This window comes from Dunckerocampus dactyliophorus, chromosome 13 (genome assembly GCF_027744805.1).
Source record: "Dunckerocampus dactyliophorus isolate RoL2022-P2 chromosome 13, RoL_Ddac_1.1, whole genome shotgun sequence".
Lineage (NCBI taxonomy): Eukaryota > Metazoa > Chordata > Actinopteri > Syngnathiformes > Syngnathidae > Dunckerocampus > Dunckerocampus dactyliophorus.
The window spans coordinates 270740-558888 of record NC_072831.1 but is presented as its reverse complement, the minus strand read 5'-3'; the positions used below and the strand labels follow the sequence as shown (position 1 = coordinate 558888).

General features: G+C 44.5%; 6 protein-coding genes and 1 long non-coding RNA gene across 29 annotated transcripts; 6 read left to right on the top strand and 1 right to left on the bottom strand.

The window, feature by feature from the left end:
• Nucleotides 1–3522: 3522 nt before the first annotated feature.
• On the top strand, nucleotides 3523–48696 carry actn1 (actinin, alpha 1). 7 transcript variants are annotated; one of them, XM_054796064.1, is made up of 22 exons: nucleotides 3523–3918; nucleotides 19688–19802; nucleotides 19868–19987; nucleotides 22426–22512; nucleotides 22576–22663; nucleotides 23834–23912; nucleotides 23985–24066; nucleotides 25731–25816; nucleotides 26671–26763; nucleotides 27218–27448; nucleotides 27523–27670; nucleotides 34060–34210; nucleotides 34290–34398; nucleotides 34578–34718; nucleotides 34784–34966; nucleotides 35098–35232; nucleotides 35316–35495; nucleotides 36246–36392; nucleotides 39507–39587; nucleotides 39755–39820; nucleotides 40631–40789; nucleotides 48213–48696. In XM_054796064.1, exons 1-22 carry the CDS (start codon nucleotides 3820–3822, stop codon nucleotides 48369–48371), a joined length of 2739 nt encoding a protein of 912 aa, XP_054652039.1. In that variant the 5' UTR covers nucleotides 3523–3819; the 3' UTR covers nucleotides 48372–48696. The 7 variants fall into 7 exon arrangements, with proteins under 7 accessions (XP_054652039.1, XP_054652043.1, XP_054652042.1 ...); XM_054796063.1 differs by lacking the exon at nucleotides 25731–25816 and adding an exon at nucleotides 24768–24853 and having other exon boundaries at nucleotides 3524–3918; XM_054796068.1 differs by lacking the exons at nucleotides 19868–19987; nucleotides 25731–25816 and adding an exon at nucleotides 24768–24853.
• A 2203-nt stretch (nucleotides 48697–50899) lies between these two features.
• On the top strand, nucleotides 50900–54089 carry LOC129192258 (cytochrome c oxidase assembly protein COX16 homolog, mitochondrial). Its single transcript, XM_054796082.1, has 4 exons — nucleotides 50900–51205; nucleotides 51525–51602; nucleotides 52428–52496; nucleotides 52756–54089. The coding sequence occupies exons 1-4, from the start codon at nucleotides 51146–51148 to the stop codon at nucleotides 52891–52893; spliced, it is 345 nt and encodes a 114-aa protein (XP_054652057.1). The 5' UTR covers nucleotides 50900–51145; the 3' UTR covers nucleotides 52894–54089.
• An 11053-nt stretch (nucleotides 54090–65142) lies between these two features.
• Nucleotides 65143–140899, top strand: slc8a3 (solute carrier family 8 member 3). Of its 8 annotated transcripts, XM_054796056.1 has the most exons (9): nucleotides 65143–65453; nucleotides 65567–65821; nucleotides 73292–75139; nucleotides 95784–95890; nucleotides 115471–115488; nucleotides 122381–122505; nucleotides 122589–122688; nucleotides 133533–133802; nucleotides 134670–140898. In XM_054796056.1, exons 3-9 carry the CDS (start codon nucleotides 73362–73364, stop codon nucleotides 135044–135046), a joined length of 2775 nt encoding a protein of 924 aa, XP_054652031.1. In that variant the 5' UTR covers nucleotides 65143–65453; nucleotides 65567–65821; nucleotides 73292–73361; the 3' UTR covers nucleotides 135047–140898. The 8 variants fall into 8 exon arrangements, with proteins under 8 accessions (XP_054652031.1, XP_054652029.1, XP_054652033.1 ...); XM_054796054.1 differs by having other exon boundaries at nucleotides 65143–65821; XM_054796058.1 differs by lacking the exon at nucleotides 133533–133802 and having other exon boundaries at nucleotides 65143–65821; nucleotides 134670–140899.
• A 1266-nt stretch (nucleotides 140900–142165) lies between these two features.
• On the top strand, nucleotides 142166–145055 carry slc10a3 (solute carrier family 10 member 3). Its single transcript, XM_054796079.1, has one exon. The coding sequence runs from the start codon at nucleotides 142464–142466 to the stop codon at nucleotides 143838–143840; it is 1377 nt and encodes a 458-aa protein (XP_054652054.1). The 5' UTR covers nucleotides 142166–142463; the 3' UTR covers nucleotides 143841–145055.
• A 3550-nt stretch (nucleotides 145056–148605) lies between these two features.
• LOC129192249 (Fanconi anemia group A protein-like) lies at nucleotides 148606–243944 on the top strand. Of its 8 annotated transcripts, none has more exons than XR_008573394.1 (42): nucleotides 148606–148854; nucleotides 149777–149889; nucleotides 150563–150644; nucleotides 152714–152853; nucleotides 154687–154782; nucleotides 154861–154934; nucleotides 157322–157431; nucleotides 160375–160470; nucleotides 161476–161539; nucleotides 161639–161751; nucleotides 161824–161900; nucleotides 164994–165135; nucleotides 189379–189512; nucleotides 190560–190670; nucleotides 192691–192786; nucleotides 192854–192916; nucleotides 192995–193071; nucleotides 194433–194493; nucleotides 196538–196587; nucleotides 200939–201009; nucleotides 201804–201902; nucleotides 211193–211326; nucleotides 211406–211476; nucleotides 213486–213585; nucleotides 214809–214996; nucleotides 215110–215203; nucleotides 216827–217015; nucleotides 222040–222113; nucleotides 222190–222318; nucleotides 222667–222736; nucleotides 225603–225766; nucleotides 225842–225947; nucleotides 229713–229772; nucleotides 229850–229954; nucleotides 234058–234173; nucleotides 234241–234388; nucleotides 238333–238395; nucleotides 242175–242265; nucleotides 242358–242439; nucleotides 242905–243046; nucleotides 243125–243781; nucleotides 243891–243943. XR_008573394.1 is itself a non-coding variant. In XM_054796053.1 (42 exons), the coding sequence occupies exons 1-42, from the start codon at nucleotides 148794–148796 to the stop codon at nucleotides 243385–243387; spliced, it is 4248 nt and encodes a 1415-aa protein (XP_054652028.1). In that variant the 5' UTR covers nucleotides 148608–148793; the 3' UTR covers nucleotides 243388–243781. The 8 variants fall into 8 exon arrangements, 1 of the variants encoding a protein (XP_054652028.1); XR_008573393.1 differs by having other exon boundaries at nucleotides 148607–148854; nucleotides 242172–242265; nucleotides 243891–243906; XM_054796053.1 differs by lacking the exon at nucleotides 243891–243943 and having other exon boundaries at nucleotides 148608–148854; nucleotides 242172–242265; nucleotides 243125–243214; nucleotides 243289–243781.
• On the bottom strand, nucleotides 187799–188655 carry LOC129192259 (uncharacterized). Its single transcript, XR_008573400.1, has 3 exons — nucleotides 188579–188655; nucleotides 188077–188277; nucleotides 187799–187929 (listed from the first exon to the last, which is right to left on the bottom strand). It is a non-coding gene; the product is annotated as an uncharacterized LOC129192259 (long non-coding RNA).
• A 7755-nt stretch (nucleotides 243945–251699) lies between the features above and the next one.
• Nucleotides 251700–286857, top strand: znf276 (zinc finger protein 276). Of its 3 annotated transcripts, XM_054796076.1 has the most exons (12): nucleotides 251700–251808; nucleotides 252946–253199; nucleotides 253306–253618; nucleotides 254082–254128; nucleotides 254202–254543; nucleotides 257935–258007; nucleotides 264847–264927; nucleotides 264986–265087; nucleotides 265153–265228; nucleotides 269699–269816; nucleotides 275754–275853; nucleotides 285849–286857. In XM_054796076.1, the coding sequence occupies exons 1-12, from the start codon at nucleotides 251786–251788 to the stop codon at nucleotides 286048–286050; spliced, it is 1731 nt and encodes a 576-aa protein (XP_054652051.1). In that variant the 5' UTR covers nucleotides 251700–251785; the 3' UTR covers nucleotides 286051–286857. The 3 variants fall into 3 exon arrangements, with proteins under 3 accessions (XP_054652051.1, XP_054652052.1, XP_054652053.1); XM_054796077.1 differs by lacking the exon at nucleotides 275754–275853 and having other exon boundaries at nucleotides 285849–286055; XM_054796078.1 differs by lacking the exons at nucleotides 269699–269816; nucleotides 275754–275853; nucleotides 285849–286857 and adding an exon at nucleotides 266283–267162.
• Nucleotides 286858–288149: the final 1292 nt, after the last annotated feature.

Sequence of the window (288149 nt, the reverse complement as noted above, 5' to 3'; positions counted from 1 at the left end):
GCAGCAAAACACAGCTGTTGAGCATTTAGCATTTAGAGTACCACTTTTTTTCTCATCAATTTACAACTTTATTCTCTGAATATTACAAGTTCTTTCTTGTTAATGTACGACAATAAAGTCCAATCACAGATTATTCTAATACTCTGTTGTAACAGGCATCGCCTGAGACAGCTATGAAAAGGAGCGACTTATGTGACCTTTGGCCTCGGGCAAAGGTAATTTTTTTCTCGTTAATTGACATCTTTTTTCTCGTAAAATGACAATTTTTAAAAAAATCCTAGAATTGTCATAAATTTCCGGGAATAGAGTCATACATTTACAACTCTATTCTCTAAATCTCAGATTGATGATTTTTCCAATTTGGCTGTCATACTCTGTAGTATTATGGATACTGTTCTGTAAGACTGCATTACTGATTTACATAACATGGGTTCTGTATGTGTCTGTGTAGGCTCTCAGTTGTACAGGAGTTGTCCATCGAGGGAAAGGCTTCTTGAGACGTCATCTGTACTTCTGTGAAGAAGGTGTCGGACGTTTCGCTCCTCATCCGAAGAGCTTCGTCAGTGAACTAATAAGTGCTGGTAGCTTAGGCCTTAAATACAGTAAGAGTGGGCGGAATTGGTGTGCCAACACCCTCCTCCTATTGGTTCCTTACACTAAGCCTGGGCGGAGTAGTGGTATAATCCTCTCCTGCTATTAACACCTCAGATGAAAGGGAAGTGTCGCTCCCTGAGTTGGGTATGAACAACTCTGATACTGGCTCGTTAGCATCTATTGTTCTGGCTCGGCCCTGGCTTCACCTCATTTGCAAGACTAAGAGCTGTGGGTTTTGGTCTCAGTAACCTGCTGAACACAGGGTCCAAATTAAACCTCAAACCACCATTCCGATTCAATGATGGGTTCTGTTGTTTGACAAAAATAGCTTCCTTTACTCCTCTTTCAAACCATCTGTTTTCTTTGGCCAAAATCTTTACCTCGCTGTCCTCAAAAGAGTGATTGGTTGCTTTAAGGTGTAGATGTACTGCTGATTGAGGACCACTAGAATTGTCCCTGCGATGTTGATCAAGCCTTTTTTGGAGCATTTGCTTAGTTTCTCCAATGTAGTGCTCTTTGCATTCCTCATCTTTACAGTGGATGGAATAGACCACATTGCTCTGTTTTTGGTTTGGAGCCTTGTCTTTAGGATGCACTAATTTTTGTCTCAAGGTATTTACTGGTTTGAAATAGGTAGGAATTTTGTGTTGCCATAAGATCCTTTGGAGTTTTTCGGAGACCCCCACTACATAAGGGACTACCACTCCTCTCCTTTTTGCTTCTGTGGGCTTTTGGGTTTCTTTCCCTACGCTCTTCTTTTGACATTTGTTAAAAGTCCACCGCGGGTACCCACAGGTTGAGAGCGCTCTCTGGACATGTTGTGTCTCCTTTTTCCTTCCCTCAGCACTAGTTGGTATTTGTTCTGCTCTATGTTGGAGGGTCCTAATAACCCCTAGTTTATGTTGTAGTAGATGGTTTGATTCAAAAAGCAGGTATTGGTCAGTGTGTGTGGCCTTTCTAAAGACCTCTGTAAGTAGCTGTCTGTCCTCTCCTATAATTACCTTGCAGTCTAAGAAGGCTAGTTGGTTCTCTTTAGTGTCCTCGCGACTAAATTTGATATTGGTGTCCACCGCATTGATGTGATCTGTGAAAGACTGAATTTCTTGTTTTTTGATTATGACAAAGGTGTCATCCACGTATCTAAACCAGTGCCTTGGTTTTGTCCCTGAGAAGAATGTGAGAGCCTGTTTCTCCATCTCTTCCATGTACAGATTCGCCACTATGGGTGAGACTGGTGAGCCCATAGCACAACCATGAATTTGTCTGCAAAATTTCCCTCTAAACTGAAAATATGTAGTGTTAAGGCAAATTTCCAATAATTGGCAGATGTGGTCAGCACTAAGTTTTGTTCTCCAATGCAGAGTTGAGTCCTCGAGTAGTCTCTTCCTCACCACTGAGACTGCTGCTGAGGTGGGGACAGATGTGAAAAGTGAAGTCACATCATAAGACACCAAAGTTTCCTCTGGCTCCAATCTGAGGTCTTTGATGCTCTCCACAAACCCTTTTGTGTTCTCTATATGATGATCAATGGGGATAAGACTGTTTTTACATATTTAGCTACATTGTACGTGGCAGAGTCAATGCTATAGACAATGGGTCTGAGGGGAAACCCTTCCTTGTGAATTTTTGGAAGGCCATAGATACATGGTGTATCCAAAAAAGGCTTTATCAACATCGCAGGGACAATTATAGTGGTCCTCAATCAGCAGTACATCTACACCTTAAAGCAACCAATCACTCTTTTGAGGACAGCAAGGTAAAGATTTTGGCCAAAGAAAACAGATGGTTTGAAAGAGGAGTAAAGGAAGCTATTTTTGTCAAACAACAGAACCCTTCATTGAATCGGAATGGTGGTTTGAGGTTTAATTTGGACCCTGTGTTCAGCAGGTTACTGAGACCAAAACCCACAGCTTTTAGTCATGCAATGAGGTGGAGCCAGGGCCGAGCCAGAACAATAGATGCTAACGAGCCAGTATCAGAGTCGTTAATACCCAACTCAGGGAGCAACACTTCCCTTTCATCGGAGGTGTTAATAGCAGGAGAGGATTATACCACTAGTCCGCCCAGGCTTAGTGTAAGGAACCAATAGGAGGAGGGTGTTGGCACACCAATTCCGCCCACTCTTACTGTATTTAAGGCCTAGGCTACCAGCACTTATTAGTTCGCTGACAAAGCTCTTCAGATGAGGAGCGAAACGTCCGACACCTTCTTCAAAGAAGTACAGATGACGTCTCAAGAAGCCTTTCCCTCGATGGGTTCTGTACTACTGTTTACAGTTTGCAAAAAAAACACAAAAATCTCCTCCTCTCACCCTCTCCCAAGCACATTCTCTGTTTATCCACCAATAACTTTACAACAGCAAGGTGCACAGAACATCAACAAAACAACACAACAAACAGTTCGTTACAGTATTTTCCTCTGACTTTTAAAAAGCCAAACACGATCCAATTAAGGCGTTTCCATGTGTGCTTAAAAGCTAGTTGTACCCCAATTCAATCGTTTGTTTATTTTTAGTGCATGTAAACGTACTGAATTGAAAGCCTTTTGCCTTTGCTGCCTGGTTAGGACAACGTTAGCAGACTTGTATTGGAAGGTAGGCGTACCGAGCGGCGTGTACAGTAGCCGTGTCTACTTGTACAAACACATAGCATCATTTGCTGGAGTGTAGCGCCACAAGAAGGCTGCTAAGTGAAGCCGGTGTTTCGTTACAAAGCCGTTTATTTCACCTTCTGCTACAGTGACGTCACTCTTCAGTCAGGCTAATTCGCTTTGAGCAGCCTGTCAATCACACTTTGCTCCTGTTTAAAAGCCTCCCACATCACGGTTGGGTTAACCAATCAGCGATGACAAAGGCGGGCTCTTTTCCCTGAGGCGTCCAATCACATTCGCCACTCGGACATCGATTTTATTAAAGTTTTTTTCTTCTCTTTCAGCGTCTGTCGCGAGTCGACATCCGACTTGATCCAGCTGAGTCTTCCCTGAGGACCCGCGCGCGCGCGCGCGCACACACACACACACACACACACACACACACACACACTGGGAGGGAGAGAGAGTAGGCGAAGCCGGGGGCGGACCGTCGAACCGAATCTCCCCTAAGGCACCGAGGTGGAGGAGAAAGAAAAGAGGAAGAAGAAGAAGCGGGCTGAGAGAACCGGCGGCCAAACAAGAAAGAAGCCAAGACCTACTGAGCTGTCGGCGCTCATACACACACACACTCCTAATATGGACCACTACGACGGGGACAATGACTACATGCAGCAGGAGGACGATTGGGACCGGGACCTGCTCCTGGACCCCGCCTGGGAGAAGCAGCAGCGAAAGGTGAGCCTCACTTCCGGGATTGGTGTTGTTGTTTATACGTAGCCTACGAACAGCGTGTACTGTACATGTACAAGTTTTTACCAAGTCATGCAACACATGTCATCCATGCTTGGATGCGTTTACTCAATCACCCCCCGCCCGCTGGGATAGGATTAGCCCCTCCCCCCCAAATTGGAAGCAATCATCTGTTCCGGAAGCTGGAGCCTATCCCAGCTAGTTTGAAAGACAAAAGTACTTGCTGGACTCGATGTGAACAGTATTTCATGGAGTCATCACTTCAGCACCTTACTTTCAGCAACAATACTCATTGTAAATTACACACAGCACGTGAATAACAAGTCATCATTGTAAATTACACACAGCATGTGAATAACAAGTCATCATTGTAAATTACACACAGCACGTGAATACCAAGTCATCATTGTCATTTACACACACACACCACGTGAATAACAAGTCATCATTGTAAATTACACACAGCACGTGAATAACAAGTCATCATTGTAAATTACACACACACACACCACGTGAATAACAAGTCATCATTGTCATTTACACACACACCACGTGAATAACAAGTCATCATTGTCATTTACACACACAGCACGTGAATAACAAGTCATCATTTTCATTTACACACACACAGCATGTGAATGTATGATATGATGTATGCAGTGATTGTGGAGAAATGAAGGAAAAAGAGGTCACACAAACACACCCTCAAACGCACACACAGCACAGGTTTGAAGAGAGGACAAAAATGGGGAAGAAAAGCTGCGTGGAATCTGAGCAAGCGCTGTGGTTTGGGCTGGGCTTGTCGGGAGCGAGCGTGCCCAAAAATGGTAATAATCTCACCCTCTCTTGTTGCCGCTCGGAAAAAGGGGCCCCTGGTTTCTTCTGGGTTTCTTCTCCTTCTGATTTCCATGATGTCATCACTGCTACCGGCTGGGAGAAGCCCGGCTGGGAGGCTGGTGATCAGGTGTGAAGACACGTCTGGACTTCGTCAGACTACTGGTTTGCTGCAAAAGCAAAATGACTGAGTTGCTTGTTTGAAGAAGGAGACAGCGCACGCTAGTCTATCGACATAACTTCCAGTCTGTGCGCCTCATGCTTGAGGGGCCTGGGTGGGTGGGGGCATCCTCAGCCACGCTTGCAGCTGCAAACTTCACTTAGCATTCATGACATAACCAAAACTGTTTTTTCCTGCATTTTCTTGCAGGTTTTGTTGTTTGTACAAAATAAGACAAATACTGCAATATGCAATTCTAGTTGTTGGAAAAGTACCACATTTATTTCAAACGTTTTGTCTCCAAAAACAACAAGACCAATTAAAGCAGGGGTGTCCAAAGTGTGGCCTGGGGGGCCATTTGTGGCCAGCAGCTGTTTTTTTAAATTCATATACAGGTATAAATAAAGTTTAACAAGAAAATGAAATTCGACAGCAATGAAGTCTAAATATTAAGAGAAAAAACCTGCAATCTCATGCGAAAGTTGTAATTTCATGAGAATAACGTCGTAATGTTATGAGGGAAAATAACATCATCTTATTTGCATAAAGTTGAACACCCCCCCGTGCAGAAATGGAAAAAAACAGCTGTAATTTTATGAGCGTAAAAGTCAAAATACAAGAGAAAAGAAATCATATTCTAACGAGAAAAAAGTTGCAATTTTACAAGAATAAACTGTCCTGATTTGATCAACCTTCTAGTGCACCCCCAGAAAGATGCTCAACAACATTGGTGCCACAAGCTGCTGGACAAGCGCTTCCCTCGGTGTGGCTGCTTCGTGTCCCATAGTTGGAGTCAAAAAGTCAGGAGAAATGTTTCCGTCATGCAGGTTGGGTCAGTAATTTACACGCTTTGAAGACAGTGTGTTGGAAAGTCTTTTGGATTCCCGTGCAAGTCCTAACCTGAGACGGCCGCCACCACGAGTACTTTATTGTCTTTGCACACCAAGGTATCTCTGGGACGCGCTGCCAGAGGCAACTCTCACATATTTCCATGCGGTTGTCTTCCACAAACAAACACACACACACACACCCTGTCCTGACAAACGCCAAACGTGTCGCCAGGCGCATGACAGGTGCTCCACCTTCCTCCACATTTGCCCTTATAAGGCCGTAAGCCTTAGAAGTCCACGCCCAAACCTTTTCCCTCCCAGGCCACACCCTCACTGCAAGGCAGCCTATATTCCCTCACTCTCACTTTGAACTGCGTTGCATCACATCGCCGTCGTTCTGCATTCGCCCTGCAGGACTTGTCGTGCAACGCTTGTGAGTTGTTGGAGCAGTTGTACCGGTTAGCTCTCCGGTAGCTGGCGGAAATGCCATCAAAAACATCTTTGCACTAGGAAAGGTAAAAAAACAAACAAAGAATGCAACGAAGAAAACAACACACCGTGCTTACTTCATTTGTCAGGAAAAAAAGAGATGCCGGTACATGCTGACTGGACACGGTTTGGTTTGTGCTTTCAAGGCACACCAGGCGATGAAAAAGTCACACTTTGTAAACCACCACCATCTTGCATCATAGCCTTTCTGTCACATGACAGAAAGTGGAGGTCCTACTTGATCACTAGACAAGGAGGCATGATGTCGCTGTCCGATATATTGTCCGATAGCCGATACGTGGGTTAATATATGAAATAAAAGTATTGATATACTTAGACAGGAAAATACATTTCAGTATACTGTACATGAAGATAAAGTCATATAAGAGCCCCAAAGAAGCAGAAGACTACCAAATGAAAATAAGGAAGTAGAATTAGTAAGACTGTCACTATAAGGGCATGCCTCTTTGTCATTTACTTTTACGTGTTTACAGGAAAGATGGGGTAGTGTGGTGATGGGTTAATGTAGTGATGGGGTAGTGTGGTGATGGGGTAATGTAGTGATGGGGTAGTGTGGTGATAGGGTAGTGTGATGATGGGGTAGTGTGATCGCATGTGAGATGCATGTTCGTTTGAATTTGGGGTGGGAGTGGTGTCAGTGAACACTTGAGGAGCAGCTGGAGAGTGTGGCGTGTAATGGAAGCAACTCTGTAAAAAGATACGGTGGAAGGTAAAAAGCCCAGCACACATTTCCATTCACTACCTATGTGTGTGTCTCGGGAGGGCGGGGCTTAGAGCAGGAAGAGGAGTCAGCCAGCGTGAAGAAGAAGAAGAAGAGGCTCACATAGAGCTGCTTTTCAGGCCATCCTTTGTGTCTTTGTCAGCACAGAGCCAATAAAGGATGTAGTGATGCTATCAGTTGATGCATCATTGTCATGATCGTGATCATGTTCATTGTCCTCAGGTGTTTCTTGCTTGTTGTCGCTGTGGATGCAGAATACCCCTCTGCCTCCTCTCCTCTGTCCTCGCCCTTAAAGAGGGAAGGCGTGGGCGTGCGCCAGGGAAAGTTATTTGCTGACATTTGGCCTCATGCAGCTTTAACAGGAAGCAATGTCAGCTCTCTTTGCTCTCTGAGTGACAACACACCATTGCATTGCATTGCAAACAGGGACCACCACTGTGTCTTTTATTCACGCTCTAAGTCACACTTTTTCTTTGTATTTATCCATGCAAACACGGAGAAACCTTTTATACGCCATCTTACACGTGTGCTTTTGCATCCATCACATTTCTAAACACAGCACAGCACTCTTGTCATTTACACCATCTTTGACTTATGTCTTTGCAGTAGATTGCTTAAAAATCAGCAGACAGCAGAGCACTCCTGCCTTATAGATGATCTTTGTCTCGTGTTATTGCCGCAGATTTAGAAAAACAGCGGCAAGATCCTGTCATATACAGGATCTTTGTGTCGTGTTTTTGGAGTAGATTCATCACAACAGCAGTGCACTCCTGTCATACACAGGATCTTTGTCTCGGGTTTTTGCAGCAGATTTCTCACATCAGCAGTTCCCTCCTGTCATATCTTTGTCTCGTGTTTTTTGCCGTAGATTCCTAAAAACAGCCTGACAGTCCTGCTGTCATATAGAGGATCTTTGACTTATTATTCCTTATTATTTTTTCAGTAGATTCCTCACAACAGCAAAGCATTCGTGTCATGGAGAGGATCTTTGCTGTGTCGTGGTTAGTGCTGAGGTGAGATGGTAATGTGGATGGGGTGTTTCTGCTACTTTTCATAGACTGAGACAGACTTTATTAATTTCTTGGTTACAGCAGCTCAATTGCAGAAGAAAAAGAAAAACACTCTCAAATAAAATGCAACGCAATATGAATAAAATGTCATAAAATTAAAAGAATATAAGATAAACAGGATTTGCATGTTTATAAATAGTGTGTAAGAATCTAAGTAAATACAAGTCAATGTACACTTTACACAAGGGAGGGCAGACAGTACAGCGCAATAATGTGGTGAATGATCTTATCCAGGCAAGTGGGGTAGTGTAGAGCTGGGTGGCGTGTGGAATCAATGAAGTCCTGTAACGCTCACTGTGGGAACGGAACTGGAGGAGTCTGTTGGAGATCGAGTAGGTGGGTGGGATTGTCCATGATGGGGAGTGGTTTGTCCAGTGTCCCCCGGTCTGTCACTGTTACACAACGCCTCAAACGGTGTGTCAATAACTTATTCGGCTTTCCGGATCAGTTTGTCCATCCGGTTTATGATGGTCACTCATCAAAAAGGATTGGATGGTGTTAAAGGAACTGGAGAAATGAAAGAACATGATCCTCACAGTGCCCTTCCCACCATTCAGGTGAGAGTGAGCATGATGCAGTATCATCCACACCAGCATCAGCTGATATGCAAACTGTAGAGAGGCCAGGGAAGGGGCCACCAGGGAGCCAGCACACGTCTCTCTAGGACCTTCATGACGTGTGACGTAAAGGCAACCGGTCTGAAGTCGTTGAGAGGAGCTGGGATGGGCTTCTTGGGCAGCGGCACAACATAGGATGTTTCCATAGCACCCATATCCTTTCCAGCTTCAGACCAAGGTTGAGAATGAAGTGATGGATCCCAGTCATGTGTGACGACTGTGTATGAGTAAGTAGTATGTATGAGGTAGGAGTGTGTATGAGGGAGTTGTGGGTATGATGTAGTAGTAGGAGTGTGTATGAGGGAGTAGTGTGTATGAGATAGCAGTGGAATGTGTATGAGGTAGTAGTGCGTATGCATAGATTGTGGGGTGTAGAGTACATTGTGATGTTTTTAAAAATGTGGTACATCGTGTAAGCGTGCTGAAAGCCGCCTTTTGTGGCAGAGCAGCCAAAGCTCAGCGTTTTCCTGAGTCAGATGACGATGAGCAGTGAAAAATGCTGCTGGCGGCACAAAGCAGCACAGAGCTGACTCATGACTACTGAACTTGCATGCAGGAAGTAGTGTGCTAGCGTACTTTTTGTTGTCACGTTGTTAGTGCTGCTTCTTCACCAACATGGCGGCTGTGAGGTAACCAATAATTCTAAGAGGCGTAGTTACAATTTTTACCCCATAACGAGCTTGTGTTGTACGTATAAAAAATGTGATCATGTAGCAAATGAAAGGTCACCTATGCTGCAAAAGGTACTTTGCAAGCAAGTACTACCAGCAGTATGTGTTGATGAGCACCAAGCGTGATATCACCTCCTTCACTCGCAGGCCTGTCACCATAACGAATTTTGCTGGACAACAACGGTCCCACAAATGATTGCCCCGTCACCTCGACACACAGCAAGGGCTCTGGAACCAGTCCTCTTGAGAGTGGCTGGACTTTATTCCACTCTGGTGTTGCCAGCAGTGAGAGGCGACGGGCAGGGGTGACAATTGTTGCTGCCCCCCGGCTCAGGGCCTATACATTTGAGTTTAACCCAGTGAACGAGAGGGCGGTTTCTTTCCGCCTTCGGGTGGGGGAAGGGGTCCTGACTGTTGTTTGCACTTATGTGCCAAACAGCAGTTCAGAATCCCCACTCTTTTTGGAGCCCTTAGAGGGAGTACTGGAGAGTGCTCCCTCAGGGGATTCCCTTGTGCTGCTGGGGGACTTAGGCGCTCATGTTGGCAGCGACAGTGGGAGGTGTGATTGGGAGGAACGCCCCTACTGATCTGAACCTGAGGTGTGCTCGTCACAGTTTGTCCATAATGAACATCATGTTCAAGCATAAGGATGTCCACATGTGCACTTGGCAGCAGGACACCCTGGGCTGCAGTTTGATGATTGGCTTTGTGGTCGTGTCGTCAGACTTGCGGACAGGTTTTGGACACTCGGGTGAGGCGAGGGGCGGGGCTGTCAACTGATAACCACAATATGGTGAGTTGGCGCTGATGGTGCGAGAGGATGCAGAACTGGCAGGCCCAAACACATTGTGAGGGTCTTCTGGGAGTCCTTTGTCATAAGGAGCTTCAACTCCCACCTCCAGGAGAGCTTCAACCCTGTTCCGAAGTAGGCGGCGGACACTGGGTCCGGCTGGGCGATGTTTCATGCCTCCATTGTTGGAACAGCTGATCGGAGCTGTGGTGTGGTGTGTGGTGTGGCACTACGGTGGTCGGTGCTTGACGTGGCGTAACCCTAGAACCCGCTGGTGGACACCAGTGGTGTGGGATGCTGTCAAGCTGAGAGAAAGCCATGTGGTCTGTGGCTCTGGCGGTTGCTGAGGCAAAAACTCGAACATGGAAGGAGTTCGGAGAAGCCATGGAGAACGACTTCCCAACGGCTTCCAAGAGATTTTGGACCACCATCCGCTGTCTCAGGCGGGGGTTGCATGGTCAACACCGTGTATGGTCGGGATGATATGCTGCTGACCCCAACTTGAGATATTGTGGACCTGTGTAAGGAATCCTTCGAAGACCTCCTCAAACCCTCAGTCCTGGTGGGCTTTCCTATCTCTGGGGCTGAGGTTGGGGAGGTAGCCAAAAAGTTCCTTGGTGGCAGGGCCCTGGGGGTGGATGTGATCCGCCTGGAGTACCTTAAGGCCTTCGATGCTGTGGGTGTGTCTTGGCTGACACGACTCTGCAGTGCTGCATGGACATCAGGGTTGGTGCCTTTGGATTGGCCGACTGGCGTCTGCCGGAGGGTGTGTTCCAGCTATCGTGGGATCCCACTTCTCAGCCTTCCTGGTAAAGTCTATTCAGGGGTTCTGGAGAGGAGGATCCGCTGGATAGTGGAGGAGCAGTGTGATTTTGTGATTTTCATCCTGGTCGTGGGACTGTGGACCAACTCTCCACTCTCAGCAGGGTCTTGAAGGTACATGGGAGATTGCCCAACCAGTTCACATGTGTTTTGTGGACTTGGAGAATTTATTTGACCGTGTTCCTCGAGGAATTCTGTGGGAGGTAGTCTGGGAATATGGGCTACTGGACCACCTAATTCAGGCAGTTTGTTCTCTGTATGAACGGTGGCATAGTTTGGCTCGCATTGCCGGTAATAAGTCAGACTCATTTCCAGTCCGGGTTGTACTCCGCCAGGCCTGCCCGTTGTCACCGATTCTGTTCATTACTTTTATGGACAGAATTTCTAGGTGTTCTCCTTCCGCATTGAGAGGAGGCAGATGAGGTGGCTCGGGCATCTGGTTAGGATGCCTCCCACGTCCGACCAGTAGGAGGCCTTGGGGAAGACCCAGGACACGTTGGAGACACTATGTCTCTCAACTGGCCTCATATCTGCTGGGAGGAACTGGACGAAGTAGCCGGGGAGAGGGAGGACTGGGCTTCCCTGCTTAGGCTGCAGCCCCCGCGCTCACCCCTTGGCTGGATGAATGCATGGATGGATAGTGTGTCGTATGTTGGAATATTTGTAGCTAAATGCAAAGAATGCAAAGATGGTGAGCTAAAATGTATTCCATGAGAGTATATCCAGCCATTTGTTCACATGCTCGGCCAGGCTTCTTTAGCCTTGGTGGTCACCATGGCAACCATCCCGGCGTAACGGCGCAAACAAAGCTTGGCCTGAGGACTTACTACACTTTCAAATGTCATTGTGGTACACACACACACACACACACGCACACACGCAAGAATATGCATCAGCGACACGTCATGTCTCACACACACACGTACGTGTGCATGCTAGCACTGCAGCCAGGGTGATTATAAATGTAACCGCAAGATTGTGCTGCACCTGAGACACAGCCAGTGACACTCTCCAACTTTCCATCAGTCTATCAGTCCATCAGTCCATCATGGTTACCTGCTGGATAGAAACACACTTCCTCCCTTTACCTAGGACACACACACACACACACACACACAAGCGCGCGTGCGTGCTTGCACACACACATTGTGAGACATTCCAGCATAAGAAGATCGCATGCCTGTGTGTGTGTGTGCCAGACATTTTCCTCTAGTGAGCTTTTAAGGGAAGGAGACCAGGCGGGATAAATGGTGACCTTAAACACCCCCCACCGCCACCCCACACACACAAGCTTAAAGGGGAATACTGTACGCTGGCTGGACAAACACAGATCACTCCTGTCTTATAGAAGATCTTTGACAAGCACATTTGTTTTTTAATTAGGTGCTTAAAAAAAGCAGCTCAGTTTTTTTTGGTCTTTTTCCTTAAAAAAAGCACATCACTCCTGTCATATAGATCAGTGGTCCCCAACCTTTTTTGACCCACGGACCGGCTTGTGTTCTCACAAATCTCCCGCGGACCGGAGGTGAGGGGGTGGGGTTTGTACATTATAGCGATCTAATTTATCTTATTTATTATGAATTGTGTAAAACTAAGACATGGATAACATCAAATTAAAAGCACACAATGAATGCCGACCCACCATCCACCAGTTCAAGTGTTTCCAGAGAGATGGTTACATGGCTGTTTGACGAGTGTGGTAAAAGGCAGTGTGCTAGCATGAATTAACTTGAGACAAACGTGTACATTAGCACTCAATAAGTCATCCAAACGTACCTTCATGCATTCCCACATAGTATCACCATTTGACACCAAATATGAGGTGAAAGAAAAATGCTACAAATACAGTGGTAATCTATCTGTGCGGCATGAGATAAAGTTAGCACACCCACAATGGACATGTGTCAAGTGACACGGATGTAGCAGAGAATCCGGCCACTTTTCAAAATAAAACATCAAAGAAAAATGAAATAATGGAAATTATTTTTTCTTTCTGTGCGGCCCAGTACCAAAAGACCCACGGCCGGGTACCGGGCCGTATAGATGATCTTTGACAAGTGTGTTTTTTTTCTTCCACACTTGGGAACCTCCTTGGGAACTGTTTTTGCAGCACATTACAAAAAACAGGAGAGGATCTTTGGTGAGTTTTTTTTCATTTTTTTTTGTCGGGCTCTGTGATTCCGTGTTAACGGAATCGTGGAATTGGTTCGCTGAACAGAGAATCTGTTAAATGAGGACTCTTGTGGAAATTGACAGCATGGATGAAATGCTGTAGCAGTGAGGAGAAAGGACGTTAGTGTGGGGAAATTTTCCCCAGCGGACCGCCCATTCATAGTGGCATGTCCTGACAAACACGAACCAAACACGTCCAGGCGGCAAGCGGAAACATTGGCAAGTCCACGAAAGAACTTTGAAACTTTGAAACTCTTACTTGTCACGTACAGCATTACAGTAAGCTAGCTGGGTTAGCGTAGTTTAGCGGAGCACGCTAATGTGTCTGTGTGTGTACCGCGCAGGCCGTATGAGCTGTGCTTTGGGTCATGTGAATAAAGATGGCCGCTGAATTGGTGCCAATTGTGTGTGAAATGAGGACAATGGCCATGCCTGCAAGCTAGCTCACTTAGCAACACACATCACGCTTCTGGCCTTCAAAATAAGAGTGGCGCACATTCTGTCTCATAGTGGTAATAAAATAAGGGTGTCATAAAGAATAGCTTGCATGAATAAAGTCATTACAATTGCATCTGCATACACGTCTGCTTTAAACGCAAGCACGGATGTGATCGCTTGTTGAGGATTTTGTAGCAATGAAATGTTAGTGAAGCTACATTTCTTTTGAAATCAGGGTTTCCGCTACATCTGATTGATTGTGGCACAACGCCACTACAAAATAAAAGCCGCCACACCTTGTTAAGTAATATAGTGTATGAATATACATGCTACATAGCTACATACAGTGTATAGTTTATTATTTACCCACCCATAATGACCACAATTAGTTGGAAAACAATGAAAAATATAAAAAATGTTTCATTGAGCTTTATTTTGACAAGCATGTACCGAAATCGCCTGTCTTCCCTGTTGGCGCTCGCATAAAGTATGTGTGACCAGATCAAAGTACGTGACCGGTCTTGTGTTGACGGCGACTTTCTTTCTTACTATGGAGAGAATGCCAAATGGTGTGTAGTCAATTAACGGCAGCTTGTCACATGCTAAGCTCATCTTTGCCAGCGTGTGTGACCGTCCACGTTTCATTCTTTTTTTTTTTTTTTTTTTTTTTTTTTTTCCACCTGTCCTGTCCAGCCTTTAAAGCAGATAGAATTGTAGATCTAAATGCTGTCAAGTGCTCAACAGATTTACTCTGCCAGGGAGAAGTGTGATATACACTTCCCCTGTCATACAAAATTTATTCGACCTTGATGCTTGTTATAAAGCACATTTGGAGCGACCGGACCGGAGCAGGAGGGGACAGAGAAGAAGAGAAAAGGAAACCGGGGGGGGGGGGCACGAGAGGGGGACAAAAACAAAAAAAGAGAGACAAGAGACAAGGACAACAGCAGCAACAACAACAATAGTGACACCGTCCACGTTTCAATTCCACCCCTGCTTTGTTTACACATTTTGCCTGGCTCTCACCGCCTAGCTCGTTTTAGTCCCACGGGCGAGCTACACGTGGCTATCATGTTTGAAAGTGTCACGGAGCAATCTTGCTCTCTAGATGCGTGTCTAAGCTGTTGAACATAAACACATAGTTTGTACGGATTTAAGATAGTGACGCTATCACAGGGGTCTCCAGGTAGTGGTAGCTCACCAGCTGACGTTGAGTAGTTCACCAAAGAATATTTGCATTTCAAACATGATGTCTGCATTGAATGACAAGTGAGCACACTGAGTGGAGATGTGCTTTGCAAATAAACTAAATGAAATGTTGGCACCCACACAAAATAGCTCACCTCTCTGTTCTTTTTGTCAGAGTAGATTTACTAGTGCCGCAAGTTGGATACGCCTGTGTTATCATAAGCCTGGACTCTCAATTTGTACTCTTTATACACCACACATTTCTAGAACAGCAACATTTACATGATTTTATTTTGTTAATTGTGTTATTTTGAACTAAAAAATCGATTATTGAACAATCCATTTCCTGTGTATTCATATTAGCCTAAGACAGGCATCAAACGTCAAATAGGACAAAGTGTAGTACTTTTGTACCAATAGCCACATAGTGTACTATTGGACTAAAAAGTTCGGTGACAAAAGGAGGCTCACTTGAAGTGCTCCCAGCAACTGTGCCATCGAAACAGTTTTGCAATGTTGTCCGTTCGACATGTTAGATGAATAAGTTAATAAATAAATGGCAGACGAAGCAGCAACCATCCCCTGCAGCCCACCACCACAGCTTGAGAAAACTCTTGGAAACCCTGACAAACGGACACAAACAACACACAATCTCTGGTCATGAAATAAATGGAAAGAGTAGAAGACGGAATAAAAATCACTCAAAGGGATTTATTTGTTAGTCTAAGACATGAAGACATGAAGCGGCCGTGTTTTTCTGTGGTTGAGGCCTTGGAGACACGGCAGCCTTGTTCTTCACGTTTCATGGCCTTTTATTTGCGTCCTCCTGCGCACGTGAGCAACATCTGACTTCCTTTTTGAGCGTTGGAAAAGTCATCTCTGCTTGCTTGGCAGACACACAGCGGGAAATATTTCCTAACTGAAGATTACTCATGTTGGGGGGGAGGAGTAACAAGTTTAATGTTAGTCCAGCTTTAAAAATAAAATAAAAAAATCCATCCTGAAAAAGTCTGCTAAGATGACGCCCTGACACAAACATGTTGAGTCGCTCAGCGTCTGTGTCTGCCGACTCATAGCAGACATCCAGCAGATCTGGCCTGCTCTTGATCCCCCCCCCCCCCCCCCACCAATTCCTCCCGCGTCTCCCCTTCCCCCCAGCCCTGACTTCCTGACGGGCCTGGCTCTGTGGAGGATGATTGAGAACATGTTGATGTAACACACGGCATGTTGAAGCACAGTTCCCAGTGCTTTTCTCATGTCTATGCTGCTGACAACCATTAGGGGGCAGTACGTGGCTTATCACAAAACACCACACGAGCGCCAACTCGTGCCTCTTTTAGCTCGTCATCTTTGCCGTCACTTTTCATAAACGCATCGTGGCCAGTCATGCAAATTGGACTATTGCGTCATGAAGTCATCTCCCCGCTGCAAGCACATTGCAAATCTATGATGAGGTCATCACACGAGTGAACGTGTGTCGTCACACGGGTGAACGTGTGTCGTCACGCGGGTGAACGTGTGTCGTCACGCGGGTGAACGTGTGTCGTCACGCGGGTGAACGTGTGTCGTCACGCGGGTGAACGTGTGTCGTCACGCGGGTGAACGTGTGTCGTCACGCGGGTGAACGTGTGTCATCACGCGGGTGAACGTGTGTCGTCACGTGGGTGAACGTGTGTCATCACGCAGGTGAATGTGTGTCATCACACGGGTGAACGTGACGACACACGGGTGAATGTGTGTCGTCACACGCGTGAACGTGTGTCGTCACGCGGGTGAACGTGTGTCGTCACGCGGGTGAACGTGTGTCGTCACGCGGGTGATCGTGAAGACACGCAGGTGATCGTGTGTCGTCACGCAGGTGAATATAATGTGTATATATATCTAACATGTATAAAGTGCATGTGATAGAAGTGATGGTGAAGATGTGACAGTGGTGTGCAAACAGTGTGGAAGGAGTGTTAGCTTGTTCAAAGGTGTGCAGGGAGGGAAGGTGTCAGGCTGATCCGGGCTTGGCGAGCAGCTCCCCACTGACAAGCATTAGCCGTGAGCCGCTTACTGTGGTAGGGCAACATGAGAGCACCGTATGTGGACGGCTGAGGGTTGTTTCCGAGGTCCTGGGGGGTAGGAGCCCGACCTGACTGCTCCAGTGGTGGACACGTGGAGTTAAAAGCTGCATTTCATGTTCGCAAGGAAAGGAAATAGACTCATATCGTGTTGGCTCAACCCCAAACATCCACCAAAGTCACCTTCATTAGATCCTGGGGTCAGTGAAAGCTACCGTATTTTCACGACCATAAAGCGCACCGTCGCAGTCTCAGCTACAGGTGCTATTTTTGTGCTATTTTTTGAACAGGAAGTGCTCCCCAGCGACGCACCAAAACACTACCGCAAAGCACGCCGGGGAACGACGAGACAATACGCTAGCATGCTTGCTATTGTATGTTTTTAAAAAGCCAGCAAGAGCAAAACTGAGTTGGGTTGTACTTTATTGAAGTATTTAACAATGTACTCACGTTATTTTTGATAAATCCTAATCCGCAAATCCATCAAAGTCCTCATCGTCTATATCCCAAATGAACAGCGGGGCAAGTTCTCCATCAAACACGCCAGGTTCCCTGTCGTCATTGTCGGTCAGTCTCGTTGTGCGGCGCCTTAGAAATGATGCTGGCTTTTGTGAAAGCTCGAACAGTGCATCAGACACGTTAGCCCAAGCATCCACAATCCATTAGTGAAGCTGTGTTCGCTAGCTGTCATCCATCGCTCCCACGCCGCTCGCAACTTAACTTTAAACGCCGTGTTTACATCCATTCACAAATTGTGGCGAAACTAGCACGGCGCTGCATTCCAGTGTTCGCTAGCTGTCATCTATCGCTCCCACGGCACTCGCAACGTAACTTTAAACGCCGTGTTTACACCGATGTCCAGCGGTTGGAGTTCCCTCGTCAAGCCTCCCGGAATGATGTTAAGCTCCAGGTTCGTTTGTGGTGATGCGTGTGAAAAACATCCGGTTTCTTTCCGTACACGTCACTCAGCCATTTTCTCCTTCCAGACGCTTTGGTCCGGCTGGAAACTTTTCTTTAGGCAGCGTCAGCGTCTACCACAGGTAGCAGTTTCTGTCCATTACCATGGCAACCAAGCACAACAGTAAAAGCCGACTTCTCGTGTCGCGTTGTGTGTATCGCTACCGTGCTGTCTTCTCTACAGTGTGGTTCACCAGGATGTGGAAAGTGAGCGGCACGTCGTCCATGTTGGTGATGTAGTTGGATGGATAGATGGCGCCATTTCATAATAAAAATATATAACTACTGGGGCGTGCCTTTAGCGTCCTCAGTCACGTCCACCTTTCCTTTCCTCTATACAAGCAGCGTGTCGGCAGGCTCCCAGTCAGTCGAGCGGAGCGCTCATAAAAGTCACGCAGCAACACTTACAGATTTTGGAACTCGGTACACACATACGGCGCTTCGCATTATAAGGCGCCCCGCCCATTTTGGACAAAATTTAAGACTTTTAAGTGCGCCTTGTGGTCGTGAAAATACGGTATGCTTATGTCATGCTAGACCAACAGCCTGCTCCTGCTAAAATGTCTGGGATTTCTACCAAACATGTTCCTTTTTGGGCTGCATGCCCAACCACATAAACCTACATAGAACCCTACAGTACATACCACAACGCCAAGCTAACAACTTACAGGATATACGATGTTTCAAGACAGTAGTACATGTCAGCTCTGACATATACTGGAGCTGAAAGAGCACATTTATTCATATCAACTTCAGTGCCGAGTGACTAGCGTGAGCTTTGGCGGGGTTTCAGCCTTTTTTTGTTGCAATGTTGCTGATGTGCTTTTGGTGAGGTTCTCCGCACAGCATGCATGGTGGCACGCGAGTGCGGTGACGGCCAGAAACATCCCAGCAGGCTGCAGGGCGAGGGCACATCAATGCTTTTTGGGTGGCTTCTACCCTCAGAGACGAAACTAATCCCGACTCTTGCAGCAGAGTAACGCACCGTTTCCTTCTTGCTGTGTTGCCAGCACAAAGTCAAGCGGTGGCGTGAGCCCTCGTAGCGCTGCCTTTTATGGGATGATGTCAGCGCCAAGAAGGAAACGGAGCTGGCTTTCATGGAGTACTTGGCTCAGCTCCTGTAGGTCCTCCTCGGGATCTCTGCAGGATGCCGCAGTACTGCACTGGACGTGTGCTGGAACGTAGACACACTGTCCAAGTACTTCTGGCAAGAAGTCCTACTGTCTGTGTGTGTGTGTGTGTGTGTGTGTGTGTGTGTGTGTGTGTGTGTGTGTGTGTGTGTGTGTGTGTGTGTGTGTGTGTGTTTCTACTGTGTACTTTATACAAGTGTTACGTGAACAGTACATCTCCATTTTAAAATGTTTATCTTGAACACACAGCTCATGCCTCACCCGCCAAGGCCTCCCGCTAGCTTGACATTCTACAGTTTTGGATGTTGGAATTATTAGATTACATCAGCGATGTCCAACGCTTGGCCCTGGGGGGCATTTGCAAGTTATTGGCCCACAGAACATTCTAAAAATATCAATGAACAACAGCAAAAAATGGAAAAATCAGCAGTCATTTTGGGAGAATAAAGTCCAAATATAAAGAGAAAAAAGTGTCATTTTTGTGGCATCAAGTTGAAATTTTAAAGAAACAATAAATTTTTTTCAAACATCTTGTGAGCAACAAACAAAATTACATCATAATATTGCCACTTTTTCTCTTCACATTTGGACTTCATTCTTGTCAAATTGCTGCTGTTTTCCCTTTTTTGCTGTTTTTTTGTTAGATGATAGTTTCAGAATGTGCCCGAGGCCAATGAAAAAAGAGCGGCAGGCCTTCAATGGCCCCCAGGCCGCCCATTGGACAGCCCCCTTGTCATACGCGGTGGCTGGAGTGGATTGAATCTTTTGCTTTGATGTGCAGACGTTCACAGCTTGGTGTAACTCTCACCTGAGGAAAGCCGGCACACAGATCGAGAACATCGAGGAGGACTTTCGGGACGGACTCAAGCTCATGCTCCTTCTGGAGGTCATCTCAGGTGAGGAAGGAGAAAAGACCATCTTTCCACGGAACGTGAGCGTGAATGCGAAGGCCATCTTTCAGGAGAGCGTCTGGCCAAGCCGGAGCGAGGCAAGATGAGGGTCCACAAGATCTCCAACGTCAACAAAGCGCTGGACTTCATCGCCAGCAAAGGGGTCAAGCTGGTGTCCATTGGCGCTGAGGGTGCGTGACTTGTCGGTCTCTGTGCGTCCATACAGTCTGTGCATGGCGTGACCGCACCGTGGTTTCCTTGGTTGCAGCTCATGACCACAGTCTCCTTCCTTTCACTAGACCGCATGACATGTCCTCAAAGATCTTTTCATGACATCTAAGATGGTAAATATGGTACAATGTGACAAATCACCAATGTATTCAACCCAGAAAACAAACTTTTGGCTCGGAATATTTGACTACGTCACGTAATATGCAACAAAAGCTCTTTAAGAGCTGCTTTTCATGACCTCTAAGATGGGAAATACAGTAGAATATAAACAAAAGCAACGTGTTCAGCCTTGGAATATTTGAGTGACGTCAGGTAACACGTATGTCCAAGCCATTCCTGACGTGTTGTTTCCTTTCCCGTGTGAGAAATAACAGCACCTGTGGAGGAGAAAAGTGGTGCTGATGCGGGCAGGAGGTGTTGATCTTCCCTCCGTTCCACGCCTCCATGGTAGTCCAAAGGAAAAGTGGCATGGAATAGTTTGGGAAAGGCAGCTGCACGTCATCAAACGTGACTTTAGTGTGTGTTGGACAAAAGACACGGCTGTAGAAGGCTGAGGACAAAGACGCTGTCGAGTCAAGCACTTTGAGAAGAAGAAGGAGATTTGTTGCAGAGCAGCATTCCAGACGGATTATGCGCCTCGAATCCCTCTCGTACGTCCCATCAGGGATTTGTGGGGGGCGGGGTGGAGGCGGTCGGGGTCGGCGTTTCCAGTGGTATTAGCAGGATTTGTGCGCCTCCCCCAAAAACATGTGCAATTTTACATGTAAACATGTAATATTATGAGGAAAATGAATGTTGTTTTACTAGCTTACCTTGAAAAAGTCAAGAAAAATTTTAAAGTTTAAAGTTTTTTAAAAAATTTATAGTCATAATATTACGGGAATAAAGTCATCATATTACAGCAATAAAGTCATGATATTACAGGAATAAAGTCATCATATTACAGGAATAAAGTCATAATATTACGGGAATAAAGTCATCATATTACAGGAATAAAGTAATCATATTACGGGAATAAAGTCATCATATTACAGGAATAAAGTCATCATATTACAGGAATAAAATAATAATATTACGGGAATAAAGTAATCATATTACGGGAATAAAGTCATCATATTACAGGAATAAAGTCATCATATTACAGGAATAAAATAATAATATTACGGGAATAAAGTCATAATATTACAGGAATAAAGTTATGATATTACAGGAATAAGTCATAATATTACGGGAATAAAGTCATCATATTACAGGAATAAAGTAACCATATTACGGGAATAAAGTCATCATATTACAGGAATAAAGTCATCATATTACGGGAATAAAGTCATCATATTACAGGAATAAAGTAATCATATTACGGGAATAAAGTCATTATATTACAGGAATAAAGTCATCATATTACAGGAATAAAATAATAATATTACGGGAATAAAGTCATAATATTACAGCAATAAAGTCATGATATTACAGGAATAAAGTCATCATATTACAGGAATAAAGTCATAATATTACTGGAATAAAGTCATATTACGGGAATAAAGTCATCATATTACAGGAATAAAGTCATCATATTACGGGAATAAAGTCATAATATTACAGGAATAAAGTCATCATATTACAGGAATAAAGTCATCATATTACAGTAATAAAGTAATCATATTACGGGAATAACGTAATCATATTACGGGAATAAAGTCATCATATTACGGGAATAACGTAATCATATTACGGGAATAAAGTCATCATATTACAGGAATAAAGTCATCAGATTACAGGAATAAAGTCATCATATTACGGGAATAAAGTCATCATATTCCGGGAATAAAGTCATGATATTACGGGAATAAAGTCATCATATTACGGGAATAATGTAATCATATTACGGGAATAACGTAATCATATTACGGGAATAAAATCATCATATTACAGGAATAAAGTCATCAGATTACAGGAATAAAGTCATAATATTACAGGAATAAAGTCATAATATTACGGGAATAAAGCCATAATATTACAGGAATAAAGCCATAATATTACAGGAATAAAGTCATCAGATTACAGGAATAAAGTCATAATATTACGGGAATAAAGTCATCATATTACAGGAATACGGTCATAATATTACAGGAATAAAGTCATCATATTATGGGAATAAAGTCATAATATTACGGGAATAAAGTCATATATTACGGGAATAAAGTCATCATATTACGGGAATAAAGTCATCATATTATGGGAATAAAGTCACAATATTATGGGAATAAAGTCATGATATTATGGGAATAAAGTCATCATATTATGGGAATAAAGTCATAATAGTGTCAAATATGAAAGTTGTGTGTGTGTGTTTTTGTGACGATGTGACAAATGAGTTGTGTTCGTTTGTGCCATGCAGAAATAGTGGACGGTAATGCCAAGATGACCTTGGGGATGATCTGGACCATCATCCTTCGCTTTGCCATCCAGGACATTTCAGTGGAAGGTAAGCAGCGTGGTGCTGGAAGCAGGGATTAGCAGCTGATCCCGTCCTTGTCGTCCACCTCAGAGACGTCGGCGAAGGAGGGCCTCCTGCTGTGGTGCCAGAGGAAGACGGCACCCTACAAGAACGTCAACATCCAGAACTTCCACATCAGGTGACCACCGCTCCATCTGCGTCACATGACGAGACGCTTCCCAACGCCACCATCCTATCAGCACAGCCAAAAGGGAGGGCCGGCCAGGCCACGTGGTGAACGTCTGTCATGTAGCTGAAAAACGTAGCGTTCGTAGCAATGCAGCTCGCTTTTCCGCAGCTCGCTTTTCCGCAGCTCTTTCAAGTGTCAAGTGTTCACTTTATTCCCATCGTATTTCCACCTCATTCCTTCAAAGGTGACATGGTAAAAATGCCTTCACAGACCCTTTTTTTGAGCACGCCATTCACGTGCACACGCTCGAGTTGACTTCCTGCCAGAGAGAAGTGAGAAGGTATTTTTTATTGTCATGTGTACACTGGAACCTCGGCTTTCCGCTCATGTTTCGCTTCCAGCCATGAGCTGCACTTTGGAGTAGGAGGCGCTATTCAGCGGCAGGCATAGCCAAGGACAGCTATTTGGGGGCTTGTGTCAATGTGACCATGGCTGAAGACCAGAATGGATGTAAATAGTAAAACATGGGTGCCTGGGTGCCATCTTATTTGTCATCAACACCCAGATGAAAAGCACTCAATGTATACACGACCCCCACCCACCAGTACCAGCCTGGACTGACACCTTCATGCATCCCCACGTAGTACCAGCGCTTGGCAGCAAATACACTCTAGTAGTCTACCTGTGCAGCCATGGTGCCTTCAGGGAGCGGCCAACAAATCAGCACTCACATTCTTTATTTATTCCCTTAATAATAACTTTTTATTCCTGTAATATTATGACTTTATTCCCGTAATATGATGACTTTATTCCTGTAATATGATGACTTTATTCCCGTAATATTAGGACTTTATTCCCGTAGGACTTTTCCCCAACCTCATTTTCCAAACATGAGAAGTTGGTTTTGTTGCGTTTGTTTGACGTTTAAGAAAATCAAATATTCTTCTTGAATATTTCAAGTCGATGCTATTAAAGTTATTCCTTATTATTCCTTCTCATTTTCAGAAATGTTTTTGGTTCAATATGACTTTCTTCTCCTCATATCTGGGTTTTATTCTGGTCAATTATTTGATTCTCTTTTTTTCCCATTTCTGCGGTTGTTGTGTTTTGTTTAGAACTATTTTGAAATGTCTTCCTTGCTAACACGGTGTGTCCTTTCTTCTGCTCGTTGGTGTTCAGCTGGAAAGATGGTTTGGGTTTCTGTGCGCTCATTCATCGCCACCGCCCGGAGCTCATCGACTACGCAAAACTACGCAAGGTACTGTACGTCTCCTCGGCTCGTGCTCGATGGAAACACACCACAGCTGTCTCACGTGACCCTGTGTGCCAGGACGACCCCATGACCAACCTCAACACGGCCTTCGACGTGGCCGAGAAGTACCTGGACATCCCCAAGATGTTGGATGCAGAAGGTGAGCATCTGTCTGCAAAGCATGCTAACGCACCAACACAGACTCTTTTTACTGGCAGGATGAGACGCTCATTCATCTAATTCCTCACATACGGCACACTTTGTACTCTAGATGCTTGCATGCTTCTATATTCCATATAGTGGAACATCCAGGTTAGCATAGCATGGCATAGCAGTGTATATACTGTAGATATCATCCAGGTTAGCATAGCATAGCATGGTACTTTTGTCTGACGTGTGTCAATTTAGTGTCGTTGTATTTTACTGTCATTTCGTGCATAAATAACGTGTGTGTGCGTGCGTGTGCGTGCTAACGCCACTTTCTGACACTGTGGGGTGCCTTTTCGTCAAGTGACTTTCTTCAGGCGTGGGATTGGCTGGAATGGTCCGCCGGTGTGTGCGTAGCTTGATTTGGCTGGGCTGCTATCGCCTACATGTCCAAATCATGATGTGGAGTGCATGACAAAGTGTAGAGGTGTGCCATGTGATGCCTCATTTACAAGTACATCGCAGCAACACAACCGATGTTGGAGTAGCGGTGCTGCTAGATTCATGGATGAGAGGTTTCTCACGCTATTATTATGAAAGGGTGATCCAGTCCTCCCTGTCAAGGACATCCAGAAGCCACTTCCTGTTTGATGAGTGTTTTGCTGTCACGGTCCAATCCCTCCCCCCTTCCCCACCTCCTCTCTCTCCCCCCAGACATTGTGGGCACCGCCCGTCCGGACGAGAAGGCCATCATGACCTACGTGTCTAGCTTCTACCACGCCTTCTCTGGCGCCCAGAAGGTATCCTGGATGCAGCGTCTCCTCCCTCCTTCCTTCCTCCCTCCTTGTCTCTTCTCCCTCAGGTGTTCTCCTAACCACGCCCCTTTCTCTCTGCAGGGGTGGGGCTCTGACTGTCAGCATGTGGTCGCCACCAAAATGCATGATGGGAACACGTTGTTGTGTCCCGCCTCCAAGTCTGTCTGCCCGTTTGCTCTCCTGGGGGGCTCCTCAAATTCACACCCCGTTAGCCTCCAGGATGAATACTCATCATTATTGATGAGTATTCATGAGTATTGATGAGTATTCACGAATATTGATTATTGATCCAGACTGATGACAACCTCTTCATGTCTAGAGGGCTCTAATCATGTTAAAAAGTGTATTTAGAAGGTGGTAAACAGGTTTTCTATGTCTTATTTTATCTTATTATGTCTACTATATTGGGTAATAGGAGTGTAAAGGGACTATAGGGGTGTTATTTCATGTTTGAGGGCTCTAATCATGTTAAAAAGCGTATTTAGAAGGTGTTGAGCAGGTTTCCTGGCAGTCCTGCCATTTTGTCTCGGTGTGATTGTTGTAAACGTAAAAGGATGACGTCATCTCCAAGCATCCTTTTAGCGTCACATCAGTTCCCTTTGAGTGTGATTGACAGACAATCAGTTTGTGATGTGGGTGTGCTGGGATAGGCTCCAGCTCCTCTGACCAGTCTGGAGGTGTTTAGGAAGGAAACATTGGTGCTGAGCATCCCCTGCTGACAAACCCACAGACAGACTGGAGACCCTTCTGCCCCCTGCTGGCCTCTTTTGTCTCTGCACACTTTTACTCTTGTCTTGTTTTTGTGCCTTTCTCTCTCCTCTGGTGGGCTTTTTCTCCTCTCGTTGCTGCGGCCTGTGAGCAGATATCATTAGCACCTTGAGGCCAGACGAGAAGGCCGTCATGACTTATGTGTCGTGTTACTACCACGCCTTCTCAGGCAAGCAGAAGGTGAGCGACTGAACGTACCACCCAACAAACACACCAGCAGGGACGGCCGCTCTTTATCTGTGCTGATGTTTAACCCACGTGCTAACATTACATGTCAACATCGCACTAGCGTAGCATATTTGCTGAAGAAAAAACACCTGATCAAACCCTTAGCTGCCACATCTGTAGCTGACTGACAGGTAGCATGGAGCAGAAATGCTAACATGCTAACAGTTAGCATGCTAGCACCTAGCAAGATAGCAGTCAGTCCTGAAAGTGACAAGGTAGTTCTATAGTGTCCCTACATCATGCCATGTGTGTATTAGCATTCAGACATGAGTAAAATAGCAGAAATGCTAACTGTTAGAACGCTTACATTATGCCATGTGTGTATGAAGTCAAAATAGGAAGAGAAAAAAAGTCACTCATGTCTGAATGCTAATACACACATGGCATAATGTAAGCCTCTACGCCCTTTCAGGACTGACTGCTGTCTTGCTAGGTGCTAGCATGCCCACTGTTAGCGTGTTAGCATTTGCTGTAATTTCCTCCTGCCTACATGGTCATTTTAAATAGTTTGCCAACAGGTGGCGTGCCCATGTGCATTTCCCTGGTTTTTATTGTTATGCTCCTGTGATGGAGACACGTTGCAAATCGGACCGCAAGGTTTTATTGGAGAGTTGCGCTTGCTTCGTTTCCTCGTCCGCTCTGAGAGACCATGAGAAGACGACGTAGAGCAAAAAGGACATTTGATAAAAGACAACACGTCTGCACTGAGCTTCTTTCTTGCTATTTCCTGCGTGGGTTTCCTGCACGGATGCCTACGATTGGATGAAATCCATGATGATGGCTGACTCCGCCCCTCACTCACGCAGGCGGAAACGGCGGCCAACAGGATCTGCAAGGTTCTGGCCGTCAATCAGGAGAACGAGCAGCTGATGGAGGACTACGAGAAGCTGGCCAGCGATGTGAGCTCACTTCCTCTGTCCTTTTCTGGTCCTGGGGGGCTGCCTCTTTTGACATCATTTCGTATTCTTGTTATCATTGGTTGGAATGAAGTCACTGGATGCGTTTTTTAAAGTATATGAACAACAAAAACAGTCATTTGGCCCTCATGGAAGAAGTTTGGTGGAAGAGGAGTAGAAAGGAGAGACACACCATAGATACACAATAGATAGATGACAATAGATGGATAACAATAGATAGATACTAGATATATAACAATAGATAGATAACAATAGATACATGACAATAGATAGATAACAATAGATAGATAATAGATATATAACAATAGATAAATAATAGATATATAACAATAGATAATAGATAGATAATAGATAGATGATAATCACATGGTAGTCAGTGTTTATTTCTCCCCCTCCTGTCTCTCCACCATCGTCCTTCCTTTGAACGCCCCCACAGCTGCTGGAGTGGATCCACCGCACCATCCCGTGGCTGGAGAACCGCAGGCCAGAGAACACCATGCAGGCCATGCAACAGAAGCTGGAGGACTTCCGTGACTACCGCCGCCTCCACAAGCCGCCCAAAGTGCAGGAGAAGTGCCAGCTGGAGATCAACTTCAACACGCTGCAGACCAAGCTGAGGCTCAGCAACAGGCCCGCCTTCATGCCCTCCGAGGGCCAGATGGTGTTGGTGGGGGGCTTTTCTTCATCTGCCAGAAGAAGCGAGAAGAAGCCGAACCTCCTGACTGACTCGGTCTCCCGCAGGACATCAACAACGCTTGGGCCAACCTGGAGGGGGCGGAGAAAGGCTACGAGGAGTGGCTCCTCAACGAGATCCGCAGGCTGGAGAGACTGGACCACCTCGCTGAGAAGTTCTGCCAGAAAGCGACCATCCACGAGTGCTGGACAGAAGGTAGGGAACATGAAAACATTTAGGATGCTTGAAAAAGCTCAAGCAAAAAATACAGAAAGAAAGCCACAATTTGAGAATGAATTGGAAACATTACGTCTTTTTAGTCACATGGACTAAATAGTTGAGAAACTACGCTAAATGAAGATGTCGTTTTTAACTCAATTATGGTGGGGAAATGTGAGGAATACTACAGGAATAAAGTCATAATACTATGGGAATAATGTCATAATATTACAGGAATAAAGTCACCATATTACGGGAATAAAGTCATAATACTATGGGAATAAAGTCATAATATTACGGGAATAAAGTCATAGTATTACGGGAATAAAGTCATAATACTATGGGAATAAACTCATAATATTACGGGAATAAAGTCATAATATTGTGACAAGTGGGAGAAGCCACTTGTAAAAGGGGCGGATCCCAACGCAGGGAAGCAGACCAAAAAATAGATACAAAAGGTATTTAATAACACAAAGTGTCCCAAGCGGGGTAAAGTACAACACAAGCAAAAGTCACAACCCAAAAGTAGAAACACAGAACGCTGCCAGCAGAAGCCTGACAGGAAATAACTAGAATACAACTGAGAAATACTACAGGCAAACCTGAGCTGGAACAACAGCTAGTGTAGCAGGAAATAGTTCTGAGCAGAGGGTACAAGGGTGAGCCAGAAAGCGGGGAACAGGTAGGAGCCGGACGAAGCGGTACAGGTAGCAACGAGTAAAATCTGGCACTGGTCTCAAGTTGCTGCTGAGTATAAGAAGGGTGCCTGATGAGATTGCCTGCAGGTGTGTGCTGGGGACTCCACCTACACCGGCTGAAGCTGCACAGAGAGCAAATACAGAGCAGGCGGTAGCAGAGCGACAAACACCATCGTAACAGTATTCCCCCCTCCTATAAGGCGTCACCTGACGGCCTACTTGGTTTGCTAGGGTGGAGACGGTGGAAGTCGCTAGTGAGTGAGGGGTCGAGGATACAGGAGCGAGAGACCCAGGAACGTTCCTCCGGACCGTATCCCTCCCAGTCGACCTAGTATTGGAACCCTCTACCCCTCTTACGGGAGTCCAAAAGAGCCTTCACAGTGTAAGCTGGCTGGCCATCGATCATACGTGGCAGGGGCGGCGCCTCGGCCGGCGGGCACAGCTGGCTGGAGGAAACTGGTTTAATGCAGGAGATGTGAAACACTGGATGTACCTTGAGAGATGATGAGAGCTTGAGCTTGACGGAGGAGGGGCTGATGATGGCGTCAATAGGAAAAGGTCCCACAAACCTTGGAGCTAGTTTCCTGCTGGTTCCTGCTAGTGGCAAATCCTTGGCCAATAGCCAAACCTCCTGGCCCACCTGGTCGTCCGGTGCCGGAACCCTATGGCGATCTGCCAGGTGTTGGTTGCGTGCGGCTGTCCGTTTGAGTGCCGCTATAGTCTCCCGCCAGACTCTTCGGGCGCGACGCAAGTGCGCTTGAATGGATGGAACTGCAACATCCGACTCCTGTGCAGGGAATAGCGGAGGCTGGTAACTGTAAGCAACTTTAAACGGTGACATACCTGTGGCTGAGCTTATGGGGGTGTTGTGGGCATATTCAACCCAGGGGAGGTGGGAGGACCATGATGCTGGGTGCTGGTGGCAAACACATCGTAACGCCGCTCCAAGGTCCTGGTTGGCCCGCTCTGTCTGGCTGTTTGTCTGAGGGTGATGTCCCGAGGATAGGCTGACAGATGCTCCCAAGGTCCTGCAAAAGGCCTTCCACACTCGGGACGTGAATTGGAGACCCCTGTCGGAGACAATGTCAAGTGGTATGCCATGAAGACAAAATACATGTCTCACCAATAGGTGTGCTGTTTCGAGAGCCGAAGGCAGACCCGGCAGGGCGATGAAGCGAACCATCTTAGAGAAACGGTCTACTATGCTCAAAACGACGGTCTTGCCTCGGGAGGCAGTTAGTCCAGTAACAAAGTCAGGCCGATGTGGGACCAAGGGCGGGATTGGATGGGTAATGGCTGAAGTAGTCCAGCAGGAGCACGGTGAAGAGTCTTGCTTCTGGCGCAGACAGAGCAGGCTGCGACGAATCCCTTTATGTCCGTCGTCATGGATGGCCACCAGGACCTCTGCGCCACCGCGGCTTGTGTGCGACTGACCCCAGGATGGCATGCCATCTTAGACGAGTGCCCCCACTGTATGACATCCGACCTCAGATCCTGGGGAACGAATAGTCTTCCCAGTGGACAGTCGTGAGGCCGTTCCGTGCCGCTGGCAGCCTCCGAAACCCTTTTCTCCACCTCCCACTGGACTGCCCCCAACACCCGAGCCACAGGTATTATAGTCTCTGGTGCAGCCTCCTCCTCCGTGGTACCAACGATCCTGGACAGCGCGTCGGGCTTAATATTGCGCGAACCGGGTCTGTAGGTAATGGAGAAGTCGAATCTGGTGAGAAAAGGGGACCACCCACCTTGACGGGCATTGAGTCTTTGAGCAGTTCTGATGTATGCAAGGTTCTTGTGATCGGTGATGACCATGAATGGAAGAGCTGCGCCCTCCAACCAATGATGCCACTCCCGCAGCGCGAGAACAATGGCCAGCAGATCTCTATTTCCCACATCATAATTACCCTCTGCTTTCGTGAGGCGACGCGAGAAGAATGCACACGGGTGGAGCTTTTGGTCGACTGGGGACCGCTGCGACAGGACGGCTCCCACTCCCGTATCCGATGCGTCGACCTCAACAAGGAACTGTAAGGCAGGATTAGGGTGAATTAACACAGGTGCGGTAGTAAAAAATCTCTTAAGTTGTGTAAACGCCTCCTCAGCCTTGGGGTTCCATACAAATGGTATTTTGGAAGATGTAAGCATGGTCAGAGGTTCGATTTTGCTGCTAAAGTTACGAATAAATCGTCTGTAAAAATTTGCAAAACCTCTGCAAATGCTTCCTTGTTGTAGGAGTCGGCCATTCGACCGCCGCCTGGATCTTAGCGGGATCGGCACTTATCTGACCCTTCTCCACAATATACCCCAGGAAGGACACGGAGGTGGTGTGAAATTCGCATTTCTCTGCCTTGACATATAACCGGTTCTCTAGAAGTCGCTGGAGGACAAGCCGGACGTGACGGGTATGTTCCTGTGGGTTCCTAGAAAAAATGAGAATGTCATCCAGATAGACAAAGCAAATACGATTGATCATGTCTCTTAGCACATCGTTAATTAGGTTTTGAAAAACCGCCGGGGCGTTAGTAAGTCCGAATGGCATCACCAAAGATTCAAAGTGCCCCATAGGTGTATTGAAGGCTGTCTTCCACTCGTCTCCTCTCTTTATGCGTACCATGTGATATGCGTTCCGTAGATCTAATTTGGAGAATATTTGAGCCGAATGCAAAGCGGAGAAGGCGGAGTCCATAAGTGGGAGAGAATACCGGTTGCAGAGAGTGATACTGTTGAGCCCCCTATAGTCGATGCAAGGCCTAAGTGATTTATCCTTCTTGGCGACAAAGAAGAATCCTGCCCCTAACGGGGAAGAGGACGGGCGGATAAATCCAGAAGCAAGAGAGGAGGAAATATAGTCTTTGAGGGCTTGTAGTTCAGGGGCCGAAACGTTATATAATTTGGCATTGGGCAAGCTAGCGTCTGGTAACAGCTCAATAGCACAGTCGTAAGGACGATGCGGGTGCAGAGTTTGAGCGCTGTCCTTACTAAAAACCTGCTTCAGGTCATGATAGGTCTCGGGTACCCCAGATAACTCAATCCTCTCCTCGACAACGTGGGTAATGGGCGTTTCAGTGACAGCAGAGCCCAAACAATTAGCGTGACAAAAGGGACTCCAGTTATTTATACGCATCCTGTTCCAATCAATTGAAGGGTTGTGTAATTTTAGCCACGTGAGACCAAGAACAACCGGGGCGGAACGAGACGGAATTAAATAGAACCGGATACTCTCAAAATTATTACCCGACAACCGGAGTGACAAAGGTTCGGTCTGGAGAGACACAGCCGCCAAGAGATGCCCATCCAAGGATAGTACCTCCTTAGGGGAGGGTAGTTCAACTAACTTAAGATTGCAAGTCTTAGCAAAATTAGGGTCCAAAAAACAATCATCAGAACCAGAGTCAATGAGTACAGTAACTTGAATATTATTCCCCCCTCCCATGATAGTTCGATGGACCTGTAGTCTGTATGGGGGTGCGCAAGACTGAAAAGGAGTGGCATTGGTCTTATACTCACAGTCCATGAACGCAGGGCGATCCCCGACCTTGGATGGATCGATCCCTGATACTGATGTGGGACCTTCGGCCGATCCCGAGGTCGATCCCCGTCTCTGTCCAGGTCTAGCAGGGCATCGTTGGAGCCGGTGATCCGGATCACCGCAGTACAGGCATAATTCCATCTTGCGGCGGCGGGTCCTCTCTGCTTGCGTGAGACGGCGATCTCCCATCTGCATTGGGGTTTCCGTGGGTGTTGAGTTGGTCTCCATCGGCAGGCACAAGGCGGGTCTCCTCTCCATCGGCGGGGTTGATACGAGTCGCGGAGTGGACGAACGGGTATCGATCCTTCTCTCTTCTGCGTGCTCCTTTGCTTGGTCCCTGATGCGATTGTCCAATCTTATAGCTAAAACTATGAGTTCATCCAATGACACAGAATAGTCTTTAGCCACTAATTCATCCTTTATGCGAGGATTAAGAGCCTTACGAAAAATGTCCCGAAGAATGGCAGTATCGGTGTAGCCGCTCTCGACAGCCATGACACGGAAGTCAATAGCGAAATCCGCCACCGTGCGTCTCCTCTGTTTCAGTTCTAGTAGCCGACCCCCGGCCTCTCTACCATGAACCGGGTGATGAAAGACTCTTCTCATTTCTGCCAGAAATGTCTGCATAGAAGTGCGCGTGGCAGGAACTGACTTGCCAATGGCCATAGCCCATGTATCTGCTCTGCCGGTAAGTAAGCTCATAATAAAGGCTATACGCGCTGGGTCCGAGCCGTAAGTAGTTGGCTGCTGATCGAACACCAGCGAGCATTGGTGCAAAAATTGTTCACAGGCCTGTGACTCACCCGAAAAACGAGGAGGGTGCAGAATAGTAGGTTCCTGTCCTGAATTAGTAATCAGTGTCGATAATGAGACAGGAGTGGAGGTAATGCTGCAGCTGTGGCTGCCTCGTCCTCCTGCAGCAGATGTGCACATACCCTCGCTGAACGTTGGTCCATACTTTCGACCGCCAGCGTGGGTGCGGAAACAGTGTCCGTAAGATCATGCAGCTTCTTATCATGGTCGCTGACCAGCTGGCCTTGATGAGACAGGGCGCTGCGGAAGTGGTCCAATCTTGCGGGCTCCATTGTGGCCAGATTGTTCTGTCACAAGTGGGAGAAGCCACTTGTAAAAGGGGCGGATCCCAACGCAGGGAAGCAGACCAAAAAATAGATACAAAAGGTATTTAATAACACAAAGTGTCCCAAGCGGGGTAAAGTACAACACAAGCAAAAGTCACAAACCAAAAGTAGAAAGACAAAACGCTGTCAGCAGAAGGCTGACAGGAAATAACTAGAATACAACTGAGAAATACTACAGGCAAACCTGAGCTGGAGCAACAACTAGTGTAGCAGGAAATAGTTCTGCGCAGAGGGTACAAGGGTGAGCCAGAAAGCGGTGAACAGGGAAGGAGCCGGACGAAGTGGTACAGGTAGCAAGGAGTACAATCTGGCAAATACACAGCAGGCGGCAGCAGAGTGACAAACACCATCGTAACAAATACTATGGGAATAAAGTCATACTATATTATGGAATAAAGTCATAATACTGTGGGAATAAAGTCATAATATTACGGGAATAAAGTCATAATATTACGGGAATAAAGTCATAATACTATGGGAATAAAGTCATAATATTACGGGAATAAAGTCATAATATTATGGGAATAAAGTCATAATATTACGGGAATAAAGTCATCATATTACGGGAATAAAGTCATAATATTACGGGAATAAAGTCATCATATTATGGGAATAAAGTCATGGAAGAAAATGTAAGAATATTGTTTAAGAAGAAAGTTGAAATATTTGAAAAATAAAAAACTAAAGCAACAGAAAAGAGTGAAGTTGATATGAACAATTATCTATATGACAAAGCTAAGATGCACTGAAAGACAGTATATACCACTTCTTAGCATACCTTCATAAAAAAATCAAAGTGGCCAAGTTGCATCCTTTCATGCGTCACTACGTGGCCCTCGCTGGAGGACAATGTGAGGACACTGCTGGTGTCAGCTATTATGTACATTCCACCTGATTATGAATTCTGAGTGACTTACGGTGAATGAAATGTGTTTTCAGTGAAAGTTTTGTGGGTGGTGAATGCTGAATGGGGATTGAAAAAGATTGAATGAGTCTGCTGTGGTCTCCCCCCTGCAGGCCAGGAGGACATGCTACAACGTAAGGACTTTGAAACAGCGTCGCTGTCCCAGATCAAGGCCCTGCTGAAGAAGCACGAGGCCTTTGAGAGCGACCTGGCTGCCCACCAGGACCGCGTAGAGCAGATCATGGCCATCTCGCAGGAGCTGAAGTAAGCTGGTGTGAGAAAAAACAACCAGGAAAACATATTGACGCTCACACTGCTATCACGCGTGTCTTCTGTGCTGCAGTGAGCTGGATTACTACGACTCGCCGAGTGTCAACGCTCGCTGCCAGCGGATTTGCGAGCAGTGGGACTCTCTGGGGGCGCTGACCAAGAAACGCAGCGACTCTCTGGAGGTACAAGCTTATCAGTACTTTCATAGGAGCACGTCCAGCAAGCTGTATGTATTCATCCGCCATGCTTGCTCTAACTACATTTGGACAAAATGGCGTTTTTGCAACCATGAAACACCAGAACCCGAGGAGCACGTGCACCAGAGCAAAGATTCCTGAAAAAGATCTTTACTGTCTTCCAGCGAACAGAGAAGTTGCTGGAAACCATCGACCAGTTGTACCTGGAGTTTGCCAAAAGGGCGGCACCATTCAACAACTGGATGGAGGGCGCCATGGAGGACCTGCAGGACTCCTTCATAGTCCACACCATTGAAGAGATCCAGGTCAGTCCAGCTGTCAAAATACCTTTGCGATCTGTCTGTCAAACGCTGGTCTCTGCGGGTCTCAGGGACTAAGTACGGCTCACGAGCAGTTCAAGGCCACCCTGCCCGAGGCGGACAAGGAGCGCCAGGCCATCCTGGGCATCCACAACGAGATTGCCAAGATTGTGCAGACCTACCACGTCAACATGGCCGGCACCAACCCCTACACCACCATCAACCCCCAGGAGATCAACGGCAAATGGGACAAGGTCCACAAAACATTTTCATATTTGAAAAGATGACCACAAATGCTGACATTACCGTCACACATGTATTTAGCTAACTGGAGGAGACTCGGAGTCCTCCGTATTCTTGTCTGACGTCTTCTGTGCACCCGCAGGTCCGACAGCTGGTTCCGCAGCGGGACCAGGCCCTCATAGAAGAACACGCCCGGCAGCAGAACAACGAACGTCTCCGCCGGCAGTTCGCCAACCAGGCCAACATCATCGGGCCCTGGATCCAGAACAAGATGTCGGTAAGTACCAAGAGAAACCACCTCCTTGCTAAATTGGCTGTGTGTTTTTCCCCCTCCCGTGCAACGTCCTTCCTCTCGAGCAGGAAATTGGTTACATCTCCATGGAGATGCATGGCACCTTGGAGGACCAGCTGACACACCTGCGCCAGTACGAGAAGAGCATCATCAACTACAAGCCAAAGATCGACCAGCTGGAGGGAGACCACCAGCTCATCCAGGCCGCGCTCATCTTTGACAACCAGCACACCAACTACACCATGGAGGTACACACCAGCTTCTAATACACCATGGAGGTACACACCAGCTTCTTTCTAATACACCATGGAGGTACACACCACTTTCTAATACACCATGGAGGTACACACCAGCTTCTAATACACCATGGAGGTACACACCAGCTTCTTTCTAATACACCATGGAGGTACACACCACCTTCTTTCAAATATACCATGGAGGTACACACCAGCCTCTAATACACCATGGAGGTACACACCAGCTTCTTTCTAATACACCATGGAGGTACACACCAGCTTCTTTCTAATACACCATGGAGGTACACACCACCTTCTTTCTAATACACCATGGAGGTACACACCAGCTTCTTTCTAATACACCATGGAGGTACACACCACCTTCTTTCTAATACACCATAGAGGTACACACCAGCTTCTTTCTAATACACCATGGAGGTACACACCAGCTTCTAATACACCATGGAGGTACACACCAGCTTCTTTCTAATACACCATGGAGGTACACACCACCTTCTTTCTAATACACCATGGAGGTACACACCACCTTCTTTCTAATACACCATGGAGGTACACACCAGCTTCTTTCTAATACACCATGGAGGTACACACCACCTTCTTTCTAATATACCATGGAGGTACACACCAGCTTGTAATAACGGTATACAGTACATTTTCCACACCATGAACTTTGTAGTAGTGGTATACACGCCACTTTATCCAAAAAGAAGTGTGATTAAGAGGTGCGGGTGTGCCCTGCAGCACATCCGAGTGGGCTGGGAGCAGCTGCTCACCACCATCGCCCGCACCATCAACGAAATCGAGAACCAGATCCTGACACGGGATGCCAAGGGCATCAGCCAGGAGCAGCTCAACGAGTTCCGGGCCTCCTTCAACCACTTTGACAGGGTCAGTAAGCCACTACTCACCCAACTAGCAGCAATGTTGTCAATCACAACGTTTACTTTTGTTTGTCAGGTGACAGTACCACAGTACCATTGCAAGTACACTTCAGAGTAGCCGGTGTACAACTGACACCATTTTGTAACCGGAGGACTAGAAAAGTGCGACGTTTAGCTCCCCTGGTGCAGACAGCACTCGTGCATCCCCAGACCGTAACACTTGAGACGCAATGGTCTCTATTTTCCATATTTACACAGTATCGGTCCATATTTACACAGTACCGGACACCACTTCTACATTGCTGTACCAGTTGTACACCGGCTACTCTGAAGCACGGGTGTCCAAAGTTGCTTCCCGGGGGCCACAGGCGGCATACAGCTGGTTCTTTATTGGCCCATCGAAAATCATTTTACAAGAAAACAAAGAAAAAAAACAAAAAAGAAAAGTGATTTTACGTGAATAAAGTCAAACTATGAAGAGACAAAGGTTGGATTCTAACTACACCAAAAGTCTCCATTTTGTAAGAATAAAGTGTTAATAAGAATAACATCATGTTGGTAGCATAGAGCAGACGTACTGCACCTGACAACATGTTTTTATGACAAGCAAACACAAAAAGAAGAAAATAAAAATGACAGTTTTGGAAGATCAGGTTGGGGATAAACTTGTATTATCACGTGCATGAAGTCATGAATATCACAAACGATCATTTCACAGGAAATATTCACATCATAGTCATGATCATAAGAATATTGGGCCTCATTCACGAAACGTTCTTACGCACAAATCTGTTCTTAAAGCCTTCTTACGAAGATTTTTGGCATTAATGAAACGTGTTCTTAACTCCCAGTTCTTAGATCTAAGAACAAATTCCAAGAACGCTCAGGAGGAATTTTACGCACAAGCAAAGCTTGCACTTTCAATGCGCAATCGCCCTCATGATGGATTTTGCAACCTGATCCCAAAAAATGTAGTGCAAATAAAATATCCCAACAATTATTTATCATCAAAATAACTAAGATATACTCCATCGATAAATATATATTCAAATCCCAATTCATCAACAAAAAAGTAGCTGGCTGGACGTGCGCTGCGCAGAGAGAGAATGTAAAGGGACCATTAGATTTATTTGCTGAAAGCCACCAATATTTGATGTCCTGCTTCAGGCTTCAGGCTTCCCTCTCTGTTCTTGCAGGTGTGCAGGATCATCAGAATAACATCGCAATGAAACGTGGTGTGTCTATTGCGCACGGAGCACCCCCAGATAACGACATGCGCCCCCAGCCACGTCTTGAGCCAGAGCACGGGGCTGCTGTATTAATTAGGCAGCGTCTAATCAAATGTAACCACAGAAAAAATACATTGTCACACACAAACTATGTATTTTGACTTTATTTTTCCATCATGATTGTGTAAATATTTTCGAGAGTTTCCGAAATGGTTTGGTTTCTGATTGATGGCCCACCTCCTGTTTCCTCCAGATCCCTCCGGTGCAGTCCAATCTTTTTTTTTTAGTCTATTTTAAGTCAAAACACTTCTTTTTAACCTCTGCGGTGGCGCGTTTCTCTGTGGAAACGGCATTTATGTTTCCTGCAATGGTGCTCCATGCCGACTCTTTTTGGATGGCCTGATGACCGGTGGATACACGTGAAAATAAGGTGGTCTTGTGTTCGCTCACTCCTTGTAAAAGCACCTCTATTTCAGTAGAATTGAACGTTTTCTTCTGTTTGTTGTCCAGCTGCTCCTCAGTCTTGCCCTTGCGCGTTGCCATCTCCGCCTCCAGCTGCCTGTTGCGCACGGCACATTTTTTACCTTATATAGGAAATAATAGTCGGTGACCTATGCAAATTAGGGCTCACATGCACGGGCATCGCAGTTGGCATTCATCAACCTAAGAACACCGGTGCGAACGATTATCCCTACTTAAGAACGTGTCATGAATGCGGCGCAGTTTCCAACCCGCGCCTTCTTAAGTACACTTCTTAAGAAGACTTTTAAGAAGATTTTCGTGAATGAGGCACATTATGAGGAAAAATAACATCCTTTCACAGCACAATGTTGAAATAGTCAAGAAAAAAAGGCTTTCTTCAGTTGTGACCTTACGAGAAACAAAGTAGGAAAGTTTCAGGAAAGTTTCCTTTCCTGAGGTTGTTTATGAAAAATGTGCAACATTTAAAACGGTGACGTTGCTATGAATAATAGTACACACAATAATAGTAGCTGACATGAAATACACACTACATCACCTCTTAGCCTTCCACCGTTCACTACGTGGCCCCCACTGGAGGACAACCTTTGGACACCTCCACACCCTCCTCTGAAGTATACCCTCCTTCACCTTCACACTACACCACATGTCTTTACTCAGCTGCTACGTACTGCATGTAGTAGTACTACTAGTACTACATGTAGTAGTATGTGTACTGCATGCCCATCTAGTATGTGTAGTACTATGTGTAGTAGCATGTGTAGTAGCATGTGTAGTATCACGTGTAGTATTATGTGTAGTACCATGTATAGTAGCATGTCTAGTATTATGTGTTGTAGTAATATGTGTATTAGCATGTGTAGTAGTAATATGCGCAATATGGTGTGTAGTTGCATGTGTAGTAGTATCATGTGTAGTATTATGTAGTAGTAGCATGTGTACTATTATGTAGTAGTAGCATGTATAGTATTATGTGTAGTAGTAGCATGCGTAATATGGTGTGTAGTTGCATGTGTAGTAGTACCATGTGTAGTAGTACCATGCGTTGTAGTAGCATGTGTAGCTTCAGCATGTGTAGTAGTATGTTGCGTAGTTTTATGTGTAGTAGTATCACACGTAGCATGGTAGCATGGTAGCGTGGTAGCATGGTGCGTATACGTAGCGACTGTCAGAGCGCCCATTAACGGCTGAGGACGGCGCGGCCAATCAACCTTTGTGGATCCTAATGCTTCCTTCTCTGTTTGTCTCCTGCATGACCCCCTCACCACCACCCTCCCCGATGCATGGTGCAAACCCCCCCCCATTTTACCCACTCACCTGTCGTCATTGGACCCCGCCCCCCATCACTGACATGGCTGGATGTGTTGCTGCATGCCTACACCCTGCCCCACGACACCACCCCCACACCCCAGGACCACTCGGGCACGCTGGGGGCAGAGGAGTTCAAGGCCTGCCTGATCAGCCTGGGCTTTGATATCGCCAACGACGCACAGGTATAGTCGTGGCCCCGCCCCCCGGCTCAGACGTTTAACTGTTCTCTTTTGTTCTTTTCTTCCTTCTCTTCATCTACTTTACCACTTTCTACACTTTGGATCCTCCTCCTCCTCCAACCCCCCTCCCGGGGGCTTCCTGTGTCGTCTGTCCATCTCTGACCTCCTAGAAGAGAACAGGAGCGATGGACGCCGACGACTTCAAGTCCTGCCTTATCTCCATTGGTTACAACCTGGTAAAGCTGGCAGCACTCGTGCACTGACCGTGGGACCGCATGTCTTTCATACTCCTAAACACAAACAACCTGTGGCCAACACTTGGTAGACTACAGCTGTCCTATCACGTCTTTGAACATCAACCAATTAAGCCTGCTCAGATGAGAGGTGAAACTCTCCTATCTACTGTAGTCCTATCTAGCTGTCCTATCCAGTCTTAGAGCATGAACTGACCATGCCTGCTCAAATGACAGGCGAAATGTCTTCTAAACAGCTGTCCTATCCAGTCTTAGGGCTTGAACCTATTAAGCCTACTCAGATGACAGGCAAAATGTCTTCTAAACAGCTGTCCTATTCAGTCTTAGAGCATGAACTGACGATGCCATGCCTGCTCGAATGACAGGCGAAACGTCTTCCAATGAGCTGTCCTATCCAGTCTTAGAGCATGAACTGACCATGCCTGCTCAAATGACAGGCAAAACATCTTTGAAGACTAGCGCTGTCCTATCTAGTCTTAGAGCTTGAACCAATTAAGCCTGCTCGGATGACAGGTGAAATGTCTAAATAGCTGTACTATCTGGTCTTTGAGCATGGACTGATTGTGTGCCCTAGCGTGAGTAACTAACTACCTTTGGGTCGTGTCCTATCAGGTTCTTGAATGATCCGTGTCATGCTAGCAACCTTTGATGCTGACTGCGATGTGCTGTGATCTTGCAAGATGTACTGAAATGCTGTCATGTGACTTGTATTTGCGTGCTAGAAGGACCTCCAGAGCCGTGTAGGTGGCGTGTCCATGGAGACTCCTAATGTGTCCTCTGTGTCGCACGCAGGGTGAGAGCGAGTTTGCCCGCATCATGAGCGTGGTGGACCCCAACCGCATGGGCATCGTCACCTTCCAGGCCTTCATCGACTTCATGTCCCGCGAGACGGCCGACACAGACACGGCCGAACAGGTCGTGTCCTCCTTCAAAGTCCTGGCGGGGGACAAGGTACCGACGCCAGTGCCGCCCTCTGTGCCACCATCTATAGTGTATATGTATACTTTATAATTGTAATATCCATAGCACACTAGCAACCCAAGGATGGATCGATACATCACATAAATGATACCATTTTAGTTGCACAAAGCTGAAATATGAAAGATAAAACACCCTAAATATTACTGTGACAAACAACAAAACAACAAATAATGTTGTCATTTTTGGAAAATGAGGTTGCCGAGTGAAAATATGATGGGAATAAAGAAGGAAATTGACAAGTTGAAAAAGTTGCTCAATGAAAAAGAATAGAAAACTCAGCAGTCCTTTCAGAAGAAGAATGAAAAACTGTGAATACGTTGGTGGTGAAGTCCATCAAATGCTGGAACTCATGTCAGGTGACTGGAATACGACAGCAGGGGTGCCCTAACCTTTGCCTCCAGTGAGGACCACATAGTGAACAATGAAAGGATTCCACTGTTCATATCTTGGAAGAACTTACTGTACATACACTCCTGATCCAAATCTTAAGACCAGTTGAAAGATGGCTAGAATGATCATTTTGCACATTTGGATCTTAATGAGGTTTTAAGTAGAGCTACAATATGCAAAATGTTTTCTACCCGGCACAGTGGAGGGGGGTCCATCATAGTCCGGGGTGCTTTTTCATTCAGTGGAACACCGGAGCTTCAGGTGCTGCGGGGTCGTCAAACGGATGCAGATGTTGGGGCGGGCATCCCTCATGACTGAGGGCCCTCGTGTGTGTGGTACCAGCTGGGTTCTTCAACAGGACAACGCTGCAGTTCACAATGCTGGCTTGACCAAGGACTTCTTCAGGGAGAATAACATCACTCTTTTGGACCATCCTGATTTCAATCCCATAGAGAACATTTGGGATGGATGGCAAGGGAAGTTTCTAACAATGGCCATCAGTTCCAGACAGTTGATGCCCTTGGTGAAGCCATCTTCACCACTTGGAGCAATGTTCCCACTAGCCTCCTGGAAACACTGGCATCAAGCATGCCCAAAGCCATTTTGGAAGTGATGAACAAGAACGGTGGAGCTCCTCATTACTGAGTCCTACTGACAACATTTTTGGTTCTGCTTTGGAGAGTTTTTGTTATTTTTTGAGCGACGGTCTTAATCTTTTGATCAGGTGATCTTTTTTTTTGTTTAAATTACAAGCTCCAAGTGCTTGTTGTCTCACCCCCGCCCCTTCTTGTTTTGCATATTGTAATTCTACTTAAAACCTCATTAAGATCCAAATGTGCAAAATGATCATTCTAGACATTTTTCAACTGGTCTTAAGATTTGGATCATGAGTGTGTGTGTGTGTATATATATATATATATATATATATATATATACTGTATATATATATATATGTGTGTGTGTGTGTGTGTGTGTGTGTGTGTGGATGTATATACTGTATATGTGTATGTATATACATATATGTGTATGTATGTAGATGTATATGTATGTATATATGTATATGTATGTGTATATATGTACTGTATATATATACATATATGTATATACATATACAGTATAAACACATGTATATGTATATATGTATGTATATATGTATATGTATATATGTATGTATATGTATATATGTATATATATATATGCGTGTATATATATATATGTATGTATATGTGTATGTATATATATATATGGATGGGCCACACGGTGGTCTAGTGGTTAGCACGCTGGCCAATACAGGAACAACCTGGAGATTGGGAAAACCTGGGTTCGATTCTCCCTTGGGCATTTTTTGCATGTTCTCCCCGTGTGCGCGTGGGTTTTCTCCGGGCACTCCGGCTTCCTCCCACATTCCAAAAACATGCAGGTGAGGTTAATTGGCGACTCTAAATTGTCCATAGGTATGAATGTGAGTGTGAATGGTTGTTTGTCTATATGTGCCCTGCGATTGGCTGGCGACCCGTCCAGGGTGTACCCCGCCTGTCGCCCGAAGTCAGCTGGGATAGGCTCCAGCATGCCCCCGCGACCCTAATGAGGATGAAGCGGTATAGAAAATGGATGGATGGATATATATGGATATATATATGTGTATATGTGTATATACTGTATATATATGTGTATATATACTGTATATATGTGCATATATATACAGTATATGTGTATATGTATATATATATATATGTATGTATATACATATATATATATATATATACACTGCTTAAAAAAAATTAAAGGAACACTTGGAAAACACATCAGATCTAAACTGGAGGAAAAATGATGTTGAATATGTTTCCTGATAATAAGTGGGTGATGTATTAGTAACAAAATGATGCCATGATAGAAATGAAAATGATCACCCCCTCCTTGAATCACCACCTTATCGTGGTGGAGGGGTTTGTGTGCCCGAGTGATCCTAGGAGCTATGTTGTCTGGGGCTATATGCCCTGGTAGGGTCTCCCAAGGCAAACAGGTCCTGGGTGACGGGCCAGACCAAGAGTGATTCAGAAGACCCGCATGAATAAACACACGAGGAACCACTTCCGGGCGAGGTGCGACCGGAAGTGGGATACCGCAGGCGAGCGTCTGGTGGTCGGGCTTTCACCCATGGGACCCGGCCGGGCTCAGCCCGAAGAAGCCACACGGGATCTCCCCCCCGTAGACCCACCACCTGCGGGGGCAAGCATAAGGGTCCGGTGCATTGCGTTTTGGGTGGCGGTCGAGGGCGGACACCTAGGCGACCTGGTCTTCGGCGGCCAAATCTGGTTCTTGGGACATGGAACGTCACTTCTCTGGCGGGGAAGGAGCCCGAACTTGTGAGAGAGGTTGAGACATTCCGACTAGATATAGTCGGACTCACCTCGACCCACAGTTTGGGTTCTGGATCCAAACTCCTCGAGAGGGGCTGGACCTTGTTCTACTCTGGAGTTGCTGCAGGGGAGTGGCGGCGAGTTGGTGTGGGCTTATTAATAGCCCCCCGGCTCGGTGCCTCTGTGTTGGAGTCATCCCCGGTGAACGAGAGGGTCATTTCCCTACGCCTTCGGGTTGGGGAAAGGGTCCTGACTGTCGTTTGTGCGTACGCGCCAAACGGCAGTTCAGAGTACCCAGCCTTCCTAGAGTCCATCAGAGGGGTGCTGGAGAGCACCCCAACTGGTGACTCTGTCGTTTTACTGGGAGACTTCAACGCCCATGTGGGCAATGACAGTGTGACCTGGAGGAGCGTGATTGGGAGGAACGGCCTCCCCGATCTGAACCCGTGCGGTGTGATGCTGTTGGACTTCTGTGCGAACCACAGTTTGTCCATCACAAACACCATGTTCCAGCATAAGGATGTCCATAAGTGCACATGGCACCAGGACACCCTAGGCCGCAGGTCTATGATCGACTTTGTAGTCGTATCATCAGACCTGCGTCCGCATGTTTTGGACACACGGGTAAAGAGAGGGGCTGAGCTGTCAACTGGTCACCACCTGGTGATGAGTTGGATTAGATGGCGGGGGAGGATGCCGGACAGACCCGGGAGACCCAAACGTGTAGTGAGGGTGTGCTGGGAACGTTTGGCAGAGTCTCCTGTTCGTCGAGTCTTCAGCTCTCACCTCCGGCAGAGCTTCTCCTGCATCCCGGGGGAGGACGAGGATATTGAGTCCGAATGGGCTCTATTCCGTGCCTCCATTGCTGAGGCAGCCGATCGGAGCTGCGGCCGCAAGGTGGTCGGTGCCAGTCGTGGCGGCAAGCCCCGAACCCGATGGTGGACACCAGAGGTCGGGGCTGCCGTCAGGCTGAAGAAGGAGTCCTATCGAGCATGGATGGCTTGCGGGACTCCTGAAGCAGCTGACGGTTACCGGCAGGCCAAGAGGCACGCGGCTTCGGCGGTGGTCGAGACAAAAACTCGGGTGTGGGAGGAGTTCGGTGAGGCCATGGAACACGACTTTCGGTCGGCCTCGAAGAGGTTCTGGCAAACCGTCCGGCGCCTCAGAAAGGGGAAGCAGTGCCCGGTCCACACTGTTTACAGTGGGGACGGGAGCCTGCTGACCTCGACTGAGGATATAGTTAGGCGGTGGAAGGAATACTTTGAGGCCCTTCTCAATCCCACTGACATACCTTCCATAGAGGAAGCAGAGACTGAGGATACGAACGCGGACAGTTCCATCACCGTGGCTGAGGTATCTGGGGTAGTCAAAATGCTCCCCAGTGGCAAAGCTCCGGGGGTGGACGAGTTTCGCCCTGAATTCCTCAAGGCTCTGGATGTTGCGGGACTGTCTTGGCTGACACATCTCTTCAACATTGCGTGGAGGTCGGGAACAGTATCTCTGGATTGGCAGACTGGGGTGGGGGTCCCCCTTTTCAAGAAGGGTGACCGGAGGGTGTGTTCCAACTATAGGGGGATCACACTCCTCAGCCTCCCTGGGAAAGTCTATTCCAGGGTGCTGGAGAGAAGGGTACGACCGTTAATCGAACCTCGGCTACAAGAGGTGCAATGTGGTTTTCGTCCTGGTCCGGAACACTGGACCAGCTCTACACCCTTGCAAGGGTCCTGGAGGGTACTTGGGAGTTTGTCCAACCGGTCTACATGTGCTTTGTGGACCTGGAAAAGGCATTCGACCGTGTCCCTCGCGGTGTCCTGTGGGGGGTGCTCCGGGAGTATGGGATTGGTGGCACGCTACTACGTGCCATTCAGTCCTTGTACAACCGGAGCAGGAGCCTGGTTCGCATTGCCAGTAGTAAGTCAAGCCTGTTTCCGGTGGACGTTGGCCTCCGCCAAGGCTGCCCTTTGTCACCGATTCTGTTCATAATTTTCATGGACAGAATTTCTAGGCGCAGCCAAGGTGCCGAGGGAGTCCAGTTCGGGGGCACTAGGATCTCATCTCTGCTATTTGCAGACGATGTGGTCCTGATGGCCTCATTGGGCTGTGACCTGCAGCGTTTACTGGGACGGTTTGCATCTGAGTGTGAAGCTTCTGGGATGAGACTCAGCACCTCCAAATCCGAGGCCATGGTTCTCAGTCGGAAAAGGGTGGATTGCTCCCTCCGGGTTGGGAATGAGGTCCTGCCCCAGGTGGAGGAGTTCAAGTATCTCGGGGTCTTGTTCACGAGTGAAGGAAGGTTGGAGCGTGAGGTCGATAGGCGGATCGGCGCAGCGTCTGCAGTAATGCGGTCACTGTACCGGACCGTCGTGGTGAAGAGAGAGCTGAGCCGGAAGGCAAAGCTCTCAATTTACCGTTCGATCTATGTTCCCACCCTCACCTATGGTCATGAGCTTTGGGTCATGACCGAAAGAACGAGATCGCGGATCCAAGCGGCTAAAATTTGTTTTCTTCGTAGGGTAGCGGGACTCACCCTAAGAGACAGGGTGAGGAGCTCGGTTATCCGGGAGGAGCTCAGAGTAGAGCCGCTGCTCCTTCACATCGAGAGGAGCCAGCTGAGGTGGCTCGGGCATCTAGTCCGGATGCCTCCCGGACGCCTCCCTGGTGAGGTGTTTCGGGCATGCCCAGCCGGGAGAAGGCCCCGGGGAAGACCTAGGACACGCTGGAGGGATTATGTCTCACAGCTGGCCTGGGAACGCCTTGGTGTCCTCCCGGTGGAGCTGGAGGAGGTGGTCGGGGACCGGGAAGTCTGGGCTTCCCTACTGAGACTGCTGCCACCGCGACCCGGACCCGGATAAGCGGAGGAAAATGGAATGGAATGGAATGGAAAATGATCACCCTATAGAGAGGGGAAATCAAAGACACCCCAAAAATGAAAGTGAAAAAATTATGCAGCACACTGGTCCATTTTGCTAAAATGTCATTGTAGCAAATGATTCTCAGTAGTTTGTGTGGCCCCCACGTGCTTGTACGCATGCCTGACAACGTCGGGGCATGCTCCTAATGAGACTACGGATGGTGTCCTGGGGGGATCTCCTCCCAGATCTGGACCAGGGCATCACTGCGGTACCTGGACGCATGGAGGAGATTCCAGGAGACAGGTAGTTACTCCAGGAGAGCTGAACAGGGCCGTAGAAGGTCCTTCAACCCTCAGCAGGATCGGTATCTGCTCCTTTGTGCAAGGAGGAACAGGATGAGCACTGCCAGAGCCCTACAAAATGACCTCCAGCGGGCCACTGGTGTGAATGTTTCTGACCAAACAATCAGAAACAGGTTCCATGAGGGTGGCCTGAGGGCCCGACGTCCTGTAGTGGGCCCTGTGCTCACTGCCCAGCATTGTAGAGCTCGATTGGCATTTGCCATAGACCACCAGAATTGGCAACTACACCACTGGTGCCCTGTGCTCTTCACTGATGAGAGCAAGTTCAACCTGAGCACATGTGACAGACATGGAAGGGTCTGGAGATGCCGTGGAGAACGTTATGCTGCCTGCAACATCATTCAGCATGACCGGTTTGGTGGTGGGTCAGTGATGGTCTGGGGAGGCATATCCCTGGAAGGACGCACAGACCTCTACAGGTTAGATAACGGCACCCTGACTGCTATTAGGTATCGGGATGAAATCCTTGGACCCATTGTCAGAACCTACGCTGGTGCAGTGGGACCTGGGTTCCTCCTGGTCCACGACAATGCCCGACCTCATGTGGCTAGTGTATGCAGGTAGTTCCTGGAGGATGAAGGAATTGATACCATTGACTGGCCCCCACGTTCACCTGACCTAAACCCAATAGAACACCTCTGGGACATTATGTTTAGGTCCATCCGGCGCCGCCAGGTTGCTCCTCAGACTGTCCAGGAGCTCATGGATGCCCTGGTCCAGATCTGGGAGGAGATCCCCCAGGACACCATCCGTAGTCTCATTAGGAGCATGCCCCCACGTTGTCAGGCATGCGTACAAGCACGTGGGGGCCACACAAACTACTGAGAATCATTTTGAGTTGCTACAATGACATTTTAGCTAAATGGACCAGTGTGCTGCATCATTTTTTCACTTTCATTTTTGGGGTGTCTTTGATTTCCCCCCTCTATAGGGTGATCATTTTCATTTCTATCAAATGATGTGGCATCATTTTGTTACTAATACATCACCCACTTATTATCAGGAAACATATTCAACATCATTTTCCCCTCAGTTTAGTTTTTCCATGTGTTCCTTTAATTTTTTTGAGCAGTGTATATATATACAGTAGTATATTTGAAGAAAAAGTGCATGTCAGCTTTGTTGTATACTGTATGTTGGTATTATTTCAACTTCACTCTCTTTTTTTGTACATTTTCTTCTTGGAATATTTGGACTTTATTCCCATCATATTATGAATTTTTTCCCAACCTAATATAACAAAAAAAATTATAGATCAAATATACACTGCTAATATTTCAAGTTTATTCTTGTAAAATTGTGACTTTTTGTTGACTTTATTTTTGTTTAGTTTCATTTATGCCCCCCACCCCCGGGGTGGGCGGGACTTTGCTATGGAGTTGATTTGATGTCATGGTGAAATAAAAATAACGCCTCTCTCCGTCAACAGAACTACATTTTAGCTGACGAGCTGCGGCGGGAGCTGCCCCCCGACCAGGCGGATTACTGCATCGCCCGCATGGCCCCCTACACGGGCCCCGACGCCGTGCCTGGGGCCCTGGACTACTTATCCTTCTCCACCGCCCTGTACGGCGAGAGCGACCTTTGAACTCTCTGCTCCCACCACCGCTGTGTGCTCTTGACTGTCACCGCCCCCGCCCCCACCGTGCTGATTTTTTTCTAATTCTCCAGCCTTATCTTTTGTTTTTTTTCCCCTTTGGCTCCTCCCACAAGCTGTGCCCCTTTTATTTGCTTCCCCACGCCAAGCTGCAGCTCTCTGGCTCTTTTTCACGCAGGGAGACGACCATGTTTGTTTTTATGTCTTCATAAATGAACAAAGTTAACATATTTTATTATACGGAACATAACAGGTATTTTTCTTCACCTGATTAAAAGTAAAAGACAAACATTGTAATAAAACACAAATTGCTGAACACGCTCTTCTTATTCTCTCATTGTGCCGCTCATCAACCATTTTGATACATAAAAGGATCATTCCAGCCACTTCCTCCTCGAAGAGATGAAAAAAAGACCAAAGATCCGCTTGGTTAAAAAAAAAAAAAAAAAAAAAGATGCTATCATGGTGTGCAATTGTAACTGAGTGTAAATGTGCTATGATAAATGATGGCAGAAGTGTTGCAACAGCGCCTGTTGCTGGTGAATAGTGACATTGTATGTATTGTACTTTATTAATCCATTCACTTGTTACAGCAGCAAGCAAGATACGCAAGTAAAGAATACATAGTGACTACAACATGGTTCAGGTGGTGCAGGTGTTGTAGAGCCTGACAGTGGTCGGTATGAAGGACCTGCGGAACCTCTCCTTCTTACACCGTGGGTGTAACAGTCTGCTGCTGAAGGAGCTGCTAAGGGAGCCCACGGTGTCATGTAGCGGGTGAGAGGTGTTGTCCATGATGGATATGATGTGCACATTGATGGATGGCATGTGCACATTGCTGCAGGAAGTTGTTAACTGTTAGGAATGATCACTGGGAATGAGACATGGTGAGTCACCTTTTTGCACCGTGATTTGGTGATGTAATGTTTACTGTGTGTTTATATTTTGTCATATACAATGTCATGTGCATTTGATAGTGTTCACTCATTGGAAAGAGCCAGTCTGCACTTTTGAGTGAAGTTTTAGAGACTTTAATGCAGTTTCTTTGTTGAACTAACTTGGAATTATAATATTATAAAACGTGAAGATAATAATGTGAAGGGGAATTAGAAAGGGTTGGCTAACCAATATACGATACCATCACAACCAATTGGAACACTTTTTGTTTTGTAAAATGGAATCCAAATTGCTGTCGAAAGTGCTCAGAACTGTTAGGAATGAGACATGATTATCCCGTGACCAAAGTGGACGCTCACCTGTCCTGCATTGGTCACCTGCATTCCCCCACATCAAGTTGTGGACCGTCACACGATCCCGTTCACTTCCCCAACATCAGGGTCCTCCTTCAGTTGGCCTGTACCATCCCAGTAACATGGTGTGAATGTGAGCCAAGTGCCAGTACCTTGAAGCGTCTGAACACCTACATGAGGGCCAGTATGACGCAACGCTGGCACTTCTCCACATTCACTACAAAAAGGTTATCAACCTGGAGGAAGTGGTGGACATATTTTCCAAGAAAGATGATGCTGAATGAGCGATAGGTAAGGCTGAAACACATTGTAGTGATTCATATAGTGTAGGCCTGTGGAAATAGCATCCACCACTGAAGCCATGGCATGCTCAGTCGCCCAGTAAACTGATGAACTTATCTAAATAGGGCAAGCTTGATGTTGGCATTTTGCCCTTAAGCTTGTCATTTGGAGGAAATAACATTGTTGTTATGTCTGTCCAAAATATGTATCAGAAAACTGTTTTTTCGGGCTCCAATGCAAAATGTTCCCTGCTCTGGGACGGGGGACACCCCTCCCCCGGCTCGGACGCCTCGCACCCTCGCAAAAGGTCCGTTCACTCAGATTTTTGAACCATCCCGAAAAATATCTGGTTACGGGCCAGTACAATGGCCACAGTATGAACTCATTCTGCAGGAATAATTAACAGTTGACAAAGGTTTTTGAGATTATACAGTATTTGCCGTCACAAAACACGGGAACTTTTAATTGCTGGATTTCACGTGACCCCACATCCGGTTGGTGTCAGGTGAAAACGAGCATGTTTCCAATTAGAAGTAATGTTAAATAAGAGCAAAAATACCGTGTAGAAATCGTCAAAATGTGTATTTGGGAAAACACTATTACTAAGACAAAAAATCAGGAAACGCCGAGAAGCCACCTTTTTCGGCGTTTGCTGACGGAGGGCTTGGAAGTGAGGCTTCCAGCTTCTAGCAGCGCGGAAATAGTGCGTAAAGTGCAGCGAAATGCTGAAGGACATCTCAAGAATGTATCGTGGGTGTAAGAAGGCAAATTGGCATGTTGCAAGCATTTTCATTTTGCCTGACGCTGAGATAAGCTTCCACTGCGTTTCGACAGTTCAGCGTTCATCTCCAATGTAATGCCCAAACACACTGAGTGCATGTTGCCGTACATCCTGCTTTCCCCCGCCCGTCTCCTCACCGGAACAGCCTTAAGGTCACGTGGTTAAAACCCAGCAATTTAACAGGATCACACTTTCTGTTGAGAAATTTGTACGGTACCGTCATACTCTGAACTGTTATAAAATTGCCACATTGTGAATTAATCTCGTTTCATTCATTAGAACTTTACGAAGGTTTACATAGATTACTACAAAAGATGGGAACCTTTCGTTAACATCGGAGAAGTAAACCGGACTCTTTACGGCCACGGACCAAACACGGAAGCGACATGAAACTTCTGACCTGTTTGTTGGTGGCTTGTGCGACATGGAAGTTTAGTTCGTGATAACAAGCCATGTTTAGCTTGAAAGCACTACAGAAGAACAGAACGTTGAAATATGGAGTGCCGATGCTCGTGAGTAACGCTCTTGTGTGTTTATTACGTTTGTCTGCAACACGTCTGTCTGAAGAACTTGGCTGGCTCGCATTCAAGGTTACAGAGAACAGAACACCCGATGGACCCTGTCAGCTGCCGTGCTGCCCGTTACGACACACAACAGCTTTCCCCAATTATTGGATGCAATTCTGTTGATTATTGGAAGTAATGCTAAGCATGATGGCTCATGTCGGGATCCAACACGCGAAGCTGACTAATGTCAAGCACGCAAACAAATGTTATTGTACATGTTTGTCGTCCTTGTCGTTTCCATGGACTGTGCGTGTTTTTATTTCAGCTGCTGGTGGTCGGGGGGTCCTTTGGCTTGCGGGAGTTCACGCAGATCCGATACGACGCCCAGAAAATCAAGAGAAAGGTGTGCCAGTGCTTTTACTATTAACTGGACAATCAAAGCATCGAACAATAGCGACTGTCGCAAAGTTAGAAATGTGTTCCCATATTCCACCTTCCGGGATCAATAACTCGCAAGCGAATGGTTGCTGCCCAGCAAACGATATCTCTGGCCCACCGTGGTAACACAGACCAGGAGCTACATTTATGATGGATTTATTATTTATTATCGATTGAATCAGAACGAGTCGTCGTCTGTGCAGTATGACTTACATTGACCTCCACGAGGTCCGTGTCAAAATGTCTATACCCGAAAAAAACCAAAACAAACGATCAGTCAGTTATTTCACCTCTCTGACGTGTAGTGCCACCCAACTCACCTCACACATTGACTGCATTCTCCTGGCTGTACTACAACATTTAGTTTGGGAAAAGGTGCTTTTACACCATATTGGCGATATTGTTGAATAATTTCACTCCTGTGACACCAAAATCACCTCCCACCCCCATAAACACACAGTCGTTGGTCCGATGCAGGGCACAAGATCGGCAAACGAAGTTTCTACATATGGCGACTAATCGCTCTATATTATTTTATTTATATACCCATGTATACAACACTATATTCTATTTGTAGCTATATTTTCTCTATTTACATGTAACTTTTCATTTCTAGATGCATACCTAAATCTACCTCAAGCTAAGATTAGCACACAGAATATATGAAGACTAATACTGTATGTAGAGCCACCTTCATAGTACAGGCAAGCCCAACAAACCTTGCTGAGTCACTGAAGTGAGCCCAATGGCACTCAAGACCACGTCTTTCTTCTACTTGATGCCGTCTCAGTTGGATCCTGCACTGGAGGCCAGAGTGGATGTGCAGAAGCAGCCGCTCATCCTGGAGCAAGAGTACCAGGTAGGCCAAGTAACCCTGCTATTTCTCCTGCAAGAGCATTCCACGCACAGCAAGAAACACCCCCGAGCTGCTGGATGTACGACTTCCTGCTCAAACGTTTGGAGACACTGTGTTGTACTGTTGAATCAGAAAATGTCTCCAAACTTGCATGAAGTCACATCTTCCAACATGACCAAGATGGTAGAAGCAGCCAGTGGGGTAGGCTCCTACAGCCTCCCTCCAGTGTGTCTGACAGAGCACACTTCCTTTTGGCCCACAGAAGATGAAGGAGGCCAATCTGGACGGGTGGAAGAACATCCGTGGTCCTCGGCCCTGGGAGGACCCCCGGGACTACCAAGAGCGGCAGCACACCCAGCAGAACCCCAAACCAGATGTTGGAGAACAAGAAAAGTACTGACTGATGCGTGTTGTTGTTGTGTTTTTATGACCGTGGTTCTGAATGCGCCTTCAGCCTTCATTTATCATGAAAGCCATGTTGGCCTTTTTCTGTTTTGATGTTTGCATGACAGCTGAGGCCTGGAAAGTAGCACAGCATCCTTCCAGCCTCTCTCACACTCACACCATCGCTGGGAAGAATAAGCTTTATGCTGATGAGGACATGATGGAAATGTTTGCTAGCTTCCATGAGCACTAATCCTTGCAGGCTTTCAAAAAACAATCACATCTTTCAAATCATGGAAGGTCCAATCACAGATGACTATGCTTCCATGCCAAACTAACTTTTATTGTGATTGCTTTTCCTCTTTTTTTGCCATTTTGCTCTTTTTTCCCCTCAACAAGCTAAAGAGTTGTTTTGTTTTTTTTTTTAAGGATGGGCTTGGAAAATGTAAAATATGATGCCTGGAAAATGTCAAAAAAAAATAATTGTTTTTGTTTTGATAATATAGACATACATTTATGTAATATTAACCTTTTGTGAATTATCTTTTTATATTGACAATAAATATGTTTATTCAAATAATGATTGAAACAAAGCTAAATGACAGGGCTGTGTTATGAGCAATGGGGAGTTGCGCTCAAAGACACCACGTCATTTAAGCTGAATTGACATGTTATGAGTGAATTTTGTCAGATTTCCGAGCATACCTAAATGCACCAAATGGTACTTCCGCGTGAAGAGTTCCAAAGTGAGTGATGATAATATCCACATGTTGTTTTTCATTGCATTTCTCTTCATTTACGCCACACATACACGCATTACAAAGACGTTGTTGTGATGTTCCGAGTGTCAGTGAACGCATCTCGCGCTGAGATGAGTTCAAGTGTTGCAATGAATGGTCGAGATACGTGTTTGTTTTACAGATGCATGTATGGCCTTGGAATTGCACTGCTGTTGTGCTGTTGTGTATACCTCTGGGGGGGGGTGTCCGTCGTCATAACAGAAAGGCGTGGCCTGCCGTCACGCCATGCCTTACGTCATCATACGTCATTATTGAAATAAATTAGTTAACGCACAATTTTTGACAGACCTAATATTTACAAATTGTTGATTTATGAATGGCTATTTATATTCACATATGTATTATTATTGTGTTGTCAGAAATATATATATATATATATATATATATATATATATATATATATATATATATATACCGTACATAAATTTGTATTGTCACGTGGTAGGTAATTTGGCCCCACGATGCAGAGAGGAAACACGCACACGGTTGGGAAGTGACAAAAAGTCATTGAACAGAAAGTGTCTTACGAAGGTATGTAGGAGTCCAACACACAACGGTAAAGTCCAAAAACCAAAGACATGCTAAGCCACAAAAGTACAAACCAAAAATCTCTGCGGGCAAAAATGTGCTGCAGGGGAGAAAAACCACACACTGACGACCAAGAAGTGAAAGCGCTGCCGAAATACACAGACAGGAAAAATGCTAGCGGACAAGCTGAATCGGAGAGCAAACGTTTTCACGACCAACGAGAAGAGAAAACACAGGAAGGCAGGTTGCAGAGCAGACAGCAACCTGGCAACCGAGCGCTGGACAGCGGGTGATGGGGAACACGTGCTTGTGTCGCCAGCTCCGCCTCAGCAAGGCAGCATGCACTACAACAAACAGACAACAGGCGGCAGCAGAGCGACAGCACAGATCCTGACATTTGTACGGTATACACATGATTATAAAATACACATTATCTTTTATATTCATAAATTACATATAAAATACTGCTTGCACGTAAATAATTATTACATAATTATTGTCAGGGAAATCCTTGCAGATAACCAAAACAAGTACTGGACTGTATAACTACTCAAAGAAACAGACTCAACCCAGCCAAGATTGTCTTTTCTCTCGCGAGGAGAACAGAAGGGACGCACCAGCGTTGGGACCACCTTCCCAAATCGCTCTGAATACGTTCTCTGAGCTCTCGCTTTTTATTTGGGTGTTCCCTATCTACAAGGTTGTGCAACTCTAAGGGATGGGGTGAGCAACGCAGCTGCACAACTACTTGTCTTTTCCTATGTGTGCGCGTCTCTGTGGCAGTTATCAGTAATCCATGTGTGGTATGAAGCACATTTCAGCACAGCCTCGAAGGACATCGGTTAGGATGCGACTGCATCCTTGGAGTCAGCAGACACCGTGGCGCCATGAGTCGCCATCTTCTCTGTTGCTAGGTCACATTCCTAAAACAGACCTTCCTACAGGGCAACACTCTTGAACACCATTATGATATAGGAGTGATAATAATATTGCTGGTTCATTTATGTCCAGTTCCAACAGTGTTTAGTACATTTTCATAACAAACCCTTCACACTGATAGAAACAATTTCTTATTCAAAAATAAAATATGTATATACAGTATGTACATATTTATAATATGTACACAAGTGGTGCCCTGCTGGCAATAATGGAGCGTGTCTCAAATAAGATCTTAAATGAATTGATTGTCCTTGGTGATTTGAATCTGAACTGGTTATTGCCAGTTTCTGATGATTTGAAATCTTTCTGTGATGCTTTAAATATTTTCCAAATTGTTGACAAGCCAACACGTCCAAATCTAAAAAATCATCTCTTATTGATGTCATATTAACCAATGCTCCTCACAAATATTCTGATCTTCCATATTTGTGGATGTCATCAGTGATCATTGTGTTTTTGCAACTGTTAGATCTGCAAAAGTTCCAAAGACGAATCCAAAAATCATACTAAAGCGTGATGTAAAACATTTCTCGGAACAAGGACTTCTTCATGATTTGTTACACTTCGATTGGGAGAAAATATACACGATTCCTGATGTTGAAGTTGCTTGGAGCTACTTTCATACACTATTTTGTGATATGATCAATAAACATGCTCCATTCAGAAAATATCGAATCAAAGGACGAAATAATGCTTGATGTTCACCAGATCTTTCAGCTCTTCTTCATAAGCGGGACCTTGCATGGACTAAAGCTAGAAAAAGTAACTCAGATTCTGACTGGTTGGCTTTTAGACATTTAAGAAATTCTTGCACTGTAAATATTCGAAAAGCTAAAGCTGATTATTATATGTCTCAAACTTCAGAGAATCTGAGTAACCCACAAAAGTTCTGGAAGTCTATAAATTCATTGTCTGGAAGTCATCGTGGTGTTGAGCTACGTCAATGCATTTTAAAAGATGCACATTTAATTATGGACAAATTTGAAATGGTTGATTGTTTGAACCAGCATTTTGTCTCCTCTGTTTTTTGTTTGAAACATCCAACCTAAATACCAATTGCTCTTTAGACAGTCATGTATATTGTCAAGGGCGGTCTTTCAATTTTATCCCCATCACGGAAGATGAGGTGCTTAAGGCACTGAAGCTTTTTGATATAACAAAATCAGCAGGTCCCGACAAAATTGAGCCTTATTATTTGAAACTTGCTGCAAACATTATTGCTAAGCCATTGACATATTTTTAATCTTTGCTTGTTCACTTCCCGAGTATTTGGAAAACTGCTTACGTACACGCGCTACTTAAGGGAGGTGATGCAAGTATATTAAATAATTATAGGCCTATTTCCAAATTGTGTGCACTGGCTAAGCTGTTGGAATCGTATGTTGGAATTGTAATTGAGCAATTGAATGATTACTTGGCCAATCATAGTATTCTTTGTGATGTTCAGTCTGGTTTTCGGAGGCGCCACAGTACAACCTCTGCTGCTCTTAAAGTTATTAATGACTTTATTGAATATAAAGACCAAAAAAACACTGTGCAGCTCTCTTTGTTGACCTTTCAAAAGCATTTCATACTGTGGATCATCTTATTTTAAAACAACGATTGATTAGTGCTGGCCTGTCAGAAAAAAGTGTCAAATGGTTTGGCAATTATCTTTCTGATCGATACCAGTGTGTACAGGCTGAGGGGTGTACATCAGGTCTATTGAAAGTGTCTAAAGGTGTACCGCAAGGTTCTGTTTTGGGACCACTTTTGTTTATTTGATATATTAATGATGTTGATGAAACAGTGTTAGATGCAACGTTTCATTTCTATGCTGATGACACGGTCTTATGCTGTGCAGGAACTACACCTACTCAGGCTATTTTTAACTTGCAGCAAGCTTTTAATTTGCTTCAGAAATGCCTTGTTGACTTAAAACTTGTCTTAAATGCAGAGAAGACGAAAGTAATGTTGTTTACAAATGCTTGGAAATCTAATTTAAAAAATCTGCCTAATATTATAACACTACAAGGTTCTCCTATTGAACGTGTGTCAACCTATAAGTACCTTGGATTTTTGCTTGATGAAGCACTTTCTTTTGACCTGCATATTCAGCAGCTGGTAAAAAAGTAAAAGTAAAATTGGGTTTCCTTTTCAGGATAAAATCATGCCTTTCTTTTGCTGCCAAAAAGAGGTTGGTGTCTGCAGCATGCTTATCAATGTTGGATTATGGTGACATTTTATACATGCATGCGCCAGCTAAGGCCTTACATGCCTTTGATACTGTTTACCACGGTGCTTTAAGGTTCATTACAAACCTGAAATCCTTCACACATCATTGTGTTCTTTATGATGATGTCGGCTGGTCTTCCTTGTCTTTACGCAGGCTGAAACTTTGGTACCTCTTTGTATATAAAGCTATGCTGCCTAGGTATATATGTGATCATATTTTGTATATAAAGCTATGCTGCCTAGGTATATATGTGATCATATTTTGTATATAAAGCTATGCTGCCTAGGTATATATGTGATCATATTTAGTATATAAAGATATGCTGCCTAGGTATATATGTGATCATATTTAGTATATAAAGATATGCTGCCTAGGTATATATGTGATCATATTTAGTATATAAAGCTATGCTGCCTAGGTATATATGTGATCATATTTAGTATATAAAGATATGCTGCCTAGGTATATATGTGATCATATTTTGTATATAAAGCTATGCTGCCTAGGTATATATGTGATCATATGTTGTATATAAAGATATGCTGCCTAGGTATATATGTGATCATATTTTGTATATAAAGATATGCTGCCTAGGTATATATGTGATCATATTTTGTATATAAAGATATGCTGCCTAGGTATATATGTGATCATATTTTCTATATAAAGCTATGCTGCCTAGGTATATATGTGATCATATGTTGTATATAAAGCTATGCTGCCTAGGTATATATGTGATCATATTTAGTATATAAAGATATGCTGCCTAGGTATATATGTGATCATATTTTGTATATAAAGCTATGCTGCCTAGGTATATATGTGATCATATTTAGTATATAAAGATATGCTGCCTAGGTATATATGTGATCATATTTAGTATATAAAGCTATGCTGCCTAGGTATATATGTGATCATATTTAGTATATAAAGATATGCTGCCTAGGTATATATGTGATCATATTTTGTATATAAAGCTATGCTGCCTAGGTATATATGTGATCATATTTAGTATATAAAGATATGCTGCCTAGGTATATATGTGATCATATTTTGTATATAAAGCTATGCTGCCTAGGTATATATGTGATCATATTTTGTATATAAAGCTATGCTGCCTAGGTATATATGTGATCATATGTTGTATATAAAGCTATGCTGCCTAGGTATATATGTGATCATATTTAGTATATAAAGATATGCTGCCTAGGTATATATGTGATCATATTTAGTATATAAAGATATGCTGCCTAGGTATATATGTGATCATATTTAGTATATAAAGCTATGCTGCCTAGGTATATATGTGATCATATTTAGTATATAAAGATATGCTGCCTAGGTATATATGTGATCATATTTAGTATATAAAGATATGCTGCCTAGGTATATATGTGATCATATTTAGTATATAAAGATATGCTGCCTAGGTATATATGTGATCATATTTAGTATATAAAGCTATGCTGCCTAGGTATATATGTGATCATATGTTGTATATAAAGCTATGCTGCCTAGGTATATATGTGATCATATTTAGTATATAAAGCTATGCTGCCTAGGTATATATGTGATCATATTTTCTATATAAAGCTATGCTGCTTAGGTATATATGTGATCATATGTTTCCCAGAGAAACTGATCGCTATAACTTGAGATCTGAAGACTTCATCACGTTGACTGTTCCAAGAGTCAACTCAGAACAAGGAAAAAAGGCATTCAGTTATTCTGCACCATTTTCCTGGAATAAGATCCAATCTGACTTGAAGCTGGATCAGTTGGTCTCAATTTACTCTTTTGAGAGACTTTTAAATGTTTGGGTTGAGAAATGATCATGCTGTAAATGCTTTGCCTGATTGCTTTTATTACCTTGTATTTTATTGTTTTATTTTTTATGATTATGTGTACGAATGTCTGATGTAACCTGTAAATTGTGCTGCCTCTTGGCCAGGACACTCTTGAAAAAGACATTTTTAATCTCAATGAGGTTCTCCTGGTTAAATAAAGGATAAATAAAAATAAAAATAAAATATATATATTTATTATATATTGAATGTGAAGTTTTATATTTACAAATTGTATATTTACCTCTAAACTCCTATTACCCAATATATTAGACATAATAAGAGAAAATAAGACATGTAAAACCTGTTTACCACCTTCTAAATACACTTTTTAACATGATTAGAGCCCTCTAGACATGAAATAACACCCCTATAGTCACCTTTACACTCCTATTACCCAATATAGTAGACATAATAAGAGAAAATAAGACATAGAAAACCTGTTTACCACCTTGTAAATACACTTTTTAACATGATTAGAGCCCTCTAGACATGAAATAACACCCCTATAGTCACCTTTACACTCCTATTACCAATATAGTAGACATAATAAGAGAAAATAAGACATAGAAAACCTGTTTACCACCTTCTAAATACACTTTTTAACATGATTAGAGCCCTCTTGACATGAAATAACACCCCTATAGTCACTTTTACACTCCTATTACCCAATATAGTAGACATAATAAGAGAAAATAAGACATAGAAAACCTGTTTACCACCTTCTAAATACACTTTTTAACATGATTAGAGCCCTCGAGACATGAAATAACACCCCTATAGTCACCTTTACACTCCTATTACCCAATATAGTAGACATAATAAGAGAAAATAAGACATAGAAAACCTGTTTACCACCTTCTAAATACACTTTTTAACATGATTAGAGCCCTCTAGACATGAAATAACACCCCTATAGTCACCTTTACACTCCTATTACCAATATAGTAGACATAAGACAAAATACAACACATAAGACATAGAAAACCTGTTTACCACCTTCTAAATACACTTTTTAACATGATTAGAGCCCTCTAGACGTGAAATAACACCCCTATAGTCACCTTTACACTCCTATTACCCAATATAGTAGACATAAGAGAAAATAAGACATAGGAAACCTGTTTACCACCTTCTAAATACACTTTTTAACATGATTAGAGCCCTCTAGACATGAAAAAACACCCCTATAGTCACCTTTACACTCCTATTACCCAATATAGTAGACATAATAAGAGAAAATAAGACATAGAAAACCTGTTTACCACCTTCTAAATACACTTTTTAACATGATTAGAGCCCTCTAGACATGAAAAAACACCCCTATAGTCACCTTTACACTCCTATTACCCAATATAGTAGACATAATAAGAGAAAATAAGACATAGAAAACCTGTTTACCACCTTCTAAATACACTTTTTAACATGATTAGAGCCCTCTAGACGTGACATAACACCCCTATAGTCACCTTTACACTCCTATTACCCAATATAGTAGACATCATAAGAGAAAATAAGACATAGAAAACCTGTTTACCACCTTCTAAATACACTTTTTAACATGATTAGAGCCCCCTAGACATGACATAACACCCCTATAGTCACCTTTACACTCCTATTACCAATATAGTAGACATAATAAGAGAAAATAAGACATAGAAAACCTGTTTACCACCTTCTAAATACACTTTTTAACATGATTAGAGCCCTCTAGACATGAAATAACACCCCTATAGTCACCTTTACACTCCTATTACCCAATATAGTGGACATAAGACAAAATACAACACATAAGACATAGAAAACCTGTTTACCACCTTCTAAATACACTTTTTAACATGATTAGAGCCCTCTAGACGTGAAATAACACCCCTATAGTCACCTTTACACTCCTATTACCCAATATAGTAGACATAATAAGAGAAAATAAGACATAGAAAACCTGTTTACCACCTTCTAAATACACTTTTTAACATGATTAGAGCCCTCTAGACATGAAATAACACCCCTATAGTCACCTTTACACTCCTATTACCAATATAGTAGACATAATAAGAGAAAATAAGACATAGAAAACCTGTTTACCACCTTCTAAATACACTTTTTAACATGATTAGAGCCCTCTAGACATGACATAACACCCCTATAGTCACCTTTACACTCATAATTGCACTTAATTGCACAAATCGTGATACTCGTGAAAATGGCGACAAGGGACTTACATTTCACAGGTAGGTAAATGCTTATAAATGATAAAAATAGATACTTTAAATCTGCAAGCATCTTTTCATCTAAGTAGTTGTAAATGAGCCCTTATTCTCCTCTAGATTTCCACACTGCAATGTTCAACTTCTAAAGCAATGGGTAGTAAATATGCGGAGAGACAGGTGGATTCCTGCAGCCAGATCGCAACTCTGTTCAAGTCATTTCACCGAGGAGAACTTGGACAGGACCGGCCAGACTGCTAGATTAGGACAAAATGCAGTTCCAACATTTGACTTTCCTGATCATCTTCTAAAGGTATGCTAGCATTTAACTTTGATACTACGTAGATCCTTATAACAATACCTTGTGAACACTGAAATTTACTTGTTATGCATTGTAATTTCACACCATAGAGGTAGGAAAAAACTTCAACTGGAGGGAAATTTTGAGATTTGGGTCTAGTAAATTTCCTCTGTTTCAATGGAATTTTTGTTAATTCGTGTTCATTTTTATACCGAACCATAATAAATGTAGTGAATGAAGATACATGTATGTGTATGCGTGTGTGCTTTTTGGGTGAAGCAAGATGGCCGACCAATGGCTTCATGCGGTCAGCAGGGACGCCCCTCCCAGTAGTATAGAGTTCAGTGGGTTAGGCCCGCTACCTGCCCCTCCCAGCGTCGCGCTTGTCTGTGTTTAGCTCCCTTCTGGTGTGTAATTCCTGCGTTTTGTAAGTACCTGCTGTCTCTCCCTGCCAGGCTCGCTGCTGGGGGGTGTGTGCTATTGTTAGCTTGGTTCTCAGCAGCATCCCTTGTTAGTTTTTTTTCTCTCTGCTGCCGTTTTCAGCAGCCCCTTTGGTTCATCACTTTCATTTTCCCGTGCATAGCAGCGCTTTTCATTCTCTTTTTCCTCCCCTGCGACTAAGTCCGGGTTGTTTTCTGTTGTACTTTGTGTTTCTTGTCTTTTTCTATCTCATGAATACTTTTTGTTATTTAGTTTTGTTCCACGGACTGTCTCGCCTCTGCGACTGGGATCCATTATAACGTAACAAAAACGACACATTACAAATGTATGATTCTAACGTTTCCCAAATTCCCATACAACTTTTTCCAACATCATCATCTTCTGCGAAAAGGACAACATTTTTTGTTTTTTGTCATATTCGCGAACCATCGCGGCTTTTTTCTCCTTCCGATCTGATTTTTTCCTCTTTATTTGGACTTTGTGCTTGGAAAATGACAGCTGTGTTTTGCATTTCTGCTGTTACTTGTATTTGATTGCAGGCCCGTAACCAGGGCGGGTTCGACTTCCCGCGGGCGACCAAAGGTCCGCTTGGTAAAAAAAGAAAAAAAAAAAAAAGCTGCTATCAAGGTGTGCAATTGTAACTGAGTGTAAATGTGCTGTGATAAATGATGGCAGAAGTGTTGCAACAGCGCCTGTTGCTGGTGAATAGTGGCATGTGCACATTGCTGCAGGAAGGCTCAGAACTGTTAGGAATGAGACATGCTGAGTCACGTTTTTGCACTGTCCGGAATATTTGGTGATGTGATGTTTACTGTGTGTTTATATTTTGTCATATACAATGTAATGTGCATTTGATAGTGTTCACTCATTGGAATGAGCCAGTCTGCACTTTTGAGTGAAGTTTTCTAGACTTTAATGCAGTTTCTTTGTTGAACTAACTTGGAATCATTTATGTCAATGTAGATGATCACCTGTCATTCCTCTGTAAAACTGTTGTTTCAGGTCATATTCTGTCATTGTGACTATGTTGTTTTCAATATGCTGTTTCTACTTGTTGCTGCTTTGCTAATGCTAATTGCTGGGCCTCAGTTAGTATTGCAGGCTGTGCAGCAGCCATGTTGGCCACGTGAGATGTGTTCAGGGACATCATGCAAAAGAAGTTTGAATGTGTTAACTTGTCCTGTATTGTAAATTCCATCCATCCCTTTTGTATACCGCTTCATCCTGATTAGGGTCGCGGGGGCATGCTGGAGCCTGTGTATTGTAAATTGGATTACAAAAATTTAATTATATTAATATCAGCGCACCTGTGAGACAAATGATAAAATGTGAAGATAGTAATTTTAAGGGGAATTAGAAAGGGTTGGCTAACCAATATACTATACCTGTCATGTTCTGTGTGCTGCCCTCTGCCGTTCATGTGTTGCAGCACATCCCTGAACCTGTCCAGGACTTAATTGGTCACACCTGCAGCTCATTACAACCTGCCTACTTATGCTGCAGCCAAACTCCAGACCAGTGCCAGATTGTACTTCCTGATCACCCGCTCCTTGCTTCCTTACCCTGCTTTCTGGCTCGACCACTTGCTTGCTAAATACCTGCTCTTTGCATTTTTTGTGATTCCTGATAGGTTTGCCTTTGGTTTGTACTTTAGTGGGTTTTTTGCTGTCAGTGTTTTTCTTTAGTATTACCCGTTGTGGATTTTCCTTTGTTTGTACTTTGCGCCTGTGGACTCTTTGTTATATTATTATTATTATTCTGTTGTTGTTGCTTAATTTATTGGTATATATGTTTATGTGTTTATGTTTCTATGTTCTTATTCTTTCTTGTGTTTCCTTTCTTTTCTTGGGAGTATGAACAGAATAAGATTTTCATTGCATGGTATAACTGCTGTTTTACCATGCACATGACAATAAAACTCTTGAATCTTGAATCTTGAATTGAATCTTGAATATTAAACCTTTTTACTTTACACTTTTTGTGCTCAGTGTCTTGCATTGGGATCCTAACCTCTTGCCGTGTCACACGGAAAACCTGACAATACCATCACAACCAATTGAAATGCTTTTTGTTTTGTAAAATGGAATCCAAATTGCTGTAGAAAGTGCTGAGAACTGTTAGGAATGAGACATGATTATCCCGTGACCAAAGTGGGCGCTCACCTGTCATTCCTCTGTAAAAGTGTTGTTACAAGACACACTGCCATTAAAAGAAGTCCATAATCCACCTGACTGGATGTGATGCATTCAAGCGACAGCATTGTGGAGCTGCATTCCCCCACATCAAGTTGTGGACCGTCACACGATCCCGTTCACTTCCCCAACATCAGGGTCCTCCTTCAGTTGGCCTGTACCATCCCAGTAACATGGTGTGAATGTGAGCCAAGTGCCAGTACCTTGAAGCGTCTGAACACCTACATGAGGGCCAGTATGACGCAACGCTGGCACTTCTCCACATTCACTACAAAAAGGTTATCAACCTGGAGGAAGTGGTGGTGAAAGATCCATTCACTCAAATTTTTGCACCCCCCCGAAAAATATCTGGTTCCGGGCCTGGATTGCATATTTTTTGTTGTCCAACCATTCAAACTGTCTTCTTTGAAGTTTTCTTCTCCTAATGATGACTTTATTCCCATAATATGATTAGTTTTCCCCAAATGTGCCAGCTGTTTGTTGTTTATATCTTAATCCTTTCAACTCTGTGCTACTAAAATGTTGTTTTTCGTCACAATATTGCGACTTTATTCTCTTTTTCTCGTTCGATTAAAATTTTTCTCTTAATATCTATTTATTTTGAGATTTTTCCGTTTTTGCAGGTTTTTTTGTAAAGTAAAATTAGATTTTGAGAATGGCACCTGTGATGTGATGCGTGATAGCCTCAACATAGAAAGTGATCATGTGACGTTTTTGTTGCTGCAGGTTGGTCCTCATCTCAGCTGCTGATGACGTAGCTGCTGGGACTTTATTTATTGATATATTTATTTATTTATATTCATCAAAGGAGGAGTGATGCAACCATTTGCGTTCTCCGTGTTCCAAAAAAAATAAAAAAAAACAGCAGAGGATGAAGACGAGGACGCGAAGCTGGCGTGATGCGTTCACGGAACTCCGCAAGAGGCGGCTCGCATTACTGAAGAGGTAGAAGAGGAGGATGAGGAGGAAGGAGAGGACGTCGTTCTCTTTCTGCAGCCGTCGCTAACGTGTCCCTTTGCGCCTTTCCCGCCTCGCATTTGGCGCCGGGAGCAGCGAAACGGACGCGCGTCGCGGCGCCGCCCAGAGACCGCTCGTCCCCGGCTTGGCAGGTACAGGAAGCGCCGCTGAACATCTCCGTGATCCATCAACACTTCCACCCGGAGGGGGCCAGACCTTAAAATAGTACACCCTCCCTCCTCCCTCCCTTCTCCGTCACTGACAGATCTGAGATCAGTCCGTCAGACTGGGAGGTTCTGGTCTGGCTAAGAAGGAGGAGGGGGAGGAGGACGTCGCGGCAAAGCGCCTCCGTCCGGCGGTTCCGATCCAGTCCGAGCCTCTTGCCTCTTTGAACCCAGTGGGCTTGAGGGGGGAGGGGGGTGGGACGCGGGAGTTTTGGGTGTCAGTCAGCCAAAAAAGAGGACGAGGTCGACCAGAGCTCCTTGCAGCCTCGACAGGCACCACCAGAACCAGAATCCAGGTAGGTGACATCCCATAATAACCCCCATGCACGATTGCAACGTTGCTAAGGAAGCTTCCAGCATCTTCTCCATTGACAGGAACACACACATTTGTCTACATGCATGCTTAGATCTAGAGTGTATAGGGATTCCCCCCTCGGGTGTCCAGCAGTGTGTCGGTTCTGATGATTAATCAGCAACAGCTGAGGAGCTGTGCTGACTCTGCTCGTGCATGAAGCTCGAATGACCCGCGCCCCGCCCCCCATCCAGCCATCCGTTCGGTCCAAAAAAATAAACGTACCTGCATCACATGGTGCATGATGATTGATAATAAAACATGAAATTTAAAATCAAAGTTTGGGGAAATGAATCATTCATCCCGAAATACCACTCATGAATCACAGAGTCGTGAATCAGTCAGACCCCTTCCTGGTTCCGTACGGCCTGCTAGTCCACCAACATGCACGCTCAAGCAAAGATGATGTGTTATTTTTAGCCTAAATGAAGCATTTTCAAGCAAAACAAGGCTTCATGACGTCACGTGCAAGTATAAGACATTCAAAGACCCTGTGAGCACATGTAGTGTCCTACACTGGTCACTAGGTGGCACTAATGTTACACTCATGACACTAAGGCCACCACAGCAAATAAACAGGAATGTGGGCAGCTATAGTGTGTCTTATTTATGTCTGTGTCTTATTTTCTCTTATGATGTCTACTATATTGGCTAATAGGAGTGTAAAGGTGACTATAGGGTGTTATTTCATATCTAGAGGGATCTAATCATGTTAAAAAGTGTATTTAGAAGGTGGTAGACAGGTTTTCTATGTCTTGATGTCTACTATATTGGGTAATAGGAGTGTAAAGGTGACTATAGGGGTGTTATTTCATGTCAAGAGGGCTCTAATCATGTTAAAAAGTGTATTTAGAAGGTGGTAAACAGGTTTTCTATGTCTTATTTTCTCTTATTATGTCTACTATATTGGGTAATAGGAGTGTAAAGGTGACTATAGGGGTGTTATTTCATGTCAAGAGGGCTCTAATCATGTTAAAAAGTGTATTTAGAAGGTGGTAAACAGGTTTTCTATGTCTTATTTTCTCTTATTATGTCTACTATATTGGGTAATAGGAGTGTAAAGGTGACTATAGGGGTGTTATGTCATGTCTAGAGGGCTCTAATCATGTTAAAAAGTGGATCTAGAAGGTGGTAAACAGGTTTTCTATGTCTTATTTTCTCTTATTATGTCTACTATATTGGGTAATAGGAGTGTAAAGGTGACTATAGGGGTGTTATTTCATGTCAAGAGGGCTCTAATCATGTTAAAAAGTGTATTTAGAAGGTGGTAAACAGGTTTTCTATGTCTTATTTTCTCTTATTATGTCTACTATATTGGGTAATAGGAGTGTAAAGGTGACTATAGGGGTGTTATTTCATGTCAAGAGGGCTCTAATCATGTTAAAAAGTGTATTTAGAAGGTGGTAAACAGGTTTTCTATGTCTTATTTTCTCTTATTATGTCTACTATATTGGGTAATAGGAGTGTAAAGGTGACTATAGGGGTGTTATGTCATGTCTAGAGGGCTCTAATCATGTTAAAAAGTGGATCTAGAAGGTGCTAAACAGGTTTTCTATGTCTTATGAAATAAGACATGAAATAACACCCCTATAGTCACCTTTAGATTCAAGAGAGTTTTATTGTCATGTGCATAGTAAAACAGCAGTTATACCATGCAATGAAAATCTTATTCTGTTCATTCTCCCAAGAAAAGAAAGAAAACAAATGAAAGAATAAGAACATAAGAAACATAAACACATAAACATATATACCAATAAATTAAGCAACAACAACAGACGAGACATTAATACAAGTAAATAATACAGATAAATAAATAAAGTGCTATGAGTGTGTGCGTGTGTTGCGTGCGGCGTGTGCGAGTGCTTCGTTGAGGAGCCTGATGGCCTGTGGGTAAAAGCTGTTTGCCAGCCTTGTGGTCCTGGACTTCAAACTCCTGTAGCGTCTGCCTGACGGTAGGAGTGTGAATAATGAGTGTTGTGGATGTGTGCTGTCCTTGATGAGGTTGTGTGTTCTTCGTAGGACTCTAGTTTTATAAATGTCTTGCAGTGAGGGGAGGGCTGCCCCAACAATGTTCTGTGAGGTCTTGATCACCCGCTGGAGTGCCTTCCTGTCACGTGTTGTACAGTTACCGTACCAAACAGTGATGGAGGCGGTAAGGACACTTTCCATAGTGCATCTGTAGAAGCAACTCAGGATTGTGGTGGACATGCCAAATTTCCTCAGTCTTCTCAGGAAGTACAGTCTCCTTTGGGACTTCTTCAGAATTTGTTGGGTGTTGTGAGACCAGGTGAGGTCCTCGCTGATGTGTGTGCCAAGGAACTTGAAGGTTTTCACCCTCTCCACCTCAGTCTCACCAATAAACAGGGGTCTATGCGGCTCCTTTTCCCTTGTTCTTGGGTCGATGATCATCTCTTTAGTCTTATCTGTATTGAGAAGGAGATTGTTATCACGACACCAAGCTATGAGGTCCGCCACCTCTCTTCTGTATGATGTTTCAACACCACCAGTGATCAGTCCGATGACTGTAGTGTCATCTGCAAATTTAATGATGCTGGTGTTGTTCTGGGAGGCCACGCAATCGTAGGTGAAGAGCGTGTAGAGGAGCGGACTCAGCACACACCCCTGTGGGGTCCCAGTGCTCACAATTCTTGAGCTGGATGTGCGGTTGTGGACTCTGACTGACTGGGGCCTGCCTGTGAGAAAGTTAAACACCCAGTTACAGAGGGAGGGAGACAGGCCAAGTGTGAGGAGCTTATTTGTGAGTTTGTGGGGGCAGACTGTATTAAAAGCAGAGCTATAGTCTATAAATAGCATTCTGTGTCCTGGCCCTGTAGGTGAGAAAGGGCTGTGTGGATGGCAGTGTTGACTGCATCATCCGTGGACCGGTTCTGGCGATATGCAAACTGTAGAGGGTCCACGGTTGCCGCCGGGATGCTCTTTTTGATGTGGGTCATGACTAATCTTTCAAAGCACTTCATAACAATAGGAGTGAGTGCTATAGGGCGATAGTCATTCAAGCAGGTCACGTTGCTCTTCTTGGGTACGGGCACTATGGTGGTGGACTTAAAGCAGGTCGGTACAGATGCTTGTGCAAGCGACAGGTTAAATATGTCAGCAAGCACATCAGCTAGCTCTGATGAGCAAACCCGAAGTGCACGTCCTGAGATGTTGTCTGGCCCTGCTGCTTTTCGTGGGTTTGTTTTGTTTAGAACCCTGCGCACATCAGCTGATGTCACCATGAGAGGTGAGTCCTGTGTGCTCCCCAGGTTCAGCCACCCTCTCTGCTCATCAGGAGTTTGGGTGTCAAAGCGGGCATAGAACTCATTCAACTCATCAGGAAGTGTGGTTTGGCTGGACGTGGCTACGCTACTCTGCTGTCGATAGTCTGTGATGTGCTGGAGCCCCGCCCACATGCGCCGAGGGTCTGAGGTGGAATAGTAGCCCTCCAGCTTCTGTCTGTACTGTCTCTTGGCCTCTCGTATGGACCTCCTCAGGTCATATCTGGCCTTTTTGTAGTCATCAGCGGTGCCCATGACAAATGCAGTCGAACGAGCACGTAGCTTAGCCCTTACATCACAGTTCATCCACTGTTTTTGGTTAGGGTATTTTCTGTAATACTTGGTGGTGGTAACAGTCTCTATGCATGTGCTAATGTAGCCAGTAACAGCAGAAGCATATTCATCCAAATCAACAGTACAATCTTCCCTCCCCGCTGCAGTTTTAAACACATCCCAGTTTGTGCAGCCAAAGCAGTCCTGAAGTACTTGATCAGTTTCTTCATTCCACACTTTAACTGCTGTACTTACAGGGGGAGCTTGTTTAAGAAGTTGTCTGTATGTTGATAAAGGAATATAGAGATGTGGTCAGCCTTTCCAAAGTGGGGTCTTGGAACAGCCTTCAAAGCACCTTTCATGTTGCAGTAGACTTGGTCCAGGATGTTATTTTCCCTTGTGGGAAAGCTCACATGCTGGTAATATTTGGGGAGGACAGTCCTGAGGTTACAGTGGTTGAAATCGCCAGATATAATGACTTTACACTCCTATTACCCAATATAGTAGACATAAGAGAATATAAGACATAGAACACCTGTTTACCACCTTCTAATTACACTTTTTAACATGATTAGAGCCTTCTAGACATGACATAACACCCCTATAGTCACCTTTACACTTCAATATAGTAGACATAATAGGAGAACATAAGACCTAACGTTCCAATTTGTGTTTGTGTATAGCAGGGGTCACCAACGTGGTGCCCACGGGCACCAGGTAGCCCCCCATGACCACATGAGGTGCCCGCAAGCCTGCTTTTCATTCAGGTTCAGTTAATAATGTGAGAACACTAGAAAGAAAATTATTCTGAAGTATTGTGAGTTGTGGACACCAGCATTTTGTGAATGTTTTGGTAAAACAAGCATATTTGATCTGTTTGGGTTGAAATAAGCTATGAAAATCATTTCTACAAAAATGAGTAGCACGTGGCCATTTTCATTTTCTAAATGTAGCTCTCACAAGAAAAAAAGTTGGTGACCCCTGGTGTAGAGTATTTCCTGTGGTGGCTCAGGCTATTGTGTCATGAGTGTAACCTTAGTGCCACTTAGTGAACAGTGTATAATACTACAAATCATAACAACCTGTTTCGATGCATCTTCTGAGTGCCTTAGATGTATTTGACTTCATTAAGCCTTTTTTTTGTAGAAAATGTTTCATTTAGGCCAAAAACCGTCTTCATGGCTGTATGTGTAGTATGAAATTTATAGTAGTGGTTATCGGTTATCAGTCTTGAGAAGCAGGAAGTTATCGGTATCGGTTTTCTCCTTCTCTTTCATCTCCTTCTTCGTGCTCCTTCTTTGTTTTTTTGTTGCCAATGCCACATTTTGGACAGTGCTTAGCTGGGCAGCATTGTAATCCTGCTGAGCCAGCTGTATACTTTCCTGTCTCCCTCCCATGAGATTAGAAGACAATCATGCCCCCATCCTGGTAATTGCACTGCACCTTCCAAAAAAAAAGGGACAATAAACTCCCATGATTACGAAGGTGTTGAAAGGAAGTCATGTTCTTGTTATTCATGCGGGTGTGCGTTACAGACCTGAAAACCTCATGTGTGTGTTTGGGGGGGGGGAGGCGGCTGCGTCCTACAGATGGAATAAACTTGTCATGATTACACAGCGTGCAAAGTAGGTCACAGTTAGTGCGCTCCTCAGAAAAGGGGGCAACAAGGGCCAAAATCTCCCCCCAGTGTTGCCTGTGCTATTATTAAATTCATTTCATTTCATTCATTTTCTAAATTTTGAAACCTTCTTCTTAAATCATCTTCCTAATCTTCTTCCTGTAGTATTATGGCTTTATTTCCATCATCTTGTGACCAACGCTACCTTCATGCTCGCCGTGATGGGCACCCCTGACACGGCTTATATGTCCATCCATGCGCTGTAGTACTTAACATTGTTGTACGTCAAAAGAACAAAACAACTCATCTCAAGGGTGGGGTGGCTTTTATTGAGCCGGGGTGGGGCCACCGCGATCTACATGTAGCGGAAACCCTGAATATTATGACTTTGTTCCCGCAATAACACTTTTTCACACCACTGTAGGCATGGATGTGTTTGCCACACTAATAGTCAATGACAACACAACTCAACACTTGATGCACTTTTTAAATGAAACTTTTTATTATTAAGGGACAAAAAAATCCAAAGCTACATGTCCCTGTGTGAAAACGTGATTGCCCCCTAAAGCTAAGAAGTGGTTGGCCCCCCTTAGCAGCAACAACTGCAATCAACCTGCAATGAGTCTCTTCCAGCACTGGGGAGGAATTTAGCAGAATTGTTGTCATTCAGCCACATTGGAGGCTTTTCCTTTTGAAGGTCATGCCACAGCATCTCAATAGGATTCAGGTCAGGACTTGGACTAGGCCACTCCAAAGTCTTCATCCATTCAGAGGTGGACTTGCTGGTGTGTTTTGGATCATTGTCCTGCTGCAGAACCCAAGTTGCTTTCAGCTTGAGGTCACCAACAGATGGCCGGACATTCTCATGCTTCCATTGATCACAGCAAGTCTTCCAGGTCCTGAAGACCATCACACTACCACCACCATATTTTACTGTTGCTATGATGTTCTTTTTCTGAAATGCCAGATGTAATGGGACACACACCTTCCAAAAAGTTCAACTTTTGAGTATTTTCCCAAAGGTCTTGGGGGTCATCAAGATGTTTTCTGGCAAAATTGAGACGAGCCTTAATGTTGTTTTTGTTCAGCAGTGGTTTTGGTCTTGGAACTCTGCCATGCAGGCCGTTTTTGCCCAGTGTCTTTCTCATGGTGGAGTCATGAACACTGACCTTAACTGAAGCAAGTGAGGCCTGCAGTTCCTTGGATGTTGTTGTGGGGTCTTTTGTGACCTCTTGGAAGAATCGTCACTGTACTCTCGGGGTCATTTTGGTTGGCCGGCCACTCCTGGGAAGGTTCACCACTGTTCCATGTTTTGTTTGTGGATAATGGCTCTCACTGAGGTTGGCTGGAGTCCCAAAGCTTTAGAAATGGCTTTATAACCTTTTCCACACTGATAGATCTCAATTCATCTCATTAAATTATATTTAAAAAGGGAGGGGGTCATCACTTTTTCACACAGGGCCATGTAGTTTGGGATTTTTTCTCCCTTTAATAATACAAAGTTTCATTTAAAAAGTGCATTTTGTGTTGAGTTGTGTTGTCATGGACTCATATTTACATTAGTTTGATGATCTCAAACATTTAAGTGTGACAAACATGCAAAAAAACAAGAAATCAGGAAGGAGGCAAACACTTTTTCACACCCCTGTATATGTATTGTATGTATTCCATGTGTGGATGTATGTATTCCATGTATGTACTGTATGTATTCTATGTACAGTATGTACTGTATGTATTCCATGTATGGATGTATGTATTCCATGTATGTACTGTATGTATTCCATGTATGTACTGTATGTATTCCATGTCTGGATGTATGTATTCCATGTATGTACTGTATGTATTCCATGTATGGATGTATGTATTCCATGTATGGATGTATGTATGTATGTATTCCATGTATGTACTGTATGTATTCCATGTATGTACTGTATGTACAGTATTCCATGTATGGATGTATGTATTCCATGTATGTACTGTATGTATTCCATGTATGTACTGTATGTATTCCATGTATGGATGTATGTATGTATGTATTCCATGTATGTACTGTATGTATTCAATGTCTGGATGTATGTATTCCATGTATGTACTGTATGTATTCCACGTATGGATGTATGTATTCCATGTATGTACTGTATGTATTCCATGTATGTAGGTATGTATTCCATGTACTGTATGTATCTCAATGGGTGCGCCGCACACATGATTTTGAGCGATGGTTTGTGTCCTGTGTTGTGTTCAGGTGTCGGTTGGCATCAAAGTCCAGTTCTGGATCCAAGTGTGGTCAGGACCCTTGAGACCAAGGAGGGTGCATGGAGGGGTCCAGGCCTGTAAGTCCCAGGTGCTGGGCCTGCCTGTGGTTGGGGCTGGTCTTAGTAGCCGTGAATTTCCTTTGCACGGAAACCCGGACCACTCCAAGTCCACTGCTCACCCCGGACAATGGCACCTGCCCGGGGAACTCCAAGTGCAGTCCCGGTATCATCCTGCCCATCTGGTACCCAGAGGATCCCTCCATGGGGGACAAGATTGCACGGGTCATCGTGTATTTTGTGGCCATGATCTACATGTTCCTGGGGGTTTCCATCATCGCCGACCGCTTCATGGCCTCCATCGAGGTCATCACATCGCAGGAGAAGGAAATCGTCATCAAGAGGCCCAACGGGGAGACCACCACAGCCACAATCCGGGTGTGGAACGAGACGGTGTCCAACCTCACCCTCATGGCCTTGGGATCGTCCGCCCCCGAGATCATGCTCTCCGTCATCGAGGTTTGCGGACACGAGTTCAAAGCGGGTGAGCTGGGGCCATCCACCATCGTAGGCAGCGCCGCCTTCAACATGTTCGTCATCATCGGCCTCTGCGTGTCCGTCATTCCCCAAGGGGAGGTCCGCAAGGTCAAGCACCTGCGGGTGTTCTTCATCACGGCCGGCTGGAGCATCTTCGCCTACATCTGGCTCTACATGATCCTGGCCGTATTCTCTCCCAACGAGGTCCAAGTTTGGGAGGGCCTGCTCACTCTCGCCTTCTTCCCCGTTTGCGTGGTCCTCGCCTGGGTGGCCGACCGGCGCCTGCTGTTCTACAAGTTCATGCACAAGAAGTACCGCACAGACAAGCACCGCGGTGTCATCATTGAGACGGAGACGGAGCGCTCCAAGGCGATGGAGATGGATGGCAAGATGGTTAATTCTCACTTCATGGACGGCACCACCGGCAACCTGGTGGGTCTGATTGAAAGCAAAGAGGTGGACGAATCTCGCCGCGACATGATCCGCATCCTCAAGGAGCTCAAGCAGAGGCACCCAGAGAAAGAGGTGGACCAGCTGGTGGAGATGGCAAACTACTACGCTCTCTCGCACCAACAGAAGAGCCGTGCCTTCTACCGCATCCAGGCCACGCGCATGATGACGGGTGCTGGGAATATCCTGAAGAAGCACGTGGCGGAACAGGCCAAGAAGAGCGCCAGCGTGCAGGAGGTGCACGTGGATGAGGCCGAGGAGTACGTCTCCCGTGTGGCCTTCGAGCCCGCCGCATACCAGTGTCTGGAGAACTGCGGCGCCGCCATCCTCAGCATCTCCAGGAAGGGCGGTAACATCAACAAGACCATCTACGTGGATTACAAGACGGAGGATGGCTCGGCCAACGCTGGTGCTGACTACGAGTTCACCGAAGGCACGGTGGTCTTTAAACCCGGGGAGACAGTACGAGAAATTAGCGTCGGCATCATCGATGATGACATCTTTGAGGAGGACGAGCACTTCTTCGTGCGCCTTAGCAACCTGCGCGTGCTGGAGTCCGAGGAGGAGTTGCTGTCCGCCAACAGCCTCCCCTACCCGAAGGCCATGCTGGGCTTCCCCGCCGTCGCCACTGTGACTATCCTGGATGACGACCACGCCGGCATCTTCACCTTCGAGAGCAGCACGGCGCACGTTAGCGAAAGCATCTGTGTCATGGAAGTGAAGGTGCTGAGGACTTCCGGCGCCAGGGGGACGGTCATTGTGCCGTATCGCACACTGGAAGGACTCGCCAAGGGGGGAGGTGAGGACTTCGAGGACACGTACGGCGAGCTGGAGTTCAAGAACGATGAGACCTGGTAAGACGGCACTTGTGCTCTTAACGTCCATTGATTACAAAGAGGAAACATCTTGATTTTGTTGGCTTTGCCGTTTTTCTTTGGTGTTCCGTCCCCTCGTGAGCGGTGTCCTTCCTTTAGTGAAAATCTTCCACGTCTAGCCGCGGTGTTTATTCAACAGAGACCACGTGGCGTTGGTTGGAAGCGGGAGATCATTGGAGAGATGTTGTTTCTTTCCTGAATGTATACAGAACACATTCATGCCTAACTTTAACAATGTTTTGGAGTGCATGAGAAAGTGGAGAGGCTGTCTTCCACTACATGCTCATTTATCAGCACGTCCAGCAGGGTGTCCAAACATTTTCCCCCAATGAGGGCCACATAGTGAAATGAAAGGATGCAACTTTAATATGTTGTAAGATATGATAACAAGATATACTGTATGTACAGCATATCAAGAAAAAAGGGCATCTCAGCTTTGTCAGAGAGGTGAAAAACATAATTGCAACTTCACTCTTTGCTCTTTTGTTTCAAATTTTTGCTGTAGGTGGTGTAGGTGGTGTGGGTGGTGTGGTGTATGTGGTGTAGTTGGTGTAGGTGGTGTGGGTGGTGTATGTGGTGTAGTTGGTGTAGGTGGTGTGGGTGGTGTGGGTGGTGTGGGTGGTGTGGTTGGTGTAGGTGGTGTAGGTGGTGTGGGTGGTGTAGTTGGTGTAGGTGGTGTAGGTGATGTGGGTGGTGTAGGTGGTGTAGGTGGTGTAGGTGGTGTACTGTAGTTGATGTAGGTGGTGTATGTGGTGTAGGTGGTGTAGGTGGTGTAGTTGGTGTGGGTGGTGTAGGAGGTGTATGTGGTGTACTGTAGTTGGTGTAGGTGGTGTAGTTGGTGTAGGTGAGGTAGGTGGTGTAGTTGATGTAGGTGGTGTATGTGGTGTGGGTGGTGTAGGTGGTGTAGTTGGTGTAGGTGGTGTAGGTGGTGTATGTGGTGTGGGTGGTGTACTGTAGTTGATGTAGGTGGTGTAGACGATGTAGGTGGTGTAGGTGGTGTGGGTGGTGTAGTAGGTGTAGGTGGTGTGGGTGGTGTACTGTAGTTGGTATAGGTGGTGTAGGTGGTGTAGTTGGTGTGGGTGGTGTATGTGGTGTATGTGAGGTGGGTGGTGTACTGTAGTTGGTGTAGGTGGTGTATGTGGTGTACTGTATGTGGTTTTTTGTGGTGTGGGTGGTGTAGGTGGTGTATGTGGTGTAGGTGGCATAGGTGCTGTGGGTGGTGTAGGTGGTTTAGTTGGTGTAGTTGGTGTGGGTGGTGTACTGTAGTTGGTGTAGGTGGTGTATGTGCTGTACTGTATGTGGTGTATGTGGTGTGGGTGGTGTAGGTGGTGTATGTGGTGTAGGTAGCGTAGGTGCTGTGGGTGGTGTAGGTGGTGTAGGTGGTGTAGGTGGCGTAGGTGCTGTGGGTGGTGGAGTTGGTGTAGGTGGTGTGGGTGGTGTACTGTATAAGGTGTAGGTAGTGTAGGTGTGTAGTTGGTGTAGGTGGTGTAAGTGGTTTAGTTGGTGTAGTTGATGTGGGTGGTGTATGTGGTGTGGGTGGTGTACTGTAGTTGGTGTAGGTGGTGTATGTGGTGTACTGTATGTGGTGTATGTGTTGTGGGTGGTGTAGGTGGTGTATGTGGTGTAGGTGGTGTAGGTGCTGTGGGTGGTGTAGGTGGCGTAGGTGCTGTGGGTGGTGTAGGTGGTGTATGTGGTGTAGGTGGTGTATGTAATGAAGGTGTAGTTGGTGAAGGTGGTGTAGGTGGTGTAATTGGTGTGGGTGGTGTATGTGGTGTATGTGGTGTGGGTGGTGTACTGTAGTTGGTGTAGGTGGTGTATGTGGTGTACTGTATGTGGTGTATGTGGTGTGGGTGGTGTAGGTGGTGTATGTGGTGTAGGTGGTGTAGGTGGCGTAGGTGCTGTGGGTGGTGTAGGTGGTGTATGTGGTGTAGGTGGTGTATGTAATGAAGGTGTAGTTGGTGAAGGTGGTGTAGGTGGTGTAGTTGGTGTATGTGGTGTGGGTGGTGTAGGTGGTGTAGTTGGTGTAGGTGGTGTAGGTGGTGTAGGTGGTGTACTGTAGTTGATTTAGGTGGTGTAGGTGGTGTGGGTGGTGTAGTGGTGTAGGTGGTGTAGGTGGTGTGGGTGGTGTAGTGGTGTAGGTGGTGTAGTTGGTGTGGGTGGTTAAGTTGGTATGGGTGGTGTATGTGGTGTATGTGGTGTGGGTGGTGTACTGTAGTTGGTGTCGGTGGTGTACTGTATGTGGTGTATGTGGTGTGGGTGGTATACTGTATGTGGTGTGGGTGGTGTAGGTGGTGTATGTGGTGTAGGTGCTGTGGGTGGTGTAGGTGGTACTTGTTTTGCAAGGAACATGGTGGATTTTATCAAACAGCCGGGCTGTGTCCTCGTCCTGTGTCATCCTTTTTTTGTCTGGTTTCAAGAAGCGATGCTATCGGATGCTCGCGTGTGGACGAAATTGCTTCTTGGGAAATATTGATCCCCCCCAAGGGCGAGCAGAATATGAATCAAATTAACACGTGTACGTGTACACGTGGGATCCTGGAGGAGGCCCAGGGGAGAGACCGTTGGGGGAGATGGGAGGTTGATTGCAGGTGGGAGCATCAGGGTGATCAGCAAGCTGCTGGGGCCGGCCGCCTTCCTGTTGGGGACGTATCTTGATTTATGCGACAGAAACTTGTTGGAGCCTGAAGATGACATGTATTCTTGTCACTGCGAGGGGTTCCTCCTCTGTGGATCACTCCCCTTTGCTGCAAGTTTCAGCAGACTGGATGACATCTTCTACCGTCCCATGATAAATACTCCCCCTCCCGCTACACCAAACGTCCATTTGCTACACTTTTATGGCCTTTCCATACTGCTTTTTCATACACCTTACTTATGAACACACCAGGGCTCCAATCATGTTAAAATCTGTTTTCACAAGGTGGTTTTCTATGTCGTATACGTCTTATTTTCTCTTATTATGTCTACTATATTGGGTAATAGGAGTGTAAAGGTGACTATAGGGGTGTTATGTCATGTCTAGAGGGCTCTAATCATGTTAAAAAGTGTATTTAGAAGGTGGTAAACAGGTTTTCTATGTCTTATTTTCTCTTATGATGTCTACAATGTTGGCTAATAGGAGTGTAAAGGTGCTAACATACGTGTCCTCCTGTCCCGCTCTGTCATGGTACTCCATTGTCACATGTGATGTCGCCATCTACTATGTTGGACAGGTGCAGCATATGTAGATCATGCTGCTTGGACGCGCATGTCCAGTAGAGCTTACTCCAAGCCAGGGTGTCCAATCATTAGTGAAAAATGAAAGAATGCAACTAAAATAACTCCTAAAATGACATTATTTTTCATCATAATATTAGCAGTTTATTCTTCTGAAAGTGGTGTAATATTTAGGGTTAGGGTTATATATATATTTTGGCTCCATTGTGGTACAATTGCAGCTGTTTTTTCATTTTCCAACTATTTTATTATTATTTTTTTCCCTAACCCTATTTTATTTTATATTATTTCCTTCTCGTAATTAGGACTTTATTCACATAATATTTTGGCTTTATTGTCATAACAGTACAACTTTATTTGAAACCAAATTTTCAAAAAATGAAAAAACTTGATTTCATCAAAACTGAATTAATAATACAAAAAAACCTGTTCCCCATAACATTAAAACTTATAACGGCAAACTAATGATGTCTTTTTGATTGAATCTGTCAACATTGTGCCACTGGGTGTTTAACTTCCTAACAGGCAGGCCCCAGTCAGTCAGAGTCCACAATCGCACATCCAGCTCAAGAATTGTGAGCACTGGGACCCCACAGGGGTGTGTGCTGAGTCCACTCCTCTACACGCTCTTCACCTACGATTGCGTGGCCTCCCAGAACAACACCAGCATCATTAAATTTGCGGATGACACTACAGTCATCGGACTGATCACTGGTGGTGTTGAAACATCATACAGAAGAGAGGTGGCGGACCTCATAGCTTGGTGTCGTGATAACAATCTCCTTCTCAACACAGATAAGACTAAAGAGATGATCATCGACCCAAGAACAAGGGAAAAGGAGCCGCATAGACCCCTGTTTATTGATGAGACTGAGGTGGAGAGGGTGAAAACCTTCAAGTTCCTTGGCACACACATCAGCGAGGACCTCACCTGGTCTCACAACACCCAACAAATTCTGAAGAAGTCCCAAAGGAGACTGTACTTCCTGAGAAGACTGAGGAAATTTGGCATGTCCACCACAATCCTGAGTTGCTTCTACAGATGCACTATGGAAAGTGTCCTTACCGCCTCCATCACTGTTTGGTACGGTAACTGTACAACACGTGATAGGAAGGCACTCCAGCGGGTGATCAAGACCTCACAGAACATTGTTGGGGCAGCCCTCCCTTCTGAACCACCAGTTTTAACACCAGACAATAAAACTCTCTTGAATCTTGAATCTCTTGAATCTAAACGGACGTTATTTTTCCTCATAGTATTCTTGTAAAATGGTGACTTTTTCCTCATCAACTGCTGTGAATAAATGTGCAATACTGTTGGCTGGTAAACGGGAAACGTTTTCCAATAGGAGCGAGTGTGTAGAATCAGCATTTCACTGACAAAGCACGTATGTGTTGCTCGCATAATGTGCCGCTGCAAATTCGAGCGTTATCGCCTCATCTTCATGCATGATGAGCATCACCATGTTGGCGCCTGTTGCATTTTTCATGCGTCCTGCATTCATGCATGTGCTTAATAAGTGCATGAGTTCCGTGTGCAGCGCGAGACATGGTTGAAATGTTCATGGAAGAGCGTGCCTGCAGTCGTCAGGCTGACACGTGCGCTCTGTGTTTCTGTAAATGCTGCTTATTATTCCAAACTGCTGCTCAGCTAAGCGGTGCAATAAACGCACTCCGGTGTTGACGCAAATCCTTTCTTTTCCTCTCCGTTCATCCGCTCTGATGTCAGGTTTTGTAGAAAACGGCAAACACTGTTCGGGGACTTGCTGACAAATCCCCGGGAAACGTCCATCACGACGTGCTCCCGGATGTTCCCCGGACTCACGGGAGCATTTTCATACGCCAGGGGTGCCCAAAGTGCAGCTTGGGGGCCGTTTGTGTCCTGTGGCTATTTTATATTGGCCCGCGGCACATTCCAAAAATATCATTTACCAAGAAAACGACAAAAAAACAAAAAAACAAAAGCAGAAATGGAAATTCGGTCGTCATTTTACAAGAATGAGATGTGGATAGGGCTGCACGGTGGTCTGGTGGTTAGCAGATGGAGATGGGAAGACCTGGGTTGGATTCTCCCTTGGGCATTTCTGTGTGGAGTTTGCATGTTCTCCCCGTGTGTGGGGGGGTTTTCTGGGTACTCCGGTTTCCTCCCACATTCCAAAAACATGCATGTTAGCTTCATTGGAGACTCTACATTGTCCATAGGTATGAATGTGAGTGTTTGTCTATATGTGCCCTGTGATTGGCTGGCCACCAGTCCAGGGTGTACCCCACCTGTCGCCCAAAGTCAGCTGGGATAGGCTCCCGCGACCCTAATGAGGATGAAGCAGCATAGAAAATGGATGGATGGATGGATATGTAGACAGAAGAACAGATGTTGTGTGGAGTCCATCCATCCATTTTCTATACCGCTTCTCCTCATTAGGGTCGCAGGGGCATGCTGGAGCCTATCCCAGCTGACTTCGGGCGACAGGCGGGGTACACCCAATGGCAGGGCACATACGGACGTTTTACAAAACTAAAGTCCAAATATTAAGAGAAAAAAGTCATATTTTGTGAGAATAATTTCCAAATATGAGGAAAAGGAATCTGATTTTAGTCACATGAAGTTGAAATATGTTTTCTTCAAGTCGGAATATTACGGGAAGCAAGAAAACAATGAACATGAGGTTGCGGTAAAAGTTGTGTTCTTGTCAAATTGCTGCTGATGTGTTTATTTTTCTTGTTAAAGGATATCTTTACAATGCTGCGTGGGCCACCCGTGCCCTCCGGGGTAGTTTAAGAGCGCCCCCCTGTGGTGGGTTTGTCACAGGCAATACGGCACGTGTGCACGTTTTGACACATTTGATGTGCGGCGCTTCAGGAGTAGAAAGAAAGCAAAGAAGATGAAGAGGAGGTACACTTGACTTGACTCTCTTGTTGAAAGGAACTTTGGAGCACGATCTGCATCCATGATCGTATCAGGATGCTTTGACCTTGGCAGAGGCATAGTTTTCCTTGGCGGAGGTCAAAGCAGGCGCGGCTTTGAGAGGACGAAGCAATCGCGCTTTGAGCCGCAGAAGACAAGGCAGCTGTTTGCTCCCAGGAGGCGCGCGTGTTTAACAAGCGCTGATGGATCCATAAACGAATGAGTGCTGTGCAGCCCAATTAGCTTACATTTGCGGAAACGTGTTCCCATTTTACGCCGCTTTTACTTTGCACCTTTTTTCCTGTGCTTCTGCCTCGTCTGACCTCCTTTCTCCGGACGCGGTGACTGACACGACACATGTTCATGCTCGTCAGCAAAACTGCTGAGCGCTCAGCTTTTGCCCTGCTAGAACTTTCCCAGACGTCCCGGAATAGACCCGCCAGCTTCACCTGACCCCCACCCTGGTGTGTTCACGCCGGATTCTCTTCTGCCAAAACAGCAAAAACAAAACAACAGAAAAATGTGAAAATCAGAAGGCATTTTACAAGAATAAGTCAAAATATGACAAGGAAAAGCTTGCCATTGTACTGCCATGTCCTACGAGAAAATAAAGGACATTTCCCAAAAAAATGTTCCAGCCGTGGACATTTCCCTCATTTTCCAGGAAATTTTCCTTATTTTCTGGAAAGGTTTCCTTGTTTTCCAGAAATGTCTTTGCATTTTTTCCCTTTGTTTTCGGAACATTTCACGTACTTTCCACATAAATTCCCTTCTTTTCCAGAATTTGTTCTTGTTTTCTAGAAAAAAATCATTTTTTCCCCCTGGAAACGTATCTTTTTTCCAAACAATTTCCCTTATTTCTGAAAAGGTTCTTATTTCATTGGATGGGAAACAAATTCCTTATTTTCAGGAAATGTCTTTTCTTTTCAGGAAACTTTCCTTTATTTTCCAGAAAATGACCTTCATTTTCCTTTAATTCCTGGAAATGTTCCTGTATTCAAGATGAAGTTAGGGTTCTATTAGGGTTATGTTTATATTAGGGTTAGGGTTAGGGTTTGCACGGTGGTCTAGTGGTTAGCACGTTGGCCAACACAGTCACAGCCTGGAGATGGGAAGACCTGGGTTGGATTCTCCCTTGGGCATTTCTGTGTGGAGTTTGCATGTTCTCCCCGTGTGTGGGGGGGTTTTCTGGGTACTCCGGTTTCCTCCCACATTCCAAAAACATGCATGTTAGCTTCATTGGAGACTCTAGATAGTCCATAGGTATGAATGTGAGTGGTTGTCTATATGTGCCCTGCCATTGGCTGGACACCAGTCCAGGGTGTACCCCGCCTGTCGCCCGAGTCGGCTGGGATAGGCTCCAGCATACCCGCCACCCTAGTGAGGATAAGCGGCATAGAAGATGATGGATGGATGGATGGATGGATGGATGGGTATATAATAATACACCAGATATTCCCACATATCAGCTTTGACTTTGAAAAGCGTGATGGGCGTGTTTGCTTGTTTTCTGACAGGTCGCGTAGCCAATCAGGAAGTGTTTGCTTCCTGGTCATGTGGTCCGTGTACGACCCGACCCGTGACCCCATTCACTGAAACGACGCGCTTCACATCAACCCACTCGGGAGATGATCATGTTTGTATGTTTGTGGACATTGAGGAACGTTCAACGTTATTTGAACGGAACGTTCAAGTGGCAACCTGGAGATTTGCTCTGTCACGTCAAACCTTCTATCTCGGAATAAAAAGGCGGAATTTAAATACGTGTGATTAAAAATCCCATTCATGATTCATGGAAAAATAATCGAGCGATGAATCTGTTGAAATGATTCCATGATCGGGATCAGTCTTTTTTGTGGATTTTTGTACAACCTGTTGGAAGCTTGTCCTGTATTTTTTTGTGGCGTTTTGTGCACAAATGCCGAAAATGCTCCTATCTCGCAATGTGAAAGAATCCTTGAAAATATTCCGGATGATCCGGATCATCCCCAAAATGTGCACACATCCCACCACATCGTGAGCGAGATCGATGAGTTGGCTGCGATGTACGCACGTTTCACTCGAGTGTTGCGAATCTTTCCCCGTGACTACAGTAGCTCTGCTAGTGCTAATGCTAGCGCTGCTAATGCTATTTACATCCATTCTGGTACCCAGTCAGGCTGCGCTACGGCAACCCTCTGGCCGGCAGCCAGGCTCCCGCATTGTTTAAGAGACGCTCGCTCGTCTTGCAATACCCGGCGCAGGTCATACGATCCATTCTTCTCAGGACTGATGGACGAGAAGAGTCTTTGAAGGAAGACTTGGACTGATCATTTCCCTTATCTTCCATTTGAATGTACATCACAAACATCGTTTCACCAGGAAACTTAAACAACAGCAAACATGTCAAAATAAAAATCAGCAGTCACTGCACAGGAATCAAGCCAAAATATGAAGAGGAGAAAAAGTGCTCATTTTAGGAGAAGAACGCTGGCGTATTACGAGGGGAAATGAGTCATATTAGTAGCGTGAAGCTGAGATAGAAAAAAGACTTTCTCATTTTCCAAAAGTGGGAATAAGATGGGGACTCCTCAGGGGCCTCCGTGGCGACCACCGGTTTGGACGTCAACTTTGACTGGCTGATTTGCTTTCTGTTCCTCCAATCAATTTCTTTAGCTGACATTTCCTGAATTGGCCACTTGGGGCAGCATTGCATCATCTTATTGCTGCAAAAACAAGATCAGTCATTTCAATACTGAAAGTAAATCCCTTCTTTTCGGCAAATTTATCCTCTTTTTCTGGAAAATTTCCTTTATTTTCCAGAAAACACCAGGAGGATTTTCCGGATAATTTTGCAGAATTTAAAAAATTTTTTATTTTTGTCTTATCTTGTAAAATGTTGTCTTATTTCTTTCAAATGTAGCCTTTTTTCCCGAGGAAATGTCTTTGGTTTTCCAGAAGATGTGTCTTATTTTCCCCCTTTAGAAAATCCCTTCCTTCTGGAAAATGTCTCATTGTTTCCATCAACATTTTTTCATCAATTTTCATTTTCCTGAAAAACCCCCTTATTTCTTCAAAATGTTACTTATTGTCAAGAAAATGGGTTTTAACCCCCCCACCCCCCAAAAAACCCTCTATTTCAAGAACATGTCCCTTCTTTTCCAGAAAATGTATCTTATTTTTAAAAAACAACCCTCATATTTCTGGAAAGGTTGCCATATTTTCTAAAAAATATTCATTTTTCGGAAAAATAGTCTTATTTTTGGAAAATGTCCCTCATTTTCAAGGAATATTTTTTTTAATCCTTTATTTTGGAAAAATGTGTCTTATCTTCCAGCAAATGTGTTTTATTTAAGAAAGCCTGATTGGTGGGAAATGTGTCTTATTTTGAAGGAAATGTTCCAACCTAATATTGAACTTCCTGCCCATGGCGGCCATGTTTGTTGTGTTGGAGAAACAAAGTCAAGTCAAGCTGTGAGGTTACGAAAGCTACGTCAACGTCAGCCGCCCGGGGATTGAACTCGCAGGCGAGCAGATCCAGCGGACCACTGCGCCCCCTGCTGGCTAGCATCGTGCTAGCTTGTCTTCGACTCGCCACGCCCCCTTCGGGAAGCCGTGACGCTGCTCCGCTGCGTGGTCACCTATAGCAACTGCACCCAATCTGCATACGCATGAATGTGCCCCCCCACACCCCCACCACTGCCTTTTAGTGTGTGTGTGTGTGTTAATGTGCACACTGGGTTATTTTTAGCGTGTTACATAAAGAGGGTGAGACTGGGGGGGAAATAAAAAAAGCATCCTTTTTCTCTCCTTGCTAGCTAACGCGCCTTCGACTCCATCTTGGCTCCTTCCGTGCAAAGCCACGGGGGGGGGGGGGGTCAGGGTGAGAGCCGTAAAAGAGAAGACGTTGTTGTGGCCACGTGCATTCTTACATGATGTGACGTATTCTGACGTATTCGAGGTGTTTGTGGATGTTAGAGTGTTTATTGACGGTGTTGAGATCGACACCTCACGTGATCGACGCCCACGTGAGGCGCAGTATGGCGGGAAACATGCACGCGTCCTCCCGCTCGTGCGCTTTGTCAAACCCTGGCGTGATGCTATTTATAGCCGCGCTCTCATTAGCCCCCTCTCACGTAAACACTCGTTAGCCGCCGTGCCGCCTTCATCACGCCTCGTGAGGGCTCACCTGCTCAGCAGGCATTTATTCAGGGGAGGAATAATCATTATCATTAAAAAAAAGTCCCTTATTTTCCAGAAAACGTCTGTTCTTTCATGCCCCCCCGACCCCACCCCCCATTCAACACCAACATTTCAACTTGTTTTTCAGAAAATGTCTCATTTCTTTCATTTTTCGGTAACATTTGAGAAAAAGTTAGTAGGTAGTGTGTCCCTTCCTGTCCAAGGTGTCCATACCTGCTGCCTTTGTGTCCATCCTAGCCCAAGATGAAGATCAGCTATCGACAAAGCAAAAACGTACGTAGAACCTTCCTTGGTGGAGGTCATCGTTGTTGCCACACAAGTGTGAGACGTGCACCTTGATGGACAGTCTTTTGCGGTCACCTGACTGCCGTATCTTCTTTGCACATGCGTAGTCGTAGCATTAGTAGTACTTAGTAGTACTTGGTGTATTTGTCCTTTCCAGACGTTGTCTCTGGCAGGGCAGGACTTGCACTCACAACCTTGCTGCCAACAGCAGCTTCAGCAGATCTCATTGCTAACACCTTCCGCTGCTGCCAATGTCGTATACTTGTCGTATACGTATACGCTATATGTCGTATACGCTAAAGCGTGTTGACGGGGACTTTAGCCAACGCCTTGCGGCTACGAGACGAGACGGACACGTGTCAACACCTGCTCGGAGCACCACTTCCTACCCTTGTGGTCCCGTAGCGATAGCAAACTTCGAGGATGTTTTCTTAGTCAGCAACAATCCGCTTTGTAAACATTAGCATGCAAAGTTCATTAGCAAGCTCCTAGCTACAGTATGTTGACGTGATATAGCTACTGTCACCTGGTTAGTATCAGTGTGCTACACAAAATTGAGCAAGGTTGGTCATAGCTTTAGCATTAATTTTGTTAGCGCTGCTGAGCTACCCGCAGTGTCCAGTTGGTTCATGGTAGCGAGCTCCCTGCAAGTTTTACAGGTAGTTAGCACAGGCAAGCTTGGTAATATTAGCACGCTACCATCAAGGTTGTTAGCATTACCAAGCCACCTGCAGGATTTGTAAGTGGTCAACACTAGCAAGTTACCATCACTTTGTTGACATTTGCAAGTTTTCGAGGTCATTATAGGTGGAAAATATGTGCTGACTCGCCGCCATGAGTGTGGACGGCACCATAACGGTGGGAAATGTTAGCAACATGGTGGGGAATATTAGCATCATAGTGGGGGATGTTAGCATCATGTCGAAGGACGTCAGCATCATGGTGGGGGATGTTAGCATCTTCGTGGTGGATGTTAGCATCATGTTGGAGGACGTCAGCATCATGGCAGGGGATGTTAGCATCTTGGTGGTGGATGTTAGCGTGGTGGATGTTAGCATGGTGGTGTAAGCATCATGGTGGTGAATGTTAACATCATGGTGGTGCATGTTAGCATCATGGTGGTGGATGTTAGCGTTTTGGTGGTGGTGGATGTTAACATGGTGGTGTTAGCATCATGGTGGTTAATGTTAGCATGGTGGTGTTAGCATCATGGTGGTGGATGTTAGAGGATGTTAGCATCATGGTGGTGGATATTAGCATGGTGGTGTTAGCATCATGACGGTGGATGTATAGCATCATGTTGGTGAATGTTGACATCATGATGTTAGCATAGTGGTGTTAGCATCTTGGTGAGGGACGTTAGCGTTCTGATCTCAAACGGAATGTATGCTAACTTGAATAATAGTCAGTGTCCAAGGAATGGAGCAAGGTTCCCCAGGCTGGTGGGGTTAGCATGTTTGGTTGCTCCCTGGCAACGGTCTAACTGGCTTCCGGTGCGGTTCGGGTGTTTGGTTCTTACGTGGTCCTGTTGTTTGCTCAGCTGTGAGCGAGAGGCGGCGTTTGCTTGCTAACAGTCGGTGCTGTGTTTATTCCTGTGCTACCTCAGGCCAGGGAAGGCCGGCAGGAATATTAAGCACATGAAAAAAAAACTCAGCTTTGTGCACTGGAATTAGAATTCACAGCCTCTGTGACAGAACCACTGGACTGGATCTGCGGTGAGGCTCCGTGTGGATGAAGCACGGTTGCTATGGGAGACTCCGGTGAGTCGGCAGGCTGACTTGAGCGTGCGGGACAAGGAGGAGGAGGAGGTGTGCCTTCCAAGCAGACAGCATTCCCTGCCAGGAGGCGTCCACGCTTGAAGAAGACGCTGGCACGGCCAGCGTGGCGGCGGAAAATACACAAAATAATCACGTGAGCGGCAGCGGGTGGACGGGAAAGTCACTGACAGCAGAAGGTGCTGACATGATGAATGCCAGGGTTGCCTGCAGACACGTGGAGCCGGGATGGGAGAACGTGCTCAGAAATAGCCACAGGACACGGGCTGGCCGGCCGCACCTCGTGAATAAATGATATCTGTAGTCATGAAATATGTGCATCAAAGCATTCTCAAACTTCAAAACAGCAAAATGCAACCATAAGGCGTTCATTCATAGACCTTGTGGTCATCCGGGATGCCGTCTTTACACTGCCCACCAGGGGGCACTCACAGTAATCTCATTGTAACTGATGGTAGCAACAGTCAAATGCGGTGGTGGTAGTGTGGTGGTCTTCAGGACCTGGAAGACTTGCTGGGATCAATGGAAGCATGAATTCTGATGAAGGAGAATGTTGGTGACCTCAAGCTGGGACCAGTGCATTCAATGGGGGGGGCAACGATTTCCATGTATTCATCTACTGTATATCACAGTGCCACATACTACATGCAGTACATGTACTACGTGTACTACATGGTACATTAGATGTGTTGTAGACAACATGACTGTTCAGAGACGAGGCAGAGGGAGATGCACATCTAAATATAGTCAGGACGCGTCTCTCCAGGGGGCGTGTGTGTGTGTGCGTGTGTGTGTGCACAACTCCAGGCTGTGAATCAAGAATTGTATTCATGTCTTTTTTTTTCTGTTGCCATTGAATGTCACGGGTAAACACACGCACGCACGCACACGCACACACACGCATGCCAGTGCTGTCCCAGGTGAGTTTGGAGCATCAGGGCTAACGATGTGGTGGCTGACATTGATGATAACACAGAATAAAAACGCGTGTAAATATGAGTCATGGCTCACAAGCTGGCACTAAAAAGTGGTGGGCTGCTGTGCGTTGGGGTTTTCATTTCAGGCTTCTTCCGGGTTGGTGGGCCGCTGATAGGCGGGTTGTTGATTTCAGCTGGCGGGGGCGTGAACAGGAACAGGAAACAATGACATTCTCTGACTTTCTAATCGCTCCCAAGTGGCGCAAAATACACTCATTAGCCACTTCGTTATGAACACCGGCACCTTCTGTGGACGGCAGGATCATTTTCCCTCAATGAACCACAGCTCCCACCGCCAGCGTCACTCGTGCACACAACCGCCGCCACGCTTGACTATAAACAAGACTCAATTATTGCACCAAAAGAACAGAAAAGTCTCCTGTTTTGTCGCTAGTGACAGTTGAAGCGGGTAAAATGTCAGAAGAAGAAACACTGTACTGTACTGACAGTGCATGATATGCTGCACGCTGACATGTTTCATTCAGGTCCAGAAGAAGACTGTGGGATGCTGTGCTTCACAATGTCTCAATGCATCTTTCTTTCAATGAACCGCAGCTACCCCAGTGCCGGCAGCACTCATGCAGCCCCAGACCGTAACCCTACCCCAAAGTGCGGCCCGGGGGCCGTTTCCAGCCCAAGGCACATCCTGAAAAGAAAAAGTCAGAATTTTACAGAGTAACGTCATAGCATCCATCCATCCATCCATCCATCCATCCATCCATCATCTTCTATGCCGGTTATCCTCACTCTGCTGGAGCCTATCCCAGCGGACTTGGGACGAGAGGCGGGGTACACCCTGGACTGGTCGCCAGCCAGTTTTAATATTAGGAGGAAAAATAATGTAACATCTAGTTGAAATTTGAAAGAAGAAAAATGTTATTTTATTTTAAAGTGGTAATATTATCAAAAAATACGTGGGGGGGGTTATGATATTGCAAGAATGAGTCACAAACAAACAATAAGGAAGGTGAAATAGTTGCAATATTAAAAAAACAGAAGGAAATATGAGTGGGTGTGAGCCCACCCACAGCAGAGGGTGTGAGCCCACCCACAGCAGACACCCACAGCAGAGGGTGTGAGCCCACCCACAGCAGAGGGCGCACTCTTGGCTGGATCATCACTACGGGTGTTGCTATTTCAAATGTCAATGCTGTGGATGTTTTCTTGAACGTGTCAGTGACAGCCAAAGCAGCAGTTGCTTCTACGCTTGTTCATGACGGCACAAGGACGCAGTTTCGAGCCAGGATGAGCCTCGATGACACCCCCTGCTCTCACGTTGATCACCTGTTTGGCTCTTAGACATCACCTGATGGACTTGTTTTGGATACCATTGCTCCTGTCAAGGTTAGAATGGTTCAAGGTAAGCAAAAGGCCCCATGGAGAAAAGGAGAGTCTGTCACGGAACAGAAAAGGGAGAACGGAAATGAGGAAAATGATGAGTGTCCAAAGATAAGCTGTGTGTTTTCATGAAACCTGCATAAGACGAGGGCGACTGGAGACTGGAGTCCTGTTTGCTACAGTGAACAGATGAACAAACCCTCCAGTTTCACTGCCCTTACGACTCATTTCTACATCGAGTTTGCAACATTCTTTCATGACAAAGTATAAAAAAATACAGTCATCTCCACCACAGACTTTGCTATTCTGCAGCCAGCGGGACACATTTCACACCTGTCAGTGACAAAACAGTGGAAGAGATCATCTGCAGTCGGGGTCCATCAACGTGCTGCCACTAGATTTCTAGTTAACATCTCACTTGAGACTGGAACATTTCCCAAGGCCCTAAAAACTGCTGTCATGAAGCCTCTTCTGAAGAACAGCAGTGTTGATGCCGCAGTACTGAACAAGCATCGTCCCGTATCAAAGTTTTAGAAAAGGTGGTATACCAACAGCTTACTGACTTTCTCCTCTCTAACAATGTGTTTGCTACTTTCCAATCAGGCTTTAGGCCCCACCTCTGATCAAGGTGACAAATAATATCCGTCTGAACACAGATGCAGGCAAAGTCTCACTTTTAATTCTGCTGGACCTGAGCGCTTTTGACACAGCTGATGTTGTGATCTTATTCCAGATGTTAGAAAACTGGGTGGGAATCTCTGGTACTGCTCTATACTGGTTCAAGTCCTATCTGGAGGACAGGAAGCACTGGAATTGGTAACTGAGTCTCAGACCAAATGGCTATGACCTGTGGGGTTCCCCATGGATCAGTCCCGGTGACGTGTTCAATCCACGCTCCTCTTCTGTAGATTCCAGCTGCAACACGCACACTGAAGATGGTGATGACATTCTATGGGGATACCTGAAGGAGAGCGTGTACTGTAGCAACCCACAGACCACTGAGGCCCTGAAGACCAACATCCGTCAGGAAATTGGGGGAATCCCTCTTGAGATGTGTGGCAATGTCATCACCATCTTCAATGTGCGTGTTGCACCTGGAATCCACAGAAGATGGGCGTGGCTTGAACACGTCACCAATGAGTGAACTGTGTAGAAAACAAGAGACAAAGTGGGAAACCTTTGGTATCAAATGTTTGATGTTTGTCTTACAAACCTGTAAAACCATTTTTCAATAAGTTCCCATTTCAAAAACCTGCGTGTGATTAATTTGATTGGCCCAGCCTGTGTGGTTTTTCACCTTTATGCCAAAGCATTGTGTTTCACTATGTGGCCCTCCCAGGGGAGGAAAAGGTTAGGACACTCCAGCGTTCCACAGTAATGACTCTGTGTTGACATTTATACTGCTGTGCAAGCTGCACACTGACTACTCTAAAGTGCACTTGGTAAACTAGCTGCTTTTCTTTGATAGCGTTGTCGTATTGAAGCTCATGAGAAGGTGTACCTAATGAAGTGACTGTTAGGTGTGTGTACTACGTGTGTTGTTGGACCATCCCCTTTTCCCTCCTCCTGTTCCTGGCCTTCATCATCATCATCAAGATGAAGCATGCTCTCTGACAATGCTCTCGTGTGTGGGGGGGGCGGGGAGCGGCAGAGCTCATTCCATCCCAGCGAGCGTGTTGCCCCCTTCCGTCATCCGTAATCCTCTTCAACATTAGCGAGCGGCGCGGTGGGGAGACATGACATTTACCGGCCGTCCAGAAGAAACGCCTGTTCATAAATCCGAACTCATCTCCTGATGAAAAGACGCAAGACGCCTTTGTCAGCTGCTAGCTTCCTTGTCTTTTTGCCTTCTCTCAACACCGACACGTGTTATTCATCTCTCTAAGCCAAAGAAAAACTAAAACGCTCACAGTCCTGTGGTGCCCGTTCACGCATGGCACCGCTGTCCAACTGTCAAAGTCGCATCAAGTCATCCCTAAATGTCCCTAAATGTCGGAGTGCTTGCCATGTGACGGTCATGTGACGAGCGCGCTTGCCTGTCAGTGTTTGCCACTGAAAATAAGATCAGTTATTTGGAAAAAACGGGACATTTTCTGGAAAATTCAACAAATCTTGTGGAAGTTCAGGAAAAATGAGGGCAATTTTCTTGATGAAGGAACATTTCCTGGAATTAAGGAGTTTTTTTTCCAGAAAAGAAGGGGAATTTTCTGGAAGTTATCCATAAAATAAAGGACTTTTTGCACAAGTACTGTATTTTCTTGAAAATAAGATCAGTACAAAGACACATGGCACATTCAAGTGTGACAAACATGCAAAACAATAAGAAATCAGGAAGGACGCTTATTGTGTTTTTGTTGTTGTTGTTGCATCTTGCATGACTTTCTGTCCTTGGCTTCCTTTGTCAACCAATCAGACGCTTTGTTGCGTCCTTGGAGAAGAAGCTTTTCCTGTGTTCTCGCTCCAGATCCCAAACAGCAAAGTCAAGCCTTGATGGAGACGTAGAGGGAGCAGAGCACTTCTTTCTTCTTTTGTCTTCCTCAGCTACACGAGTCAGCAATTTTCCTCCGCCGCCGCCGCCGCCATCCTCGTTGTACTAATCTTCTCCCGGGAATGTGGTATTCCCAGACCGCGTCTCTCTCGGCGCTTCCCGCTGTCCGCCGCGTCCGCAGCTCGCGTTTGCTGATGGATGTGTGCTCTGTGAACAAAGTTTGTGCTGACTCAGCACAAGAACAAAAGAGACTATTCGCTGATACTTGGTGGGAAACAGTCAAGAAAAAACTGCTGTACTTTCCAGACTGTAAGCGGCTCTGGAGCATAAGGGGCATCAGTCAAAAAAATGCGGGATGAAGAGGAAAAAAAACATCTGCTGCACTGGATTATACGTGGCATTTCACGGTAGTCATGAAAGTGGTAGGGACAGGGCCACAGGGGTGGAAGAGATCCACCGGGAGTTCCTTAAGGCCCTGGATGCTGTGCGGGTGTCATGGCTGACACGACTCTGCAGCATTGCGTGGACATCGAGTTCATTGCCTCTGGATTGACAGACCGGGTGGTGGTCCCCCTTTTTAAGAAGGGGGACTGGAGAGTGTGTTCCAACTATGTGGGATCACACTCCTCAGCCTCCCTGGGAAGGTCTATTCAGGGGTTCTGGAGAAGAGGATCCACTGGATAGTTGAATCTTGAATTTGAGAGGAGCGATGTGGTTTTGGTCCTGGTCGTGGAACTGTGGACCAGCTCTACACTCTCAGCAGGGTCTTTGAGGGTGCATGGGAGTTTGCCCAACCAGTCTACATGTGTTTAGTGGACTTGCAGAAGGCATTCCACCATGTTCCTGCAGGAATTCTGTGGGGATACTTCGGGAGTATGGGGGACCGGACCACCTAATTCAGACATTTCGTTCCATGTAAGTCCGGTGTCAGAGTTTGGTCTGCATTGCCGGCAATAAGTTGGACCCGTTTCCAGTGACTTGGCCAGGGCTGTCCTTTGTCACCAATTCTCTTTATTACTTTTATGAACAGAATTTGTAGACACAGCCGGGGTGTTGGGTAGTTACCCAAAGGACAAGATGGCCTAAGCGGCCCAAATGAGTTTTCTCCGTAGGGTGGCTGGACCCTCCCTTAGAAATAAGGTGAGAAGCACCGTCATCCGGGAGAAACGCCACATGAGGTGGCTCGGGCATCTGGTCAGGATGCCTCCCGGACGCCTCCCTGGGGAGGTGTACGGGGCACGTCCGACCGGTAGGAGGCCTCGGGGAAGACCCAGGCCAGTGGAGAGACTATCTCTCCACTGGCCTGGGAACGCCTCGGGATCCGTCGGGAGGAGCTGGACGAAGTATCTGGGGGGAGGGAGGTCTGGGCTTCCCTGCTTAGGCTGCTGCCCCTACTAGCCCACCTGGGATAAGTGGAAGACGGATGGATGGATGAAATGGTCATGTATAGAATAAAGTGATGACATCATGGGAATATGTCTTCATTGGGATGGCTGGCAGTGTTCTGCAATGGGCAGCATGAGCGTAAAGGAAGCTCTCGTTGACAATGATGAGCTGCGTGATGAAGACACTGATTTCCCGTGAGGCCCAGCGGCCTTTTCTCTCCTTATTGCTTTTTGCCAGCGTTCCTTTCGAGAGTAACCTTGTCATCACGGGAGGGGAAAGTGTATTTATGCTAGTGTATGCTTCACTCTTTTCTCTTTTTTCCCCATTTTTGTTCTGTTTGTTCCAAATATTTGAACTCAGTTGTTCTTCTGGTACTTATATTTGGACTTAATTCCCATCAATTATAACCCAACCTTATTTTTAAACAATGACAATTGTATTCTTCGTTTTGTTTGTTCGTTATCATAACGAGTAATTAAGTTCAACTTCAGCTACAAAAATTCCCATTTTTTCTTCAACATTTCAATTCTATGCTACTAAATTGACATTATTTTTCCTGGTGATATTTCCAGTTTATTCTGGTAAAATTGCAACTTTTTTCTCTCGGAATATTTGGACTTTATTTTGTAAAATAATTTTTTCATTTGATCTTTTTTTGTGTGTGTTCTTAGTGAATGATATTTTTAAAATGTGCCGTGGGCCAATAAAAAAAACAACTGTGGGCCAAAAATGGCCCCCAGGCCGCACTCTTTCCACACGCTGCACACTGACTACTCTGAAGTATATCCCAGGTAGTATTACCATGGGCTGTACTTAGCTTTGGGGCGTACTGTACTTTATAGGTGGGCTAGTTGTTGCAGGAAGACTTAATGAGGGCCAAAACACTCATTTCTTCCCTGGAGGGGGTCAACTTCACACTGCTGTCATCCATAGAGTGAGCGTGTGTGTGTGTGTGTGTGTGTGTGCATTTGCTTTTGGCCACTTTTTCCTCCTTCCTCGCACACAAGTCAGACAAAGATCACAGCTCTGAAAGACAGCCGGCGAATTCCGTTGGCCAATTAGACTTCCTCATGAAAGGCGAGACGCTGTTAGCAGGCGGCCATCTTGCCTGGCTAGGAAGAAAAAGGGATGAGAGGAGACGGATGGACAGTGTGGACGCTCCATCGCCATCCGTACATGCACTGCAGGAACACACAAGGTGTTTCAGGGCTACATACATACAGTCTATATGTATCATGTATGATGAATGTATTATTTGGCGTAATATTTGTATTATGAATGTATTATTAGTATAATATATTACTACAACACATTGGCGCCTTGTCTCAAATCAAACCCTCTCCTTTCCTGCCCAACCTGCCAACCATTCACTCACTCATCCCACCAGTGTCACTCACTCACAGGTGGACAAAGACTCCAGCTTCACTGACTCGCGTGCTTATGAAGACTCGAGTTGCACTGACTCAACAGCAGACGAAGACTCATGTTGACTCACGGGTTGACAAAGATTCCAGTTTCCCCGACTCATGGTGTGTTGCGTGCTCAACAATGACTGGACTTTCACTGACTCGCGGGTACTGGGGTGCTGTTGAGCTGCTCCCTCGTGATGATGTCACACTCTGGTGTTTTTTCTTTCCGGAAAGAGACAGAGGGACTTCATTAAAGCAGAGCCAAGCAACAAACTCTGCAATAAACTGCTTCCTTCCAAAATGCCTGAGAGGGCTGGAGCATGGGGGAGGGTTTTGGGGGTGGCGAGGCAGGGGGTGGGGGGTGCAGTGTCCCGACCGGCACTTCCATATCCCCCCAGAAAATCGATTTGGAAAGCGACACTTTCTTTCACTTAGTGTTTGCTCAACTTATTTTTGCTCTTGATGGATTTCACGCCGCGCGTCCGGCTGTGCTGCATGCGCCATCACCACGGCAACCGCACGGACCTCTCACCTCCTAACCTTTTTCGCCATGCAGATTATTAATGCAAGCGGCTTCTGTGTCCTTCCATGGCAAATTAACCTCTCCTTCTCCTTCTCCCCACCCCGTCCCCCTCTGTCCATCTCCTCATCGCCCTTGGCAGCAAAGTCATTCACGTGAAAATCATTGACGACGAAGAGTACGAGAAAAACAAGAACTTCTTCCTGGAGCTGGCCGAGCCTCGCATGGTGGACATGAGCCTCCAGAAAGGTGCAGTAGTCCGCTTTGTCTTTCTGTGTGTCTTCTGTTTGCCGTCTCCGTCAGTCCGTCTTCTGCAGGAAACACGGCGACATGCATCCATGTGCCATCCGTCACACCTTTCAAGCTACGCTTCGTTTCACCCAGGGGTGTCCTAACTTTGTCCTCCAGTGAATGAAAGGATGCTTTCTAAGAAGTTCTATTTCAAGGGAAAAGCTCGATGATGATGTCAACTTATTCATATTTGACTTTTTTCTTGAATATTTCAGCTCTATGCTAGGAAAACTACATGATCTTTCTCATATTACAAATTTATTCTTGTAAAATTGCGACATTTTTTTCTGATTGGAATACGACTTCATATTTTCACTTTCTATTTTGATTCATAACACGACAGCAGTTTTTTCCTTTTTTTTAAATTTTCCAAATATTCCCACTTTTTTCTTGTGCATTTTCATTTCCTAATTAGGACTTTATTCCAATAATATGATGACTTTATTCTTGTAATCTTATAACTTCTTCCATAACCAAATTTTCCAAAAATTGCAATCTAACTTTATTTTGTTTCTCATATATATACTGTATTTAAACACTCCTCAGTTGTCAAAAAGACGTGAAGAAGAAGCAAGTAATAAATAATAAGCATCACTTTAGCTCCTTTCTAATTTCGGTAGCACAAAGTGAGCATGTGGCCTGGGAGAAGCAACCATCATGAGCTGGCCGTGGCTAACGTGCGCCGAAAAGCAACAAAAAAGACAACAGTCCATCAGGCGTTTTGCTTGCATTATCTAACAAGGCTGGGGGTGGGGGGAGGACGTAGCAAGCTGGTGTGGAGGGTGCAGAAAGTAACACTTAGCAGCGACGCTCACCAGAGTGGCTTGATGGGTTGTGGCAGTGCTGTCTGAGCAGCGCACGGGGAGAGTCGTGACGAAGGGCGGTCAGTTAGCGTGCAGCAACTTAGCGCTGACGACCGCAGGGCCGCAAAGGCGACGCTGCTGCTTCTCATGGCTCCTTTTTGGGATGCGCAAACCCTCCCAAGAAGCCAAAGTAGACAAATATGGATGTGCTGCAGTTCTACTATTAGGGGCGAGATTGCGCAGCAGTCATTTGTGGGATGCAAACATGTCGATGTGCTCACTTTGCCAGCCTGGAGAACCTCACTCCATCTACTTTTCAACAGTCTCTTATGCAGTATACAATACAGTATTACATGAAAAATGACATGATTGGTTGACACACATTGATGGGATGCAAACTTATTGATGTGCTATCTTTGCCAGCCCGGGGAACCTCACTCCATCTACTTTTACAACAGTCTCATATACAGGTAGAGCATTACAACAAAGTGGGCACACTGCAATCGGTTCATAGCTTAACAGAGATTGGTGGAATGCAAATGTGTTGCAGAGCTAATTTCACCAGCCCAGGGGACCGCACTCCATTCACTTTTCCAACAGTCTGTGTTGATACCTCATTATGGTATTTAAAAATATCTGGACACACTGCAGTCTGTTCATAGCTTGACAGCCAATCGTGGAATGCAAACGTATTGATGCACTAACTTGGCCAGCCCAGGGAACCTCGCTCCATTTTCTTGTCCAGCGTGTAGTTGGACATTAGCTTAAGGTTGTGAAAAGATAAGATATAGCAGTCCATCTTGATGCAGTGCAGTCGGACACTTGATTTCAGCGCACGATGAGTCAGTTAGCTTGCAGATGAGGAAGAGGCAAGCTCAGATGGATGGGGGGGGCGGCGGGTGACGAAGATAGGAGGTGACAGCTGCAGCTAAGGAAGGAAGCCGCATGCCAATAGCAGCTTAACTCCGAGCACACTTCCAGACGAAGAGCACATCTCCAAACGTAAAGTCACGTCTGCAGATGAGCTTCCATCAGAGCAAGGATGCCATGTTGAGCTTAGAACAAGCTAGTAACGTTCAGAACGCGTGTTCATCGGGAAGCAGACATGAAGTGCCTGTCGGCAACGAGGGACGTACACTGGAGATGATGAAAACAGATTGGTATTCTTGACCTTATCTTTTAGAAACGTGCGGATGATGAAAGCTGTGCTTTGATTCTAAAATAAGAGAAAAGGCTGCCGTGACGCACAAGCACTGATTGGTCGATAGAGTCACAGAGTGCACATGTACGGCCATGCTAACTTCACCATGCTGGGGAACCTCACTCCATTCACATTTAAACAGTGGTATATTTACTGTGTGTAGTATTCCAGTATTTACAGCCTACCAGACACGCTGATTGGTGGATAGTCGCCGAGTGTAGACGTACCGTGGAGTGCCAACATCTTATCGCTGAGGGTGATGCCCTGCAATCTTCAATGTTGAATATGTGTGTTGAGGATCTCCGTCCGCAAGGCGTATAATCATGTCACCATCCGGCGACAGCTGGAGTTACGATCCCAAAGCAGAGAGTGGAAAAACAAAGTCTAATACAAAAGATGTGCTACGTCGAGGGAAAATGCTCACACAAAAATAAAAAATAGGCTCCAAAGATAAGCCACGGGCTAGCTTAAGAGAAAACACTGCTGGAAAAGGTACACATACACAACATGACATCATATCGAATCCTTCTCTTCCGACAGCCAGACTGACCCTATTTCTCATTTTGACTCTGTTTCCATTTGTCTTTGTGTTTGGCATTATTGCTAGGCAACTTCTTGGAGCTTCAGCAGTTAGCCAGTTAGCTTGACGTGCTAGCAGCTATCAGCACTTGTAGCTTAATTCAAGGAACGCCTATCTGCGTTAAAGTGGAGGGAGTCGGCCAGCAGTCCTGATCTTGTGCTTGTGAAGTCTAGTCAGGGAAGCTCCGAAAGAGCGACACGTTTGTGGCAGCATCCCCACAAGCTTTGCTTCTTCACTGCGACATTTCCACTGGAGAGCCAACCGGCCGTCTCCTCCTGTTTCGCTCCTCGGAAACCTTGAGCGCTCCCGCGTCTCAACCCGGAGCTTATTACGTGGCGTCAGAGAGAGAGGGAGGGGTCACGGGCGTGTGGAGGAAGCCCTTTGTGTTGCTTTCAAAGTTGCGCTAATGGTGCCGTTGTTAGCGGTCAGTCTGACGTGAGCCCTAATGGAGCGATGAAGACACTGGATGGGTTTCTTGACCTCCTTTCCTTCAGCAGGCGCAGGTGGAATGTTTGTCATCTTTTACATTCTTTTCTTTGGCCTGCAATTGGGCTAATCCAGCGACTTATAGATCATAATATGTCAAAAACATAGCAGCTTTTTCAGTGGGAAGTCCTGCTGACGGACACAAACCACAAAGTCAACACTGCCGTCAACGGCCATGATGGAACTCAAACATCATCATAAAATGAATCAATCAAAAGAAATGAGACTTATAATCCAGTGTGCATCGTTGAATGACTTAATCATACAAAATAATAACAAATAAAATCATAAAAGCATTTAAAAGCTAATACAAATAAAGTAGTAATTACATACATAAAAAACAATACTATTAATAAAAGTAAATGAGACTCATATTCCAGCGTGTGCTATTGCATCCACTAATCCCTCCTTCATGGCGGTTGATTGGTTCCCGACACAAGCGTCACCAAGTAAGATTCCTTCTTTATAAATGAAATATTCTGGTACTTAGAGCATTTTTCAACATGATTAGAGCCCTCTAGACATGAAATAACACCCCTAAAGTCACCTTTACACTCCTATTACCCAATATAGTTGACATAATAAGAGAAAATAAGACATAGAAAACCTGTTTACCACCTTCTAAATACACTTTTTAACATGATTAGAGCCCTCTAGACATGAAATAACACCCCTATAGTCACCTTTACACTCCTATTACCTAATATAGTAGACATAATAAGAGAAAACGAGACATAGAAAACCTGTTTACCACCTTCTAAATACACTTTTTAACATGATTAGAGCCCTCTAGACATGAAATAACACCCCTATAATCACCTTTACACTCGTATTACCCAATATAGTAGACATAATAAGAGAAAATAAGACATAGAAAACCTGTTTACCACCTTCTAAATACACTTTTTAACATTATTAGAGCCCTCTAGACACGAAATAACAACCCTATAGTCACCTTTACACTCCTATTACCAATATAGTAGACATAATAAGCGAAAATAAGACATAGAAAACCTGTTCACCACCTTCTAAATACACTTTTTAACATGACCTCTAGACGTGAAATAACACCTTTACGCTTCCAAACACCTTCAGTCATCCCATCATTAAGAACTCCACCACCCTGTCCTCCCTGCACACCATGAGGCCACTTGATCAGAGATCACTAATGACCCCCACCCACTTGAGCATTTTAAAATAAGAAGTGGCTGCATTGGGATGAAAGTGATAATACGTACTGTAGGCTGATGTCAGGTGGTTTTCACCTGATGTCCACCAAAACATCTTCATTGGTCATATTTACTCGCTATTGATAAGTTCCACCTGCAGCCACTGAGTAGAAACCGGATAAGGACCCAACACTACCTTCCAGTTATCGTCCAATTTCACTGATTAATGCAGATCTTAAAATAATATGCAAAGCGTGAGCTATAAGGCTGGAAAAAGTTACCCCTCATATAATACACCCTGATCAATCAGGATTTATCAAGGGGAGAAACTCAACTAGCAACGTACGCCGTCTAATCAATCTGATTGATTACTCTATCATCCATAATTTAGAAACCACAATTGTCTCATTGGATGCTGAAAAAGCATTTGACAGAGTAAACTGGAAATTTCTCTTTGCAACACTACAAAAATATAAATATTAAAGGGATCCACACCACAAATGTTCATCATAAGATAAGCCTTTATGCTGATGATGTATTACTCTTCCTAGATAATTCACATTCTTCATCTCACTCATTAACAATTATAGCACCTTCTCAGATTACTCCATTAACTGGTCTAAAACCACAGTACTGCCCATTAACTTTGGTTTCCAGAGCACCCCCTCTATACCACTGTGTTCAGGGAACATTAAGTATTTGGGTATTAACATTTCCTCCAACCTGTCAGACCTGATCCGCTTGAATTATACTCCACTATTGAAGTCAATAGAGGATGATCTTGCACGTTGGAGAACCTTGCCCATCTCACTTACAGGCAGAGTATCCACCGTGAAAATGATGATTTTACCAAAGGTTAATTATCTATTTTACATGATCCCCACCAAACCATCTATAATTTGGTTCAAGTCATTAGACTCATATATAAATAAATTTCTTTGGAAAAATAAGCCAGCACGAATAAGTCTCAAAACATTACAAAAATCTAAAGAATATGGGGGCTTAGAACTCCCAAACTTCCCCAACTACTTCCTTGCAAACAGGTTACAGTATATCTTAAAATGGATCAACCCTAACCCATTGGATTATTTATGGCTAGACATAGAACAATCACTTAGCCATGAAATCCCAATTTGTAACCTGCCCTTCATTAGCCAAATCCTTCGGAAAAATAATTGTTTTAAAAGTATGAATATAAGCACCACTCTGACAGCTTGGTGGGAATTTCTAAAAATAACAAAATTCTCGCTCACTCCTTGCCAATACACTCCCGTCTGGAATAATCCTGACATCTTGCTTAAAAAGAAACCATTAAATTTCCCAACATGGCACGAAAAAGGAAAGGAAAAAGGAATAAGTTGTATGAAAAATATAATTATAGGAAACAACTTTATCTCATTTAACAACCTTGTTACACAGTCATGCCAAATTTCCTCAGTCTTCTCAAGAAGTACAGTCTCCTTTGGGACTTCTTCAGAATTTGTTGGGTGTTGTGAGACCAGGTGAGGTCCTCGCTGATGTGTGTGCCAAGGAACTTGAAGGTTTTCACCCTCTCCACCTCAGTCTCACCAATAAACAGGGGTCTATGCGGCTCCTTTTCCCTTGTTCTTGGGTCGATGATCATCTCTTTAGTCTTATCTGTATTGAGAAGGAGATTGTTATCACAACACCAAGCTATGAGGTCCTCCACCTCTCTTCTGTATGATGTTTCAACACCACCAGTGATCAGTCCGATGACTGTAGTGTCATCCGCAAATTTAATGATGCTGGTGTTGTTCTGGGAGGCCACGCAATCGTAGGTGAAGAGCGTGTAGAGGAGCGGACTCAGCACACACCCCTGTGGGGTCCCAGTGCTCACAATTCTTGAGCTGGATGTGGGATTGTGGACTCTGACTGACTGGGGCCTGCCTGTTAGAAAGTTAAACACCCAGTTACAGAGGGAGGGAGACAGGCCAAGTGTGAGGAGCTTATTTGTGAGTTTGTGGGGGCTGACTGTATTAAAAGCAGAGCTATAGTCTATAAATAGCATTCTGACATATGTGTCCTGGCCCTGTAGGTGAGAAAGGGCTGTGTGGATGGCAGTGTTGACTGCATCATCCATGGACCGGTTCTGGCAATATGCAAACTGTAGAGGGTCCACAGTTGCCGCCGGGATGCTCTTTTTGATGTGGGTCATGACTATTCTTTCAAAGCACTTCATAACAATAGGAGTGAGTGCTATAGGGCGATAGTCATTCAAGCAGGTCACGTTGCTCTTAAAAGACCATAAAAGCAGGTCGGTACAGATGCTTGTGCAAGCGACAGGTTAAATATGTCAGCAAGCACATCAGCTAGCTCTGATGAGCAAACCCGAAGTGCACGTCCTGAGATGTTGTCTGGGCCTGCTGCTTTTCGTGGGTTTGTTTTGTTCAGAACCCTGCCACATCAGCTGATGTCACCATGAGAGGTGAGTCCTGTGTGCTCCCCAGGTCCAGCCACCCTCTCTGCTCATCAGGAGTTTGGGTGTCAAAGCGGGCATAGAACTCATTCAGCTCATCTGGAAGTGTGGTTTGGCTGGACGAGGCTACGCTACTCCGCTGTCGATAGTCTATGATGTGCTGGAGCCCCGCCCACATGCGCCGAGGGTCTGAGGTGGAATAGTAGCCCTCCAGCTTCTGTCTGTACTGTCTTTTGGCCTCTCGTATGGACCTCCTCAGGTCATATCTGGCCTTTTTGTAGTCCTCAGCGCCCATGACAAATGCAGTCGAACGAGCACGTAGCTTAGCCATTACATCACAGTTCATCCACTGTTTTTGGTTAGGGTATTTCCTGTAATACTTGGTGGTGGTAACAGTCTCTATACATGTGCTAATGTAGCCAGCAATAGCAGAAGCATATTAATCCAAATCAACAGTACAATCTTCCCTCCCCGCTGCAATTTTAAACACATCCCAGTTTGTGCAGCCAAAGCAGTCCTGAAGTACTTGATCAGTTTCTTCATTCCACACTTTAACTGCTGTACTTACAGGGGGATCTTTTTTGAGAAGTTGTCTGTATGTTGGATAAAGGAATATGAGATATGGTCAGCCTTTCCAAAGTGGGGTCTTGGAACAGCCTTCAAAGCACCTTTCATGTTGCTGTAGACTTGGTCCAGGATGTTATTTTCCCTTGTGGGAAAGCTCACATGCTGGTAATATTTGGGGAGGACAGTCCTGAGGTTACAGTGGTTGAAATCGCCAGATATAATGAATACAGCGTCTGGGTGTTTGGTCTCGTGTTTATCAATGATGTCATGCAGGAGGCCTAGTGCGTTAGCAGTGTTCGCTCGTGGTGGAATGTAAACAACAGTTAAATACACAGCGCTAAACTCACGAGGCAAATAAAAAGGTCCGCATTTCACCATCAGCAGCTCAATGTCCTGCGAGCAGTGCTTTTCCATCGACTATATCATGGGAAAGCAATACCACTATTGACCAGTTTTTAAAAATATCTGCCCCTAAAACATTATCTAAATTATATGTTCTACTTTGAAAAAATGACAACACAATCAGAGTACCAATCTCCAAATGGAACTCAGATTTATCTACAAGCTGTGACCCTGAATTCTGGAAGCAAATATGTCTCAATGCATCCCGGTTAATCAATAATCCCAATTTACAGCTGATTCAGTTTAAAATCCTTCATAGAGTACACTACACAGGACATAGAATGTTTAGAATGGGCTTAACTGACTCTAACATCTGTACACACTGCTCAGACCATAGAATAGATGACTACTTACACTCCATGTGGACCTGTGCTCCCATTAAACATTTTTGGCACAGAGTGTGTGAGTACCTATCTTTGGCACTTGGATTCTCCATTCCTACCTCCCCTTTACTATGCCTGCTGGGCGATCTCTCCACAATTGATGTAGAAACAAACCAAACACAGCTTCTCATCACTGCATTAAGCATCGCCAAGAAAACCATTCTCATCAATTGGAAATCAAGGAAGAAAGTGAACATAGCTCTTTACAAAAATCTTTTGTTAGATCATATAGCTATGGAGAGAATGTCTGCTGAATCTAAGGAACAAATGTCAGAATTTCAGTCTATATGGGCACCAATAATTAATTCCCTGACCTGACTTTCGGGGGGGTGAGGGCGTCTGTCTCTGCCCCTGGGGGTCTCGTTCATCTGGCATGGGGTGTGGTCCTGGTCGCTGGGTGGCCCTGGTACCTCGGGGGCGGGCGGGGGCGGGCTTGGTGTCCTGGGTCTTCTTTGCTGGGCTGCCTGCCTGGGGAGGCTGGTGGGTGAGGGTGGGGAGGGGTCCGGGTCGGGTGATGGGCGGGGTCGGGGGGACCGTCCAGTGGGCGGTGTTGGTTGACCTCCGTGTGGGTGCGCGTGGGGGTGGGCGGCGTGGTGTTCTTCTGCGTGGCGCTGGCCGGGATCGGCGGGGGGATGCTTGCTCCCGGGTGGGGCGGTCGGGGGTGGCTTTGGCCGGGGGCTTGGGGGTGGGGCTGGCGGGGGGCTGGCGGGTGGTCCCTGCTACCTGCTGGTGTCTGGCTGGTCTCTGCTTCCTGGCCGGCGGTTGTCTCCCTCCCTTCGGGGTTTCTCCCTTGGCGTGTTGGTGGATGGGCGGGGGGTGGAGTGGTGGCGGGGGGCGGGGCGGGCAGCGGGTGGGGCGGGCGGGGGCATCTGCTTGGGCGTCGGGCAGGGGGCCGCTCCTCTCGTGGGCCCTGTCGTGCGGTGCTTGCTTCTCTGTCCCTCCCTGGCGCCTCTGGCTTGCGTGCTTTGTGGTTGTGGCTGGGGGTATTGCCTCTGGGGTTTGGGTGGGCCGGACTGGGCATCCAGGCGGGCCGGGTAGGTCCTGTGGTGTATCCTGCGACCTGTGGCTCGCCCGAGCCTGGGATGTGGTGGGTGGCCAGTCGGTCATGTGTCCTTGGTCCCCCCCTGCTCGGTTTGGGCGGCATTGGGGTATGGGGCCCCTGTCCTTCCTCTTCCACTGCACCACCTCATATAGGACTTTGGGGGTGGCCTACGGTCGGGTGTGGTTGGGGAGGGGAGCTGCCTTGCGGGGTTCCTTTGCCCCTGCCGTGCCACTGACCTGTTGTCCCCCAATTTTAATCGCAGAGTAGACACTTAGGGTTTGGGGGGGCTAGTCAGGTGAGGGGCCCTCCGAGCGGCAGCTGTCCCCCAATTTTAATTGCATCATTAGCTATCATCCACATACACCCCTATCATATACATGCACACAGATACACCTCTCAGGGACACATAGACCAGCTTTTCAGGGCTGTCCTCGTTTATTTTATTTTATTTATTTATTATTTTTTTTATTGCATAATAGACACAATCACACCTTATCACATACACGGGTGGGGCGGGCTGGATTGGGGTACCTTGTGCCTGTTCCGCTGCGCCTGCCCGCTGGGGTCGGGGGTTTGGCCGGGGGCCTGGCCGTTGCGGTGGCTCGCCCGGGGTGGCCTGGCTTGTGGGATGCCTTTGTCTGGTTCGCCTGCCTTTCCCTGGGGTGGCCCTCTGGGGCCTGTTGATGCCGGGGCTTGCGCCAGGGGGGCGGCTTGCGGTGCTTCCCCTGGACTGACACGTGCCGCGGGCGCCTCTGCGCTCTTGGGGCGAGTTTGGCGGTCTCCGGGGGCGGTGCCGGTGCTGCGGGTGGCCCATGTGCCGCCGCGGGGGCTTGTGGTTGCTCCGCTGCAGCGGCTGCTGGGGCGCCGGGCCGACTGGTGGGTTGGGCCTTGGTCATCCTTGCGGGTATTGTGGGCCTGGGAGGCCGGGTGGGGGGGGGCGGCGTGTGCCCTGGGGCCGCGCCCGCTGGGGGGGTTGTGCTCTGCCGGGCGCTTGGGCGTTTGTCGCCATTGCGCTTTGTGCTCTGCTGGGCCGCTGTCTGTGTCCTCGCCTCCCCCGGTCTGTCTGCGGGCTTGTCGGGGTTGGGGCTCCGGTGCTCTGGTGGCATGTGGCTGGTCTGGCTTCTGGTGGTTGGTGGGGTCCGTCGGCTGGTCTGCTGCTGGTCTGGTCGGCTGCTCGGCTCTGGTGCTTGGCCTCCCTGCGGCTTGGGGTGCGGTTCTCTCGCTCCCTGGTGTCGGTTGCCGCTGTGTGGTGGTTCGCATGGCTGCTCACCCGTTTTCCCGCCCGCTTGCTCAGTTTCCCGCTTTCCTCCTCGCTGACTCCTCTGTCTGCCTTGCTGGCGGCGTCCTACCGTTGGGAGGGTGTGGCCTGGTGTCTTTCTGCTCCCCGGCGGTCCGCGCTCTCCACGTCTGGGTTCTGGATTGTATGTCTGGGACCCCCGGGTGACCAGCTCCACTTCTCCGTGGGTTACCAACGAGGGATAGGGCGAGGCTTCCGGGTGTCGGGCAGTCGACCACTGTGTGTGCGTGCGTGTATGTGTGTGTGTGTGTGTGTGTGTGTGTGTGCGCATGCGTGCGTGCGTATGTGTGTGTGTGTGTGTGTATGTGCGTGCGCGTGTGTGTGTGTGTGTACTTTTATTTATTTATTTATTTTAGTTATTTATTTTGGAGGGGGGGGCATACAGGGGTTTGCTCCGTGGGGTCAGGTGCTGGGTGATACATCTCTGCCGCCCGTGCCTCCGCCGGGTGGGTGGAGGGTGTGCCTCCTGCATCCCTGGGCGGGGTGGCCCTGTGTCGGGGGGTGGGCGGGGATTGGCCCAGGGTGGGCCGGGCTCCGCTCCCTGGGGGTGGGGTTGGCGGTGGGGGGTGGGGGCTTGGCGCTTCCGGCGTGGGCAGGCTTCTTTCCGGTTGTGGGGGCGTCTCTGGGCCTGCCGGTTTGTGGCCCCCGGTACTCGTCTGCCTTTGTGGGGTGTGATCTCTTGCTGGTCTTGGGGGTTGGCTGTCCTCCGGCCCGCCGGCGCCCTGTCTTTGGCTGGGATTACTTTTCTTCGGCCCCTTGCTGGTCTTCCCGGGGGGGAGGGCTCTCTGGGCTGGCTCTCGGGGCACTGATCTTTGTGCTGCCTGCCCCTTTGGGCCTGGTGGCATTCTGGCGGCGCGGGCTCAGCCTGGCTATTTGGGGAGGGGCTCTCTGGGAGGTGGAGGGCGGCCCCTTTCCTTTCATGCATTCTCAGTGACAATTACACACCCACACATTCTTACACCTTTATATATATGAAGACTTCCCCACATACAGAGATACCTGTACATATGCACACTCACAGTACATACGTACTTCCCCACATTACTCACTGAGTTAACCAGGGTGTTATTATGTTGTTGGTTTTATTACAGCGACGGTGATATCAGCAGTATGACTATAGTTTTTTTTACAATGATGTGCATTACAGTAATTATCATTCTGTTCACTATCATGGATAATCATTTCATGACTACTATTATGTGTGACTGTTTCAATGCAGTATTATCATTGTGATCACTATCATAGTTCATCATTTCATGACTACTATTATGTGTGACTGTTTCAATGCGGTATTGTCATTGTGATCACTATCATAGTCCAGCCAAACCACACTTCCAGATGAGCTGAATGAGTTCTATGCCCGCTTTGAAACCCAAACTCCTGATGAGCAGAGAGGGTGGCTGAACTTGGGGAGCACACAGGACTCACCTCTCATGGTGACATCAGCTGATGTGCGCAGGGTTCTGAACAAAACAAACCCACAAAAAGCAGCAGGCCCAGACAACATCTCAGGACGTGCACTTCGGGTTTGCTCATCAGAGCTAGCTGATGTGCTTGCCGACATATTTAACCTGTCGCTTGCACAAGCATCTCGCCAGAACCGGTCCACAGATGATGCAGTCAACACTGCCATCCACACAGCCCTTTCTCACCTACAGGGCCAGGACACATATGTCAGAATGCTATTTATAGACTATAGCTCTGCTTTTAATACAGTCTTCCCCCACAAACTCACAAATAAGCTCCTCACACTTGGCCTGTCTCCCTCCCTCTGTAACTGGGTGTTTAACTTTCTCACATGCAGACCCCAGTCAGTCAGAGTCCACAATCGCACATCCAGCTCAAGAATTGTGAGCACTGGGACCCCACAGGGGTGTGTGCTGAGTCCGCTCCTCTACACGCTCTTCACCTACGATTGCGTGGCCTCCCAGAACAACACCAGCATCATTAAATTTGCGGATGACACTACAGTCATCGGACTGATCACTGGTGGTGTTGAAACATCATACAGAAGAGAGGTGGAGGACCTCATAGCTTGGTGTCGTGGTAACAATCTCCTTCTCAATACAGATAAGGCTAAAGAGATGATCATCGACCCAAGAACAAGGGAAAAGGAGCCGCATAGACCCCTGTTTATTGGTGAGACTGAGGTGGAGAGGGTGAAAACCTTCAAGTTCCTTGGCACACACATCAGCGAGGACCTCACCTGGTCTCACAACACCCAACAAATTCTGAAGAAGTCCCAAAGGAGACTGTACTTCCTGAGAAGACTGAGGAAATTTGGCATGTCCACCACAATCCTGAGTTGCTTCTACAGATGCACTATGGAAAGTGTCCTTACCGCCTCCATCACTGTTTGGTACGGTAACTGTACAACACGTGATAGGAAGGCACTCCAGCGGGTGATCAAGACCTCACAGAACATTGTTGGGGCAGCCCTCCCCTCACTGCAAGACATTTATAAATCTAGAGTCCTACGCAGAACACACAACCTCATCAAGGACAGCACACATCCACAACACTCATTATTCACACTCCTACCGTCAGGCAGACGCTACAGGAGTTTGAAGTCCAGGACCACAAGGCTGGCAAACAGCTTTTACCCACAGGCCATCAGGCTTCTCAACGAAGCACTCACACACGCCGCACGCAACACACGCACACACTCATAGCACTTTATTTATTTATTACTTATTTATTTGTATATTTATTTGTATGAATGTCTTTTCTTTTTGTTGCTGCTTAATTTATTGGTATATATGTTTATGTGTTTATGTTTCTTATGTTCTTATTCTTTCATTTGTTTTCTTTCTTTTCTTGGGAGAATGAACAGAATAAGATTTTCATTGCATGGTATAACTGCTGTTTTACCATGCACATGACAATAAAACTCTCTTGAATCTTGAAATGCTGAAGCAAACGTTCTAAAGTGAAGAAAAACTTGCGTTACAATTACAGAGAATGACACCTGGTGGCAAAAATATATTTAATACAAAAAGAGTCTTCTGAGAGTGAAAATACAGATACAAAAATAGATGACAAAAACAGAGTCCGAACATAAAACTGGGCAAAGCCAAAAGGTAACAACAAAAAACACTGCTGGCAAAATGGACTAGCAGGAAAAAATACCAAAAACCTAAACCGAATTCGCTGCCGAAAAACCCAGGCAGGAACTACACCAGCCAAACAGGGTAGAAATAGTCACCATAAATAGACGCAAAAAGACCAGAGGCATACAACACAAGCGAGAGCTACACGAGGAAGGAAGCGTGGTCAACTAGCGTGTATGAAGGGACGATCTGGCACAGAATGAGTCCAGGCACCAGGCCAAAGTACTCGAGCTACTGAGATTGCTTGCAGGGGGGTACGGGTTGCTCCGCTGCAGCGGGAACACATGACACACAATAGCTTTGAAGTCAGCATGAGTTTTGTGGTTCACGACCTACAGTACGGTCATGAGCTGTGGCTCATGAACGAAAGGACAAGATGACGGGTACAAGCGGCCCAAATGAGTTTTGTGGTTGCACTGTCCCTTCGAGAGAAGGCAAGGAGCACTGTCATCTCTTTTACTCATCTTGCTTTTCATTTACGGTGTGGATTTATTTTATTGACTCTTTTCATACTTGTTGTAAATGTTTAGGTTTAGGTTTGGTTTAATTTATTTCGAACATGCATATGTCCGAAAAGGAGTAGGAAGAAGCAGAGCTTATTTAATCCTATCCCCTTTTTGTAGCACATCAATTGCTAATACATACATGTGTGTACATACACATACAAACACGCACATACATATAGATACACTTACATCTGCACCTACACAAGTATGCACATATACACATATACAGTATACAGGTACACAAATGCTAAAAAAAAAAAAAAAAAATTCTCCCCCCCTTTTTTCCTCCTCCTCCTTTCCTTTTCCCTTTCTATTTATCCTGTCCTTCCTCTCCTGTTGATATCCACATCGTCTTTAGTGTTGCACTGCTAGTGACGCTGGGTTTGTATACAAGAGTTCCTTTTATTAACTATGTCAAGGTTATTGCAATTATGCTTATTATCATAGTAATATAATGTTTAATATGTTCCCAGATAGCTAATATCTTGGACAACAAGCACACTTGCGACTCCTGGAGCTCCTTTTAGTTTGATGTCGATTTTCCCGTTAGTGCTCCAAGTGCTTTGAATCTTTCCTTGCTTCCTCAGGTCTCGTGCTTTCCTGGCGATGTCGGAATTGCGTTTTGTGAGATGCTCATTCATGTAGACGTTGGTGCCTCTTAGCTTCTTTCCCTGTTTCAGCAGTGCAGCTTTGAATTCCCTGTTGGTGAACTTAATGATGACAGGTGTGGTGTTGTCCCTGCCATGGAGTGGGACGTGTAGGAAGTTAGCAATCTGTTGCTTTATTGAAGGAACATCTCTTGACTTGGGTGTGATTTGGAGCCCTGTGAGGACCACATCATTAATTCGTGCAATCTGATCTACCTCGTCAATGAAGTTTTTAATTTGCTCCTTGATATTCTCCTTTGCTTCTTTCTCTTCCTCGAGGGTGGTGCGAAAGTCAGCATTATCCTTCAATCGTGCCTTGATGTCATCCTGTAGAATGTTGATATCATTGCATAATGCTCTATTTTCTTCCCTGGGGTCTTTAGCGTCCTTAAGATCAGTACATGAGGCGGCTTCCATATGGTTTAAAGCCTCCTTGAGAGCACTGCGCAAGGCAGCGTTATCTTCCAATAAAGCCCTGATATCATCCTGCAGAACCCTAACATCCTTGCAAAATGCTGTATTTTCTTTACGGTTTATCGCTTCCTGAAGAGCAGAGCGCAAGGCAGCATTGTCATTCAACAGTTCCTTAATGTCGTCCTGCAGAGCCTTGATATCTTCCATAGGGTATTTAACCTCCTTAAGAGCGGCACCCAGGTCTGCATTTTCATCTTGCAACTTCTTGACTTCGTTTCTTAGTTTTTTGATATACTTGTTCTGTGCTCTATTTTCTATTTTGCTAGCAGGTATCGATAGTTGTATCTGTACCTCTCGACTATCCAAGTTAAAGTTGGGGGATTCAGCAAGCAGCACTGATCTTGTGTTCATGAAGTGTCGTCAGGAAAGCACCAAAATAGTTAAAATTTCCAGTATCATCAACAGAGCTCCTGCCATACACGTCCTTCCCTGTCAAGGAAAAAAAAAAAAAAAAGAATTTGATGTATGTATTTGATGTACCAGCTTTAATTGTACTCATTTGTACTTTGAATTAATTATTGTTCATACTAGTTTTAGTTTGTGCACCACTTTGGGAACTGTGTCTATAAAACGTGCTATAGAATGAAAGTGGATTGCATAAATGACATCTTCTTCAACTTAGCCCATTTTTATTTGGAGTGTTATTTTTGTTTTATGAATAGCCTGTTTTATGTTGCACCACGATAACTATTTTGTGTAACCTACGCTGACAATAAAAACGACTGTGATTCTATTACCCAATAATAATATGTTTTTATGAGTATCGTCTAATTTTAATGTGAAACCCAACGTACGTTATGACTATAACATAGTCTTGTGTCACAAATACTGTAATGCTGTTTGCATTAGTAGCTGTTATTCAAAGATGAAAATACACATTGAATTTTGGAAAAACGTTTAATTCCAACCACAATTCGCAAGGTATTGTTAATGAATCCATATTTTTCTTTGATTGACGTTGTAGTGCGTTGCAAAAGCACAATAAGGGACTTCTGAGCGTGACTATGCGTGATTCCAACACTACTTCAATCCACGGTGGGTTTGGTCATTGCTACATTTCATCAGCTAGCGTCACAGCTCTTGTCAGCTGCGCTGCTTTGCTTTCAGTGGCGGGAAAACAACCGAAAAAGGATGCATCCAGCTCTTTCAATACAGATGACACAATGCTTGCTCTCAGCTTTATTCGCGTAAAATGGTGACTTTGTCTGGCGTGAGGACGCACCTTCTTTCTCTTCAAACTTGGACTTTATTCTCTTGAAACTGCAGCTGCTTTTTCCATTTCCACTTCTTTTTTTCTGCAAGCCAAGTGTGAAACAATGACAACTTTATTCATTTTTGTGGTTTTCTTCTCATAATATTACAGCTTCAAAAAATGGACGCTGTTGTTGTGTAATATTTCAACTTTAAGCTGCTAAAATGATGTTATTTTGCCTCATAGTATTAGCAGTTCTTTCTTCTCACATTTTTTCTGGTTAGAATGCAGCTTTTTGTCTCTGAATCATTGGACTTTATTCTGATCAAATTACAAGCGCAGCTGAAAGGGAAATGGGTAGCGCTGTATGAGAAATTCCAAGTCAATGTGTCTGGGGTGAAACTTTGGGCGCCACCATGTGCTGCATTTGTCACGTGCGCGTTTTCAGCCTTGTGTGCAACGCTGCACACGTTCAAGAGTCACATGACTGCAGGTCCTTCCTGGCTAAAGAGCATTGAAGTGTCTGACATTTCACCGGTGCGCCGTCTCCCTTGCTGGAGGTTGTTGTCTAGTAACCGTTGTCATGGTGACAGTCCGGCGGCTTAATGGATTCCAATGGAAGTGAGCGAGAGACCAGGCTGTGAGGCCTGTGGTCGTTCCTTCGTCACGTCATGTGATGCCGTGTAGCCTCATGTGGTAATACTAGCACTAGTATACTACATACTGTACAATATACTAGTACACTGTACTAGTACTACCTTGTACCATTGTAAAGCGCCATTACGGGACACATGGGAAGGTCGCACCCAGCAGTTAACCCTTCCAGCGGCGGTGGTGGGACCAATCACCAACCATGTGCCTCATTGCCAGGACACTTGACCCTCCCGTACACGCTACATCACTAACAACAGCGCTACAAGGACACTAGAATTCATCCAGCACAGCACGTGATGTGCGATGGCTTCAATATGCTCTTCCTCACCATTGCATTGGAGGGAAGGTTAGTAGGAAGGTTGAGTAAGCTGTGGTTCGTTTGTGGGAAAGATAAGTTCCAACATGCAGCGTGAAACACTATGAAGAAGAGCTTGGTCCCCTCCCTTCCTTTCATGAGACGTAACAGCATGCAGCATATCATGCCTTGTCAATCACATTTTGTTCTTCCATCTTATGTCACCCACCCTCATGGTTATGGTTGTGTGCACGAGTGCTGCCAGCATAAGGGAGCTGTGGTTGACATTGCGTGTAGTGTGACTGTCAAGCAGTCTTCCAACATGATGAGGAGTCCAAGATGACAGCTTGCTGAGTGAACAAGTCCACGCCCAAGAGGATTAAAGCTGTGCGAGATAGTCATACACAATTACAAGAAGGACCTTGAGGGCGTTTATTTTCATTTAAAAAAACAAACAACTGCAGAAATGAAAAAACTGCAATAATTTTTTTCTTTTGACAAGTATAAATTGTAAATGTGAAGAAAAAGGAAGGCGAAAAAGAATAACGTTATGATAGTGGGAGGAAAATGATTGTCATTTTACCAGCAGAAAGTTGAAATGTTCAAGAAAAAAGACCTCATTTTGAAAAAAAAGCTGTAATATTATGACAAACAATCAAAACAACAAATAAAGTTGTGCTTTTTGGGAAATGACTTTGTAGAAAAAGTTCTAATGTTAGCAGATTAAAGTCATAAGAATACAAGAAGAAGATTTACGAGTTTACAAGTATTTTGACTGAAGATTTGTAACTTATTTTAAAAACAACAGCAAAAATGGAAGAAAAACTGCTGTATTGTTACAATAATAAAGTCATATAACATGTAATAGGTAACATATAACATGTAATAGGTATCATATAACATGTAATAGGTAACATATAACATATAACATGTAATAGGGAACATGTAATAGGGAACATGTAATAGGTAACATGTAACATGTAATAGGGAACATGTAATAGGGAACATGTAATAGGTAACATGTAACATGTAATAGGGAACATGTAATAGGTAACATATAACATGTAATAGGTATCATATAGCATGTGACATGTAATAGGTAACATTTAACATGTAATAGTTAACATGTAACATATAACATGTAATAGGTATCATATAACATGTAATAGGTAACATGTAACATATAACATGTAATAGGGAACATGTAATAGGTAACATATAACATGTAATAGGTATCATATAACATGTAACATGTAATAGGTAACATTTAACATGTAATAGTTAACATGTAACATATAACATGTAATAGGTATCATATAACATGCAATAGATAACATATAACATGTAATAGGTATATAACATGTAATAGGTGTCATGTAACATATAACATGTAATAGGTAACATGTAACATATAACATGTAATAGTTATCATATAACATGTACTGTAATAGGTATGTAACATGTAATAGTTAACATGTAACATACAACAACTTACAACAGGTAACATGTAAGGTAACATATAACATGCAACAGGTAGCATATACAGTATAACAGGTAACATGTAAGGTAACATAACATGCAACAGGTAGCATATACAGTATAACAGGTAACATGTAAGGTAACATAACATGCAACAGGTAGCATATATAACAGGTAACATGTAAGGTAACATATAACATGCAACAGGTCGCATATATAACAGGTAACATATAAGGTAACATATAACATGCAACGGCTAGAATATATAACAGGTAACATGTAAGGTAATATAACATGCAACAGGTAGCATATATAACAGGTAACATGTAAGGTAACATATAACATGCAACGGCTAGAATATATAACAGGTAACATGTAAGGTAACATAACATGCAACAGGTAGCATATATAACAGGTAACATGGAAGGTAACATAACATGCAACAGGTCGCATATATAACAGGTAACATGTAAGGTAACATATAACATGCAACGGCTAGAATATATAACAGGTAACATGTAAGGTAACATATAACATGCAACAGGTAGCATATACAGTATAACAGGTAACATGTAAGGTAACATATCACAGCTAACGGGTAACATGTAAGTAGACAGACATAGTGCAACTATTACTACTACTCTAAACACTAACTTCTTACCAAACAAGACCCGCAAAGCATGCTGGGCCAAGTTAGTACTAAAGATTGCATTAGCTGGACCTGTTTTTGCGGAATACTTGATGACCCCCAGGTCAATTGAATTTGAGACCCCTGCCCCTCACTGTCTTCATGTCCTCATGTCTCCTCCCCCAGCTATGCTGCTGGCCCACGGTAAGACCCCGCCCCCTTTAGCATCCTGCATGTGTGTGTGCACGTTGTCATGAAACGAGGCAGTTCATCGTCTTTAACGGCAGAAAAAGATGTCAGTGACCAAAAGGAAGTAAGAAAATGATTTGTTTGCAAAACAACATTCATGCATGAAAATGCAGTCCTTGTCTCTCCTGATGCAGGGACTCTTTGATTGTGTTGTTCAATTCCACACGTTTGTCAGTAAAAAGAGGATATTTTGCAATCCAGTTGTGCACTTGCCTAGAATGACTTAGTCAGTGAAATGAGATGAAATTACGTCTGACTGTCATGAAATGAAGCATGTTTCTTGCAATACTACTGTATGCAGTACTTTCCTCCTCATGTTACCAGGTTATTGTGGCGGATGTTTTACTGTATGCAGTACTTTCCTCATCATGTTACTAGGTTATTGTGGCGGATGTTTTGTCAGGTGTGGCTGGAGCCACGTCAGAGGGCTTGGATCCCAATGCGAGACAAAGAGAGAACTTGTAATAAAAAAGGTTTAATAAAACAGAAAGTGTCCACCAGGGAAAAGTACAAACAAAGGAAAATCCACTACGGGTAAGAAAACACTGACAGCAGAAGGCTGTCAGGAAAACAACAACAAAAAAAAACACTGAAGGCTAACCAACAGGAAAAACACTAAGGCAATACAGAGCAGGTAAATGCAAGCAAAGGTAATGAGCCAGAAAGCAGGGCAAGAGTCGTGGAGCCGGACTGAGCGGGAGCAAGGAACAGGAGGTCAGGGAGTACAATCTGGCGCCGAGCAAGGGTTTGCACACAGTTTAAGAGTCCTCTGTGATTGAGATTGTCCACAGGTGCGCTCTGTTGACTCCGTCCTCGCCTGCTGAGGTTGCACTGAAAACAAATGACAGTCAGGCGGCAGCAGAGCGACAAGCCAAAACGTGACAGTACGCCCCCCTCTTATAAGGTGACCCCTGGCGGCTTACCAGGATGGAAACGGTGGAATTTGCGCGTAAGTGACGCGTCAAGGATAAGGGAGCGGGAGATCCATGACCGTTCCTCTGGGCCATAACCCTCCCAGTCGACCAGGTACTGGAATCCCCTGCCCCTCCTTCGGGAGTCCAAGATGGCCTTCACTGTGTAAGCTGGGTGACCATCGATCACGCGCGGTGGAAGTGGGGCCTCGACTGGCGGGCACAGGGGACTTGAGGACACAGGCTTGAGGCAGGAAACATGGAATACTGCATGCACTTTGAATGTGGGTGGTAGCTTTAGTCTGACGGAGGAGGGGCTGATGGATTCGATGGGGTAGAGGCCCACGAATCTGGGTGCCAGTTTCCTATTAGTTCCGGGCAAGGGCAAGTCCTTGGAGGATAGCCATTCTTGTCCAACTTGGTAGGTGGGTGCAGGTATCCTGTGGCAGTCAGCCAGTCATTGATTGCGTGCCACCGTGCGGTTCAGGGCGGCTACAGGCTCTCGCCATATCCTTCGGGCCCAGCGGAGGTGAACCTGCACTGAGACCTCAGTTTCCCTCGAAGGAAAAAGTGGAGGTTGATAACCGTTGGCGACCTTGAAGGGTGACATGCCTGTGGCCGAGCTGACAAGGGTGTTATGTGCGTACTCCACCCAGGGGAGGTGGATGGCCCAGGAAGATGGGTGTCGGTGACAAACGCAGCGTAAGGCAGATTCCAGGTCCTGATTAGCCCGCTCTGTCTGGCCGTTGGTTTGTGGGTTGTGCTCGATTGACAGTCTGACCGACGCCCCCAGCATCTTGCAAAAGGCTTTCCAAACTCTGGAGGTGAACTGAGGTCCTCTGTCTGAAACAATATTGTATGGGATGCCGTGAATGCGAAAAACGTGTCTCACCAATAGTCGTGCCGTGTCCAATGAGGTGGGTAGTCCGGGTAGGGCGATGAAGTGTGCCATTTTCAAGAAGCGGTCCACGATGTTCAGTATAGCAGTGTTACCCCGGGAAGGAGGTAGTCCGGTAATGAAGTCCATGGAGATGTGAGACCAGGGACGGGCAGGAATGGGGAGAGGTTGTAACAGGCCAGCCGGGGGTCGATTCGAAGACTTGTTCCGGGCACAGACAGAGCAGGCTGCAACGAATCCTTTGACGTCCGCTGCCATGGAGGGCCACCAAAACCTTTGTGCTAAGGCTAACTGCGTCCTTCTGGTCCCTGGGTGACAGGTCACCCTAGAGGCGTGGCCCCATTGTAACACTTCAGACCTCAGTCCTTCAGGTACGAACAGTCTCCCCGGAGGGCAGCCCTCCGGTGATTCCATCCTGACTGTTGCTTCAGACACCCTTTTCTCCACCTCCCACTGGACAGCACCCAACACCCGCCACAGGTACGATGGTTTCCGGCGCCGCCCCCTCCTCCGTGGTGCTGAAGACTCTGGAGAGTGCATCGGGTTTGACATTGCGTGAACCGGGTCTGTATGTAATGGAGAAGTTGAAGCGTGTCAGAAACAATGACCAGCGGGCTTGACAAGCATTAAGTCTTTCAGCAGTTCGGATATGACAGATTCTTATGGTCGGTGACAACTATGAAGGGGAGAACTGCACCCTCCAGCCAATGACGCCACTCCCGCAGCGCGAGAACGATGGCCAGCAGCTCCCCGTTGCCCACATCGTAGTTCCTTTCCGCTTGCGTGAGGCAACGCGAGAAGGCGACGCAGGGGTGCAGTTTCTGGTCGACCGAGGACCGCTGGGACAGCACGGCTCCCACTCCCGTATCTGAGGCGTCGACTTCTACAAAAAACTGCAAGTTAGGATCAGGGTGAACGAGTACAGGAGCGTATGTAAACAGTGTCTTAAGTGTATTAAATGCTGTCTCAGCCTCTGGGGTCCAAACAAAAGTCATTTTGGGGGATGTTAGCCTAGTCAGAGGCAGCCGCTGGAGGAGTAGGCGGACCTGCGTGGTGTGATCTTGTATGTTCCTGGAAAAAATAAGAATGTCGTCAAGGTAAGCGAAACAGAACTGATTAATCATGTCACTGAGAACGTCACTGATTAAATTTTGGAACACTGCTGGGGCATTAGTGAGGCCGAACGGCATAACCAGGTATTCGAAGTGCCCCAGCGGGGTATTGAACGCAGTTTTCCACTCGTCTCCATCCTTTATACGTACCAAGTGATACGGGTTGCGGAGATCTAACTTGGTAAATATGCGTGCGGAGTGAAGGGCGGAAAAAGCGGAGTCCATAAGTGGGAGGGAGTAACTATTGCGTATAGTAATGCTGTTAAGACCCCGGTAGTCTATACAAGGCCGAAGGGACTTATCTTTTTTTAGCCACAAAGAAAAATATTGCCCCCAGTGGTGAAGAAGAGGGGCGAATAAGACCCGAGGCTAGGGAAGCAGAGATGTAATCCCTGAGAGCTTCTTGTTCAGGGCCGGAGATATTGTAAAGTTTAGCATTTGGTAATGTGGCATCTGGGAGTAACTAAAGGGAACAGTCGTCAGGACGATGGGGTGGAAGGGTCTGAGCGCGGTCCTTACTAAACGCCTGTTTGAGATTGTGATAATCTACGGGAACACCTGTGAGATCAATCTTCTCCTCCGGAATACTCTTAGAAGCAATGTCGGGTATAGCTGAACAAAGACAGTTGGCGTGACAGAAAGGGCTCCAGTTAGCTATGTGCATTGTAGACCAATCAATGGACGGGTTATGAAGTCGTAACCAAGGTAATCCTAGCACAAGAGGGGCTGACTGAGATGGCATAATATAGCAACGGATTATTTCCGAGTGGTTACCGGACAAGTGAAGACAAAGAGGTTCAGTCTGATGGGTGATAGACGCCAGGAAGCGCTTATCCAGGGAAAACACCTCTTTAGGAGAAGCGAGCTTAACCATGCCAATTCCATGCTTAATTACAAATGAGGTGTCCAATAAGCAATTATCTGCTCCTGAATCAATGAGTGTAGGGACAATATTTCTGCCCCCACCCCGTAATGGTTCCCTTAATCTGGAGTCGTCTCACGGACACTCTCTCCTGTGTGGGCGTCATCAGCAGTCGAACGATCCCCAGTAGGCGGGGGATCGATCCTGGATATCGGTGTAGATACCTCGGTCGATCCAGGCATCGATCCTCTGTGGCGTATCGGCCGAACGGGGCACCGAAGGAGGTGATGTCCCGGGTTACCGCAGTAGAGGCATAAGTCCATTTTACGGCGTCGGGCTCTCTCCTCTGCGGTGAGACGGCGTCCTCCTAGTTGCATGGGAACCTCCTGGCGTGCTGCGTCATCGTCTTTGGCTCTAGACTCAAAGGAATGTCCCTCTGGAGGCAGGTATGGTATCACCGCGGGTGTCGACTTCTGAGCGGCGTATCCCTCAGCATATTCCCTTGCTGTCTCCCTTACACGATTGTCGAGGCTGATGGCTAGGTTGATGAGTTCTTCAAGGGAGGAGGTATTGTCTTTAGCCACCAGTTCATCCTTGATGTGTGCATTGAGAGCCTTGCGAAAAATACTACGGAGTACGGTATTGGGATACCCGCTCTCCGCCGCGAGCACCCGGAAGTCTATAGAAAAGTCTGCCACTGAGCGCCTCTCTTGCTTAATGTCCAACAACTGGCTAGCGGCTTCCATCCCGCGAATGGGGTGGTGAAAAACTCTTGATTTCTTCTAGAAACAAGGGTAGAGAAGTGCGAATGGCAGGTGTAGATGTGTTCGCCGCCATGGCCCATGTAGCGGCTCTGCCTAAGAGTAAACTCATAATGAACCAGGCCCGTAACCAGATATTTTTCGGGGGGGGGGGGGTGCAAAAATTTGAGTGAATGGATCTTTCACCACCACTTCCTCCAGGTTGATAACCTTTTTGTAGTGAATGTGGAGAAGTGCCAGCGTTGCGTCATACTGGCCCTCATGTAGGTGTTCAGACGCTTCAAGGTACTGGCACTTGGCTCACATTCACACCATGTTACTGGGATGGTACAGGCCAACTGAAGGAGGACCCTGATGTTGGGGAAGTGAACGGGATCGTGTGACGCAGCTCCACAATGCTGTCGCTTGAATGCATCACATCCAGTCAGGTGGATTATGGACTTCTTTTAATGGCAGTGTGTCCTGTAACAACACTTTTACAGAGGAATGACAGGTGATCATCTACATTGACATAAATGATTCCAAGTTAGTTCAACAAAGAAACTGCATTAAAGTCTAGAAAACTTCACTCAAAAGTGCAGACTGGCTCTTTCCAATGAGTGAACACTATCAAATGCACATGACGTTGTATATGACAAAATATAAACACACAGTAAACATCACATCACCAAATATTCCGGACAGTGCAAAAACGTGACTCAGCATGTCTCATTCCTAACAGTTCTGAGCCTTCCTGCAGCAATGTGCACATGCCACTATTCACCAGCAACAGGCGCTGTTGCAACACTTCTGCCATCATTTATCACAGCACATCTACACTCCGTTACAATTGCACACCTTGATAGCAGCTTTTTTTTTATTTATTTTTTTTTTAACCAAGCGGACCTTTGGTCGCCCGCGGGGGGGTTCGTCCTAACCCCCCCTGGTTACGGGCCTGTGAACTACTTTAGATTGGTCTGAGAAGTAAGTAGTGGGCTGCTGGTCGACTATTAAGGAGCATTGCTGAAGAAACTGTTTGCAAGAGTCCGACTCTCCGGAAAAACGCGGGGGATGTGGAATGTAGGGCTCTCGATGATAAGGAACAGGTGTGTGTGCGCAGCTGCGGAAGTAGAGGCATCCAGACTAACCGAGGAAGCACTGACCTCTGGTGGTGGATTGGAGGAAGGATTTCCCAGGCGTTGATTGAGGGCCTCCATGTTGGCTGAGAGGGCTTTGAAAGCCTCCATAATGCCACTGGACTTCTCATGGCTTCCGACTAATTGTCCTTGTTGTGACAGAGCTGTGCGGAAGTGCTCTATGTCCGCGGGATCCATACTGGCCAGATTGTTCTGTCAGGAGTGGCTGGAGCCACGTCAGAGGGCTTGGATCCCAATGCGAGACAAAGAGAGAACTTGTAATAAAAAAGGTTTAATAAAACAGAAAGTGTCCACCAGGGAAAAGTACAAACAAAGGAAAATCCACTACGGGTAAGAAAACACAAAACACTGACAGCAGAAGGCTGTCAGGAAAAAACAACAAAAAACACTGAAGGCTAACCAAGAGGAAAAACACTAAGGCAATACAGAGCAGGTAAATGCAAGCAAAGGTAATGAGCCAGAGAGCAGGGCAAGGGTCGTGGAGCCAGACTGAGCGGGAGCAAGGAACAGGAGGTCAGGGAGTACAATCTGGTGGCAAGCAAGGGTTTGCACACAGTTTAAGAGTCCTCTGTGAATGAGATTGTCCACAGGTGCGCTCTGTTGACTCCGCCCTCGCCTCCTGAGGTTGCACTGGAAACAAATGACAGGCAGGCGGCAGCAGAGCGACAAGCCAAAACGTGACATGTTTTACTGTATGCAGTACTTTCCTCATCATGTTACCAGGTTATTGTGGCGGATGTTGGCTGTTTTTTGTTTTCCATATTCCAACAAATGTCTTTTTTTTAGACCTCAACTTCAAGCTCCTAAAATGATGGTATTTTTTCTCATCATGTTCGTTCCCATAGTTTTATGACATTTTCTTGTACTTTGAATATTTCCAGTCTATTTTGTAAAATGATTTGGACTTTTTCTTATTATCATCAAATTCCATCTGTGTTTTTTGGATGCGGCTGTAGGCAACCTTCAGTATCTGCGCTTGGTGGTAGGACGCGTGGTCGGCATCCCAGCTCTGCATGCACTTGAAAGCGCTGTTGTTGGCGTGAACGCTGACTCAGCACTTTGCTGTGTGACTCAGCGTGGCTGCCACTTGGGGGACAGATACCATCGGGACTTTTGGGCCTCAGAGTTTTTGCTCTGTTTCTTTTCTCTCTTTCTTTGCGCGCTCAGATGCTCCAGACAGGAAGTTGACGTCCGACGAGGAGGAGGCCAAGCGCATCGCCGAGATGGGTAAGCCCGTGCTGGGGGAGCACTCCAAGATGGAGGTCGTCATTGAGGAGTCATACGAGTTTAAGGTGGGCGGGGTGAGGCGGCTGCTGGAGCCTCGTGGCGCATCTGGAGTCCACCGCTGACGTGTTGTGGTTGTGCTGTGTGACAGAGCACGGTGGACAAGCTCATCAAGAAGACCAACCTGGCCCTGGTGGTGGGCACCAACTCGTGGAGAGAGCAGTTCATGGAGGCCATCACCGTCAGTGCAGGTACTTTAGCATTCCTCACCGCCTTGCAGGTGGAAAAAGAAGTTCACCTGCGGTAATAATGCAAATAGTCTGTTGCAGGGTCAAACTTAAGCTAAGAGCCAAGTATGCCTGCACAGGGGTTAGCTTCTTTTTACACTTAGACTATTTTTAGATGGACCTAAGAAGGATTCTTGGAGAAGCTCCAATGGAGCATCACATCACCTTGAGGCTGAAGAATAGAATGTAAGCTTTAGAATTTTGCAAGTGTTGTTTTGTGACGGCATGATCTTGGACAGCAGAGCACTCGCAGGGAAGACTGGGGGGTGGGGGTGAGTCATCCATCACATCACGCCATCACAGCCGGCGTGTAGGCCAAGGATTGTCACTTCAGCCATGAAATATTGAACCGAGTGGCACTCATGATTTTTTCATGAGGCACCCTGGGCTTGAAAAATGCATGCAGCTCTCGTGGCCCGACACGTCAAATAAGCGCCGCCTCGCTCCAGCGTGCACCGACTCCTTCTTCCTGCGCCTCCTCCACCTGGGGAGATCCATCCCTGATGTGACGCCGACGATGTCTTCATCACCTTCTGCTCTTACAGCACAAAGATCTTCTATGTGATCGGAGCACAAGGATGTACTACAACAAAGTGTTGCGCCACATTCTAAAAATAGCATTTAACAACAGCAATGATTGAAAACATCAGCAGTTTTACCAAAATGAAAAAAGGTGTCAGCTAACCACAATATAGAATAAAAATAACATCATTTTAGTAGCATAAAGGCGACATATTCAAGAAAAAATACTTGTTTTAAAGTCATAATATCATGGGAATAAAGTCATAATATTATGGGAATAAAGTCATAATACTATGTGAATAAAGTCATAATATTATGGAATAAAGTCCTAATATTATGGAATAAAGTCATAATATTATGGGAATAAAGTCATAATATTTGGGGAATAAAGTCATAATATTATGGGAATAAAGTCATAATATTATGGTAATAAAGTCATCATACTACGGGAATAAAGTCATCATATTACAGGAATAAAGTCATAATATTATGGAATAAAGTCATAATATTACGGGAATAAAGTCATAATATTATGGTAATAAAGTCATAATACTACGTGAATAAAGTCATAATACTACGTGAATAAAGTCATCATACTATGTGAATAAAGTCATAATATTATGGGAATAAAGTGATAATATTATGGAAATAAAGTCATAATATTATGGGAATAAAGTGATAATATTATGGGAATAAAGTCATAATATTACGGGAATAAAGTCATAATATTATGGGAATAAAGTCATAATATTATGGTCATAAAGTCATAATATTATGGGAATAAAGACATCATACTACGGGAATAAAGTCATCATATTACAGGAATAAAGTCATAATATTATGGAATAAAGTCATAATATTACGGGAATAAAGTCATAATATTATGGGAATAAAGTCATAATATTACGGGAATAAAGTCATAATATTATGGGAATAAAGTCATAATATTTTGGGAATAAAGTCATAATATTATGGGAATAAAGTCATAATATTATGGTAATAAAGTCATAATACTACGTGAATAAAGTCATAATACTACGTGAATAAAGCCATAATACTACGTGAATAAAGTGATAATATTATGGGAATAAAGTCATAATATTATGGAAATAAAGTCATAATATTATGGGAATAAAGTCATAATATTATGGGAATAAAGTCATAATATTTTGGGAATAAAGTCATAATATTATGGGAATAAAGTCATAATATTATGGTAATAAAGTCATAATATTATGGGAATAAAGTCATCATACTACGGGAATAAAGTCCTAATATTATGGGAATAAAGTCATCATATTTTGGGAATAAAGTCATAATATTTTGGGAATAAAGTCATAATACTACGTGAATAAAGTCATAATATTATGGAATAAAGTCATAATATTATGGAATAAAGTCATAATATTATGGGAATAAAGTCATAATATTTGGGGAATAAAGTCATAATATTATGGGAATAAAGTCATCATACTACGGGAATAAAGTCATCATATTACAGGAATAAAGTCATAATATTATGGAATAAAGTTGTGACGAGTGGAGATGGGGTTGGGGCCCCAGAAGCAGAGGCAGGGAGCTTTAGACGTAGTTTAACACTTTAATGCAAGTGTGCAGGCAAAATCGAACAGAGTAACAGAAGGCGATGGTGCAGAAAAGGCAAACTAAGAGTCACCATGAAATAGTCCAAGAACACAATAGAAGGAGCTGGCTGGGTAGCTGGGTACAGCTGGGCTAGCCTGGCTAAAAAACCAGAAACAGGGAAAAGGCTGGCAGCGTGGTAGGTGTCCACGTGTGAGCAGGCGGCGATTTGTCAAAACCAAAGAACCAGCAGCGTCCAGCTGTAAGCAGTCAGCTTAAATGGATGGCGAGTAATCAGTAACAGGTGTGCCCAGTGTCCCCGCCTCCAGCCCGCTCAAGGTGTGACTGCAAGGGAAAAAACACAGGCCAGGAGAAGGCAGGAACTAGAGCAACATAGAGCACGAAGACAGGTCACTGACGAACGTGACAGTACCCCCCCCTTAATGGACGCCACCTGGCGGCTTACCTGGCTTCTCAGGGAACTGACTATAAAAGTCCGAGAGAAGAGTGGGGTCCAGGATGAGAGACCGGGAGATCCACGAGCGATCCTCAGGGCCGTACCCCTCCCAGTCCACTAAATACTGGAAACCCCTGCCCCTTCTTCTCACATCCAAAATGGCCTTGACCGTAAATGCTGGGTGGCCGTCAACCAACCTGGGAGGAGGAGGAGGCACCTCCGGAGGGCTAAGGGCGCTGGAGGAGACGGGCTTCAGGAGGGAGACGTGGAATGCCGGGTGTATCTTGAGGGATTCAGGGAGGCGGAGCAGGACCGAGGAGGGGTTCAGGACACGTTCAATGGGGTAAGGGCCGATGTATCTGGGTTGAAGCTTCTTAGATTCGGTGTGGAGAGGTAAGTCGCGGGATGATAGCCACACCCTTTGTCCCGGCTTGTACTCAGGAGCAATCGAGCGGTGGCGGTTGGCTAAACGCTGATTGCGTGTAGAGGTCCGTGCGAGGGCAGCTCGCGTGTTGCGCCAGGCCCGGCGAGCGCGGCGCAGGTGTGCATCAACGGAGGGGACTGCCACTTCCGACTCTAGCGAGGGGAACGCCGGGGGTTGGTATCCATAAGCCACGTGAAATGGAGAGAGGCCCGTGGCAGCGCTGATAAGGGTGTTGCGTGCATATTCGATCCATGGTAAGTTGAAGGACCAGGAGGCGGGTTGTAGATGGCAGACGCAGCGGATGGCGGCCTCCAAATCCTGGTTGGCTCGTTCAGTTTGACCATTGGTCTGGGGGTGATAGCCTGAGGACAAGCTGGGCGAGGCTCCAAGGGATTTACAGAAAGCCTTCCAGACTGCCGATGTAAATTGCGGCCCCCTGTCCGAGACCACGTCCAGGGGGATACCATGGAGTCGGAAGGCATGGGAAACAAGTAGGTCCGAAGTTTCGAGTGCTGAAGGGAGCTTGGGGAGTGCGACGAAGTGAGCCATCTTGGAGAAGCGGTCCACTATAGTGAGGATGACTGTCTTGCCGTTGGATGGGGGTAGTCCTGTAACAAAATCCAGTGCAATGTGGGACCAAGGGCGGGAGGGGATGGGAAGCGGCCGGAGAAGGCCCGCCGGGGCCTGGTGAGACGACTTGTTCCGGGCGCAAATGGGACAGGCGGCCACGAATTCCCGGACATCAGCTCGAAGGGAGGGCCACCAGAATCGCTGCGACAGGAGGAACGTGGTGCGGGAGACTCCAGGGTGGCACGCCATCTTTGACTCGTGTGCCCACTGAAGGACATCGGGGCGAAGTTCCGGGATGACAAACAGCCGGTTAGCAGGGCATCCTTCAGGAGCAGTGACTTCCTTGATAGCGTTGGCCACCTGCTTCTCAATATCCCACTGAAGGACACCAAGAATACGGGACTGTGGGATGATAAATTCCTGGCGGGGTTCCTCTGGGAGAGGAGAATGTAGTCGGGAGAGAGCGTCTGGTTTGCTGTTCAGAGAGCCCGGGCGGTAAGTCAGGGTGAAGTTAAACCGGGTGAGGAAAAGGGCCCACCGTGCCTGTCGGGGGTTGAGGCGCCGGGCCGCGCGCAGGTATGCCAGGTTCTTGTGGTCCGTGTGCACAATAAAGGGGAGCTCCGAGCCCTCCAGCCAGTGCCTCCACTCCTGCAGCGCTAAGATAACGGCCAATAACTCCCTGTTGCCAATGTCATAGTTGCGTTCCGCAGGGGTCAGGCGACGAGAGAAGAAGGCGCAGGGGTGCAGCTTCTGGTCGGTGGTCGAGCGTTGGGAGAGGACGGCCCCTACGCCTGTGTCAGAGGCGTCAACCTCGACGACAAATTGAGAAGAGGGGTTGGGGTGAATAAGCACAGGAGCAGTAGTAAATAAAGATTTTAGCTTAGTAAATGCTGAATCAGCCTCTGGGGACCATGTAAAAGGGGTTTTAACAGATGTGAGCTTCGTCAAAGGTTCTGTGACACGGCTGAAGTTTCTAATGAACCGACGATAGAAGTTGGCAAAGCCTAGGAACCTTTGAAGGAGCTTCCTTGATGTAGGAACGGGCCAATCGACCACAGCCTGAATCTTGGCCGGGTCGGGACTAAGTTGACCACGTTCCACAATGAAGCCCAGGAAGGAAACTGTAGGGGTGTGGAAAGAGCACTTCTCTGCCTTGACAAATAATTTGTTTTCTAGTAGCCTTTGGAGGACCAACCGAACGTGTTGAATGTGTTCCTCAAGTGAGGAGGAGAAAATGAGTATGTCGTCTAAATAGACAAAAATAAATCGGCCAAGCATATCCCGAAGGACATCATTTATAAAACTCTGAAAAACGGCAGGGGCGTTGGTGAGCCCAAAGGGCATGACCAAATATTCGAAATGTCCGAGGGGAGTATTAAACGCAGTTTTCCATTCATCACCCTCTCGGATGCGAACCAGATGGTAGGCGCAACGGAGATCGAGCTTGGAAAATATTTTAGCAGTATGAAGGGGGTTAAAGGCAGAGTCCAGTAATGGCAGAGGGTATTTGTTCTTAACAGTAATATCATTGAGTGGGCGGTAGTCGACACAAGGTCGTAGAGATTTGTCCTTTTTATCAACAAAAAAAAATCCAGCAGCTAATGGTGACGAGGAGGGGCGAATGAGGCCGGCCGCAAGAGAGGTGGAGATGTATTGCTCCAAGGCTTCCCTCTCAGGTTTGGAGATGTTATATAGCCGAGCGGATGGCAACGCAGCACCTGGGAGGAGTTCAATGGCGCAGTCATATGGCCGGTGAGGAGGAAGTGACTGGGCTCTCTCACTGCTAAATACCTCCCGAAGGTCGTGATAAACAGGGGGAATGGAGGAAAGGTCAATCTTTTCAGGTGGCCTTACATGCGCGGGCGAAGAGCGTGGGCATGCGGATTTAAGACAGTGAGAATGACAGAAAACACTCCAGTTAATAATGGTAGACTTAGCCCAGTCAATGTGTGGGTTGTGTTTAAGTAGCCATGTAAGCCCGAGCACAACGGGTGCCGCGCGGGAAGGAATGACGTAAAAGTGCATAGATTCAAGATGATTACCTGAGATACGGAGAAAAAGTGGAACGGTTTGGTGTGTAACGGTCGCTAGGTGACGCCCATCAAGGGTGTGCACTACTTTGGACACAGGTAATTTAGTTACAGGAATGCTAAATTGTGTAACAAAGGACTCGTCAACAAAGCTATCATCTGCTCCGGAATCAATGAAAGTGTAAACATCTATTTGTCCGTCAGACCAGGAGAGTGTACCTGGGAGTTGTAGTCTGCCCGCCGTGTCCGATGAGGAAGTAGCGCCAGGGGGCGTGTCCATGGGAGAGCGTGGAGGGCTGGGATGGGAAGCTTGAGTACGTGGGCTGTCGGGGCGGACGGGACAGCGGGAGATGGTGTGACCATCCTGGCCGCAGTAGATGCATAGACGTAGAAGTCTACGCCGGCTCCTCTCGGCGGGTGTGAGGCGACTTCCTCCCAGCTGCATGGGCTCGTCAAACCTTGGTGCCGGAGGAGAGTCGAGAGTGGACTGGCGAGGCGGGTTCTGGTGAGCAGGGTATCCGCCATGGCCGTGTCCAGGAGTTGAGCGTCCCTTGTCCGCCTTGCGATCGTTGAGTCGCCTCTCAATGCGGATCGCCAACGCGATGAGGTCATCGAGGTTCGCCGGAGCCTCCAGAGGGATCATCTGGTCCTTGATGGTGTCGGCGAGCCCGTCGAAGAAGACGTCTAGCAGAGCAGGGGCGTTCCAGTCGCTCTCCGCCGCGAGCGCGCGGAACTCGATGGCGTAATCCATTACGATGCGGCGTCCCTGCCGTAGGCGTAGCAGAGAGTGCGCCGCTTCGCGGCCGGGGGGGGTCCGCTGGAATACCTGTTCCATGGCTTTGGCGAAGGCGGCGTAGGATGAGCAGATGGAAGATCGGCGACTCCACTCCGCCGTGGCCCACGCTCCTGCCCTTCCGGTTAGGTGGGACGTGACGAAGGCGACCCGTGCTCGCTCGGAGCGGAAAGCTGCCGCTTGAAGCTCGAAGTGCAATTCACATTGAGTGAGGAAAGATCTTACGTCGCCAGAATCTCTGGAGAACCTTTCAGGCTTGGACAGCAGCGGGCCGCATGCAGGTGAGTTGGCGTCGGACGTGGGTGGGAGGTCGGTGGGTGTTTCTGAGTTAGCTGGTGGCGCCGTGGCTGAGGCGTCGTGTTGCAGGACAGTCAAGAGAGCGGAAAGTTGGGCCTCCAGAGCATGCATACGGGTGTCTTGTCTGTCTGACATGTCTTTTACACACGCACCCAAAGCGTTTAACTGTTCTTCCTGCTTGCCCAGGCGTTGCGCCTGGTGGCGTAGTGCCAGTTTTACGGGCTCAGACTCTGCGGGGTCCATAATCCTTTTGGCTGGTTCTTTCTGTGACGAGTGGAGATGGGGTTGGGGCCCCAGAAGCAGAGGCAGGGAGCTTTAGACGTAGTTTAACACTTTAATGCAAGTGTGCAGGCAAAATCCAACAGAGTAACAGAAGGCGATGGTGCAGAAAAGGCAAACTAAGAGTCACCATGAAATAGTCCAAGAACACAATAGAAGGAGCTGGCTGGGTAGCTGGGTACAGCTGGGCTAGCCTGGCTAAAAAACCAGAAACAGGGAAAAGGCTGGCAGCGTGGTAGGTGTCCACGTGTGAGCAGGCGGCGATTTGTCAAAACCAAAGAACCAGCAGCGTCCAGCTGTAAGCAGTCAGCTTAAATGGATGGCGAGTAATCAGTAACAGGTGTGCCCAGTGTCCCCGCCTCCAGCCCGCTCAAGGTGTGACTGCAAGGGAAAAAACACAGGCCAGGAGAAGGCAGGAACTAGAGCAACATAGAGCACGAAGACAGGTCACTGACGAACGTGACAAAAGTCATAATATTACGGGAATAAAGTGATAATATTATGGGAATAAAGTGATAATATTATGGGAATAAAGTAATAATATTTTGGGAATAAAGTCATAATATTATGGGAATAAAGTCATAATATTATGGAATAAAGTCCTAATATTATGGGAATAAAGTCATAATATTATGGGAATAAAGTCATAATATTATGGGAATAAAGTGATAATATTATGGGAATAAAGTGATAATATTATGGTAATAAAGTGATAATATTATGGTAATAAAGTCATAATACTATGTGAATAAAGTGATAATATTATGGGAATAAAGTCATAATATTGTGGAAATAAAGTCATAATATTATGGGAATAAAGTGATAATATTATGGGAATAAAGTCATAATATTACAGGAATAAAGTCATAATATTACGGGAATAAAGTCATAATATTATGGGAATAAAGTCATCATAGTACGGGAATAAAGTCATCATATTACAGGAATAAAGTCATAATATTATGGAATAAAGTCATAATATTACGGGAATAAAGTCATAATATTTTGGGAATAAAGTCATAATATTATGGGAATAAAGTCATAATATTACGGGAATAAAGTGATAATATTATGGGAATAAAGTGATAATATTACGGGAATAAAGTGATAATATTATGGGAATAAAGTGATAATATTATGGGAATAAAGTAATAATATTATGGGAATAAAGTCATAATATTTTGGGAATAAAGTCATAATATTATGGAATAAAGTCCTAATATTATGGGAATAAAGTCATAATATTATGGGAATAAAGTGATAATATTATGGGAATAAAATCATAATATTGTGGAAATAAAGTCATAATATTATGGGAATAAAGTGATAATATTATGGGAATAAAGTCATAATATTACAGGAATAAAGTCATAATATTACGGGAATAAAGTCATAATATTATGGGAATAAAGTGATAATATTATGGGAATAAAGTAATAATATTTTGGGAATAAAGTCCTAATATTCTGGTCATCATAAGTCATCATACTACGGGAATAAAGTCATAATATTATGGTAATAAAGTCATAATATTATGGGAATAAAGTCATCATACTACGGGAATAAAGTCATCATATTACAGGAATAAAGTCATAATATTATGGAATAAAGTGATAATATTACGGGAATAAAATCATAATATTTTGGGAATAAAGTCATAATATTATGGGAATAAAGTCATAATATTATGGTAATAAAGTCATAATACTACGTGAATAAAGTCATAATACTACGTGAATAAAGTGATAATATTATGGGAATAAAGTGATAATATTATGGAAATAAAGTCATAATATTATGGGAATAAAGTGATAATATTATGGGAATAAAGTCATAATATTACGGGAATAAAGTCATAATATTATGTGAATAAAGTCATAATATTATGGTCATAAAGTCATAATACTACGTGAATAAAGTGATAATATTATGGGAATAAAGTCATAATATTATGGAAATAAAGTCATAATATTATGGAAATAAAGTGATAATATTATGGGAATAAAGTGATAATATTATGGGAATAAAGTCATAATATTACGGGAATAAAGTCATAATATTATGGGAATAAAGTGATAGTATTATGGGAATAAAGTAATAATATTTTGGGAATAAAGTCATAATATTTTGGGAATAAAGTCATAATATTATGGGAATAAAGTCATAATATTATGGTAATAAAGTCATAATACTACGTGAATAAAGTGATAATATTATGGGAATAAAGTCATAATATTATGGAAATAAAGTCATTATATTATGGGAATAAAGTGATAATATTATGGTCATAAAGTTATAATATTATGGGAATAAAGTGATAATATTATGGGAATAAAGTCATAATATTACGGGAATAAAGTCATAATATTACGGGAATAAAGTCATAATATTATGGGAATAAAGTGATAATATTATGGGAATAAAGTAATAATATTTTGGGAATAAAGTCATAATATGGGAATAAAGTAATAATATTTTGGGAATAAAGTCATAATATTATGGAATAAAGTCCTAATATTATGGGAATAAAGTCCTAATATTATGGTAATAAAGTCATCATACTACGTGAATAAAGTCATAATATTATGGGAATAAAGTGATAATATTATGGGAATAAAGTGATAATATTATGGGAATAAAGTGATAATATTACGGGAATAAAATCATAATATTACGGGAATAAAGTCATAATATTATGGGAATAAAGTCATAATATTATGGGAATAAAGTAACAATATTTTGGGAATAAAGTCATAATATTATGGGAATAAAGTCATAATATTATGGTAATAAAGTCATAATACTACGTGAATAAAGTCATAATACTATGTGAATAAAGTGATAATATTATGGGAATAAAGTCATAATATTATGGAAATAAAGTCATAATATTATGGGAATAAAGTCATAATATTATGGGAATAAAGTGATAATATTACGGGAATAAAGTCATAATATTACGGGAATAAAGTCATAATATTATGGGAATAAAGTGATAATATTATGGGAATAAAGTAATAATATTTTGGGAATAAAGTCATAATATTATGGGAATAAAGTAATAATATTTTGGGAATAAAGTCATAATATTATGGAATAAAGTCCTAATATTATGGTAATAAAGTCATAATATTATGGTAATAAAGTCATCATACTACGTGAATAAAGTCATAATATTATGGGAATAAAGTGATAATATTATGGGAATAAAGTCATAATTGTGAGACAATAAGAAAGTTGAAATACTGTAGTTATATACTGTATAAAAAAGAAGTATAAAAACAGCTGTAAAATAAAAATAAAGTTAAAATATTGAAAAAGTTGCAAGAAATTGTTACTTTTGCTGCCGTCCTCTTAGTAACCATTAAAAATAACAACTTAATCTCAATGATAAAATCAAGAATTGAAGAAAAAAGTTTTTGCAAGAATAAACATGTAATATCATGAGGGAAAAAAATTTGATTTGAAATATTAAAGAACAGAAAGACGAATTTTGAAAAGTCGTAATATTACAAGAAACAAACCTGACAAAATAAATGAACTTAACAGTTTTATGAATTATTTAACTTCCTACAATCTAGTCAAAGATCCTCTATCGGAGCACTCTGCTGTTTTAAAGAACCTACAACAAAAAGCACCAGTCAAAGATCCTGTGTTTTTACAGGAGCGCTCTGCTGTTTTGACGAAGCTACGACAAAAGTGCTCGTCAGAGATCCTCTTTATGACAGGAGCACTCTGCTGTTTTCAAGAATCCACACCAAAGCACCAGCAGGAGTTATCACTGTGCTGTTTTTAGGAAGCTAGCTACTCAAAGATTGTCTACGTACGGCATCTCATTCAGTGTTGTTGTTCCAGACGAGGACGAGGACGAGGCGGGCGAGGAGCGTCTTCCGTCCTGCTTCGATTACGTCATGCACTTCCTGACGGTGTTCTGGAAGGTGGCGTTCGCCTGCGTGCCGCCCACCGACTACCTGAACGGCTGGGCGTGCTTCGTGGTGTCCATCATCATCATCGGCCTGCTGACCGCCGTCATCGGCGACCTGGCGTCGCACTTCGGCTGCACCGTCGGCCTGAAGGACTCAGTGACCGCCGTGGTCTTTGTGGCGCTCGGCACGTCCGTCCCAGGTGAGAAGACGTGCAATAGAAACAGTCCGTCCCGGGGTCAAACTGTGTCCGGGCCAGGTGTTTTTCAAGCGTAAAAAGAAGTCGCATGTCACATTCAACCGTCGCGTCGCCTTTTTTGCCGCACATTTGCCTGCTGACCTTTGAAGTACCTTCAAAACAACGTGTCCACCCCCGTGGGCCCCGATGCCAGCAGACCGTAACGTGACAACGCACTCCTTCACATGAACGTCTGGCGACTTTCTTGTTGAGCAAATCAAAGTACGAGAAGCTCAAAGTAGTACAAGAAAAATCACACGTACGTGACATTTGAGTTGATGTAATACTTTACTACTTGAATACTTCAAGTTACAACTTGGCTGTGCTGCTCCACTTTACGAGTTTGCCTTCATTTCCTTATGTTGATTAGTTTTTCTCAGGTTTCATTTCATGTTGTCATTGATGTTTAGTCGTTTTCTTCCATTTCGTGGTTTAGTTTCGTGCCTTGTCTTTCTCAAAGTCACCTCAATACCCTCCCCCTTGCTAAGCACGTCCAGTCACGGAAACCAGGATGAGAGCACCCTTCCTGTTCATGTGAATGCCTGCTACAACTGAACGTACCTTGGCTTGGACAAATACAACAATGATGGCGCATAAGAGTGCCATTGTTTGGCAATGCGACGCTGTAGCTATTCTTGGAAGAAGTTACCACCAAGTTGCCAGATATCAGCTCTTATTCTGATATTTGATAGGTTTGTTAACATGGAAATGGATCCATAACGAGAGGAAGCATCCTGGTTTCCGTGTCGTGGCAGCTGTGTTGTATCGTGTCAACCCCCCAGACACGCTTGCCCCGCAAACGCACCCAGTATTCTGTCCATCTGTCCACAGACACGTTTGCCAGCAAGGTGGCGGCGGTGCAGGACACGTATGCCGACGCCTCCATCGGGAACGTGACGGGCAGCAACGCCGTCAACGTGTTCCTGGGCATCGGTGTGGCATGGTCGGTGGCGGCCATCTACTGGCACAGCAAAGGCAAGCCCTTCGTGGTGGAGGCCGGCTCGCTGGCCTTCTCCGTAACGCTCTTCACCATCTTCGCCTTCCTGGCTGTGTCGGTGCTGCTGTACCGGCGCCGCGCTCACATCGGGGGGGAGCTGGGGGGCCCGCGCGGGCACAGACTGGCCACTTCGGGCTTCTTTTTCAGCCTGTGGTTCCTCTATATCCTCTTCTCCAGCCTGGAGGCCTACTGTCATATAGAGGGCTTCTAAAGGGCCGCCCTCCCCCTCCAACACACACACACACACACACACACACTGCTGGAGGGATGCAAGGAGACGTGCCCGTGATGGCGCTTCCAGACCATGCCAAGGGGACCGGCAGTCCACTGGATGAGACCACGTGGAGAGAGTTTATATTTTTCTCAACATCTTCACCACTGACACTTTTGTAAGAAAAGTATTTTGGGGATAAAAATGCGAAAAAGGAACAAAACCGACAAAAAAAACCTTTCTAATCAATCTGAGTGAACAAGATGACACACAACGTTGTGGGATGGACTTTTGATTCGACGTCATGTTTTGTTCAATGTCCCGAGTGGAAAAGGTGACACACAACGTTGTGGGACGGAGCTGTCGGATTTGTTTTGCTTTGACTTCATGCTTTATTCAGCATCCTGGGTTGAAAATGTGACACACAACGTTGCGGGATGGACTTGTAGGATTTCTTTTGCTTTGGCCTCATGTTGTGTGGGAGCACTGAAGAACCAACACCGTAGAAGAAGACTGCTGATACTGAACACGACACACTGCACTCTGTATACAGAATGATCGTTCATTCACATACTTAGTGTGCTTCTCAAGTGTGCTCACCTCCTGCTTCTTCTCACGAGCGTAGACAAGGGAGCGGATCGGACTACATCCTGGAACCATGGGTCCTTTAGCTTGCACAATCATCCTGCTTTCACCTCACTTCAATCATATTTTTCAAAAACGAATTCAGAGGTATTTTTCTACTTCCGTGCACTTTTGGATCTATTTATGGAGAGGAGTTACACCCCCCCCACCCCCCCGCACGCGCGCGCACTTGTGTTTCCAGTTATTTGAATATTTACACAATATAATGCTTTTTTTAAACCCCCACATCTTAAAGGCTGCATTGTTTTTTCCTACCACTGGGGGGCAGCAAAGAGTCAGGGGAAAAACAAGATGACGCTGCTAATTTGGGGTGTCTTCTAGAGCCACGCATCATCGAACCCACCAAATCACCATTTAAAAATTTAATTCAAATGAATATCAACTTTAAATGCAACAACGGTTAAGATGTGTTCACTTTTTAATGGATTGGCCACTTGACTGAAGGTTTTGGTATTTTAAAGCACACTAGTGGTGTTTAAAAGCGGACAAAAACAAGCCAAATGTAAAATGGCGATAAAGTCGCTGGTGGTATGCAGATGCCACCCTGTGGTACTCAGGAACATGAGATGTTTTGTATGTTTAAAAAAAACTCATGATATTGGAGACATACAGGATATAGGTATGAAAGAATTGTACAAATACACACGAGATATGAACTCCCTTTACATACACCACGAGTCAAGCCGCATATTCAAAGCTAGCAAAACCAGAGGTACAGTCATCCCTCACTGCCTTAGCGCTTCCAACTTCACAGCTTCACCCGATCACAGCTTTTCAAAAACACATCAATGAATGAGTCATGTTGTTTTGGGATTGAATACAGCCTATTAGTTGTCAAAAAGCGCACCTATTTAAGCAAATGTTATTGGTTTTTTTGCCTAAATGAAGCATTTTCAAGCATGAAAATGGCAAAATGAACAAAAATACAAATACAAGGCATTACCAAGACGCATTCAATTTGCGACTGTAGAACAGCGGAGCCTCGGCTAATGTGTTTTTCGGTTAACGTCAAAAATGTACGCACCATTTTGCCTCAGTTTGCGTACATTTTGTGAACATGTCATGTCTTGTCATCTTATTCACACAGTGCATGAATCCATGTGTATTCCAAACGAGGTTTTTTTATTATCAGAAAACGTCATTCCTTGTTAGCATCCTATTAGCTAGCTAACAAAATGGCAGCCTGAGCCGGTAGTGGCGCTCAAAAATGTGAACACGAAGCTGCTTCGTGTCTTAGCTGCTCCTAAGACACAGCAAGATTAACCACTTGCAATGTTCTTTGGCTCCAATTTGGGTTGTTGAGGTGAGAAATGCCACCGAATTCCAGCAATAACTCAAAAACGGGCATGTGGCAGTTGCTGAACCCGCAGCCACATCGTGTCTTTGGAAACTGTCCTCAAGGATGGCGTCTTCGTATATGTTACGTATATGTTCACCTATCCCTTTCATTTATATGTCTTTAGAAGCATTTTATCGGGTTTTCCGAATGTCAAACTATAGTTGTAAAACTATAAAAACGTGTTTTGTGTTAACATTTTTGGCTTTCTGCAACGGATGACAGGTTAGTATTCCGTTTCGGTGAGAGTCAGAACTTCTGGAAACGAGTAATGACGCGAACCAAGGTTCCACACTCGCTCGGACGTTTTTTTATTGGTGAGACCATTCCTCACAAAAGGGGGGCAATAAGCTGATCCCTGAATGGTCTAGATGGCCAGTGGAGTGGCCGTAGAGTGGCCACCCCGTAGCTCCGCCACTGCTTTTGGAGCGTCGAGGACACGTTTTCAATGCATAGTTTCTGGACTCGGCTCCCCATCATGGCGGTCAAACCCACGAGGGCATAATACGGAAGCGGATGCCAATCGCCACTCCTTTAACTCTAGAGTCCTCGCTTACACCCCACTCATGCTGCCACAGAGAGCTTCCATTATGAACACATTTATGTGCTCAATTACGCTTCACCATTTGATTCAAAGTCAACATCGTGAGAAAACCGACCACAGTCACCTTGGAAAACGTACCTACCGCTTGCAGTTCATGCAAAACGCCCTTTTACTCACAGCTCCTCCACACGGAAAGTTGTGTGTTGCAGTCAAATGCGTCCAGGCGGAAACGGCGGCTTGTCTGAACTAATGTTCTGCACCACAGAGCCACGAGGGTCTGCATCGTATTTCAGCGGCTGTCCACACAGAAACGTTTTCAGGCCAAAGCGGCACGGTATGTTATTGTTTCAGCCTTCCTTCACGCGGGGACGGCGTTCCGGGTGACCTGAAACGGTCTTGCTGTTTTTTTAAAAACGGCTTCCTAAGTGGGAAAATCTTAAACCGCTGGCTTGTTGTCACCATGTAAACAGGCAATACGGGAACGATGACGTCACCGACCTACCGCCACCCCATCGCTGTACCAGCAGCTTGCTGGAGACCCCTGAGCTGCTATGTATGCTTGGCCCTTCTACTTCCTGTCCCAGTTTAGACGCCATGCAATGGAAATAATAATACATGACATACATAAAGTCCATGCAGCTACATTTAACCTTCTCTTGTCAGCGCAAGTCCCATTTTTTTGTGTCGGCATTTCTTTTTGGTCCACCTTTCCAGGATGTGTTGTAAAGCAGGGGTGTCCAAAGTGCGGCCTCGGGGCCATTTGTGCCCCCAGATTGTTTTAATGTAATTGTCTAAAAATACAATTGAACTAAATAAAAAGGGGAAAGAATAATTCTAAAATACACCTATAACACGAGCGTATCCTTGTTTGGACAACCCTGCCATGATTAAAGTGTTCACCAGACTTGAGGATGATGAAGAGCATCTTGGTTCCTTGGCTTCCGGCCTGCAATGAGATGTCAAAGATGACTTTTAAAAGGACAAAACAGCTTTTCCAAAGTGCTTTGGGAGATGATCATTGATTATCGATTGATTTATTTTGGTTCACCAGTGTGGAATAAAATGGATGTGTAAAAATCAGCTCTCTGGTTCACAAGAAACTTGACCTGTAAATGTGTGACATAAGGAGAAAAACTGTCCTTTTTTAGCATTGTCCGTTTTCCACTCGTTTTTAGGACATTGAATTGACACTTTTTGCTGTTTCGCCCGTTGAAATCTTTGCGATTATTCTTATTATTGTCTGTCAGGGTGTGAGGGAGTAGATACAGGACAGATTACAAGGAAAAGGATGTGTTCCAACTGTTGGGGAAAGTCTATTCCAGGGTGCTGGGGTGTGGGTTGGAGGTATGGGGTGAATGAGGCTTTGCCGAGCTTCACAACCGTACCACCCACGACTTTCTCCACTTCCAGAAGTGGGCGGGACTTAGAAAAAAGGATGTATCTCGGGAACCGGAAGTCATAGGAGTCGTGGGTGGCACCGTTGGCAGGCAGAAATTGGTTCCAAGCCGATAGGACTGAGCGTTCAGGACTTAATCTCAAAAATCGCTCGTCCGATCAGATTGCAGTACGAGAAGGTCACTGGGTCAGATTTACAAAAGTCCTCCAAAGAGTGGTTAGGAGCACATTTCAGGTCGTTCTGAGGTGACTGGACCCCACTTTCAATGTCACTTTTTTTGACTTACCTTGAAACTTTGGTGAAATCGGCCTCAGCGTACACGAACCAAACACAAGCTAGCAGTGACCCCCTTCAGGTGACAAACTTCTTTGTTCTCACATGTATTAAAACATACAGAATCACTGGAAACAAATACAGTTGGCTACTTGGCTGATTTCACTTATTGCAGGCTATTTAGAGAACTGATCCCCAGCGATAAACCCTGTACTGCAATCTGTTGTACTTTAGTTACATAAGTACACATCTACGGCGATGATTCCCCCCTCATTATTTCATCTTCTGTCACTCTGACGTTTTCTTTCCTTTTTGAGAAAGAAGTGGAAAGCGTCGTGCAAACATTTCCAAATGTGCCTGCATTGTTTTGTGTTTTGTGCGTTTTGGCGTTGTTGTTTTCTTAAAAGTGGATTGATTTTTGTCTGCTAATTGAAGCTTTGGCATGTTTTCCACGGAACGGAGAGCCAAACCAGACAGGCTTATGGTGGTGGCACGGCGTTGTGTACTTGTACTTGTACTCAACTCACGCACACACACACACACACACACACACACTGGATTACCTGACATGTGCGCCTATATCCCTCAGGTGTATCTTCATTTCTCTTTCTTCCCTGTGAATTTTCCTGGGTGTCTCATTTCACCCCAGCTTTCTTCCTTGCTTTGGCCCAAACCCAAAGATGGGGGCGGTGTTTGCTTACCCTTAACCCCCCTCCCTCCCATGGCTGCCCTCCACAAAAGCAAACTTGTTTTTTCAACTCTATTCTGACACCAACCTGTCATATTACTTTCATGGGCCTGCGGCACTTTCTACAAGTCCAATGAAAGACGCACGATGGCCTGGTGGTCAGGGGGGTGTGGAAGATCTGGGTTGGAATCCCCATCGGGCATGTCTCTGTGGAGTTTGGTTTGCATGTTCTCCCCGTGCGTGCGTGCATGAAGTTCCCCGGGTACTCGGGCTTCCTACCACATTCTAAGAACATTGGAGATGATAAATGATCCATCGAGTGTGAATGCTTGTTTGTGTATTTGTGCCCTGCCATTGGCCCGCCTCTCGCACAGAAGTCGGCTGGGGCATACCCCACCCCACCCCCCCACCCTGGTGAGGACAAGCGGCAGAGAAAATGAATGAAGAAGAAAAGTCGAAAAACAGGCCAAAATGTAAAGAGAAACATGTTGTGTTGAATCTACAGAGAAGCTGATTTGTGTAGAAATGACATGTGGATGCTGAAATGCTGTACACACGATGTGGGAATACTTACAGGGAATATGGCGACCTCTTGAGAAAGGTGGCGCTCATCCGTTCATTTTTCATGGAAATATTGTGGAGTTCGGAACAATTTGGGGATTTTTTGGAAAGGTGGTTGGCTGGAGTCCCAATGCTTTAGAAATGGCTGTCGAACCTTTTTCACACTGTTAGAGCTCAATGCATCTCAGTTACGTTTTAAAAGGGGGGCAATCACTTTTTCACACAGGGCCATGTAGCTTTGGATGTTTTTTTCCCTTAATAATAAAAAGTTTCATTTAAAAACTGCATGAAGTGTTGAGTTGTGTTGTCACTGGCTAATATTTACATCTGGTTGATGATCTGAAACGTTTACGTGGGACAAACATGCACAAAAGTAAGACGTCAGGAAGGGGCACACACTTTTCCACACCACTGTACAATTAGTGGTAGCTATAAAAGAACTAGGAGCTAAAAGACGCTGAAGTACAACAAAGTGTTTTCTGTGCATCGTAAACTGTTAGCACCAGGCAGCTAATAATGGGATTCCCCTATTTGGCCTATCAGACCTTCTAAAAAAGCATCAACAGCGCCTCGTTGACGTGCTGCGACCAATATGTTGCACTATTGAATTTGATCTAACTTAAACAAATGTATGAAAAAAATAATTGCAATATTTCTTAATGTTGGTGTAACCCTCCCTGTTTCGCACTGCCCGCACCGGGGCTTGACTACAGAACCTTCGTAATGGGCGGCGAGAGCGCTGACAACACCGCTAAAAGCCCAGGTTGTCGACTGCGTGTTCAGTTTACCAACGTATACTTGCACAGCCTCACAGGCTGGCATCCGTTACACTGGGACATTGTTGTAATTACACTCAACAAAAATACAAACGCAACGCTTTTGTTTTTGCTCCCATTTTTTATGAGATGAACTAAAGGTGTCAAACTTGTTCCACATCCACAATATCACCATTGGGGGCAAAAACAAAAGTGTTGTGTTTATGTTTTTGCTGAGTGTTGATACAGTATATTGTGCAACGAATGTCCTGCCCTTTGTCGTCATAACCATGACAAAATCATTAAATCATCTCACAGTGGTGAAATTTCAAGTCAAAAGTATCAGTAAAGCTACGACAATGCCAACATGTAGCTGGCATACAGTTCACTGCATTCCAAAATAAAACAGAGTTTCATTTGTTTACCAAAGCAGTCTATTGGTAAGATTGATCTTTTTAATACAAACTCATCCGTCGCGATGAGCAGTAGTGAACAACAAATGAATGATTACAGGAAAACCTTTATCTTGTAGCTCAATCCAGCCACTTCCTGTGTCGCCTTGGCTTTCCGCTTTGACTGCCTCCGGAGCAGTCCAGCGTTATCCAGTGGAAGCGTCAGCTCGCCGTCTTCCTCAACCAATAGCAGAAGAGAGCGACACTGTCGACGGTGGATAGATATCCACCCATACCGATTACGTAGGGGAGGTGGGACCTGCACATGAGTGTATCAATTTGATACAGGCGCCGTATTGCCGATATTGATCTTTTTTTTCTCGAACAATTACGCCTTAAATTTTTGGATTATCATAATCAGAATAACACCCACGCATATATTTGTGAAAATAAACATAAAAGAGAGCAAAACCATGAATATGGTTACTCCTGTGTTGACACTGAGCCTACCGCTGTTATCGACATTATCGACGTTGGGAGCATTCCTCCCCAAATTTCCCGCTGTCATTTTATCAGCAAGCTAACCGAGCTAGCTGTGCTAGCGGTGCTTTTGCTGCTTCCACTTTGCGTTGGTCGAAGTGTGAACAAAGACTAGTGTTGGTCGACCAACGTGTGTGAGTGTTTCCTGTCCGGGACAGGGCGGGGTGGTGTTTCGGTTCCGTTTTAAAAACAAAATGGATTCCAGGCGAGATGTGGAGCCAGCAGGCTCTTGTTTGGTACCGGAGACGACAACGAGAAGGTTTGCCGCTGTGGAGTAACGTTGAACAATGAGGACGTTATTTCAAGTATGCTGCCTCTTGCTGCTTACCGGACAAGCGGACCGGGCGTCGGCCGCCGGAAACCAAACCGTCGACGGGAGCAGGCTGGCGGGCAGCCGGTACCGGTACATCATCATCGGGGACGGTTCCTCGCAGGAGTTCGAGTTTCCTGAAAACACCAACGGCGTGATTGTGGTGTCCAGCCTGTACCGGAGCCCGGAGGCCGGCGGGAGGGACCGTCAGACTGTGAAGGTGCGCTCCTTAGACCCGGAGGTCCTCGCCATCCTCAACGTGACGGACGGCGGCCACGCAGGGCCCGCCAAGAGCTACGTCATCGGCATCCGCTCGGGTTTCCCCGGCCAGGCTCAGCTTCAGATTCAGCTCCTGGACGTGGACCGGGATTCCGCGGCCGTGGTGATCGAGGAGAGGACGGATTACTCCATCGTCGTGGCACCCGGGAGCGACGACGGCGCACGATCCATCCAGTCGGGCGGCCTCGCCCATTTCTCAGAGAACCCGGTTCTGTTTGCCTTGTTGCCCCTCATCTTCATTAACAAGTGTGCCTTTGGTTGCAAGGTGGAGGTGGAGGTGCTGAAGGTTTTGCTGAAGAGCCCGGTTCCTCTGCTCCTGGGGGTGCTGGCTCAGTTCCTGGTCATGCCCTTGTATGCCTACTGCGTGTCCCGGCTGGCCGTCCTGCCCAAAGCGCTCTCCTTGGGCCTGGTCATCACCTGCTCCGCCCCCGGGGGCGGCGGGGGGTACCTGTACAGCCTTCTGCTCGGGGGAGACGTGACGCTGGCCATCTCCATGACGCTGGTCTCCACGGTGGTGGCGGCTGCTGCCATGCCGCTGTCGTCGGCGCTGTACGGCCGCTTGCTGGGGGTGCACGCCGCCCTGCACGTGCCCTTTGTGAAGATCCTGGTCACCCTGCTCTTCATCGCCATCCCCATATCTCTGGGCATGATGGTGAAGCTGCGCCTGCCCGCCCTCACGCGGGTCCTGCTTGGACTCATCAGGCCCTTCAGCTTCGTGCTCATCGTGGGCGGCATCTTCATGGCTTACCGGATGGGCGCGTCCATCCTGGCCCACGTCAGGCCCCAGATCGTGGCGGCGGGGCTGACTGTGCCTTTTCTGGGCCTGGCGGTCGGGGCGGTCCTGGCTAAGTGGGCGGGCCTGACCCCCGCGCAGAGGAAGACTGTGAGCATCGAGGTGGGCGTCCAGAACAGCCTGCTGGCGCTCGCCGTCATGCAGCTGTCCTTTCGCCGCGTGGAGGCGGACTTTGCGTCCCAGGCGCCTTTCATCGTGGCCCTCAGCAGCACCTCTGAGATGCTCCTTGTGGTGCTGGCATACCACGCCCGCCGCTGGCTGGCCCGCGGAAGCGACACCTGATGGTCGCTTTTATTTTGAAAAACAAACCTGTGGAAAAAGCTGCTTTTCACCGATATCAGCTTGTGGCGGCAGACTTTTTATGGATCCTCCTTTTTGTACGTTTTCACAAAAACCAAAGGCCTTTTACCTTCTCAGACCCTCTGCTCATTCCGGCCGACAGTGGCACCCCTTTATGTCCACAGCCAGTTGATGTTGATAACCTGTTTGTGTCGCCAATTTATGTTGGGAAAAACCCGCTCGGGTCGACAACCCATTTATGTCAACAACCACTAAAGTCAAACACTCCTATGTAATCACCTGCTTAAGTCAAAGACCTGTTTATGTTGACAGCCCATTGATGTTGAAAAATGCTTGAGTTGACAACTGCTTAAGTCGCCAATCTGTGTATGTCGACAACCCGTTTATGTTGACAGCCACAACTCGTTTAAGTTGTCATCTGCTTAAGTTGGCAACCTGTTTATGTCGACAGGCTGTTGATGTTGAAAACTGGCTTGAGTTGACAGCCTGTTTGTGTCGACAACCCATTTAGGTTGAAAACGCACTTGAGTCGACAGCCCGCTTAAGTGGACCAAGTTCACTGTGTTGTTGTTGTTGTTGTTGTTGATAAAAAGTTCCCGCTTAAGTTGGCGTGGAGGGCTTTTGTCGACAAACGGGGTTGTGCGCGTTTGGATTAAAAGGTTTATGTTGCCGTGTGTTGTTCAGCGTCACTAAGCGGCAACATCACTGCTGACTTCCTGTTCAGTGCAAAGTAAAAAGACAAATGAGCGCATGTATGAAAGCTTGATGGTGATTGGATGAAGACGGGAAAGGAGCGCAGCAGCAAGCTAGCTAGCTGCATGTAGCTAGCTAGCTAGCTAGCTGAACTGTGAAATGGAGGAAAAACATTTCTTCCCACTTCTGACATGTGTGGACAAACGTATACGTAAATGTGGAAGCCATGGCTACTTTTGCTTATGTCAAGGTGAGTAGGCCTGTGGGGGGGGGGACACGTGAATATAGTGAATATAAACATGTTCCACTGTGTCGACTTTGAAGAAAGAGATGATCGCTTGAGCGCCGTATCTATTTTTCTAGCCAAAGGTGGCTTTGTGTGTTTACCATGTGTGGTGTTTTCTAACTCTTTGCTACTGATTGTCTTTCTCAACGCTAACGTCTGTCCGCATACTTGAATGTTGCACAGGAAAAATCATTAAAAGAAACCTTGGCAAAGCAGGATGCTGAGCGTGTGCTAGCTATTCCTTTTTTACTGTTGGCTGTGACGTTTACGTTGAGGTAAATGAGTCCTGCCAGGATGTTGTTGTTATTTAACGTTGATTTGACCAACTTGTCATCCATGGTTGAATATGACAAATAAAACCTGGTCACATTTTCTAGTTAGCATAGCAATATGGTACGCATCTTGTGTAAATAATGTGCTTACATGACGTATTTTTATCCTTGTTATCCTCCTATTAGCCTGCTAATATGTGGAAACAGGAAGCAGAAGTCAGCTCTATTGCCAGTCTATGACATCATGAATGGTTAACTAAGTAGGGTTTTGCTTGCTAACACAGTCACGCCTCAAAAATGTCAACATAAACTCATTTTAATGTTTTACATTCATAGTTTGACGTGCATAAAGCATTTGCAAATGCATAGAAATGATGACTGAAAGGGATACGTGAACATCTAAGCTTACTTTGACCTTCCTGGAAGACAGGATTGTTGCCAAAGACACCATTAACACAGACACCACCTTCCTGTTTTGCTATGACTTATTTCTTCAATTGTCTATTCTTCTTCAACTAAATGCTGCCACCTGCAACAAAAAAACTGCAGGTGAGAAATGCAAACGCTAACTATAATCAATAGTTGAGAAATCATAACAGCAAAACAGAAAGATGGCGTCTGTGGTGATGGTGTCTTTGGCAACAATTCCGTCTTCAATAAAGGTCAGTTTAAGCTCAAATGTTCATGTATGCCTTTCAGTCATCATCTCTACATACTTACTCTACATTACGTACATTACAGTACTTCACACTACCCGTCTCGTGTACTTAACATTACTGTTTTAATTCGTCACATGATTTCCTTTGAATTAGTCTAGAAATAATGATGGCATGCATGATTGATGATGTTTTTGGTATGATTGTCATCAAGTACATGGAGTACAGTGTTGCATACTAAAGTCTTACTTGATATTTCTACTTTAATATTTCTGCTTTTAATTTTACTCTTTAATTTGAGTTTTTTTTTTTTTTTTTACTTGATACTACCATATTTTCCAAACAAAAGCATACTTTTTCTTCAATACGTTGCATCGTCGCTACTCGGTACTTTTCGCTTTCTTTCGGCAGCCAATGGCTGCAAGAAGTCCTGTGGTGCCACGCGCCAATCAATCCCAAGAAGAAGTTTGATTGGTTCGTTGTGTGAGACGCCAGTGTAAACAGGAAGTTACGGTCCTGCTTGGACGCTACACGGACAAATGGCAGCAAAACACCGTTTAAAATGCAAGTTCTTTGTTTGATTGGGCATCCCATTAGTTGCAGAACGTGTCTACATCCCGTCTGACTTTTTGGCAGCGTCAGGCATGCTGATTTCTACTACGCATGTGTACTATAGGTCACGCCCCCAGTCCCAAAAAACGTTCTTGAGATTGGAGAAATGACAACATAGTCTATCGTTTCTTCTTCTATCATATCCATGGTGGACGAAGATCAATTATAAGCCTTCTTTTCTTGGTTCCATAAATGATTTTAAGTGTGTTCACCACAGATAAAAGCATTTGCTAGCAAGATATGTTGGATGGATGCAATTTCTCCATTTACAAACAAACTAGCTGAATCCTCTAGATCAGGGGTCACCCGTGGGCACCACATTGGTGACCCCTGCTCTAGATGAATCCGTCCTTGCACCCTGCTTACGGTTATTTATATTTGAATATTAGTGCATTTTGGGGGTATTCTGCGAAGCGAGTTTAGTGGTTTAGCGAGCTGTGTTGAGCGGAAAGCCGGACATGCCTGTTCAGCGAAGGTAGCTCTCTTTAAAAGCGACTGTATCACCATGGTAACTTAGGCTAAACTCATAGTCTGGTCCCTACCAGGTTATGTCCGGGCTTTCATCTTAAAATCAGCCACGAAAGTGCCACTGTTTAACTAATTTGGAGATGGCGTCACCATTTATTTAGAACCTTATTGTAAAAAGGAAAAACATTTTAAAAGTTGCCATAAAACACGTCACACGCAAAACACTGTCATCTAGTGGCCACAACGAGATACAGCAGATTAAAAATATTTCATGAACTTTTAACATCAATGTTAAAGTTTCTCCAATTTATTTATTTTTGAAATGGACAAGTGTTAAAACGTCAAAGTGGTGCAATGTTGAGCGCTGATAAATGAGAAGACTAGCAGGGTATCGTTAGTATAACAAATCAGTGTTAACTTGCATGATTCTGTCAGCTGTATTGGCGGCGACAGTGTTGCTTTTAGCGGCCATCATCTTTTGGGAACTCCACCTCACGCTCCATAATAATTACGTACTCATTTTTTGTAAAATACACCGACTGGCATCTGCTTCACCTTTCAGCGAAAGTATAACATGACGTCAAACGCCCCCTTTCATGTGAACGCGCACTCGGCACAAAGCCGAAAACCGGACTTGACAAGGTAAGTCGATAACCACCTTTGCGGGACCAATTAAGTCTGATTGCGGTTGTTAGGTTTTGCGGAGTTCCATTTTGAGCACAAAGCCTGGGTTGGTTGAGGTGCGATGTATGAGCTATCCAGACTTATTAGTACAGATCAGTGGTCGCGATTCGCACTGGAAAGGAGATCGGTTCCGCACATCGCCACTTCCTCCATTCGCGAATGTTTCCGACAGCGCTTCTGTGACGTCGCGTGCTGTGTTTGTTATTCTTATTTGTTAAATAATAATAGTGTGAGTGGGTAACAAACTGACAACAGACTTAACAACTCACAAGTTCTCACATAAGTCATTTTCCGAGAAGTGTTTCTTGTGAGTAGCCAACAAGCCTGTTTCCCACAGAACTGCAATCTATCTGTGGCATTAGACGGATGGATGGGTGTTAATTTGTGTCATGACATGATCCCGTGGGGAGGAGGCCCTGCTCACAAAGGTGGCCAATAAGGGTTAGAATAATGGCTAAATAGTTACAATTGGTTGTAGACCCGGCTGAGAGAAGTGAATTTTTGGTAGGATTCAATATTGGTATGTTTATTAATAGAAGACATTTACAACACAAATAGAACTCCCCTGGGGACAGGGTTATATACTGTATATATATATATATATATATATATATATATATATATATATATATATATATATATATACTGTGTGTGTATATATATATATATATATATATATATATATATATATATATATATATATATATATATATACTGTGTGTATATATATATATATATATATATATACTGTGTATATATATATATATACTGTGTATATATATATATATATATACTGTGTATATATATATATATATATACTGTGTATATATATATATATATATACTGTGTATATATATATATATATATATATATATATATATATATATATATATATATATACTGTGTATATATATATATATATATACTGTGTATATATATATATATATATATATATACTGTGTATATATATATATATATATATACTGTGTATATATATATATATATATATATATATATATATATATACAGATCAGTAATCGCGACGCGCATAACTCCGGGTTACTTTTGTTTGGTCCCCAAATAGTCTTCTCTGATTGGCTCTGTCATCAAACCAATGAAAAAGAAGAGCGCCAGAAGGAAAACATGGCGGACCAGTAGAGTCGAAGCAGACGTATCGCAGTAACTTGTGTAAACTAAAGACAAAGTGTATTCGTTCAGGGGTTCAACAGGTTATCCTTTGTCGTAGCTTAAACGTTTACGTGAAATGTCACTGAGTGCCTCGTGTGAATCGGTCCGCCAGAAAAGAAGTCTGTCAAGCCTCCTCGGTGAGTTGACGTTAGGGTGTTATTACATGTTCGACGCCTTCCCTTCTCAGAGGGTCACTTTCTCACTGTTTGAACGGTATTGCCGACGACACCAGACATTCATAGGACTGCCGACTCGGCATCCACTTCCGTAGTATGCCCTGGGCGGGTTTGGCCGCCATAATGGTGAGCAGGATCCAAAACCATTGCATTGTAAACATCGGCGCACTTCTCAGTCATTCATTGCTCCAATTGACCACCCAAAATATCACATTGGTCATTTTTCAAGTTCCGCACAAACAAAGACGGGTATGTGTGATAAAATGGTAGGTTTATAACACTGGCTGTTGCCGACGACACCAGACAGTGGACAGGACAGTGGACAAGACTCATACATCGTATATTGCGTGATAGCTTTAAGCTAATTACTGTAGTTTGATAACTGAGTGCTGATGATTTAGGTTCTAGTCTATCAAATGTACGAGCAATGCCATTACTGAAATACACGTTGCACTGTGGAAGTACTTCCAGGTACTTATCCACATAGTGTAAGTATTATTATTTTGTGTGTTGATTGTTCAGTGTTTGCTACACTGAAAGGAAGGAAAAAAGTCAAAGAAGGAGAAAGTTTCTTTCAAAAGGCTGCTCAGGTTTTTATTGAAGGTCATACATTTATATTCATTGTGTTCACTAAATAACATTCATCCATTTTATCAACACGTACGCACGGCGTATAAGTTAATTTTCTACTCCGTGCATATCTAGGGAATACATTGTACACTGTTGTCCCCTTGTACACTGTTAGCCCCGCTCACCTCTCTTGCTCACCATCATGGCAGACTTTCTTCTGTTCCCTCTGTTCCATTCGTTTGCGGCCGAGTCGAGAGTGGTGTATAAGTCCAGTGTCCTTGGTTGTTACTCACTCATCTCCTTCCTTTCTCAGATGGTAACCTTCTGAAGAGGCCAAAGCAAGGAGATGGTCCGCGGCTGCAGGAGGCAGCCATCCAGTTGTTGGAGCAGCAGCAGGATCTGTGCAGCCTGTTCAAGGAGCTTGGGGTGAGTCAGCACGTACTATGTTGACATGCATGAAAAGAGTCAGATTCCCAAAGGAGGTGTTTGGTAAGTAAATGTAAACAAAACAATGCAATCACAGACAGTCTTACTACATTGCAAAAACATACATACAGGCAACTTCTATGTCAGGCTAATGTCTCACACAGGTACACCGTACACTATACTTGACGACCATTTACTGGTTCAAATGTGAATTACACCGCTAATGACGATAATTAATGAAAAAATTGTCTCAAAAAGTGTTGTCAAAAATGACGATAGGATCGATTATCGATGATAATTTGTAGCACAGTTATCAGCCAGCAAAATTTGTTATCGTGACAGGCCTAGTGCCAGCACAAAAGAAGCTTCATGATCATGTCAGGAACAATAGTCTACAAACTCCAAATGGTTTAAACAAAAAGTATGTTAAGGTTTTCAGTGCACAACATAAACAGCAAAGACAACAACAAAAGGTGCATTCATAGACGTTGACTTGTTATGTTATTTTGATAGGATTTTATTTTGATAGAATCCTGACTGAAACGATATACTGTAAGCCTCGATACGCGATTCATGAGAGACTTCCTGGAAATGTCAGTTCTGAGAGCCAGAAATTCCTGATCTACATTTTAAAACCAGTGGTGACTGACTTCTGCTCCGATGTTTTTTCCAGACGACAAACCCAAGCAATGCTTTCAGTGCCGACACCGGCGTCTCTGGAGACGTCCCATCAGCCGTCGAAGGATCACTTTTGGGTAACACTTCACATCAACAGCTCCTGCTTCTTGACGTCTTTGGCTGGAGTTACACACTGGACGGACGGACAATAAATTGCACTACTGAAGCGTCTGTCTGGACGTCTGTCCATCCGTCCAGTGTGTAGATCACGACGACCAGCCGGATGGACGACCGGACAGACACTTGAGTAGTGCAATTCATCAATCCCATGCTTTTCCAACTACTTCTTGTTAGGGCACACTCCAATAAATGACTAACACCGTAGGAAGAAACACAACTAATTACTTTTCTTCTTTTTCTTGAACTTTTTCCCGTCATCACGCCTCCCAAGCAGGACAAATCTAGCTACTTTTTTGGCGTCCTTGTGGTGTTTTCCGGTATGTGGGGACTCAAGAGTGAAAGCACGTATTGTTCTGAATTTTCTGTTCTCATTCAGCAATGGCGGGTGCTGCTGACATGTCCGCCCCGCCCTAAGGCAGTCACAAGCCGGCAGCGTACGGTCAGCTTCTGAGCCGCGATGCTGTGGGGGTGGATCTCACCTGTTTTCCACAGCGAGATCTAAAACGCAAATGTTTCTTTATCTTTTGTAAGCCTGAGGAGAGTCTGGTTGTATTTTATTGTTAGTCTATTGCTACTCTTCATTTGTAAAATGAAGTGGGTTACTTTAGAATTCCTGGGCTACAGTAAATAGAAGTCATTGGTAAACCAGTTGCTATTCCATACCTTCACCAGAAAGAGGGTGCTACTCGTGTTAACTTGAGCCACAGAATAAACCCAGCATCATCTGTTATTAGCTGTGTGCTCATTGAAAAAGTTCTCAAAGCCAACGTGCGATGGGAGAACTTTGAGAGGCGCTGCTCGAGATAAAATATTCAACTTATTTTATTTTGATGACATGATGGCCAATTTTAAATGAACAAACCGTGATTCAAGTTTGTCGTTCCTGAATGCAGTCACGGTGTTTCTGCTCACTGTTTTGTCTCTCCTTTTGAGGTTGTGATTTTTTTTCCGACAGCATTTTACAACATCACATGCAAATTAGACCAAGCCGCCATCTAGCCACTTCTAGGACAGCCAGCAGGACAGCGGACACGTGCTGTAAACAAATATCCCCGCTGACGATCTAAGTAGCTTGACAAACACAGCGAAAACATCTATCCTCAACACACCAAACCCCACCAGCATCGCCACGGCGGTGCCCTGAAAGCCCATGAAGACGCTTGCACCGCCTAAGAATTTGCCCTAAAACCAGCCCCAAAGAAAGGCTCCCGGCCCGCTCCCACTGCGTCCTACACCATTGCAGGACACGCCAACTTGCGTCGGCCAGTATAAGCGAATTTCTTAATATTTAATATATATTTAATATATATTTAATTAATATATATTTTTTAATAATGTATAATATTTGTCATGTTTTCTTAATAGTAGTAATGTCATGGCATTTGCTTGGGACAATCCTACATGTACAGTTTGTTGGAGGCCTTCTTACCTCCAGGTGTGCACAAACTACAGGTAAATCCGTTTTTTGTTGAATAGATATCGAGACATAAATAGGTCAGTCTTGAAAAGCAGCAGAGGGCGCTCTAGGCTAATTCAGTGGATTGAGTGGTGTGGCATGAGATCGGGACTTTGGTGAACTTGCTTACCAGAAACCTGCTTGTTATGCCCTTGAGCCTGTTCTGCTTCCCAGGTATGATGTTGATTCTGAATAAATAAATGTGTTAGGTTGACGTAGTGGGCAGCTATTGGGTGTGCTGTTGAATAACTTTGCTTTCCACGTGAAATCTTGAATGTAGTGAAATACATTTGTGAATAAATAGTGCAGTGTAACGTATGTATGTTTTTTTTGTTCGTTTGTTTCATGCAGCATAGCCTCTGGTCCTTGATGTTGGGTGTTTTTGCTTCATGCAGTGATAGCTGGTGAACTAGGGGGGCTGATGTGGTAATGTTTGATTGAAACATGCACTGTGGTCCCATAGAAGGATCCTGATGAGTGTACAGCGTGTCATCCTGCGGTGAGGCCATGTAGAAAAAGCACACCTGCAGTCCGTTCACAGCAAAACGAGTGTGTGTGTTTTCTGTTCAGTGTTCGGGCTGAGACGCCAAGCTCGGCAGCTCGCTGTCCCGGTGGCGACGCTCTCGGTGAAAGTGGTGCTGGAGAGGCTAAGAGAGATCACTGCAGGTGAGGAGGACCGTGAGAGGGATATCCTCACCCGCTCTCAGAGAGTGAGTATCTGACTGTGTCCTTCACGTCATCTTTCATTGCAATAGTCGTATTTTCTTCACTTCATTGACATGACAGCATGCTCACCTTTACGATTCATCATCTCCTCTGTGTTGCGTGTGGAGGAGTGATCCCATTGTTTCAGTGGCACGTCTTTATTCAGATTTTTTTGCATTATTTTGGAGCCTTTCTACAGTCGGTATGCAGTCAAGTTATGGGGTATCATTGGGCCCCAAGTCACCTCTCGCCACTTGGCGACCGAGTCGTTCAAAAGAGGTGTTGATCTCTGTTAACTGGTTGACTTCCCCTGCTGCTGCTAGCGAAAAGAAAAAGGAACGTGGGTAACATGGTATTCATTTTGCAACTGGGGGGGGGGGCTGAGAGGTAGAGAGTACTTTCAATGTGACTGCAGACCTGCCAACGTACAAATTGATTGTACTTGGCATGCAGTTTGACTCTTGAATACGCTTGTATGCTGTTGCATTTTCCTGCTTTCAGCTTCAAGTTCTGTCTGTGCAGTACAGATGAATAAATAGATATGATCACTTTCCCAATAGCACTTCAAACCGCTCAAGCTGAGCACTCGCCAACCTCGACTCGCCTACTTTTGAATTATTTGTCGCCGCCATATTGGATGTGGCAAGAGAGGACCAATTCTAGCAACCGCTTTACAGTCCAAACAAGATCTAACTGGCAAATACTAACATGGTTTTTGTTGCTGTGGATTCCCATGTGAAACCAGCCACCAAAAAAGACACACCATTCTTTTGCCCCATGGGGGGGTGTGCCACACCCAAACATACCACTGCAATGAGGTGTTAGCTTGGTGGGTGCCACCCAACTTCAGTGAATGGACTACTTGATTGAGTGACTCCTAAAAAGTGGAGTCGGTGAAAGGAATGCAGGTTACCATCACTATTTAGGCGGCTTCACTCTATCACGGGCTTTTTACAGTGGCGTACCCCTTCAGACAGTATGACTTACAGCCATGTACCCCCCACTGCTGCACACCTAAAAACACTTTTCCATTTGATTCAATGGAAATATGAAGCACGATTCATTGGGTAATTCATTTTACATTCAGTAATTCTGGTTGAAGAATGTGTATTGTAATTGTGAAATGTTGATACAAGTCTCCATGAGCACAGGTGTGAATTTCTCTTGGACAGGAATAAAGTATGGAAGTGGTCGTCCTACATCGGATGTTGAACTCTAGCTTCACTTGTGTCAATCTGCATATTCATTTCATACCAAACTGAACGGGATAGTTGAGCAAACATGATAAAGTGGCATCCAAGGTACAAAAAGACATACAAGCAGCGATAAAGCCTCATTTCCAATGACATTGGCTTGGAACACCAAGAAGTTCAACATTCATGGGGAATTCACGTCATCACACGAACGTACTACTTATTCATGTAACTCACAACTTTATGCCGTGTCTCCTTCCCGCTTTCTGCTGTGATGGTGCGCTCTGGGCTGTGAAGCGTTCAGGTGCGCTCGTAATTGTGAGTGTTGGCCGTTAATTGTTTTCCATTTTTATCCACAAAGACGATTTCTATATATGATTTCTTTCTGTGTGACTAAAACAATGAAAGGCCAAAGTGCTTCCAGATGCTCGCTTTAAACCCAAGGGTGCCGGGCAGCGTTTACGCTCAGCCAGTCTGGCAGCCTCTTACGCTTACAGCTGTCCGGGTGGCGCTTTGAAGATTCGTGGTGCTATGAAGATTACGCACGCCAGAAATGTAGAACCTGTCCGCATGCTTCAAACCAGTTTACCACCAGTGTACTCGTTGGCACGTGAAAAGCGTCTCTTGTCTCACTGATGTGTACAGGTCCAGCTGTGTGCCCTCCTGGAGTCTAGCAGAGAGCTGCTGGCACATGGATGCCTCTGCCCCAAGCTGCTTTGGCAGGAGTACAGGAAGTATCACGTGTGTCCAAGCTTTCTTCACGACTGCACATGCTGTACTTAGCAGTGCCAGCAGATGACATGTGTGGTCTATTTATAGAAACTACCGAAGCTGGATGTGGTGTCCCAACTTCACGCTCACCGTATCCTCAAGTTCAAGGACGTTTTAATGAGGTGAGAAATGTTGTTGTTTACGTTGGACCTCCGTGGGTTGATGTTGTACGCTGCTGATGGGGGTCATTCAAGTTCACATCAAAAAACCTCAACTCTCCCTGAAAAGAATCAATCATTTATTGCATAGCTCCTTTTAACCCTTTGGCGTTCAAGGTAGTTTTCAGCGTCATTTGGAGTTTACCTTCATATCTCGCCTCACCTGCTTGCCTTTTATGCGTGACTGTGCAGTTGCACCCAAAATCCCAGGAGGAACGTGTTGGTTTGTTGTCCTATTTGAGTGTCAGGTATTGTATTGTATTGTATGTACTTTATTTATCCCACAGCGGGGAAATTTACTTGGTGGCCTGTGAACTTGTCATGCTAATACGCCTAAGACCCGACACGGGCAATACAGGAAGTTGATGATCTCCTTCTGTCTCCACCGTGTCATGAACCCGTCTTGTGACGTAGGATACAAGTAGAAAGTGCATCATTCATGTCCAACACGGGTCGCGTAGACAAATAATTGTTGGAATGAGGAAGCCAGGTGACGTGCGCATGCAGTTCCAAGTAGCCCAGCGACGATTTCTTTGATTTTGCGGTACCGGCGCTTGGCCCATCCTTACGTATGAACCCGACTGATCTTATCTACCTGCGTACAGGTGCATGTGGCGCAGTCACTGCCAGTACGAGCATGCGGCCCGTCTGCACAGCAAACGGTCATTTGCCATTTGAGACGCAGCAGCAATGTAGCTAAAGCTAGCGGGACAAAGCTGCTTCACTCTCGCATTGCATACTGCTCACTTGAACTTGACTCTCAACTTTGCAGCACATGTGCAACTAGCCCAGCCCCCTTCTGGTACGGTGTCACACTCATAACGTCCCCCCTGCAACATGCATCCGACCAATGACATTCCAATCCTGCTGAAACAGCGCTTAGGTGCAGTATGTGCAGGTCTACCAGCAGTGCTGCTTGAAGGAAGATGATGGAGTTGTTATTTGATCAACTGCCTCGAATGAGTGATTCCCTTGCTTTGTCAAATCTAAATAAAAGAATAAAGCCTAGCTTCCCAAATGAAAAACTGTTTGACTACGTTAGCGGCCAACGCTGAGATATCCATGATGTGCTGGAACACCTCATGTGAAGCGCCGCAGCAGGTAGTGCAGAAGAAAGGTGATCATTCGATGAACAAACGGGCTTCAATACAAAGGCCCGAAAATTTGTATAATTGGTCCCCTTTAACTCGAAAAGCACTCTGAGAGCGCAGACCTCTGCCAAGCGCCATTCTTCCCCCCATATTGTAATTTACACATAAATATTTATTTTATCTACATATCTATATATATACAGTATAGCAGTGCTAGAATGCTAATGTGAGCATGCTAACACCTAGCATAATAGTGGTGACTGGTTATGACAATGGATAAAAATGCTACTCTGCCATTGTTAACATGCTAGCAATGCTAACATTAGCATTCTGACACAGCATAATAGTGGTAAGTGTCTGGCTATGAAAATGGCTAAAAATGCTACTCTGCTAATGTTAGAATGCTAACATTAGCAGAGTAGCATTTTCTAGTCTCTATATACTTGTAAGTGCCTACACATTAAAAATGGCTAAAATGCTAGTATGCTAAAGTTAGCATGCTAGAAATCCTAACATGCTAACACCTAGCATCATAGCGCAATGTGCGGAAAGGCTAAATTTCCTGAATGGGTTGAGAAACGTAGAAGTAGCTAGGACTAGATCCAGATCCTTAGATCCAAGGCATTTTGTGTTCCGGGAGAAAAATGTGATCATTTCCGACAATTCCTCAAAATGTCATCCAAATCCATTCAGAACTTTTCAAGTTGTTTTCAACACAAACAAACGCCGTCAAAAGCAGAACCTCTGGGCTTGGCAGAGGTAATAACACATGCAAGAGGTGAGATTGTGTGCAGGAGCAGGGGTGTGGACTAAAGGAGGTGATAAGAGTAGGTTTAGTAGTGTGGACAGTCTACTTCATGCACAGTTAAAAGAACATGTTTGTATTGTGTCATGGGCATTTCTCAACAGAATAAGACTGGAACATTGCTATCATCTATGCTATCATTTATGATGACAAAATCGGTATCGGCAGGCCAGGCGCTTTTAAAGATCTGTGATGGTCCAGAAACGTATAATGGGTGCACATCTACTTTGAAGGGAGCGGCAGCGAGGCCAAAGACTCCTCGCTGAGAACACGGTTGGATCACCAGAGGAACGTCGTGTCATTTCATCAGTCAAAGCACATCCGTCTGATGGTTCCTATGTTTTCAGTTTTGACCACTTTGAAAGTTGGAATGTGGGTCTAGATGTATTTTATTTAACCAGTGGACATGTCCCATCTAGTCGACCGTCTTTTGGTGTCATCTCTTGTTCATCCAGTGACGAAGGCGTGATGCTGTGGTTGGTGCCACAGTTGAAGGCTCTGTGCAGTTGGACACCTCCACAGGAAGAGGAAGAAACCGCGCACGCTCAGCAGAAAGTCTTGTCAGGTGAGAACATGCGTCCCAATCACTGAACTCTATACTACTGGGAGGGGCGTCCCTGCTGACCGCATGAAGCCATTGGTCGGCCATCTTGCTTCACCCAAAAAGCACACACGCATACACATACATGTATCTTCATTCACTACATTTATTATGGTTCGGTATAAAAATGAACACGAATTAACAAAAATTCCATTGAAACAGAGGAAATTTACTAGACCCAAATCTCAAAATTTCCCTCCAGTTGAAGTTTTTTCCTACCTCTATGGTGTGAAATTACAATGCATAACAAGTCAATTTCAGTGTTCACAAGGTATTTGTTACGATAAGGATCTACGTAGTATCAAAGTTAAATGCTAGCATACCTTTAGAAGATGATCAGGAAAGTCAAATGTTGGAACTGCATTTTGTCCTAATCTAACAGTCTGGCCGGTCCTGTCCAAGTTCTCCTCGGTGAAATGACTTGAACAGAGTTGCGATCTGGCTGCAGGAATCCACCTGTCTCTCCGCATATTTACTACCCATTGCTTTAGAAGTTGAACATTGCAGTGTGGAAATCTAAAGGAGAATAAGGGCTCATTTACAACCACTTAGATGAAAAGATGCTTGCAGATTTAAAGTATCTATTTTTATTATTTATAAGCATTTACCTACCTGTGAAATGTAAGTCCCTTGTCGCCATTTTCACGAGTATCACGATTTGTGCAATTAATAGCAGCACAAGACGGCATCTCCAACTCCTCTTAGTTCTGAGACTTTCTTGTTTTGGGTGAAACAACATGGCGACTTCTATACTTCCGGTGGCTTCAAGCCTCCAATGCGCAGCAAGCGATCGGGGCCATTCCAGTATAGACTTCAGTGGTCCCAATACAAGCTCGAAGAATGTTGGCAGGCACAGTGAATGTGGTCATTCATTATTTTTGTGATTCATTTGTTCCAAAAACAAGACATACGAAAAACAAGGCAGTTTGATTCATGAATTATAATCCAGTAAATGTAATCTGGTTCACACACCCGAACATATCAACAAAAAATACATTTTAGAGAGACTTTTTTTAAACTATGTGAACTAATAGTAAATGAGGATTGGATGGAAGCTATTGCTGATGTGGACGTCCCGTACATCTTGGTGAGATTGAATTCAACTGTGTGTAAGCCTGTCACGATAACAGATTTTGCTAATTATAATTGTGCTACAAATTATCGGCGATAATCGATATCATTGTCGATTGTGCCTGAATTATACTGTATGTGACCGGGTTTATCGTTTGTTGTGAGGGGCGTCGACTCTCTGCTGGTGTATGATCGTCAGGAATTACTTCAATTCCAGGACATTTCGTACAGGCTGCCTGTACGAAACAAGACTACAGGGGGGGCAAACAAACCGCGTCTCTCTTACCTGGCTGACGTGCCAGAGGGGGAGGAGCTGTTGCTTCCCAGGACGATGTAGACGCAGGGGGACACGGGGTTGCAGACTTGTGACGTTTAAAGCCTGGCTGGCACTTTCTCCCAAGGTGGTGTGGTTCCCACATAATGTTCCACAGGACTATGAGGATCGTTTTTGCCGCTTTGTCTCTCGGTGGCACTCGTGTTCCCCATTTTCCTCGTCACTACTTTCCAACAAATGTATCATGTTGTACATATTGTTCGTCGGTGTGCTAATTTGGTGCTAAGAGCTAGGGCTAGGCGGGGCTACGCTACAGCTAACTGCTAAACCCTCTGTATCCACTCACTCGTAGCCCCGCCTCCACAAAGAGGCTGAATGAGATGAGAGCCCAGTCTGTGTGTTCATTCCACTATAGGACCAATGCACACAGACACATTTCCAAGACAAATAGTTGGGGGGGGGGGGCAACAGCAGCAGAAATGTAAAAAGCTGCATTCATTTGACAAGAATTATGTCAAAATATTAAGAGAAATCAGTTGCAATCTAATGAGGAAAAAGTCCTAATATTATTCTTAATTTGTCATTTGAGTAGCTTATGGTTGAAATATTCAAGAAAAGACTTTTTTGTTATTGTCGTAATATGGGAAACAAAACAAAACTGCAAACACATTTGTCATTTTTGGAAAAATTGGGTTGCATAAAAAGTTCCAATGTCATGAGAATAAAGTCAAAGTGTGATGGGAATAAAGTCATAATTACCAGAAGCAGAACATGAAATCATCTTTCAAGAATAAAGTCTAAGTGTGATGAAAAGCGACTCACGCGGAAAGTGGGCCGTACCAAAATGGTGCAATGCTTGCATTGACTAAGTTGTTATGTGTCCACTTGTAGCACACACCTGCCAAAATGTACATATTTTTCCTACTCTGCACGCTTTTTGTGCAAGGTTGGCACGTACGTTATGTGTTCCATGACTTAATAAGAAATCTATCCGCTGTTACACTTCCTTTTGTAGGAAAATGAAGGGAACAAACACGTTACAAAGTGGTGAGTTCCACAAAATGAATTGCCCAGACAAAGCACCCTTACTTTGAGTGTATTTTTTGATGAGCGTGACTTCTAAATAACCCACCATGGGGCCAAAGAAAGCTGAGCGCGGCAGCACCTTGTTCAGGAAAGTTCAAAGCCAGGAAGTCTGCACCACCAGTCACTCTTCTACATGTTTGCTGTACCGTGTTGTGCTTCTCTATATTCACAGATATACGCTGTGGTTGTGCTTCCAGTGCTTTACATACAAAGTTGGATTGCACTGGGGAATTGTTTTCTGAATGTAAAAACTATTATTCTCTGTAAAAATGTATTTTTTCATATTTGTCTGTGTCTGGAACAGATGAATTGAATTTCTGTATGTATTATAGGAAAAATGACCTTGTTTTTGTATGTTTTGGTTTTCGTTGAACGTTTTGTATTGAATGAATACCAAAAAGAGAGACTCCACTCTATTTGTATTTTCAGCATGAACCATGACAAGAGTGCATTTGGTGACATGCTTTCCTGTGTAGGTATCGTTGGCTTGCTGGTCAGCATTGGCTTCCAGTCCGGTCATGAGCAAGCGGGAATGGAGAAGTGCAGCTCAGCACTGGATGCCATGCTGTTCTGTGAGTGAAGACACTCTTGCATACTGGATGTCCTGTATGACTTCAGCAGCAACTTTATAGTCTTCTTTTAGTGGCTTCTTCTTTATTTCCATTTGCGTCAGTGCAGTGGAGAAAACATATCTACTTTATCTGAGGCGGTTTGACAGTTAGCCGAACCTCTGCTACAGAACATCGCAGTCCCAGAACACTAGACCAGCTCTACACCCAAACCGGTCTACATGTGCTTTGTGGACATGGAAATGGCATGGGACCGTGTCCTCTGGGGATTGCTCCTAGAGTACGGGATTGGTGGTGCTACTAAGTGCCATTGGGTCCTTGTAGAAGCACAGCAGGAGCCTGCTTGGCATTGCCAGCAGTAAGTCCAAACTGTTTCCGCTGAATGTTGGCCTCCGCCAAGGCTGCCCTTTGTCACCCGTTCTGTTCATCATTTTGATGGGCACAATTTCTAGATGCCGCCAAGGCATCGAGGGAGTCTTAGGATCTGGTCTCTGCTGTTTGCAGACGATGTGGTCCTGATGGCCTCATGGGGCTGTGACCTTCAGCTTTTACTGGGGAGGTTTGCATCTGAGCGTGAAGCTTCTGGGATGAGACTCAACACCTCCAAATCCCAGGCCATGGTTTTCAGTGGGAAAAGGGTGGGTTGGGAATGAGGTTCTTCCTCAGGTGGAGGAGTTCAAGTATCTCGGGTCTTGTTCACGAGTGAGGGGAGGTTGGAGCGTGAGGTCGACAGGCGGACCGGACCGTCGTGGTGAAGAGAGAGCTGAGCCGGAAGGCAAAGCACTCAGTTTGTAAAAAAAAAAAAAAAAAAAAAAAAGGGGGGGGGGGGGGGGGGGGAATGTGTTTTGGTGTCATGAGCACTTTAAAATGCAAATACCCCTTTTCCACTGGGCCTGGTTTGGAGCTGGTTCTCCCACACCTTTTGGTTTGTTTATAGAGTGCCCCCCACTCCTTTCTTTTTTTTAATCATTTAATTCTACAATCACTGTTGGTCTTTTTGTCATTCAGGGCTTCTGGACACAACTGATGTCAATTCAACACAGACGTTACCTCAAATCGCCACAAATCGATGGTACTTAGTTTTTGTCACTTCCATGTATGCTTGTATGTATTTGACAGCCATGACATGTCTGCTACATCTTTGAAGTGGTGTCATGTTGGTTTGCTGCAGGTGTCAGCTGTTGGACACCTTACCGTGTCAACTTTCAGCATCCCCAGAGGCCATTCAGCGCTTCTTCACGCATTCCCTGACTCTGACGCTCACTTATAAGCCTCAGCTGACAGGTAAACGCATGCAACAGGATGTTTACTTTGCCATTCAGAATATTTGTGATGACGGCTGTTCTTTATCCCCAGTGTCAGATGCAATTAGTTTACAGAACAAGTGGACCTTTGCAAAAGCCAGTCGGTTGCTCACCTCTTTTTTTCACAAGGTAATTGAGTGTTATTGTGGTTGCAGGAATAGCAGGGATCTAGTTGTGGAGAACCTTGGGATGGACGTGGAGAGAGAGAAGAGGGCAGCACAGACATAGCAATAGCATCTTTGCCTTACAAATGACAACTTTAAGCACAACTAGAAATAATGCTGGAAGCAGTAGTCATACTAGGAATGATGGTGATGATAGTCATCATAATAATCATGAAAAATTAAAGTCGCGGGATCAATAAAGACCATCCATGCATGCTATTTTGTGTGCGATGGATAGTAACTTTTTATTGGGGTATGTACATCTTCTCTAAGGTTCATAGTAGGCCTGTCACAATAACACGTTTTGCTTTATGATAATTTTGCTACGTATTATCGCCGATAACTGATATTGTCTGCATTTTTTGAGACCTTTTTTGATTCATTATCGTCATGAGAGGTGTAATTCACATTTTAACCACAAGATGGTAGTGAAGTATAGTGTATGGCGGGGGGGCCATTACGTCGATGGCGAACTACCGGTAGATCGCCAAGGTAGTTTGGACCAATGGTGTAAACGTCACTTTGTAGTTGTCATGTGACATCAGTCAGCTGACATTAAGCTCCCCTCCTGATTGGCGCTCGCTCCCCCGCAGCGTTTCAAGCTGTGGAATGATCTTTATTTCCATATTGAAGTTAATTATAATAGCAACCACTTTGATGACCTGGACACTTTGAACATATGAATGTGAAATATTAATCATGAATATTTACAATAGAATTTCAGAGTTTACTGCTTATATTTTGGATATGTTATATGTTTTATAGAAAGAGGTAGATCATTTTGACTTGTACTTGCATGCTGAGAAAGTGCGTGCACGCCTGATATACATGTATAACCTACAGAAATACATACTAATTCAAAAGAAAAATCAATATAGTAAATATATATACTTTCTACATGTATAGTAGTAGGTAGATCTCTGGCACTTGGCAATTTTAAAAGTAGCTTGCAAAAAGTGTGAGCACCCCTGGTGTACGGTGTACCTGTGTGAGACGTTCACACAGGTACACACAGAAGTTGCCTGCCTGTACGTATGTTTTTGCAATGTAGCCAGTGACACTGTCTGTGAGCGTGCACCATTTTGCACTGTTTTGTTTATATTTGCCGACCAAACGACTCAGTAAGTGTTGACTGTCGGGACGAAGGCTCTGTGTGTTAATTCCACTATAGACAGATGCAGAGGGAAGCCTCATGTCATCCAGCCTGTGTGGCACAGAGACCAGCAGATCAAACACTCACATACACGCACACGTCAATTTATCCAGAGAAGCATCATTAGCCACCTGTTTTTTTCTCATTTGATTTATCGATTATCGTGACAGGCCTACGGTAGATCCTAGGATAGAAATGACACTTCCAGTTTGATATTTCATCATTGGCTTGAGTGTCTTCATTTTCTGCCCGTAATGGGTGATTTAAACGCAACCCTTTTCAATACAACGTACATCTTGAAGGATTTTTTTTTTGAACAACAAGAATTGGGTATAGAGTTTCAATTTTAAATGCACAATCAATCAATATTTATTTGTATAGCGCCTTACACTTTACACAATGCAATAAATCACACAGTCATAAAAAGAGAAAGAAAATACGAATACACAACAGCATAATTGTAAAACACAGACTATGTGTCGAAAGCCAGTTTGAATAGGTGTGTTTCAAAACTGATAGTTCAGGTACACTTCTGGTGTAGACCAGGTGGAAGAGCGTTCCAGAGCCGAGGAGCACACTCCCCCTTTCCTGTATCTGGACCTGGGGACCACTACAGTCACCTGCTCGGAGGAGCGCTGTGCCCTGACTGGCTGGTCAGATAGGTAGGATGGAGCAAGGCCAGTCATGGCCAAATCTGCCCTGAATGGAACTGGCAGCCAGTGTAGAGAGAAGAGAAGGGGGGTAATATGGGTGTGTTTTGGGGAGTCCTCGTCACATCATGGTTCCACTTTTGGCGCTTCACTCTATCATGGTTTTTCAAACGTATATTAATGGGTAAATCATGATGTTTAGGGCTGGGTGATATATCGATATTAAAATGTGGATATTTCTTTTAAGCGCAATATCAAAAACAAACGTGGTTCATATGGATATAGACTGGATTTGCGCTGTTCTCTTGTGACTCTCTCACTCTGCTGTGTGGGTCAGCGCCCACATTCCAAACCCTCTCAAATGCCACTAGCAACAAATCTGGCTACTCTTTCTAACGTCGTTTGAGCGTTTTCTGGTATTTGGGAACTTAAAAGTGAAAGTACAGCTCCCGCACCACACCACATAGTGGAGATCCACGCATCCTTGATGTGCGATGCCACCATGGTGGATCTCACCCTGTTTAACAGAGCTGGATCTCAAATGTAAATGTTTCTTAATCTTCATGAAATGACTTCTCATTGCACTCAAGCCTCATTGGGACTCGCTGACTTCAGTGTGTCAAAACATGTGATGGAAATAAGTATTTCTATGTCTTATATTCTCTTATTATGTCTACTATATTAGGAGTGTAAAGGTACTATGGGGTGTTATTTCACGTCTAGAGGGCTCTAATCATGTTACAAACTGCATTGAGAAGGTGGTGAACAGGTTTTCTCTGCCGTAATTAGGAAAATATTCCGTTTATAAAGAAGGAATCCTACTTTGCGGAAGAACAGTGTTGTTCCTATGAAAATGTGCTGTCGTATTGTTAACCTCAGCGTTATCGCTAAGCAGCGTGATACTCTCTAGTTACATGGCATTAAAACCCAAACACACTTCCTGTTGACTGCAGCATAAAAGCATGGAGTAGCGTTGTACCACACCAATGAAAACAATATGATATCATTGAACAGCTTGTTTTTAGAGTGTTAGTCAGTGGAAGATAGCTGTATTGTTACTGTAGCCAAGAAATACAAGGAAATGACAACGACACAAGTGAATGTGCATACAATGACTAGTTTGGGTGATGTAACAGTATGGTCCATATCCTTGTCCAATCACCACTGGATTTCTACTGCTTCCTGCAAACACAATTGACAAAAACGTTACCACTTGAATTGGTTCTTGATTGTTGTTTGTGTATTTTTGGAAAAGTTGGTGGTGATCTTCAGCATCCAGCAGCTGCTGCATCACCTGCAGCAGGTTTTAGAGACCCACGAGGTCAACTGGAAACACGTCCTGTGCTTCGTCTCCACTCTACTGGTGTACAGCCCTTCCGCACAGCCCGGCCTGAGAGGTAATGCATTTACCACAGCCATTCACCACCCCCAACTCATTTTCTACACGTACAAACAGAATGAACTTCATGAAGCAAATTTCAGTGGAAATGGCATGTGACTGCTGAAGCCGAACTGGAATGTAGAACGAATGTATTCACTAAGACTTAGGATTGAACCATCAAACACCAGGTTGGGAGACGACCTGAGCCCTGCCACAGTGCACGGAATAAGCAGAATGATACATGTAAAATGCATTTCCACCGTTACGTGTAGGCCTGTCGCGATAACAAATTTTGCCGGTCGATAATTGTGCTACAAATTATCATTGATAATCGATATCATTAGCATTTTTCATGAATTTTAGGACATAACATAAGACTGTGTGTCTGGTTCGCCGCTTCCCTCAGCTCACAGTGATGGGTTTTATCCTTGTTTTATCGTTTGTTGTGACGACCATCAACTCGCTGCTGGTGTATAATGATCAGGATCGGATAGGATAGGATAGAATAGAATAGCCTTTTATTCGTCGTTGCACAAGGATACAACGAAAGGAGTGGGGTGGGGGGGCACTCTGCACCACATAAATTGTAATAAGTTAAATAACAAAAAATAACAAGATTTATAAAAAACGACAATTTAAGATACAATCAGAGAAGTTAAAAAACAGTTACAATATACAAAGCAATATACAGAGGAGTGCAGTGTGCATTAATGTGCGGTTGTGTAAAGTTAGGTGCAAGGATTATGTCCAACTGTATGTGTATCTACGAGCCCGTTTGTGTTGGCAGTACGGATAATCCAAGGAAAGCAGCTGTTTGTCAGCCTGCTGGTGCGGGATTTCATGGAACTGAAGCGTCTCCCGGAGGGCAACAGTTTGAGCAGTGACTGTGAGCCTTCCTCACCATGGCCTTGATGTTGGTGGTCCAAGAATGGTCGGCAGAGATGTGCAGGCCCAGGAACATGAAGGAAGAAACAACCTCCACCTGTACACCATTTATGAGTAGAGGGGTGTGGGCCTGTCAGAGAAATTTAGAGAAACTAAATGACAAAATGTGATGACGTCATATAAATTTAATCATTAAAAATAATCGTCAGAAACTAACTGTCAAAATATGATTGATGGCTTGACACATCAGATGACATCATTTGGGAGGGGCGTGGTGAGGGGGTGTGGGGAAAAGGAAGAGGCGTGACTTTGTTATTTACATTAGAATGTGGCTATTATTCTAGAGGAGGGTTGATGGGCGTGGTTAAGGTGGTGAGGGGGTGTGGAAATATATGAGATGTCTTATATAACGAGGAGTGTTTCAGTCAGACTATGAGTGACTGCTGGAGAAAAAAAAAAAATGGCGGTGTTCAGGAAAAAGAGTCTGCATCTTGACGGGGGACGTCTGGTGGTTAGTGAGTTTAGAAGTATGGGAGTAGTTCCCTTTGTGGATCTATACAGTTATGAATATATGGAACCAGAGGTTACGCAGCTGAGAATTTATTCTACTGAATTTGAAAAACTGAAGAGCTCCATTCAAGATTTCATCGATTACATGCAGCATGTGCACGATGAAGGGGAAGTAGGACTTACGAGAATGCCGCCAAGTGTAGCGGTGAGAACGGATTCGCTACTGCGTGAAGGGGAGGGATCTTTTTTCGTCGATTGTTCGAGATCACACATCTGGCTGCTGGTGAGATATGGCTCCTCTGATGCTAATAGTGTCAGACCAAGAACTGTTATGGAGAAAGAGCGGCATTTCCCAATTCACCTGGCGTTCAAGGTGGAAAACTTCCCAAAGCTGGGTGATCTCTTGAAAGAAATGAGTTTGTTTTTCACTCAAGATAGTGTGAAGCGGCGGCATGACCTGCTGGAGAAGAGGTTAACCACTCGAGCTGAAGGCGGTGTTGGAAGACAGAGGCTGGCTAGTGTTAAAAGGCGGATAAATCTGAACCCCGTTTTTGACAGAGAACTGGAGGCTGATGGATTGGCCGGGAGAGGCTATGTTTCTGAATTGGAGACTGATTCCGCGTAATCACGCATGCGGGTCTCTGCCTTCTACACAGACCTCCCAGTCCTGCTTCTCTGACCCCTCCCACCAGAACCCTCCTACCAGACCCGCCTCCCACTAGGCCCTCCATCTACAAGACACGCCTCTCAGACCGGCCTACCAGACACACCCACTCGTTTTAAAATATAAATACAGAAGAAGTGGGAATAGAGAAAGTACTTTACTTCATCATGGCTGATTTTTCCTCGGACAACGCTCTGACCTCTCTTGCTGGAAACAACGTCGGCAGCAGCAGCACCAGCTGCAGCAGCTATGAAATCCGGGATGAAGAGCTTCTCAACTGGCTGTCAAACATTTCTCAGACATCTTCAGGACACGCTGAGATGTATAGGCCACTTTTCCACCGCTATCATGAGAATGATTCGACCCTTGTCACGACGTGTGAAGCGCAAGAGTACCAGACCGATCCCTACGCGTGCATGGTGAAGGGGGACATAGCGCTCACCCCTGGTCGGATCACTGGAGGATCCATAGCCAGCTCCGGTTCTCCACGCAAGGTGACTGAGCGAGAGGTGCCAGAAGGCTCACCGATGTATACAGTCGGTTGTTTTTCCCAATCCCTCGACAATGGACAGAGCCATGGCGAGCTACCATGCGGACCTCCATCCTACTGTCCATACTGGGGGGATAATGACAGCGGGGAAGAGGCAGCGCCTGCTCCAGTCTACACCATAGGAGCACACAAAGCGGTCCTGACGCCTCCAGACTCGCCCGCGCCTCAGTCTCCGATAGCGGCGAGTGGCGGATTTCTAGACACTGTAAAGGCGTGCGTGGCTAGCGCCGTGCAAGTGGTGGTGCAGGAGCAGATAAAAAAAGACTGTTACGGCTGTGAAGTCGATCACCCTTCTCAACGTCAGCATCCCTGTCTCTATCCTCCAGAACCTGGATATTTCAACACTAACTTTAAACTGTTAACAGAGAATCTGATGACATGGGAATTTCTTCCAGCTCTCAAGTATACACTGGAATTACTTGGGTTAGACATACTGGATGCTAGAGTGGAAGGAGCAGCGGAGGCTTTTCTTTACGATCTGAAGCCTGAAGAAAACATTCTGGAGAAAGTTGCAGAGATCAGGCGCGCCTACATAGAAGACGACACGGATAGGGAAGATCTGCTGCAGCGTTTCCTCGGTTTCTGGAATCCTTGATTCATCAAAATGGGAAATTATTATTTTAAACCACCCCCTAAACCAGTTGACAGTTTTCTTTTAAAACATGCAATTGCTAATCGGATCAATGATGCATCGTTATATCTGGCAAGCGGGGATGTCGATACAAAAGACTTGGAGCGTTTTGAAAGAGTGATGGCCATTGTAAGGGATAAGGGTCCTTTAGACCACTGGGAGAATCTGGTGTATCTCGGGTCAGACTTAAACAGCGATGGTTTTGAAGCAACATTACTGGGCATTATCGGGAATATTTCTGTGTGTAGTCTCAACTCTCGTCTCATGCACGTCTTGTATACCTATGTAGTCGATGTAGCGGTGTGTAAACTGAAGAATGGAGATAAAGTTGATGTTGATCAGTTGCTAAATGTATTACATGCTTTACACGCTTCAATTTTGAAAAAAAAAAAAAAACAAAAAAAAAGATTTTTTGTTTTTTTGATTTAATATAAAACATGTATTGTAATCACTAACTGTGTAATCACTAATCATGTGTGGTCATCAATAAAGTCGAAGTCAAAACATTGTCGTATGATCTTTTCTGTTCACTAGTAGACATGACTTCAAAGAAGACAGAACGCATGCTGAAGAGTATATATTATCATCCTGCAAGAGCTGGATCTTATGGTGGGGTTGAAAGACTTCAAAAGGCTGTCGAAGAGCAGACGGGAAAAAAAGTTAGCGGGGATGAAGTGCGAGACTGGTTGTCAGCTCAGGATGCATATACCTTACACAAAACTGCATGAAAAACTTATGCTAGAAATCGTGTTTTTGTTCCTCGTCCTTTGTATCAATTTCAAGCCGATCTTTGTGATATGAGTGCTCTGTCTAAAGACAATGATCGGTTTAAATTCCTGCTTACAGTAATAGATGTATTTTCCAAGAAAGCTTATGCACGACCACTGAAAAACAAGACAGCCTTTGAAGTTGCAAAGGCTTTTGCTTCAATTTTAGACCAGAGTGGTATTCCGGCTAAAATTCAAACGGATTCAGGGAAAGAATTTTTTAATCGACTCTTTGAAAAACTAATGAAGAAGTACAACATTCAACACTTTGCAACAGGAAGTGAACTGAAAGCATCAGTGGTGGAAAGATTTCACCGTACGTTGAAGGGAAAAATGTGGCGGTACTTCACTGCAAAAAACACTCGTAGGTATATAGACGTAATTCAAGATTTACTCGATAGCTATAACAACAGTTATCATAGTGGAATAAAAATGAAACCTGCGGAGGTAACCCCTAGCAAGACCTCGCAAGTGTTTGAAAATTTATATGGGACACTATCTCTGAGCGCAAAACCATCCTTATTTAAATTCAAAGAAGGAGACATTGTACGGATTTCAAAATACCGTGGAGTATTTGATAAAATGTATGAACAGTCATTCAGCGATGAATATTTTATAGTGAACGAACGTATCCCCAGAGTCCCCCCTGTTTATAAATTAAGGGATATAAGAGGTAAAATTCTGAATGGAACATTCTATGAACCAGAACTGCAGAAAGTGATAATTGGTTCTGACACTCTTTTCCGCATAGAAGAAATTTTAGACCGGAAAATTAAAAATGGTCAGAAGATGGTTTTAGTCCGGTGGCAAGGATGGCCTCGTCAGTTCGACTCTTGGCTAGCTGCTAAAGAGGTCGTTGAGCTCAGGAAGAAGAGAAACAAGAAAGACCAGGAAACAGCACAATGACAGGACGAGAGTCTTTCTACGTGACACTACCGTCGAATGCCTGTAATGACATTTTCCCGAGCAATACCAGCTCGAACTATATGACAACATTGTCACAACCTATAGAGCTGGATGGAGCTTACGAGGTCGCTTTAGCTGAAATTATGTATTGTCATACATGGAATAATATACGTGGGGGTGAGAATGGTTATGAATTATTGGATCATTCGAAGCCAGCGAATCCTCCAATGTATATGAAAATTCCTAGGGGACATTATGACAGCATTGATCTAATACTGAGGGAGATAAATGCTTTATTTAAGTCAGTAAACATTGATCTAATTTTTCATTACAATTCTATAAACAGAAGAATTTATATATTAGGGAGTGCTAAATATTCTATCAAGTTCGAAGCGCCGCTGTCCTACATGCTGGGTTTTGAACCCGGTCAATGGATTAAAACAGAAGGAAATCCCGTGAGTAAATATCCCTGCGATATTAACGGCGGTCAATATAATTTTTTCGTCTATACCAATATTGTGGAAGCACAACATATCGGAGACTATGTTGTTCCCCTTCTAAGAATTGTTAAAAAGGAAGGATCTTACGGTGATCTGATCACTTTCTCCTACAACCGCTTACACTACGTTCCTGTCAATAAACAGCGCATACAGGATATCCAGATTGAATTAAAAACTGATTTAAATACCCCGATTCGATTCACATACGGGAAGACCATCTGCAAACTACACTTTAGACCGGTATCAAAGATCTTGATCTGAATTCAACAGAATAACGCAGAATGAATTCGCAAAGATTTGTGGATTATTATGTGAATCAGGCTGGAGGCGGATCACTCAACGGATTTGTTGGTGCCCCGGTTCTTTACGGCAGGGGATTTGGTTCTATGCTGAGTAGGGCATTCAGATTCGTCTTGCCTCTTCTTAAACGTGGAGCTAATATTGCCAGGCCACATTTGAAATCTGCTGTGAGAGGGATAGCATCTGATGTTGTTGGAGCTGTAACCAGCCATATTGCCAATCGTCGACGTGACGAAACTCAGGACGGATCGGGACTACTACGAATAGCACGTGGAAGAGGAAAAAGAGCTCTAGCAGCATTATCACACGCTATACCAAAAAAGAAACGTAAAACCTCATCGAAAATACACCGGAAAGTTAAAAGTCAACGAGGCGGAGGGGATATATTTTAACCATGTCTCTTACACATCACCTCTCGTCAGAGTGCACCAAATCAGAGCTCGACCTCTTTGCTCCTCCGATGACACAGCTATCTATAGATCAGACCAATTATGTAGAGATCCATCCTTTGAACTCTATTGCTGATCAAGAAGTGTTAGATTTCCTGATACCTGGAAATGGGAGTTTCTATCTAGATCTAAACTCAACACTACTCTATTTACGCCTCAAGATTACAAACGCCGATGGGACTAATCTCGGAAATGCTGATAACTGTGGAATAATACAGTACCCTCTAAATACTATATTTTCACAGGTAGATGTCAGTCTGAACGATGTTCTCATTAGCTCTTCATCCGCAACTCATCCTTACAGATCTATTATTGAAACCCTCCTCAACTTTTCACGACAAACATTGGAGAGTCAGTTTTCAGCAGGTCTGTGGTACAAAGACGATGGCGATGATTTAGATTCAATTGACACGACACCTGGCGGCCCCAACAAAGGCCTTATCAAGCGTACAAGCTTCACTCGTGGTTCGCGACCATTCGAGTTAATTGGTCCCCTGCACAGTGACATTTTTTTTTCTGAAAGACTCCTGCTAAACAATGTGGATGTGCGATTGAAACTTGTAAAGGCTAAAAGTGCTTTTACACTGATGTCCGCTGCAGCTGACGAGTTCAATTTAAACATTCTGAGTGCTAGCATTTTTGTGAAAAAAGTGCAAGTCTCGCCGGATGTCATGCTAGGACATTCAGCCGCTTTAATGAAATCCAACGCAATTTACCCGATAAGTCGTGTTGTTGTTAAAAATTTTAGCATTCCAGCGCAGTCACGTGTATGTTCACAGGACAACTTGTATCTGGGTAGACTTCCAAAATATATAGTCGTCGGAATTGTCGACCACAGAGCATTTGTCGGAGCAAGGGAGCTGAACCCATTTAAGTTCCAACATGCAAATCTTGAATACCTCTCTCTCAGTGTAAATTCACGCTTTATCCCGGCGAAACCTTACCAACCCAACTTTAATACACATCAGAGTGTTCGCGAATTTTACAATCTCTATCTGGGAACAAACAGACACCTCAGAGACGCTCCCCTGAGCATTGACCGCGAAAACTTTGAAAATGGTTACTCACTGTTTCTGTTCAATCTGTCAAGAGACGATGAAATGGACGCTGAAGCTCTCTCTCCTGCGCTACATGGAACATGCCGTTTGGATTTAAGATTCAGAATGGCGTTACCGAGAACTATGACATTGATTGTGTACGCTTGTTACGACAGTGTCATAGAGATAAACTCGAAGCGTCAGGTTCTGATCGACTACTAAAACTGGAGAAATGAACAACCATCAAATAGATTCTATCCTGAGACCGATCTTGGGCGAGACGTTTGGAGGGGTTTGGCCTAGTGATTTACTGCCAACTAAGATTGATAAACGACCGTGCTATCTCGTTGTTAACACCCATGACCAAACCCGTGAGGGTGAACACTGGGTGGGGATGATTATTGAAGCTGAACAAGACAAATCATCCTTCTTCGACAGCTATGGCCACGAACCGGATTTTATATTCTATCCTGAAAGCTTTAAAACATTCCTCACTAGAAATTCTCATGAAATACGCTACAACAAACTCCAAGTACAAGATGACAACTCTTCGACTTGTGGCGCCCATGTTATTTTTTTCCTCTGTCAACGCTTTAAAGGACTCTCTTTTCAAGAAGTAATGAGGCTGTATTCTGATAATTTAAAAAAGAATGATGCTCTTGTCACCAAGTTTGTCAAGAAAAATGTTAAATGTATTTCACATGTGAAGACCGCTAAAACCTGTAATCAGAAAGCATGCTCTTTAAAACTATTTAATGAGTGTTATATCTGTTCTGAATAAATGCTCTTACTCCGATGTATAATTCCCAATAAATTTTTATTGGTAAAAAAAAACATACAGTCTGCATGAATTCATTTGTACCGAGTGAAATCTAACCAGTTGGAGGGGATCGGTGTAGACAATCGCCATTCAGACGCTGTAGGTGTATACAGTTGATGAACGAGATTCGGGCTGTCATAATCTCTGTCTAACGGTGATGCCGCCCCAGATTTTTTCCCCCCGCGTTTTCTCTTACTCCGTCGTATCTGAGGGCGTGGTTCACTAGTGGTATTGGAGGGTTTAAGTCGTAATTGCTCGCGTGCGTGAGTGTTCATAACAGTTGTGATTGGAATATTTAATTCAGAAATTGTTTTTAAAAATGTATCCCATCCGCGAGGTACGGCCCGTCCGTGGAATCGACGGTTTGTCAGAGTTTTCATTAAATCGAAAATATGAGACCCTTTAATGAGGTTGTCCTGCACAATTATCTCGCCTGAACGGTTCCATCTTAGAAGGTCTGAATTACGAAGCTTCTGTAGAATATATGCCGCATTTTTCCGATTGCGTGATCCTATGTTGTCTAAAATCTCTTTTTCAATGTTGTCAGGACGTTCTTCCTCTTCAACCTTGACATAGTCACCTACATCTTCATCTCCTTTCTCTGTGGGTGTAGTAGGTAGTTTCAAAAGTATTTCACGACTGCGACTCTCCTCCTTTCTGAGTAAGGCCAGATATTTTTCAAGTAGATCGTTATAATGTAGTGACTTGCTGTATGCCGGTCCAGGTTGTTTTAACAGACGTTCCATTTTCTCTTCCAAAACATGCTGAGCTTTCTCGCTGATGTTTTCTGCATGCGTCTTCTTCTGGGTTAAAGTCTCTAGTTGATGGGGGGAAATCATGTACATTTTACTAAATGACGCCATGACGATGGTCTGTGTCTATCTCCCACCGGTAAACAAACTGGTTAGGAGTGGGATTGCTGCTCCTAATAACGCCCCAAGGAAACCACCGGACTGTGTCAACACCTTACGCTTATGTTTTATGGCAGTTTTACGGTTAGCAAAGAGTTTGATGATTTTTTTCTGCTTTTTTAACCTACTGTACTGCTCGGAGGATAGTGGGATGTTCCCCTTCAAAACATTCAAAGCTATCTCACAGACTGCCAGGACGAGATCTTTCGATGCATGGCTTAGAAGACCCTGTCTCTCTTTTGGTTTTAGACTGAGCAGGGCTTTTAAAATGGGGAGGTTTCTTTTAATCCGCTTTGACATGGTTTAAATCACTTTTTATACTGATACACTACAGGCCACTCGTGTGGAAGTATGCCGCTTCTCAGTCGGAAATGTTCTGGACAGTCGGGTCTTAAGTCCACGATTAAATATGAGTAGGGGTCTTTAGTCGCATCATTAAAACTCTGAAGAAAATATTCTCTTCGTCCGGGGAACATTTGCTGAGCCAGAATTCTAATCTGCAGTTTATCACGAGGCGATTTGAAAAGGACCATATAATTAGTGTTTAAACTAATAGTTCTGCTATGTTTTCCTTGATGAAACAAGTTTTGAACTAGAAAGATTACAGATAATTTTCGATGATGTCTATACATTGTAAATGCCTTCATTAATTCATCATGATTCGCCCCAACGTCCATGCAATCATCGACAACTAAAAGACTGTGCTGATTTGATGGAAAAATATTTTCATCCGTCAAAGAGTCAGGGATTCCTTCAATAAATTTAATCTTTACATCTCGAGCCAATTCATCATACATGGGTTGGTAGGATGAATAGCTCCAGATGATTCGATCGGGAACTCTGGAAAAAGTATCCTTCATATTTTGGAGTACATGTTTCACAAAGAACGACTTCCCACTTCCACTTGCCCCTACAAGGAGAGCGGTGAATGGAAGTTTGAAACGAGGATCAAAATATACTTCTTCCATGTTACGCATCTGCTGTTTCTGTAAACTGGCAACCTAAATAACCAGAACACTGATTTTATTCACAGACATCAAGATGTAAACACAAACAAATGAAGAAGGGTTTATTGATATAGCATATGTGCATATATGATTTACTACAGATTACATCATGACTAAAAATACAGAATACATCTTCAAGAAAAACACAGAATACATGATAAAAAATATAAAAAACAGAATAGAATTACAAAACAATGATATAATTCTAAAAAGGTCTGGGTAGAAAAGTCATCAGGTCATACCGTCATAAATCTACACAGTCCTTTTCAGAAATTGCTGCCGTTTCATCCTGGAACTAATAACCAAATGGTAATGTTTTTCCATCTGCAAGGAGTCGTCTTTTATCATAGACAACTGCAAAGTTGATTATGCGTTGTTTATTAGTGAGTTCAAAGGCTTTCATATTGCGAGTAATTTTATTGTAATGTGTAGAGATTTCACGCCGATTGTCCGGCTCTCTGAGATATCCCTCTACCAGATCTGTGAGGCTGTCAAAGTTAATTTTTTTACAGTTTTCATAATTTTGTGTAATCCCTTTAGCACGTAAAGTCACCTTACCCTGTTGTGTGAGATAGGCATACGATTTGGGACCCGCAGCGCTCCAGTTGCATATGTAGTCTCCATGATCTAATTCTGATGTCAAATCTCCGAGATAATTACCGAGTGGAGGGTTATATTGATCAGAGGGGGTGCTTGTGTAAACGATAGAATCAGTGTCACAGTACAGAACACGATCTTGGAGCAAATCTAATTGCTTGTAAAGTTCAAGTCGTGCATAAGAAGTTGTGAACGCCGCTAGAAAAATATTTGCGTCGCCTGGGGGTAAGACACACCTAGAATTATGGCGCCATTGAACAAGTGCAATATCGTCATTTATGAAGTGAAACTGTGAAATGTCGTACTTGCTAGAAAAGAGAAATTCAAAAAAGCGTTGCGGTGTGCTCACCAGACTGGTTGAGAGCTGGTTTGATCTTTGTGCTAGTTTTCCCCAGAGAGAATTTAGCAGTAGTTTGGCAATCTGTCTTTTTGCGGGGTTGTAGACAATTTTCTCCGGATCAAGATCGATACCTTGCTTCTCTTTATAGTCACGGATGTAACCCTGTTTAGTCTGAAGAGTTTCAACTCCGCTAGGGTAGCCCGACGCCTCTTGCTTCTGTTTAAGGAAAGTGTAGATATAGTCTTTAAACAGCACATCTGATTTCTCTTCGAAGTTCCATATTTCGTAAATTTCAGCCAGAAAATACCCCTTTCGCAGTGCCTCGATTACTTCTATCGTTACCCACACCCCTTGGAGGGCCCGTTCTTCATCATTGTGTGTACAGTCAGTAGTTTGATTGTTCACGAGTGCACATAATCCACACAGTGTGAAAATTAATTTCCCTTTGTCGTTTCTTATAGGCAGTACAGGGAAAAACAGTTGACGTGGAGGGTAAACTTTAGCATGTATTAATCCAAAGTAATTTTCAATGCTGTCAAAATCCTTTCGAATTATTTTCGGATGCCCTAATGGGTAGTGAAAATGTGCATTTACAAACGGATACAACGATGTGAAATCAACGTAATTTACACGCTCACCTGGGCTGACAACATGGCGGAGACGGATAGCAGCCGTACGGCCTCCATATAAGGCTGCTCTGGGATCTAAAGGAATTGGTTCTTGAAACCTCTCTAAGAAAGATTTAACATTCGGGTCTGTTTTTTTCTGTACACTCCATTCGTGTTCCCACTTGATCACCACAGTTTGCACCTTGTAATCGTTTTGTAATCGATCCAGCCTTTTCAAAGTGTCAGAGTACACCTCACTAAAACAAGTCTTTGACAATGGAGAAACATCACTTCCCATATAACACTTTGGACAGCCATGAAAATAACAGCCTAGAAATTCAAAGACAACTTTCCCTCCATTTAACTCTCCATATCCATCAACTGAATAACGCCCAAATTTAACTTCACCTCCGTTCAAAGCATGTCTTATTGAAATCCCCCGTGAGAAGGCCTCATACTCAAGCCACTGTATAGACGCATGTGAGAAAGCCTTGCTGTTTGTTTTGTAATTGTTAGGACAGGGAATCGCGATTGTATTGGGTTTTAAAAATTTAGTTTGAAAGACATTCAAAGCTGCTGAAGCAATGGTCACACTGTCAAAAGGATCACAGTCGGTTGTTTTTATGAATTCATTACGGAAATTACTTGCACCCTCGGCTAAGATTTCAACATCGTTTTCACAGTAAGATACTAACTCTGCATCATAGTCAAACTCTTGATCTTTGACAGTCTGATACCAGTTAAGGAAATCCTCTCTTTGTTTTGGACTCATTTCGTCAGGTGAGTACATCTCGGCCGGTGGATAGCTTCCTCTATAGCCATTTTTTGAAAGATCGGTAAATCTGTGTGGGAAGTAGCCTTTTTTAAGCTGTGTCTTACATTCCAACGCCTTGGAAAAGTCTCTGAGTGGGATAGGAATAAATGAGAACGAGTCAATAAATTTAAGTTGAAAGTCATTGTCCAGGATCAGGATTATTTTACTCCCTTGTGCTATCACAGACGGTGACAAACCTTGAGTTACATAAGCATTCAAGATGATATGATGATCAAAACCTTTGCCAAAATGGGAAATGAAAGTTGTCTGTTTATGTTTTTTCTGTCGGAAATGGAGAAGAAATTTTAAAGCGCATGAATGCCCCTTCCAGACACGGCGCTCACCATTAAGCGACTGAGCCACTACAAGCACCGGGAGATGGGTTCCAGTGGTTTGAGAAGTCTCAAAATCAAAAAATACAATCTTTTTTTCATGTATTTCTTTTTCAGATTTGATTGGTTTTGTACGCATGTAACAGACATGTTTATCTTCGCCGCTTTCAATCATAGAGTTATTAGCTGATGTCTGCTCTAACTCATTGTTACGAGACGACAATGTTGTTTTAGGTTGTTTACAAATTGTGCACATCTTGATAGCACAAGTATGCTCTTTAGGATCTCTGATAGATGTGTAGTACAATGATTTACATCTAGGACATGTTTTATTGGTCTGACACATGCTGGCCATCTTTTTGATTTTCGGATGCCATTTTTTCTCGCGATGTCGTTCGTAGCATTGTCTATTTGTACAGAATCGATTGCAATCAGCACAGTAGGTTTTTTGAATTGGACCCTGTTTACAATCTGTGCAACAGATGTTGCAGCTTTTTTCACAGAAATGTTTATATTGACACTGATACCCTGTGTGACAATGTTTACAGAAAAACTTCACACCTAGAAATCCCTTAATATTATTTATCCCGTAAAAATGATTATTGTGTAAAAGCAGATACGGTATTGTGTCTCGTTCGGGAGTTCCTGTTTGAAATGTAACCAGGTTGTTGTTTTTTTCTCTGTCAGACGTTTGGTAAAAGATAACAATTTTACACGCTAACAGCTCCTCAAATTTGACAACATCATCGAATGTGACCATTGTATCAGCAGTCAGACCTGCTCTGGTATGGATGTCACAGCCTGCCTTTATGGCTTCCATAATCGTCAACTTGGGATTTGTCAGTAATGCCAGATTTACAGCAAAACATGTTTGATCGGGATTGGGGAGTACAAATAAATGTCGTGCTTTTTTCTTCACAATTTCGCTCGCAAGACATGATTCAATTCGTCTCTTACCCCCTCCCCGCGGAGCCTTCACAAAATTGACAATTAGCTCAAGCGATCCATCGGTGAAAACAGACATATTACTCTGGACTAATCTGTCTAAAAGTTCCTGTAATTGTGACACTGTCCCCTCTCCATAACGCACGCTCATTGAGACATCGTCTTGCAAACGATCAGCACGCAGATTAACTTGGATAACGTCATTTGGTTGGACATCAGCTCTGTGAATCATGCTTGAAATCCTATCGCGAAAACCATTTGTGACATTCAAATAAAATTCACGAAAATTGGGAATTGCAGATGGTGGTGGAAAGCGAAGGAAAGAGCGAATCTCAACATTATTAAATCTTTCACGGTTTGTGACATGCATGTCATCACTAGTGCAAGGTGCTGGAACATTAACAGCCGCACTATTTGTGTTGTTTATCCCCATAGATGTGGATTGACCCTCATTACTCTGATTGATGACGCTCTCTGTCTGTTCACCCTCGCCCCCACCCCCCACCTGATGACCTCTTTCCAGAATGTTGAGTGCATCACAACACTGACTGTCTGATGGAGACCAAGGGTCATCTATTTGACTGTTGAGTGCATCACAACACTGACTGTCTGATGGAGACCACGGGTCATCTATTTGACTGTTGAGTGCATCACAACACTGACTGTCTGATGGAGACCAAGGTCCTGAGTCAACATTGCTTTGCGATACGGGCGAAGGAACGGGGGAGGGGTATCTGTACATTTGGAGTAAGGAAATTAGCTCATCAGGGGATGGAAGAAAAACTTCTCCCCCTCTTTCAGGTGAATCATGCTGAGGCAGAATTGGACTGTTTCGGGGAGAACCCTGATTAGCCCCGCCTTTGGATCTTTCTCGGTTTATCTCAGAGATCAAGTGGAGGAGATGCTCTCTAATTTCAGGGGAATTGTTGTGATCTGGTTCAGCCATTTGTCTTTATCACCCGATCAAAAATTAGTCTTCAAATTGCAACCTGCGATGGACTCTTTGTGGCAGTGTTCTTTGTTCACGAGTGGCACGTCTAGCGTTAGCTGAATATGAATTGACGGAATGCCTGCGTCTAACGTTCTGTCTAAGTTGATTATATATATTCTCAATCATGCGGCGATTTAAACATGCTATATCATACATGTATCTTCTGAACACTTGTTCGACAATTAGCACAGAGGTGTTGAAATCCACTGTTTCAATTCCATCATTGTCTGAGACTATATCCCTCTGATTTAGAGCTTGCATGTCAACATATTCACTTTCACTATCTGGAAAATAATGAAATCTTTCCTGGTTGTAGACTCCAGCGTCAGATGTCTCCTCCTGTCCCGTTTCTTGTCCCACATCGGACTCTGCTGTGTTTTCCTCGAATTCTGTGTCGTTTTCTCCCTCTGTCACATCCAGCGTTGAGGGCGTCAATGGCGCAATCCCTATAACAGAGCAGACTCTGTTATTCATCAACATTTACACTGTACATACAGAGCTAATTCCCGACATCATCCTGTATTAAACTAAACCTACACACGATTGTTTACCTTGTGCCTGGTTTTGAGGCGTTATAAAGTCCACATTAAATCCCTGCATTGGGTTTTGGATCGGTGACACTAGGGCCACTGGTGGCGGTGAAGTCAGATCGATCACTGGAAATCAAACATACTCAATTTATTTTATTTTCCCCAATATATATTATATAATCAACATCCTTGCTCTCTCTCTCTCTCTCTCTCTCAGAGGTAGAGAGACATGCGCGCACACACACACACACACACGCACACAGGCACGCACGCACACAGGCACGCACGCACACACACGCACCCTGAGAAACATAAACCTCTAAAAGAAATTTCTTTCAGCTACATGATTTGAAAACGTACCTTCAATTGGTGAAGATGCAGCTCTCCTGTAAGTAGAAAAAAAAATTTACCTTTCAGGCTAAACACCCTAGATAAATTATATACAATATGAAACTTACGTACATGCAACAGCCCATGTCAATGTCCGATGTCTTGTAGTCGTCTCCAGGCTCTGTGTTCAAACTCTCTGTCTTGACGTTGTTCGCTGATTTTTGCGAGTGATCTGGAAACCTACCGTCGACACTTGCCTTTTATACCATTTTATACAATAGGGGAGGAATGTTTAAGTGCCAGATATGTTTTTTAAAGCCTCAATCACATTGTCTTTTTTTATACAAACCATAAGGCCCCTAGTATTGATTAGAGTTAGCTAAAAAAGACCCCCACGGATCAGTCCAAAGAAACCCCCATCTACTATAAAAATGGTATTAAAATGATCTCATGTGAACCATGGGCCCCTGCTATTGACACAGGAGCCATGAGGCCCCCGCTATTGATTATAGTTTCCTAAAAAACACCCCCATCAGATATGTTTTTTAAAACTACAAGCACATTGTCTTCTCCCGTGGGAAAACGAGACACCCGATTGATATTATATATTTCACACACCCGAGACAGCACCCCACCATTCTTTCTTTTTGCTTGAGAGACCCCCATAGATCACGCCCAGGAAATCCCCATCTACTACAAAAATGGCGCGAGTATTAAAACGATCTCATGTGAACCACGGGGCCCAACCTAATGATCATAGTTACCAGAAAACACCCCCATCAGATACGTTTCTTCATCGCCCCAAGCAGATCCTGTTCCCCAGGAAACATGAGACCCCCACCATTCTTTCTGCTTGAGAGACTCCATACACTAAACCCAGAATGCCCCCACATACCCCATCCCCTTCCCTCCACAGCCAGTGAGAGGTGTCTCCCACAAAAATGGCGCGACTATTAAAACGATCTCATGTGAACCATGGGCCCCTGCTATTGACACGGGAGCCATGAGGCCCCCGCTATTGATTATAGTTTCCTAAAAAACACCCCCATCAGATATGTTTTTTAAAACCACAAGCACATTGTCTTCTCCCGTGGGAAGTCGAGGCCCACCTTATTGATATTATATATTTCACACACCCGAGACAGCACCCCACCATTCTTTCTTTTTGCTTGAGAGACCCCCATAGATCACGCCCAGGAAATCCCCATCTACTACAAAAATGGCGCGACTATTAAAACGATCTCATGTGAACCACGGGCCCCAATCCCCATCTACTACAAAAATGGCGCGACTATTAAAACGATCTCATGTGAACCATGGGCCCCTGCTATTGACACGGGAGCCATGAGGCCCCCGCTATTGATTATAGTTTCATAAAAAACACCCCCATCAGATATGTTTTTTAAAACCACAAGCACATTGTCTTCTCCCGTGGGAAGTCGAGGCCCACCTTATTCATAATATATACCGCACACAGCCACACACTCAAGAGTCACACACACACACACACATCAGCCCCCAAGAATCTCGCCCACACCCCCTCCCCTTCCGCAGCCCTCTAAGACCTCTCTACTCACAGTTTTAAAAAATGATGTCATCTGATGTGTCAAGTCATCAATCATATTTTGACAGTTAGTTTCTGACGATTATTTTTAATGATTAAATTTATATGACGTCATCACATTTTGTCATTTAGTTTCTCTAAATTTCTCTCCTGTCTGTGCTTCCTGAAGTTCAATCTAAGTTCGTTTGTCTTTTGGACATTCAGGCTCAGTTTGTTATACGCACACCAGGTTGCCCGAGGTCGGGTCACGGGGGCAGCAGCCTAAGCAGGGAAGCCCAGACTTCCTTCTCCCCATCTATTTCGTCCATCTCCTCCCAGCGGATCCTGAGGTATTCCCAGGTCAGTTGAGAGACATAGTCTCGCCAACGTGTTCTGGGTCTTCCCCGAGGCCTCTTACCGGTTGGGCGTGCCCTGAACACCTCCCCTCGGAGGCTGGACCCAGCCGGACCCCATGGGTGCAGGCCCGGCCACTAGACGCTCGCCATTGTTCCCCACCTCCAGGCCTGGCCCAGAGGGGGGGCCCCGGTGACCCACGTCCGGGCAAGGGCAATCTTGGTCCAAAGTTGTGTCTCTTCATTGGGGTCTGTTGAGCCACTCTTTGTCTGGTCCCTCATGTAGGACCTTTTTAATGGGTGACCCTACCAGCACATGAAAGCCCCTGACAGCTTAGCTCTGAGGATCATTGCAAACTCCATCCATCCATCCATTTTCTATACCGCTTAATCCTCATTAGGGCCACAGAGGCATGCTGGAGCCTATCCCAGCTGACATCGGGCGACAGGCGGTGTACACCCTGGACTGGTTGCCAGCCAATTGCAGACAAACAACCATTCACACTCACATTCATACCTATGGACAATTTAGAGTCACCAATTAACCTCACCTGCATGTTTTTGGAATGTGGGAGGAAGCCGGAGTACCCAGAAAACCCACACACACACGGGGAGAACATGCAAACTCCACACAGAAATGCCCAATGGAGAATCCAACCCAGGTATTCCCCATCTCCAGGCTGTTCCTGTGTTGGCCAACATGCTAACCACTAGACCACCGTGCGGCCACGCAAACTCCTTCACCACGATAAGGTGGTGGCTCAGGAAGGAGTGATGGTCAGGAATTACTTCAAATCCAGGACATTGTGGCCACCTGTGCAAAACACGAGTACAGGGCGCCAAACAAACCGCGTCCCTCTTACCTGTCAGAGTTCCTGCTGTGTTGGAGGTGTTGGTTCCCAGGAAAATAGATGCAGGGGAACACGGGGGGCAGACTTGTGAACCTCAGAGCCTGACTTGCTCTTTGTCTCAATAATGTTCTGCGGGACTACAAGGATTGTTTTTGCCGCTTTGTTTCTCGGCCATGTTGGTCGTGTTCCCCTTTTTCCTTGTCACTACTTTGGAACAAATGCAACATCCCGACAAAGCCCAAATATTCCCACACTGGGGCTGCTGCATTCGCCTTAAAAACCATCGTTTCTGTGGTTTCATTCATGTTGGCACTTATATGGCTAACTGCACAAGGCTAACCGCTAACACTCTGTGTTCTGCATCCACTCACTCATTCATAAAGAGGCTGAATGAGAGGACAGGAGGGCTCACTCTCTACGCTCATTCCACTATAGAACCAGTGCACACAGTCACACACATGCAGAGTGAAGCCTGTTGTCATCCAGCCTTAGTGGCACCGAGAGACCAGCAAATGAAATACACGCACACGTCAGTTTATCCGGGGCAATCATTTCATTCATTCATAATTAATTTATCGATTATCGTGACAGGCCTAATTAGGGGGCAATATTGAAATTGTCCATTTTTAAATTTTAATTGGGAAAAATGTCGCAGCAAGTATTGAATGATGGAAAATGTGGGATTTAAAGGAAAGTCCTGATAGCTAGCTCACGTGAATGAGCAGAACATTTTGATGTTGGAATGGTTTGAAGCGGTTGAGAAATGTGGAGGTAGAAAGCGGACATAAACACTGCAGAATGTGCAGCGTTGGAATGTATAAATATATTCAAGCGTTACACGAAGGCTGGGGATGGAACCAGCAGTCTACCTCCTAGGCCATGCCACCCTGTGGAACAAGCACAGTGATGTACAGTTGTTACAGTAATGGGAAAGGTACAATGATTTTACACCAGTAGGGGGCACCAAATAACTTATCCAATCATTTGAAAATGATTGAAATGAATTGAAAATGAAAAGTCAGCAAATATGAATTTATCATGTTTTTTTAAAGCCCTGATAGATAGCCTCCGTGTGCTAAATGAGTTGAACATTTAGACGTTGGATTGCTTCGAACTGGTAGAGAAAGCGGCAGTAGTTAGCAGACAACAAATGAGGCGGTGGTGTCCAAAGTGTGGACAAATCAGCAGACATTTTACTTGCATAAAGTCAAAATACTAAGACGAAAAAAGTTGGAATCTAAGTTATTAGAAGTAATTTTTTACTAGGAGAAAGTAAAGTTATGAGAAAAAAATAGCAATCTAACTGAAAAAAGAATCTTGATTCTTGAATCTTGAAGTTGTCATTTTAGGAGAATAACATCATCATGAGAGGAAAAATAATGTCATTTTAGTCGCATAAAGTTGAAGTGTTAAAGAAAAGGCATAATATGGGAAACAAACAAAATCAAGTTGTACATTTTGCAAAATGAGGGTTGGGAAGAAGTTATAATATTATGGGAATAATATGACATAATTTAGTATTATTACATATTATTAGACAAGAGCAAAGAGTGAAGTTGATATTAATATTAATAACTTCTTGTATCTACATACACTTTTGTGAATAAGTGTTTGTCCCCAAACAACCATTCACACTCACATTCATACCTATGAACTATTTAGAGTCTCCAATGAAGCTAACATGCATGTTTTTGGAATGTGGGAGGAAACCGGAGTACCCAGAAAACCCCCCCACACACGGGGAGAACATGCAAACTCCACACAGAAGGATTCTAATCCTGCATCTCAAAGAATTTCTCTGTAAAATAACAGCAAAGTGCTGGCAGCACAGACGCCAGCTCTTTACTGTTATTTTACAGTATTTTACTGTGAAATGACTTTACAGTTTATTACTGTTTTGTTTTTGGTTTTTTTTTCTATTTACGCCAAAATACCGGCAGCAGAGACGCCAGCAGTGTACTGCACATGTGTAGTTTCCATACTGTTGACAAATTTCACAGCCTGCAGTAAAAGTACACTCATTTCAGGTTCCAACAATGAAACAAGCATTCAAACTCTCTGCCCTGCACTATCTGGAGAGCACAATAAACACCCAAAAAGTTCTATTTTTGACTCCGCCATGGTTTTTCCTCAATGTAAATGTTCACTCTTTACTCTTGACAGACATCATACAGTGACTCAGCACTTTAGAATGTGTAAAATCTACATTACAATCAAAAGGAAAGTTGTTCTGTGGGCTACAGAGAAATACTTCCACCTATGCTAAATAATCAATAAACAATATAGAAAAGATGCAGTATAAATCACACCAATGTTTCTTGAAACAGGCTGCATCCACATGACTACTCACCAAACATGAAAAGACAACAAAAGTTACTGTAACTGTTTCCATCCAAACCCTGAGGTGACTAATACTGACTTCCAGACTACCGTAATACAGGCTAATCCAAACTGAGCAATGCTTATGTGCTGTCAACAGGCGGTTTAAATGATCTATATCTACATTTACTCCAGCGGATTCCCTGCTGTCTGCAGACATGCATCACTAAGAACACTTCATCCTATAGTATGTATCGATACCATTTGGAAAACACACTTTTCAAAAAGATTTGGAAAATGACCGTTATGAAAATACACAGTTGCCACGTTTGGGAAGGAAGTGTAGCCAAGCTGTTTATCCCCACTTGAATAGTCATGTGAGGTACAATAATTTCCATCAAACAGCGGATACGGCATGTGCAGCATACAGTATACTGCAATGTATTATCTGCTGTCCATGGAACTATAAAACAGGAAGAATATCTCAATTAATTGTGGAAAACGTTTGACCTCTTCCAATTGTCCTGTGAGGTTCATCTTTTAAAAAAAAGGTGTCTGAGTTAGGCACCTCTTTTACTTCTTAAAGGGTCCCTGACATGATTCATCAACTTTGCTTCAATATGTTACGTATTGTTTGTTCTAATTATGTTCTACATTGTTCCATTTTTGAAAGATTACATTAAATTCACAAAAATGACATTTACAGTTGATGGTGCCATCCATGACGAGCTCAGCCTCATTTCCTCATTCTCACTCAGGTAAACAAACATGGCGGGGTACGAGACAGACGATGGTTACAGTGATTATAGCCACATGGCAATAGTTTGAGAAGGAAGAAACATTTGGAGATGAGATAGAGAACTTGCAGAACATGGATTTAAACCTTAAAGGAAAAGTGCCCATCATCCACAATCCTAATGTGAAACATGAACACGTATGTCGTTCTCTTTTATGTGCATTTTAAAGATATGAAAACAGATCAAAACGTATGGGACGTACATATGGGACATACAGTGTTTATTCCTCCTATGTCATCTGAAAAAGTCTCCAAAAAGTGCCAACAATGCTGTGTTTACATATCATGTGACATGCATATTAACCAAGCTACAGCAACAATGTTATTATTGCTAACGTTGTTATGCTGATCCAACTACATTACTGGCGTATTAACACTTAGCCATAACACACCAGCTAGCTACTAGCCGGCTAGCGACTAGCCGGTAGTGCGTCAGCGTTGCGCTCACAGCGCCTCAGACACTACAAAGAGGTAAGGCTACATATTTGAACTGACACCACCACTGCTGCTGTGTTGTTATTTCTGAGTTTGTAAGAGCTAACGCTAGGTGTAGGCGTTGGTTTCTACGACGTTGCTATGTGCGCCGAGCAGTAAGTAAGTAAGGAAAGAGGTTCCGCTAATGTTTAAAAAGATGGAAACAGTGTAAGTATTCCATGTTGTCATGAAAGTACCTGTTACTACATCCTCACAGTATGGATAGAAAACCATAAAACCTTGTTGGAGGTTTTTGGAGGTGTTTTAGCAGCGGTAGCGGCATAGGTCGATCCCATTACGTGCACTACTCAGTGTCGCTTTTATCTGTTTTAATATCTGTAAAATGCACAGGAAAGAAAACGTGTGTTCATGTCTCACATAAGGATTGCGGATGACGGGCAAAATTCCCCCCAAAACGTGCACTTTTCCTCTAAGACATGGAGATGACGATTGGTGGCCTTCAGAACACAGAATGGTAGGAGGAAGTTTCAATTACTCTGGAGTGGCTTATCCTGATTGTTTTAAATGGGCTCATTATTGCGCCTAAAGGGCTCTTTACAGCCTGTTTGATTGTACAGTATATGTGGCTGCACGTCGAGGATACATTTTTGCCCCCGCCCCCACAGTATATGGCGATGAAAAGACATTTACTTAACATGTATAACTTAGGCATGAGAAATATACTGAACCAAGTCCACCATCTACCTGGAGAAGCATTCGCTTGCTCTGCTTTAGCTGAGAGGTAGTCACCCTGATGACGTCGCTTCCAAATGAGACTGAACCGTGAGCTAGTTGGTCATGGGTGGCGCCATCAACTATAAATGTCATTTTTGGGAATTTACTGTTCGCTTTCAAAAATCAAACACTGTAGAACATAATTACCACAAGATGTTTAAGCAAAGTTGATGAGTGATGTCAGGGAGCCTTGAAAAGAGTCCTGTGTCATGGGCTCATGTTTTACCTTTCAAGAATGGCATGGCAAAGCTGGTGTGAAGATGTTCATCACCATCCTCGTTGTTCCTCTTCCTGGCTTTGTTTTGGCGCCCGCCACTACAAAACAACCACAAATAATAAATACTGTAGGTCAGGGATGTACATTAATAACATTATTACATGCTTGTAAAGTTGAAAATATCAAAGTCTAAGGTTGTAATGTCATCTTGTCAGAGGAACATGAGAAAGTGAAAGCTCACTGACCATTATGGAGTCCATCAGGTTCTTCAGTAGTGTGGAGAAATGTGCATTGCAACTGCAGCAGACTTCTTCTGGACCATCATACCCACCCACGTTCTTGGCGACAGACACCTTTGATCCTCTCTCCGCACTTTTTTGCACTTTTTTGTCACAGCGAAGGTCCCAACCTCATTTGGCCGTACGGTGAATCGAACAGACTAGCTTCTATAAATATGAAATGTAATGAAAGCCTGTTGTTTCAATCCAACACAATAATCTTGGCACCTAAATGACAGGACCAAATCTCACATCAACAATCAAAGGTTTGACTGTACAGACAATGAATGAACACAAGAGGCTTGTTTTTAAGTTCAATAACACTGCACTGAAAAAATAATCATTGAATGATCATTAAATAAGTGTCCCTTCAACAGAAAGGTGCAACAGTACATCCTCTTCAAGTTTGACATTTTCTTGGTTATTGCGACATTGGGACTTGCCTGATGCTGTCACACAATTTGCTTACCTTTGAGTAAGACCTCTGCAGCAGAAGCACTCCTTCACAACTCAGCTCTCCCGTCAATGAAAGATGTTATGTTTTGCTCCAATATCCACAGTCTAATGAAGGCAAAGTTGTTTTACCGAGCAAGGATTGTTAGCTTCCTTGCTTGAACTGCAGTGTTTGGCAAAGTTCATTCAAATACGACAGAAAGTACAATAAAACTCACCACTTCATCTCTGTTAGTCATTTGACTGTTCTACCGCCCACAAGCTGTAATTTAGTCCTAACAATCCCTTCACCATTCTGCTGGATGTAAATACTTTCTAGCTCAAAGACTAGCTCTAGCTCTGGCGTTGCTTGGCTGTGCTAGCGTGACTGCTAGCATGAATGAAGAGCAGCGGTTCCACAAGGACAGAGCCTTTGTCCCGACAACCAACGCTTACTGAGGCTTAAACAAAATATGGTGCACGCTAACGGACAGCATCGGTCGCTACATTGCAAAAAAAATGCAACCATTCAAAACGGTTATATAATTAATGAAAAATGGTAAAAAAAAAAATTGTTGTAGATAACAGTAATTTGTAGCACAACCATCAACCAGTAAAATTTGCTGTCATGACAGGCCTCAGCTCAACATAACCATTAGCTGGTCCTTTGGGGAAATATACTGTACACAAGGTGAGCCATTTACTGGGGCTTAATTCTATTCTCCAAACCGTTCCATTGATTTCTTCTTGTTGCTGCGTGCTAATACTGTAATACGCTGTTTGTTTTAAAGACATCTGTCATTCTTTGCATTGTTTGTCTTCTTTTGCCTTGCTCAGAGCTTCTGTCCCGGTTGCTGACTTGTGCGTTTGAAGGTTATGACTTGGAGAGCATGATAACTGCCTTCCTGTTGGCAAGACAGGGGGCACTGCAGGGACCCCCCATCTTCCCCTCCTACAGCGACTGGTTCAAGGTTCTATGTCCATTCAGTGTTCTGTTGCTTGTATCTCATCATTGTGCAAGTCAAGTCAATTTTATTGGCAGGTGCATCTCAATAAATGACAATATGGAAAAATAAGATATGAAAGTACACAGAGTATACGCTATATTGTAGTTAGTGCACCACCCTAGTAAGTGAAACATAGTTCTGTGTGCTTGGAAAGTGAAAGCTACAGTAAGTTTGTGTGAAGTTGAGTCAAGCTGGTGTAAGTGAGAATGCATCCATTGTGTGTCTTCTCGTCATTTTCGAGAGTCATATCCAAGTAAGTCTGATTGTGCTAAGTGAGTGTGTGTGTCCTGAAGATGAGAAGTTATCAGTCTGATAATGCACTTAGCTGTTAGACCGTATCGTATTTAACAGGTGAATTCAGTCTGTACCGCAGCAACAATAAGTTGCTCATTTACAATCATTTCACATTGTTTTCCACAGGTAAAACCAGAATTATTCTCTATAAAAATGATTTTTTGTTCATAATTTTGGGTGTCTGGAACGGTTGATCGATTACAATATTTCCTCTGGGAAAAATTGCCTCAGTTTTGGAACAGATTAGCACCAAAAAACAGGTTCCACTGTAGCTCAGTTGAAAAAGTGAAGCTCATATTGTGTATGAAAATGATGAGAGCACCCTTGTTTCCTCACTTTATTGATACATTTGATAGAACGATTAGTAATTAATTTCATTTACTAGAATGATGGCTATAGTGTTGTACTGCCAAAAAATTGAACTTTTATGAGCTGTTTTTGTTGTCATTGTTATACAGTATTTGTCCAAACAAAGGTACCTTTAGTTGTATCAGGCATTCACATGAACAGGAAAGTCAAGAAACAGGGGTGCTCTCATCATGGTTTCCATGGTTTCCATGCAGATACACAGGATATATGATCAAATGTGATCAGGGCCACAGGTGCTGCAAACTATCCCGGCTCAATTTGGGTGGTCAGATTAGAGTGCTTAGAAAGAGCAAGATGATGATGTCATTTCCTGTGTTGCCTTTTCAATGTTTGATGCTCTTGTCGTAGGAGTCTTTTGGAGGAGCAAGTGGCGTCCACGCAACCAGCAAGAAATCTTTTGTGTTCTTGCTGAAGTTTCTGTCTGACTTGGTGCCATTTGAGCCACCACGGTACCTGAAGGTGATCTTGAACTGCTTTTACTGCTACTAATACTACTAGGAATACTCATTTCCCTCCATCATGGGAAAAAGTAGCATTCTACAAAGTATATGAGACTGCACAAGTGACTGAGTGCTACAGTTCATTTTGACATTTGGGCATTATTACAGCTCTCAAATGTGTTATTTTGAAATGAAGAGGGGAGTTGCGCAGGCACACTTGTCTGTATGTACATTTTGGATTTCTGCCACACATCGACTTGAGGTATGACGACATGAGGTCACAACTTGTCCACAAGAGTGTTTTTGGAGTTGTTGGATTGGGTCTGCTGAGTTTTGATTCATTAGAGTGGTGACTGCGGTTGTCACGGCACCAGAATTTCAGTTGTTGATACCGATACCTGTGAATACCAATACTTCTTTGATACCACGATAAAAATAAAAAACAGCAGTCTCAGTAGGGAAGTCCAGACTTCCCGGTCCCCAGCCACCTCGTCCAGCTCCACCGGGAGAACACCAAGGTGTTCCCAGGCCAGGTGTGAGACATAATCCCTCCAGCGTGTCCTCCGTCTGCCCTGGGGCCTCCCAGTATGTGCAAACAAACAACACTGTGCTTATAAATATGCACGTCATAGGTTATGTGGTTACATTATTAGCTAAGCATCTGTGTTGACATAAGAGAACGAGGGAGTATTAGAAGCCTGCACCTGTACAAGCATATACTGTATAAGTACAGTAGGATGGCTCTCAAGCCCAAATAACAAGAATGTATCTTGCCGTCTTGTAAATGGAGATTTATACAAATTGAACACTGGAAACAAGTCTGATGTTTGGCCAGGTTACAAATATTTCCTCCTTTACTTTGATGCCCTTTCCCCATACTTGTTGAGCCATTTTTAAAGACAGCAGGTGTATTTCATCAGTGCTGACTGCCGAGAGAAACAAGCGACTATAGTGCTCTGAAAACAACAGGGAGCTTGGAAATTTGCATGCCACTTGACAAAATACAAGCCCAAAGTGGCTTATGATAAGCAGACTTAGCATCACTGCTGCTCATACATGTACACTGCCCACCTCAGGATGGAGTGCCATCTCCATGTCGGGGATGAGATTCTGCCCCAAGTGGAGGAGTTACCTCAGGGTCTTGTTCACGAGTGAGGGAAGGATGGAAAGTGAGAAGGACAGGCGGATTGGTGCGGACTCTGCATTGGTCCATTGGGGTGAAGAGGTAGCTGAGCCCAAAGGCAACGCTTTCAGTTTATTGGTCCATCTAGGTTCCTACCCTCATCTATGGCCATGAGCTTGGGGTAGTGACCCAAAGGACAAGATGGCGGGTACATGCGGCCCAAATTAGTTCTCTCCGTAGGGTGGCTGGGCTCTAGCACTGTCATCTGGGAGAAACTTGGAGTAGAACCGCTGGTCCTACACATTGAGAGGAGCCAGATGATGTGGCTCGGGCATCTGGTCAGGATGTCTCCCGGACGCCTCCCTGGGGAGGTGTTCAAGGCACGTCCGACTGGGGGAGACCCAGGACAGGTTGGAGAGACTATGTCTCTCAACTGGCCTGGGAACACCTCAGGATCCGCCGGTAGGAGCTGGACGAAGTGGCCGGGGAGAGGAAAGTCTGGGCTTCCTTGCTTAGGATGCTGCCCCAGCAACCTGACCTCAGATAAGCAGAAGATGGATGGATGGGTGGATGGATGGATGGATGGTCTGGTCTGGAAGTATCAATTCTTGTGACAACCTTAGTGTCAGAAAAGCAGACAATTAAAATGAGGTGTACATTGTATCAGTTGACAACAAAAAATGCAACTGTTGATGTCATCAGTTGATGTGACATTCATTCATATGATGAGTGTGTGTAAACTTTGGAACAAAAGTGTACCTGGAACATGGAGCAAACTGATGACTCTGTGGCCAACATTTATTCATTTGAGAGATTAACACAAAACACAAAAAACTGTACTGGAATTTCTTGGTATTAAGTTGGCAAAAGCCGTCTATTTACAAAAAGTTCCTTACACTCCATTTTTACCTGCTAGGTGCACATTCTCCATCCCCCATATGTACCTGTGAAACACCGCAGTCTCCTGATGGACTATGTTACCCTTGCCAAGACCAGACTGGCTGACCTCAAGGTAGCATAACGACATTTCCCCGCATTTAATTGCTTATGTCCACATCTCCAGCTGTCATCTATTGCAGGAGTCAGTGGATGAGATGGGTCTTTATGGGGATGTTTCTACTGCTGGAGCTGCTCCAGTGCAGGTATACTTACACCTTGTATCATGAAATAATCATGGAAAAAATATTTATCGTATTTTTTGTGTTTGGATGTGGTGCCAGGTTGTCGAGGATGTGGATAAGGCACTATCTCTTTTTGAGAGTACAGGGAGAATCTCTGCCACTGTCATGGAGGCCAGGTATTCTATATGTATAGAACATATGCAGTATATAACAGGTTTCCATTCCGTACCGACCAGCAAATAGTGAACATCTGCCAGTAATTAAGACACCCATCAAATACTGTAATGTCCAGGTACTCACTACTGATGAATCAATGCAGGATGATACGTGAACACATGGCAGCCTCATAATTACCATATTACCAGCATAAATACATAATTACCAGCGTACCCCGCAGCAGGTAACAGGTCCACTCCAAAACAATGCCATCGGACACCAATGTGTACTGACTAGGAAACAAGAACAAGCGTATGAACAACTAGGAATAGAATAGCAAATGATGTGTCAAGTGTGTTTTGTTTCTACACGGCTAGATGCACTGTGTTGTGATATCATGTGCTATGAGCTCCATGTATCACCATCAATATCATGGTGAATTACTCCATCTGGTCCAGCTGCTCTGGGGTGTCTTTACCACTCTTTACCACGTGCAGTGGTAGAACCTTTTCTACCACTGCACGGTGTGATAGCGCTAACAATTCTTGGTTGTGATGCAGTCTCTTGGAGTAGTGTCCTCCTCACCATTCAATCCGTGGTAACACTATGCCACACAGTGCAGCACAAACACTCCATTTCTGTCGGCACGGCTTGGCAAGCTCCACATTTACACCACCAAGTCGTGCAGGTGTAATGACCAAGTTTCACTCTCTCCTCTTGCCCGCTCAGCTTCTAAAACCTGCATATCATCCTCAAAAAGATAAGGTTCTGGATCCTCACTTGTCCAAAAGTAGTTGGCTCTCACAAAGCCTGCCGTGATTACAGTAGTAGTGCTTTCTGTGCTGCTGTTCTTGACAGAAGTGTTGTTAGTTCCTATCTACTGTATGTTGCTATGGGAAATCAATGCACCCAGGAAAGAGGTTCTGCTAATGTTTAAGTCTTCCATGTTATCATGAATGTACCTGTTACTACATTCAAGATTCAAGAGATTCAAGAGAGTTTTATTGTCATGTGCATAGTACAACAGCAGTTATACTATGCAATGAAAATCTTATTCTGTTCATTCTCCCAAGAAAAGAAAGAAAACAAATGAAAGAATAAGAACATAAGAAACATAAACACATAAACATATATACCAATAATGCTCTCAGCATGGATAATAAAACCCATAAAACCTTGTTGGAGCTGTTTTAGAGGCTTTACGGTGAAAATAGGGGTGTCCCGTTACGAGCATTGTTAGCTCCCTCATGCTGTTTTTCTCTCTTCAGAAGGCACAGAAAAGGGAAAGACGTGTGTGTTCATGTCCCACATAAGGATTGTGGATGATGGGCAACATTCCAAAAAAGTGCACTTTTCCTTTAAGAATCTTGTCCTCTTCCAGTATTTTTCGTCGGTCATATTTCCTCACACGGTTCCTTCCTGCTCTGCTGCAGCCAAAAGTGGTGAGTCTCATCTTCATTTTGTGGCAACAGTACCTCAGTTTGTAATGCTTGTTGGTTTTGGGACATGAGTCGCGGGTGAGATCCCACTGGCCACCTAGACAATTCTGGTATCACCTTATTGCCACCCCTACGTGAGTAATGGTAGCATCTTCGCCACCCCAATGAAACATTTCTGGCTGCCCAAATGTCTGAGACGACTACTGGTAACATATGTTTGGCGGTGGTGGTGTTCTCACACTTTTTGGGTCAAAAAAGTCATCTAAAAGCAAGCAGGGACAGCACCTTTGAATGAAAAGACTGAAATTAGTGTTGGCATTAGACTTTTGCAGTTTTTATAGGATGATTCAGTTCCTTTTATCTGAAATGTTCACCTCTCTTCACTTAATCACTGCTAATTACACTGCTGATGGGGATCTCCTATGACTTCAAGATTCAAGAGTTTTATTACCATATATGCACAGTAAAACTGGTGCGTCTGTGTAGGCTCTCAGTCGTACAGGAGTTGTCCTACGTGGATGACACCTTTTGTCATAATCAAAAAACAAGAAATTCAGTCTTTCACAGATCACATCAATGCGGTGGACACCAATATCAAATTTACTCGCGAGGACACTAAAGAGAACCAACTAGCCTTCTTAGACTGCAAGGTAATTATAGGAGAGGACAGACAGCTACTTCCAGAGGTCTTTGGAAAGGCCACACACACTGACCAATACCTGCTTTTTTAATCAAACCATCCACTACAACATAAACTAGGGGTTATTAGGACCCTCCAACATAGAGCAGAACAAATACCAACTAGTGCTGAGGGAAGGAAAAAGGAGACACATGTCCAGAGCGCGCTCTCAACCTGTGGGTACCCGCGGTGGGCTTTTAACAAATGTCAAAAGAAGAGAGTAGGGAAAGAAACCCAAAAACCCACAGAAGCAAAAAGGAGAGGAGTGGTAGTCCCTTATGTAGCGGGGGTCTCCGAAAAACTCCAGAGGATCTTATGGCAACAAAAAATTCCAACCTATTTTAAACCAGTAAATACCCTGAGACAAAAATGAGTGCATCCTAAAGACAAGGCTCCAAACCAGAAACAGAGCAATGTGGTCTATTCCATCCACTGTAAAGATGAGGAATGCAAAGAGCACTACATTGGGGAAACTAAGCAAATGCTCCAAAAAAGGCTTTATCAACATCGCAGGGACAATTCTAGTGGTCCTCAATCAGCAGCACATCTACACCTTAAAGCAACCAATCACTCTTTTGAGGACAGCAAGGTAAAGATTTTGGCCAAAGAAAACAGATGGTTTGAAAGAGGAGTAAAGGAAGCTATTTTTGTCAAACAACAGAACCCATCATTGAATCGGAATGGTGGTTTGAGGTTTAATTTGGACCCTGTGTTCAGCAGGTTACTGAGACCAAAACCCACAGCTCTTAGTCTTGCAAATGAGGTGAAGCCAGGGCCGAGCCAGAACAATAGATGCTAACTAGCCAGTATCAGAGTCGTTCATACCCAACTACAGGGCGCTACACTTAGCTAATGGTAGAAGAAGATGAGACCACAACTCCTCCCAGTCTTAGTGTAAGGAACAAATGAGAAGGAGGGTGTTGGCACACCAATTCCGCCCACTCTTACTGTATTTAAGGCCTAGGCTACCAGCACTTGTTAGTTCGCTGACGAAGCTCTTCGGATGAGGAGCGAAACGTCCCACACCTTCTTCACAGAAGTACAGATGACGTCTCAAGAAGCCTTTCCCTCGTTAGTAAAACTGGTGGTTCTGCTATGCAATGAAATTCTTGTTCTGTTCATTCTCCCAAAAAAGAAAGAAAGAAAAACACAAGAAAATGAATAAGAACAGAAGAAACATTAATACCAATAAATTAAGCAACAACACAACAACAACATAAGAGACATTAATACAAATAAATAAATAAATAAAGTGCTATGTGCGTGTGTTGCGTGCGGCGTGTGTGAGTGCTTCGTTGAGAAGTGCTTCATGTCAAAACATCCCAACTATCCCTTTAAGAAAACCATTTTGTTGACTTTCATTTTTAGCTTCCAGTGAAAGCAGACACTCGGATGAAGTTCATCGTGGCCCTAAGAAAGTGAGTACTCTGCTTCTTTACATTTGTTTGAAAAAGTAGTGCATATTAGGGTGTAACGATTCGTTTTAATAACGATTCGATTTGTATCACGATTCGTGGTTGCCGATACGATTCAAGGACGTTATTGGTTCATGTAGAACGATACGATCCAAAATGGTTCAGTAACTTTAAATGTAACTTCTTAGGCAAAAGTGTGACTGTGAAATGAACACCTCAATCAAGGACAGTGCGGGTGCGGTTGTTTTTTGTAAGGGAATCATGTATAAATAATGAATCATGCTGACATTCTTAAGAATAAATGATCATTAAGTAGCTCAAATTAGTTTAAAATACAATTTAAAAATCCGGATGAGCAGGGGGTGGTGAATGATTTACTTGAAATAGTGCAATCCAAACCTTCACCCTAAGGTGGGGGATGTTCTCACCTGTACGGGTTGATGGAAGCAGGGGCTTTTCTTGCGCTTGTAAGCCTCCTGATCAGAGCAGCCATTTGAAAGAACGCTACAGCAACTAGCAAAAATACACCGACATGTGTTGTAACAAAATGTATGTAGCAAAATGTTGACATATGTAAAATCAAGTCTGTGATTAATTCTGATAAAACATGACTTTAATTTAGTACCTCACTCTGTAGTCCAAGTATTAAAGACGTTAGAGCACATTTCATAGCGGGAAATAGTGCCTTTGGTTGCCATTGCTTCAAGATTGAGTGAAGACAAAAGCTGTGGTGGACCCACGGACCTTGGCAAGTACAACTGTTGCCCCTCCTGCCTGGAGAGGGATGGGAATTATAGTCCTGTGGTATAGAATAAGGAAGACAATCCACGATGCGTTCACCAGCAGGGTTTATTCTTCCTCTGTCGTTTTAACACCTACTCTATACCACTATCGCTACCAGCACCCCCTAGTGGACTTGCGGTATTACACCTAAACACCAACAATAGGGATTTGAATTATTTAAAAGACAAACATATTTTAAAAATAGTGGGGTGTCTGTTTTTAAACAACTGATTTTTAACAACTGAGTTTTACATATCCAACATCTTTATGATTTATTACCACTTTTAACTACTTTAAGCATATTTTTCCCCTTCCTGATCTTATGCCGGAGTTCCCTCTGGACTCTGCGCATCTCCTCCTTGTCCCCCGAGTTGAAGACCCTCTTCTTCTTGTTCAGCAGGGCCTTGATCTCAGAGGTCATCCAGGGTTTGTTGTTGGGAAAACACCGCACCAACTTGGAGGGCACAGTGTTCTCCACACAGAAGTTGATATAGTCTGTGATGCAGTGCGTCATGCTGTCAACGTCACTGCCATGGGGACTACAGAGCGCTTCCCAGTCTGTTGTCTGGAAGCAGTCTCTGAGCCTAGCACTGCTCTCCTCAGACCACTGCTTCACAGGCCTCTTCACAGGGGGTTGTCTATTCACTACTGGAGTGTAGTCTGTGACGAGATGGACGAGGTTGTGAGCAGAACGACCCAGCGGGGGGAGGGGGGATGAGGTGTATGCATCCTTGATGTTTGCATACAGGAGGTCCAACGTTTTATTGTCTCTAGTGTGGCATTTGACATACTGGGTGAAGGTGGGAAGAGCAGAGGACAGGGAAGCATGATTGAAGTCACCGGAGATGAGGAGGAGGGATTGGGGGTGCTGGTTCTGAAGTTGAGAGACGATGGTGTGGATCTGCTCTATAGCTGCAGCAGCGACCGCTGAGGGGGGGATGTACACAGTCATAGCAATAACATGTGAAAACTCCCTCGGAAGGTAGTATGGCCGCATGCTAACCGCTAACAGTTCCACGTCTCTGGTGCACAGTTGCTCCTTCACACAGATGTGTCCCAGGTGGCACCATCTATCATTCACAAACACAGCGATTCCCCCTCCCTTCTTCTTACCGCTCTCCGTTGCATTCCTGTCCGCTCGTACCAACTGGAATCCGTCCAGTGCGACATGTGAATCCGGAGAAAGCTCACTCAGCCACGTCTCCGTGAAGCACATGAGGCTGCATTCCCGGTACTCCCTCTGCAGTCGGGTCAGCGCCGTTAGCTCTTCCATCTTGTTGGGGAGAGATCTTACGTTCCCCATGATGACAGACGGTAGGCATGGCTTGTACCGTCTTTTCCGCTTCTTACACTTCACTCCCGACCTGCATCCTCTTCTCCTCCTCTGCAGCTCCTTGGGGATCTCCGGCCTCTCCGCGCAGAGAGGGGGTGTGTGGCACAGGGCTAACAGCTGATCCCGGGTGTAAACAATGGAGCCTTGGTTGAATGGGGAGCTGTGGCTGAAGAGGTTTCCCACAGTTGAACTGAAAAGTTCAAAGAGCATCAAGGCGCAGATTACAAAAGTAACAATATTAACCTCCATAGCTGCATACTCGACAAAATGCGACCAAAAGAAAAGTAAAAAGAAAACAAAAATACTATAAAAACCCTAAAAGGTGGAAGAAAAGTACAGAGCTGCTGTAACTGGCAGCCACTCAAGCGGCGCCATTTTGAAAAAAAAAAAAAAAAAACCTAGGCAAGACCCTTGCTCCCTCGTATCTGAAGCAGGCGCACCTCCCTACCTAACTACTCCATTTAAAGGGTTGAAACTCTAAGTCAGGGGCGAGGGGAACTAGTCCAGGTATTGACAGCCCCTGCTGCATCCAGATCACGCACAACCAGAGTAACCGCTTTTGGTCATACGTGACACCGGCCCCTCTGCTTTACTACTGCTTCCCCTCTAATGGTTTGTTGCAATTGGAAAGGACCTGGGGTAATGTATTTATCTATGAGCAGCGATCAGAGGGACCTTTATACTGTACACTAATACCGGAGCAACCTCAAAGGAATTATTCTTTATCACAATGCATACTCTTTGATATCACAGTAGATACTGGTTGACAACTCTTAAAGACCAGAGTGTTTTATTAGGACAGGTTTGCAAGGGCAGTAAGCACATCATCATATCAAATGAAGATGCAATTCTTAAAGAACTAGAACTAGCCTCTACATATGAGCTCCACTCACATATATGTTGATAGGAGAAAACATAAGGCCGTCAGCCAACACCTTATAACCCTACACCGATTGAGATGGCAGATGTTAGGGTAAAACGTCCAGTAAAAAGTTGTTCACTGCTGGGGATGATTCAAGTCCAGGGGGAATGGACGGCGAGTGATTGTATCGACGGCCTCCCCTGGAAGTTCTGACGGCTCTGAGATGGGCAACGAGAAGGTTGGCAGTCCAGATACAGGGATTATGATACCACTGACAGACACGCAGTGACTTCTGTTGGAACAGTATGATTTCATACAAGGGATTGCTTGTTCAGAGAGATTACATTTTACATTACATAGAGTTTGATGGTCAACCGTATCAAACACCCTTTTTAGATCTAGATAAACGGCACCAACAATAGGACTAGTATCTAAAGATGTTTCCCTTTTTGCTAGAAAAACGTTGATTGCTGTTTCATTTGAATAATTGGCACAAAAACCGAACTGCATGTCATGCAAATGATTTATCAATTGTTTCGTGGACCACTTTCATTCATTTTAGATATAGAGGAATCTTCAAATTGTGTCCATAGTCAACAAACCATTGAATGTTCGGGGGGGGGTTTAGCACAGGTAACGGGGATCCCTACAAATAGGCCTGTCAAGATAACCGATAAATCAAACGACAGACAAAAACAGGTAGATAATTTTGACGCCTGGATAAATTGACATGTGCGTATGCGTATGTCTGTTACAATTCCTGGTCTCTTTATAGCACACAGGCTGGATGACAAGAGGCTTCACTACCCTTGTGTCTTGCGCATTGGTTGTATAGTCAAGTGAAGGTGACAGAGTGAGCCTCCTGTTAGCTATTCAGCCTCTTTGTCCCAGTACGTGGAGGCAGGGGCTACATACTGAGTGGATGCACAGAGAGTTAACAAGCTAGCAAGCAAACCCTAATGTGAATGAAGGCACAAAAGCGATAGTTTCAGACCTTGTCAGCCACCTGAAACACCAGCATCGCTACGACAGCCGCGGCCCAGGGCTTGTTCCAATCACTGCAGCATTTACCCAGAGAAGACAAGAGGGCTGAAGCAATCTGTGATTTCTGGCTTGGCCAGTGCAGCTACATATCTCGGGCATATGCAAAGATGCACTTGACATGGTTATGGCTATGTTTGAATCCATTTAGAACATGCGTACAGTTACACCAGAGTACATACATCACACGGTACGATTTGCAGCTATATGTCCATCACTGCTGGAAATACACACTCAGTGTTTGCACAGAAAAATAAAACCACAACATATGATGAGTGGCTAAACAGGAAAAAATAAGAGAATATTGTGTGATTATTTTTCTTGTCTGTATTTAGAGCAGAAAAGATCCCTGCTGCACAGTATTCAGCATATGTGGAGTCTTGCAACAGACTAAGACAGCAAGAGAGTGAGTATCTTTTTTCTTTTATGTGCATTATTCATGCATCAATTTTCCATACCGATTGTCTTCATGATGGTGGCAGAGGAGCATTATTTTATACGATACATGATTACCACATGTAGGCCTGGCACAATGATTGGTTAATCGAATGCTAAAAAAAAACAAAGACAGGTGGATAATTATGACACCCTGGATAAATTGACATGGGGGTGTCAATGTGCACATTGGTTCTATAGTGGAATGGAGAGAGTGAACCCTCCTGTCCTCTCATTCAGCCTCTTTGTGGAAGCGGTGCTACTAGCTAGCACCCTACTACTCTAGTGGCAGATAGCTTCTTGAGCCAGCATACGCTAACATGAATGGCGGCACAAAAGCCACAGCCACAGTGTGGGAATGTTTTAGTTTTAAACAGAATGAACAAGGTGAGCGCGTGAACACAGATGACCGACACGGACAGTTTTCTCAACTGGGAGGAAAAAAACTACCGATGGAGGTGCTCGAGTAGCGGAGCCTTCATCCCGACGGTTCAAATGCGAATTACACCTTTCAACAATTCATGAAAAATTTGTTTCCGATATTGTTGAATATCAGCGATAATTTTCTGCACAATTATCGACCAGCAGAATTTGTTATCGTGACAGGATATACGCAAGATGAGTTGGAAAGTTGGGAATGTCTTGCTTGACACAGAAGAAGAGTTGCTCCTCTTGGCTCTTGATACAGAAACATACACTACATTGCTGTGGGATGACAGGGTTGTATTGTGAGTGAAGAAAACATCTGCAGTCATGTGTTCACAGGGAACGCCGTGTTTGAGGACAGCCATGACCATTCTTTGCAGGTCCTAAAGCTTCAGCTGCAGGAGCTAACAGCGCAAGTCGTTGATGGAAATGAAGGAGGTACGTCCATCCTGGACAGAGTACGCGCTGTAATTCACCCACTGATACACAGTTGGAAACTGACGGCGCGTCTGATTCCGGGCAGCCAGACTAGATGCGCGGGGCCAGCTGATAATGTCTCAGCCTGCCCAAAGATGAGCTTGCACCGTCTCTTAAGTTTTCTTATCACGTTGTTCCTTTGAGTAAAATTGCCGTAACATGCTTCATGAATGATAGGAGTCCAAATGAAAGGTTCCTCTGGAAGAAACTAGAAGTCTTCTCTAGGAAAAGCCAAGTCCAAAAGTCAGTGAGTTCAGCAGACGAAAATGTTGTAAGTTTTGCAAGCCAGATAAAATCCAAAGAGGCGCTGAAGGGAGGTTCCAGGTACAATCACTTTTTATACTCTTTTCGTCGGGAGGAGCTGTCCTTTTTAGGTATTCTGATGCCACATTGAATCTCATACGTAACGAATTAGTTCATGCACATTCCTTGAAGGTTAAAGGCCTTTTTGTGCAAAGTGTGTTTTTCTCTGGTAAAATGTGTACAAAGCACCACACCGCTTTCGTTGCAGGTATTTCTCCAGTGCAATACGCCCACGCGACAGTGTGACTGAGGCTCGCTTAGCCAGCAGACGTATTGTCCTAGAGCAGGGGTCTTCAGTTAAAATTGAGTAAAGTCCGTTGATGCATTTTTTTTCACTGCCAAGGTCCGAACCTTATTTTGCCTTAACTTGCGTTCAACTCATATGAACATAAATGTCATGAAACCCTGCACATCACCTTCTCAAGTAGTGGGCATTTGCTGGTCTCACAGTCTGTACAGTCCAGATAAATACAGAGATATTATCCGTTTCTCAATCAAAGTGCGGGCATGACAAAAAATAACTGAGAACCACTGCCCCACAACACACACCTTATTTTGGCACCTAAATTGCATTTCCAAGAAAACGGGACCAAAGTTCACATAAATAATACAAGGTTTGACTGAACAAACAATGAATGAACACAAGAGGCTTCTTTTGACGTGAAATAAAACTGCACCGATTTCTCAGAAAAAATAGTATGAAATAAGAACAATAGATAAGTGTCTTGAACAGAGAAGCTGCAACAGTACATCCTCTTCAAGTTTCACATTTTCTTGTTTTGGAACTGACGTTGGCTTTGCCTGAATTTGTCGCACGATTCCTCTTTTTGTTTGCCTTTTGAGTAAGATCTCTCCAGCAGAAGCACTCCTTCCTTCACAACGTTGCACATTGCTGTGCTGTAATGTGCTGTGACTCCTAGATTTTTCATGCTGGGCGCAACAGTTTCAGAGCACATGAGATACAGCGGTTTGGCTCTAGATTCTGGAAGAATGAACATATATCAGTCCGTCCTTTCACTTTTAAATGTTTGCTTTTCTTGAGCACAAAGGAAAGCGTGCAGATTTGAGTTGTCGCATGCACAGCTGAATAGAAGTGTTTTCAGCATTTTCAAAGTTGATGCCACTCTCACATTTTCGAGCAGCAGCATTGTGGATTTACTGCAGCTTTTATACATCTACTGTAGAGAGTCCAGTCAGAAGGCCATTACTGTCAGGAACGGAGTGAGCCGCAAGTTGGAACCCAAGATGCGTGAGACGACGTGAGCTTGGAAGAAGTGTTTATTCCAAAACTCAAAAGGAGAAAAATATACAACACAGGAAAAAGTACAAACAAGAATCTAATAACTAAGGGGGACCCGGATGTCACATGGGAAAAAGTCAGTGGAACAAAAGGAGCTACCAAAAGAGTAGAGCTAGTAACGAAAAAGGCTGCTGAGAGATCAAGCAGGAGAAGACTAGCAGAAAGCTTACGCTGCTGGAGTATCCCCGCAGGGGAAAGGTTACTCTTATAAGCAACCCCTGGCGGCATACCTGGCTTGTTGGGGTGAGACGAGTGGAAATCACGGAGAAGTTGCGGGTCGAGAACACAGGAGCGGGCGACCCAAGAGCGTTCCTCAGGCCCATAACCCTCCCAGTCCACCAGATACTGCACCCCCCTCCCCCTTTTTCTCGCGTCCAATATGGCTCTCACAGTGTACGCTGGCTGGCCATTGATGATGCAAGGAGGGGGCGGAGCCTCAGCCGGAGGGCACAGAGGGCTGGCGTTGACAGGCTTGAGGCAGGACACGTGGAAGACCGGGTGTATCTTCAGTGCGGGAGGTAACTTGAGCTTGACTGCGGACTTGTTAATTATAGACTCCACCTTGTAAGGTCCCACGAACCTCGGCGCGAGTTTCCTGTGCGTCCCCACCAGTGGCAAGTCCCGGGAGGAAAGCCATACCTCCTGTCCAGGTCTGAATGTAGGAGCCGGGATGCGATGATGGTCGGTGAGTCTCTTATTGCGATCTGCCGTACGCTCAAGCGCAGTGCGGGTGTCCCGCCAGACACGGTGTGCTCGCTTGAGATGAGAGTCCACAGTGAGGATGGCAATCTCCATCTCCTGTGAGGGAAACGGGGGGGCTGGTATCCGTAAGCCGTCTTGAACGGGGACATGGCTGTGGCCGTGCTGATGAGGGAATTATGGGCGTATTCCACCCACGGGAGGTGTGCCGCCCAGGAGGAGGGGTGTCGGTGGCACACACAACGTAGCGCTGCTTCCAAGTCTTGGTTGGCCCGCTCTGACAGTGGCGCCCAGAGCCCGGCAGAAAGCCTTCCATACTCGTGACGTGAATTGGGGACCCTGGTCCGACACAATATCCATCCATAGGAATGCCATGGATGCGAAACACGTGTCTGACGAGCAGGCGTGCAGTCTCTAGAGCTGAGGGTAATTTCTGCAGTGCGACGAAGTGAGTCATCTTTGAAAAACGATCCACGATATTCAGTATGACAGTGTTACCCCTGGATGCAGGTAGTCCGGTGACGAAATCCAGCGCGATGTGGGACCAGGGTCTGGGTGGAACCGGGAGTGAGTGGAGTAGGCCTGCAGGAAGACGGTGGGAAGCTTTGCTCCTGGCGCAGACAGAGCAGGCTGCCACGAACTCCTTGGCGTCCCTGGCCATGGATGGCCACCAGAAGCGTTGAGAAGCCAAAAATAGGGTGTGTCGGACGCCCGGGTGGCATGACACCTTCGCTGTGTGTGCCCACTGCAGGACCTCTGACCTGAGGTTGGGAGGAACAAACAGCTTACCCCTTGGACACCCCTCCGGCGTGTCGATCTCCCTTAAGTCTTCGGTGACTTGCTTCTCCACCTCCCATAGGACCACCCCCAGTACCTTGGTCACAGGTACGATGGTCTTAGTGTTCTTGGTCTCCTCCACAGGGCTATGAATCCGGTACAGAGCGTCGGGTTTCGTACTCCGAGAGCCTGGTCTGTAAGTTATGGAGAATCCAAAACGAGTGAGAAACAATGCCCAGCGTGCCTGGCGAGAGTTCAGTCTCTGAGCTGAGCGTATATAGGATAAATTCTTATGGTCCGTGATGACCAGGAATGGCAGGGTACTGCCCTCTAGCCAATGCCTCCACTCCCGCAAGGCAAGCACGATGGCAGCAGCTCCCGACTCCCCACGTCATAGTTCCTCTCTGGTGGTGTGAGGCGGCGCGAGAAGAACGCGCACGGGTGCAGCCTCTGGTCGACCGGGGACCTCTGGGAAAGAACGGCGCCCACTCCTGTGTCCGATGCGTCAACCTCCACGAGGAACTGTAAGGATGGGTCAGGGTGTGTGAGTACAGGCGCTGAGGTAAATAGCGTTTCAAGTTTACTAAATGCTTTCTCCACCTCCGGAGTCCAAACAAAAGATATTTTAGCAGATGTAAGCCTCGTCAGAGGTTCCACTTTGATACTGAAATCACAAATGAACCTGCGGTAGAAGTTGGCGAAGCCCAGGAACCTTTGCAAGTGCTTCTTTGATTTAGGACAAGGCCAATCGACCACCGCCTGTACCTTGCTTGGCAGGATCGGCGCAAAGCTTGCCTTTCTCCACAATGTGGCCCAGGAAGGTGACGGAGGAGGAGTGAAACTCGCACTTTTCAGCTTTTACAAACAATTTATTCTCCAAGAGCCGCTGGAGGACTTGTCTCACGTGCTGCACATGCTCCTGTGGAGAATTGGAAAATATCAGTATGTCGTCTAGATACAGGAAACAGCATTGGCCAGTCATGTCTCGCAACACGTCATTAATAAGAGCTTGAAACACGGCGGGTGCATTGGTGAGCCCGAACGGCATCACAAGGTACTCGTAATGACCCAAAGGTGTGTTGAAGGCTGTTTTCCACTCGTCTCCCTCCCGTATGCGAACCAGGTGATAGGCGTTTCGCAGGTCTAATTTTGTAAAAATGCTAGCAGAGTGGAGCGAGGAAAAGGCGGCGTCCATAAGCGGAAGAGGGTACTTGTTCTTAATGGTAATATCATTTAGTCCCCGATAATCGATACATGGGCGGAGGGAACCATCCTTCTTCGACACAAAGAAAAAAACGGCCCCCAATGGCGATGAGGATGGCCGAATAAGACCCTCAGCGAGGGATGAAGCGATGTAGTCTCTCAGGGCCTTTTGTTCTGGTTGGGAAACATTATACAGTTTAGAACTAGGAAATGGCGCATCCGCAATCATACGGGCGATGGGGGGGCAGGCTTAGCGCCGAGTCTTTGCTAAAAACAGCGCTAAGGTCGTGATAATCCCGGGGAACCACGGTGAGGTTAATATTTTCCGCACGCCTCTTCGGCGGCGAGTCCTTAGAAAACGCGGAAACGAGACACCGGGCATAGCAATTCTCCCCCCCCAGTTGATAACTCTGCCAGACTCCCAGTTAAAAAAAAAAAAAAAAAAGACTCCCAGTTAAAGGTGGGGTTATGTAGTCGCAACCAGGGAAGACCCAGAACGACCGGGGCCGACTGAGAAGGAATGACATAAAACCTAATCCTCTCAAGGTGATTACCGGAAAGTTGTAGGGATAAGGATTCGGTTTGATGGGTTGTAGGGAATGAACTTCTTTGGGATTAGACAACCTAATAGTAGCCAACCCATGTTTCTTGGCAAAGTCTGCATCCAAAAAATTGTCGTCGGCGCCCGAGTCAACGAGCGCAACCACGGAAATGTTTGTTCCTTGCCCCGTTATAGTCCCAGCCAATTGGAGTCGACGTTGGCCAGAGGGAGCTGTCTTATTGGACGGCTCCCTCGCCGCATACTCACAGGTACATGGTTTGGATCGATCCCCCCCCCCCCCCCCCCCCGAGGGTCGATCCTGCGGTGATATCGGCATGTCGGGCTCTCCGAACCCGCGGGCGATCCAGAACGGTGTCTGGGTCTGTCTGGACACCTCGACAGTTGGTGGTTGTTTCCAGCACAATACAGGCATAGGTGCAGGCGCCGCCGGCGGGAACGTTCAGCCGATGAAAGGCGTCGTCCCCCAAGCTGCATGGGTTTGTCGGTAGAGGAGGAGTCCCAACCCAAATTCGAGGTGCTTTGGGAGTGTCCTCTGGGAGGCGGGGTCCTGGTTCGGCGAGGCGTGGATACCGTTGCTCCGCCGTGATTGGTCCGTTCCCGGTGTGCGTGATCCCTTTCCCTCAAACGGTCGTCGAGGCGGATATTGTATTGTATTGTATGTACTTTATGTATCCCACAGCGGGGAAATTTACTTGTTACAGCAGCAAGCAAGCAAGATACGCAAGTAAAGAGAACAGCGTAAAGAAAGCATAGTGACTACAACATGGTTCAGGTGGTGCAGGTGTTGTAGAGCCTGACAGCGGTTGGTATGAAGGACTTGCGGAACCTCTCCTTCTTACACCGTGGGTGTCAGTCTGCTGCTGAAGGAGCTGCTAAGGGAACCCACAGTGTCATGTAGCGGGTGAGAGGTGTTGTTCATGATGGATGTCAGCTTAGCCATAGGGAGGTCGATCAGCTGATCGAGTGTGGTGGTATCATCCCGGACGGTGATCTCATCCATAACACGGCTCTGAAGTCCTTTGCAGAATATGCCGCGGAGGGCTGCATCATTAAAGCCGCTCGCTACCGCTAATACACGGAACTCCACCGAGAAGGTGGCGACAGACTGGTTGCCTTGTCTGAGGTCCAGATAGCTGCTGCCAGCCTCACGGTCCCCCACGGGATGCTCAAAAACTTTTCGTAACTCGGTCAAAAAAATGGCCAAGGAGGTGCGTATCGCTGGATTGGATTTTCTTAAGGCGATAGCCCACGCTGCTGCCTTGTCAACTAATAAACTCATGATAAAAGCCACTTTGGCTGAGTCTGAGCCATATGTGTTAGGACGTTGGTCGAATACCAGAGTGCATTGATGGATGAATTGTTCACACAAAGCCTCATTACCTGAGAAGCGAGGTGGCGGTGGAATGTTGGGCTCTCTGTGTGAGGTGGGAGGAGAGCGTGAGGCCTGGGACTCGCGAGTATAAGTTAATTCAGAGGCGGAACTGGCGCCTCCAGTGCCGCTGGTGGCGAGCACCTGTTCCATGCGTGAGTCCAACGATTGTATGTTGGTGGACATGGGAGCGAGCGCCTCCATAATCTCTCGCAGGGAGCGTGAGTGTTCTCCCACGAGCGCACCCTGATGCGAAAGAGCTGAATGAAAACGGTCATTCTCCGCGGGGTCCATATCTTTGGCCAGATCGTTCTGTCAGGAACGGAGTGAGCCGCAGGTTGGAACTCAAGATGCGTGAGACGACGTGAGCTTGGAAGAAGTGTTTATTCCAAAACTCAAAAGGAGAAAAATATACAACATAGGAAAAAGTGCAAACAAGGATCTAATAACTAAGGGGGACCCGGATGTCACACGGGAAAAAGTCAATGGAACAAAAAGAGCTACCAAAAGAGTAGAGCTAGTAACGAAAAAGGCTGCTGAGAGATCAAGCAGAAGAAGACTAGCAGAAAGCTTACGCTGCTGGAGTATCCACGCAGGGGAAAGGTTGACAAAAGGCTAGGCAAGTGTTACTAGTAGCAATGAGAATAGGATGGTAGCAGAGGAGCCTGGGTCGAAGAATAAGAGTCAACGATCTGGCAACATTTGCTGGGGAGCTTGCATCTTAAAAGCAGCACAGGTAATCAGCTCCAGGTGTTGCCAATCAGCTCCTCATGTTGGTGTGCAGGGTGTACTGCAAAAAGAGCACAGGAGAGGGCAGTATCGCAGTACACAGCACACCACAGTTACAGCAGCCAAAGGCATGGATTAGTCTTTCTGTGACTGTTAAAGTTCAGATCTGAGACCATTATTAGCCCTAGATTTCGAACCCGATGATGAGGTTTTAGAGAAAGAGTCTCAAAGTGGCTAATAACACTTTCTTTGTTTCTGTGATCACAGACGATCATTTCAGTTTTGTCTGAGTTTAGCTGGAGAACATTTGCATCCACACACTGATCTGTTTGACGTGGAGACAACAGGACCGTGTTCGCCTGCCGTCAGTCACACGTATACCGTAGGAGATCTCAGACACGTAGAACGAGCGTGGTCTGCATAGTTGTGGTAGGACACATTGCCGCTGGCCTAAAGGAAGCATGTACAGATTAAACAATAGGGGCCCCGGGACTGACCCCCACAGGTCATAGCCATTTGGTCTGAGACTCAGTTACCAATTCCAGTGCTTCCTGTCCTCCAGATAGGACTTGAACCAGTATAGAGCAGTACCACAGATTCCCACCCAGTTTTCTAACATCTGGAATAAGATCACAACATCAGCTGTGTCAAAAGCAGCGCTCAGGTCCAGCAGAATTAAAAGTGAGACTTTGCCTGCATCTGTGTTCAGACGGATATTATTTGTCACCTTCATCAGAGGTGGGGCCTAAAGCCTGATTGGAAAGTAGCAAACACATTGTTAGAGAGGAGAAAGTCAGTAAGCTGTTGGTATACCACCTTTTCTAAAACTTTGATACGGGACGATGCTTGTTCAGTACTGCGGCAGTTTTTAGGGCCTTGGGAAATGTTCCAGTCTCAAGTGAGATGTTAGAGACTTTCGAAATCTAGTGGGTTTGATTTACTCTTCTGCTGTTTGGCCAGTGGCAGGTGTGGAATGTGTGTAGCTGGCTGCAGAGTAGTTCTTTGTAAATTAAAGGAAAATACGCTACGAAAATATGAGTTTTGCTCATCATCCACAATCGTTAGGTGAAACATGAACACACACGTCTTTCTCTTGTGCCTTGTAAAGATATAAAAACAGCTAGCATGTAGGAGCTAACAATGCACGTCACGGGACACCCCTATTTGGACTACAAAGCCCTAAAAAAGCCTCCCAAAGTGCCAACAATGTTTACAAACTGTAAGTCAGCTGCATATAAACAAGCTAGTGTAAGTCTTCCATGTTATCATGAATGTACCTGTCACTACATGCTCTCAGCATGGATAATAAAACCCATAAAACCTTGTTGGAGCTGTTTTAGAGGCTTTATGGTGAAAATAGGGGTGTCCCGTTACGTGCATTGTTAGCTCCCTCATGCTAACTGTTTTTCTATCTTCAGAAGGCACAAAAAAGGGAAAGACATTATATGCTTCCTTTTTTTATTTAGCTTGTTAGCTTTTTTTTGTTGCTTGTGAACAATGGCAATTAAAGCATTATTGGAACTGGAACCAATTGATGCGCTCCAACAGTTATTTTTATTGATGTGAAATCAGAGGAGAAGGCGTTTGTGGATGTGAATCTGAGTCTTTTCCAAACAAGAAATAATCAATTCTAATAGATAGCGACTTTATTCATGTCCAAGAGAAATTCATGTTTGAGCAATTTTCCAAAAATCATAATAAAGTCATAATAAACAATCAAGGCAAGACAGGCGAGACATGAAAAAAAAATTAAGAAAATAAAGATAATAAAAAAATACATCCACACATAAATAAAATGGAATGCTTCACTTCCAATTGGTAGTGCAGTAATAAGAATAAATAATAATAATAATAATAATAATAATAATAATGATACGTAATAAGTCCAGTCCTTTGTGTGTTGTTATACTGTAGCGCCCCCTCTGTTGTGTTGAAAAGCAGCATGGTGTGCTCAGTCTTTCAGCAGAGCAAGGCAGTGATAGTAATCTGCCAGGGAAGCTGCTCTTCTGTGGGGAGATGATGCTGGTTGTCCATGATAGAAAGGAGCCTCCTCGGTGTCCTGTGCTCTGCCACAGATGTCAGGCTGTATAACATACATGAATTAATATGGAATAAATAATAACAACTGACCAATCACAGCCCTTACAAAGTTAGACATCGCAATAGCGATGGATATGTCCTCTCCTTTAAGAGTGTCGTTTCATCTGACTCAGTAGTTGTTCAATCTTAAATTGAATCGTCCAAAATCCAACTTGTGTCATAATTGTAGTTGATTGATGATGTTCCGTGTCTGTCATCTCTTGCATCAGATATGTCAGCCCAGTTGTCCAGGATTTCTCACACTTTGAGCTTCATCTTTCCTGGTCTGGCTGATGACGCCTTGGGACAGGAAGTCATCCAACTCCAAGGCAACACGCATGTGTTTTCAGAGCTCCACATGAATGTAATGTCAGTGTACATGCAGTATGTCATTCATATTGCTACGTTGTTTCAGCATCTCCTGTCTATCTCCATATCCCCAGGTTGCCGACATGATTCTCAGAGGGTTTTGCCAGTGCATTTTAGATGCTTCCCGAGTGCTGTTGCCTAATAAGTGAGACCTATTTTAATTTTGGAGTAGGGTTGGGCCATATGAACCTTTGTGTGTGTCAGGATCATTTTGGGATGTATTACATAATGACAATATAATTAAATAGAGCGAAGTCTTGTATGAAAAGCTACAAACCCTTAACCCATATAAGGAGGTACACTTGTGTCAAATTGTAAAGCACATTTATTGGTAACAAAGTGTGCAATTCAGCAAGTGCATGCAGTGTCTACCAAAGTATTCCCATTTCAAGTATACAGATTAGTAGCGACTGCAAATTGGCAAACAGTAATGCAGCTAAATATTGTCCTTTTGGGCTGAGTATGAAGGCATCATGTCTTTGGCTAAATAATATGACGCCGCATTACTCACTTCAGGCCATTGTTAACTTTTCTTGCTATGAGCCCAAGTGTTTTGCATTTTTGACTGGGTAAGTGTAGACGTGGTCTCTAGCTAACTCGCTTCATGACACACTCCTCCTACTCCTACTCAACTCTGTTTGCGCTTGAGATGGTAGAACAAATGTGCCGTCACGGTTGCTTTGCAAACTTTGCATATTATGGTCTCTTGCTCCACATCTGCTCCATCCAAACCAAAGCACTTCCGTATTCCAGAGGTACCTGCTGTTCATCTAGGTATGGTGGAGTACAACAGTTGCTTCTATCATATTCATATCACATGGAAACAGGAGCACCGTGACTGTAAATGTTTCATAGGTTGCGTGATGTGGATGTGTCCTATCGTGACTTTTCATTTTTATGCCACTCTTAAATCTTGTGAACAGACAGCTGTTCACAAGCGCAGTTTCACGCCTGATTTTTCAGTCCAGTTATATCTACGGATGTCCGATCAGATGGGCCCACCTTTTTTCCCCAAAAATGACAGCTGATATTGCCCTTTAAGCGCCAAAGTCGCAAAACATTGCTGATTTTGCTGCCTTGTGTAGTTCATACTTGATACCAGGAGATGGCGGACATCTGTAACTTCCAACCTGAGCAACGTTTGTGTGTGCTTCTATGCAAGTTTAGGAGTTTCTAGTCTTGGAGCCCCGTGTGCTGCAGCTGCTGCAGCAGCGAGTCCGCTCAACATAAAAGTCCACAAGCAGCACGTACCTGTACTTGAGCACATGCTTTGCTGAACTCTGTTTTGATGGGTTGTGGAAACACCGCTAATGGTGAGGATGGGCAACGGAAATGTAACAAAACATGGAAAAAACGGCAGGCAGACGCCGCAGGCTAGTCTCCTCTACCACACTTTGCCATGCCCGAGGGCAAGATCGCATAGATAGATAGATAGATAGACAGCTATAGATAGATACATACAGTAGGTAGATAGATACTTTGTTCATGTCCAAGAGAAATTCACATTTCCAGATGCTCTGCAAAAATGTCATAATGAACTGAAATCACTTCATCAAAAAAGAAAACAACCAAGGTAAGACATGAGCGACAAGAAAAATAAGAAAATAGAATAAAAAGAAATAAACACGGAAGAGATCACCTCACATTTGTAGTGCAGTAATACGTAATAAATAATAATAATACTCAAATAAGGTAACCAGTCCAGTCCAGTCCTTCCACGACAGGAGATATGTCATTGGGAGTTATATCGGTTATCAGCACAAAAAAAAAGCCAATATTGGACATCCCTATTTATATCCAATTCTTCTTTATGGTTTGCTCATAACCGGTACCACTTAATCACTTGAGGGGGCGTGTCTCTATGTGGTTGGGGGGAGGAGGCGGGGGAATCCCACCACAGCAGTCAAGAGGAGACGAATGCAGATTTACTTTCCAGTCTTGAGATTTCTATTCTGAGTATTTTATTGAAAGAAACTTTGTACACTGTCCCCCCAGGATCTAATATCACTTTGAAAATTTCTAAAAAAAAAAAAAAAAAAAAAAAAAAAAAAAGAATTGAAAAAAAACACACTTTTTTTTTTTTTTTTTTTTTACTGAATGAAATCCAATTGTGACTGTACAAATAACTTTATTATGTTATGAATTTCTCCCAAGACAAATGACATGGGCTTCCAGGTTTGTTGGCGTACTGGTGTGTAACACACGGCAGCTCTCCTGCCTTCTAAACAGACTTTGGGATCTACTACGTAACCAGGTAAGCACATGCTTTTAGCGTTCAAGAAGCCAAACTGTCAGTTGTACCGCTATGTCCTGGACATACAGGGGTGTGAAAAAGTGTTGGCCTCGTCCTCATTTCTTGTTTTTCTGCATGTATGTCACACTTAAATGTTTCAGATCATCAAACAAATGTAAATATTCGTCAATGACAACACAAGTCAACACTTGATGCACTTTTTAAATTAAACTTTTTATTATTAAGGGAGGCATAAAATTCAAAGCTACATGTCCCTGTGTGGAAAAGTGATTGCCCCTTAAGCTAATAACTAGTTGTGCCCCCCTTAGCAGCAACAACTGCAGGCAACCAGCGCTGGGGAGGAATTTAGCAGAATTGTTGTCATTCAGCCACATTGGAGGCTTTTCCTTTTGAAGGTCATGCCACAGCATCTCAATAGGATTCAGGTCAGGACTTGGACTAGACCACTCCAAAGTCTTCAGCCATTCAGAGGTGGACTTGCTGGTGTGGTTTGGATCATTGTCCTGCTGCAGAACCCAAGTTGCTCTCAGCTTGAGGTCACCAACAGATGGCCGGACATTCTCCTTCATCAGAATTCATGCTTCCATTGATGACTTTCACACAGCGTCATGTAGCTATGGATTTTTTTCCCCCCCTAAATAATAAAAGGTTTCATTTACAAACTGCATTTTGTGTTGAGTTGTGTTGTCATTGACTAATATTTACATTTGTTTGATGATCTGAAACATTTACGTATGACAAACATGCACAAAAATAAGACAGCAGGAAGGGAACAAACACTCTACTACAAACACAAGCACCAGACCTGATGGGCGGAGTAACGAGCAGCTTTGAATGATATTAACAAAAGACACAATCATCCCCAACACAGGCGACTGAAACTCATACAGTTTAGGAGGTGGTAAACAGGTTTTCTATGTCTTACTGTATGTCTTATTTTCTCATATTATGTCTACTATATTGGATAATAGGAGTGTAAAGGTGACTATCACTATGAAAGTATTCCATTTGTAAATAAGGGATGCTGTGCGTCTATGTCAACCAGCTTGTTAAGTCCCAGCCCACCGTGTTCTTATCAAATGTGCGGGCAACAGCTAGTTTCACTCTTGATTTGGGTTATGTTGACAACTGCTTATGTCGACGTGAGTCAGCCAGTGTAAGGGACGTGGACTTAAATGGGTGCCACTGGTGTACTTGTATTGGTTTTTCTCCTGTCTCCAAAGGGGTCCTTACTGAGTGGCCCACACTTGCTCGGCCTTGCGGCTTTTGTGGTCCACCTCCATGCTTCCATGTTGCAAAGTCCGTTAGTTCATCTGGTTTCACTGCATCGACCCGTACCAGTGCCAATCTCAGAGGCCCTTGGCTCAGCGCTGGTCTGCAGCACACAAACCAATATGCTGTTTTGTGTCAGGTGAGGTATATGGCTTTTAATCATATAAGAAATGATGGCAAATCAGATGGCCATATGAGTACCAATCAAGTGTTGTCATTGTCCGCTGAACCCCCACCCTTCCCATTGTGCAGATTCTGTGTGGCTGCTGTGTGTTACGGGATCTGTAGAGGTGACTCATTGACTCAACAGCAGCATTCCTTGGTTCCCATCAGCTTTTGCAAGAAGGTAGCACGTCTTCAATTGTCCAAATGTGTTTACGGTAGATCGCCAAGGTAGTTTGGGTCGATGGCGTAAGCGTCACTTTGTAGATGTCATATGACGTGGGTCAGCTGACATGAAGCTCCTCTCCTGTTTCACTCTTGCTCCCACGGTGTTTCAAGCTACACGCGGTGATGCAACTTTCATCTTTATGATTGTGATGATGGATGAACTAAGTCAGCAGTAAGATGCTTATATCTATAACAAAAGTTATGTGTTGGCTTGTAGCGGCTTGTCATGTAGGAAAAAAGCGTATTGTTTGATGGCTTTGCTTGGCGTCATGAACTCTACTACAGAAATGGGTGTTTTCTACACGTCCATCCAGCCATTTTCTATACCGCTTCATCCTCATTAGGGTAGCGGGGGCATGCTGACTTCGGGCGACATGCGGGGTACACCCTGGACTGGTGGCCAGCCAATGGCAGGGCACATATAGACAAACAACCATTCACACTCACATTCATACCTATGGGCAATTTAGAGTCGCCAGTTAACCTCACCTGCATGTTTTTGGGAATGTGGGAGGAAGCCGGAGTGCCCGGAGAAAACCCACGCGCACACGGGGAGAACATGCAAACTCCACACAGAAATGCCCAGGGGGAATCAAACCCAGGTCTTCCCGATCTCCATTGGCCAACGTGCTAACCACTAGACCGCCGTGCGGCCGTTTTCTACACGTCCACTTCTTAAACTATTATTTCATGATGAAATGGAAAATGCGCTCATTGCTGAAACCTGTTTAATATGTTGCCTTGACTTAACCTTCGCTGTATCGTCTCTTCCATCATCATTTTCAATTCTTGTGTATAGGTTATGTTTGGTAGCAAACGCTAACTGGATGGAATGCATGAAGTGTGTGTCCTAATGAACGCTGCGTAGCTGTTTTGACTAACTTACTACCAGTACTCACATTATGCCCACAATTATTGAGTAATATGTGTCATTATTTTTAAGGATGCCCAATATTGGCATAAAACAAAACACGCACACACATAATAAAGATGGTGTAATGTGTCCAAAATCTAAAAGAACCACTATCCATCCTTCAGAGACTGAGTTACCAATTGGTAGGTACTGTTTGGTCGCACGGTGGCCTAGTGGTTAGCATGTTGGTCACACAGTCAGGAGATGCGCAAGATCTGTGTTTGAATCTCTGTTGGTCATCTCTGTGTGGAGTTTGCATGTTCACCCCGTGAGTGCTCCCACATTCCAAAAGTCCATAGGTGTGAATGTGAGTGTGAATGCTTGTTGTCCATATGTGCCCTGCCATTGGCTGGCCACCAGTCCAGGGTGTACCCCACCTCTCACCCAAAGTCAGCAGGGATCACGTATGTGCAACCCTAGCGAGGATAAGCGGCATAGAAAATGGATGGATGGATATTTTGGTACAAAGAGCATGGCATATGAAAATCAAGGTTCCTGAAGGTGTCTACAGCATGGTCAACCTTGATGTACTTTCTCTTCCTGTTAAAGCAAGTGAATCCAGCCTGAACTATTTGGACCCTTTGCTAGTTTCTTCCATGTTGTCAAGGCCCATACAGTATGCCTCCATAACCTCAACCCTAACATTATATTTGTATCCAACGCTAGCTTCAGTACCTCATCCCAAGACTGTTGCCTGAAGCAAGAAGGACTCCTCAGGGCAAAGAGGCTCAGGAGACGGACAGACTTGGGCTGTGGAGCTATACCGAAGGCATCAGGACCAACTGGAAAAAGACAGCTTGGTGTCTGTGGAGACATCCTGCTTTCCGTCAGCTCCAAGAAGCACCACAATATCAGGTAGGACACACGCTTGTGTCAGCGATATTTTAAATTGCCATATTTCTCTATGCCATTTAGTCTCGTCCACAAGAAGGTTTTTGTCCTTAAAAGTTCAGATTTTGGGAATGTCTGAAGCAGTGCAACGATTTTCAAAAACTCAAAAGCTTTGTGTGTGGATGACGAAAAAGCAAGCTCTTTGTCTCATGTCATAAGAAACATGCAACATTACTTTATGCGCACTCCTGATCAGAATGTTCAAAGCAGTTGAAAAATGGTAAGCATGTACAGTACATTTGGACTGTTGGATCTTAAGGAGGTTCTCAATAGAGCTTCAAAATGCAAAAAGAAGAAATTGGAATGGGACAAAAAAGCAATTTATGCTTTTTTTATGCTTTTTTTAAAAAGCATTGAAGTGAAAGGCTGTTCATCAGCTGATCAAAAGTTTAAGCCCAAAACCCATGAAACCCTCCTAAAATAGAAATCAAATGTCTAAAAAGGAGTGAGTAATGAGTAGCTGTGTTCTTAATGAGGTGAAAAACTGCTGTGGGCATGCTTGATGCCAGTGTTTCCAGTTGCTACAGGTGCTGTAGGTGGCTTCACTGTCTGGAATTCATGTCCACTTTTGTAAATCCATCCCCAAATGGTCTCCATTGGATTTGGATGAGGGGAACAGGCAGGATGGTCCAAAAGATTGACCTTATTCCTCTTTGTGAAGTGCCTGGCATTACCACACAGACCAGGGCCGTCAGTCATGAGGGATGACCCCTGCGACATTTGCCGTTTGACGCCCCTGCGCGACCTGAAGCTCCATTGTTCCATTGAAGGATCATGGTGGAAAACATCTCAGGTGGGATCTCCTTTTCATGCCAGTAACGTTGGAAGCCATCAGGACTGTCACGGGAGAAAAAAACTTTCTTCCACCTTTCAATGTCCCATGTTTGGTGCTTTCCTGCACATTTCAAACCTTGAAGGAGACCAGGCCTTTGAAGATGTTGTTTCTTCTCTGGCAGATGGCATCTGATGGTTATCGGGCTGCACTCGGCACCAGTACCAACCTTCATTTGGGTCGAGGATGGTCCCGTGTCTTGACGGACAGCCAATGGGATCCTCGGGCTCTTTTTTTCGGGTCTACTGCTTGACCTTTTTGTTCCATCACCCTCGGGATGTTTTTCAGAAGTTAGAAGTGACCGTCTTACTGCGTCCAACCTCAGCAGCAATGCCGCACTGTGAGAGGGAGGCCTCGCTTATGCAGCTCAGCAAAGAGAGAAAACTTTTTTGCCTTTGCCATCAAGATGACACTAAATCACATTCAGTCCACATTTTGACCAACATTTTGCCTTTTAAAGGCTGTGCTCTTCAGCTTTTGAATGCTTCTTTGAAATAAATAGCTTTTTGGTCTCACTCCTGTTGGTTCTTTTGCATTTTGAAGCTGTACGTAGAACCTCCTTAATATCCAACAGTACAAAATGCACATTTCAACTGCTCTTAACATTTGGATCAGGAGTATATTTAACCTTATTTAACAGAACAGCAGTAATGAAATGACTGACTTATTGGTGCTGATTGAATTTATAGCACGCAAGCGTGCATGTTGTTGACATTGACTGCGTTCCAAATGATTAGCAAATAGGATTTTAGTATCCTAAACATCAAATGTTTAGTTTTTCAATGAAAAGGCATTTGTAATAAGGCAAATAAGGCAGTCTTGAACAACTGCCTTATTTAGTTTGCCAGGTGAGCCCAATGAAAAGAAAAGCACTTGTTCCACACTATTAAGCATATGGGAAAGAAAAATATTGCAGTGCCTTGGACACATCATGAAAACGTTCAGTCATTCACAAAAGAAATGTGTGGCTGATTGAGATGATAGCCGGGATGGTGCTGATAAAGGCCTCGTGGGAAAGTTTTATGGACTAAAGAGAGCACCCGCTAAGAAGCCATTACAGAGCAGCGAAGGGGTATTTGAAGCTGCTGGTGTAGGATCCTCCACAGGCAGTTCTGCATAAACCTACTATTTGGCCACCCCTAACCGATACTCACAAGCAGAACAAATACATGAAGATGAATTTTCAAACAAGCATACAGTATCTCAACAAGGCTGTGATGTCAGCAAGGAGGTGGCTGACTCATGTTTTCATTGGAGACAGCTGGTAGGCCCTTTATGGTCACTGGAGGTGTGAAAATGACCCCAGCAAAGTAAGTAGAGTTTCTGACTGACCGCTTTCTTCCATGGTACAATATGAAGAAGCAAAATGACCTTCATGACAAAGCACCTTCTCACGATGCAGAGAATACCCACCTCTCCGTCACTGGTTCAATGTAAGAATTGTGATGGTTCTGTCAAAGAGGGGATCTTATGTTAACATGTAGCTTGGCCTGTTCTTTTTTTTTCATCTGTCCTGTCCAGCCTTTAAAGCAGATAGAATTGTAGATCTAAATGCTGTCAAGTGCTCAACAGATTTACTCTGCCAGGGAGAAGTGTGATATACACTTCCCCTGTCATACAAAATTTATTCGACCTTGATGCTTGTTATAAAGCGCATTTGGAGCGACCGGACCGGAGGGGGGGGGGGGGGGGGGGGGGGGGGGGGGGGGGGGGGGGACAAAAACAAAAAAAGAGAGACAAGAGACAAGGACAACAGCAGCAACAACAACAATAGTGACAGAACAACAGAAACATACAGAACGACATCAGCAAATAAATGTGTGTGACAACTATCAAGACGAACAGGGACATAAGGACAAAACAATATCAACAACCACAATGACAAAGCTGTCAATGACAATCACACATAATAGCAGTCATGAAATGATGAACCATGATAGTGATCACAATGACAACACTGCATTGAAACAGTCACACATAATAGCAGTCATGAAATGATGAACTATGATAATGATCACAATGACAATATCGCATTGAAACAGTCACACATAATTGTAGTAATGAAATGATTATCCATGATAGTGAACAGAATGAAAAGTACTGTAATGCACATCATTGTAAAAAAAATAACCAAATATATACATATACATATATACATATACACATATACATATATATATATATATATACACATACATATACATACACACACACACATATATATAGTCATACTGCTGATATCACCGTCGCTGTAATAAAACCAACAACATAACAACACTCTGGTTAACTCAGTGAGTAATGTGGGGAAGTACGTATATACTGTGAGTGTGCATATGTACAGGCATCTCTGTATGTGAGGAAGACTTCATATATATGTAAAGGTGCAGAAATGTGTGGGCGTGTAATTGTCACTGAGAATGCATGAACGGAAAGGGGCCGCCTCCACCTCCCAGAGAGCCCCGCCCCAAATAGCCAGGCCAGGCCCCGGCCGCCAGAAGGTCACCAGGCCCATAGGGGCAGGCAGCACAAAGATCAGCGCCCCAAGAGCCAGCCCAGAGGGCCCCCCCCCCCCCCGGGAAGACCAGCAAGGGGCCGAAGAGAGGTAGCCCCAGCCAAGGACAGGGCGCCAGCGGGCCGGCGGACTGCCAACCCCTGAGACCAGCGAGAGATCACACCCCACAAAGGCAGACGGGTACCGGGGGCCACAAACCGGCAGGCCCAGAGACGCCTCCACAACCGGAAAGAAGCCCGCCCGCGCCGGAAGCGCCAATTCCCGCCCACCGCCCCCCCACACCTCAGGGAGCGGAGCCCGGCCCGCCCCGGGCCAACCCCCGCCCGACCCCCGACACAGGGCCGCCCCGCCAAGGGATGCAGGAGGCACACCCTCCACCCACCCGGCGGAGGCACGGGCAGCAAAGATGTATCACCCAGCACCCGACCCCACGGAGCAAACCCCTGTATGCCCCCCCCCCAAAATAAATAACTAAAATAAATAAATAAATAAAAGTGTACACACGCACGCACATACAGTACACATTCCTACGCACTCACACGCACGTACATACACACTCCTACGCACATACACACCCCTACGCCCCTACGCGCACGCTCATACACACACCTACTTACTCAAGCGCGCGCACACACGCACACACACACACACACACACACACACACACACACACACAGTGGTCGACTGCCCGACACCCGGAAGCCCCACCCTATCCCCCGTTGGTAACCCAAGGAGCAGCGGAGCCGGGGACCCCGGGGTCCCAGACATACGATCCAGAACCCAGGCGCGGAGAGCGCGGACCGCCGGGGAGCAGGAAGACACCAGGCCACACTCTCCCAACGGTGGGACGCCGCCAGCAAGGCAGACAGGGGAGCCAGCGAGGAGGAAAGCGGGAAACTGAGCAGGCAGGCGGGAAAACGGACGAGCAGCCAGGCGAACCACCACAAAGCGCCAACCGACACCCGCGGGCCAGCAAACCCGCGGGTGCAAACAGCTTGGCCTGTTCAAATGTAGTGATTGAAGCACGTTTGCTTTCAGTAAATATGACCTGCAAATTCAACAAATGAGCATTTTGGCGTCTTAACAAGCACATCTGCACATCTGATATATCACTATATTGATGACGTACATATCATTGCACGTCTGATATATCGCTATATTGATGACGTATATGTCATTGTACGTCTGATATATCGCTATATTGATGACGTATATGTCATTGCACGTCTGATATAGCACTATATTGATGACGTATATGTCATTGCACGTCTGATCTATCGCTATATTGATGACGTATATGTCATTGTACGTCTGATGTATCGCTATATTGATGACGTATATGTCATTGTACGTCTGATGTATCGCTATATTGATGACGTATATGTCATTGTACGTCTGATGTATCGCTATATTGATGACGTATATGTCATTGCACGTCTGATGTATCGCTATATTGATGAACAGAGGGGTTTTTTTCAGGCTTCTGAATGGACAAAATGAACATGGCAGCTGGTCAGGGTGTTTCAGGGAGATTTTTTGGGGGGCACTGTTTGGACGTTGTGGTGAAAATGTGCTTTTTTTAAATGACTATGTATTCGAATTGAATTGCGTTAGTGATACAAAATTGTCCCCTTTCATGTCCAGTTATCGTTCACAGAATGGCTGGCAAATGAACTCCAAGTGGAAAGAAGTCAAGACGCATTGTGTGACTCAGAACGGTAATACGAGAGGTTGATGCACACAGCATGCAGACAAGATAAACACAGATGGCCAGTGCTTGTATCTCTGTGTTAGACTGGAGTACCAGCAGTGGGCATGCCTGCACTTCTATCTAACTCGTCCAGAGAATCAGGGCGGCTGTGGAGGAAGCATGAAGAGTCTTTTCTCTCATCTGATCAACGCCATCATGGACCAGCAGTGCAGGTTGGTGTGTCCAGTAGCTCGTCAAACGTACACAAACGGTGGCTTGCATTTACAATCAATCCCAGCTTGTCTAGGGTGGACACCACACCGTCAGTCATAGGAATGACACCAACCCTAACCCTCGAACCCTAACCCAAGCCCACACGAGCACAGGGAGAACATGAAACTCCACACAGCTGAGCATGAAACCCAAACACTAACCCAACAAAAGCTTGCTGCTGTGAAGCAGCAGTGCTAACCACTTTGCCTTCCCTTTTCTGTTTGTCATCACCTTGGTCTCGCTTTCTTTTGCATTACCATTATCTCACCCTTTTCAGCTCTTTCCCTTTCATCGTTTTATGTTTCCAGTGGCAGTCAGGAGGATCAGACAATCTCACAGAGAGGAAGCTGTGCTCCAGACATCATCTGCACATTACAGGTACAGTATGGAATCTTCCTTCAGCGCTGCTAGCAACCAAAGAAATAAGTGCAGTGGAACCATCTGAAGTCAGCCCCGACCTGACCCCAGCCCTGACTCCATACGCATGTAGATAGTGTTCCCTGGCTGCATTGCAGTTCACCTTTCGTGGATTTGCAGTGTTTTTTAAGTTCATTTTTTTTAACAGCATATGAACACACATTGTGTTGTGCGCCCTTGTGGTGTATTAGAGCCATCTGTTGTATGTGTGTGTTATGGTATTTACTACTGCTACCAGTAGAGGGTGTTGTATACTCATGTGAGTTGAATACATGTACAGCTCCACCTTGTCTCAGTATGTGTTTATGTCCCTCTACAAGCATACAGTATTAGGAACCCACAGGAGACAATAGCCGCCTATTGTGGGCATGCCTGCAAGCCGGCGAAGTATAGAGCCACAATAGTCCGGACTGGCTGAGGGAGAAACCGCACATTGTGTTCTGCGTCCTGATTGGCTGTAGACCATTGTCAATCAATCTCCTTTGTGCTGTTGCTGGCAAACTAGTTAGCTGCGTGAGCTGTTTGCTAACCACCAATAAACAATAGAAGAAGAAGCTAATTGGCTGTAGGGCGCCTTTGCGGGATGAGTGAATCTTTAGTTCAAGGAGCAGGATCAGGAGGAGGAAAATAAAAGGGCAGGAGCAAAATGTTTTAACAAGGATACAAAAAAGCTACAGCGAAACAGCGTCAGGACAAAGATGCATGATCAGAGGAGAGAAATACACGTGAGTGGCTTAATCATTTCTTGGGTTCAACCTAGTACGTTGATCATTGAAATTTACACTCAGTTTGAGCTTTTTTGAGTGTTTAAACGAGAGAAATATGAGAAAATGTTCATGCCTGTCTGAGAAAAGTGTATCGTGTATGGTGACAGCTTTTACAGCCTTAAAGCATATAGAATCATTGGAAACAAATAAAGTTGGCTATTTCACCCATTTCACTTATTGCGGGCTCTCCTCCAAAAATTGAAAGGGTTAAAATGTAAGGAAAAGTCAAACTGTGATGCAAAATGAGAATATTTGTTCATCTACGCTGCGATAGTTGGATTATTATAAATGGATTAATTGTTGGACACGGTGACGATTATCTTTGAATGTCGAATGAGCGTGTCGTTCGTGCTCTCAGAGGAATGCCACGTTTTCATCTTCAAGGAAACGGTCGGTCAGCTCCACCACACTGGAGGAGAAGTGTAACTGATCGGCTGACCATGTTATTGCTTTGAACCGCCCGGTGGAATGGCCCCTGAGGTCACCTGATTTGACACCACAGGGCCATCTCAAATCAAAAGTGTGTGTGACACCACCGCATGACATCGAACAGCTAATCAAAGCTGAAGTTAACATCCTGCGGAGGGACGGGGGAATGATTAGGCGAGCAGGAGAGCGCAACTGTGCATCCAAAGAAACGGATGTCATGTTGAGGACTAAGTTGACAAAAACTTCCATCCATTACCCAGGTATAAATAGTGTGAAACAAAGGTTTCATGTGGGTATCGCAGCATAGAACAAATAGTCACATTGTACATCACAGTTGAAGACATTTCCGTATATTTTTAACCCTTTCATTTTTTGGAGGACTTTTTTTTTTTTTGCCCACCGGAAAACGGGCCCGTGTTCAGTCATGCATACAATTATGCAATAAATGTTGGTATGGAGCGAAGGATGATGTCCATACCAACATATGCAAATAAAGACACTTCATGAAAATATTCAATTGGAACTTTAGTGGCTACTTTTTGGACAGTCTACTTTTTTTGATACACCCTGTATAAGCCACACTGGGATATAAGCCGCACATGTCCACGTCATTAAAGACATATTGTGTTGCGCACGAGCAGGCAGCTCTTTATTTGACAGGAGCCAATCATGAGCTGTGATTAAAGGCTGATGTCATTGCAGCGCCCCAGTGAATGCTCAGACGCAATGTATTGTGGGAAAACTTTAAAAGACATGTTTTCATTTTAAGCTCGTATTGGTACATGCTTGTTTATTGATTAGGTACATCTTAAGTTGCTGTGTTATGAGTTTAGTGTTCTTTGTAAGATCACTCCATTAGTTAGACTGTTATGTTGTTACACTGGTAATAACCTCCTGCCATTTCCAGTGTGTTGACGAGCTCGTTGCAGTGCACTGAGAGCTCGTGATTGGCTCCTGTCAAAGAAAGAGCTGCCGTTTCCTCACTGACACATGAGCAGCACAGTATTTCAACAATTAGTAGTTCTGAAGTAAAGCAGATGTCACAAGATTAGAATGTAGCCATAAATGAACCGCGCGGCTGTATAAGCTGCATAGTTCAAAGTATAAGAAAAAGGTAGCAGCTTATACAGTGCAAGTTACGATAATTACGTCCAGTTAGTAGTTACTTTCCCAAAGACTTGACTGAATTTTTACTCTTTCATAAATGTAATGAGGAACTCTTTTGAATATCTGAAAGAGTCGTGATTGAAGTTTACGGTGGCTTGTGCTGTTGACAGATGTTTGATGAGGTCAAGGCTGAGGGCTGAGCTCGTGATTTGCAGCTCTCTACCATGATGCTAGGGGGCAGTGAGAGTGAGCAGCCACAACACAGCTTGACTAGCTATTTAGCTTCCTGTGTAGTAGGAGTGAACCGCACCCAGAAGTTTGATACCAGTGCAGAACAAGGCGCTATCAGTAACAGCGTTGCTCTAATTACAAATCCCAACAAAATCTGCCATTGTCCTTCTGTCTCTGGACAAAGACACACAAGCAGTGGCCGCTTTTGCTTATGTCGATGTAAGTTGGCCAGTCCAACTGGTGCAAGGCATTCTACTGCATGGTGTTTGAATGTGCATCGTGCATGTATGCAGCAGGTGGTCTCTGAGATGGAGTTGCCCACCCTGGTGGCCAGTCATCCAGGCGGAGCTGATTTATGCGACCTCTTGTTTGAGTTGGTGTGTCAGAGGTTCTCTGGCTCACTGAACTCAGCTTCAGCGCAACTCGGCTGTGAATACACACTGAGGACGTGGAACAGGTGCACGCGCATGAAACATACCGTACGTGGGCATGTGTCACCTGGGAAACCTTGACATGTTTGTGTATGTCCCAGTGTACTGCTGGCACTCCCACCAGCATCTTTTATCAAGGTGAAGACTGAAGAAGGCAGCTGGCATCTGGACTGTCACAAACTGATCCAACATGTCAACCAGCATCAGGTGTGTAACGTCTGATCACGCCCCATTCCACGTAGCAATGTTTTTATCTCTGGAAAAGACAACAAACGTTAACCTTGTTTTACTCAGATAACAACCAGGATGCTTTTGATAAGGGGAAAGAAGTAGCAGTACTAATAGCTAGCCACTGCAGCACAGACAAGAGACATACGTGCTTTCACGTGAGTCTCCAAAGTGACCCGTCTAACTGAGCTCGGAATACTTGCTGAATATAGCGACAAAGACACTCAGTTCAAGATTCAAGAGTTTTATTGTCATATGCATGGTAAAACAGGCAGTTATACTATGCAATGAAATTCTTATTCTGTTCATTCTCCCAAGAAAAGAAAGAAAACACAAGAAAGAATAAGAACATAAGAAACATTAATACCAATAAATTAAGCAACAACAACAGAAGAGACATTAATACAGATAAATAATACAAATAAATAAATAAATAAAGTGCTATGAGTGTGTGTTGCGTGCGGCGCGTGTGAGTGCTTCGTTGAGAAGCCTGATGGCCTGTGGGTAAAAGCTGTTTGCCAGCCTTGTGGTCCTGGACTTCAAACTCCTGTAGCGTCTGCCTGACGGTAGGGGTGTGAATAATGAGTGTTGTGGATGTGTGCTGTCCTTGATGAGGTTGTGTGTTCTTCGTAGGACTCTAGTTTTATAAATGTCTTGCAGTGAGGGGAGGGCTGCCCCAACAATGTTCTGTGATGTCTTGATCACCCGCTGGAGTGCCTTCCTATCACGTGTTGTACAGTTACCGTACCAAACAGTGATGGAGGCGGTAAGGACACTTTCCATAGTGCATCTGTAGAAGCAACTCAGGGTTGTGGTGGACATGCCAAATTTCTTCAGTCTTCTCAGGAAGTACAGTCTCCTTTGGGACTTCTTCATAATTTGTTGTGTGTTGCGAGACCAGGTGAGGTCCTCGCTGATGTGTGTGCCAAGGAACTTGAAGGTTTTCACCCTCTCCACCTCAGTCTCATCAATAAACAGGGGTCTATGCGGCTCCTTTTCCCTTGTTCTTGGGTCGATGATCATCTCTTTAGTCTTATCTGTATTGATAAGGAGATTGTTATCACGACACCAAGCTATGAGGTCCGCCACCTCTCTTCTGTATGATGTTTCAACACCACCAGTGATCAGTCCGATGACTGTAGTGTCATCCGCAAATTTAATGATGCTGGTGTTGTTCTGGGAGGCCACGCAATCGTAGGTGAAGAGCGTGTAGAGCAGCGGACTCAGCACACACCCCTGTGGGGTCCCGGTGCTCACAATTCTTGAGCTGGATGTGCGATTGTGGACTCTGACTGACTGGGGCCTGCCTGTTAGAAAGTTAAACACCCAGTTGCAGAGGGAGGGTGACAGGCCAAGTGTGAGGAGCTTATTTGTGAGTTTGTGGGGGCTGACTGTATTAAAAGCAGAGCTATAGTCTATAAATAGCATTCTGACGTATGTGTCCTGGCCCTGTAGGTGAGAAAGGGCTGTGTGGATGGCAGTGTTGACTGCATCATCAGTGGACCTGTTCTGGCGATATGTAAACTGTAGAGGGTCCACAGTTGCCGCCGGGATGCTCTTTTTGATGTGGGTCATGACTATTCTTTCAAAGCACTTCATAACAATAGGAGTGAGTGCTATAGGGCGATAGTCATTCAAGCAGGTCACGTTGCTCTTCTTGGGTACGGGCAGTATGGTGGTGGACTTAAAGCAGGTCGGTACAGATGCTTGTGCAAGCGACAGGTTAAATATGTCAGCAAGCACATCAGCTAGCTCTGATGAGCAAACCCGAAGTGCACGTCCTGAGATGTTGTCTGGGCCTGCTGCTTTTCGTGGGTTTGTTTTGTTCAGAACCCTGCGCACATCAGCTGATGTCACCATGAGAGGTGAGTCCTGTGTGTTCCCCAAGTCCAGCCACCCTCTCTGCTCATCAGGAGTTTGGGTGTCAAAGCGGGCATAGAACTCGTTCAGCTCATCTGGAAGTGTGGTTTGGCTGGACGTGGCTACGCTACTCCGCTGTCGATAGTCTGTGATGTGCTGGAGCCCCGCCCACATGCGCCGAGGGTCTGAGGTGGAATAGTAGCCCTCCAGCTTCTGTCTGTACTGTCTTTTGGCCTCTCGTATGGACCTCCTCAGGTCATATCTGGCCTTTTTGTAGTCCTCAGCGGTGCCCATGACAAATGCAGTCGAACGAGCACGTAGCTTAGCCCTTACATCACAGTTCATCCACTGTTTTTGGTTAGGGTATTTCCTGTAATACTTGGTGGTGGTAACAGTCTCTATGCATGTGCTAATGTAGCCAGTAACAGCAGAAGCATATTCATCCAAATCAACAGTACAATCTTCCCTCCCCGCTGCAGTTTTAAACACATCCCAGTTTGTGCAGCCAGTTTCTTCATTCCATACTTTAAATGCTGTACTTACAGGGGGAGCTTGTTTGAGAAGTTGTCTGTATGTTGGATAAAGGAATATGGAGATGTGGTCGGCCTTTCCAAAGTGGGGTCTTGGAACAGCCTTCAAAGCACCTTTCATGTTGCAGTAGACTTGATCCAGGATGTTATTTTCCCTTGTGGGAAAGCTCACATGCTGGTAATATTTGGGGAGGACAGTCCTGAGGTTACAGTGGTTGAAATCGCCAGATATAATGAATACAGCGTCTGGGTGTTTGGTCTCGTGTTTATCAATGATGTCATGCAGGAGGCCTAGTGCGTTAGCGGTGTTAGCTCGTGGTGGGATGTAAACAGCAGTTAAATACACAGCACTAAACACACGAGGCAAATAAAAAGGTCTGCATTTCACCATCAGCAGCTCAATGTCCTGCGAGCAGTGCTTTTCCATCGTCTGTACGTCTGTGCACCACCGTTTGTTTATGTAAACACAGACGCCGCCACCTCTGTGTTTACCAGACGCTAAAGTCCGATCTCCCCGGTAAGCAGCAAATGATTCCAACTGGATCGCCGAGTCCGTTATATCCTCCGCCAGCCAGGTTTCTGTGAAGGTGAGGACACAGCATTCCCTGATCTCACGTTGAGCTGTAATCCTTGCTCGTAGTTCGTCCATCTTGTTTTCAAGAGAGCGGACGTTGGCTAGCAGCAGGCTTGGTAGCGGTGGCCTAGTCGCTCTAGCTTTTAGCCTAGCATGCAGGCCGGCCCGCTTGCCTCGTTTACGCCTCGGATGCTTTGCTCGCCGGGTATTCAGCTCACTAGGCCCGCAGGCTGCTGCGTTCTCCCGGCGCAGAAGAAAGCCAAAGTCTGAGAGGCTAAATGAAAGTTCATGATGAACCCTGCCGATGTTTAAAAGTGTCTCTCTGTTGTAATGTATTGCGTGAGTGTGTTGAATGTCCAAAATGAACAATAAAATAGCAAAAAATTGAAAAAAACGGGAGTGTCTCACGGAGGGCACCATCTTGGCAAGACTGATGTGATTCTTACCATGCCATCTACTGTACGGAGTTGAAACAGCAAGCTACATTCACTGTCATTCCAATGTGTTTATGAGAGAGAGCAAACAGGTAGCGCCAAATCTATTTGTGGCTGTCCAACTTTAAACACGCAAATTTTGATGATTCTCAAAATGATGTAAAGACTGACTTATACTTGTACAACTTGAATGTCAAATTGATATGAAATATCTTAAATAGATATAAGAAGATGCAAAACAAAAGGCTTTCCTGGGATTCCTGGGAGTGTGAAGTGAAGCATTTCGTATTTGATGCAGAGTTGGTAAATACTGTTGGTAGTAATAGTCATCTTCTTTGTGCACCAGAGGAGTGTGTGTTCCCCAGATGGATTGTTGTCCTTTCATGTGACATCACACTTCCTGAGAGTAAGAAATAACTACAGTACTACCAAAATAAAATCATTTCTAGCAGCTCCTGAACATACTTTGTTTCCCCCCTTCAGGGTATTTTGCACGCCAGTGCAAGGTGCAGTCATCTTGGTGAGGAATTCAACAAGACCTGGTCTCACATCAGCCAGCATTGTCCTCTGCTGCTGGTCTCTACGGCGGTTGGTATCATTCCTGAACGCTAAGCTCATTTTCTTCTGGCGTTGCCACCCTTCTTAATAACAAGACACATCACATCAGGGGTGTCCAAAGTGCCGCTTGGGGGCCATTCATCCGCTTAAGGATGAATCCTGGTCCACCATGTTTTTTCTTCTTGCTATAAATGCGTCTGTGTAGGCTCTCAGTCGTACAGGAGTTGTCCATCAAGGGAAAGGCTTCTTGAGACGTCATCTGTACTTCTGTGAAGAAGGTGTCGGACGTTTCGCTCCTCATCCGAAGAGCTTTGTCAGCGAACTAATAAGTGCTGGTAGCCTAGGCCTTAAATACAGTAAGAGTGGGCGGAATTGGTGTGCCAACACCCTCCTCCTATTGGTTCCTTACACTAAGCCTGGGCGGAGTAGTGGTATAATCCTCTCCTTCCATTAGCACCTCCGATAAAAGGGAAGTGTCGCTCCCTGAGTTGGGTATGAACGACTCTGATACTGGCTCATTAGCATCTATTGTTCTGGATGACGGGAAGAAGGGGGACAAAAAAAAAAAAGGAGAGACAAGGACAACAGCAGCAACAACAACAATTGTGACAACAAGAACAGAACAACACAAATATACAAAACGATATCAGCAAATAAATGTCTGTGACAACTATAAAGACGAACAAGGACTTAAGGACAAAGGACAAAACAATATCAACAACCACAATGACAACGCTGTCAATGACAATCACACATAATAGTAGTAATGAAATGATGAACTATGATAGTGATCACAATGATAATACTGCATTGAAACAGTCACACATAATAGCAGTCATGAAGTGATGAACTATGATCGTGATCACAATGACAATACTGCATTGAAACAGTCACACATACAGTAATTGTAGTAATGAAATGATGAACTATGATAGTGATCACAATGATAATACTGCATTGAAACAGTCACACATAATAGTAGTTATGAAATGATGAACTATGATAGTGATCACAATGATAATACTGCATTGAAACAGTCACACATAATAGTAGTTATGAAATGATGAACTATGATAGTGATCACAATGATAATACTGCATTGAAACAGTCACACATAATAGTAGTCATGAAATGATGAACTATGATAGTGATCACAATGACAATACTGCATTGAAACAGTCACACATAATAGTAGTAATAAAATGATTTTCCATGATAGTGAACAGAATGATAATTCCTGTAATGCACATCATTGTAAAAAAAACTATAGTCATACTGCTGATATCACCGTCACTGTAATAAAACCAACAACATAATAACACCCTGGTTCACTCAGTGAGTAATGTGGGGAAGTACGTATGTACTGTGAGTGTGCATATGTACAGGTATCTCTGTATGTGGGGAAGACTTCATATATATAAAGGTGCAAGAATGTGTGGGCGTGCAACCTTCGTCCCTTAAAGAAATACATACAGTCAAACTTGTCTATAGCGGCCACTAGAGGGAGTCTGCAAAAGTGGCCGCTATAGACAGGTGGCCTCTATAGACAGGTTGCCGTCCAGTTTGAATGTTGACCAGTAGAGGGGAAAAAAGGGGGGGGGGGAAATAATAATAATAATGTTGACGAGTAGAGGGCACTGTGGGACTGCGGATAAAAGTTGTACAGCACTACTAGGCTTGTTATTATCCACGACCCACAGAACAAAGCTGTGCTAGTAATGTCTTACGCTTGTTTTTAATATTTTACTTTTTATACGGCAGAGTGTCATTACAGCTTTAGTTCATCAGGAAGTGACGGGAAGTGACGGTGGGCGTCCCGAGCAGGAGAGCTAGGCTCAGTGCTAGCTGTGAGTTTGGAGAGAGTTGGGAAGTGTGTTTATGTTGGCGTGGATGTAAAGTCCTGCAGTGTTCTCCGCTGTTAATAAAGCCATTAAAGTGCATCGGCCACGTGAGTCTCTCCTTCCCCACAACAAGCGGCATTACAGTATTGACACACATTGTGCACATTGTCTCACACCAGGAAATAAACGGTGTCATTTCTTACAGGCATTGGCTGGACAGCTATGTAGTGGGGCTTGTTTAACCTTTGCCTTGTGGGCAAGCAGGAAGGAGAGACGATGCTGAGAGATGTGTGTGTGTTCTGAGCTGCTGTCTGGTGGCCGCGTTCAATAAATAAAGTTGGCAGAAGCAACAGGAGAAGTTTCCTTCTTTGCTTCGGAGCTGAATAACACTGACAAGTTAACAGACTAGTAGCGAACGGAAAAGAAGACGGCTTTGTTTGTGTCGAATACAGAAGATGAGGACTTTGATGGACTTGTGGATGAGGATTGATGAAAAATTACGTGAGTACATTCTAAAATACTTCAATTAAGTACAACCCAACTCAGTTTTGCTCCCGCTGCCGCATGCATGCTAGCGTATGTTTTTTTTTTTATTGTAGCGTCGCTGGGAGCACGTCCTGTTCCCAGCCTACTTTGCGGTAATGTTTTGGTGCAAATGCTCTTAAAGTTACATGTTTGACCAGGAAATAGCAAGCTCAAAAGAAGACGGCTTTTTTATGTGGAACAACTGACAGTTTGTGTGGATCTTGTGAATGATTGTGACTGAGCTAGGACTCAGTAATTAAAGTCTACACACGACGGCTTCATTGATTGAAAAACAAAACTTTTTCGTGCATGAAGCTTCTACTTGAGTTGGTAATTTGGCCACTATATGCGGTCAGATATTGACCAAGGGAGACAAAATGGGTGGCCGCTGGCCGCGTTGGACAGGTGACTGCTATACACAGGGTCTATAACATGTACATTTGCTGCGGGGGATTTTTCAGCGGCTGCTATAGGCAGGTGGCCGTTCTATAAAGGTGGCCGCTAAGACAGGTTTGACTGTATATCATGATATAACAAAAAAGTACGTACATTTCCTCTTAGCTATTATAGAGCTATATAAAGGTATCAATTCTGGACATACATTTAATCAGAGGAATTTTACACGATCGAAAATATCTGAGAGATCGACAGTGCAAAACCCTTTAATGATCAATCATAAATCTACATTTCAATCATACTTACACATGAAATGTTCGTCCACAGCCTTTGAACTGGCGATTTGCGCAGTTAATAGCTGCACATGCAGGCATCTTAAGTCGAAATTTGTGTCCAATCCGAATTAATAAAATAAGTTCACCACGAATGCAAAAGCTTGCCCGAGAAGTGTTTCTTGACAGTAGCAATATGGCGGCCGTTTGCCTTCACAAGTCATCGCCAATGAGCTATCCAGATATATAATACAGATCAGTGGGCAGTACAAACCTGGATTCCACCAAAACAACTAACAAAATATACGTTTTTCTTTTTTTTTTTTTTTACGTTTGTTAGCCACCAGAAGAAAGATTTGTGTAAAGCGTTGTCGTCATTGTTGTCAAGGAAAGATAAGAGTGGAAAGAAGCAAGTAACAACACACCGGAAAAATACAACAACCATGCTTTTATTTTTGTTTATGTTGATGTGACTCCGCCAGTCCAAGGGCTGACACATAAAAGGGTTCCATGTAGTCATGGGTGTTCATGTAGTCATGTATGTTCATGTATTCATGGGATATTCATGTATTCATGATATAGGCATGTATTCATGAATAACCATGATATATGCGTGTATTCCTGGGATATTCATGTGTTCATGGGTATTCATGGCATGTTCATGTAGATATGAAATCTTTATATATTCATGTATTCATGATATGTGCGTGTGTTCATGGATATGCATGTATTCATGAAATGTTCATGTAGTCACGAAATGTTTATGTATTCATGTGATATTCATGTATTCATGATCAATGCGTGTATTCCTGGGATATTCATGTATTCATGAGACATACGTGTATTCATGCAAATTCATGTATCCAAGAGGCCTTCCTGCATTTAGCCGCATTTCTGTATAAAATGTTTGGACACCCCTGCATTGGATTATGGGTGCTAGGGTGTCATGGCCCCCACACTTTGGAAGTGTCTTCCAGCATCTGTGTAAAATGTGTGAATGTTCATGTTCATCTTTATTCTTGTTCCCGTCTTTGTCTTCAGCGTAACGTCCATGTTATGCAAGCTTACATCATTGATGACGTTTTGCGCGTGTTTGTAGTTTTGGTGGGAGCGGCTGTCTACGGTGCTCATGTCCTTCTGGTGTCATCTGTGTGATGGAGAGACCCCACCAGAGCAGCTGCAGATTATTGCTAGCAGTCAACGATGGGCCTGCAGGTACGACTACAGTACTGTTTTGGCAAAGTTTTCTTCCAGTTTCTAATCATTTGGATTTGGTCTTCAGTTTAATGGGCGGCCAGTTGTTGCAGGTCCCATCAGCTGCAGCGCTGCTGTTAGCCTCCAGCCTTTATGAATGCCAATCAAAGGTCCAGCGGGGTTTCCATGCTGCTCTCATCATCCTGCAACCAGACAGGGACCTTCAACACAGAGAGGTAAAAGCAGCTGCTGATACCTTGTGATCCTTTATGTGCACATCAGCACGTCAACACTACCAGTGTTGGGTATTTTTCTTCCACCTGTGTTCTTCCACCTATGTGTTCTTCCACCCATGTATACTTCCACCTATGTGTTCTTCCACCTGTGTTCTTCCACCTATGTGTTCTTCCACCTATGTGTTCTTCCACCTGTGTTCTTCCACCTATGTGTTCTTCCACCTGTGTTCTTCCACCTGTGTTCTTCCACCTGTGTTCTTCCACCTATGTGTTCTTCCACCTATGTGTTCTTCCACCTGTGTTCTTCCACCTGTGTTCTTCCACCTATGTGTTCTTCCACCTCTGTTCTTCCACCTATGTGTTCTTCCACCTGTGTTCTTCCACCTGTGTTCTTCCACCTATGTATTCTTGCACCTATGTGCTCTTGCACCTATGTGCTCTTCCACCTATGTGTTCTTCCACCTGTGTTCTTCCACCTATGTGTTCTTCCACCTATGTGTTCTTCCACCTACGTGTTCTTCCACCTGTGTGTTCTTCCACCTATGTGTTCTTCCACCTATGTATTCTTCCACCTGTGTTCTACCACCTACGTGTTCTTCCACCTGTGTGTTCTTCCACCTATGTGTTCTTCCACCTGTGTGTTCTTCCACCTGTGTGTTCTTCCACCTATGTGTTCTTCCACCTGTGTTCTTCCACCGATGTGTTTTTCCACCTGTGTTCTTCCACCTGTGTGTTCTTCCACCTGTGTTCTTCCACCTGTGTGTTCTTCCACCTATGTGTTCTTCCACCTATGTGTTCTTCCACCTATTTGTTCTTCCACCTATGTATTCTTCCACCTGTGTTCTTCCACCTATGTGTTCTTTCACCTATGTGTTCTTCCACCTGTGTTCTTCCACTTATGTGTTCTTCCACCTGTATTCTTCCACTTGTGTTCTTTCACCTATGTATTCTTCCACCTATGTGTTCTTCCACCTGTGTTCTTCCATCTATGTGTTCTTCCACCTATGTGTTCTTCCACCTGTGTTCTTCCATCTATGTGTTCTTCCACCTATGTGTTCTTCCACCTATGTGTTCTTCCACCTGTGTTCTTCCACCTACAGTATGTGTTCTTCCACTTGTGTTCTTCCACCTATGTGTTCTTCCACATGTGTTCTTCCACCTGTGTTCTTCCACCAATGTTTTTTTCCACCTACTGTATGTGTTCTTCCACCTATGTGTTCTTCCACCTATGTGTTCTTCCACCTGTGTTCTTCCACCTATGTGTTCTTCCACCTGTGTTCTTCCACCTGTGTGTTCTTCCACCTGTGTTCTTCCACTTATGTGTTCTTCCACCTGTATTCTTCCACTTGTGTTCTTTCACCTATGTATTCTTCCACCTGTGTTCTTCCACCTATGTGTTCTTCCACCTGTGTTCTTCCACCTATGTGTTCTTCCACCTGTGTTCTTCCACCTATGTGTTCTTCCACCTATTTGTTCTTCCACTTATGTATTGTTCCACCTATGTATTCTTCCACCTATGTATTCTTCCACCTGTGTTCTTCCACCTATGTGTTCTTCCACCTATGTGTTCTTCCACCTGTGTTCTTCCACCTATGTGTTCTTCCACCTGTGTGTTCTTCCACCTGTGTTCTTCCATCTATGTGTTCTTCCACCTATGTGTTCTTCCACCTGTGTTCTTCCACCTATGTGTTCTTCCACATGTGTTCTTCCACCTGTGTTCTTCCACCTATGTTTTTTTCCACCTACTGTATGTGTTCTTCCACCTATGTGTTCTTCCACCTATGTGTTCTTCCACCTGTGTTCTTCCACCTATGTGTTTATCCACCTACTGTATGTGTTCTTCCACCTGTGTGTTCTTCCACCTGTGTTCTTCCACCTGTGTTCTTCCACCTATGTATTCTTCCACCTGTGTGTTCTTCCACCTATGTGTTCTTCCACCTATGTGTTCTTCCACCTGTGTTCTTCCACCTGTGTTCTTCCACCTATGTATTCTTCCACCTGTGTGTTCTTCCACCTGTGTGTTCTTCCACCTATGTATTCTTCCACCTATGTGTTCTTCCACCTATGTGTTCTTCCACCTGTGTTCTTCCACCTATGTATTCTTCCACCTGTGTGTTCTTCCACCTGTGTGTTCTTCCACCTATGTATTCTTCCACCTATGTGTTCTTCCACCTGTGTGTTCTTCCACGTGTGTTCTTCCACCTGTGTTCTTCCACCTATGTGTTCCTCCACCGATGTATTCTTCCACCTATGTGTTCTTCGACCTGTGTTCTTCCACCTGTGTTCTTCCACCTTTGTTCTTCCACCTGTGTTCTTCCACCTGTGTTTTTCCACCTATGTGTTCTTCCACCTGTGTTCTTCCACCTATGTGTTCTTCCACCTATGTATTCTTCCACCTATGTGTTCTTCCACCTGTGTTCTTCCACCTGTGTGTTCTTCCACCTGTGTGTTCTTCCACCTATGTGTTCTTCCACCTATGTGTTCTTCCACCTGTGTTCTTCCACCTATGTGTTCTTCCACCTATGTGTTCTTCCACCTGTGTGTTCTTCCACCTGTGTTCTTCCACCTATGTGTTCTTCCACCTATGTATTCTTCCACCTGTGTGTTCTTCCACCTATGTGTTCTTCCACCTGTGTGTTCTTCCACCTATGTATTCTTCCACCTATGTGTTCTTCCACCTGTGTGTTCTTCCACCTGTGTGTTCTTCCACCTATGTATTCTTCCACCTGTGTGTTCTTCCACCTGTGTGTTCTTCCACCTGTGTTTTTCCACCTATGTGTTCTTCCACCTATGTATTCTTCCACCTATGTGTTCTTCCACCTGTGTTCTTCCACCTGTGTGTTCTTCCACCTGTGTGTTCTTCCACCTATGTGTTCTTCCACCTGTGTTCTTCCACCTGTGTGTTCTTCCACCTGTGTGTTCTTCCACCTATGTGTTCTTCCACCTGTGTGTTCTTCCACCTGTGTGTTCTTCCACCTGTGTGTTCTTCCACCTGTGTGTTCTTCCACCTGTGTTCTTCCACCTATGTGTTCTTCCACCTGTGTGTTCTTCCACCTGTGTGTTCTTCCACCTGTGTGTTCTTCCACCTATGTGTTCTTCCACCTATGTGTTCTTCCACCTGTGTTCTTCCACCTATGTGTTCTTCCACCTGTGTGTTCTTCCACCTGTGTTCTTCCACCTATGTGTTCTTCCACCTGTGTTCTTCCACCTATGTATTCTTCCACCTGTGTGTTCTTCCACCTATGTGTTCTTCCACCTGTGTGTTCTTCCACCTATGTGTTCTTCCACCTGTGTGTTCTTCCACCTATGTGTTCTTCCACCTGTGTGTTCTTCCACCTATGTATTCTTCCACCTGTGTGTTCTTCCACCTGTGTGTTCTTCCACCTGTGTGTTCTTCCACCTATGTGTTCTTCCACCTATGTGTTTTTCCACCTTCAATTCAAGATTCAAGAGTTTTATTGTCATATGCACAGTAACACAGGAAGTTCTGCTATGCAATGAAATTCTTGTTCTGTTCATTCTCCCAAGAAAAAAAGAAAGAAAAACACAAGACCTACAGTATGTATTTCCCCACCCCATGCTCAGCATTATGAGTGTGTTGAATGCAACATCCGGGTACTTACAGTGTACTTACTGCAATTTGCTGGATTTCTCAGTGTGCACGTACTAATGCACTCAAGTACACGAGTGTGCATTGAGACGCAGCCTTAGAGTAATTGGAGAATTGGAATAAATTGGCAACAATTTACGCTCTGTGACATTTTTAAATGCTGTGAAAGGATTTTTGTGTGGTGCTTCAGCAGGGTTAAGGTTTATGGTTCAGTGTTGAGGTTCATGGAAAGTGTTAGCGTTCATCAGATGAGGAGCTCCTGGAAATGTAGATGGCTTTAAATGGTTACCAACCGTGTCGTTCACTCCATCCCATTGCTTGTTGCTTTTGGCAGGTTCTGGTCTTCCTGCTTTTCCTGAGTGTGAACGACTATGTGTCAGCCCTCCTGTATCCTCAGGTAATTCACACTTAAACATACACAGGGGTTGGCTGCCTTTGCTATGTTGACTGGCAAAGAAGCCTGTTTACACTTAAACATACTTACTTCGATAAACTTCATCATACACGTAAATAACAGAAGCAAGTGCAACCAGAGGATCACGACAGAGATGAAGTCAGGATGTTTCAGGTGATGTGAAGACTTTTAGAAGTGGGCTTGACAATGGCACAAATGCAGTACTTGCACGAGTACACTTCTTTTTTTTTTTTTTTTTTTGTCCTGTCCAGCCTTTAAGGCAGATAGTATTACAGATCTAAATGCTCTCATGTTGTCAACAGAAAGTGTGAGATACACTTCCCCTGTTGCACAGAATTTATTTGACTTTATTCAAGATTCAAGAGTTTTATTGTCATATGCACAGTAAAACTGGTGGTTCTGCTATGCAATGAAATTCTTTTTCTGTTCATTCTCCCAAAAATGAAAGAAAGAAAGAAACAAACACAAGAAAATGAATAAGAACATCAGGAACATAAATACCAATAAATTAAGCAACAACAACAGAAGAGACATTAATACAGATAAATAATACAAATAAATAAATAAATAAAGTGCTATGAGTGTGTGCGTGTGTTGCGTGCGGCGCGTGTGAGTGCTTCGTTGAGAAGCCTGATGTCCTGTGGGTAAAAGCTGTTTGCCAGCCTTGTGGTCCTGGACTTCAAACTCCTGTAGCGTCTGCCTGACGGTAGGAGTGTGAATAATGAGTGTTGTGGATGTGTGCTGTCCTTGATGAGGTTGTGTGTTCTTCGTAGGACTCTCGTTTTATAAATGTCTTGCAGTGAGGGGAGGGCTGCCCCAACAATGTTCTGTGAGGTCTTGATCACCCGCTGGAGTGCCTTCCTATCACGTGTTGTACAGTTACCGTACCAAACAGTGATGGAGGCGGTAAGGACACTTTCGATAGTGCATCTGTAGAAGCAACTCAGGATTGTGGTAGACATGCCAAATTTCCTCAGTCTTCTCAGGAAGTACAGTCTCCTTTGGGACTTCTTCAGAATTTGTTGGGTGTTGTGAGACCAGGTGAGGTCCTCACTGATGTGTGTGCCAAGGAACTTGAAGGTTTTCACCCTCTCCACCTCAGTCTCATCAATAAACAGGGGTCTATGCGGCTCCTTTTCCCTTGTTCTTGGGTCAATGATCATCTCTTTAGTCTTATCTGTATTGATTGCAGTGTCGACTGCATCATCAGTGGACCTGTTCTGGCGATATGTAAACTGTAGAGGGGTCCACAGTTGCCGCCGGGATGCTCTTTTTGATGTGGGTCATGACTATTCTTTCAAAGCACTTCATAACAATAGGAGTGAGTGCTATAGGGCGATAGTCATTCAAGCAGGTCACGTTGCTCTTCTTGGGTACGGGCAGTATGGTGGTGGACTTAAAGCAGGTCGGTACAGATGCTTGTGCAAGCGACAGGTTAAATATGTCAGCAAGCACATCAGCTAGCTCTGATGAGCAAACCCGAAGTGCACGTCCTGAGATGTTGTCTGGCCCTGCTGCTTTTCGTGGGTTTGTTTTGTTCAGAACCCTGCCACATCAGCTGATGTCACCATGAGAGGTGAGTCCTGTGTGCTCCCCAAGTCCAGCCACCCTCTCTGCTCATCAGGAGTTTGGGTGTCAAAGCGGGCATAGAACTCGTTCAGCTCATCTGGAAGTGTGGTTTGGCTGGACGTGGCTACGCTACTGTCGATAGTCTGTGATGTGCTGGAGCCCCGCCCACATGCGCCGAGGGTCTGAGGTGGAATAGTAGCCCTCCAGCTTCTGTCTGTACTGTCTTTTGGCCTCTCGTATGGACCTCCTCAGGTCATATCTGGCCTTTTTGTAGTCCTCAGCGGTGCCCATGACAAATGCAGTCGAACGAGCACGTAGCTTAGCCCTTACATCACAGTTCAGCCACTGTTTTTGGTTAGGGTATTTTCTGTAATACTTGGTGGTGGTAACAGTCTCTATGCATGTGCTAATGTAGCCAGTAACAGCAGAAGCATATTCATCCAAATCAACAGTACAATCTTCCCTCCCCGCTGCAGTTTTAAACACATCCCAGTTTGTGCAGCCAAAGCAGTCCTGAAGTACTTGATCAGTTTCTTCATTCCACACTTTAACTGCTGTACGTACAGGGGGAGCTTTTTTAAGAAGTTGTCTGTATGTTGGATAAAGGAATATAGAGATGTGGTCAGCCTTTCCAAAGTGGGGTCTTGGAACAGCCTTCAAAGCACCTTTCATGTTGCAGTAGACTTGGTCCAGGATGTTATTTTCCCTTGTGGGAAAGCTCACATGCTGGTAATATTTGGGGAGAACAGTCCTGAGGTTACAGTGGTTGAAATCGCCAGATATAATGAATACAGCGTCTGGGTGTTTGGTCTCGTGTTTATCAATGATGTCATGCAGGAGGCCTAGTGCGTTAGCGGTGTTAGCTCGTGGTGGGATGTAAACAGCAGTTAAATACACAGCGCTAAACTCACGAGGCAAATAAAAAGGTCTGCATTTCACCATCAGCAGCTCAATGTCCTGCGAGCAGTGCTTTTCCATCGTCTGTACGTCTGTGCACCACCGTTTGTTTTAATGTATTGTTGTAATACAAATTTGGAGCGGCTGGACCGGAGCAGGAGGGGATAGAGAAGAAGCAAAAAGAAAACACAGAGGTGAAAAAAGACAGAGAGAAGGACAACAGCAGCAACAACATAGTAGTAGTAACGTAATAGTAGTAATGAAATGATGAACTATGATAGTGATCACAATGACAATAACTGTAATGCACATCATTGTAAAAACTATCATCATATTGTAATAAAAGCAACAACATAACAACACCCTGGTTAACTCAGTGAGTAATGTGGGGAAGTACGTATGTACTGTGAGTGTGCATATGTACGTGTGTACAGGTATCTCTGTATGTGTGCAAGTCTTCATATATATAAAGGTGCGCGAGTGGGTGAGCGTGTAATTGTCACTGAGAATGATGAAAGGAGAGGGGCTACCTCCGACCACCTGGCAAGCTCTGCCCCACATAGCCAGGTTGAGCCCCCACTGCTAGAAAGCCACTGGGCCCACAGGGGCAGGCAGCACAAAGACCAGCCCCCCCAAGAGCCAGCCCACAGAGCCCTCACCCCTGGGAAGACCAGCAAGGGTCCGCAGAGAGGCAATCCCAACCAGAAACAGGGCACCGGCAGACCAGAGGACAGCCAACCCTCGAGACTGGCGAGAGATCACACCCCACAAGGGCAGACAAGCACCGGGGGCCACACACCAGCAGGCCCAGAGACGCCCACGCAACCGGAAAGGAGCCCGCCCACGGCGGAAGCGGCAGTCCTCTCCACCACCCCCAACCGCCAGGGACGGAGCCCGGCCCACCCTGGGCCACCCCATGCCTGACCCCCGACACAAGAACCACCCCACCAAGCCGCAGGAAGGCCGAGCACCAGAGCCGAGAAGGCAAGACCAGCAGCCGCCAGACCCGCCCCCAGAACCAACGGCTGACTGTGTACTGAGTACAGTACATGTGGGGACTGAATGTGTACTGCATTTTGCTCATACTTGAACACAGGTGTACAGTACACTGAAAAGATGAAGTGTGCCCATTGAGACATAGCCATCATTCATGCACTGAATTTCTTCTTCAACGCACCAACAGTCACCTACTTTGTGTGTGTGTGTGTGTGTGTGTGTGTGTGTGTGCGCGTGTGTGTGTGTGTGTGTGTGTGTGTGTGTGTGTGCGCGTGTGTGTATGACTGATGCTTTAGGAGAAGTGTGAGCAGAAAGCCTTAAACCTGTGCACTGAAGTCTTGGCTGTGGTGGTGGATGCTGCTGACTGGCTGCTCATCTTTCAGTCCAACAGTAAATTCATATTATTCTTATTATTGCTGCTAAAAAACACACAATGCTCGTTGTTGAGCTGAAATCAATGAATATGATTGAACCTTCCTTAGCTGCAGAAAGGGGTGTTTATCAGAGTGTTACCATGGTGATGTCAGACAGATGCACTCACCTGATGCCGTGGGCTTTCTACAGGTGTGTATTTATTTGATTCTTCTTAGTGTTTTATGTGTTTTATACACACTGTGTTTTCCACGTGTTCTTATGTTGCAGCTGTATTCCAAAATGGAATCAATTCATTTTTTCCCTCAAAATTTGACACACTCACAACAGCCGATAATGACAACATGAGGTCGGGTGCACCTTTTCACATCTCTCCAGAAACATTCAGTGGGATTCAGGTGTGGGCTCTGGTTGGTCCACTGAAGGCCATTCACCCCTTTGAGGTCTTGGCTGTGTGTATGTGACTTCTCGCCGTTAGGAGGTGTTGGGCTAAAAATGACTTGACTGTAGTTTTGGAATGAGGCTGTCATGTGAGCAACAAAACATGAGTGAAGCGCTGTGACTACTTAGGCGAAGTGTAAGTGGTAGTACGGCTAACTGAACCCTTTGAAAGACATGCCAGTGACATCATCTGAGTGTGCGCTGTTGTGTGTTGAGTGTGCTGCTTCAGCAGAGTGCCGAGCTGCAGCGCAGAGCCGTGCGTTGCCCGGGCTTCCTCAGCACCGCCGTATCCTGCTACGTTGGTCTGCTGCGGCTCTTCTTGGATGGAAACACCATCAGCCGACACCTTGGAAGTCAGGTGACCAACTCTGGTGATGTCATCATCGCCATAAGATCAGGATTTCACAAACTTCTCGTGTGTGGACTTGATTGTCAGACCGAGTCCTGCCAGATTCTGAGCCGCGCCAAACGCTTCCTGCTGAGGGCCATTCCTCAGTCTTCTACTTCCTCCAGGCTCCTCACACAGGTGAACCACCGTACCGCACACCAGTGTCATGCGCTCCCTCTGAGTTCCCATCTCTGTGCTGATGTTTCCTGCAGCTGGAGACTCAGTGTGTGGACTTGGACCCAGAGGTGGCAGAAGCTCTGTCCACACACCGGGACCCTCACATGTTGAGTTTTGACATGGACTTCCTCTGATAAGACACTGGAAGCCCAGCTCACCTGTCCTCAGCCGTCAAGCTGTCACTCTGAATTTAAGCCAAGAAGAAAGATTGAAAATAAATGAAAGAGTGACCTTGACTGAGTGTTTTATTCACATTATGGCTGCTGTGAGAAATATGTCACATCAGGCTTTCCACATTTGGCGAGCTTGTTTTCTATGACTGGAATTGTTCAGTGGATTTAAAATGAGCTTTCCTGGCAAAAAATACACTTTTTGAAACGACACACTGCCATTTTGGGGAAGCCCTCTCTAAGAATAGTCACATGACTGAGCTGGAAAATCAAATAGGGCAGGAATAGCTCCACTCTTACCCTCACTATCTCACGTAACCCCACGATGTCTGAAGTCCTCATGGATGGATGCATGCACGTACAGTATGTATACACATGGATGGATGCATGCACGTACAGTATGTATACACACATGGATGGATGCATGCACGTACAGTATGTATACACACATGGATGGATGCATGCAGGTACAGTATGTATACACACATGGATGCATGCATGCACGTACAGTATGTATACACGCATGGATGGATGCACGTACAGTATGTATACACGCATGGATGGATGCATGCACGTACAGTATGTATACACGCATGGATGGATGCATGCACGTACAGTATGTATACACACATGGATGGATGCATGCACGTACAGTATGTATACACACATGGATGGATGCATGCAGGTACAGTATGTATACACACATGGATGCATGCATGCACGTACAGTATGTATACACGCATGGATGGATGCACGTACAGTATGTATACACGCATGGATGGATGCATGCACGTACAGTATGTATACACGCATGGATGGATGCATGCACGTACAGTATGTATACACACATGGATGGATGCATGCACGTACAGTATGTATACACATGGATGGATGCATGCACGTACAGTATGTATACACACATGGATGGATGCATGCACGTACAGTATGTATACACGCATGGATGGATGCATGCACGTACAGTATGTATACACACATGGATGGATGCATGCACGTACAGTATGTATACACATGGATGGATGCATGCACGTACAGTATGTATACACATGGATGGATGCATGCACGTACAGTATGTATACACGCATGGATGGATGCATGCAGGTACAGTATGTATACACACATGGATGGATGCATGCACGTACAGTATGTATACACACATGGATGGATGCATGCACGTACAGTATGTATACACACATGGATGGATGCATGCAGGTACAGTATGTATACACACATGGATGGATGCATGCACGTACAGTATGTATACACACATGGATGGATGCATGCAGGTACAGTATGTATACACACATGGATGGATGCATGCACGTACAGTATGTATACATACATGGATGCACGATTGTACGGATGTACAGGTTGGATGATGGACGGATGTCTCAGTGCTTTCTGAGCTCTTCATGTTTGGGAATGCTAGGTAGCATGTTTGCTATGCTAGTTTAGCATTTAACAACAGACTAATTACTTCTGGCCTGTCTATTGACATTGGAAAGACGGCTGCTTTCACCAGCTGTGCATGGGACTTGGTAGTATTCTTAGTATTGGTGGTATTAGCCACAACGTCAGTCAATGATGTTGGTAAAAGCAAATACTATAGCAAGTATTTTTGGGTCTTAGTTGTAATCCCGTGAGATCTGGGTTCGACTGTAAACCTGTTGTAAACCTGTCTAGCTAGCTAACCAGTTGCACCTCCTATGCAATGGCTCCCTGTGCTGTGCAAACGCTGGTAGAGACAGTCACCATTATTTTAAGCATCCATCTATCCGTTTTCTATGCCGCTGGCTGTAAACATAAACATCTAAATATCATTTAGCTCCTCATCACATGGGACTGTTCCCCAATCTCCTGGAACGAGAAGTATTTTAAAAAGAAGTTCCAGCAGAAGTTTAAACCAAAGACATTCATAAGGACATAAAGTCTGTTTGTCCTGAAAAGGATGCCACATTGGGAAACCTGAAAAGGTAGTCCAAAACTAACATGAACGACAACCTGGTTTTACGATCAGCTATTTAAGTGCAACTAAATATGAAATGAAAAACGAACATAAAAGAACCAACCAAATTCAGGCACACTTACGATTGAATATGTTGAATAATTTTATTATATTTAATAATTTAAAGCTGTTATGGAGTCCTGTGTCGTTTATTCCACCGGTCAGCGAGACTCCAAGACTGGAATCACACAGGAAAAATGCAGACCAGTGGAGACATGTATTCGTATTTTATACAAAGAAGAAGAAACCCAAAACTAATGTATAGCTGGTCGCACGGTTCACGTTAGTGCTCCGATACAGTAGGTGGCGGTAATGGTAATGGTTTAAAGTAATGGTTGCAACGTGCCATTAAAGCAAACCGAAGAAGAAAGAAAAGGAGGAGGTTAATGAGTGGTCGCAGCCCAGAGGAAGCCCTTGACGGGTTTGGGAGTGGACGGAAGCGGAAGTGACTGTCGAATGTTCGAGGCGCCAAAATTGAAGCGTGAAAAGTGCGAGATAAGGAATACAATAAGTATTGAATATACAGTTGAGAGATTTGATATCTGGACTGGAGGTGGGTTGTGGGAAGTGGACTGCATAAGTCTCGGCAGACGGCCTATATGGGCCCGGTACGACGAGACCGGTGCGCCACGACCTGCAACAAACCAAAAGAGATACGAAGAGCTGGTGGCGGCGGTGCGGAGGGAGCTGAAGTGCGAGTGCAACCAAACTGTACCGTGAGTGTAACAATGGGCTGTAGCTCAGATGATGTTAGCGACGAAGGGGCAGAGGAGATGGAGTACACACACACGTAAAAATAGCAAGGAAACAGTCATGGTCAGAAGCAAGCAGCGGAAAAGATCATGATGGAAGACAAACAAAGAAAAAAATAGGAGCTAAAACAAACGGCAAAGCAGAGTCAGATGAAGAATACAAAGTTCTTATTACAATGAGCAAAGATAAAGGACATTTTCACCCAGTTCATCTGACTAAAGCAATTGAAAAAGAAATAGGGAAAGTTAAATACGCCAAAATGCTCAATAACAGAAGAATACTAATATCAGCAGCAAGGACATATGATGAAGTTGAAGTACCTTGATGGAGGAGAAATAAAAGTACACATACCAGGAGAGGCAGCAGCAATAAGAGGAGTTCTATCAAACGTAGCGATGGAAATGTCCATGGATGAGGTGAAGAGAGAAATAAGAGGTGGCAAAATAACAGAAGCTAGACGACTCCAAACCAGCAGAGGAGGAGTAAAAAGTGACAGTTTGTCTGTATTACTTGTATTTGAAAAGACAATACCGACAGACATACGTATAGGATGTATGAATTTTAGGGTGAGGGAGTACATTCCTCAACCACTAAGATGCTATAAATGCCAGAGAATGGGACACACAGCACAGCAATGTCAGTGGAGGCAAAGGTGTGCAAAGTGTGGTGGAGAACATGACTATGGGAAGTGTGCTAGCGATGCTAAGCTAAGATGTTGCAACTGTGGAGGAGAACACAGTGCCGCATATGGTGGCTGTGAAGTGCAAAGACATGCCAAAGAAGTGCAAAAATACAAAAGAGAAATAAGGTATCATATGCTGAAGCAGTAAAGAATATAGGTATGTGTGTAATTAAGCAAAATAAACCAGTAGAGAATCAGGAAACTCATATAGAACATACAGGACATGCAGGAGGACTTCCTCAGAGAACAGACCATAGAAGATCTCAATCAGAATGGAATGCTCCCCAACAGAAATGTAATCATAAGTGTAGGACAGAAGAAGACACATTAGTAGTAAATAAAAAGAACTTTGTAGCTTTTATATGTAAAGTCATCAATGTGGCCACGAGGCAGGAAAGGAAAAGTGACAGGATCAAAACGGTTGTGGAAGCGGCAGAACAATATTTAAACGTCAAAGACGTGAAAGCAGAAGAAATACATGCTATGTTGGCTCTACACAATGATGCAGGACCTCAGAACGGTAATTAAAATCACAATGGTACTCCACATCCTACCATGGAATGCAAGAAGTTTAATAGCAAATGGACAAGAACTTAAGAAATATATAAGAGAAAGTAGGAAAAGACCTGATATTATATGTGTGCAAGAAACGTGGCTTAGACCACATCTGGATGATGTGTTGAATGGCTATGCAACATTTGTGAGGGATGGAATAATATACTGTATAATAGAATAACAACATTAAATGAAATAGAATGTGTGATTATTGAAATACATCAAGCAAATACAAATATAATCATTATTAATATATATAACCCCTGTAAACTACTAGATGTTGAAACAATGGAGAAGATAATAAGGAGGCATGGTGGTAGAGAGATCTGGTGTGGGGACTTTAATGCACATAATAGTTGATGGGGAAGTAAGCAAACAGATCACAATGGAATAGTAGTAGAAGAACTCATGGATATCAGACAGTTAGTCTGCTTAAGCAAGGGAAATGGAACAAGAATAGATATATGCTCAAATAGAATGTCATGCATTGGTTTAACTCTGGTCTCACATAGCTTGGCAAGTTCCTGTGAATGGTATGTAAATGAAACCACAAGTATAGGAAGTGATCATTTCCCCAGAAGTTGTACAATAAACGCAGAAGTAGATATCAAAGAAAGACCCAGACATAAAAAGTGGTGCTTTTCAAAAGCGGATTGGGGAAAATTCAGGGAGGAATGTAGTAAAGCAGCAAATTCAATATCAATGGAAGGTGGCATAGAGGAATGCACAGTTAAGATGACAAATAAGATCATAGAGGCAGCAATGAAAAGTATACCTTGTAAGTCAATTGGAGGGAAAGGAAAATGGTTCCATGGTGGAATGAAAAGTGCACAACAGCTGGAAAAGAAAGAAATTGCGCATTAAGAAGGTTAAGGAAGAACCTCAGCCAAGAAAATGTAATAAATTATCAGAGGAAAAAAGCTATAGCCCAAAGAGTAATTAAAAACAGTAAACAAAACGCATGGAGGGATTATTGCTCTGCCATAGGAAGGCAAATCAAGATAGGAGATGTATGGTCAATGTTGAAGAAGATGAGTGGGAAAAATGTGTTTGCTAAAATACCTATATTAGAAGATAATGGAACCATGTACTGTATGTGACTGATAAAGAAAAAGCAAATGTGCTGGGGAAAAAGCTTGCGGGGGTGCACAGTGGAGACCATCTGGATGAAAATCATAGACGAGGGAAGGAGAGGATGCTAAAAGAGAATAGGGATGTGTTCCTAAGACAGGATGGTGAGGAGAGTGTGATGGATGCTGAAATTAATATCAATGAACTGCTAATAGTATTAAATAAAAGTAAAGATACTGCAACAGGAGAAGACCAGTTGAGTTATATTATGTTCCAGAACTTACCAGAAAATATGTTGGGAAAAATATTATATTTATTTAACAAAATATGGGAAGAAGGGAAAATACCAAAGCAATGGAAAAGTGCATTAATTTTACCATTTAATAAACCCGGTAAGGATCCAAAACACCCTGTGAACTATCGAGCTATTGCGCTAACATCACATCTATGCAAATGGATGGAGAAAGTTCTAGTCAGAAGACTTAACTATTTCCTTGAAAGTCGAGAGTTACTTACAACTTATCAGTGTGGGTTTAGAAAAGGACGATCAACAATGGATGCTGTAGTTAGAGTAAGTCAGGAAATAGAGAAAACCTTTAAAATGAAAGAGTTGATGAATATTGTATTCTTTGATATTGAAAAGGCTTATGATTCCATGTGGCGGGAGGGTTTATTGATTAAGATGAATAGGATGGGAATTAGAGGTAGGTTCTATAACTGGGTCCTTGATTTCATATCGAACAGAAAGTTCAAAGTTAAAGTAGGATCAGAGATGTCAGAAGAATACAGTATAGCAAATGGTATACCACAGGGGAGTGTAATTAGCCCAGTTTTGTTTAATGTAATGATAAATGATATATTCATGAATCTGGATAGAAGGATTGGGTCGGCCCTACACGCAGATGATGGAGTGATTTGGGCAAGGGGACGAGATTCTGTAAATGTGACAAGTAAAATGAAGGAAGCAATAAAGAAGATAGAACAATGGTCATGTGACTGGGGATTTAAGCTATCACCCAATAAAACATGTTACATGACGATTACCAGGAAAAAAGGCATAAAAAATCAGAACCTGATGCTGTATGGACAACACATGATAGAAGTAGATCAGTTTAAATATCTTGGTATGTGGCTAGATCAGAAAGGCACATGGAAGACCCATGTGGAAAAGGTAGAAGAGAAATGTAAGAGGATAATAAACTTAATGAGAGCTGTTACAGGTAAGGAGTGGGGAGCAGATAAACAGTCACTAATATATATATATAGAGCTATGATGAGAGCAAATATAGATTATGGAAGTTTTGTAAATGGAGCTGCAGCTAAAACACATTTAAGGAAAATAGAAAGAAATATTCCCAAAGCATTTAGGATAAGTACAGGTGCAATCACATCAACACCAATGAAAGCAATGCAGGTTGAGTTAGGAGAAGTAGCGTATGACCTGAGAAGAGATCAACTTATGTTGACATACTGGAGTAGACTTAAAGGATGTAGGCATGGACATCTGGCCAAGGATGTGATGGAGGAATGTTGGGAGTATAATACAACCATAAGTAATAGCTTTGGGTGGGTAATTAAAGATAATATAGATAAATATAACATAAACAAAATACATATTAATAATTCTACACTGGCCGCACGGTGGTCTAGTGGTTAGCATGTTGGCAACACAGGAACAGCCTGGAGATCAGGAAGACATGGGTTGGATTCTCCTCTGGGCATTTCTGTGTGGAGTTTGCATGTTCTCCCCGTGTGTGTGTGGGTTTTCTGGGTACTCCGGCTTCCTCCCACATTCCAAAAACATGCAGGTGAGGTTAATTGGCGACTCTAAATTGTCCATAGGTATGAATGTGAGTGTGAATGGTTGTTTGTCTATATGTGCCCTGCGATTGGCTGGACACCAGTCCAGGGTGTACCCCGCCTGTCACCCGAAGTCAGCTGGGATAGGCTCCAGCATGCCCCCACGACCCTAATGAGGAAGAAGCGGTATAGAAAATGGATGGATGGATAATTCTACACCCATAAGCAATATTCCTATCTGGCTATTTCCTAAAGCTGAAGTAGATATACATATAACAGAGTTAAAAAATAGATGGAAAGATAGTGAAAAAGGACAAAACAAATATTATGGTTACTTAGATATTTCTACAGATGGATCAAACAGCGAAGAAGGGAAGGTGGGGATTGGAATCTATGTACCAACAATGAATTATAGCATCATTAAAAGATTACCTGACCAGCTCTCAGTTTATACAGCAGACATGATGGCAATGATTATAGGCTTGCAATGGATAGAGGAAATAAAAGCAGATAGAGTGCTACGTTGTGTGGACTCTCTGGCAGCATTATATAGTATTAAAAATATGGAATCAAGTCGAGAGGATTTATTATTAGAAATACATCAAAACCTATTCCAACTATACATGTTAAAAATAGAAATAAGATTTTGCTGGGTGCCTGCACATGTAGGGGTGGAGGGGAATGAGGTGGCAGATAAAATGGCTAAAATGGGAATTAGAAGGAATAAAATGATAGATATACCTGCTGGTAAAGGCGAAGTAAAGGCAATAATCAAAAAACAAATGATGGAGAAATGGCAAAATAGGTGGGACGAGGGTAGTAGCGGGAGAAAGTATTATAAAGTACAAAGATCTATCAGCGCACAAGGGGTGAAGAGAAAAAACAGAAAAGAGGAAATAGTGTTAACTAGGATGAGGCTCAATCACACCGGGTTAAATGACAAGATGTTTTTGATAGGGAAATGTAAATCAAAAGTATGTATGTATGCAAAAGTATAGAGAACGTAGAACACATATTACTACACTGCAAGAGATATAGGGAAGAACGTGTAACGTTAAGGAAAAGAATTAAGAAGATAGGAAGGGAATGGAGCATTGAGGGTATCTTAGGAACAGGTGGGGGGGGGTAAGAGATATACAGAGGGCAGTGATAGAATATTTGAAGGACACGGGATTATATAATAGAATATAGATAAGTATTAGAATATTTTAGTATAAGTAGTATTATTAGGATTATTATTATTAGTAGTATACGTAGTCTCCTCACTATGTAAGTTAGCATAAAGTAAGATACTGTATATGGCCCATGTTACATACTCCGGTACAGTAGGTGGCGGTATGCACCTTTTAAAGTCATGGTTGCAACCCGCCATTAAACTAAAAGAAGAAGAAGAAGAAAAGGCGGAATACTTCCGGGACTCAGTGCGTTCAGCCAGTTACGGCATTGGGACCGTGGCGATCCTTCAAGAAACAAAGCGCATGTGTCTGGTGCTGGGGTTGATGTAGGTAGGCTTTGTTACCAGATGAGGAAACACTGGCTGTGTTTAGCATTTTAACATACAACGTTGTAGTTGTAGTAATATCACTCGGCTAACCACCAGCTAATGGCGCTGCTAGCAGTGCTAATAATAGCTCGTTGGGGTGTTTTTGAGCTTTTTAAATCATCCATCACGATCCAGAAGTAAACTATTCTATATCGATTAATAAATGTCAACATTCGATGAGCGTCAGTCCCTAAAAGACTTGTTGTTTATGTGTTAGCTTGTTAGCTTCCTTGGTCACAATTACAGACAGAAGCGGAATTGATCCGCGTGTTACAGCAGTCACCTTTATTGCAAATATTGATCCGAAATCAGAGACTAATCAGCTTTATAGGCCAAGTTGCTTACACAAACACTTAAGAAATAAATCATACAAAAGTAACATGAAGATGTGCAAAAGGGATAAGATGACAAGTGTGTGTGAGTGATTTGAGGGCCTGAAGGTGTCCAAGGCATTCAGAAAAATTCGTATACACACGAGAAATGGCCAGATATGCAAATTAGGTAATGCGGTCATTTTTTTAGGACAGCCAATAGCTACTTTCCTTACTGAAGAGTCAGGAACACTGGCTCGTGGTGGTATGCAGCTTCGGTAACCGCTGTCTCCCAGCTACCAGGCTTCTCCTAGTTGCATCTACATCATAAGATAATATTACTATTACTTAATAAACATGGCTTCCATGTGGTCATTCCAGTGTCTGCTGGCCATCATATATCAAATTGCCTTCACCTTGCTGCAGGTTTTGAGGCTGAATTATAAAAGGTTCGAGTGAGAGCGAGTGCGAGGGCATCAGGGTGAGGGCAGAGCGGATGCTAGTGCTAAAACTAGTGCTAGTGCAATTCAGTTGTTAAAATTGAATCGATTTTGATATATCTGGCCGTAACGCATGACAGAGTTGTTTGTTTACATGCTGAAGAATACCTTTATTGTACAGCTTATACGCTCCGCCTTATTCATATAGCATGCGTGTAAAGTATTCTGAAGGACATGAGAAGAGACTAAGAGTCTTGTCAAGTTGAGATGTTTCTTGTACTGTAGATGCTGACATGTGTCTGGCAAAGTACTGTAACTGTAACGTCTTTCGGATGTTTTGTCAGCACCAGTGGTCCATCTTCCACATCAGTAGCTGAAACAGTTGACAGTTTGAAAGAAATGAAGACGAGCAGAGGCCCCAGGTCGTCTGAAAGGAGCCAACTGAGCAGGGGTGTCGGCGAGGAGAGGAGAGCACGTGGAAGCAGAAGACCTGAGAAGAAGATCTATGCAGCAGCACCTGCTCTGCCACCAGATGCCACCACAGACGCTCAGCACTCGTCCACCAGCATGCGTTCACAATTCAAGTCCGGCGCCTCCAGTGAGTTACTCGTTTCTTAAGTGTGAAAGCTTTTTTGGAAGATTCATCGCTGCTGATGTTTGCAAATGCTTTCCAGCACGACTTGATTGCGTTCATGTCTTGCCAGTAGCTGCACAGTCTGCTGCCACCTGCAGGCTGTGCCATGGAACCTTTCCTCCACGCAGTCTGCGGCATGCTTTCAACAAATGGTCTCAGGATTCTGTGGACGTCCTCCATGATACATCCTGCTCTACGTCGCCCCCTTTATTCCATGCCGACTTCCAGCGACTGGTGGGGGTGCGCTTGGACCCTGATCCCCGATTGTCAGAGTTTGTGTGTAAGAAATGCCACAGCACGTTCTACAAGTGCCACAGCATCCTGATTCGCTTTCTGCAGACGGTTAATGTCCCGCCTGTTGGAGAAGAGCACCCAAAAAGCAGGTGAGAGCCAGACAAAATCCTGCCATACTGTTTGCACTTCAGGGGTCTCCCAGTGCCAGTGCGGGTGCAGTTCTGAAATGTACAAGCAATGGCTACTTTCCATAACGGTAAAAAAGTAATGGCTATTCGCATCATCCACATTTTCATTTTCAACAGCACCCTGCCTCCCCCACCCACCGTTGTTTTGCTTATTTTGAGTGAACATTTAAATATTGGAAGATATTGAAATGTGAGCGCCAGGAAAGAGGGGTCAAATCTGGTAGTTTCCCGGGCTAAACGAGAGGGTTGATGGCTACGGTTGACATGGGCCAGCCAGCCCGAGGGGGGTCCACTCTTCCATCGTATTAGTCTTAAATCTTATTAACTCATTCAGAAGATAACAATGACTTTGCAGTGGTTGCTCTGAAATTAGTGGGTATTTCCTGCAGCTGAAAAGGTGTCGGTGGTGTTGTCTTGGTTTCAGGCGTGGTCCAGTCGTTCCAGAAGCTTCAGTACAGTACGGGTCCACATGTAAGAAAAAGCATTACTTGTTCCGTCAGCTTGTTGTTTGGCTGTATTCTGAGACCCTTTCCTTTTCTTTCAGCATCACGGTCCGTTTCGTCAGACCCGACGTGCCTGCACAGGCTGGTGTCGTGGGCCCACCACCATGGGGAGTTGTGTAAGTCCTGCCCTGACCTGAAGGAGGTGCTGGAGGGGAGGTGCTGGGGCTATGTCAAGGCGGTGTGGTGTTGTGTTGACGGGCACAGCTACACGATGGACACACAGTGTGGCGACGGCCCAGACAGTGGAGGAGGAGAGAGTGGCGGGGTTGAGGAGTGTCAAGAAAGGAGTTGGGCAGCGGTCGCGGTTGCTGCGGCACAGCAGAGTCCACCCGCTGTCACACCACGGAGCCATGGATCAGCGCCAGCGGACTGCAACACTGAAGGTTGGAACTCACTGACGCTTGTCTTCCACAACCAAATCAAGCAGAAGCTTTAGTAAAGACGAGTGCCGTAAGAAATGACAGCATCCCCACACGGTCACACGCAGAGGGACTTCTTTTAGAACTTGATTCATGCAGATGGAGATGTGGATCTCCAACTCCATCTCGATCTGCCACCGATTCGTATAGGTCGATTCCCATAAAAAGCACGTGGTCGGCATATGCCGGGTTGCCGACACCCGTACTCACCCGACAAGGGACGCACTTCGTCCCGTATTGCCGCCAGAATCAACATGAGTCAGCACGTTGGGCTCCAGGCACATACGCAACGCAAGTTCATTTCTAGAGCACCATTCATACACAAGACAGAATGGTAAAATCACTTCAAAAGCATTCCATAAGAACAAAACAAAACAGATGAAAATGAAGAGTGCTGATCAAATAGTTCGAGGTGTCGTATGCACACTTGAAGTGTTTTCAGCCTGGATTTGAACGTTGCCAAATTTGTGAGGATTGTGGCACATCTTCTGGAAGACTGTTCCAGAATGGCACCATATAACCGAAACGCAGCCTCACCGTGTTTAGTCCTGACTCTGGACACCCGCAGGAGACCCCACCATGAGCTTCTTAGAGCCTGAGATGGTTGATGTGGCTCTAACATAGCTAGTAGTAGTAGTAGTAGTACTTTATTAATCCCACAGCAGGGAAATTCATCTGTTACAGCAGCAAGCAAGATACACAAGTAAAGAATACATAGTCATAGACAATGCATGCAATGCATAGACATAGTGAATACAAAATGGTTCAGGTGTTGTAGAGCCTGACAGCGGTCGGTATGAAGGACCTGCGGAACCTCTCCTTACACCGTGGGTGTAACAGTCTGCTGCTGAAGGAGCTGCTAAGGGAACCCACAGTGTCATGTAGCGGGTGAGAGGTGTTGTCCATGATGGATGTCAGCTTAGCCAACATCCTTCTCTCCCCCACTTCCTCCACGGAGTCCAGAGGACCGTCCAGGACAGAGCTCGCTCTCCTGATCAGCCTATTGATCCTGCTCCTGTCCCTGTCCGTGCTGCCCCCTCTCCAGCAGCCCACAGCGTAGAAGATGGCTGAGGACACCACAGAGTCATAGAAGGTCCGTAAGAGAGTCCTGCACACACCAAAGGACCTCAGTCTCCTCAGCAGGTGGAGGTGACTCTGGCCCTTCTTGTAGAGGGCGTGGGTGTTGACGGACCAGTCCAGTTTGTTGTTAAGGTGAACACCCAGGAATTTGTAGCTGTCTACCAACTCTATGTCCGCTCCCTGGATGTTCACCGGCGTGAAGTGAGGTGTTTTCCTCTGGAAGTTAATGATCATCTCCTTTGTCTTGCTGGTGTTGAGCTGCAGCTGGTTAAACTCACTCCAGCTGACAAAGTCCCTGATGACCGTCCTGTATTCCAGATCATTCCCCTCTGAAACACAACCAACGATGCCTGTGTCGTCGGAGAACTTCTGGATGTGACACTGTGTGGAGTTGTGTGTGAAGTCCGAGGTGTAGAGGGTGAAGAGGAAAGGGGAGAGCACCGTACCCTGAGGGGCACCTGTGCTGCAGAGTACCATGTCAGACACACAGTGACGGAGCCTCACATACTGTGGTCTGTTGGTGAGGTAGTCTATAACCCATGCAGTCAGGTGTTGGTCTACTCCCACACTCTGTCTTTGGTATCGGGACCACACAGGAGGTCTTCCACAGGGCCGGGACTTTCTCCAGGCTCAGGCTGAGATTAAACAAGTGCCTGAGAACTCCACAGAGCTGGTCAGCACAGTCCTTGAAGATTCTAGGGCTGATACCGTCCGGGCCCGGGGCCTTCCTTGCCTTGATCTTCTTCAGCTGACTTCTCACCTGATCATCAGTTATGGAGAGGGGGGGTAGAGGATGGTTGGGATGGGGATGTGGGGGTGAAGAGTGGTGAGTTGGTAGGGGAGGGAGGGGGGGCAGACTCAAATCTGTTGAAAAACAGATTGAGTTCATCTGCCCAGATCTTGTCCCCACTGGCTTGGTCTCTCCCCACTCCTTTGCCATGGCCTGTGATGGTCTGCAGGCCTCTCCAGACTTCCCTGGCTTTATTCTCCTCCAGCCGCTTCTCCAGTTTCCTCCTGTAGCAGTCCTTCCCCTTCCTGATCTTATGCCGGAGTTCCCTCTGGACTCTGCACAGCTCCTCCTTGTCCCCCGAGTTGAAGACCCTCTTCTTCTTGTTCAGCAGGGCCTTGATCTCAGAGGTCACCCAGGGTTTGTTGTTGGGAAAACACCGCACCAACTTGGAGGGCACAGTGTTCTCCACACAGAAGTTGATATAGTCTGTGATGCAGTGCGTCATGCTGTCAACGTCACTGCCATGGGGACTACTGAGCGCTTCCCAGTCTGTTGTCTGGAAGCAGTCTCTGAGCCTAGCACTGCTCTCCTCAGACCACTGCTTCACAGGCCTCTTCACAGGGGGTTGTCTATTCACTACTGGAGTGTAGTCTGTGACGAGATGGACGAGGTTGTGATCAGAACGACCCAGCGGGGGGAGGGGGGATGAGGTGTATGCATCCTTGATGTTTGCATACAAGAGGTCCAACGTTTTATTGTCTCTAGTGTGGCATTTGACATACTGGGTGAAGGTGGGAAGAGCAGAGGACAGGGAAGCATGATTGAAGTCACCGGAGATGAGGAGGAGGGATTGGGGGTGCTAGTTCTGAAGTTGAGAGACGATGGTGTGGATCTGCTCTATAGCTGCAGCAGCGACCGCTGAGGGGGGATGTACACAGTCATAGCAATAACATGTGAAAACTCCCTCGGAAGGTAGCCAGTGCACATTTCTCCTGATAAAACTATGTTCTGATTAATTACATAGTTTTATTTTTTAGAAAATACACTCAAAACATGCAAATTCGACTTAAATGACAGGGTGTCTTTGAACGCAGCTCCTCACGGCCCATAATAGCACCATGGAAGTCTTATTGAAATATTGTGCTCCGAAAGAAAGCAGTGTGAGCTAAACAGATGATCAGACGTGTGTGCTGTCTTCCGTGTATATACTGTATATATATACCACCCTGAGCTTTATCTCAATAAAACACTGTCTAAATGGCATGGGGATTAGAATTAGAAAAGGCTGATTCATCTCATCAACGGTTTGAATCATTCGCCAGCCCGAATGATGACTTATCAGTTGATCAGTGTCAGACTCCATCCAAATGTCACCTTACAAAATACATGAAGTGACTGCCAAAGGAAAGGAGCAGTGAATTATGTCCACTATTTCCCCAGCGTTTTGTTTTTCACGTGTGCAGGAAAAGGGGCTACATGGCTTCACGTCAAATGTCTCAAGGAGTACGCGAGTGTGAAAGGTCTAATACGCTTTGTCTGTCTTAGATCCAAAGGAGATGCCTGCCCCACCCCTGAAGCAGCAAAAAGACATGTTGGTTGATAGTGACCTGTCTGACAGGTGTGTCATGCTTGCTTTTGTTACTATTTACACTTTCCAGCCACTTTCCAGGATGGAATGATCATACAAAAGAGTTCTTTCAATTACATTTTGATGATTATGGTATATGGTATATGGTATATGGATACAATAAAACATTTTGAATCACAAATGTCGCAGTGTTGTGGAGGAAGACGTGACGTCGGGTGTATAGGAGCATGATCACCAAAACTTTATTTTTTGTTTTGGTAAATGAATTAAATTAGACTGAAATAATCCTAATCATCATAACAATAGTAGGTGTGTATTTAGATAGTCAGTGGCTGACACAGCAGCTACAACCTCCAAGCCAAGACATACAGTAGTGTCCTAATCAAACAACACCGCCGTCGAAAATATCAATCCAAGCAGATATCAGTGATAGCACATGACTTGCAGACACATAGTGTCCAAGGTAGAAGCATATTTGAAAGTATTCCGGAAGAGAAAGCGTCTGTTTCATTGCCTGGTGGCATTACGGCACACTCAACTCAATGAATGACTGCGGCCACCAGATGGCATTGTTTGTAATGATGTTCTTAGCAAAAATAGCATTTACAGGTATTGTTCATGTCACAGAAAAGGGGCGTGTACCAAGTGATGTCAGCGCAGTCCAACCTCTCAGCGTAGGCAGAGTAGACAAACGCTTGTTGAGGTAGCTAGTAGACTTGGTTTGGTATATTTCTCATCAAAATAGCAGTCATGCCAAACTGTTGTGCTGCTGCTGGATGCTGACAGTGTCCGAGTGATACTGGAAGTTTCCACATGACAAAGGTTTAAGAACAACAGACAGATGGCGTTGTGCTCTTTGCAATGTTCATTTCACTGAAGATTGCTGTGAAGGAACACCTTTAGAAGAAGCATTCAGCTTGAAAGTACGCCATAAACGCATTGTGGATGCTAGGATGCTATTCCTGATGCTAAAAAGTAGAAGAAGGACATCAAAGTTGCCACAGAACAGAGTAAATCACGTCTTATTTACCAACACTATAGCATGTTATACAGGTATAACGTACTTTCATAGCCACATGTTGACGGCGAGGGGGCGGGACGGTGATGAAATACACACAACAGCTCTAGAGACCCCTTTATGGTCATTCAGAAGCCTGTTTTGAAGGCAACCAATGGCCATCTCCACGTCTTTGTCATTATTGTCCGTGGGTCCAATAAAAACAGCTTAATGCAAGTCCTCAATTTCTTCTCTAGTGACGCATGGCTCAAATCTTGGCTACAATCACTCTAAACATCCGCCATGTTTGTTTACTTGGGAGGTTCCACTGCGCTGACGTCACCTGTGAAACGGCCCTTTTCTGCGACTGGAAGTGGTCATGGCTCCCGCCATGAACAATAAATAACATTTTTGCTCATTAACCATTTGCTTTCGTAAAAGGAACAATGTAGAACATCATTACAAACGACACAGAACATAGCTGATGAGTATATGTCCAATGTTATATACATACAGTCGTGCCTCGCCACATCGCACATCAAATTTTTGCGACTTCTCTGTTACAGCTTTTCAAAAGTATTCTAATGAATGAATGAATGAATGGTGCTGAATACGGCATTTCCATGTATTTAAGCAAGTGGTGTGTATTACTTGCAGTCTGTTTTTATCAACCTTAAAGATACAAATACCTTTAGAACGCACAGAAAAGAGCAAGACACATGCGTTCATGTTTCACATCAGGGTTGTGGATGATGGTCCAAAAAAGTGCACTTTTCCTCAGAGCAAAGGTCATGTATTGTTTTGTCTCAATGAAGCATTTTCAAGCATAAAAATGTCTCAGTGAAGTAAAATACAAATGTAAGGCATTCAGAAGGCACATTGTAGTATTGGACACTGGTCACTAGGTGTCAGTAATGTTACTGTCATGTCGGCTGAGACACACAAGCACCAGACTTGACGGATTTTATTGCTACTTTGAATGATCTCGCAACACACACAATAATCCCTATTAAAGCCCAGACTGCCGCCACACAAAGTTGAAACTCAACTCTTAACCCCTGATGTCACTTCCTGTACACCCCTCTTTCAGGCCCTGTAGAGAACACATTTATAGTACACACAAGGACAAGTTTATTTATGTCTTATGTTCTCTTATTATGTCTACTATATTGGGTAATAGGAGTGTAAAGGTGACTATAGGGTGTTATTTTACGTCTAGAGGGCTCTAATCATGTTAAAAAGTGTATTTAGAAGGTGGTAAACAGGTTTTCTATGTCTTATTGTCTCTTATGTCTACTACAACCCCTGGCAAAAATTATGGAATCACCAGTCTCGGAGGATGTTCATTCAGTTGTTTAAATTTGTAGAAAAAAAGCTGATCACAGACATGACACAAAACTAAAGTCATTTCAAATGGCAACTTTCTGGCTTTAAGAAACACTAAAAGAAATCAAGAAAAAAAGATGTGGTAGTCAGTAACAGTTACTTTTTTAGACCAATCAGAGGGAAAAAATTACAGAATCACTCAATTCTGAGGAAAAATTATGGAATCACCCTGTAAATTTCCATTCCCAAAACTAATATCTGCATCAGATTAGATCTGCTGGTTAGTCTGCAGTTAAACAGGAGTGATCACACCTTGGAGAGCTGTTGCACCAAGTAGACTGACATGAATCATGGCTCCAACACAAGAGATGTCAATTGAAACAAAGGAGAGGATTATCAAACTTCTTAAAGAAGGTAAATCATCACGCAATGTTGCAAAAGATGTTGGTTGTTCACAGTCAGCTGTGTCTAAGATCTGGACCAAGTACAAACAACATGGGAAGGTTGTTAAAGGCAAGCATACTGGTAGACCAAGGAAGACATCACAGCGTCAAGACAGAAAACTTAAAGCAATATGTCTTGAAAACAGAAAATGCACAGCAAAACAAATGAGGAACAAATGGGAGGAAACTGGAGTCAACGTCTGTGACCGAACTGTAAGAAACCGCCTAAAGGAAATGGGATTTACATACAGGAACGCTAAACGAAAGCCATCATTAACACCTAAACAGAAACAAACAAGGTTACAATGAGCTAAGGAAAAGCAATCGTGGACTGTGGATGACTGGATGAAAGTCATATTCAGTGATGAATCGCGAATCTGCATTGGGCAAGGTGATGATGCTGGAACTTTTGTTTGGTGCCGTTCCAATGAGATTTATGAAGACGACTGCCTGAAGAAAACATGCACATTTCCACAGTCATTGATGATATGGGGCTGCATGTCAGGTAAAGGCACTGGGGAGATGGCTGTCATTACATCTTCAATAAATGCACAAGTTTACGTCGACATTTTGGACACTTTTCTTATCCCATCAATTGAAAGGGCGTTTGGGGATGATGAAATCATTTTTCAGGATGCAAAAACTGTGAAAACATTCCTTGAAGAAAGACACATAAGGTCAATGTCATGGCCTGCAAATAGTCCGGATCTCAATCCAATTGAAAATCTGTGGTGGAAGTTGAAGAAAATGGTCCAACCTGCAAAGCTGATCTGGCAAAAGCAATCAGAGAAAGTTGGAGCCAGATTGATGAAGAGTACTGTTTGTCACTCATTAAGTCCATGTCTCTGAGACTGCGAGCTGTTATAAAAGCCAGAGGTGGTGCAACAAAGTACTAGTGGTGTGTTTGAAGTATTCTTTTGTTGTTGTTTTTTTCATGATTCCATCATTTTTTCCTCAGAATTGAGTGATTCCATAATTTTTTCCCTCTGATTGGTCTAAAAAAGTAACTGTTACTGACTACCACATCTTTTTTTCTTGATTTCTTTTAGTGTTTCTTAAAGCCAGAAAGTTGCCATTTGAAATGACTTTAGTTTTGTGTCATGTCTGTGATCTGCTTTTTTTCTACAAAATTAAACAACTGAATGAACATCCTCTGAGACCGGTGATTCCATAATTTTTGCCAGGGGTTGTATATTGGGTAATAGGAGTGTAAAGGTGACTATAGGGTGTTATTTTACGTCTAGAGGGCTCTAATCATGTGAAAAGGCATATTGAGAAGGTAGTAAATGGGTTTTCTATGCTTTAATATTGCATTTGTAAATAAGGAATGTTACTTGAAATTGACTTATCACGGTAGGGTCTGGAACCAACGAGCAGCCAAAAAGGAGGCTTTACTGTATGTTGCTTAGAAGTGCAGTGATTGATGTTTGTTTTGATACTTTACTGTCACGGTTCAATATTTTTTTGATGCCGAAACAAACTCTCTGCCATTTTGTAACTTGTTCCAAGTTTTGAAATGAAATTCATGCGGTACCTGATGTTCTGCTGTGTAAGTTAGAAGCATAGAGTGGTATGAAAAAGTATCTGAAACTCTCACATTTCTGCATAAAATCACCATCAAATGTGATCTGATCTTTGTCAAAGTCATACAGATGAAAAAACAGTATCTGCTTTAACTAAAACCACCCAAACATTCATAGGTTTTCAGAAAATAATGAGGAACGCATGCAAACAATGACAGAAGGGGGAGGAATAAGTAACTGAACCCTCACATTTAATATTTTGTGGCCCCCCCTTTGGCAGCAATAACTTCAACCAGACACTTCCTGTAGCTGCAGATCAGTCTGGCACATCGATCAGGACTAACCTTGGCCCATTCTTTTCTACAAAACTGCTGTAGTTCAGTCAGATTCCTGGGATGTCTGGCATGAATCGCTGTCTTGAGGTCATGCCACAGCATCTCAATGGGGTTCAAGTGTGGACTTTGACTTGGCCACTCCAGAACGTGTATTTTGTTCTTCTGAAACCATTCTGAAGTTGATTTGCTTCTGTGTTTGGATCATTGTCTTGTTTCAGCATCCATCCTCTTTTTAGCTTCCACTGTCTGACAGACGGCCTCAGGTTTTCCTGCAAAACATCCTGATAAACTTTTGAATTCATTTTTCCATGAATGATTGCAAGTTGTCCAGGCCCTGAGGCAGCAAAACAGCCCCAAACCATGATGCACCCTCCACCATGCTTCACGGTGGGGATGAGGTGTTGATGTTCGTGAGCTGTTCCATTTTTCCTCCACACATGACGTTGTGTGTTCCTCCCAAACAATTCAACTTTGGTTTCATCAGTCCACAAAATATTTTGCCAAAACTTCTGTGGAGTGTCCAAGTACCTTTTTGCGAACATTAAACGAGCAACAATGTTTTTTTAGACAGCAGTGGCTTCATCCGTGGAGTCCTCCCATGAACACCATTCTTGGCCATTGTTTAACATATAGTTGATGTGTGCACAGAGATATTGGACTGTGCCAGTGGCTTCTGTAAGTCTTTAGCAGACACTCTAGGGTTCTTTTTTTACCTCTCTGAACTCTTGGCGTCATCTTTGGTGGACGGCCACTCCTTGGGAGAGAAGCAACAGTGCCAAACTCTCTCCATTTGTAGAGAACTTCTCTGACTGTCAATTGATGAACATCCAGATTTTGAGAGATGGTTTTGTATCCTTTCCCAGCTTTATACAAATCAACAATTCTTGATCGCAGATCTTCAGACAGCTCTTTTGAGCGAGCCATGGTGCACATCAGACAAGGCTTCTCATCAAGACAATTCTTACCAATTCTGTGTGTTTTGTAGTGTTCAGGGCAGCTTTAAACCACTCATCAGTGATTGGGCACACACCTGACTTGAATTGTTTGGTAAAAATTGGTTTCAATTGCTCTTTAAGTCTCCTTAGGCAGAGGGTTCAGTTACTTATTCCTCCCCCTTCTTCTAATCCAATCCAATCCAATCCAATCCACTTTACTTATATAGCACATTTTATAAACAGGGCCGCACGGTGGTCTAGTGGTTAGCACGTTGGCCAACACAGTAACAGCCTGGAGATGGGAAGACCTGGATTCGATTCTCCCCTGGGCATTTCTGTGTGGAGTTTGCATGTTCTCCCCGTGTGTGCGTGGGTTTTCTGGGTACTCCGGCTTCCTCCCACATTCCAAAAACATGCAGGTGAGGTTAATTGGTGACTCTAAATAGTCCATAGGTATGAATGTGAGTGTGAATGGTTGTTTGTCTATATGTGCCCTGCCATTGGCTGGCCACCAGTCCAGGGTGTACCCCGCCTGTCGCCCGAAGTCAGCTGGGATAGGCTCCAGCATGCCCCCGCGACCCTAATGAGGAAGAAGCGGTATAGAAAATGGATGGATGGATTTTATAAACACTGTTTCCAAAGTGCTGCACAGACTAGCAAAACCACAAATAATAAGTAAATAAGGGAATGTAAATGTAAGTGTAAATAAACACCAATCTTCTGTCATTGTTTACATGCTATCCTCATTATAATATGAAAACCTATAAATGTTTGGGTGGTTTTAGTTAAAGAAGATACATTTTTTTTCATCTGTGTGATTTTGACAAAGATCAGATCACATTTGATGGTGATTTTATGCAGAAATGTGAGAAATTCCAAAAGGTTCACATACTTTTTCATACCACTGTATAAGAATACAACAGAACAACACAAAGAGCATTTGTTCTACTCACAGCCTCCTGAAGATCCACGAGGGCCAATGTACATTCTTGCCATGTTGGATGAGTGCTGGCATGGCAGTTAAAGAGATATGGAGTTCTTGGAGAACATTTGCTTTGGTTTGGTGGCAAACATCTGGCTAGGGTGTACGCATCAATAAAAACTTTCCCCTTTTAAAACAATTTCACATTGTTTGCTGCATGTCAAACTCAAATTGTTTTCTATGAAAATGTCTTTTTGTTCACATTTTCAGGGCTCATTGGGTTTACATCATTGCCTCGGTTTTCATATGTTTTAGTTGCCCTCTGACTTTTTGGAACTAATTGATGCCAAGCGTTGTATTTACAGTGCGTGTGCATGTGTGTGTCCAGAGTGTTCTCGGAGGAGGAGTTTGAGGAGAGAGGAAAGAACTTGTCAGAGGATGAGTCGTTTGAGACGTGCTCAGAGCAAAGGTAGGTAGATCTTCAGCTTCATTGGATGAGCAGGAAGTAACCCACCTTCTCCTTCCAGACCCAACAAGCCACAACAAATGCCAAATGTCTCATGGGAGCCTAAAGTCAAAAAGAAACCTGGACCCAAACCCGGCTGGAAGAACAAATTCAAAGCCAAAGGGTACGTCTAGTCCAGCGTGTATTTATCAGCTTAGCTTTGTGCCAGACTGAATCAACTGTATGCAGGGAGGAGGTACCCAACATCTACAAGTGTCCACATGAGGGCTGTGCTGCCGTCTACAGAGCTCCTGATGGTCTGAAGGTGAGAAGAAGCCAGACTACTTCTAGCTGTCTGGCCATGTATTTTCAAAGAGATAACGTCAGCACCGTTTGACTCCAAGTCAGTCACACTTCTGAGATATCAAGCTGACCAGTGGACAGGACTGCAATGTATCTGTGGTGTTGGCTTGATCAATTGCAAATGACTCAGAGTCCTTGTTTGTGTGTAGACGTGGAAACCTGAACTTTTTGCTATGAGTCAATAGAAATGCAATGTTATTTCGTGGTTTTGAACCATGAAGCCTTACAGGGATTGCTTTAACCTCATGCAGCAGTAAACGGGTGTGGTAGCACCTGACAACACGCTTGGGCACTTCATTCAATCATTTAGGACCGGGATTCCCAAACGTTTTACAGTCGCCTACCCCTTCAAACATTTGGCCTGAAGCCATGCACCCCCTCCTCCTGCAGCCTTCAAAAACATAAACCAGGGGTTTCCAAAGTGCGGCCAAGGTGCCATTTACGGCCCGTGGCTGTTTTTTTAGGGTTAGGGTTAAACTAAAAAAAAAAAAAGCCATAATTTTACAAGAATCAAGTCATAATGTTCTGAACAAATGCCTAAAGTTTAATTAATAAAGACTAAAAATGTCATAATATTATGAAAAACAAACAAAACAAAGAATAAAGTTGCAATTTTAGGAAAATTAGGTTGTAGGTAAAACTTAAAATGATAATAAGGTCAAAATATTATGACAATAAAGACGTAACATTAAGAAAAAAAGAAAGTTGAAAAAAAAACCCCAAATAAAAACAGCGAAAATGAGCAAAAAAATGTAAAGTGCAGTAAAAAAGTTCATTCCTACTAATAATATGCTTGTCAGCAATAACACAAAGTTTAGATGCAGGTTGGCTTTTGTTAAAATGTAAAAAAAAAAGCCTGAGCATATCTCCAAGGCTCAGTTCAGTAAATGTAAAAGTGGCACCGGCATCCTTTGACTTTTCAGTATGCGGCCCTCGGTGGGAAACGTTTGGGCACCCCTGACATAAACCTTTAGTTAACTTGAAATATTCCATCCGTCTTCCACCGCTTATCCCAGGTGGGGTCGCGGGGCAGCAGCCTAAGCAGCTCACTGGCTACTTCGTCCAGCTCCTGCCGGCGGATCCCGAGGCGTTCCCAGGCCAGTTGAGAGACATAGTCTCTCCAAAGTGTCCTGGGTCTTCCCCGAGGCCTCCTACCGGTCGGACGTGCCCTGAACACCTCACCAGGGATGCGTCTGGGAGGCATCCTGACCAGATGCCCCAGTCACCTTATCTGGCTCCTCTCAATGTGGAGGACCAGTGGTTCCACTCCGAGTTTGTCCCGGATGCCAGTGCTTCTCACCTTATCTGTAAGGGAGAGCCCAGCCACCCTACGGAGAAAACTTATTTGGGCCGCTTGTACCCGCCATCTTGTCCTTTGGGTCTCTACACAAAGCTCATGGCCATTGGTCATATGAACGTAATTCATTGGTCCATTCATTTTAAAGTCATTCCAGGTGAAAAATGTGTGCTTTCCATGGTGACATTTTGATAAAGTTTCACATAAGCACTGCTAAATAGATAAGTCGTCATCCAGCATATCTTTTATTCCACTCTGATGTTGGCGTCCTTCCCTTTGAAAGGCTAGAATTGTTTTTGTCCACTGGCGATAGCTGTGGTTTACGTATTCATTCCATAGCAAACTGAAAGGGAAATGTAAACAACACCTTTAAATACACTTTTTAACATGATTAGAGCCCTCTAGACATGACATAACACCCCTATAGTCACCTTTACACTCCTATTACCCAATATAGTAGACATCATAAGAAAAAATTAAAGGAACACTTGGAAAACACATCAGATCTAAACTGGGGGAAAAATGATGTTGAATATGTTTCCTGATAATAAGTGGGTGATGTATTAGTAACAAAATGATGCCACATCATTTGATAGAAATGAAAATGATCACCCTATAGAGGGGGAAATCAAAGACACCCCAAAAATGAAAGTGAAAAAATGATGCAGCACACTGGTCCATTTTGCTAAAATGTCATTGTAGCAACTCAAAATGATTCTCAGTAATTTGTGTGGCCCCCACGTGCTTGTACGCATGCCTGACAACGTGGGGGCATGCTCCTAATGAGACTACGGATGTTGTCCTTGGGGATCTCCTCCCAGATCTGGACCAGGGCATCACTGCGGTACCTGGACGCATGGAGGAGATTCCAGGAGACAGGTAGTTACTCCAGGAGAGCTGGACAGGGCCGTAGAAGGTCCTTCAACCCTCAGCAGGATCGGTATCTGCTCCTTTGTGCAAGGAGGAACAGGATGAGCACTGCCAGAGCCCTACAAAATGACCTCCAGCAGGCCACTGGTGTGAATGTTTCTGACCAAACAATCAGAAACAGGCTCCATGAGGGTGGCCTGAGGGCCCGACGTCCTGCAGTGGGCCCTGTGCTCACTGCCCAGCACCGTAGAGCTGGATTGGCATTTGCCATAGACCACCAGAATTGGCAACTACACCACTGGTGCCCTGTGCTCTTCCCTGATGAGAGCAAGTTCAACCTGAGCACATGCGACAGACGTGAAAGGGTCTGGAGATGCCGTGGAGAACGTTATGCTGCCTGCAACATCATTCAGCATAAAATCCTTGGACCCATTGTCAGAACCTACGCTGGTGCAGTGGGACCTGGGTTCCTCCTGGTCCACGACAATGCCCGACCTCATGTGGCTAGTGTATGCAGGTAGTTCCTGGAGGATGAAGGAATTGATACCATTGACTGGCCCCCACGTTCACCTGACCTAAACCCAATAGAACACCCCTGGGACATTATGTTTAGGTCCATCCGGCGCCGCCAGGTTGCTCCTCAGACTGTCCAGGAGCTCATTGATGCCCTGGTCCAGATCTGGGAGGAGATCCCCCAGGACACCATCCGTAGTCTCATTAGGAGCATGCCCCCACGTTGTCAGGCATGCGTACAAGCACGTGGGGGCCACACAAACTACTGAGAATCATTTTGAGTTGCTACAATGACATTTTAGCTAAATGGACCAGTGTGCTGCATCATTTTTTCACTTTCATTTTTGGGGTGTCTTTGATTTTCCCCCTCTATAGGGTGATCATTTTCATTTCTATCAAATGATGTGGTATCATTTTGTTACTAATACATCACCCACTTATTATCAGGAAACATATTCAACATCATTTTCCCCCCAGTTTAGATCTGATGTGTTTTCGAAGTGTTCCTCAAATTTTTTTGAGCAGTATATATTTCAACACAGTGACAGGCAGAACAATTCAATGTTGTCCCACTAGAGGGCAGAAGGTACAAAAGGAATAACTGATTGCGTCCCATATATGCCATGAATTGTCAATATTATTACATTAATTCATTATGCGTTCTGATTGGCTGTAGACCATTGTCAATCAATCTCCTGCATGCATGTCGTGTTGTGGTCATTGCTAGCAAACAGCTAACCGCGTGAGCTGCTTGCCAACCGCCAATAAACAATAAAAGAAGAAGAAGAAGCTGACCGTGTGACTCTGAACGCTGTATATGTGCAAAACCCACAATGGCAATGAAACGTTGTGCACCCAGAAAGCAGAGGAAGATGCTAACAATGGCACAAAAAGTTGGACTTGTGGACATGCTGAAGGAAGGTAGACGTTTTGTAGGTGTAGGGCACCATTATGGAATAAATGAATGGAGGAGGAGGAGGAGGATGAGGATAGCCATAAAACATATCATCATTGGAAACAAATAAAGCTGTCTGCTTCACGGATGTCACTTACTGCGGGCTATTTTGCTTTGAAAAAGTGAAGAGCGGAAACACTAGAATCTTTTTCACCACCTTAAAACTTGGCATAAACTTCAGTGCGAGTGTGAGAAGCTACGGGCTGAAATGACTTCACAGAACTCCTGCCTCAACACAAAGCTCATTGCTTCTTTTTCCTGCTGCGTTCCTCATGAAAGGAAAAGTGTAAAGCGCTGTCCTGTCACATTGCCAAAGAAAACCCTGGGAAGAAACCAGCTTTAAAAAGCTGCTGAAAACGACGGACTCGCCATGTCCAGCGAGCTTCACGGTACTACAAACGTACAAGAAGGTCAGGCTAAGCCTGATGCACGTGATAGCGTGGTGCTCCTTCCACAGAAGGAATAACCACATGCTTATGTCGACCTGAAAATACTAAAGTATTTTTCAGTTGCTGCTGACATTGAATCCTCTTATATTTGGTATTGGCTGAGCATAGTTAAAGGTTTGTTTTCAAGAAGACTGATGATTGTATTTTACTTTTTCTGTTTTTATTTCAAAACGAGAATGGGCTATTTTATTTTCATTGTTCTGTACGATTTTTTACATTTGATTAAAACAACTTTGCACGCACATTTCACTTTGACTGTCTAAACTCACTTGATGTGGTAGTGGGTATTGAAGGTAACTACATGACATGTGACATGTTAGCTAGCTACATGTAATGTTTGTCCTGTAGAAGCACAGGAAAGAGCATCATGACAAGGTGAGAGAGCGACCCTGTCCTCACCCAGGATGCAACAAGGTGTTCACCATCGACCGTTACTTGCAGCGCCACGTCAAGTTGATCCACACAGGTACCTTCTTCTTTCTCTCTGTATTCTTACACTCTGTAAAGTCCAAGAGCACCCAGCACTCAACTCAGAGAAATAAGTACAATGAACGTATTAAAAAAAAAGTTCATCTCACTTGAGTGTACCAAGTAAAACGTAAACATCTCTTTACGTGGTTTTCTCAAGGTCATCAATTTGCATATTTTTTTCAGGTTAACTAATGGATTTTACAGTGTATTTACTGTATTTATGATTTCATTTATCATGAAATACTATTCTAGATTTTTTTATTATATTTCTTCTTGTATTATGTATTTCTCTCTCTCAAATGGAACTTAATTTACAGCCTTTATTCAGCGCTTTTTTTGTTATTTTCATTTTTTATTATTAGTGAATACAGCGTTCCCTTGTTTAACGCCCCCGCCCTCCAAAAGATACCAGTGTTAAGTGAAATCCGTGAATTTTTTTTTTGATATCCTTTTTGTTAATTATGTATTTTTTCTTTTACAGGATATGTTTTTTCATTGATTATGTGGGTTTTTTTCATTTACAGTGCATGTTTTTTTGTTTTTTTTGTCTGTTTATTATATATGTTTTGTTTGTTTACCGTTTTTGTTGTTTCGTTGACAGGATATGTTTTTTCGTTTATTATATATGTTTTAAGGCAGTAATATCCCTCACCACACATTTTATACACACTTTCCTATAAAATTAAAACTATATGTATATATGAAAATATATATGTTGCGCTTATAGAGGGCCTTACAAGCACGGATCACGCTTCTTGATCCATGGGCTGGATCGGTGATATAGTGTTTCCAAAATAAGCTATCTCATCCATATTAAAAACTTGTTCAGGCTTATACCCCCCTTCCTCCATGATGGCTTTAAATGAAATGTGTTCATGTTTGCCTCGGCCCCACCACGGAGGTGGCCTCTCCGTGGTCTTGCTGCGGACAGTTAAAGCCCTTTTTGCATCCTTGTTCAAATGTATTGCTGCTGTCCATATGTTATTTTGGGTGCAACTGCAGGTGCCTTTTTCGGTGCAGAGCGTCTAGTCGACATTCTGAGTGTTGTCGGGGAGAAAACATACAGCACAAAAGAGCCACACTGCTAGCGATCAAACAGTCATGTCAATTAGGCAAGCATTCTGTACTGTACAGGACACATGGCATGGAGGAGATTGATTGATGGCCTACAGTCCTTTAGCCAATGGAGACTCAAGACAATGCAGGTTCTCCCTTGGTGAATCAGGACGCAAAGACAATGGGACATACGTGGTAAAAAAAACAAATGCAGCACTGTAAAAAATTGCCCACAAAAAAATCTGTGTAATAGCAAGTCCGTGTAAAGTGAACCGCATTGTAGAGAGAGAACACTACTATATTTTATTATGTTTGTTCTTGTTTTTTTTGTATTTATTAATATTACATTTCCCTCCATCAAATACATATCCATTTACATTTGCCTTGATTCAGTATTAGTTATTTCTTATTATATTTCTTGGTAGTATTATTGTAGTATTAATTTGCTGTTCAAATAAAGCCAGCATAAAAATGCTGGAGTGTTCATATGTTGGTAATGAGGTAAACATCCAAACTTAGCAGGGGTTGAAGTACTAAAACTGGGACTCCTGAAGCATTACTCCTCACCCTGACTGTGCCGATGGCTGCTGTCAAGTGACTTGGCTGCGTTCCACTTCCCTTCGGCACCTGGTGAGGCCATGTGGAGGCACCTTCCTTGTTGCCTTGGTTAGTTTGAGTTAGTTTCCAAAGGTAGCGGGGATTCCCCCAAGGGAAGTGCCTAGGGGAAGTCAACTGAAATTGCAATTGGAATGCAGCCCCTCTGTGTACATAAGTCACTGAGCATTTGTCCTGTGATGATTAAACTCAAACCAAAATGGACTCTAACCAAGACAGATGACACACAAATATGTTAACACAAAACACATTTGATAGACAATGATTTGAGTTTAACATGCAGAAAATGGACAGGTGAACATTGAACATCATTTTTAGATAGATGCTTTATTTATCTCCAAGACAAATTCAGGTTTCCAGCAGCTCTGCAAAAGGAATCACTTCAAATAAAACTAACAAAGCAAGATAGGAAAGATAAGAAAATAGAATAAATCCAGAACAGATCACTTCACATTCAATCATACATAATAAATAATGATACATGATCATCATAATAATACATAAGGAATAAGTCCAGTCCTGTGTGTGTATTTTATAGCTCCACCCCTGTTGTGTTGAAAAGCCTCATGGCGGGGGAGGAATGACCTGCTCATTCTATCAGTGGAGCAGGGCAGTGATGGTAATCTGCCACTGAGCCTGCTCTTCTGTCGGGAGGTGATGCTGGTTGTCCATGATGGAAAGTGTCCTTTGCTCTGCCACAGATGTCTGGTGACCAGGTTTTCTTGGGAAAAAACCCACAAAACCATCAATGAACAAAATAAACACATTCTGCTGCAACCACAATTTGCAAAAATGTAAAGAATATACAGACCCTTTCCAAAAAATTAGAATGTCATGGAAAAGTTGTTTCATTTCCATAATTCCATTCAAAAAGTTAAACTTTCATAGATTATAGATTCAGGGCCCACAATTTAAACGATTTCAAGTATTTATTTGTTTATTTTTACATAATTTGGGCTTCCAGCTCATTAAACCCACGAAAACAGGAATTCAAAAAATTAGAATACTGTGACGAAATCAGCCCAAATTTTGCAGGGCATGAATGTTTTAAACTGAGTGTCACACACTAATCATCTACTAAACTCAAATCACCTGCACAGGCTTCCCCAGGTGTCATTAAATTGCTTCAGTTTGGTTCAATTGTCTCAGTTGGGTTCAATATGGGGAAGACTGCAGACATGACAACTGGCCAGAAGACCATCATTGATACCCTCCATAGGATGGGTAAGCCACAAAAGTTCATAGCTAAGGAGGCTGGTTGTTCACAGAGTGCTGTGTCCAAGCATATCAATGGAAAGTCTAGAGGAAGCGCAAAATGTGGCAGGAGAAGATGCACCAGCAAAAGAGATGACCGTGGGCTTCAGCGGATTATCAAACAGGGAAGATTCAAGAATCTGGCAGAGATCCAGAAAGAGTGGAATGAGGCATTCAGACGCATCCGGGAGATGGGCTACAACTGTCGGGTTCCTCGGGTCAAGCCACTTGTGAACCTGAGCCAACGTAGGAAGCGTCTCCACTGGGCCAAGGAGAAGAAGGACTGGACTGTTGGCCAGTGGTCCAAGGTCCTCTTTTCCCATGAAAGTAAAGTGTGCCTTTATTTGGGAATCAAGGTCCAAGGGTTTGGAGGAAGACGGGTGAGGAACAGAACCCAAGCTGCCTGAGGTCCAGTGTGAAATATCCACAGTCCGTCATGATTTGGGGTGCAATGTCCGGTGCAGGTGTTGGTAAACTCTGCTTTCTTAAATCCAAGGTCACCGCAACAGTCTACCAGAATGTTTTAGAGGACTTCATGATTCCTTCTGCTGAGGATCTGTATGGAGATTCAGATTTCATCTTCCAGCAGGACCTGGCCCCTGCCCATACCGCCAGAAGCACCAAAACCTGGTTTGATGCCCGTGCCATCACAGTGCTTGACTGGCCAGCCAACTCACCGGACCTAAACCCCATTGAGAATCTATGGGGTATTCTCAAGAGGAAAATGAGGGGCACCAGACCCAACAACAAAGAAGAGCTGACAGCAAGCATCAAGGAAATCTGGGCTTCCATAACTCCCAGGCAATGCCACAGGCTGATTGCTTCAATGCCACGTGGCATCGAGGCAGTGATTAAGGCAAAGGGATTCCCAACCAAGTATTGAAGATTGACATATCGTTTTGAAAGTACCATATTTTGATTGATTTGATGTGATCCTAATTTCTTTCTTTTTTTTCCTGCAAAAACTGAGAAGTAAATGGTGATTTCGTCACAGTATTCTAATTTTTTGAATTCCTGTTTTCGTGGGTTTTATGAGCTGGAAGCCCAAATTACGTAAAAATAAACAAATAAACACTTGAAATCGTTTAAATTGTGGGCCCTGAATCTATAATCTATGAAAGTTTAACTTTTTGAATGGAATTATGGAAATTAAACAACTTTTCCATGACATTCTAATTTTTTGGAAAGGGTCTGTATATGTAAAGAACATATATCAAACTACGTAGATATCAATATTCTCAAACCAATAAACGTGTAGCTTGTGGTTTAAAATAGAAAAACTACAAGCTTTAAGAATGATTCATGAGATGTATTCCATTGTAACCTTCATGTTCAAATAAACTAAACCAAACCAAACCAAACCAACGCTCTGGAGGCAGTGTGTTGGTGAGGATGCCTGATAAGGTGTGTGCAATGTTGGACTGTGGATGCTGTGAACATGCCTAGCTAACTTTCAACACTTGTGTTTTGTTGTTAAAAGCAGAAATGAGTGTTATGGATGTCAAATGAGACTCCATGCGCCGCTGGGGTGATAGACTATTACGTGGGAACCAGAGTAGATGTGTGTGCATGCAGCCATTGACTGATTAATTTAGATCTTAATGAGGTTGTAAGTAGAGCTACAATATGCAAAAACAAGAAGGGGGGTTGAGACAAAAAGCATTTTGAAAAAGCCATTTATTGAAAACAACAATTAAACTGAAATAGGTTGTTTATCAGCTGATCAAAAGTTTAAGACCGTCGCTCAAAAAAGAACAAAAACTCTCCAAAGCAGGACCAAAAATGTTGTCAGTAGGACTCAGTAATGAGGAGCTCCACCGTTCTTGTTCATCACTTCCAAAATGGCTTTGGGCATGCTTGATGCTAGTGTTTCCAGGAGGCTAGTGGGAACATTGCTCCAAGTGGTGAAGATGGCTTCACCAAGGGTATCAACTGTCTGGAACTGATGGCCATTTTTAGAAACTTCCCTTGTCATCCATCCCAAATGTTCTCTATGGGATTGAAATCAGGATGGTCCAAAAGAGTGATGTTATTCTCCCTGAAGAAGTCCTTGGTCAAGCCAGCATTGTGAACTGCAGCGTTGTCCTGTTGAAGAACCCAGCTGGTACCACACACATGAGGGCCCTCGGCCATCTGCATCCGTTTAACGACCCTGCACCACTTGAAGTTTCGATGTTCCACTAAATGAAAAAGCACCCCGGACCATGATGGACCCCGCTCCACTGTGCCGGGTAGAAAACATCTCAGGTGGGATCTCCTTGTCATGCCAGTAACGTTGGAAGCCATCTGGACTGTCAAGTTTACATTTTTTCTCATCAGAGAATAAAACTTTTTTCCACCTTTCAATGTCCCATGTTTGATGCTCCCTGGCAAAGTCCAAACGGGCACTTCTGTGGCTTTTAAGGAGACGAGGTCTTTGAATTTGTTTTTTGTTTTTTAAAGCCTAAAGATGCAATCTGTTGGTTATTGCGCTGCAGTCGGCACCAGTAAGGACCTTAATGTGGGTGGAAGACCGCCCTGTGTCGGATCCTCCGGCTGAGCGCAGGTGTGATTTTTGTGGGTCTACCACTTGACTTTTTTGTTGCATAATGCTCAGGATCTTTCCAAAAAAGTAGAATGACTGATTTCCTGCTCCCAACCTCAGCAGCCATGGCACGCTGTGAGAGGCCTTGCTTATGCAGCTCCACAATCCCACCACGTTGAAAAAGAGAAAGCTTCTTAGCTTCACCATCAGGAGGCATGACAGTGGGAATGATTACACCAAATGAACATTTGGAGCACATTGTGGCTTTTAAAGCCTGTGGTCTTAAACTTTGGATCAGCTGATAAACAGCCTATTTCAGTTTAGTTTTGCATATTGTAGCTCTACTTAAAATCTCATTAAGATTCAAATCCACAAAATGCAAATTCTAGCAATTTTTCAACTTCTTAAGATTTGGATCAGGAGTGTTTCAGGTGAACAACATGAAATGAAGGTGGTCATCGTGAAATGTTGTTTTTTCCCCAGAGGAGAGGAATTACATCTGCGACCAATGTGGACAAACCTTCAAACAAAGAAAACACCTTTCAGTTCACCAAATGAGACATTCAGGAGCCAAACCACTACAGTAAGTACTTGGGATGATGAAATACTGCTACCTTGTCCACATAACTTTTGACATAAACATCTCCTGTGCAAGTACAACTACTTCCTGTCCAGGGATGTCTGTATAGGGATGTATGTACAGTATGTATAGGGATGTACAGACCCTTTCCAAAAAATTAGAATGTCATGGAAAAGTTGTTTCATTTCCATAATTCCATTCTAAAAGTTAAACTTTCATAGATTATAGATTCAGGGCCCACAATTTAAACGATTTCAAGTATTTATTTGTTTATTTTTACATAATTTGGGCTTCCAGCTCATTAAACCCACGAAAACAGGAATACAAAAAATTAGAATACTGTGACGAAATCAGCCCAAATTTTGCAGGGCATGAATGTTTTAAACTGAGTGTCACACACTAATCATCTACTAAACTCAAATCACCTGCACAGGCTTCCCCAGGTGTCATTAAATTGCTTCAGTTTGGTTCAATTGTCTCAGTTGGGTTCAATATGGGGAAGACTGCAGACATGACAACTAGCCAGAAGACCATCATTGATACCCTCCATAGGATGGGTAAGCCACAAAAGTTCATAGCTAAGGAGGCTGGTTGTTCACAGAGTGCTGTGTCCAAGCATGTCAATGGAAAGTCTAGAGGAAGGGCAAAATGTGGCAGGAGAAGATGCACCAGCAAAAGAGATGACCGTGGGCTTCAGCGGATTATCAAACAGGAAGATTCAAGAATCTGGCAGAGATCCAGAAAGAGTGGAATGAGGCGGGAGTCACAGCTTCAAAAACCACCACATTCAGACGCATCCGGGAGATGGGCTACAACTGTCGGGTTCCTCGGGTCAAGCCACTTGTGAACCTGAGCCAACGTAGGAAGCGTCTCCACTGGGCCAAGGAGAAGAAGGACTGGACTGTTGGCCAGTGTCCAAGGTCCTCTTTTCCGATGAAAGTAAAGTGTGCCTTTCATTTGGGAATCAAGGTCCAAGGGTTTGGAGGAAGACGGGTGAGGAACAGAACCCAAGCTGCCTGAGGTCCAGTGTGAAATATCCACAGTCCGTCATGATTTGGGGTGCCATGTCCGGTGCAGGTGTTGGTAAACTCTGCTTTCTTAAATCCAAGGTCACCGCAACAGTCTACCAGAATGTTTTAGAGGACTTCATGATTCCTTCTGCTGAGGATCTGTATGGAGATTCAGATTTCATCTTCCAGCAGGACCTGGCCCCTGCCCATACCGCCAGAAGCAGCAAAACCTGGTTTGATGCCCATGCCATCACAGTGCTTGACTGGCCAGCCAACTCACCGGACCTAAACCCCATTGAGAATCTATGGGGTATTCTCAAGAGGAAAATGAGGGGCACCAGACCCAACAACAAAGAAGAGCTGACAGCAAGCATCAAGGAAATCTGGGCTTCCATAACTCCCAGGCAATGCCACAGGCTGATTGCTTCAATGCCACGTGGCATCGAGGCAGTGATTAAGGCAAAGGGATTCCCAACCAAGTATTGAAGATTGACATATCGTTTTGAAAGTACCATATTTTGATTGATTTGATGTGATCCTAATTTCTTTCTTTTTTTTCCTGCAAAAACTGAGAAGTAAATGAAGATTTCGTCACAGTATTCAAATTTTTTTAATTCCTGTTTTTGTGGGTTTTATGAGCTGGAAGCCCAAATTACGTAAAAATAAACAAATAAACACTTGAAATCGTTTAAATTGTGGGCCCTGAATCTATAATCTATGAAAGTTTAACTTTTTGAATGGAATTATGGAAATTAAACAACTTTTGCATGACATTCAAATTTTTTGGAAAGGGTCTGTATGTACAGTATGTACTGTATAGGGATGTATAGTATGTACAGGTATGTACAGTATGTATAGGGAGGTACAGTATGTATAGGGATGCATGTACAGGCATGTATAGTATGTATATGTACAGTATGTATGTATAGGGATGTACAGTATGTCTAGGGCCCCCCGTAGACCCACCACTTGCGGGGGCAGGCATAAGGGTCCGGTGCATTGTGCTTTGGGTGGCGGTGGAGGGCGGGTGCCTAGGCGACCTGGTCTTCGGCGGCCAAATCTGGTTCTTGGGACATGGAATGTCACTTCTCTGGCGTGGAAGAAGCCCGAACTTGTGAGAGAGGTAGAGACATTCCGACTAGATATAGACCGACTCACCTTGACCCACAGTTTGGGTTCGGGAACCAAACTCCTCAAGCGGGGCTGGACCTTGTTCTACTCTGGAGTTGCTGCAGGGGAGAGGCGGCGAGCTGGTGTGGGCTTATTAATAGCCCCCCTGGCTTGGTGCCTCTGTGTTGGAGTCATCCCCGGTGAACGAGAGTGTCATTTCCCTACGCCTTCGGGTTGGGGAAAGGGTCCTGACTGTCGTTTGTGCATACGCGCTGAACGGCAGTTCATTGTACCCAGCCTTCTTGGAGTCCATCAGAGGGGTGCTGGAGAGCACCCCAACTGGTGACTCCATCGTTTTGCTCCTTCAACGCCTATGTGGGCAATGACAGTGTGACCTGGAGGAGCGTGATTGGGAGGAACGGCCTCGCCGATCTGAACCCATGCGGTGTGATGTTGTTGGACTTCTGTGCGAACCTCAGTTTGTCCATCACAAACACCATGTTCGAACATAAGGATGTCCACAAGTGCACATGGCACCAGGACACCCTAGGCCACAAGTCTATGATTGACTTTGTAGTCGTATCATCAGACTTGCATCCACATGTTCTGGACACACTGGTGAAGAGAGGGGCTGAGCTGTCAACTGATCACCACCTGGTGTTGAGTCGGATTAGATGGCAGGGGAGGATGCGGGACAGACCCGGGAGACCCAACCAAACGTGTAGTGAGGGTGTGCTGCGATCGTTTGGCAGAATCTCCTGTTCGTCGAGTCTTCAACTCTCACCTCCGGCATTGCTTCGCCTCCATCCCGAGGTAGGACGACGATATTGAGTCCGAATGGGCTCTATTCCGTGCCTCCATTATTACAGAGGCAGCTGCGGCCACAAGGTGGTCAGTGCCAGTCGTGGCGGCAAGCCCCAAACCCGATGGTGGACACCAGAGGTTAGGGCTGCCGTCAAGCTGAAGAAGGAGTTCTATCGAGCATGGATGGCTTGCGGGACTCCTGAAGCACTTGATAGGTACCAGCAAACCAAGAGGCACGCGGCTTCGGCGGTAGTCGAGGCAAAAACTTGGGCGTGGGAGGAGTTCGGTGTGGCCATGGAGCATGACTTTTGGTTGGCCTCAAAGTTTCTGGCAAACCGTCCGGCGCCTCAAAAAGGGGAAGCAGTGGGGCCTGCTGACCTCTACTGAGGATATAGTCAGACGGTGGAAGGAATACTTTGAGGCCCTTCTCAATCCCAGTGACATACCTTCCATAGAGGAAGCAAAGTCTGAGGACACAAATGCGGACAGTTCCATCAGCGTGGCTGAGGTATCTGGGGTAGTCCAAACACTCCCCAGTGGCAAAGCTCTGGGAGTGGACGAGTTTTGCCCTGGTTTCCTCAAGGCTCTGAATGTTGAGGGACTGTCTTGGCTGACACGTCTCTTCAACATGGCGTGGAAGTGGGGAACAGTACCTCTGGATTGGCAGACCGGGGTGGTGGTCCCCCTTTTCAAGAAGGGTGACCGGATAGTGTGTTCCAACTATAGGGGGGGTCACCCTCCTCAGCCTCCCTGGGAAAGTCTATTCCAGGGTGCTGGAGAGAAGGGTACGACCATTAGTCCAACCTCGGCTACAGGAGGTGCAATGTGGTTTTTGTCCTGGTCGTGGAATACTGGACCAGTTCTACACCCTTGCGAGGGTACTGGAGGGTACTTGGGAGTTTGCACAACCGGTCTACATGTGCTTTGTGGACTTGGAAAGGGCATTTGACCGTGTCCCTCGCGGTGTCCTCGGGGGGGTGCTGTGGGAGTACGGGATTGGTGGTGCTCGACTACGTGCCACTCAATCCTTTTAGAACCGGAGCAGGAGCCTGGTTTGCATTGCCAGCAGGAAGTGAAGCCTGTTTCCGGTGAACGTTGGCCTCCACCAAGGCTGCCCTTTGTCAACGATTCTGTTCATAATTTTCATGGGCACAATTTCTAGGCACAGCCAAGGTGTCAAGGGAGTCCAGTTCAGTGGCCTTCGGATCTGATCTCTTTGCTATTTGCAGACAATGTGGTCCTGATGGCCTCATCGGGCTGTGACCTTCAGCTTTTACCGGGATGAGACTCAGCACCTCCAAATCTGAGTCCATGGTTGTCAGTGGGAAAAGGGTGGGTTGGGAATGAGGTCCTGCCCCAGGTGGAGGAGTTCAAGTATCTCGGGATCTTGTTCACAAGTGAGGGAAGGTTGGAGCGTTAGGTCGATAGGCGGATTGGTGCAGTGTCTGCAGTAGTGTGGTTGCTGTACCGGACCGTCGACCCAAAGCTCATGACCATAGGTGAGGGTGGGAACATAGATCAAACGGTAAATTGAGATCTTTGCCTTCCGGCTCAGCTCTCTCTTCACCACGACAGTCCGGTACAGCGACCGCATTACTGCAGACGCTGCGCCGATCCGCCTATCGACCTCACACTCCGACCTTCCCTCACTCATGAACAAGACCCCGAGATACTTGAACTCCTCCACCTGGGGCAGAACCTCATTCCCAACCCGAAGGGAGCAATCCACCCTTTTCCGACTGAGAATCACGGCCTCAGATTTGGAGGTAGTGAGTTTCATCCCAGAATCTTCACACTCAGATGCAAACCGTCCCAGTAAACGCTGCAAGTCACAGCCCGATGAAGCCATCAGGACCACGTCATCTGCAAATACCAGAGATGAGATCCTAACGCAACCAAACTGGACTCCCTTGATACCTTGGCTGCACCTACAAATTCTGTCCATGAAAATTATGAACAGAATCGGTGACAAAGGGCAGCCTTGGCGGAGGCCGACGTTCACCGGAAACAGGCTTGACTTACTGCGGGCAATGCGGACCAGGCTGTATACGGATGTACAGTATATATATGGATGTATGTACAGTATGTATAGGGATGTACAGTATATACTGTATATGGATGTACAGTATGTAAAGGGATGTATGTACAGTACCGTAAAGCACCGCACTTTTTTTCCACCTCTAAGAAACAAAAAATCGGGGTGCGGTTTAGACACAATGACAGGTCTGTGACCAGACTTCGACTGAAAAATAATATCAGACAACGCTTCTACAACGCTTCAGCGGAAGATCACTCGTACTACAAGCCCGGTCACACCGCCTGAACTTTGCTGTAGTGTTCCTGGAGCGGTGAAAAAAATTAATCACCGCTCGTTCACCACCGTTTAACAGAAGTTGGACCCCGTTAAGGCAACGCCGTATCCGCTCGGCCACCGCTGATGGTCCCTCCTACCGCTCCGAAAGTTTTGAGCTGCACAAAATATTACGAGCGGCCAATTTTCCGCCACAGCAAAGTTCATCACCACTCCAACAACGCCCAGTCAAAGTTTGGCGCCGCTCGACGCAAGTTCGTGGACGCTTGGGTTGGCTAGACCAGAATTTGGCTATAAATACGGGGAGAAATTGACCAGAAGCGCATTTGGGAAGCCGTCTGTGGGTCAGACAGTTGCTTTGACTTTAGCGCTCTCTGCTGTACAGTTGCTGAAAATGCTTGTGTATGCTTGAATAAATGTTGGAGTTTATTCAAATTCACATTGAAGCAAAGCAGCATTATGTAATTCCATTGCAGATGAATTGATGGACGGCAGATTTCTCCTTTCTTCTTCTTTTTGAAATTTCTTAGTACCTTTACGCATGTTGATTTGAGATGAAAGAGTTGGCAAGCATTTATGAACTAAAAATTTTTTTGTTCCCCTCCGTGAGCCTGAAAATGGGGGTGCGGTTAATACACTGGTGCGGTTTATACACGGTGCTTTACGGTATGTATATGAATGTACAGTATGTATAGGGATGTATGTACAGTATGTATAGGGGTGTATGTACAGTATGTACAGAGTGTACAGTATGTATAGGCGTGTATGTACAGTATGTATAGGGGTGTATGTACAGTATGTATAGAGTGTACAGTATGTATAGGGGTGTATGTACAGTATGTATAGAGTGTACAGTATGTATAGGCGTGTATATACAGTATGTATAGGGGTGTATGTACAGTATGTATAGAGTGTACAGTATGTATAGGGTTGTGTGTACAGTATGTATAGGGATGTATGTATAGTATGTATAGGGGTGTATGTACAGTATGTATAGAGTGTACAGTATGTATAGGGATGTGTGTACAGTATGTATAGGGGTGTATGTACAGTATGTATAGGGGTGTATGTATAGGGATGTATGTACAGTATGTATAGGGGTGTATGTACAGTGTGTATGGAGTGTACAGTATGTATAGGGATGTATGTACAGTATGTATAGAGTGTACAGTATGTATAGGGATGTGTGTACAGTATGTATAGGGATGTATGTACAGTATGTATGGAGTGTACAGTATGTATAGGGATGTATGTACAGTATGTATAGAGTGTACAGTATGTATAGGGATGTGTGTACAGTATGTATAGGGATGTATGTACAGTATGTATAGAGTGTACAGTATGTATAGGGATGTATGTACAGTATGTATAGAGTGTACAGTATGTATAGGGATGTATGTACAGTATGTATAGGGGTGCATGTACAGTATGTATAGTGTACAGTATGTATAGGGGTGTATGTACAGTATGTATAGGGATGTATGTATAGAGTGTTCAGTATGTATAGGGATGTATGTACAGTATGTATAGGGGTGTATGTACAGTATGTGTAGAGTGTACAGTATGTATAGGGATGTGTGTACAGTATGTATAGGGATGTATGTACAGTATGTATAGGGGTGTATGTACAGTATGTATAGAGTGTACAGTATGTATAGGATGTGTGTACAGTATGTATAGGGGTGTATGTACAGTATGTATAGGGGTGTATGTATAGGGATGTATGTACAGTATGTATAGGGGTGTATGTACAGTATGTATAGGGATGTATGTACAGTGTGTATGGAATGTACAGTATGTATAGGGATGTATGTACAGTATGTATAGAGTGTACAGTATGTATAGGGATGTGTGTACAGTATGTATAGGGATGTATGTACAGTATGTATGGAGTGTACAGTATGTATAGGGATGTATGTACAGTATGTATAGAGTGTACAGTATGTATAGGGATGTGTGTACAGTATGTATAGGGATGTATGTACAGTATGTATAGAGTGTACAGTATGTATAGGGATGTATGTACAGTATGTATAGAGTGTACAGTATGTATAGGGATGTATGTACAGTATGTATAGGGGTGCATGTACAGTATGTATAGTGTACAGTATGTATAGGGGTGTATGTACAGTATGTATAGGGATGTATGTATAGAGTGTTCAGTATGTATAGGGATGTATGTACAGTATGTATAGGGGTGTATGTACAGTATGTGTAGAGTGTACAGTATGTATAGGGATGTGTGTACAGTATGTATAGGGATGTATGTACAGTATGTATAGGGGTGTATGTACAGTATGTGTAGAGTGTACAGTATGTATAGGGATGTGTGTACATTATGTATAGGGATGTATGTACAGTATGTATAGAGTGTACAGTATGTATAGGGATGTGTGTACATTATGTATAGGGATGTATGTACAGTATGTATAGGGATGTGTGTACAGTATGTATAGGGGTGTATGTACAGTATGTATAGAGTGTACAGTATGTATAGGGATGTGTGTACAGTATGTATAGGGATGTGCGTACAGTATGTATAGGGGTGTATGTACAGTATGTGTAGAGTGTACAGTATGTATAGGGATGTGTGTACATTATGTATAGGGGTGTATGTACAGTATGTATAGAGTGTACAGTATGTATAGGGATGTGTGTACATTATGTATAGGGGTGTATGTACAGTATGTATAGAGTGTACAGTATGTATAGGGATGTGTGTACATTATGTATAGGGATGTATGTACAGTATGTATAGAGTGTACAGTATGTATAGCTATGTGTGTACAGTATGTATAGGGATGTATGTACAGTATGTATAGAGTGTACAGTATGTATAGGGATGTGTGTACAGTATGTATAGGGATGTATGTACAGTATGTATAGTGTACAGTATGTATAGGGGTGTATGTATAGGGATGTATGTACAGTATATATAGAGTGTACAGTATGTATAGGGATGTATGTACAGTATGTATAGTGTACAGTATGTATAGGGATGTATGTATAGGGATGTATGTACAGTATATATAGAGTGTACAGTATGTATAGGATGTATGTACAGTATATATAGAGTGTACAGTATGTATAGGGGTGTATGTACAGTATATATAGTGTACAGTATGTATAGGGGTGTATGTACAGTATGTATAGGGATGTATGTACAGTATGTATAGAGTGTACAGTATGTATAGGGATATATGTACAGTATGTATCGGGATGTATGTACAGTATGTATAGAGTGTACAGTATGTGTAGGGATGTGTGTACAGTATGTGTAGGGATGTGTGTACAGTATGTATAGGGAAGTATGTACAGTATGTATAGGGATGTATGTACAGTATGTATAGGGGTGTATGTACAGTATGTATAGAGTGTACAGTATGTATAGGGGTGTATGTACAGCATGTATAGTGTACAGTATGTATAGGGATGTGTGTACATTATGTATAGGGATGTGTGTACATTATGTATAGTGGTGTATGTACAGTATGTATAGTGGTGTATGTACAGTATGTATAGGGATGTATGTACAGTATGTATAGAGTGTACAGTATGTATAGGGATGTGTGTATAGTATGTATAGGGATGTATGTACAGTATGTATAGAGTGTACAGTATGTATAGGGGTGTATGTACAGTATGTATAGAGTGTACAGTATGTATAGGGATGTATGTACAGTATGTTTTGAGTGTACAGTATGTATAGGGATATATGTACAGTATGTATAGGGATGTATGTACAGTATGTATAGGGGTGTATGTACAGTATGTATAGGGGTGTATGTACAGTATGTATAGGGATATATGTACAGTATGTATAGGGATGTATGTACGTATAGGGATATATGTACAGTATGTATAGGGATATATGTACAGTATGTATAGGGGTGTATGTACAGTATGTATAGGGATGTATGTACAGTATGTATAGAGTGTACAGTATGTATAGGGATGTGTGTATAGTATGTATAGGGGTGTATGTACAGTATGTATAGAGTGTACAGTATGTATAGGGATGTATGTACAGTATGTATAGGGATGTATGTACAGTATGTATAGAGTGTACAGTATGTATAGGGATGTATGTACAGTATGTATAGGGATGTACGTATGTACAGTATGTATAGAGTGTACAGTATGTATAGGGATGTATGTACAGTATATATAGAGTGTACAGTATGTATAGGGATGTATGTACAGTATGTATAGGGATGTATGTACAGTATGTATAGTGTACAGTATGTATAGGGATGTATGTACAGTATGTATAGGGATGTATGTACAGTATGTATAGGGATGTACGTATGTACAGTATGTATAGAGTGTACAGTATGTATAGGGATGTATGTACAGTATATATAGAGTGTACAGTATGTATAGGGATGTATGTACAGTATGTATAGGGATGTATGTACAGTATATATAGAGTGTACAGTATGTATAGGGATGTATGTACAGTATGTATAGGGATGTATGTACAGTATGTACAGTGTGTATAGGGGTGTACAGTATGTTTCGGGATGGATGTACAGTGTGTATAGGGGTGTATGTACAGGGATGGAATGGTGCACAGTAAAAGAGCAGCCCATCGGGTCCATCCTCGGGACACAGGACAATCCAGCCTTTATGGACTGCACGATTCATTCATGTTCACTTTGCACTCAGTGTGTGTGTGTGTGTGTGTGTGTGTGTGTGTGTGTGTGTGTGTGTGTGTGTGTGCACACGTGCGTGCATGAGTAAACAAATCATTTTCTATGCAGGTGTGAAGTTTGCGGCTTCCAATGTCGGCAGCGGGCGTCACTCAAGTATCACATGACCAAACACATGGCGGAGGCGGACCTGGAGTTTGCCTGTGTGATGTGCAGCAAACGCTTCGAGAAAGCCCACAATCTCAACGTGCACAAGTCCATGGTCCATCCGCTCACTCAAAGGCACGTGCACAAGGAAGGCATCCACCGGTAGCAGCCACACACTTTTTCCAATTTGCATGCAACGGGGAGGCGGGGCCTACAAGAGTAAGACAAATGACAACAGGCGAGCCAAGTAGTCCTGGGGCCTGTACTACCGAGCATCCTGGATAAGTGTGATGATTCAGGGTGGATATGCTGTACTACATAGATGGTTGACTTCATAGCTGGATACGTAACCATGATAACCCATCCACTGGAGCTGTGCATCCATATGGAAAAGAAATAGAAAAAACTTTCAGTTTATGTTTGATATATTGTGCATCATATATGATTTACTCATGACAGCGGACACTTTTTTAATGCAAGAAATAAAGTCTTGTGAAAACTATGAATGTGGTTTATACTGTAAGTATGCCAACATATGTTTCCTATTTATGTGTCTGTTTTAAAGACATATATTCTAACAATACATTTTAATTTTATTGCACTTAAACTTTTGGCAATCTCAAAGTGCTTTATAGCAAAACATATAAGCTTTGCCCTGCGATTGGCTGGCGACCAGTCCAGGGTGTACCCCGCCTGTCGCCCGAAGTCAGCTGGGATAGGATAGGATAGCATGCCCCCGCCACCCTAATGAGGATGAAGCGGTATAGAAAATGGATGGATGGACATATGAGCTTTATAAACTAAACAGGACTGTAAAATGGAAATTGTAAATTTTACGGTAAAAAACTGGCAGCTCAGTTGCCAGACCAGTTGTACCATATTTCCATTTACAGTAAAGACTGATCGTTGTTTAAATATTAAAGTGCACAATGTAATGTTTTTATATGGCAATAAAAGTGTGTTTTACCAATTATTCCCCATTGAAGTATTTCAGGAATAACTAAGACAATGTTTTGTCCAGCATACAAAACAGTGAGTCACGACTCGGTGGTAGCCGGAGTTCTGGATTCCAGGATGCAGAGAACACACTGATACATACACTCCTGATCAAAAGGACCAGTTGAAAAATGGCTAGAACGATCATTTTGCGCATTTGGATCTTAATGAGGTTTTAGGTAGAGCTACAATATGCAAAACAAGAAGGGGGGGGTGAGACAACAAGCACTTTGAAAAAGTCATTTATTGAAAACAACAAACTGAAATAGGTTGTTTATCAGCTGATCAAAAGACCTTCGCTCAAAAAAGAACAAAAACTCTCCAAAGCAGAACCAAAAATGTTGTCAGTAGGACTCAGTAATGACTTCAAAAATGGCTTTGGGCATGCATTTTGACATTCATACCCAAATGTTCTCTATGGGATTGAAATGAGGGGAACATGCGGGATGGTCCAAAAGAGTGATGTTATTCTCCCTGAAGAAGTCCTTGGTCAAGCCAGCATTGTGAACTGCAGCGTTGTCCTGTTGAAGAACCCAGCTGGTACCACACACACGAGGGCCCTCGGTCATGAGGGATGCCCGCCCCAACATCTGCATCCGTTTGACGACCCCGCACCACCTGAAGCTCCGGTGTTCCACTGAATGAAAAAGCACCCCAGACCATGATGGACCCCCCTCCACTGTGCCGGGTAGAAAACATCTCAGGTGGGATCTCCTTGTCATGCCAGTAACGTTGGAAGAATGGAACATTCTATGAACCCGAACTGCAGAAAGTGATAATTGGCTCTGACACTCTTTTCCATGTGGAAGAAACTTTAGACCGGAAAATTAAAAATGGTCAGAAGATGGTTTTAGTCCGCTGGCAGGGATGGCCTCGTCAGTTTGACTCTTGGCTGCCTGCTAAAGAGGTCGTCGAGCTCAGGAAGAAGAGAAACAAGAAAGACCAGAAAACAGCATAATGGCAGGACGAGACTCTTTCTATGTGACACTACCGTCGAATGCCTGTTATGACATTTTCCCGGACAATACCAGCTCAAATTATACGATAACATTGTCACAACCTATAGAACTAGAAGGAGCATATGAGGTCGCTTTAGCTGAGATTATGTATTGTCAAACATGGAATAATATACACGGGGGAGATAATGGTTTTGGAATATTAGATCATTTGCACCCGGCGAACCCTCCAGTCTATCTGAAAATTCCTAGGGGACATTATGAGAATGTTGATCTAATACTGGGGGAGATGAATGATTTATTTGAGTCAGTA

Excerpts from the sequence above, each read along its gene's own strand:
- actn1 (XM_054796064.1), top strand. The coding sequence starts at position 3,820 with ATGGACCACTACGACGGGGACAATGACTACATGCAGCAGGAGGACGAT. Across the intron at positions 25,817-26,670 it reads CCTTCTCAGGCAAGCAGAAG|GCGGAAACGGCGGCCAACAG; the intron begins GTGAGCGACTGA and ends TCACTCACGCAG. Across the intron at positions 36,393-39,506 it reads CCTTCAACCACTTTGACAGG|GACCACTCGGGCACGCTGGG; the intron begins GTCAGTAAGCCA and ends CCCACACCCCAG.
- LOC129192258 (XM_054796082.1), top strand. The coding sequence starts at position 51,146 with ATGTTTAGCTTGAAAGCACTACAGAAGAACAGAACGTTGAAATATGGA. Across the intron at positions 51,206-51,524 it reads AATATGGAGTGCCGATGCTC|CTGCTGGTGGTCGGGGGGTC; the intron begins GTGAGTAACGCT and ends TTTTTATTTCAG. Across the intron at positions 51,603-52,427 it reads CCCAGAAAATCAAGAGAAAG|TTGGATCCTGCACTGGAGGC; the intron begins GTGTGCCAGTGC and ends ATGCCGTCTCAG.
- slc8a3 (XM_054796056.1), top strand. The coding sequence starts at position 73,362 with ATGGAGGGGTCCAGGCCTGTAAGTCCCAGGTGCTGGGCCTGCCTGTGG. Across the intron at positions 122,689-133,532 it reads GGCCATCACCGTCAGTGCAG|ACGAGGACGAGGACGAGGCG; the intron begins GTACTTTAGCAT and ends TTGTTGTTCCAG. Across the intron at positions 133,803-134,669 it reads GCTCGGCACGTCCGTCCCAG|ACACGTTTGCCAGCAAGGTG; the intron begins GTGAGAAGACGT and ends ATCTGTCCACAG.
- slc10a3 (XM_054796079.1), top strand. The coding sequence starts at position 142,464 with ATGAGGACGTTATTTCAAGTATGCTGCCTCTTGCTGCTTACCGGACAA.
- LOC129192249 (XM_054796053.1), top strand. The coding sequence starts at position 148,794 with ATGTCACTGAGTGCCTCGTGTGAATCGGTCCGCCAGAAAAGAAGTCTG. Across the intron at positions 222,114-222,189 it reads GCATTGTGTGACTCAGAACG|ACTGGAGTACCAGCAGTGGG; the intron begins GTAATACGAGAG and ends TCTCTGTGTTAG. Across the intron at positions 229,773-229,849 it reads TGACATCACACTTCCTGAGA|GGTATTTTGCACGCCAGTGC; the intron begins GTAAGAAATAAC and ends TCCCCCCTTCAG.
- znf276 (XM_054796076.1), top strand. The coding sequence starts at position 251,786 with ATGTGTCTGGTGCTGGGGTTGAT. Across the intron at positions 254,129-254,201 it reads AGTACAGTACGGGTCCACAT|CATCACGGTCCGTTTCGTCA; the intron begins GTAAGAAAAAGC and ends CTTTTCTTTCAG. Across the intron at positions 265,088-265,152 it reads AACAAATTCAAAGCCAAAGG|GGAGGAGGTACCCAACATCT; the intron begins GTACGTCTAGTC and ends AACTGTATGCAG.